Source organism: Pteropus medius, unplaced genomic scaffold (assembly GCF_902729225.1).
Source record: "Pteropus medius unplaced genomic scaffold, Ma_sr-lr_union100, whole genome shotgun sequence".
NCBI lineage: Eukaryota > Metazoa > Chordata > Mammalia > Chiroptera > Pteropodidae > Pteropus > Pteropus medius.
The window spans coordinates 2,532,967-2,821,324 of NW_024344437.1; the positions used below are offsets into that span (position 1 = coordinate 2,532,967).

The 288,358-nt window shown below is 38.5% G+C and overlaps 2 protein-coding genes, 1 non-coding gene and 2 pseudogenes across 13 annotated transcripts; 2 read left to right on the forward strand and 3 right to left on the reverse strand.

The window, feature by feature from the left end:
• Window positions 1-97,271: 97,271 nt before the first annotated feature.
• On the reverse strand, window positions 97,272-105,232 carry CCNA1 (cyclin A1). 4 transcript variants are annotated; one of them, XM_039872993.1, is made up of 9 exons: window positions 104,951-104,966; window positions 104,479-104,655; window positions 102,133-102,379; window positions 101,818-101,942; window positions 101,148-101,371; window positions 99,870-100,074; window positions 98,867-98,980; window positions 97,866-97,999; window positions 97,272-97,559 (listed from the first exon to the last, which is right to left on the reverse strand). In XM_039872993.1, the coding sequence occupies exons 2-9, from the start codon at window positions 104,629-104,631 to the stop codon at window positions 97,508-97,510; spliced, it is 1,254 nt and encodes a 417-aa protein (XP_039728927.1). In that variant the 5' UTR covers window positions 104,632-104,655; window positions 104,951-104,966; the 3' UTR covers window positions 97,272-97,507. The 4 variants fall into 4 exon arrangements, with proteins under 4 accessions (XP_039728927.1, XP_039728925.1, XP_039728924.1 ...); XM_039872991.1 differs by lacking the exon at window positions 104,951-104,966 and adding an exon at window positions 105,100-105,232 and having other exon boundaries at window positions 97,295-97,559; XM_039872990.1 differs by lacking the exon at window positions 104,951-104,966 and adding an exon at window positions 105,083-105,207 and having other exon boundaries at window positions 97,295-97,559.
• Window positions 105,233-105,794: 562 nt separating this feature from the next.
• Window positions 105,795-143,379, reverse strand: LOC120610678 (cyclin-dependent kinase 1-like; annotated as a pseudogene).
• A 7,647-nt stretch (window positions 143,380-151,026) lies between these two features.
• On the forward strand, window positions 151,027-216,588 carry SPART (spartin). 8 transcript variants are annotated; one of them, XM_039872998.1, is made up of 9 exons: window positions 151,027-151,044; window positions 189,178-189,989; window positions 193,467-193,664; window positions 200,449-200,616; window positions 203,616-203,739; window positions 207,919-208,113; window positions 209,132-209,290; window positions 209,371-209,461; window positions 214,983-216,588. In XM_039872998.1, the coding sequence occupies exons 2-9, from the start codon at window positions 189,180-189,182 to the stop codon at window positions 215,254-215,256; spliced, it is 2,019 nt and encodes a 672-aa protein (XP_039728932.1). In that variant the 5' UTR covers window positions 151,027-151,044; window positions 189,178-189,179; the 3' UTR covers window positions 215,257-216,588. The 8 variants fall into 8 exon arrangements, with proteins under 8 accessions (XP_039728932.1, XP_039728928.1, XP_039728931.1 ...); XM_039872994.1 differs by lacking the exon at window positions 151,027-151,044 and adding an exon at window positions 151,192-151,415; XM_039872997.1 differs by lacking the exon at window positions 151,027-151,044 and adding an exon at window positions 159,255-159,272.
• LOC120610786 (uncharacterized) lies at window positions 185,529-185,649 on the forward strand (annotated as a pseudogene).
• Window positions 216,589-267,474: 50,886 nt separating the features above from the next.
• Window positions 267,475-267,581, reverse strand: LOC120610736 (U6 spliceosomal RNA). The gene has a single exon (XR_005654991.1). It is a non-coding gene; the product is annotated as a U6 spliceosomal RNA (small nuclear RNA).
• Window positions 267,582-288,358: the final 20,777 nt, after the last annotated feature.

Consider the following 288,358-nt stretch of genomic DNA (forward strand, 5'->3'; position numbering starts at 1 on the left):
ATTTTCTGTGTCAACTTGATGGGGCCATGGGGTGTTTAAACATTTCTCCAAAAGTTATTCTGGTTGTGTCTCTGAGGGTGTTTTTAGATGAAATAACATGAATCGATAGAACGAGTAAAACAGATTGCTCTTTTTACTATGGTGGGCCTCATCCAATCAACTGAAGATTTGAATGGAACAAAAAGGCTGACCTTCCTGGAGTAAGAGATAATTCTTCCTTATGGTGTTTGAACTGGGACACTGGCTCTTTCTCGGTCTCAAGCCTACTGGCCTTTAGACTGGAACTATATTATCAGTTCTCCTGGTCCTCGGGCCTTCAGATTCAGACTGGAATTTAGTAATGGACTCTCTTGGGCCTCCAGCTTGCCAATTCACTCTTACAATATTGGGAATTATCAGCCTCCATAATTCTATGAACCAATTTTTTATAACAATATTAATACATATGTACATATATATATATTCTATTGATTGTTTCTCTGGAGAATCCCGATACATTACTTTTCATCATAAGGAAAACATTTGAAATTTAAATTTAAAACTGAAAAGCTTTTTTCAAATACTTATATTTAGCAAAGAGGGTTCAAGGCAGACTTTAAAAGCCTTGCTTTTCCTGTAATTCAAGGTGAACATGCAATGGTTACCTACTGGTCTTCTCATGGCCACAGATGATAGCCATGATCCTAGTACTTATCCTGCAAGTATCCTTGCCAATAGAGATTCCAGGGAAGAGAGTAGAAATGAATCAGTCAGCCATAACCCATATCCATTCCTTTCTGGAAAAATAAACCAAGACAGGTGCCTTCCTACTGGGGAAGTTGGATTCTTCTGTGTTGTCTCACTCTACATGGGAAGCACAGAATATCTCTGTGTGTTCATCATGCAGCTAGGCTGGCAGCCACTGCTCTGGAGTGACAAGACAGGTCACAGCTGCTCCGCGAGCCTTGGGGGCTTCCATTCAGTGATGGGAAGAAGTAGGAAGCCTCAGTGTGAACTTCAGGTCTCAAGTCATGTCATTTATATTTTTGAAGAGTTCTCCTTTAGAGATTGTGGAATTAATAAAATGGATGCTTTTGTTATTTGGATCTCATTTGTTATTTGTTCTCTGAGGTAGTACATGATTGACCAGAACGCTGGAAAGGAAGAGTGGCGATAGGCACAATAAATCCCTTTTAAAATCATCACAAACAAAATGCCCCAAAACTATATTTCTTTTTTATACTGGAAATTTGGCCAGGTTAATGGGGAGGGTGGGGGTGGACCCAGCTCTTTTCTGTTTTGCATCTGTCTTGAATTCTGACCACTCAAATGGTGGCAGAAGACCACATCATGTGGGTGCTGGTGAAAGACTCACAACTTTGACAAAGAGTTTAGAGCAAGTGTGGTTGTGTGTATGTGTGGATGTGGGTGTTGGAGGGTGAGGTAGAAAAAAGGGACAGAGAGATATTCCCTCTCCAAGAGTAACTAACACTCATAAGACCTTTATAGTTTCAAAAGTATTTTCACATATATTATTTTCATCCAAACTCATACCAAGTTTGTTACATTAAAATTGTTGTCCAGGTTTGACAGGTAAAAAAATAAAGTTATTATTGGTGTAGATCATATAGGCAGGCAGTACAGGAAGTGTCCCTCACCTCACCCTCTGCTCCCCTAGTCTTTTAAAACAAAACTGAGTACCCATGAATCAGCTCCAGGATGGTTTAGGCATACACTGAGGAATGAAATAATATGGTCTAATTTGTTTCCTTTTCTGTTCAGGTCTCATTGGAGTTGTCCTAGACACACTTCAAGAGATTTTTTAAAAAGCTCTTCTTTCTGGATTACCTGGATTTAGGATCGTTAGCCTATATTCTTTGTCATGAACAGGTGAGAGTTGAAGTGAAAAATGAAGAATCAGCAACAGAGAACAAGTACTGTTTTGTTGGGATTTAGTCATTTCCAGCAGATAAAATGGCATGGCCTGCTGGAGATTTAGGAAGCTGCAGGTCATCTTGATGTAATATACAAAACCATTCAGAACTATTTTTTGTCTCAGCAAGTTATAATATTTAGAGATAAGTTTCATTTAACATTTTTTTTTTTCTGTGAGCCATATTGAGTACATTCAGGGTTAGACTGAATATACTCAGTATTGTGTGTACCTACGTGTACTTAGGAAAGCTAACAATTAAAAAAACCCTATACCTTTTAAATGGTTGGTTAATACTTAATTAGTGGAGCAGAAAGCAAGTGCTTTTTATCATAAAAATATATGTTAAGTGTACAGAACATAACATTTTAACTTATTTGGAGTTCTCTTTCATTTCATAATTTTTTTGTTCATAATTGAATAATAATAATAGGTTAATATTTGCTGAGTGCTTATTATATGCTGACTACGAATTTCTTTATAATTTATCTCATTCCATGCTAAAAGTCTTTTAAATGATGAAATTGAGACTTAGGTTTTGTAACATGCCCCAAAACATGCAGTTTCCACAAAGTAATGAAAATGGGATTTGAATGATAGAGGTCTGACTTCAGAGCCCACATGCTTTACTAGAACCCCCTGCTTCTTTGTAACATTAGTCCCTCAAACTCACTAATTGCAGATCTCACATGATTGTAGGTTAAAAATCTTGTTCAAAATATATTTAAAGGTTATCCATAGCTCTCTTGCCAATAAAACTTTCTTCCATTTCCTTTTGCTAGTTTTGAAATCAAAGAATATCTTGGAAGGTATATTAAAAGTTTTAAATTTTAGATATTAAAATAGATCCCTCATCTCCAAGAAACAGCATTAGGTGTAGTACTGTTTGGCTTCAGAATTCCACTGACCACAACTGCCTGCATGAGCCAGTTGTCAGCTGAGTTCGGGGCTGGAGGTGTCCCCAACCGATAAACATACAACTTGTACAGGAGTAGGTCAGCTCAGGGGAAGGAGTATTATTATTATTTCTACTGCATTATTACTAGTTCTACTACTATTTTATTTGTTATTATTTCTGTTATTATTTCATCTATGGGGATCATCTAACTCAGAGAAAATAAGTCAGGTTAAAGCTTACCAGAAACATGAATTAACAGGCACCATTCTAAAACACAGTGATGTTTTGGCATCCCAGAAAACCTGCCCCACTGGTTTGTCCTTAATTTAGCTCTGAAAAAATTTAACAGATGAGAAAAATTCAGCTTTCTAGCCCCTAATGAGACCTCTCATTATTCAAATGTCAAACTGAAAAATCTATAAAGCAAACCAAGGAACATTACTAATCTTGAATTTGTGGATCATAGCCTCTATAGGAAGGTAACTTTATCAGTGTGTCTAATAATCTCATGGTCAGATTATGTGACTAGGAGAAGAACCCTGTATATGTCTGAGCACTAAACAGAAAAGGGGATCTTGATGGTGATTTGAAGTGAAAAGTGGCAAATGCTAATGGTGATTTGTCTATACATTGCAAACCTTCCCCAGGTGCTCATTCTGTGTTCCCGTGACAATATAGTCTAGTGTTGATGAATATTATACTGAATAAGTGTGCAGCAGCATTTTCAATGCAGAGAATAGAGCATTGTGTTTCAACAAAAATAGTTTGCATTTATGTCCTGGCATCTAAACTGTTTACTGATCTGTTTCAGAAATTACATTCAATTTTATAAATATTTATTAACACCTATGGAGAGCTCTGCCAGACACCTGAAGCATTATATATGAGTATCACAGCCCTGGCCTGGCAAGGGAAATAAGACATGTGCAGGAAAAATTACAACACCAAACAGAATGAGAGGTTTGGGTGATCTCTAGAGAGCTGTGGACAGATAGGGACAGCCAGAGGGCTGGGGTTAAAGACGGGTCCTCCTGGAGGGGATAGGTCTGTAACAATGGATAAGATATGAGGGTAAGAGTTGAAAAGTAAGGATATTTCTGGTTCAGGAGAATAAAATAAAAGAATATCAATTGCGAGTGGTGCATAAAGCGGAGAAGAGACTAGGAAATAAAGCTAGAAAGGCAAGTTCAGGTACAAATTGTGGAAATCAGATTCTAAGTCTCAGCTTCTGGACTTGAATTCAATCTAATATATGAAATTACATTTAATCCTGAATTGATGTGGGTTTGGAGTGTTCTACTTTGGAAAATTGAATATTTTGGCTTTTGGAGACTTCTCATAAAATGAGATAAATATAAAGTGTGGTGAAAACTTTTAAACATACTTTTTGAGGTTTTTCTGGATACAAATGCTGAACTTACCAACATACTGAGTATTCTCCATTACCATTAAATATCCCCTTACATGTTTTTGAATGGCTGCAGAATATTTCAACATATGGATGTACCTTAATTTTTTAAAATTTAACTTCCTATTGTTTCATATTTATTTTGCTCCTAATTTTCAGCTACTATAAATAAAACTACCATAAAATTTCTAATGGCTAATCTTTATTAAGTGTTTACAATGTGCCAGGGACTGTGTCAAACACTTTTTTAAAAATCGAGGTGAAATCATCATACCATAAATGAACTGTCTAAAAGTGAACAATTCAGTGACATTTAGTGCATTCAGAATGTTGTGCAACCACCACCTCAATCTACTTCCAAAATAGTTTGAAACAGTTTAATTACTTCAAAAAAAAAAACAAAACAAAACCCTGTACCCCTTAACAGTTATTCCTCATTCTTCCCTCTTTCAGCTCCTGGCAACCCGCAATCTGCATCCTATTTGTGATTCATATATTCTGGATTTTTCACATAAAAGGAATCATATAATATGATTCTGTCTTCCATGTCTGACTTTTTTCACCTAGCATAAGGTTATGAGGTTCATCTATATTGTGGCATCTATCACTACTTCATTTCTTTTTATGGCTAAATAATATTACTTTGTATTATATAACATGATTTGTTTAGTCATTCATCCAGCTTTTGGCTACTGCAAATAGTGCTGTTAAGAACATGCGAGTATAGGTACTAGTTTGAGTATTGTTTTTAATTCTTTCTGGTCTATACCTAGGAGGAGAATTGTTGGGTCATTTGATAGTTCTTCCTACATTTAGTTTTTTAAGACAACACTAAACTGCAGCTGAAACATTTTACACTTCCACTAGCAATGTATTAGGGTTCCAAATTTTTTATATTTTATTTATTTTTATTTTTTGGTTATAATTATCCTAGCAGGTATGAAGGGATATCACATTGTGGTTTTGATTTCCCTAATGGCTAATAATGCTGAGCATCTTTCATGTGCTTGTTGGCCATTTGTATATCTTCTTTGGAAAAAAGTCTATTTATATTCCTTGCCCATTTTTAAAATTAGATTACTTATTTTATTACTGAGTTGTAAGACTTTTTATATATTCTGGATATTAGATCTTATCAGGTATATAACTTGCAACTATTTTCTCAATTCTGCAGGTTGTCTTTGTACTTTGTTGACAATGTCCTTTGATACACAAAAAATTTTAAATCTAAAGGCCAATTTACCTGTTTTTTTCTTTCTTGTTCACTTATGCTTTTGGTGTCATAACTTAGAATGCATTGCCAAACCAAAGTAATGAAGATTCACTCTTATGTTTTCTTCTAAAAGATTTATGGTTTTAGCTCTTATATTTCTGTCATTGATCCAGTTTGAGTTCATTTTTGTATGTGGTGTGAGGTAGAAATTTGTTTGCCTGTGGATATCCACTTGTTCCAGCAACCCTTGTTGAAGACTGTTATTTCTCCACTGAATGGTTTCAGTACTCTCATCAAATCAGCTTGACATACAGACCTATTTCTGGACTTTCAATTAATTTTATTGATCTATATGTTTGTTCTTATGCCAATACCATCTTTTTTTTGATGATTATAGCTTTGAAGTAGGTTTTGAAATCAGGAAATATGAGTTCTCCAACTTTATTCTTTTCAAGATTGTTTTGGCTATGAAGAACCCTTTTTAAATCCATATATATTCGAGGATCAGCTTTTTAACTTCTGCAAAAAAAAAAGGCTGTTGAGATTTTGATAAAGATCATATTGAACCTATAGATCTCTTTGGATAGTATTGCCATCTTAAAAATATTAAGTTTTTTAATCCATGAACATGAGCTATCACTCCATTTATTTAGGTCTTCTTTAATATCCTGCAGTGATGTTTTGTAGTTTTCAATGTACAAGTCATTAAGCTTCTTGGTTAAATTTACTCTTAGATATTTTTTCTTTTTGATACTATTGTAAATGAAATTGTTTTCTTAATTTCCTTTTATTTATTGCTGGTGTGTGGAAACACAACTGATTATGTGTTGATCTTTCACTCTGCAACTTTAGTGAATTTGTTCGTGTAATAGTTTATTCATTATTAGTAGTCTGTTTGTGTGTGTGCGTTACTTTTGTAGTGCGTATCAATATTGTGTGTGTGTGTGTGTGTATTCTTTGGTATTTTCTACATATAGGATTATATTTCCCCATAAGTACTGCTTTTGTGGTACAAAAATCTGATATGTTGTGTTTTCATGTTCGTTCAGTTGAAAATAGTTTCTAATACTCCTTTTTTATTTCTTCCTGACTTATAGGTTATTTAGAAATATGATATTTGGTTGCCAAATACTTGGGGGATTTTTCAGAATTTTCTGTTTTAACTTCTAACTTAATTCCTAATGTTAGAGCGCATACTTTATATGTCTTGAATTATTTTAAATTTATAGATTTTTTAATGACCCAGAATATGGTCTATCTTGGTAAATATTTTGTGTGAACTTGAAAAGAATACATATTCTGCTGTTGTTGGGTGGAGTATTCTATAAATTAGGTCAAGTTGATTGATGTTATTGTTTAATTAATGTATTTTTTTTTCTAATTTCCTGTCTTGTTCAATAACTTCTTCCTTTGTAATGTATAATCTGTTGTTTATGCTATCTGGTATGTTTTTCATTTTAGACACTGTAGCTTACATTTCTAGAAGTGCTATGTTGTCCTTTTTACTATATCTTCCATATCTCTAATTCCTTCAGTTCATTCTTAAACTTATGGAATATGGTTATAGTAACTTTTCATGTTATTGTTATTCTTGTTGTTGTTTGAGAAGATAAAGACAGCATTCCTGAGAACTAAAGAATGAATAGGCATTTGCCATGTGAAGTGGGTAGAAGAGGTGGTAGAATGCAGAAAACAAACAAACAAAACATCAGGTTCCAGGCAGAATAAACAGCACATATAAAGACCCTCAGGCAGGAAGGGGTTTAGAGTTTTCAAGAAACATAAAGTCAGAATGGGTGGCACAGAGTACAGCAAAGAGAGAAAGAGTGATGAAAGAAAGATGTGCTTGGGAAAAACGTAGGAGGCAAATCATGCAAGGCTTTCCAGTCATTCGTCTCATCCAAATAGGCTATATTTTGCTGTGATAACAAATATTCCCCAAATCTCAGTGGCTGAGAGAAACGAATAGTTACTTCTTGCTCCTGCCAATTGTTCACAGGAAGATGACTGAGACTCTGCTCCACACCTTCATTCGGGAACCAGGACTGAAGGAACAACTCCTTAAGGAACATACGGGCCTTGTCACAGAGGGGAAGGAGCCCTGGTGACCCACCACATAGCTTTCAAAACACCTGTCTAGAGCTGGCATATGCCACTTCCACTCACATTTTGCTGAACAAAGCAAGATATATATCGGAGCCTAGTGTCACCAGGATGAGAGGGGCAGCAAATATTCAGTAACAATAATGCAATCTGAGAGTGCTAAAAATTTTAACCTTTATCTGAAGAACAGTGGGATACCAGCTTCAGATGAATGTTAAACACATGAGTGACATAAATAACTCCATCTGTAAAGATCAGTCTTTATTTCTTGAAAAAAACAAGAACAAAAACAAAAATCGTTTGAAGTCAAAGTCAGAGAAATAAAGTGGATGATCATACTAAGTAAAATTGTTTGGGTCAAAAACTTGACAAAAACTTTATAAAAGTAATGAAACTTATTTTTCTGTAAGAATTATGTAAAGCTATGATAGTGTCATTTTAGTGTTTATAACAGCCTGCCATAACTATTTTTAAAGGTCCTATTTGTACATGTAGCTTCTAATGCTTGTTTTTAAGAAAATCATTATTTTTTAGTAGTATCCTGGGCATTGTATTCTGATGACTACTTTTAAAGACTTAGAGCACAATATGAAACTGAATTTTATACTGCAATTACCCTGAATGTTATTTAATCTTCCTTTGCAATACAAACAAGGGAAGGTACAGAAAAGCACCAGGAGAGCTGAGCCATCTCTCAGACACAGCTGGATATGATCCTTTGAAGCTTAATTCTACCTTGTTCCAGAGTTTGAAAGAAGACCAAGCCCCTGGGGAGGAGAATGTTACTCAGTAGGAATGGGGTATGTGACAGTGAAGGCAGAGAAAAAGAAAATCCAAATCTGACATATATTTTTCTTTGAGGAAACAAGTCTCACTTTTCAGTGACCATGTGTATGTGAGATGTGGGGCCATGTTCCAGCAGAGGAAATTGCACTGGGACCAGGAGGCATCCTCCTACAACTCCAAGGCAAGGACCATTGTCCATAACGCTCTGTTTATAGCTTTACTGTAGCACTCGCCAGATAATTTAAATGATCTATGAGAGTGGCTTACATCCCCACAGCCCATAAATTTCTAAAGAACAGGAGCAATGTTTTAACCACCTTTGTATCCACCACCTAGCATAGCACCTGGCAGACACTCAACCAAACAGATGCAGAAAGAGAAAACCATTGATCTTGCCATTTATTCCTCTGAAAAGCTTGGCAGGAGCTCCATCAGAAGGGGGAGACTTTCAGACTACTTTCTGGTAATGGCCAGAAAGAGTTCCAGACGAATGTGTAGTATGAAAGGGGCAGTGGGCCAGGAGGCCTGCTGGCAGGGAGCTATATCCAGAGACTGACTGAGAGAAGCCGCCAGAAGAATGGATGGCAGAACACACAGGAATGACCCACAGGTGACAGCAAGAGAGCCTGAGACCAAACTGGGAGGATGTTGGGAACATTGAAAGAAAGGCATCAGACTCTGTCATTGCTTTTTGCTTGATATTAGATGTTTCTTTCATACCTTGTGACTGATATGTTTGCAAGGAGAAGAGCCCTGGGCTCTCTAGAAAGCTGAATTTTCCAGATTTTTAGGTGGGAATTAGATCCAAGAAAATTATGACTCCCTCTCTAAATGAGTCTGAGCATATCAGACACTGAGCTCCTTATTGGGTATGTTGTATCTCACTCATGGTCATCTCCACCATGAGATGACAAGAGAAAGTCTGTATGTAAGCTCACATGTACATATGGTGTATGGCCCGAAATTAAGACAGCTTCATCCCAAATTTCTTACATCTTACATAATTGTAAAGTCATGCCCTGATTAGTTCATACATATACACTCCATATTAATTTTACCGATAACTTCTCTTTTGTCTGTTTCATAAAAATTTAAGAAAACTAATCAATTATTTGTTTGGATTCTGGGAAAACAGGGCTTTTGCTGGTTTTTAGAGCCTGGTGAATGTGAGCCTTACAGAGCTTCAAGCTTCATTCTCCCTGCAAGCCTTCCTGGGAGCAGTAACCACCTAGAACTTCCACCTCTGGTTTGTAAATTCATTGTCTCCTAGCCTGTTCTACACTGACTCAGACCAGACCAGGCAGGTAATTGTTTATGTTAATAGGTTTTTGGCTAACTGTTATCCTTCAGGCCAAAAAAAAAAAAAGGTAGGGGGCGGGGGAACATGGGTAAAACAGAGCTAAATAAATACTGTGGGTCTTCTTAGAATCTCTACTATGCTAACATACTCTGGAGAGTAGGTATACTACATTTCCTAACTTATGTGACCTCAGAACCTTTTCTTGCAGATCTCATAGAAATAGTGTTCTGTATAGCCCTCTATGGAAATTCTGGGAAGTGGGAGACAGGAGCTTCAAGTCAGGTACTTTAAAATGAGCCAGCTCTGCCACCAGGAGTGACTCAAACTACTGAGAGCTGTGGCTGTGGCAGAGACCTTGGGTCATCACCATAGGTCACGTTGTGTGAATCACTGTATCTCTCTGGGGTTTTCTCTTTTTGAAACATAAAGTCTAAACATAAGTTTAGACATAAAGATCAGATGGACATTTAGACAATATCTAAGTTCTATCCAATCTGTGGATCTATGATATTCCATCTTGCCTTTTGGCAGGAAGGTATTACCAAACAATAACATTTAATTTTGTATCTCAAGGATAACACATAAGAAAATTCAGGCTTCCTTATTGCTATAGCAATCTCAGTAATTGCTTTACTTCCTGTGTTTTCCCCCAAGAAGCCAGAAAGGGGTTGTGCTCCATCTTGCTTATGGGATAAAGTCCAAACTTGGGCCCCTTACAATTGCCTCTGTCCTATTATCCAATCGTCTTCCCAACCATTCACTCTCTCTACCCCTCTCTCCATGCTACAGCAAACTACTCACCCTGTCTTCTTGAAATACATTTTCCTTCTCTTCTACCTCTGGTAACTCCTTACTTATTCTGCCAAATGTCATATCGCCTATGGACCTTATCTGGATTTTCCTAGGAAGAGTCAGTTCCCCAAGCCACCATGGCCTTTTGGGCATTTTCATGGCGTATACAAATTGCATAGTACTTTTATTTTCCCTGACTGCACAGTGGTAGGCCTTTGATCAATGCTTGTTAAATTTTTGGCTCCCTGGCTCAATGAAAAAGTATTTATCTGATCTCTCACTGTCTGATTTCAGAGCACTGAGATCAGTCCCTTGGCATCTACATGAGTGCCACATTCTAACAAATGGGCAGTCACAAGAGCAACTTGTCACATTCCAGCCTGGAATTTCAATACTGAGTCAAGGCGCAAAAAGTCTGAAAGCAGGAGGAGTTAGTTAATGAAAGCTGCAGCGGCCTGAGCATACCAGTGGTAGAGCAAGACTTGTACCCTGTTTTAATAGCTGTAGTTATGGCTTCCTGAAACCGCTGGAACCACATCAATTCTTCATGTTTCCAGGCATTGTTCTTTATTTGTCTCATGAATGCTATGAACTCTTGATAAGCATAAGACCAGAGTAAAGCATTCAGTTAGAATAATGAGGGTCCTGGATTTGCATCTGAAACTGAGGGCTCAAATCAAGTAAACAAATATATAAGAGGTACGGGGAGCTCCATTTTTTCAAAAGCATAGAGAACCTGTAGTGAATAATAAAGTTTTGTCATTACATTTTTTTTCAATTAATAAATGTTAAAGAGTTCGACTACAATTCTCTGGAAGACGGCATATATTTTTGACATTAAAAAGAGACCCTTTACATATATACAATGGAATATTACTCAGCCATAAGAAGAGATGAAATACTGCCATTTGCAACAACATGGATGGACCTTGAAATAATCATACTAAGTGAAATAAGCCAGACAGAAAAGGTTGAAAATTATATGATATCACATATGTGGGATATAAACCTAAAAGCAACAAATGAATAGGACAAACAAACAGAGACTCATGGACGTGGACAATGGACTAGTGGTTACCAGAAGGGAGTGGGTAAGGAGGAGGGAGAGGGGGAAAATAAAAAAAAAAAATGTTAAAAAAAATTCTGACACATAAAAATAAAAATAAAGTAAAAAATAAAATAAAAAGAGACCTTTGCCTGGAGTTAGAGTTTTTATGTAACACCAAAAACATAATCTATAAAAAACAACAACAACAACAACAATAAATTGGGCTTCATCAAAATTAAAACTTTTTTTATAAAAGAATGAAAAAACAAGCTATAGGATGAGAGAGAGATATTTGCTAATCACATATCTGACAAAAGACTTGTATCTAGAACACATAAAGAACCCTCAAAACACAACGATAAGGAAACGAATGATCCAATAAAATGCACCAAAGAAGTACACAGAATTTAAATAAACACAGAAAGACACTTAACATCTTTATCCATTAGGGAAGGGCAAATTAAAACCACAATGAGATATCACTATACTTGTATTGGAATGGCCAAAGGAAAAAGAAACTGACAGGCCAAGTGCTAATAAGGGTGCAAAATAACTGGAATTTTCATATAAAGTTGGAGGGAATGCAAAATTCTACACCTACGTTGGAAATAATTTGTCAGTTTCTTATAAAGTTAAACCTACACTTACCAAGTGACCCAACGATCTTTACTTCCAGGTGTTTACCTAAAGGAAGTAAAAACTTACATTCACATAAAACCTGTACATGAATGTCTATAATCACTTCTATTCATAGCTGACAAAAGCTAAAAAGAACTCATATTTCTACAACAGATGAAGGAAAAATCTAATTGTAGTGTATATATATATATAAAAAATGGAATATTACTTACCAATAATGAGATATAAAATATTTACACATGGAACACATAGGTGAATCCCAAACATTTTGATAAGTGAAAGAGTCCAGACTCAAAAGGCTACATGTTATATGATTTCTTTTATATGATATTCTGGAAAAGGCAAAACTATAGACACAGAGAACAGATCAGTTATTGCCAGAATTCTCAATTTTTTGCCCCAAAAGAATACATGATTTGTTGAGTATTATGTTGACAGTTGATCAAAAAGGCCCTATTTTCTTCCATGTTGATCACAAACAAAATCCTCTTATAACCGAGAATTCAAGATAAAATGTTTGAAGTTCTGTTTGCTTGATCTTTGCATTTGCTTTGCTTTTCTTGTAAAGATTTTTTTCAAATCAAAGAACAAGTCTAAAGTTTTAAAGTTTCTATCTGTTGAAAGGGTCATTTTATTGGGATTTCACTGAAGTGAAGCTGTTCACTTTTTTTGGAATGAGAGTATTTCTTCATGGTAAAAGCTTATTGATCAGAGTGACACATCTCCAATGATTTTAGAACGGTAAAATCATCTTGTTTTAAAACAAAGATAAAATCAGTTCAAAGATAGACAAGCTACTGAGCATTTGAGGGTAAATTAAAAATTTGGCTCTTTTTGCATTAATGAATAAATGTTATGTTTTTAAATCAGTGAAAGAAAAATACTTCTTTAATGCAGTGTGAACTCTCCTCGTAAAATCTGTAGGGTGCAACTAAAGTGATGGATGGGTGAGTTTCTAAATTAGTAAGCAATTCTGTTAACGAGAACATGCATTAGGAATGTAGTTCCTGCTCACGTCACCCAATAACACGCTGTGGCTTTCCAAATGTATTTTGTCTCAGCCTCACAGAGCCAGCGTGATATATATTCTCTAGTGTCTTGGGCCTCATGTGCTTCTGGAGTTAGAGCAATGTTTACTTTTTGGCAAATATAACTTGCCTTCCAAGTACACTCATTTCTGTCCCAAGGGAAGCAGAGCTGCTAGGTCCAAGCTGAGAACTGAATTTGTCTATAAAATAGGTTCATGCATTTTAGGGAAAAAAAAAAAAACTTATTCAGCCAGATTTTCTGTTTGGGTTGATAGAACAAAGTAGAGTTTTGAAAGCTACATTGATTTATTTCAGGTTACTTGGATACTTTTTGTCTTTGGATATATAAAGTGGTTTCCCAAAAGCTTTAATTTGCTGCTAAAAGCTGTGAACACACCTTGTTGAAACTATGTCCTTGGTTGAAACGTTGGAATAGTAAAGCAAGAAGGGACATAATATAAGGGTCGTCTCCACAGCTAAAACCCAAGGAATAGTTCTCACATTCTAGCAATATACAAAACCAGTGGAATGAATAGCATGACACTAGAGAGTAAAGACTTCATCTGCAGTTCTGCTGTACTCCCCCAAACACCGAGATGCTGGTATGTGTTTAATAAATGCTTGCTGACATGAGCCTGTATAACTCATTCCCCTCATAGTCTGTACTTTTTAGAGATAATCATAATGGCTAATATTTATTGTATGCTTATTCTGTGGTAGGCACTTCTGGTGCTTTATAAGCATTCTCTCTTTTAATATCAACACTAGAGAAATAAATGTTATTGATATCTCTTTTTACAGATGAGAAAATGTGCCCTAGGTGATTAAACAATGTTCCCAAGGTCAAAACACTGTTATGTGCTGGCAACAGTATGAAAGTCCCGGAAATCCAAATTCTATACTTGGGCCCATCACACTATACTGTGTATAATGAACAGCTGAAATGAAAATAAACAAGGAAGAGGGGGAAGCAAGAGATGACATTGATTTTAATAAGGAAGTGGACGTGAGAGAAACAAAAGATAAAAACTGAAATATGGCAAAACTTTTACTTTCAAGCTTAGAATTTATGTCCTATTGCAACTTGATTTAAGAAAACCATCATGACAGCCATTACCCAGTAGCTTTTTCTAGTAGAAGTCATTGGTCATTCTCTATTTTTTTATCTTCGCTCATTAGAATGTGTGAAGCCCTTCCTTAGCCCAAACCAGCAAGGCTAAGGTAATGTTCCATAGCTGAGCCAAGAAACATTGCTTCCTTGACCTTGAGCCTCTCATTGACTTCTAGTTGCTGTGAGTCTGCTCACTACTTACCACAAGATGAAGGACACACTTGTCAGCATGTTCAGTGCTGCACCATCTGGAAACAGACCTCTGATTGAAGGGGAGGGCCAGTGGTCACTGTTCCCAACAGGCAGTAGCTTCTGTGAGCTGATTTCCACATCCCTCCCTTGAAGCTTCCTACAGCCCCAGTCTGAGAGACTCTACCCTGATGTCAGGCTGTGTGGACACTTCGTCCTCAGAGTACTCAGGGACTAAAGAGAGAGCACACTAATTTCAAATCTGCTGTAAGATAAATGATAGAGAAAACTGACTCAGGCACAGATTTGTACACCCACTAAGGAAAACTGAAGGGTCCTCCAGCCCATGAGTCTCTCCATGACTTCCATTAGCTCAGGGAGCTGATGCTGAAACCGCAAAACAAAAATCCCCTCCTCCTGCAGACCCAGTGCCAGGTCAATTCAGGACAGGCTTGCAAGCTGTGTTTGCTCTAAACAAGTAGTTCCCGGGCCTTTAATTTCATGGACTGATAAAATGACTACAAATATTATGGGACTGATCTAGAACCAAATATTTATTCTGCCTAGTAAGGACATTAAAACAAGCAAACAGACAACCTCTTATCTGCTGTTTGCTTTCATCTTATAATAAGAATGTTTATTTTTTCCCCAGAATTTGTATGTATGTATGTATGTATGTATGTATGTATGTATGTATGTATGTATGTATTTTTCATGTTTAAATAATTTTTTAAATTTACAGGCGGCATACGCTATTATATCAGTGTCAATTGTACAAGTGATTAGACATTTATGTAACTAACAAAGCGATCACCTGTTTGACTCTGTACAGTTATTGCAATATTATTGGCTATATCCCTTATGCTAAAATTTGTATCCCTATAACTATTTTGTAAACACCAATTTGTATTTCTTAATCCCTTCTCCTTCTTCATCCACCCCGCAACCTCCCTCCCATCTGGCAAACATCAAAATGTCCTCTGTATCAATGAGTTTTTTTCTGTTTTGTTTGTTTGCTTATTTTGTACTTTAGATTCCACATATAAATGAAATCATGTGGCATTTGTCTTTCTCTTCTCTCTACTTCACTCAGCCCAATACCCTCTAGGTCCATCCATGTTGTTGCAGATGGCAAGATTTCATTCTTTTCTGTGGCTGAGTAATAGTCCATTGTGTATATGTATCACCTCTTCTTTACCCATTCACCCATTAATGGACACTCAGGTAACCTCCATATTTTGACTCTTGTAGATAATACTGCAATGAACTTAATGGATTCTCATGTCCCTTTGAAGTAGTAATTTGGATTTGTTCAGATAAATGCCCAGAAATAACTGAGTCCTTTGTTTTAAAATCTATTTTGTCTGGTATAAGTATTGCTACCCTAGCTTTTTGTTTGTTTGATTCCATTTTTATGAAACATCTTTTTCCATCCCTCTACCCTCAGTCTGTGTGTGTCTTTTGATCTGAAGTGAGTCTCTTGTAGGCAGCATATGTAAGTGTCTTGTTTTCTTATCCATTCAGCTCCCTTATCTTTTGATTGGAACATTTAATCCATTTATATTTAAAGTAATTATTGATAGAACATAGTTATTGTCACTTTATTATTCATATTTTTTATATAGTTTTCATTTTCCGTTTTCTTCTTAAAGAAGTCCCTCCAACGTTTCCTGTAATACTGGCTTGGTGGTGATGAGCTCCTTTAGCTTTTTCTTGTCTGGGAAGCTCTTATCAGTCCTTCTATTCTAATTAATAGCTTTGCTGGCGATCTTGGTTGTAGGTCCTTGCTTTTCATCACTTTGAATATTTCCTGCCAATCCCTTCTGGCCTGCAAAGTTTCTGTTGAAAAATTAGCTGATGATCTTATGGGAGCTCTTTTGTAGGTAACTAACTGCTTTTCTCTTGCTGCTTTTAAGATTCTCTGTCTTTAAACTTTGGCATTTTAATTATAATGTGTCTCACTGTGGGCCCTTTTGGGTTCATCTTGTTTGGAATTCTCTGTGCTTCCTGGCCTTATATGTCTATTTCTTTTGCCAGAATAGAGAAATTTTCCATTATTATTTCTTGAAATAGGTTTTCAATTTCTTGCTCTCTCTCTTCCTCTTCCGGTTTCCCTGTGATGCAAATGTTGGTATGCTTGATGTCCCAGAGGCCCCTTAAAATAGTTTCTTTTTTTAAAAAAATTTTTTTTCTTGTTGCTGTTCTGATTGGGTGTTTTCTGCTACTTTATCTTCTAAATCGCTGATTAAACTCTCTCTGCTTCATCTAATCTACTATTGATTTCTCCTAAAATATTCTTCATTTGTTATCATATTCTTAATTTCTAAATGGTTCTTTTTTATGTTTTATATCTCCATTTTAATGTTTTCTATCTCTTTGTTAAATTACTCACTGCAGTTATCTACTCTTCCCCTAAGTTCATTGAGCATCTTTATACTCAGTGTTTTGAACTCTGCATCTGGTAGATTGTTTGTCTCCATTTTATTTAGTTTTTTTTTTTCTTTTCCTGGAACTTTGTTCTGTTCTTTCATATGGGACATGTTTCTTTGTTGTCTCATTTTGGCTGCCTCCTTGTCTTTGTTTCTATGTATTAGGAAGGGCTGTTATGTCTCCTGGTCTTAGTAGAGTGGCCTTATGTAGTAGTATGTATCCTGTGGGGCCCAGTGGCACAGTCTCCCTGGTCATCTGAGCCAGGTGCTCCAGGTGTGTCCTTTGTATGGATTGTGTGTGCTCTCCTGTTGTAGTTGAACCTTGGTGGCTGTTTGCACATCGATGGGAGGGATTGACCCTCAGGCTAATTCATTGTAAGGACTGGCCAGTGATTATAGTGGAGGAGCTGTTTTATGACTCTACAGTGCAAGATTTACTCTAGCAGGTCTCTGGTGCCTGCCTAGTCTGCCCTTTGGGTTTGTTGTCTTCGGATGTGGCTCTGGTTGTGCTGTGGCCTGCAATTTTGGAGGGGGCAGGGTCTTGGGGAATCATCTGTACAGTGTTAGCCAAGTTGATGAAGACTCAGTTATGGCACCCATCTGCATCTGCTCACTGGGTATTGAGTGCTCAACAATGGAACAAAGCCCTCTGCCAGCACTTTTGTCTGTAGGAAAGCTGCCCTGTTATCCCTTGTCCCAAAGTCAGACAAATCAGTTCCTCCTTGTATGTCCCTGGCACCTGTCAAGGTGCTGCCCCCACACTGGAGCTCAGAGTGAATGAGTGTGTCAGTGAGTAAATCTGTGCGCATAGGTCACTTAGAGTAATGTCTGTGACTCTAAAGGCCCTTTGTCTCCCTCAGCCATAATTTCTGCTGGTTTTTACAGCCAGAAATTGTGAGAACCTCTCTTTCCAGCAATGGAACCCTGTTTTGGGGACCCTGGTGTGGGGTCAGGACCCCTCACTCCTCTGGGGTATATCCACCGTTGAGATATTTCTCCTGATTCTCCACGGCCTTGATTCTCCACTGCCACACACATTCCACATCTCTGCCCCTCCTACCAGTCTTGAGGTAGCCTTCTCTGTATGTTCTCAGCCATAGGAACCTAGCTCAGCTAAACTTCAGGCAACTCCCAATTATGGCTGTTTGGTAGTTAGTTGTCATTATGATGTGGCCATGAGAGGAAGCTGGCACAGCATTCATCTACTCTGTCATGTTGACTGGAAGCCAATGAATGTTTTAATACCAAAAAGAAATTAAGCTAAATAGTATCATAACACTAAAGTTTTATTAAGTCAAAGGACACACTCGGCATAAGAGGCAGTCACTCCTGTCCTGTGTACATAAACACTGCATTTTCTTTGTTTCTTAATTTTGTCTCAAACCGATGTCACAGCCCAGCTCTTGGAAACTACTGTTTTAAGCTACTCAGATCTGCTACTCTTTCAGAATCTTGAGAGATCACAAAACAAAACAAACAAACAAACAAACAAAACAAACAAACAAAAAAAACCCCTCCAACTTGGAGAGATGTGTGGGATAAATGTAGGGACCATTTCAAGTCAATTTAGAATTTTTATGCAGTGGTCCAATTCTCCCCAGCACAAAGAGTCTAACAGAACTGGTGTGAGTCCAAGTGCCCCACACATATACATGCTGCGTGAACTTTGGCAAGTAGCATAATTTCCCTGGACCTCAATTTTCTCATCTGTAAAATAAGGAGAATAATATCCTAGAGGAAAGTGAAGGAATGAGTGAAAACACCTGGCCTGATGCCTGGCTCCTATGAGCTTCCCCACCCAAGGGCGGTGTTCCTGCAGGCAGTGACTCAGCTTCCCTGACAGATATTAGGACTGCAGCCTACTAGGTCTCAATAGGTATTTGTGGAGTGAACAAAAGAGTAAGCCAAAAAAAACTAAGGAGAGGGGAAAATCCCCTTCTCTTTGGACAAACACCTAAAGGGTCATTCTTCTGCTCTCTGAAATGGCCCCAAACCCTCTGCATCTCCTTTAGCAACAGTATTTCAAGAGGAGAATTTGTTTCCTCTTCAGCCTCCAGGAAGCAAATCCTCCAGCCATTTAAGTTTCCTCCAGGTATCTGCTTACTCTCTTCAGTAGCGAGCCGATCTCAACAATTGTTTGACCCTCATATTGACCTACCATTGTTCTTTAACCCTCCTCTTTTCTTACTTTGCTTCTCATCCAGCTGAGATTTCATGGTTCATCATTTTAATGACTCATTAGCATTCCTCTACTGCATCCTTGCTTCTCTCCCACTGTGGCGCCCGAATGACAAAATCCTGACCCTCATTATATATAACCCTCTATCAACTCTGTGTCTTAATCTGTACAAATGAATGTATGTGGAAATACATCTAGCCTTGTTGATGGTCTCATTAGAAACTCATGACTTCTAACCTCAAATGGGCTCTAGTGCTGCTTAGAGATACTGGTAAGATACTGGTCCAGTCCCTCTCCTGCTGTCCTAGATAGTCATGTCAACCCTAGACCTTACCATGCCCTCTCCCACTTTCCTGACAACCTCATGTCTTCTTTTTCTTACTCACCTCCAAACTTCTTCCAACCCCATCTTCACCCTCAGGTGGGATCCTGCTTTCTATTCCTCAAAGTGAGCAAAAGAAACCAGAAGAGAACATCCATATGCTCCCATCACCTTATCTGCCTTTCTGAGCCATTGGCCAGAATCTTTATCTCTCCCCCTGCTCTGATGGATGATCTGTCCAACAGACTAGGCTCCAAAAAAACAAAATTGAAAGCTGTGGCCCCTGATCCCATGGATCACATGATCTAAAGGGGAGACAGGCAAGTAAATAAAAATGATAATAAGATTCATGCTTCCTGAGTGTCAGTTCTAAAAAGGAGATGCAGCCCAAAACAAGTAGCATTGGGTCTGACTAGATGGAGGATCAGGAAAGGCTTTGCATTTGAATTGAATTTAAAGAGAAGCGATCATGCTGGGGAGAGGTGCTACTAGGAGAGGAAACGTGAGGAGGGGAAAGCTCTATTGGAGGAAAGCCTAATTATTATAACCACACAGACTTAGACATTGCCCACCATTAGCATCAAGTGGTTAAAAAATAATAAATCACTCAGATTTATTAACTTTATAAATCTGAAACCTTCAGTTGATGGCAAATATCACTGTATAGTATTGTCCTTGCCTAGCACTTGCTTATAACCAGCATGGGGCATCTTCTAACATTCATCACATTTTAATTAATAGTACAATTTCTCTCTTTCTATAGACGATGAGCTCCATGAAGACAGGGTCCTGTGTGCTTCACTCACTATTAAAACTAGTGTCATATCTGGCATATACTAAATGCTCTAGAAATACTTGTTGAGTGGAAATGAAATGGCTTCTTTGCCAAATCTGAGCAAATGCCTGAATAATAGTTGTTGGGCTCAGAACTGAGGAACTAACTGAGGCTGAGTCAGGAATTCTCTGCCGTTGCTGAAGCTTCCTGGTAGAGAGTGTAACCTTGTTTATCACCATTACATTCGATTCCACACCCACATATTTTCACTTTAAAACCCTGAAATTCCTCCTACAAAGCATGGCCTTCTGGTCTCCAGCCAGAGCCAGGAAACAAAGGCAGATGCAGGCACTCCTGCCCTCATCCTCCTCACTCGCTGGCTTCCTTCTCCCATCAGAGTCAGCATGGCTACAGGGATCAGGTTTAGCAAGGCCTCCCATGTTTACTGCAAATCTGTACACATTCTTGGGAGACATTGAAAAGAAAGACCTCAGAACTGGGGACTGACCAGCAGGGATTTCTCCAGGTCATCTTGAATCTGTGGAGTCAGTCTCCTGGCCTGCCGAAGCCGACCAGTTTGGGGATAGTAACGCAGCAATCCCTCAGATCCCTGCAGGCCCCCTAAAGAGCAGCACCTCATTCTTGGAGTTACCTGACCTCATCCCTAGCGCAGCCTGAAGAAGGTTGAGTAGTGTTAGGGCTAGAGATAGATGGTCCTGAGTTTGAGTGTGCATGCACACATACACACATGTGCACCTATGTACATGGGTGGCAGTGGGTGGATTGAAAAAAAGAGGTGAGCAAGGGCTGTTTTTCCAAATGGCCCTGGGAAAGCTACATGATAGTCCGATGCCAGTTTCAGAAAGATTCATTGTACCTTCAACCCTCTGTTTGTCTCTATCCTCTCTTCTCTTTCCTTAAGAAGGAAGTTGGTCCTAGTGATTTCAGGCTGTGCATTAAACAGGAAACAATAATAAAAGTGTAGAATTTATATTTTTGAAAGGGAACAAAAAAGCTGCTGTTACATGTTATGTACAAAACTGGTTTATGCCACATTGACTTAATCACAAGTTTGGCTTGGGTACTGTTTGTTTCTCTTTGTATTCAGTTGTATAGTACTTATAAATTCAAAATGAGAAGAAAAGCTGTTCTGTATCAAGCCACCTAAGCAACAAATGTATTTAAAAGAAAAAGGAAAAAAGTGGGGGTAAGAATCCTGCCCACTAAACCTGCTTTACTGTCTCTCAACTCTCAAGATTCATTGATGACTCATAAGGCTAAAAATGAGCTAGCTATTGCTTCACAAAATGCTAAGATGACCAGCCCAGTGTGTACCATCATCTTCAAAACAGTATCTTCATAGCAGCAGCACTAAGAACCTATCTTAGAATAGCTGCCATCTCTAAGAATAGTTAAGAATAGGTGTTTGTTGAATACCCATTACATGCTGCACATGGTTCCAAGTACCTTACAGTCATTGTTTTATTAAATAGGTAGGTATTATTCATTCCCTTTTTACAGATGAGAAAACAGGCTCAGATCAGTGAGGCAACTTGCTTTGAGTAGCACAATTACTGAGAGGTTCTGGTGCTGGCTCCACCAACATTGACAGCACAACCTAGACAGGATATGGTCCCCTCAACCATCAAAGAGGAGAATAATGTCAGCCTGGCCAGTTTCAATGAGATCCCAGGGACAAGTGATGTGAAAATGCTCTAAAAAGTACCAGGTGGATGATTTAAGGTGGCACTAGTAGAAATCTTTCTCCATGTATACCATAAGCTATTTAGGCAAATATCTCACATTGATTTGTCTGTGTCCTCAGAGTTGGTGCAGAACAAACTTTAAGTAAACATGCATTGAGTGACCAAGTGAATAAACACATGGTAAATGAACTTTTCCATCAGGAGGTTAGGGGTCCCTTCCCAATATAAATTCAAAATACTTTGCATGAACAATTTTGCTTCAAAATTACTTTCTTCCAAGGCCCTAAGAAATGCTGTGCAGTCTTTACCCCCCCTCTGAGAAAACCTTACCACTCGCAGGTGTGAACTCAAGAGGCTACCTTTCTGGTTCTCTGGGAAGAGGTATGTGTTTACTCAGGTGGAAATGGGCAAAGGTAAGAAGAGCAAATATTTCATCTTCTAGGAACCAAAACAGGATCAACAATTTTTAAAATGAGATTTTATTATGGTTCACAGTCTCACTTTTGACAATAATATTTTTGGAGATTCATACATACATTTATGTATACATATTTTATAGATAGGCATTTGCATACGTTCTTTTTAAACATCAACTGGGATGATTGTACATAGTGAGAAAATCCCTAAAACTGGATTCATAGGAAAAATGTAATAAATGGGAAAGGCAGCTTAGTGTTTAGACCCATTAAGGGACCACCCACCTGTGCTCTGAATAGCCATAGCCTGCCCTGGCAGAAAGCATTGTAGTCAACCACAGCTGGGGCCACCCTGGGATGTGCCACTGCCACCTGCCAACTGTGATGGGAACTTGGCCCACACTGGCGGCCAACTCAACCCACGTCAACATTTGGTAAATGAAGCCTGGAGTGGAAATCTGCCAATTTTAATAAAGTGGTGCTCTGTGTATGCTGTTCCCTTTGAATCTCAGTAAAATAATCACCACTTCATATCTTTTATTGCCTTGTTGTTAATCTGATATGACATGATGGGGGAAGATATGTGTAGATATCTCCCGATAGAAGAAGCTTTATAGTGGGTAACTGAAAACCAAAAGATAATCTTCCAGGCTGGTTTGGGGTGGAGGAGGGTGCTAGGGAGAGCCACACATTCCTGACTTAAGGGTGATCCAGACATCCAGGTGTTCCATGTGTGGAAAGTCAGTGGTCAACTCTACCCAGTCTTTGCAAAGTAGCAGATGTTACATCTACTCAATATTACCCAAGACCAAAACCTGCTGGAATTTGTAAACAGCCCAGAAGATCAATGAGAAAGCTCTTAATTGGGATCTGTTTGTGCTTCTCTCATAAAAGTGAGCAATGTGGTAGAGCAGGATCTTGTGACTAATTTGCAAGCGTTAGAGTCTATTAGTGTTGTCTCAGGCAGGGCCTAACCAAAGGACAAATATTAGCATTTTAAAGTAATCAAGGACATTTTTATATGCTATAACCTTTGTTGTCCACAAGTTTATTCATAATAAACAGTTTACATAAAAACAAATTAACAAAGAAAACTACTTGGAGATGATTAGCTTTGAAGCATGAGGTATAAATAGTTTTGGTTTTTTATATATGTTAATTACTTTCCACTGCTACCATACAGAGAAAAGAGCTCTAGGTTGGAATAATTATTACTGGAGTATCTGGTGAGATTGTACACATGAAAGTACTATAGATTTCTGGTCAAGATGGTAGAGTAGGTGTCACTGTGTTTGCCTCCTCCCATGGCCACATTAAAATTGGAACTAAAATATAGAACAATCAACCTGGATAACCATCCCCAAACTGGATAAACAGAAATCTTATAACTAAGATTATAAAGAAGAAGCCACCTGGAGACTGGTAGGAGGGGCGGAGATGCAAAATGGGTTGGTCCCGCACCCACGAGTGGTGGTTGAGAATCAGGAAATATGTCTCAGCTACAGAGGTCTCTCCTGAGGAATGAGGGGTCTCAGCTCCACACTGGGCTTCCTAGCCTAGAACACCAGTGCCAGAGAGAGCAGCCTGCACAATACCTGGCTGTTAAAATCAGCTGGGATTCCTTCTATTTAGGTGATACTAAAGGTGGCTGGAAACCCAAGAGTCTTCTTAAAAAGCTCAGAGCACAGATTCTTTTACTCTCAGGTACTCACCCTGGGATCCAGTGGAGAGGCAGCAGCTGGAAAGTCTCCAGAGACACATAGAGAGAGACTGAGTTGTGTGGCTTCAGGGCAAAGGTTGGAAGGACATCCATTAGTGTCCTTGTGTTGAGCCTTCTTCCTGTGTAGCCAGCAGGCAGAAGTCATCTTTCCTATGTTGAGCCCTTCCCCTACACATCCAACTCTAAATTTCCAATGGCCTGATGAGCCCTGTTCACACCACCCTGGAGAGTCCCTGGGTTTCTACCCCATCCAACTTGCACACCAGAGGCTTTTTTTTGCAGCTGGCAGGCAAACTTTGTTGGCCTGCATTGCAGTTTTTCTTGGAAAACTCTCAGGGGTCCAGAGGCCCTGAATGGGTGGCAACTGGCCTTGGTAAGTTTTGAGACTTTTACGAAATGGCCCCAGGCTCAGCACTTACACCAAATCTGAATCTGCATTAACCCATTAAAAACCACTTGCCCCACGCTGGTGATTTTCTGAGCCCCTGCTCCATTCAACTATTATATAACGTGTACTACTTGAGGCTCTTTTAGCATCTGAGCCTTATGGATAGCTGGCAGGCAGTGGCAAGCCTAGGATTTACCTGAGCCTTTTGCTGAGCCGCCCCAGGACCGGTACTGGTGATAGCTGGCCTGATATTGTACCTCCAGGTACAGAACAGGCAGTGACCAACTGTAGATCACTTTGTAGCTTTTACCAGGTAACCATTGCCCGCAACTAGTGACTGACTTTGGACTAGACAGGAAACCCTTCCAAGAGACCCCAGAACGAGAACTTTTGGCGGCTGGCTTCAAACTACAACAGAAAACCACTTGATTAGTCCCTCAAGCGGTACATCTAAAGAATGGTCTCAGTAGGCACCAGAGCCTCCTGGGGCAAATCCTGCTCCATGGGATCAGCCCCCACACAGCAGCTCCTACACTGTAGTTGTGGCCAATCCTCATGGCCAGTCAGCCTGAGAGTCAATCCTACTCACTGATGTAGCAACAGCAACCAAGGTTCAATTACAACAAGAAAGTACACACAACCCACACAAGGGACACACCTGCAGCATCCAGCTCAGTTGACCAGGGAAGACTGTCTTACTGGGCCCCACAGGACACCTACTACATAAAGGCACCCTGCCGAGACTGGGAGATGTAGCAGACCTACTTAATCCATAGAAACAAAGAAAGGCAGCCAAAATGAAAAAAACAAAGAAATATGTCCCAAATGAAAGAACTAAATGAAATGGAGATAAACAATCTACCAGATGCAGAGTTCAAAACTGGTTCTGAGGATGCTTAAGAAATTTAGTGGGAACTTCAACAAAGAGATAGCAAGCATAAAAAAAAAAAGACATAGAAACCATAAAAAAGAACCAGTCAGAAATGAATAGTACAATAACTGAAGTGAAGAATACACTAGATAGAAGTAGCTATAGATTGGATGCATAGAGGATTGAATCAGCAATTTGGAAGCCATAAATCGCATAAAACATGAAATCAGAACAACAAGGAAAAAAGGCTTCTTTAAAATGAGGGTAATTTAAGGGACCTCTGGGACAACATCAGATATAACAATATTTGCATCATAAGGGTACCAGAAGGAAAAGAGAGAGCAAGAAGTTAAAAACCTATTTGAAAAAATAATAAAGGAAAACTTTGCTAACCTACGGAAGGAAATAGACATACAAGTCACGCCAAGACACATCATAATTAAAATGCCAAAGATTAAAGACAAAGAGAGAATATTAAAAGCATTAAGAGAAAGGCAGTTAGTGACCTACAAGGGAACCCCCATAAGACTATCAGCTGATTTCTCAACAGAAATTTTGTAGGCCAAAATGGTTTGGCACACAATAGTCAAAATGATGAAAAGCAAGGAACTAGAACCAAGACTACTCTACCCAGCAAGGCCATTATTTAAAATCAAAAGAAATATATAAAGAGCTTCCCAGACAAGAAAAAGCTGAAGAAATTCATCACCACCAAACCGTTATTATAGGAACTCCTTTAAGAAGAAGGGAGAAATGAAAAACAAACAACAAAAAAGGAACATAAATGTGAATAATAAAATGGCAATAACTCTGTACCTATCGATAATCACTTTACATGTAAAGAGATTAAATGCTTCAATCAAAAGATATAGGGGAGCTGAATGGATAAGAAAACAAGATTCACACATATGCTGTCTACAAGAGACCCACTTCAGATTGAAAGACACACACAGACTGAAAGTAAAGGAAAATGTATTTCATGCAAATAAAAGTGAAAAAAGAAATTGGGGTAGCAATACTTAGATTAGACAAAATAGACTTTAAAACTAAGGCTATAATTAAAGACAAAGAGGGACATTACATAATTTAAAAAAAGGGATCAATTCAACAATAGGATATAACCCTTGTAAACATTTATGTACCCAATATAGGAGCACCTACATACATAAGAGATTGATGGCGGTACTGTCATATTAAGGGACTTTAACACCCCCATTGATATCGAAGGATAGATCTTCCAGATGGAAAACCAACAAGGATAGTTCTAATCAAAATAGTGTAGAGGGTAGAGGCTTTGTACATCTCCTCTTGTGACCACACCAAAATTGTGATGAATCCATGGAGCAAACAGCAAGCAGAGTCGCCTGGGGTCTGGATTAACAGAAGCCCTATAACTAGGGAAAGAATTAAGAAATCACCTTGGAATGGTAGAAGGAGGTGGAGACACGAGGCTGCCCAGTCCCACGCAGGCTGAGCAAGACAGGGGCTACGGCAGCTGCAGCCGGCAGGTTCAGATGTTCCTCTTAAAGAGGCTGAGACCACAAGTAGACTTTCATGGGGACGAATTCACTCACCTTGAGCTCCATCGTTGGGGCAGCTGCTCGGAGCTGGGCAGGAAGAGCCAGGGACATACAAGGAGAGTTGTAGGACTTCAGGGAGAAGGCCAAATGGGCTGCTTTCTACTGGGCAGAAGTGTTGGCAGTATCCACTGTTTCTTTGTTGAGCCTTAAATAGGCATTTCTCCAAAGAGGACATACAGATGGCCAATAGACATATAAAAAGATGCTCAATGTCACTAATCATCAGAGAAATGCAAATTAAAGCCATAATGAGATATTAGCTCACACCCATCAGAATTGCTATCATCAATAAATTAAAAAACGAGTATTGGCAAGAATGTGAAGAAAAGGGGACCCTCGTGCACTGCTGAGATTGCAAATTAGTGCAGCCACTATGGACAACAGTATGGAGTTTCCTCAGAAAATTAAAAATAGAACTACCATATGACCTAACAATGCCATTCTGGATATTTATCCAAAGAAATTCAAAACACTATTTTGAAAAGATATATGTACCCCTATAATATACAATAGCCAAGATATGGAAGCAGCTTAAGTGCCCATCCATCGATGATTGGATAAAGAAGAGGTGGTACATATATACAGTGGAATATTACTCAGTTATAAAAAAGAATGAAATCTTACCATTTGCAACAACATGGTTGGACCTAAAGGGTATTATGCTAAGTAAAATAAGTCAGACAGAGAATGAGAAATACCATGTGATCTCACTTCTATATGGAATCTAAAGAACAAAATAAACAAAGGAACAAAACAGAAACAGGCTCATAGATGCAGGGAACAAGCTGATGCCTGCCAGATGGGAGGGGGTTTGTGGGGCAGAGTGAAAAAGGTGAAGAGATTAAGTATAAATTTGTAGTTACAAAACAATCAAGGGAATGTAAAGCATAGGGTATATAGTCAATAATATGGCAATAACTATATAGTGCCAGGTGGGTATTAGACTAGTCAGGGGATCACTTTGTAAATTATATAAATGTCTAACCACTATGCTATACACCTGAAACTAATATAAAATAATATTGAATGTCAACTTTAATTGAAGAATCAAAAAATGGGGCGTGGTAATGGGAAAGAGAATAAGAGTTTCCAACTTCCAAGCATTAAACAGATACATCATGGGGATGTGATGTACGGCATAGGGAATATTGTGATATCACAATATTGTGATAATATTGTGATAGTATCATATGGTCTCAGATGGTCGCTGGACTTCTCAAAGTGATCACTTCTTTAGATGTACAAATGTTGAATAACTATGGCATATACCTGAAACTAATACAATATTGTATGTTACTTACATTTTAACAAAAATCTTTTTTAAAAAGCAAGTATATTATAGACTGTTAAGTTACATACAAATGTGAGTGGCTATTCACAGTAATAATAGGAACTGTCTCTGCACACCCTTCCCCCCTGAGTTTCCTCTCCCTCTGAGATGGCACAGCCGTCACTGCCGGTATAAACACAATCATACAGGCATCCCCAGATCACCTGGGGGAAGCTCTGCTTTTGCCTGTCATTTTTCTCTCTCTGGCCCTCATCCATTCCTTACTGTTCTCTCCTTTGCCCCATAACTACATAGGCTTTTCTCTGGTAGCTCAGAGGTCTTCCTACCTCCTACCCCTCCCACCCGACCCAGTGTATTTTCCTGAATCTGCCTCCTCCTGTCCTTCTACCCAACCTACATCTTATTTGTGATTGCTTTCCTGGATGAGACCCTGTTAATTGTGTCCTTTCTCACCAGTGGAAAGTCCAGACTGCAGACACAATAAGACATTATATCTTTTCTGCACATCTAATTTGTAATAGAGTTAAAGTTAGGGTCCAAGTGCACATAGGTGAGTGAAGGGGTACAGGACAAGAGGCTTCAGCCAGGCAGAAACAGAAAATTGTGTCTCAGCTTTCCTAAGGTTGCTGACTGCTCAGGTATTAGGCTCAGTTGTCACCTGGCTCTAGTGCCCTGGCTTTTCATGCACCATTGCCATGTCCTGGCTACTTATCCTGAGCAAGTTATTTGATAACTCCAAACATCTGTTTCCTAATTTATAAAATGGGAATGATAAATAGTGTCTGACTCAGAGGGTCATTCTAAAGATTAAATGAGATAGTTCTTATAAAGCAATTAAACATTGTCTCACACATATTAAGTACTCAATAAATACTGCCAATAGTGACTTTTCCTGTTATCGCTTTGTCTGTGTATGAATATGTATTCTGACATTTTCATAGACTTCTGAGCCTAGGACTCTAAGAGTATCTTGTGATAGGATGGGTGCTTATAAGCAAGTTGGCTGTGAAATTTGCTTGTTTTAACATTTGCTGTTCGAATAAAACTCAATTACCTTTCATCAGTACTCAGTCAACACATTAAAAAAAAATGACACTAATAATAACAGCTTTCATTTGTGGAAAGTTTAATTCTACACACATTGTCTCATGTAATGACATCAGTGCCATTAGATGAGGGGCTGATGATCAAACCAAGGTGCCTTTGACTTCGAACTAGGTAACTGCCTCCTTCCCAAGGAAGCCGTGTCCGAGAACCAGGACCCACAGCATGCCTCATGCTCTGAGGTGTCCGAGAAACATGTCGCTGTCATCTTTTGACAAACTGCACGAAGTTGGTTGTGGAAGCTCCATAAGTGAGCACCCATTACACATATTCCATATTCATTTCCAAAACCGTCCCTAGAAATTTCAAGAGAGTTTCTTTCCCAGATAAACTCAGCCAGAAGTATATTCTGAGCCAAACCAACTGACAGCCCGGATGATTGCAAGCTCATGTCTAACTTGGTAGAGCATCCTGAGTTACTTACAATGCAGCTTATATTTGGCTAAATATGAGCTTTCATTTTCCTCGAAGAGATGCAGGAGGATTCTTTAAATATAAATAAGTAAATAAAATTTAGAGAAAAAATGAAAACTAAAGATATAAAAAGCAAATCACTTTCAGAGGTACTAGAATTTGGCGAAGGGGAAAACATCTCAGTGTAGCCTAAAGATAGCGATGTGTTTTTGTTGTTGTTGTTGGTTTTTTTTTTTTTTGCAAATAAGGAGTGTAATTCTGCCTGTTCGAGAAACCCCTTAACAGGACTCTAACCTGGCATTTCTCCCAAGCCTCTACACACTAGTTAGTAAGAAAACTGTTAAGTAATTGTCCAATCAATTTAAATTTAATCAGATCCATTGTGTGTGTGTATGTATATCCCTTTGGCTAATGTTTAAGCACTTTAGGAAAAAAAATAGGTAGTCACTTATGAGCCCTCCACCTCCCCCTTTCCTTGCCTCTCTCCCTAGGACAAAGTCCAGTTGTGTGTAAGAGAGGGTCTTTCCTTTCCCAGTTGCTGGGGAGAGAGACCTCCCGGACGTATGCAGTCCATGAGTATGTGCTAACTGGTGTCTCAAGTCTCCAGAGTGATGTTCCAGCCCCTCTCGGGTACTGCTGGCCCTCAGACTGGCTGACTTAGCTTATGACTTGGTTCCTCTTGGCTTGGCAAAGGCTCAGAAGCACTCCATAGATAAAGTAGCCTCTCCTTGACTCTGACTATCTGTGGACCCTTGCATGTGTGCTACATCTTTGATGCAGCCCAGACTCTGCTGCAGGGTTACCTTGAAATCACAGCAGACTGATTGGCAGGTCCACCTGCCATCAATTCAGCACCCATGCCCTATGGGCACTGGCTACAGTCTGGGAAGCGAAACTGGAGGACCCTCTTCTGTCTGACTTATGGCATGACGAAGTCGTTGGTGGTCATCTTTCTTGAGTTCTTAATAGTATCATTTCTTAGCTATCACAACTGCACCTCTCCAAACCCAAACCTGAGAAGGTTTTTTGCCATCAGCAATCAAGCCTCCTAGCTTTGCTGTCAAAGACAGAAATATTATCTTCTCACTAGAGGGAAACCCAATAACATGTCTTTCAGGCATGGCTGTTGATATATTGAAGGTAGGAATGAGTAAATGTATAAAGGCATTTAGCAAATTATCTATCATGACAGCCACCTGTTTTTCAGGCTATCCCACTGTCACAAAATCCTTATGTGCATGGGAGCAGCTAAATATCATCTCCAGTTTCCTCTCTGCAGTCTTTCTGTAATATTCCTCAAACTTTTTCCCATCCCTACACATAGATACCTTGGGCCAACCAAGACCAAGGTGAAGAACTCAAGTAGGCAAAAAGAATGCATGCTTATAACTGTGACTATCAAATATAGAACCCGCACTCTCACCCCTTTCCACGTGCTCCATATTTGTTTCTAAAATCATCCCTAAATATTCTAAGAGAGTCTCTATTCAAAATAAACCCAACCAGAGTCTGAGAACCCATTTCACATTCACGAGAAATCCTGTTTGCCATGTACATCCACCAACTCGTCAGGTCTGGGACTAAGCACCAAAACCTTGGTGCTTTGTAATTAGAGGTAGGAATCTCATCAGTGGTCTCAATACTATAAAATAAAATCAAGAAAGAAGACAAATGTTCATTTAATATTCATTAAACACGGGGAACTGGGGCATGAACTAGTATTTGATTTGATCTAAATGAATCGTGAAGGTCAAAAAAATAAAGAACAAGAGGTCCGCCTGTGGCAAGAAGTGCTGCAGAGTGAGCAGATTTGAAAGTTCTCCATGGCAGGAGAGCACAGGCTTTAGATGTGTGTGCTCTGTCTTCTCCCTGTGTCTATCTGAGTCTTACCTGTTGACTAAGTAAACTGAGAAACATTAATGACCCAGGAAAGCATGAGGATCCCAGCAGCTGTGTTCAATCCCAAAAAAAAACAAAAAACAAAAAAAACCCAGTGATTTGAAATGTGAAACTTGTTTTCATGAGCAAAGCAAAGGGAAAGACAATGAAGTATGAAGCCACAGACCCGGCTGGGGAGAGTGTCATAGCAGTGATTGCTCTTTGTAGGGCCCTGTTTGCTGAAAGACAAGCTAGGCCTGTGACAGAAGAGCTCTTGCTAGCTGTAGATCATTTTCATAAATAGCAATTCATGTCATGCTAATAGCTCAGTCTGTAATTAGGCACATTTATCCTTGTCCCTGTGATATGTCTCCTGCATTTCCGTGCTTGGTTCTTCCTAAGAACAAACCACCTGAATGAGTTATGAGTCTCCAGAGTGGCAGGTGGGTGTGTGGGGGGTGCTGAAAGCACTTTACCAATGTTCTAAATACAATCTTCTTCTTGTCCGAATACACGAACAGATACTACCTGTTGTCATGGGAAGCAGTGTCTTTGGTGCTTTCTAGAACAAATGGAAGGAAAACATGTTCTCCTCTCTGCCACAGACTTACTCTGATTATGCTATTTCTGCATCTTCCCATGTTAGGTGAAATTTTGCTATTGACTCCCAGACCTCTTGGAAAGATGATAAATAAAAGCAATTAGTCAATTCACATTTAAAAAGTATTTTGAAAGCCATACAAGCTATTGCAGGTTGAAGAGCTCGAGAGTAGCTATACACTTTTCTCCTTTTCCTTACTTCGGCATATTTTGTACCAAGAAGGGAGACATTATCATCAGTTGGGCTGATTCATTATGCATGGACAAATGAGGCAATCACAAGAAAGTTGGGTGGCCCAGCATGTCACTGGGCTTTGATCAGCTTGATTCTCCATGTCTGGGAGATTCCCATGAGGTCCTCCTGTCAGAAAACACGCAAAAGACCACCCTTTGTACGTCTTTCCTTTTCCAAGGAATCAGCCACAAGCTGCCTGGCTTATTGCTCCCTGGAATATAATGTTTATGCATGAATAATGTCCACCCTCTAAATTCCAACCCTTCTTCAGGGTTCTCATGCTACCCTTGTAGCAAGTGTGTGGCAACCACCAATCCAGACCACTAGTCATGAGAAAACGCAATGAGTGCAAACTGTTTATATCATAGATGTTTCTAGAAGATAAGAATTACTTACTTAGGCAGTAATATGTCAATTAAATGATGGATGTTTTCATTTCTCTATTTTCCAGATAAGAAAAGCATGGCAAGTTGAAGTTATTGGCCCCAGTACCCACTGTCATGGGATTTTGGTTCTTGCTTGCTACCTGAGCAAGCTGACTCATCTAACAGAAAGGGAAAACTGTTGCTTACTGGTATGGAAAAATAAAATGTTGGTCACTAATCCACTAATTTTACTAATCCACAGGCCCTATCACTCACCCAGATTACTGACCGTTTTTACCCCTTCCTGATAAAGGCAAAGAAGCCTGGATAAGGTTGAATGTTATTCTTTGCAACCTCACACTCATACACATTATATATATATATATACATGTATGTAAGATAATTCTCATTAACGTAAATGAAAAAAATATGTTTAGATAGAAGCTCAGATCCATGACTCACAAAATATAATAATCAGAACTACTACAATTAGTCATTAGTACTCATTTTGTAGAATCAGGTCCTATGTCATCACTTTAATGAGGCTTAAGTTTTCTAAATTTCAATTGGCCATCAGACTATATCAGAAACTCCTATTACTGAAGTCAAGCTTGGCCCAACATGTCTCATAGAAATCCTATTATAGCTGTACACCCTCAGTAAAGTCTGATGTGCCTGAGTGGGACTTCCTGTGTATGATAAACTCATTTTTCATAGAATCCTGGAGCTAGAGAGGCTGAGAATAAAAAACTCAAGCAGCCCAGGAAACTTTACTAAGATAATCGTGTCTACTGCCTTTTTTACATCCTTACCAGAGCCCTTTTCACCCATGTCTTAATGTGACTGGGCTGCCGAAACAAAATACCAGAGACCAGGTGGCTTATAAACAAGAGACATTTATTTCTCACAGTTCTGGAGGCTGGGACATCCAAGACAAAGGCACCAGTAGATTCGGCCAATTCAGTGTCTGGTGACAGTCCTCTTCCTCAGACTGTTTCCTTAGTGTTTTCACTGTAACCTTACATGGCAGAAGGGACAAGGGCTCTCTCTAGGACCTCTTTCATAAAGACACTAATCTCATTCCTGAGGGTTCCACTCTCATGACTTAATCACCTCCCAAAGGCCCCACTTCCTAAAATCATCACCTGGGTTAGGAGGGGGTTAGGATTTCAACATACACATTTTGGAGGGACACAAATATTCAGTTGATAGCAACTCACAAAATTTGTTCGAGTCTTATCTCCAGTTCTTTCTTCTCTAATGCACTGTGGGCCAAAAAACAGACCGAGGAAGAAAGTTCACAAGAAAGGGAAGAGCTAAGTTGAAAACACATAGAGAAGAGTGTTGCGAGTCCTTTAAAACTATAAATATCTATGGGATTTAATCAAAGAATTGAGTGAGTGTGGGTAAAATAAATCATCTTTTGAAATAAAAGGGTAAACATTACAAATTTGGGGTAAAATACCAAAAGGGACACGGCTCAGTTATTCCTTTTATCCAGATTTAGCAACTCCATCAAAATTAGTTCCTCTTCTTGTTCAGCAAAGTGAAGGCACCCTGGAGATTATGTAGTTGAAGATTTAAATCCATCTAGAAATCAGCTAAATTTGCTAGTAGCCATGAAAGGAGCAGCAGAATTCATTTCATCAGCCGGTGAGTCAACCAATATTTATTTGCCTTGTGATTAAGATATCTCTACATATGGGCTAACATTGAAGAAGTTTGTCATATTTGTAAATGAAAAGAGAAAAACTCATTTGTAGGAAATTTCTTTTTAATTAGGAAAGCATCTTTCCTGAACGGTTTTAATCACAAAAGCAGCAGCTCTGAATATTTGGGTAAGGATCCAGAGACAGGGGAATTCCTTAGTGAAATAGCTTGGCAAGTTAACTGCGGTATCAGCTAAAATTGTGGGAAATATGGCACTTCAAACCACAGATACATTGAATTACTTATTTTTAAATTTTTTAAATGAAATATAAGAACATGATATGTTTCTTCTAATATATTAAGCCACCATGGTTTTAGAATTTTGCTAGCTTCCCTTTTGTCAGTAGCAAAGCAAATTGAATGGTGAGTTGCCATGCATTCTTTAGCCTAGCATAGAAATTCCAAAGGAAGAGCAGAGCCTATTTTGGCCTTTATCCAGTGCACATTTAAACTTGTTTTCAAATGGTTCATCTTTCTTGTTTTACTAATAATAGTGAAACAAATTTCTTATTACATCTTTAATGTATGTTTATGAGTGTTGGAAAATTAATGAAACTTCAGCTAGCATTTAATGTTTGTTTATTTTCTGAGCAAGGTTATCCATACTGTGGATGACAGTTCATCCATATGCGCATGGAATAAATTATCGGGCTTCTTGAATTTCCTTTATATAAAAGACTTCAGTTTACATGGATAAAAATGGGTTTGAATTTTAAGATTCTCCCTGAGTTTTATTACATCTTGTTCTTTTCTTTATATGCAGTAAGATGTACGAAAAATAGAAGGAAACACTTTAAGAACGTTCATGTTCACGCAGATTCTTTGCCTTTCACTTCATCAATGGAAAGACTTTAAAGTAAATCTTATGTAAACAAATAAATAAAGTTAGACACAGTGTTTTAATAAGATTCAAGGTAAATAAGTAAGTCATTAGCATTAACATATGCTTATGAGTCACACTTGAAAACTAAATCAGTTTTGACCTAGAAATGGCAGTCGAGAACACCAACATAAATTCGAAGTGCTAGGATGCTAATTAACTGAAAGCCAGGTATCGGAAGAAGTGGAATTAATTCGTAATTTACTATCCAGGCCCTATATTCCTTAGCAGTCAAAAATAATTATTTTTATTTGCCTGAGATCACTCTTTTTATACCATAAAGCACTAAACACATGTAAGATATCTTTATGACTAAAACTGTCAATCTTTATTTTTTCACTCATTTTACATTTTACTCATTGCTCTGGTAATTTAATGTTTCGAACCAATAATGTTGTTTGCCTGAAGTCTAATGTTGCTAATTCTTTGGGAAAATGAAGAAAAAAAAAATAGGCTTTCCAGGAAATATTACAAATTAAAGGAGATGGCTTAACCAAAACTGGAGTAAGTACTCTCTTAGTTCAGGCTGCTACAACAAAATACCATAGACTGGGTGACTTAAAAAAACAAACATTTATTTCTCATAGTTCCGGAAGTTAGGAAGTCCAAGGTTAAGGGACCAACAGATTCCAGTGTCTGGTGAGAACCCATTTCCTGGTTTTCAGATGGTCATCTTGTTATGTTCTCACATGGCCTTTCTTCAGTGCATATGCTCAGAGAGAGAGAGCATGCTCTCTGGTCTTTTCTCCAAGAGCACTAATTCCATCATGGAGGCCCCACCTTAGGACCTCATCCAAGCCTAATTACTGCCCAAAGGCCCCACCTCCTAACACCACCACGTTAGGGATTAGAGCTTTGATGCTCTTGGACGTATACAAGATCAAGGGAAAAATCAAGCTTCTGATGGCCACCTAAAGGTCCAAACTTGTCCAAGAGCATCATAGTGTGTGTACTTGCTAAGGACTGAATATTTGTATCTCCTCAAAATTCATATGTTGAAGTTCTAATCCCTAATGTGTCTTGGCCAAATGCAAATGCTGGGTTTGCTACAGCAAACTCTGAATAAATTAGCTGTTGCCCGTTCTCATTTGGTCGATCTTCATTTATTTCATGCTGGACTCCAACCACTCCTTCATACCTTCCCCTTCTCCAGTAGGGAAATGTTCTAACAGAAAGACTGTGTTATAGGAAGAGATTGAAGCACAGAAATTTGCACGGGGATGGTGGATTTGAGCTGTGCTTTGAGCATAACAAGGATTCAAAAAGCTGGGCTGGGCAGAGGCTGGGATGACCATGCAGACAGAGAGAATGGTGTGTACAGGGGCAAAAAATGTTCCCATGTGCCCTTAGTGTTCCAGACCTCTTCCTTAAGGGACAAAAGGCTGAGCATAATGTGTATGTTACTGTTGGGACGATACGAACTTTGGTGTCACCCCAACGGTATGGGGCGGGGGGGACAAACGGTGCAGAGTATAATTAGCATTTTTCCTCCGTTATTTCTTATTGACACAATGAAGAATCGCAAGTCAGCGAGATTTAGAAAAGATTTATTAAAAATATATTTTAGAAAGACAAAGCATGCTCCAAGGAGACACATGGTTTCAGCAAAGAACTGTAACAACAACAATAACCCAGAAGTGGGAATGTCTGCATTATATTTGGGCCATGACACAGGCAAGTAACATGGTATTTGAAAGGTTTTAGCGAGTCCAATTAAACTTGATATCATTAACATTACATGGATTCCTGTAGAGCAGACAAAGCAACCCATGAACTTGCCTCTGCTGTGTGGCTTTGGTGCCTCTCATAGGAGCAGTCTATGACCTGTCCCATTGGCTTAGGGCTTGGCATGTGACTTGCTCTTGTCGATGGACCCTGCCCATTGGGAAGATTTCCCCACACCACTGTGTTTCAAGGAAACCCCTTAGTGAGAGTTTTGCAGCTGTGCTTGATTTTTGTCTTGCTTCTTTCTACCAAGCACACCTACTGTTAAATTAATTAAAGCAGGGGGCCATTACTGCAATGGCTCTCATGCTTTATTGGCTAACAGAAGCAAACCAAAACCTAAGCCTGTAAATTCTTCAAGGTTAAGAAATTGAAACCTAAGGACAACGAATCACAGATAGCCAACTAGGCTTTAAGCTGCAGCCAATCAAATAATTTCCTTTCTCTGCTTCTGCAACTTTTCTGTATAAGTCCTTCCCCAGCTCCTGTTGGTGAGGTACTCCTAACCACTTCTGGTTTGGCTCTGCCCATTTCAAGACAATTTTGCCTCAAATAAACTCTTAAAATTTTTAATATGCTTCATTTTAGATTTTAACATTATCCATGAACCAAGGTCAGCTTTTTGTCCTCTTCTGATGGAAGTCACGAGGGACCTCCTACGTGGCCAGCGATGTAAGCTGAGGGCAAAATTGAGCTGCAATGCAGTCATGACAAGGGCTGCAGTCAACTCCTCAGGGACTCTGACACTGAACGGCCCGTCTGAGTCTCCACCCTGTAGCAAGGGGCCCCTTTACACACCTGTTTCTATCATTCATTATATGCAGGCTGCCCCAAAGAAGGGGCATGGCCTTAGGCAAGAAATCTCTTTTCAGCTGTGGGCTGACAGCTGAGGACCAACAGCTGTAGCCAGCAGCATCCCCGTAAGGTGGAGGAATAAGTCCTTGGATCCCACCGAGGATCTGGGCAGCACAGAAGAGTACCTACTACACTTGTGAGTCACAAAGTGTGGTCCCCACACCAGCAGCATCAACAACAACACCTGGGAACTTGAGAGAAATGTAGATTATCAGGCCCCACCTGGACCTACTGAGGCCCAGCAATGATTTAACAAACTGTCTAGTGACATGCGCACTGGAGTATGAGAACCATTGCACTACACCAGTGTTGGCAGACTGCTCTGTTGGAATGCGTAGAATATTTGCTGGCTGATTAATTAACATGGAGAAAGCAGCTGCCTTACTGACCTTCCAGGGTGGCCATGGGGAGAACATATGTGATATTACCATGACAAAGAGTCCCAGGTGCCCCAGCTATTGTCTCCAGAGTATAGTGCCTCCATACTGCTGTGTTGCTCCCAGGGATGAAAACTGAGCTGCTCAGACATCTGTCTGGGCTGCAGTCTGAAGGAATATGCAAAATGAATAATCCATGTCCCCCCACGTGGGAATTTTAGTGCTGTTTGTCTTTTTGACTTTCTTTACCTACCTCCTGGATGATCCCTAAAATCTTGCTGTTTTTCTCCAGGCCTGCTATCAGAACCTTTGCATGCTCCTTGTGAGTGGGCAAGCTCTACCCTCCCTGCCCTCGCTGACTGATTCTGGCTAGCTTAAGGCTTTGAGGTCAGGCTCCTTGGCTGTTAATGGGCCTCAATTCCTTGAAACTCCAGTTACCCTGGAATCATTCTGTCAGTCTGGTAAGTCTGTCTGTCAGTGTACTGGGATAAGTTAAATAGAATAGTTGTTGCTTTTCAATGACTTTAATTAGCCAGTGTTAAGTAGGACTACTATTCAAGACTTATCGCAAGTGAAGGATCATATCAGATTGTAGGGGAGCAAAATTTGCCACCCTAAAATGTGTCTCTTTGGCATTAGGGTTATTTTAGGCTGATAATTTTTAAAAAACAAAAGACTCAGAAAGAGCTTTAAAGCAATCCCTCTATACTGCCTAAAAGAATTCAGATTTAAGAGCCTAGTCCAGGAAGAGCACTATCACCAGAAATATCTATAGAGAACACAGAGGAGGCGTGATACGGGGAACTCAGCAGGGCATGGAGGCCGAAGTCCTCTGTGTCCAACTGTCTGTGCATGGCATAGAAAACATTTGTTTACCAAATATCTGTTTTTCCAGCTCCACATGAATTACTTTCCTTCCCTTTAACCCCTATTCCTTTCTTAGTTCAGAATGACATATAAGCCTCAATTGCCTGACTGCTTGTAACCCTCATATTCTTATGGAGCCACCATAAGTACAAAGTTAAATTTGATTTTTTTCCCTTATTAATCTTTTTATGTTAATTTGATCATTAGTTCTGCCAAAGAACCTAAGAGTAGAAGGAAAATTTTCCTGCCCCAAAAGTATATCTATCCCCAACACAAAGCTTGAATTCAAATGAATCTCAAGGAGACAACACAGCAAATTGTTTGACCACAAAGGATTTGGAATCAAATAGAGTTAAATCCAAATGCTCATTCTACCACTTCCTAGTTGTGTGAGCATGGTGAGTGACTTACATTCTTAGTAAAACTGGAATGGTGAAAAGAACTGTCTTATTAGGTCATCGCAAAGACTAAATGAGACAAAGAGTAAAGTTCTTAGCATAGTACCAGATACATTATAAGCATGTGTGGTTACCTTAATTCCTAATATCATGATTATTTTTGTTGAACTTAAGACTTTCATATAGTGTTTTTGAGCTTTCCTTGCTTTATACAATAATATTTAGAATTCCTGCATTACTGGGAACTGAAGAGTTAATAATGTAATTTCTCATGTACTATTTTATTTTATTCTCACAACCACATAATGTGGTAAAGTTTTATTATTCTCATTTTAGAGATAAATTAATCTTATCCCCAATCACACAGACTTGGCAGAGATGGGAGTGACATTGAGGCTGGCTGAATTCTACTCGTGATTCCTCAACTGGAGACTAGAAAAGACAAGAATTCTAACACGTGTGTAATAAGTGTCCCAGAAATACTTTCCATATTCTCCCAGAGCTCTCTCGTATCTCTCTTTAGAATTGGAAGCACTATAGATTACGGTGGTATGTCAAGTCACCTTTTGAAGCTAACTGATGACCTTGTAACTAGTAAGTTTTCTTGGCAATATTTTGCAGTCTGATAGAATTATTACCACACTATTGAGAAAAACTCTTCCTGTGTGTCTCCTGTGTTTTCTCTTTCTCAATAGTCTGTTATAACAATACTTCACTTCTGACACTTCCGATTGTCAAATGTGTGGGAGTTTTTCCCACATCAAGCAATTCTGTAAAACCAACTGGGTGTCTAACAGTTTAACTCAGTTCCAACACTACATACCAGGAATTAGTGTATATCCCACAGGTCAAGGGCTCAGCCCTACAAGACTGCTCCCCTGTCACTTTATATACCAATGGCAAGTCTAGTTTGTCACCTGTGCCTGTGACTGACTGGCTATAAATTGGAGGTTCCCACGACCCCTTCCATAGGTTTGATTAATTTGCTAGAGGGGCTCCCAGAACTAGATATTCCCTAGATTTCTTGTTTATTATAAATAAATGTAATTCAGGAGCAACGAAAGGAAGGGGTACACAGGGCAAGGTACATGGAAATGGACACAGAGCTTGATGCCCTCTCCGGATAAGCTACTCTCTGAGCACCAGCACGTGTTCACCATCCAGGAAGCTCTTTGAGCCTGTGCTTTTGGGACTTCCTTTCATCAAGACATCTTTACAGTGACATAATAGATTAAATTACTAGCCATTGGTGATTAATTCGATCTCCAGCTCCCCTCCCCTCCTCAGAAGCTGGGAGTGAGGCTGAAATTTCCAGCCCACTAATCACATGGTTGGTTCCCCTGGCAACCAGCCCCCATCTTTAGGTTACCTAGGGGCTTTCCAAAAGTCACTTCCTTAACATAAACTCAAGCTGGTTGAAAGGCGTTTGTTATGAATAACAAAAACACCATTTCGTCTTTATCTCTCTGGAGCTATTTCAGGAACTGCAAACAAAACTAAATATTATAACAAAAGATGCCCCTATGGCTCCTGTGTAGGAAATTAACAGGGTTTTAGGGGCTATGTGCCAGAGTAGATGGAGACCGAATATGTATTTCTTATTATAAATCACAATAGTACAGATGCAAAGGTCAAGGAACATTGAGATAATAGATGGGAAAGACTGAAAAAAAGTAAAGAGATCTATTAAAACTGAAAATTTGACCCTGCCACTTCCCCGCTTCTGACTTTTTTATCCAGTGATTCTCAATCATACCTACACCTCGCCCAGGGAGCTTTAAAACATGCTAATTCCTGGCTTTCCTCCCATGAAATTCTAATGTATTGGGTTGGTAAGGCCTGGGCACAGATTTTTTAAAAATCTGGGCTACCTGCAGCAGAATTACTTGAAATGCTTATTAGAAAAGCAAGCTCCAGGGCCTCATCTGAGTTCTAGAGAACCAAACTCTGAGAATGAAAGAAGCTTCATTTTCCAACAAGCTCTCTAGATAAGTGCTTCTCAAACTTTACTGTTCATATATGATCATCTTATGAAAATGCATGTTCTGCTTCAGTGTTAAAACGAAAACCACAGCCCCCAAATGGTGTCACTATGCTGTGGACGAAAAAGGGACCACATACTAAACCTGGCAAGCTCGGGAAGACCAGCATGGTGGGCCCTACAAACGCAGAGACTCAACTTAACCACATAGGATGGTCCGAACATAAAAATTCCTAACTAAAAGTGGGTTGTGGTGGGTATTCACATCTTGGGCCTGTAGCTTTGTTGATAAAGGTTAATGGTTACTTTAAGTGAGCCCATCTATTGTCTTGGTGCATCTAAGATGACATACCCTGGGAATGTCAGAGTAATCCCTTTTGTCCACACCCCTCAGGGCACACCCGATTGCACCAGAGCATGAGACCACAGAACTCTACATTGTTATCTTGTTCCCAAATACCATATCTGTGTACTATAAATGTTAATTATTAATTTTCTTGTACCCACCAACGTAAAAGAAGCGTGTGCCTCTCCATTTTACTTTTTATCCAATCCCAGAGATTTCCCGGCTTTGCTTTCTCCCACCTCCCTAATCTACCACCTGTGATTCATGTAACCCTCCTTATGTCTCCTTCGATTTTAATGTGTAACATAAGCTGTAAAACTGCCAATCTCTGGGGCATTTTCTTAATCCATTGAGATTTTGTTTTCCGGCATTATCAGTTTGGCTCAAATAAACTCATTTAAATTCTATGGGTTTGGAGGTTTCTTATGTTGACAGTGCTAAAGCCCATGATACTAAACCTAGATTTAATACTTGACCAAATTGCTGTTGCAACCTCTTTCAGAAATATAATCTTAACCAACCAGACTGAAGTTTTCGGTTCAACACTGATGAAGTAATCTGTCAGGTAGGCCCTCTCCGGTCCGCATGGAAAACAGGTAATCTGCATGATAGAAGCCCTTGCCATTCCCTTCCCTCAAAGAAGATATCCTGGTCTAAAAATAATCCTTTCTAGCTCCCTTGCCTCACCCTCCTTCTAAAAACACCTTCCATTTTGTACGACCTCTTGGAGCATCCTAGATGGGATGCTATCTGATTCATAAATTCCTTAATAAAGCAATTAGATATCCAAATTTACTCAGTTGAATTTTACCTGTTATAACAGTGGCAATGCGGGGGGGTGGGGGGTGGGGGGTGAGATTCAGCATTTCTAATAGGCTCCTATGTTATGCCTAGGTTGCTGCTCTGGGGACCACACTTTGAGTGGCAAAATTCTAAACGATTCTTTTTTTTCCATTTTCAGTTTTTCCCTTGACAGCTTCGAGCAGTACTGGTCAGATATTTTATAGCTGTCCCTCATTTCAGATTTGTCTGGTGTTTTCTCATCATCAGCCTGGGGCTATGGGATTTGGGGAAGAAGATCACAGAGGCAACGTGCCATTTTCCTTACATCACACCAAAGGTACATACTACCAACATGATTTCTCACTGTCGATGCTGACCTTGATCACCTGGCAGAGGTCCTGTTTGTCAGGTTCTAAATGATTCTAATGCAAATGAATTTTAAGGTCCTCTGATGTACCAAGGAGCCAGACTGCTTAGCCTGGCATAGTGATGCAGGACAGGGTGAATACCCCCGAGTGGGGGGACTCAAGCCCTGCATGGAGAGAGAGGTGGTCCTTGAAAGAACTTAAGTGCATGCCAGAGTTAGATACAAAAGGAAAATATATCAGAGATGAATAACTCTCCATAGACAGAGCCTGGTCTCCTTTCAGACAGAGAGTGAGAGACTTCGAGTGCTTGTGGAATTCAGTTTTTATGTGATTCTTAATTTCTATGAATTACAGTTCAAAGGTTTTATTTTCCTATTTTCCTTTGATAGTATGAGTTGCAGCATTAAATGCATGTTAATAATCTCAGTCTTTGTTCTGTAGGTTCCCTGTAGGGAATGAATGGTTGAGTTTATTTTGTGTAAGGTAGGACTTAAAGGCTTTGTTCTTGTTTTCCTTTCATGGTATGGGTAAATATTTTATTAGTTAACCCAGCAGGAATCTTTCTTTGTTCTGGAGGTTTCCTGTGGTCCAGAGCACATTGCAGGCTCTGAATACAACTTGTCAATTTGTGTAGTTTTCATGCCTCTTCCGTGAAGCCCGTGGAGACACATCCCTTCCTGGATCTCCACCTCTAAACCCACCACTTCCTGACATGCACTTTAGGCTGCATATGTATCAATTTTTTTTTTTTTTTTGCAGGTAACAAATTGCTTAGTGTTCCCACCACCCCACACACACACACACACACACACACACACACACACTGACAAGAATGCCGCTACTTCCTTCTTCAAAGATACCAGGATGGACTTCAGCTTCCAGCTCATCTGGGCTTTCCTGCTCTTACTACATTTCATTTCTTACTGCTTACCCTATCACTAACTCTGTTTGACTGAAATTAACTATTTATGCTTCTTTCTTTCCTATTAAAATAGCAGTACCAACAGCAGATAGCATAATAGACAATAAATGTTTGTTTAATTATGTGCTAAATAGAAACCTTACCATTATAAATATCAAAGAAAGTCGCCCATCATTTGGAGGTCCATTTCTCCTATTCCAATTTATGAGGTGTTTAGAAGGCTAGCAATCCTTAGTGCTCTGCACTACTGCAACCTAATTATTACCATGCATTTTCTTCAATCCTCTTACTGGCCTTTTTAAAATATTGCTCTTATAGTCAATAATTTTCTCCCAAACCATAAAACAACACTTCGAAGGCTCCTGTTGTCAATCTGAATTCCAGCACCACTTTCTTCACTGCAAGGGCGGACATAAGCAGGCACTGACATGTGAGCAATTGGGTGGATTCACTGGCAGTGGCTGTCGAGGAGTTGAATTAGGAGCATCGATCACCATGCTATCCTTTAGAATCTACTCTCCAAGGTTACATTCAAACCACCTTAATGGAGCAGTACAAAGGGCGGAGACAGCAGCGTTGCTATCTTCATCCATCATGTTCTTAACCAGCAAATAGAGACTGATGAAGGAGCTTGGCTGCAGCTGGGGCAAGACTGTTCCCACTCTACTTGCTGTGCTCCATGCCTCTCTCATCTTCCTCCAAACATTTCCTCTGAGATATTTGCTTTGGAAGGCCAATATTGATACCTGCTACAGTTTCATTAAATACTTGGCTCTTTGATACACATTCTTTGCTTAATTACTTTCTTTCATCTTCTATCTAGTTTGAAATTAGGGAGCAAATTTAACATTGTGGAAATTCATTTTGATTATAGACTATCTTCTTTCCCAGGTAGTGTTCTTAAATAAATATAGAAACATCTGGTGTTCCGGATCTTTCCTGGCTGAGCCAAAGGCTGAACTGGGCCAGAAAGTCTGTGTGATTCACAATGGCATCCAGCCTGGGGAAGCCTCCTCCTGCTGCTGCCTCCCTCTGAGTTTCTTGAGCTGGTTTCCTGGGCTCTTTGGAGGGTTTTGCCCAGCTGTGCACACTAGGGCATATCTTCTGTTCTAAGGCCCAAACCCAGGCTGTGTTCATCCTTCACCTGCACGGCTTGTTTGAGCAGAATAGTGAGTCATCTGGGACAAATGAAGGTGAGTTTGGGTGTTAAGCTTGGGCTCCCTGGAGCTGGGATTCAGCTTACACAGTTAGCCTACTCTCCCCTCCTCCACTGTCTTGAGAAGAGAGCTTTTATTAATCATGAAACAGTATTTGTCAAATGTGAAAAAATCTCAAAGGCCTGCACCATGTTAGGCCTTTAAAAATGGCAATGGGTTACAAGATTATTCCTGCTATTTCTCAGCAGCGCTGGATCAGAAAAATGCCAAACTTGCTTAAAGCGGCTGTGTCCCAGCACCTGCCCACCATGATATCTAGAGCCCAACTGTGTCTCATCTCTAGTTGCACTAGATGAAATTCAGTAGTTTGTGATCCCAACCACACATTAGAATCACTAGGAATATTTTAAACATAATTCAGTTCCAGGAACTTTGACTTACTTGGTCTAGAACACAGCCCTGGCAATAGTTTTTGAAAGCTCTCCAGGTGATCCTAATTGAAGCCAAGGTTGAGAACCATGCAACTCTGTCCTTCCCAGATCCTTTTCTAGAGCAGAAACATTTCTCCTGGTTAATCCCCCAAGTCATCAGCTCCACTTAGATTCCACCCCTATACTCTCTTTCCTCATCAGAAACTAGAACTTTTCAAGTTAATATGACTTTTTTCTTAAGAGAGTTGCCTGGTTTCTGCTCTGTTCCTATATTTGGTCAATTCTGCCTCCCCTACCTTCACCTGACATGAATTTTAGAAAGAATTGGGGCTTACTTCACTCAGGGAAGTTGAAAATACAAGATATTCACTTTCCCAGTCTCCCTTGCAATTAGGCATGATCAGGTGACCTAGGCTTCATCAGTCAGACCCACCCACTAGGATGTGACTCAGGAGCCATTAAGGCAAAGGAAGAAAGACTCTAGGAATCCTCTGGTGACAGTGGTAGTAGGTGTCCAGAGTCTAGAGCCAGTGACAACAGGGTGCAAGATGCCATGTCCAATGCCTGGCAGCTACAGAGCACTGCTGTCACTTAGCCCATGGTACAGTGTGGCTCTGGGTCTCATTTATGGCTGCAGAGTCTCAAGCATGGTTCTTTCAATGATTCTGTGAGCATGTAATATCTATTTGATAAATTCCTTTCCGGAGTCAGTGTCTGTGTTATTAACTAAGAACCCAAGGGAATGTCACAAACTATCATCAGAGGAAAAGATGCCTCACTTGGAACAAGAGTTGCACTCCCTAGCCTTTTGATATGAGTCCAGACATTAGGTTTGAAACTTTCCATTTTTATTCCCTTAATTTCCATTCTTCCTTCTGGTTCATTGAATAGACAATCTGGCCAATTAACCTTCAAATTTTATCTTCCATCCACAGCAGAACCTAGGTTAACCCCTACCCAGCGTGGCCTCAGCCTCTGTGCCCTCCATTAAGCTGCCCCTGGTATTTATCACAAGATCGCAAGGTGGATGCATCATCAAAACAGCAGCCCCATTTGGTAGACTTTATACCCCGACTGGACTACACCAACTGGAAATAGAACCACAGGTAAGATTTACTGAAACTCTTTATTCACTTTAGCTAAGAAGAAAAGAGGAAACGATGTCTGACTGCTTTGCAAGGGTTGTCGGTGGATGACCATCCAGTGTACAATATAGCTGGTGGCAGCTGTAACTGTGAGCGAAAGCCTGGGGTGGAGGAGCAAGGAGGGGACTACGGTCACGTGGTGTATCTCAAAGCCTTCCTCCTTCCGTGCTTCATGGTGGCTGAATCATAAAAGGCATGGAGTAAAACTTCGTAAAGTACAGTTTTCCTGGAAAAGCAGGCTTTCACCATGAATGGGAGCGATTTGGGGGCTTGCACCCCACTGCAACACCCTAACTCCAGTGCCAGAATGAATTGTCAGCTCGTAACTCAAATATCTAACACATATTCAAACACTCAATATATATGATATCAATCCCAGTTAAGAAAACTAAAAGTGAAACATTCTGTGACCAGTCCCCAAAAGTCTTGGCATTTTCATTTCCAGATTTCTTTAGAAAGTTTGATAAAAGCTGGGAAGAGAATTCACTACAGTGACAGAAGTCCTCTGTTTTGCTGTAGTTCCTTTACATGGAGTTTTGGCAAGCATTTGCAATTACCCATAATTCTAGGAAATTCTATTTTTCTCAGAGGTTTCGGTTTCTGGGTGTTATGACTAAATGTTTATATCCCTTCCCACTCCCACCCCCCAATTCATATGTTGAAGCACTACCCTCCAACATGATGGTATTTGGAGAAGGGCATTTGGGACATAATTAGGATTGGATTAGGTCTTGGGGGTAGGGCTCTCATGATGGGATTAGTAGCCTTAGAAAGAGAAAAAAAGAAGTTACTCTTCACCATGTGAGGACACAGCAAGAAGGTGGCCACATGCAAGTCAGGAAGACGGCCCTCAACAGAACTTGACTATGCTGGCACCCTGATCGCAGACTGTCAGACTCCAGAACTATGAGACAATAAGTTTCTGTTGGTTAGCCACTTGTTCATTCTGCAGTATTTGTTATGGCTAATATACTGGGTAATGACCTGATAGACATATGACCTTGTGATCCAAAAGCTGGTCTTACAGAAAGAAATGACATATTGATGCTCATGGGAAAAAGCTAGACTCCACATTTCTTGAGGACAAAGACACTGTTCTTTTAGTATTTGAACACTGAACAATTGGACCAATGCTTGGCCCATAGAATACAGTCAACAAATATTTATGAATTAAACAGTAAATAAATGAGTGGATGGATGGATGGATGCATGGATGGACTGATGAAATAGAAAGAATAAGGCAATAAGAGAAGGAGTAGAGGAACAAGACTGACTCTTACAAAAATGAAGTTAATCAAGTGTGAATAAATATGCCTCTTATGGATTTTTACATGATAATTTTAGAGACCAAGGTCATGACTCTTCAGGTTCAGGACTTTTAGTTTTTTGATACTTCAGAAATATTACCAGGCCAGGAGACAAAATGGTTAATAATCTCTAGGTTTCTATTTTGTTTTATCTCCTGAGCCATTCATTTCATCTCTTAGCACATCTACTTCTATATTCATAAAACGACTGAGATAAATTAGCTAATGTCTCAGATTCCTTCCAACATTAATGTCTCAAAATTGTATTAATTACTGCAATTGTAAATTGAAAATACAAATTTGTAGAAAGTACAGTATTAGAAATTAATATCATTATTTGAAATTTGAATTTACATATATAACTAATTTTTATCATTTTTTGCTGTAGGCTTGACCTTTTTAACAATTTGGTTTGCTTTTGAAATATAACCATTAATGCTATTCATCTGGAAAAGAAAGTAGAACTAATAATGCCCATAATCAGGAACAGAAATCTTTTCAACAAATGATGGTAGAACCACTGAATATCCATACAGGAAAGAAATGAACTTTGAACCTTACTTTATGTGGTAGTTTCAAACATGTCCACAGACTATTTGATACTCCTCCACTAAAAAGGTGTAATTAATTTTTCTTCCCTTGAGTGTGGTCTGGACTTAGATACCCACTTCTAATAAATATGATTAAGTACAAACAATAGTGTGTAGCTTTGGATACAAGGTTATAAAAAGACACCTTGGTTTCCTTCTCACTCATTCTTGCTTAGGTCATTGACTCTGGGGAAGCAGCAGCAAAGCTGTGAGGACGCCCAGGCAGCTCTGCAGACAGTCCCACTTGGTAAGGACCTGAGGTCTTTTGACAATAGCCATGTGAGTGAGCCATTCCTGGAAGCACCTTCTCCAGCGTAGTCAGGCTTCTGATGACTGTAGCCATGGCCTATAGTTTGATCGCAACCTCAGGAGAGATACTGAGCCAGAATCACCCAGCTAAGCCACTCCCAGACTCCCAATTTTTAGAAACTGTATGAGATAATAAACATTTATTGTTTTCACTCCCAAATTTTATAGTAATTTGTTATACAACAACATATAATTAATGTACCTCACAACATAAATAAAATAAATCAAAATGAATCATAGACCTAAATATACATATTAAAACTATAAAATTTCTAGAAGAAAAGGAAGAAAAACATCTTTGTAATTTAGGAGTAAGCAAAGATTTCTTAGACTGCAGAAAGAATGAACATAAAAGGAAAAGTTCATAATTTAAACTTTATCAAAATTAGTAACATATGCTCCTCAAAAGTCACCATTAAAAATAAAAATATTAGCCACAGTGTAGAATAAAATATTTGATTTTTAAGGACTTGTATCCAGAACATATAAAGAGCTCTTATAACTCATAAGAAGACAAGCAACCTAATTTTTAAGATGTGTAAAAATATCGAACAGACACTTTACAAAAGATAATATATAAGTGGCTAATATGCACACAAAAAGAGTCTCAATGTCATTAATTATTAGTAAAATGTAAACTTAAACTAGCTAAAATTAAAAAGACTGATGATATTAAGTATCGATGAGATACGGAGTAACTGGAACTTTCTAACACTGCTGGTAGGAAGAGAAAATGGTAAAACTACTTTGGAAAACTATTTGACAGTCTCTTAAAATGGTAAACATACACCTACCATATGACCCACTCCTGAGGTATTTATCCAAAAGAAATGAAATGTTCATGCAAAGACTTGTACATGAATGTTCATGAGTGTTCATAATAACTAAAAAATTGTAAACAAGCCAAATATTCATCAATAAGTAAATGAATAAAGAAAATAAAGTATATTCATACAATGTAATAAGGAAGGAACTCTTTCGATATTCAATAATATAAACAAATCTCAAGAATGAAAGAAGCCAGAGAAAAAGGAGTGCATATTGTGTGATTTTATTTACATAAAATTTTAGAAAATGTAGACTAACCAATGGAGAATGAAAGTAGGTCTGTGGTTGCCCATGGTCATGAGTGGCGGGAGGGATGGATGACCAAGAGACATCAGAAACTCTTGGGGTGTGATGGAAATATTCTATATCTTGATTGTGACAATAGTTTGACGGTGTATGCAACTATCAAGACCCATCAAACTGCACATTAAATGAATGCAATGTCCCGTACATAAATAATACCTCAGTAAATTTGATTTAAAATTAATAATAATGCCCATTTCTTTACATTTTAGTTGTGATAACCTAATGCTATAGATTTTAAAGAATGCAATAGCCTGGAACAGGACCTGTCACATAGAGAGATCCAAATGACCTTGAAGTCCATCATGTAGGAATATGAGGGGAATAATTAGTAATTCTTTTTTTCCAAATTACCCACACATTTCAAAATGAAGTAGTTAATAAATAATACTCATTATACTTCTTAAACATCTAGTAATTGTATGTGTACCATGTGAATGTGCTCGGCTTAGGTTTTGGAAGATGCCCCATTTTCCATGTCAAGCCCCATCATGGTATAAGTCATCTCCTGGAAAGGTAAAACACATTGGAGGCTTTATTGCTTTTGCTTTTCTCTTCTTCAGAAAACTTGATCTAAACCCATTTACAGTCTTAGGTTTTTCTTTCATGCTATTTCAACTATTCTCTTTCAAAGTATTCTAAAAGCAAAAGTATTTCTGTTCTCTCTGAAGCAGCCATTTATGAACTTTTTATCACCAAAGACCCATTTTATTAGTTTTTCTTTGTGGCTCCCATATTTTAAAAATATTTAAATAGCAAACTGTATATCTTAAGCAACAATAGCTTCCTCCCCTCATTTTTGGTAATTTTCTAAAGACATGTCTGACTGGACCCCAATTAATTACACTGGTTAAGAGTGAGGGTTCTGAAGTCAGACAGGCGGGATTTGAATAGTGACTCTATTTACTACCTAAGTGACTGGGAAAATTATAAATCTTCCCAAGCCTCTCTTTTCTCTTCTAGACAATAGGGGTACTCATGGTGCCAATCTTGTGGAGCTATTATGAGGATTAAATGAGATAATTTACAAAAATCTTTCAACATGAGACCTGGCATAGAGAGAACATTAAAAGGTAGTGCTGCATTCTGCTGAAGCTTCTGTTTGGATTTGATGTGTTACTGTACTCTTTAGAACAACGGTCATCAAAATAATCTTGACTCTCACTTATTTAGTGGCTACTATATCCTGGACACCCTACAAATGGAATTCTACTTAATCTCACAACACTTCAAGCCTGGTGTGTATTACTTCCACTTTCCCAGTGGAGAAACTTAGAATCAGAGAGGTTAATATCTTGCATAACGTTATACGGAGGGAAAATGACTGAGCTACAAATTGAACCCAGATCTTCCTGGCTTTAAAATGTATCCATCCTTTCTATACTCTGCCTCTCCAAACAGAATTCTAGCTCACAGCCAGGGAACATATTATTTAGTTAGATTGTATAATCTTACTTTACACAAATGAGCTATTTCCATCAAGCTTTTTGAGGTCTTGAAAATAGTACCTGTACCATTCCCCTACACACACACACACACAGACACACACACACACACACACACACAGAGAGAGAGTGCAGAGAGAGCGAGCAAGCATTACCTCCATTGTGGGTCCCTGGGGTAACAACTGATCTAGATGGATTCAAATCCATGTCCATACATTCAAATTCTCTAAATTGCAGCAAAGTCAGGAAACATAAACTCAAAAATTCTGCACCATTGGCTTCTCACAGTGTAATTAGTCATGGGGCCATAAGAGTAAGCCCCAGAAAAATTTCCATTCTGAGTTAGTCAGGAACACAGTGACTGGTACACAGCGATAGGAACATAGCCCAAGGCCTCAAACCAGGAGCAAGAATGCAGTTGAAAAGTAATTGATTATTTTCATGATTTCATATCTAATTTGTACTTTTTTTAATACAAATTATTTTTGACTGTGACTTGAGACTAAATATATGGTTTATGAAAAGTAAGAATTGTCTGCTCCAAAGCCAGATTTGTCTCTTAGAAGGTTATAATGCCTTTTAGAATTTTAACTCCAATAATAAACGTGTCTCCATTAATCTGCTTTCAACATTTCAAGTTCCCTGAAGAAGACATTTTCTCTAAAAAAAATTGTCAGAAAAATCAATGGAGCTCCAAACCAAGTTTTTCTGACTCACTCTCTCAGAGCCTGCTGTGGAAGACAGAATGCCTGAGTCGGTGTCATTTAAAGCTTTTGAAAGCAGTCAGCTAATGAATAACAGATGAGATGAAATTTCAAATTGTTTATTAACTCAAGGAAGATACATCTGACTATCGGAAACTTTGCCAATTACAGAACAAGATTGTAGTCCTTAATTATAAAATATTTATGGTGAGTATATTTGTAATACCCATTTGCCAGAAAACTTATTTCTGGAACATACATAACTTACAACAAATGCCCCCTCCAGCTCTAAAGAAGAAGCCATCATGAAACACTGGTCAAGGAGAGAGCAGGTCTTTTCTGAGCACCTGGCCCACAGAATCATGCATCGACACAACTTGAGGACATTATCCTTCCCTGCCTGAAGGAGCTTAAGACATCATGGAGGATTCGCAAGCAAGAAAAGAGAAGATAATCCCACACTGCTCTGTGTGGGGCCCGGAAACACAGCAGAGTAGCAACACCAAGATGCTAGAGTATGCACTAGTGTAACCTGGAGAAATGGGCTTGCCTCCCTCTGATTTTTCTTTTAGAGTGCCTCCTTCATCTCTTGGAAATCGTTGAGGACTTTAGATAAATGGTCTCACTCCCATCCTCGTAAGCATTTCCTATCCTAGTCTCTGTCCCTTTTCTAAAAGGCTCCAATCTCCCATTTTATTCACTCACACTTCTCAAAAGTAATACAAACAAATGTCATTGATCCATTCCACAAACTTACATTGTTCGCTTTAATGTTTCAGGATCCCTGCTAGGCACTGGAGAGCCAGTGAAGAATAACTGAGTGCACTAGGATGAGGAGAAGGAGACTGTCAGAAATGCCAGTCCCATGATATAAGGGTTTTAACAGAGATAGGCAGAGTATGCTCTGGAAGCGCAGAAGAGAAGCCCTAACTCAGCGTTCGTGGCTTGGAAAGGCTGATTCTAAACTATGTCCTAAAAGCCTTGGAGAAAGGGGCCAGGGCGAGGAATTGGGAGTGGAAGGTGAGGGGATTCCAGGTAGAAGCAACAATGTGCTTCTTCCAAATAAGAGAACCTAATGCAACTTTGATGTCATATTGTCATCTCAATCATGTATCCATTATTCACACTTCACCTTATATAATCAAGTTATTTCCTAAACAGGCAGGTTTTAATTCATTTATTCAAAAATATTTATGGATCATGTAGTATATGGTGGGCACTGTGCGAGGTACTGAAAGCTAAGGGAAATGTTTCTGTCATAATTGGTGAAAGACTGGCATTTAGGAGTCTGCATTGTGTAAATGTTCGGAGCTCAGTACTTGGATCCCCCATAAAAGATTTGCGTGGAGGTCTGATGCTCAAAGAAAGATAGCAGGCAAGGAGCAGCAAGCAGAAGTGATTTATTAAGCAAAGCACACTCGGGCGTAGTCCAAGCCAGCAAGAAATAGAGGACTGAGGGCGCTAAAAAGTCGGAGTGGAGGTGGGGGGTTTATATGAGCTATAGAGTTTCTTTGTTCTCCTTCTGTCTCTCCTACCTGGAACCAAGCAAATTCCCTGCTCCTCCCTCAGACCCCCCGACTCCAAGCTGGAGCATCTGTAGTGTCTGCCGGTAGATAGGAACTCACTTGCCTGCACTCTGAAGGCGCATGCTCAGTTACCTAATTTTGCCCACACCAGCCAAGCGCTCCCAGAGTAAGGTCATATGACGGCCATCTGAAGATAACTAACGTGGTTGGGGGTAAGGGATGGGGTGGGTGAGGAAGGCGCCAGGTGCTACCAGGTATCTTGCCTACCTATCTGGCTTCTGACCTTGGGGGAGCAAGGGAGGCTCCAGAAGCCTGCAACGTGGTCTCCTTAACCCTTCATTGTCACTCTCCCTCCGGCACATATCTACCTGTCTACCTACCCTACTCTGTCATTCTCCCTCAAGGACTGGGAATTCTGAAATCTTTCAGGTTTAGGGGCGAGGACAACCCTTTGTAACTACTTCTTGTTGAAAGGGGCAGTGGTCCTTCAGAGTTCCTGCCCTTGCTCTCTGCCGGAAGGGAGGGAAGAAGAGATTGTCAGGAAGGCTCTCCAGCAGAGTCTAAGAATCCCAGCAAATCCCCAGGGGATATAGGTTGCTAAACCAAAGGTCAGAACCACCTGGAACTTGACGGCCTCCAGGTCAGAAGAAACACATTTTGCTATGAGATTAAGAATACAAGGCCCAAAGAGGAGGAGGAGAAATGAGAGTACAAGTGGGACTAGGGAACAGGTAGTATGCGTGTGAAGTTGGAAAACCAGTCTGGTGAGAAGGGATTGAGCTTGAGAGAAGAGATTTACTAAAGAGTCAAGCAGGTACTGGGTTAGTTCTTGTAAGTCTAAAGTATAGAACCTGTCAGGGCTAGAAGATATTATCTGTTTGTGTTAGGAAGGGATAGAAATAGCTTCTCCCGGAAGGAGAAGATCTGGGTAACATAAGAGACTAAGTAAGAGAGTTAATAAAATCCCAAAGCCAATAGCGACTCCTATAGCACTCATTCCTTATCTTGAGGTGTAGTGGAGACCCCGCAGTTTCTTTTGAAGAGTAGTCTGGGATCTAGTGGCTCACAGGTGTAGTTGGTTGGGAGGGCAAAGTATTTCAAAGGCACTGAGTTTTAGGGTACACTGTGGATTGGTTTTGAGACTTAGTAGAGCTATAGGACATAAGTCTAGCCAGGGCTTAGATATCTCCTGGCATAGTTTTGTTAAGATGCTCTTAAGGTTTTGATCGGCAATTTCTACCTTGATAGAGGCATGTAGGTGATACTGAATATGTAAATCTTTGGACACTTGTTAAGTGATCTGGGAAATGAAAGAGGGCCCAATGGAACAGGTCGAGACAGAGTCGGTAGCTCTACCATCTGGTAAAAATTTAGTTTTCCTACCTGCTGTGTCGAGGGTGACTTGAGGCTCCTCTGCCATGATGGCGATGGCTCTCTCTAGACTGGGGCCAGCGAGTGCGTGGGCCTCCCCAGTCAGAGGAAGCAGTTCTCTCAGTTGAGAAGCTAGCCAAGAGGGGAGAGGGCTGAGGAGGTCCTCCCTCCTCGGCTTCCCAGGGCTAGATGGACACTCACCCTTCCAATGCCTTCCTTCCTGTGGTGTGCGCATTGGTTGCGCCTCCGTTCCCATGACGCTAACCAAGACCGAGGCCTTCCTGGCCCAAAAGGTTTTTGTCGCCTCGGGTCACCTCGAGTTGGTCCCTGCATTATGGCAGCTAAAATTTGTGCCTTTTTCCTACCCTTTCTTTTCCTCTTCTGCTTGGTCCTAATGATTGGACACTCTACATTAAGGCAACCTGAGGGGTTTGGGGTCCGGCTTCCAACTTTTGGAGCTTCCTCTGAATATCTGATGCAGCCTGAGTAATAAAATGTATAGATAGGAGTGTTTAGCCCTCATCAGACTTTGAATCACTGTTACTACATATTCTAAAAGCCTCAGAAAACTGGTTAAGACAACATAAAACTCAGAAAATGATTTTGAAGAAGCACAGAATCTTTGTTTTTTACTCAGAAAACTTTCCCATGATCTCAGTAGCAGGCCAACAGTCTAAGAAACATTGTCTTATTTAGCAGAGAGGAAAACCCAACTCTAATTTGGTATTAGCTTACTTTTGATACTTACATTTATTTCCAATCTAGTTTAGCTTAACCAGATGCAAAATTTCATCTTTCAAGATTTTTCTTCACAAACCTTCTACAGCGTCCCTTCAGTTTGCCTCTTTTTACTCATTCAGAAATAACCAACATTAAGATAAACTACTTTCCTTCAAACTATGTCTCCATACCTTATACTTCTATTACTAAAAATATACATTTTCCTTTCTATTATAAGAATTTTTAACTCTTAGTGACCTCAGTTTCTAGTGGCAGCTAAAAAGTAAGCAATTAACATTCTTTAGATTGGCAAATTTATGAATACATTTTGTAACCTCTAGAAGTATTTCATTTGCCCTTGACAGTTTGAAGGCGGCTGGGAATAAGGCCGGGGCAGGGTACAGCTTGTGAGACCACTGAGGAGGGGACCCTCCTTGCCAAGAGAAGTTCGATAAGTTTGATGTCCAAACATGGCTTGGCTTCCTGCAGTGGGATGGAGATCCCTACTCCTGACATCGACATGTATTTCCCACCTTATTGTGTCCCAAACTCCCCTTAGAATGACCAATCCAAGCAGCCAAAAAAGAGCTGCTGCTGTCAAAGGCAAAGGTTGCCTCTTGCGTTCACAGATTTCAGCTCTCTGAGAAATGTACTGTCGGATGACGCTACAATTACATAGAGTCCAAATACAGTCCAATTCCAAGTTCCCTCATGCTTCCCGCAGATAGAAAGGAGGTGTACAGTGGAGGAGGTGAGACAGGAGACAGGCAAAGAAAGAGAAGTCTTGGCTATCGGGATCAGCAAGAAAATTTTCACAGGAAAATGATCGGGGATGTGGCCATGTAGTTGCATTCCAGAGACAAGCACAGCCAGTAACTCTGTATTCTGGGAGACGAGAATGACAGACCTGGTGAGCCTGGCAGCAGATATGAGACAGAGAGAAACTTTGACCCCAGGAGGACGCCAGGAGAGTTTGGAAGTATTGCATGAAAGAGGAGAGAAGATCGGGAGAGGGTGAGGGCTGGAGGAGAAAAAGAGAAAGAATCATGTCTGGAGAGAAGAAATTGGAGATGAAAGTGGCGAGGTATGAAGAGAGTGAAAGTGCAGAGAGCTCAGAAATCACATCAGACACGCCCAGGTCCTCTGCCTCAGCGTGGGGCGAGGACATCTTTCCTTAGCCATTCTAGGTAGCTGTGGCCATAACGCAGAGTACTAAGCACAATCCAAGTCACACTGCCGAAAATGTTGCTAGCGCTTAGGAGTCTGCATTATGTAAGAGTTCAGGGACCCCCATGAAAGCTTTGCGTGGAGGTCCGATGCTCCTCCACACAAAACAGCAGGCAAAAAAGAAAAACAGCAGGCAAAGAGTAGCAAGCAGAAGTGATTTATTAAGAAAAGCACACTTGAGAGAAGTCCAAGCGGGCACTTCAATAGAGGATTAAGGGTGCTGAGAAGTTGGGGGTGAGGGTTTATATGGACCATAGAGTTTTTTTTCTCCTCTGTCCCTCCTACCTCAAATGGTATGAATTCCCGGCTTCTCCCTCAGACCCTCCCACTCCAGGCTGGGGCATCTGTAGTGTCTGCTTGTGAATGGGAACTCATATGCCTGTACTCTGAAGATTTTGAGGGTAGGCACTTGCTCAGCTAACTAATTTTGCCCACACCAGTTGGGCGCCCACAGAGGAAGGTCATATGATGGCCATCTGTAGCTAACTGATGGGGTTGGGGGAAGCACAGGTGGTGGGGTGGGTGAGGAAGGTGCCAGGTGCTACCAAGCATCTTTCCTGCCTATCTAGCTTCTGACCTTGGGGGAATGAGAGAGGCCCAGAAGCCTGACACATATCTTGATGTGCACATGATCTTGGGGCCTCCTTAACCCTTTATCGTACCTCTCCCTCCAGCTCATATCTACTTATCCTATCAAAATCATGTCTAAGTCCATAAATGTAAATGTTTTAAATGATTTTAAATGACAGAAGACATTTGAAAAGTGGAATAAGATAGGAAGATTAAAGGTAAAAAGAGTTATGTGGGTGGGGGGAGAATTTTCTGGGTGTAAAGTCTAGTGTGAAAACAGATATTGAAATAAGACAGGAAGGAGGAGACAGGAACAGAAGGGGCTCAAAGCTTTGTTTTCCTGGGATGAACGAGGCAGAAGAGTCAAGGATGGTGCTGAGAGTTCTCTGTGTGATCAGAACAAGATGCAGAGGAATAGCACATGATTTTTAAGGACAACATAGAAACGAAATGTAAGAAAGTCCCAAGTTCCCTAAATGCAATTGAACAGCCAAAGACTTACATCAGGATTTTGTGGCCATGTTATTCCATACTTGGAATTAAAATCCAAAGCATATTGAAGGCAGAAATCTTGAGAACAACCCAGTACTTGGGCAGCTGTAACATTTCCTAAGTTTTTTGTAACATAAGATAAAATAGCATGCCTCAGGCACTGAGTTAAATGTCATGCACAGGATAAAAGCTGGATTCTCATTCTTCAGCCACCAAACCATGTCTTTTTTTTTTCCCAAATGGATTGTGCTTTTACCCCTCTTGACTCATGGGACCAGATACTCATCTCTTCCACAATATAAGAACTATTTTTGGAAAATCGTAGGTTGAAAATCTGGTCCCCCAAAAACAGCTCATCGTGTTCCTTGGGGGAACGTGGTGAACAGCATGGATTCCCTTGCAAGGGATCCAAGGGAAGAACTGAGAGATCAAAGAACCAAGCTTGGATCGGCCATGTTTCCTCTTCCTTATTGTTTATGCTAAAGAGTGTTTATTAAACACATTGAGTGCTTGTTAGAGTGAGAGCAAGGCAAACTGACCACATGAAGTCAGCCCCTTGTAGACGTCCAGTCTATATAGAGGACACTAGCCTCCTCAAGAAGAGAACAGATGAAGGAAGACAGAATTGTACAGGTGTATGAAGACACAGGGCTGAGAGTGTGCGTCTACATCTAAACTCCTCAGCAGAGCTTTAAATCATCTCTTTAGTGTCCTCGGAAGATGTCTATGAGCATTCCTAGTAAAGCAGTGGTCACCAACCATTTTGGCCAGGGTTGCATAGAAGACAATTTTGCCATAAACAGGGGGAGGAGGTAGTTTTGGGATCATTCAAGCGCATTACATTTATTGTGCACCTTATTTCTATTATTATTACATTGTAATATATAATGAAATAATTATAAAACTCACCATAATGCTGAATCAGTGGGAGCCCTGAGCTTGTTTTCCTGAAACTAGACAGTCTCATCAGTGAGTGATGGGAGACAGTGACACCCAGGGTGTCTGTCTTATGTCCAGTCTACTCTGTAATCTCATTTTGGTTACTGTCACTGCAGAAAACCTTGCTTCACAAAGACAGGATGCTGGAAATGGAAGCAGCCTTTTCAGTGCTTTTGTGGTAATTTCAGGATATTCCGCCTTCACTTTAATCCAGAACGTATGGAGAGTTAAAGTTGTCTCAAACATACTTTTAAGGTCGCCATCATTTGCGATTTCAAGCAGTTGATCCTCTTCTAGCACAGACAAAGTTGATTCACCTGGCTTATTCACAAACGAGTCGCAGATACACTCCTTACCTGTTTGGGGGTCTTTTGTGGCTGGGAGGTCATGCTCAAGCTTTTCTGAAAGCTGAGACAGGTGACCATGCACCAGCTGGGAGAAAGAAGGCTCAGTCTCTTAAAATCTCTGCTAATGTTTGAAACGTGTCAAAAATCCCAGTGTTCACTCGTCATCCCCATAATCCTAGTTTGGCTTTGAATGCGGCCACTTTATCTGCCAACTTGACCACTGTTGTCATTCTCCCCTGAAGTGACAGATCGAGCTGGTTAAACAGGTTGAATATGTCACACAAGTAAGCAAGTTTTGTGACCCATTCTGTCACCGAAACGTGCTGCTAGTGGTGACTGTTTTTCTAAAAGAAATCTCTGGAGTGACTCTCGTAACTCAGAAACTCTGGCCAGTGATCTACCGATAGAAAGCCATGTCACTTCCATGTATGAGAGGAGACGCGTGTGCTCTGCGTCCATCTCCCCACAGAGCTGCACGACAGACGTGAGTTAAGGGCATGTACTTCAATGTGGCCGATCATTTTAATCACATCCTGCAAAAGGTTGTTACGTTCAGGTGTCGTTTTTTGGCTAGCCAGCATTTCTCTATGGATGACACAGTGCATAAACTCACATTTGGAAGCGACATCTTGACCTGAGTAGTGAAACCAGAAAGCTGTCCAGTCGTGGCAGCCGCTTTGTCCGTGCATATAATGACACAAAATGACCAATTCAGTTTTCCTGATAGGTAATCATTCAAAGACTTGAATAGTTCTGCAACTGTGGTGTCGGTTGGCAACAAAAGTGCATATAACATATCCTTGTACGCATCCTCCTGAAAAAACATGGTTGCCTTGCCGTGAGCATCGGTAGACTCGTCAACCTGGATTGCGTACCAGAGTGACTCATTAATCCTCTAACAATTGTGCCTCAGTGTCCTCTGCTATTTCATTGATTCATCTAGTTATGGTGCTAGCTGAAAGAGGAACATGTGCCACCTTTTGAATTGCAACCTCTCCTAAAAGTTTATGACGAATGTCCTTAGCAGCAGGCAAGATCAACTCTTCAGCAATAATAAAGGGCTTCTTAGCTTTAGCAATGCGATTAGCCACTAAGAATGATAATCTCATTGCAGACACGTTTGATGAAGTGGTGGCCTTCAATAATTGCTTCTGTTCTTCGTGTTCACCATTTTTTCTCTTGAAAAACTCTAAAGGCTTGTGTTTTAATGCAGGGTGCTTGGTTTCCATGTGGCGAAGCAGTTTTAAAGGTTTCATGGCTTCGCTGGATAGGCGGTTGTCACATATTATACGACGCAGGCTTGGAGAATGTGAATCATTCTGTTGCAGTGAACCATACATAATTTAAGTCGGACTCCTGGTATTTTCTTCTAAATGCAGCTTTCTTTTTGCTGACAGTCTTAGAGTCTTCTGCTGTCTCGTCATTGGGTCTTTCCCCCTTTTCAAAGAAGCTCTCCAGTGACATTTGTTTTTTACTCATTTTGGTGAGAGTTAGTTTGTGGGCTTACCAAAACCGTGACTGAGACAAGGGCACAGTGCAAGAAAGAAGTGTGGATAGAAATGGTAAATAAAATAACAGGCAGGCTGCGTGCGCGGACTAAAATAAGCGTCAGATTGACTTCAAGCCTGCCACCAGATGCAGCTGTACAATTGAAGTACATCACCTCATTTGTAACTATCATGCTTGCCACCAGATGCAACTTAACTGTCACTTGCCACTCACTGATAGGATTTTGATATGAGTCTGCAAGCAATTGATTTATTATGGTCTCTGTGAATGTTAATCTGCTAATGTTAATCTGTATTTGCAGCCACTCCCAAGGCTAGTAGCATCACTGCCTCAGCTCCACCTCAGATCATCAGGCATTAGCTTCTCATAAGGAGCGGGTACCCTAGATCCCTCGCAAGCACAGTTCACAATAGGGTTCACACTCCTGTGAGAATCTAAGGCCTGATCATCTGAGGTGAAGCTGAGGCGATGATACTAGCTCTGGGGAGCAGCTATAAATACAGATGAAGTTTTGCTTGCTGGCCCGCTGCTCACCTCCTGCTGTGGCCCAGTTTCTAATGGGCCACAGACCAGTACTGGTTTGTGGCCCAGGGGTTGCAGACTGCTGTAGTAAAGCACCGTGCACCACAGGGAAAGAAATCAGAACATATTTTAACCTGTCAGCTCACATACAGTGCCTCAGGGCCTGCACCAAGCCCCTGGATACAGGGGTCAGCTTTCTGAACTGTTTCAAATCCACATCTTTAGTTTTAATTTTAATGGGGGTATTCTCAAATAATTAGAGGTGGCCCGAGGCTACAGGCTGCAGCCTTGCTTTAGTCCTTCCCTTCAAAACAAATATGTAAGATACTAAGAAATGATCTATTGAGAATTAGATAAATTGGGATAACAAAAGGTTTAAGGGGAAAATACTCAGATTTAACCTGGGAGTTGAAAGAGTTTAACATATTGAAATGTTGCAAAATAATATGACATACAAGAACTGGAAACTAATCCTTCTCCTCTACCTGAACTTGGCCAAGCTTGTCCCCTGAGAATTGTGCATACCAGAGCTTAAGGCAATGAAACAGCAAGCTCAAGCTCAAGGCTGCTCCCTTGGCTGCCAAACTTCAGCACACCCCCTGTCTTGCCTGTGTCCCTCATCTTTGTACCCAGGCAGCCTGCTCCTTTCAGTTCTTGAAAAACCAGCAATGAGCCCACCCGAGGGATTCAGTTAAGCCATTAAATACTACTTTGGCATCAAAGCTTAATGCATCCTCTATAAGCCCTCCACTGTGTCACTTGGCACTTGTCTCCTAGACTCAGCTATGGTCTAGTGCCAGCTCTCAGCTTGTCCCTGCATCTCCACACCCCAGTGGCTCCATCCTTCAGATCATGCTTCCCCGGCCTCATACAGACACTTACCCAGCCGGCTATCTCTACGTAGCTTATGAAAAAGAAGGAGGAGAAACAAAGACAAAGCAAGTAAGGGAAAGAGGAACAGAATGAAATTGAAGACGAAGAGGAACTTAGCTGTTTGACTTATTTTTCTATACATCACACATCTTAATATAGAAGAACAGACATACAGAAATAAAAATAATCCTGAGAAAGATGGCGGGGGGGAGGGGGAGTAAGAGTTTAAAATTATTTTTTAAAAAAGACTTCAATAGAGAAAATAAGCTTGCATTTATAATTTGAACATTTAATTTTAATTTTGAATCCTCAAAATGATCCTTGAGGTAGCTTATAGTAAACCAATTTTATAGAAAAGGAAACTGAACTCTGAGAGTTAATGTACCCAGAGTCTGACTCAGTAATTTCACTTTCGATTTTCTGTCCTACTGAAGGAAATACTGGCACATGTGAAGAATGCATGCACAAGAATGTTATGGAAACATTGTACTATCAAAATTCAAAATAAATGTTCATGTTTAGGGAAGTGTTTAAAATATGGTATATTCTGGGAATGCCATTTAGGGATATATGTTTTTTAATGCAGCAAATCTATTTTGTGATTACTTAGCTCTTCAAGTTATATTAAGTAAAAAAAATTACTGAACAATATGTGTAGTATGATTCTATTTATGTAAAGAAAGATTTTTAAATATATTTTATCTTTACATATATGTATACAGATGCTTATAAAAACTATGAAAGGATACACCCCAAAATTTCAACATAAAGGCAAATGAAGAGCCTTCTTCAAAAATCACCTCTCGTATCACTTCGAGTTCTGCTTCTTTTCCCAGGGGAAATTATTGCTTCTATTATTTCTATATCTGAATTTTTAAATTAGAATATATCATGATTCCTTGTATAATTATTAAAAAAAAGGTTTTTTTTTAAACCATATGATACTCTGTAAATATAATGCTGCAATTTATTACTTTTGCATAGGAAATATCTGCTACTTCACAAAAGCCTGGAAATAAATTGGCTTCTTTTTTTTCCCTTTCTTTTATGTCAGCAATAGCAACAAATTCCTATGAGACCTTTAGCGAAATAGAGTATCCTGCATTCTTGCTTCTGACAGATGGAGAGACTTAGTATGCAGACTAGAGACAGAAATGTGGGGTCACCTGCAAGCTGTATTTAAGATCTGTAGGCAAAGTAATGTTACATTCCATGATATTCTCAACAGCAGCTGTCCTGATAGTACCAAATTATATTTAATGCAATTTTGCCTCACCAGTCTAGACGCAGGAAGGAACAGAAGAGAGCACGATCCTTAAGCAGCTTCCATGCCCTGAGCTGAAATGAAATGACCATTAACGGCAGCACTGAATGTGTCTAAAGGGGCAGACTGAAGTCATCAGCAGAACCATCAAGGAGCAGGCCTATCCCTTTATTAACATTGTGAAGAAAATCTGTTTCTATGTAAATTTTAATAGATGCCAGAGTTCTCTCTCTCGTGTTTACAAATTATTCCAGGGTAGGCAGTGACAATGTTTCCTCAGGGGAAGAGACTCAGGGAGCAAAGGTGACTGAGTCAAGAACACTGAAGAGGCAGGAGATAGTCGCCTCTCATGTGCTTCTGGGCACAATGTTTACATTACCTGAGAGGCAGAACACCCCCCCTCTCACCCCCGCACAAACCAATTTCAGGCGGGTATTAGAGAAACTTAAGCATCCCTTTCTTGGCAGGCTCAGCGGGCTGCCTTATCATTCCCTTCAATCCTACTCAGGGTCCTTCAATAACACCCCCGAAGTTGACGTCGACAGACCAGGACAATAAGATATAGATGTCCATGTAATCACAGACATAATACATCTTCCCGGTGATCTTAAATATATTTTTTCCTACTAAGATATGCTCTTAGAGCTCATTCGTTCTCTCTCTCTCTCTCTCTCTCTCTCTCTCTCTCTCTCTCTCTCTCTCTCTCTCTCTCTCTCTCTCTCTCTCTCTCTCTCTCTCTCACCACTCTCTTTCCGCCCCAGGTAATTCTTAGAAAAAGTCTCAAAAATGTTATTGAGGATAATCGTAATTTGGAGTTTATCTGAAAATTTTTCAAAATTCGTTTCTATATCAAAGCACAGGTTTTGATATATTGTTATGTTCTCTTATATTAATAAGAGAAGAACATCCAGAAAGATAAGCTGACGGAATGCCCAAATTAAGATAAATACAAGCCAACTGGCAGAGGAAATGGAGGGCAGCCAGGGAAGGATAGAAAACCATGTAGACAGGATCGAGAGCCCAGAAACAGGTCTGCTTTGCTAAACTGACCGGTTCTGTGGTCCCAGGAGTGGAGGGTGATGATTTTGTTCACACAGTTGAGGAGCTCCGTTTCTTAGTGTGTGTTCTCACTGTCACTATCCAGAAAGACACTGACAACAAGATTTTCAGAGTGCCATGAGAGTACCTCTGGACACAACGAGAGCCTCCCCTTGCCCCATCGGTGCCTTCTCTCTCATTTTTCAGCCATGTGACCTTAGTTAAGTCATATTTTTTAAACCCCTTTCTATCCATGCAGTGGAGATCATTGGACTGTGTGCTCTGCCCAACTCACAGAGCTGTTGTTAAGATGCAAATGCTTTCTGTGGACTAAGGCACAATACAAGTGAAGGGTTTCAGTTCACATTAGCATTGCCTGTGGTTGAGAGAACAATTAACTGAGTTTAATTAGAATTAAACCCACAGAGCTAAGAGATAACCAGAAGGTTATTAAAGGACGCTATGGTTATTTAGGGAACAAAAACAGGACAGGATGGTGACATGGATGAATAGGGCATTTCCCATTTTAATTTTTTCCTCTTATTTGTACAAATGAAAGCAATTGTAATCATTAAAGCTATAAATTGAGCGTCAAGTGCTGCACGTGTGGTTTGTGGGCACCATTCACAGTGTAAATCCCGGTGGGAAGCAATGCTGATAAACAACATGTGGCTCTTTTTACAACAGGTTATTTGTTCTTTCACTCAACAAATTTTTACTGAGGACTACCAAGTACCGGACCTCTGCTAGGCTAGATTGGGATAAATACTACGAAAGAAAGAAAGGAAGAGGTCACAAAACAATACAGGGCATTAGTAGGGGGAGGGGGAAAACATCTTTTTTTAATAAAAGTAGAAGAGGCAGTATTTGAGCTGAAAGCTGAAGAATGAAAATGAGGCATTGCAGAGCTGAGAGAAGAACATTTCAGGCAGAGAGAACAGCAAATTTAGAAGGCATGAGGATAGGAAAAGGCCGAACATAATTCGGGAACAGAAAAGAACCCAGTGATGCATGGACTCACCTTGAGCACAGCACTCAACATTTTCTGCTTTAGCTCACATTGATCAGTGTTATAGCCATTGATGGCCTGAAATTTCTGTACAGATCAAAATACCATCCACTGAAAGGAGAAAGTGAATAGTCATCGATCTATTGTTATAAAAGACTTGGATGATCCCTCTGGCCAATGAAATACTTACTATTTGTCATAGCATTGTATAAGGTGTCATTTTTACTTAATTAGTAAGATAGGAGAGTAATTAAATATGACTTAAAAATAAAATCATCAGAGGACTGCTGTGAGATCTTCTAAAAACCCTTTAGAATTAAATCAATCGACAAATATTTAATTTGCTTCTACTATATTAGGCACTGTGGAAAATACAAAATAATAAAAGATAAAGCTGCCACCCTTAATGAATTTAAAACTTACCTGTGGGAAAATATGTATTAAAAATAGAAACTTAAAAATAAATTGTATTTCATGAAGTACAATGTTCTATTGCATAGCTTAGACTGCTGTAGGAATTCAGAAAAAAAAAAGCAATTCTTTAGGGCTGATGTCAATCTCATAAAGTTTCTCATTGTTCTGTGCCTTGTGTACATAGAAGATAACCCATAAATAAGTGAGGTAGATTTGAGTTTTGATTTCAAAGATATGTATGAAGTTAATTAGCAATGAGAAATGAGGAGATCTCAAGGCAAGGGGACCAGCATGATCTTACGTATAGGTGAGAATTAATATGACATACAGAGAGGCAGTACAGAGGCAGGCTGTATGAAGGATATTGCGCCAGTTGACAGAGGATTCTGAATAGCATAATTAAAACTTTGGGTTTGATTAAAGAAGCAATTTTAAGTTACTGAGAAATATAGGAACATGATTAAAATAGTGTTTTAGGAAACACTCTAACAATTGTATTCAAGGGAAAAGAAACAGAAGACAAAAGATCCAGTTACAAAATATAAAGAAGACATGGTACATATATACAATGAAATATTACTCAGCCATAGGAAGAGATGAAATACTGCCATTTGCGACAACATGAATGGATCTTGAGATCATTATGTTAAGTGAAATAAGTCAGATGGAAAAAGTTGAGAAACATATGATTTCTCTCATATGTGGGATATAAAACTGAAAGCAACAAATGAACAATACAAACAAACCAAAACTCACAGACACAGACAACAGTTTAGTAGTTACCAGAGGGAAAGAGGGGAAGAGGGGAGGTAGATAAGGGTCAAGGGGTCAAATATATGGTGATAGGAAATTTGACTTTGGGTGGTGAACGCACAATACAATAAACATGTGACGTATTACACTTGAAACACATAATTTTATTAACCAATGTCACCCCAATAAATTTAAAAACATTTTTAGAATAACACAGAATATAAATAAGTAAATAAAGTTATACATAAGCCAAAAATTGTACAGTGCATGTATGATAATAGTAAAAGGATGGACGATGAGGTTAGCAGAGTCACTTACGCACTGGGAAAGTCCAGAGCGTACCCTTATGTCTGAAACACTCCCTCGTGTTGCTTGCATGAGCATTCCCGCCTGAGGGCATTTGCGTTTACTATGCCTTCTACTTGAAATGCTCTTCCTCACACATCTGAATGGCTCACTCCTTCACTTTCTTCGGTCCTCTGTTCAAATATCACCTTCTCAATGAGCCTTTCCAGAGCATCTGCTTAGAAGTCGCAGCTGTCCTGGCATTCCCTAGTCCCTCTCCTGCTTTGTTACTTCATAGCACTTATTACCATCTCACATTCTACATATTTCACCTATTTATTTGTTTATCGACAACTTCCTCCAATTAGAATACAATCTCTATGAAGTGAGGGATTTTTGTCTGTTTCGTTTATTGTTTTATCTCCAATGCCTGGAACATAGTAGATAATAGTTTTTAGATTAATGAATCAGTCTCAAGCACGTGTAATTTTCTGATGGAGGCACCAAAATATAGAACTACTCTTTCTGGTAGAATCAGTTGTAATAAAAATCTATTACCAGACTTATGGCCCAGAGAAATTGCCACATCAAAGCACATAATATCTTTTTAATACTAGACAACACTCTGAGATATAACACTATAAATCAGCGAACAAATTCTATCTTAATAAATATGAATTAAGCAGATAAGTACTACTTGTATCCTTGACTAGAGACTAATTTTTTTTTTTAAATATGCTTTTCTTTTAACGTTTTAAGTCGTATGGGACCAATAATCTTTGCAAATGGAAAAATGCTCAGTGTCTCATTTACTAGTGTCAACTCCACATGTAGAAAAAGATGAGCTTTCATTTCATAAGCATGAAATCACAGTGACATTGCATAATCCTGTCAGTTAACTGACACACTTCCTGAGTGCTCCTATGGAGTGCATTTGACCCAGGGCCATAACAGAATAGTAAGTGGACACAGCCTACAGAGAGCTCAGAAACTAGATTGCCGACATGAGAAAGAAAGCAAGATTTCTTCAAATTAATGCTCTTGGTCTAGCAGAGAGCCACAAAGAGGGAGTCATGGGCTTCACTTCAGCATCAAGCAGTCATTATCAGGCATGGTTGTAGGAATACTCTCTAGTGTCAAAGTTACTGGCCAAGGAAGCAAGTTGCAGTGAGCTGTCTAATGTACTATCTCTCGGTATATCTCATGAAACCAAATCACAGGCTTGTTCCACATCAGGTGATTCACTTTTCTCATTCTCTAGACTGTCCTGTTCAATATAGGAGCCACTAGACATATGTAACTATTTAAAATTAAAATTAAATTAAATTAAAATTTTAGTTTGAACTTTATGTTTCATGCTAACATGGAATAATAGAGAATTGAATTTATTGCCTCACCTGAAACAAACAAAAAATGAACAAAATGTAAGAAACAATGATCTTTAACACATGAGACAATTCAAGTGAGAAGGCGGTGAAGCAACACTTTTAACATACTGAAAGAAAAAAAATGGCCAACATGGATTCCACACCAAGCAAGAATTCCTTTCAGAAGTGAAGGCAAAATAAAGCCCTTTCAAACTTATGAAACTTTGAACATCATCAGCAGTACACTCACATTATTAGAAATGTAAAGGGAAGAAATGTTAAAGCAAGTTCTCAGGCAGAAAGAAAATGATAACAAATGGAAATATAAATCTACACAAAAGAATGAAGAGCACTGGAAATGGTAACTACAGGGGTAAGTATATACTTTTTTAAAATTACTATTTAAATGTCTTTAAAGACAATGAGTTTTCTAAATAAAATACAACAACAAAGCATGCAGGCTTTGCAATATATATAAAATAAAAATGCATGGCAAAATAGCACAAAGAATGGGAGTGAAAAAAAGTAAGCATATATTATAAGAAGTATTTTTTACTATTAGTGATAAGTCACATGATCTCATTTGAGGCTAGATGTGACAAGTAAAAGATGCGCACAATGGAATACTACTCTGCGATGAAATTAACTCTTGATATGTTACAACATGGATAAATCTAAAAATAATTTTGCAGAGAAGCCAGGCAAAAAGAGTACATACTTTATTATTCCATTTTATATAAAATTCTAGAAGATATAAACTAACCCTTTGTTTCATCAAGCAGATCTGTCGCAACCTGAAGATGGGGGAAAGAGGACAGAAGGATTAAAAAGGGGGTTACAAGAAAACTTTTAGGGTTGATGGATATGTTCATTATCCTAATTGGGAGATGTTTTCATGTATGTATTCATATGTCAAAATTTATCAAATTGTACATTTAAACATGTGCACTTTATTGTAGTTCAATTATACTTCAATAAAACTTTTTGCAAAAGTTCGTTCCTCTGCCAGTCACACCACCCACATTTCAATTCTCAGGAGTCATATCTGTCTAGTGGTTCCCGTATTGGACAGTGTTGATGTAGAATGTTTCCACTGTCACAGGAAGTTGAATCAGATGGTACTGCTCTAGAGTCTTGGAGAGGGGCGTTCTGAGAACAGGACAGAGGGAGATAAAGAGGGGGACCTGTGAGGAGGGACACTGCAGCCTGCATACACAAGGCTATGCGCTTGGTGACCCTGTAATGCACCTGAAAAGTATGAGTTACGGTGAGTCAGCTCCAGGACTTCTGGGTCCTCCTGTAATTTCTCAGAGCCTACACATCAGCATTTATAACAGATACTCTTGTTCTCTAAAGGTACATTAGCTAAAAGTACAGCTATCACAACCACCGCAGAAATAGATAAGAATTGTTAGGTAAATCTCCATTACTTCAGAGATTGTAAGATGTATAGGGGAAGAATGTGGCATCCTAAGACCTAGGGAGATAATTAGACTCCACGAATCGATAGATCTTAGAAGATACAGCTTAAACAAATACTGTTGCTATTCACTGAAAAGTGAATGTTCATTGGCAGGAAAACCTGTATAAACTTTCCCTAGGAACAGAATTCCCAAGTTTCGAAGACCTCATGCCAGGCGGCACTCAGCAATAAGCTGACATGCTTAAAGACTAGGAATAGCTCAGCTTTTCCATGTGCGAGTGATACTAATAAATCAGGATTTCTGGGCTGCAGACTTATTTTGGTGTTGGGTATGCCACCTCTCTTCAGTCTCATGCACATTTGCTTTCTGCTTGTCAGTGTTTTTTCCCACTACACCCAATCCTGGAAAGTTTCACTGAACCACTGCTACTTAAGATCTTACTGGTGTCAGCTATTATTGGAGAGGTATATATTTTCTCATCAGTGTAGAGTCATGTAAACTCATTATTTATTCCCTCTCAGAGTGCAACCTTCTCTCTGAACACTAGTGCTTTTAGAACCCGCAAATCACCATAACTCAGCTCTGACCCCCCAATCACCAACCTGAGAGCTAAATCACCAGTCCCATGAGAAAGAAGGATAAATGATACCTTCAGCTCTAATATGTACTTCTCATAAAAAAGTGTTCGCTCTCATTAACCAACAATAAACATATCTGGATGTGAGAAATGATATGGTATATAAGAGATAGGGTACAAGGAGACAGACAAGAACTAGATAATCAGGATTTTATCTTAACATAGATAATAAACTTCAAAATTAAAGTTCTCATGTTACCTTAAAGCTCTTCATCATTAGATAAGAATTCAATTAAAGGATGAGTCCTGTGCCTAAATTTAATAGAGTTGAAACTAGATTTGGCTCCTTTTGCTTCCTGGGAATACGCATGTCAGAGAACGTGAATGTATTTCTTGTCTCTTTAGAGTCGATTAGAACGCTAGAGACTTGACTGCATGCTAATGGAAGGGAGAACATTCTTGGACCCTGTCAACCAAGATGAAAGCTTTCTCACCAGTGGGAAAACATTAGGAAAACCTTAAACTATTTTGAACAAATAATTAAAATTTTAATACTCAGAGTATTTCTGAATCTTATTACACTGAAAAGTAGATTCGAATTTTTCCTCTGTGACTTTACTACTGTCAACAATAGTAGAAAGCAAATACTAATTTTTGAGGCATCTGAGGTAAAAAAAAAAAAAATGTTAAATATGTGTAACTAACATTTACTGAATACATTAGTTCCCCCTTATCCATGAAGGATACGTTCCAAGACTGCCCAGTGGATGCCTGAAACCAAGGATACTGCAGAACCCTAGATAAAGCATGTTTTTCCCTATACATACATACATACATACATACATAGTCGTAATACAGTTTAATTTATAAATTAGGCAATTTTACAGATAGAAATTCCTTCTTTACCTTAGATCTTAGCAACCTCAGCATATGATGTTTTGTTTTTTTCCTTATTAGGTCAAGAACTTTCACCTTTTCACTTCAAGGAAGCACTTATGGCTTCTCGTTGGCATGCCCCAATTGCCAGCATTACTACTCTCATGCTTTGGGACCACTGTGAAGTGAAATAAGGGTGACTGGAACACAAGCACTGCGATTCCTCAATGGTCCGATAACCCAGAGGGCCGAGGGGTGACATGGAGCGTATACAGCACGCAGATGCTGAACGAAGGGACGATTCGTGTCCGTGGGCAGGACCAAGCAAGAAGGTGCACAATTTAAAATTTATGAATTATTTCTGGAATTTTCCTTCTAATATTTTCAGTCTGAGGTTGACCATGGGTAACTGAACCTCAGAAAGCAAAACTGCAAATAAGGGAGGACTACTGTACTTACTAAGTGCAAGGCATTGTTCTAAACACTTTATATTAATTTGTTAAATCCAATACTTATTATTATTACCAATACAGAAATAAGAAAAACGAGGTACAAAAAGTTTTGACTTATCCAAAATCACACAGATGATGAGTAGTAGAGCCAGGATAATCTGCGCAATTGCCTTTCCACCCTGCTGGAAAGGAGTGAAAAAAGGAGAGAGACAAGGAGGGAGTGGGGAAGGGAGGGAAGAGAGGAGGGAGAGAGGGCGGCCATGACAGACCCCTTAACTGCACCGTCCTCTAACCTTTCTCCCATCCACACATCTTTCCCATCTCTTCAAACGGCATCACCACCATCTACCTGCTCAAACAAGTGCTGGAAGTCATCCTTGAGTCTTCTTCTTTTCTTGCACGGTGTCTTCCTAAATGTATCTTGAGTAAGCCTACTTCTCACCATCTCTCGTTTTCCTGCCTCTGTCTCTCGCCTGGATGGCCATGAAATTCTCTAAAGTGGTTTATTCACTTTAATTCTTGCCTCCCTGAAAGTGTTCAGTTTTCGGTTTAGCTTCAAGTATTAGAAATGTAATATTATAAAAGATTCCAAAAATGAACTAAATGTGCCAACGAGAAGGAAGTTTAGTATCTTTGCCATTCCAGAAGTAAATTGCTTTCCAATAGGATATACTCTCCAGTAAAATGTTTCCTCTTATGTCCGAATAGCATGAGAGAAACTCGTTCACTATCTTTTCTTTTCAAGAGCATGTTTCTTTCTGTTTAAATAGCTTTATACCAGCGAGATAAAAACCTAAAGTAATGGATCAAAAAAAAATAATAATTCCCAAAATGCAACTAAAGACAATCTGTTCATGAAGAAAAAATAGGTGTGTATATCAGTTTTAAGCACATATTAAATATTGCAGAATGCAACCATTATTTCTTATGCTTAGGTTCTCTTGTTAATGTTGATTTATTCCATTAATTTTTTATTTATTCTGTTAAAGTTATACAGTTTCACGAAGGGAAGAAAGAAAGGATCTATTGTCCAAATAACGGAAGATCTATCAATTTTTTAATCTTCCTCAATTGAAGCTCCCTTTATCTCAAATAGAGTAGCTTAGAAGTTAATGATATTATTTGGATACTGGATGATGAATAGAACATATACTTCTAATTTCCTCTCACAGTACGAGCATCATACTTTTGTAAAACTCCGGAATGGCTTCCTTCCTCCTTTGAATGGTGTTGCAACGTTTGCACTATTAGTCTCGTCATCTTATAAGACAACCTTCCCCAGATAGTATTTATATCTGGCAGCATGATGATAGGAATCAGCATTTAATTAATTGTGCAAATTAAGCAACTGCAATCGCTCACAGATTCTATTAACCTGGAGTGCTGCTGGAATGCTTACTATTTCAGAATCTTGGAATAAAGAGAATGAACAGATGCCCCATTTTGTTATCTAAGTTTCAAAGATAACTTTTGAAGTACTTTTAAATTTACTAGAAGTACAATGTGTGAAATTAGATCAATTTTGCCCTTATGGTGCCTGAAATGAAAAAAGAAAAGAAAAAAGAAATCTGGAGCTTCTGGAATACAAGCTGAATGCTTGCCTTTATCTCAAGATCTAAAATATTTTCAAGAGAATGATAGAAGTCTTTCCTGAGAAGGATTTTAATTTTGTCGAAAGACTGACTGTTTTTCTGTGGCTACGGTGGTGGCTTTCTTACCTCATGCAGTTTTCTCTGAACAGACACATAAAGCCTTTACCGAAGCTTTCGGCAGATTTTGAATTGAATTACTATAATTCCCTGATGTTTTCCCCTCCACAATGTAATTGTACTGAATTATATGATTGTTTTCTGTGTTAGTGAGTGGCCTCCTTTCAGTTCCAGGCTAGGACTTGAGCAGACAGAAATTCGAGCAGCCATTTACCTGTTGCTGGGTTATCCCAGATAGAATCAGAAAAAACTTTCCTGTAGAAGTTGAGGATCAAAATCCTGTGCCTCTAAGGAAAAAGTTTGTAATCTTGTGTCAAGAAGCAGACACTAGGCATAGACAGAGGAGATGATACACAGGGCTATGAAAACCTTATGGTAATGACATCAGCTTTGACCTTGGATCTTCCAATCCATTCTCCACACTGAAGCCTGGATGAGGTTTCTAAACAAATGCAAACACGTCAATCTGCAGTTTAAAACTATTCCCTGACTCTCTGCTGTCCTCAAGATAAAGTCCAGATTCCTTATCACAGTTTAAAAATAGTTTACTATTTAGCATCTGCCCATATCACCAGGCTCGACTCTTGCCTCTCCACTTACCTCTCCACTCCAAACAAACAGAACAAGTTGGGGTTTTAAACCTAGCCAGGTAGGCTTGCTACTCAAATTACTCACACCACCTGGACGTGCTTCCCCCAATCTCATGTCTGTTGCCTGAATAACCTCTGTTCATCATCCACATTTTATCTGTTTTTGACTTCCCAAGCCTGGGTTTGGGGCTTCTCCTCTGAGTTCCTCTAAAAACTGTATATTTATCCCTGTTAGAGCATGAATCACATGCTGTGTAATTTAACCTTTTCATGTCTTCATATCCTTGATGTCTATCTTGTCCTGCCTGTGTAGCCTAGAACCCAGCACAAGATTAGCACATACCATGGCTTTAGTCAATGTTTACTGAATGAACAGAAGAATAACTGCCAAACAGAAGAGTGTCCACCGGTAAAACCTAATGTTATAGACAAAATGTTCCGCTCTTAATTTCCCATTTAAAATAATCCATCAGAACACCAATGTTGAATAACTGTTTTGAAAACTTTCCAAAGTTTACCAAACTTGAGATTTTTACCTGAAGAATTGAACTCTCTCTTCTCCATTCCACTTATACAAACTCTCCCTGACTTTCAGGGATCCATAGAGCACTCCCTCCCATCTACAGAGCCATCCCTGACTACTGACACCATATTTCTTGCTATCTTTATTCCCCTTCCATCTTCACAGGTCTTCACATTGAATTTTATAACTTAGTTCTTTATAGTATCCTATTATTCTCTCATTGTTTCATGTTTAGCCCATCCCTCAGATAAACTGTCATTTCTCTAAACACAAGGTCATTCTTATACTTAGTGAATGTGTCATAGAATCTAGAATAATGCCTACTAAAGTAGCTATCCTTACATCTCTTACCACATAATGCTTTCCACTGAAATTTGTCTTAGTATCTTATGTCACATCTGGTGTCCCCTTTTGCAGTCCAGATTTTTGATCCTCTGTGGCCTAATCTATATCTTATGGCTCTTTCGCTTCTAACATGGGTAATGTGTCACACACAAAAAGTAAATGTTTGTTGTAGTTGATGAGAATGATATATTTCCAATCTGAGAAGAGAAAACCCATCTTCATGTCCAATCATCTGATTAGCAGGGCCCCAGATGCCTGAAAATCTCATGTCCTATTTATCTTTTGCATCTGACCTTGATAAATTCCATTTGGATTGCCCAGTGACCTCAGGGATGGTACCATCTCTGGTAAGTTGCTCCTTTTGGCAGAAGGAGCAAAACTTCCACTGTGGAACATTTACCTGTAAAGAATTCTTTTGTAATGAGGGGCACACATTTTGCTTAGTTCAAGTTTCTGCATAGCAGAAGGCAAGTAGCATTTAATTACCCCAGCTGCCGATGCTGCCTTGCAATTATTGTATTTATTTTGAGATTTACAGCTGTAATGAAGACATTAAGAAATGAAATCTTGGAAGTCTGCTGCAGTCCCAAGGTACCAGGATTAAGTTTATGATTAATAACTATTCACACACCCACAGCCTACAATAATAAACACCATCATTACCCTATTGCTGGCTTATCTTGGAATCTAAGATTGCTTGTCCTACATTGAGTACTGAAGATTTATAACTTCCTCTTCTCATACTAAAGACCTCACCTGCTCTAGATATATAAGCCCTTTTGTGGAGGAGACAAGCTAATACAGGATGTGCTTTCATCATAGAATATGACAGCAATGAAAACAACCTTTTATTGATAAGAAAAAAAAATTGTCCAGAAATCCTTGATTAGTATTAATATTAGTATATTATAATATCAATATCTGTTCTGAAAATAATGTTGACATTCATCTATAGCACTGATCATTGTTTTACTTCTTTGATAATTACCTTGCAATCTTTAAGGACCTGAAAACCTGGGTTCTTGGTCTTCCTTAAATGACGAACAAAGTATAACATGATTCCTGCCTACTCTGCCCCTTCCCAATTGATCATATAGTACCAATAAAAACAGCAGCAAATTTTCCACTATTCCAGCATTGTACAGTTCCATAAATGACCATTCACACTATATCCTGGTGTACAACACAGGCTACTGTATAATGTGAATTGATCACCTTGAGTTGTAGACATCGCTTTTCTCCAGGGAAGTGAGCCTCAAGCTGCTGACATTGTGATTTGGAACTAGATTCTGAAAATGTATGCAAGATAAGGACTCTGAATTCTCTCTTTTTTGGGGTTAACAATTGTATTTCCCATGTATTCTAGCTAGGTTTATCAGACTTAAAGCAACAATAACAGATAATAGAAAGAAATATGGAATTGACTTCAAAAATGATCAGTACTGATCAGTGCTGTGATGTCAGTATACTGACAATGGCAGATGGGGATGATGTGTGCAATGTAAATTTGTGCTTGCTTAGAAAGTCAGAGAAACCAGTATTTACCAAGTTTCTACAGATGTCAGGCAGCCTACTGTATATGATCTCATTAGATGCTCACAACCCCTCTGTAAGGAAGGCACAATTACTTCTATCTTGAAGTTAAAGAAGCTGAGATTCAGAAAGCTTAAAGAACTGGGATAAGCTCTCAAAATGGTTTCCATGATCACATTGTTACTCTAGAGAACAGAGACATTTCAAGAAGATTATGAGTTTCCTCCATAACAGAGCTGTCCAATAGAAATATAATGCAAGTCACATATGTAATTTTAAACTTTCCATTAGTCACATTTAAGAAAATAAAATTAAACAAGTGATAATTCTTACAGTTTTTATTTAACCCAGTATATCAAAGATGTTATTATTTTAACGTATAAAACAATTACTAAGATTTTTTTTCAAACTAAGACTTTAAAATTTACTGTATATTTTATACTTATAGCACATTTCAACTTAAACCAGTGTCTATTTTGGATTTCTACTACATTTTAAGCCCTTAATAGCCACATGTGGACAGTGGTTGCCATGTTGGACCATGTAGCACTATAGTGTGCACTGTATATTGAGCTAAGGAAATTTAAACAACAATAATAATATACAAAGAGACCCAATGAGAAGTTGCTTTTACCATATTTCAGTCATTCATTCATCTATTTGACATTGACTGAGGACCTAGTTAACAACCAACTATAAGGGATAGAAGGAAAAATAATCCATAGCCCATGCTTAAAGAAAATTTGGAGTCAAGCAGGAGAGATAAGAGAATCAAGAAATAAGAATTATTAGGATGGGGAAAGTTTAAAGTACTCTAGAGAACAAAAGTCACAAGAAGCACAGATAGACAAAAGGGTATGGGAGCTTCTGCAGAGGGAAAGGCTCTTTCTAGTTGGGAGATCAAGTGAATTTTGCATCATTTAAATTGGGGGGAAAAGGTAGGTAGAGAGTAGACATGCAGAGTCATGGAGAAGGGCCCTCTAGGCAGAAGACACAGCTTAAGCAAAGGCAGGGAGGTGGGTCAAGCATGGAGTGTATGTGAAAAATGGTGAAAAATTCTGTAAGCTGGAAGCTTAAAGTGAGTGAAGAGCAGAAAGGGAAAATGTTTGAGGAGTAAGCAGTGGTCAGTCATTACAGTTTATGAATAAAGGACCAATACTATCTTCAGGAGTTTAATCTAACAACACAGTACGTAATTTGGTAGAAATATTGCAAGATGGTGAGGGGACTTATGTAATCATCTGGGTGAGAGGTACTGAAGTCATAAACTAGAAGGAGAATGAAGAGACGAAGTCACAAGAAGTACTATTGGAGGCTGAATTAACAGAAGTGGCAACTGCATGGAATGAAGAACCGTTCAAGATGCTGGGGTGTCTAGTGTGGCACCGGTGCCACTAGCAACAAACACATGTGAAAGAAAACAGAGAAAAGGGAAAAGGAGATTTTGGAGGGTCCAGTTTGGGACATATTGAATTTTATTGATAATCTTTTATTGGACAAATAACTATGTCAATAATAAAGTATAGATACTTGATCTCCTCAAGTACTACTCAAAGAGAAAATGAACTAGCGTTTAGGGAAGTTAGAATTCTTCGCTCTCTATATCTGCGACATTTGGCAAGCAGCCTCACTTCACTGTGTCTCAATAGCCTCAAATGCAAAATGATGATGATGGAAACTCACTCTCGGGGTTGAGTGACAATCAAGTAAATTGTTACAGGTAAAATTTGAGAACAGTGCCTGGTCCGGGGTAAATGCTGGCTACTACTATAACTACAACTATAACTCAAAAAATGCTGGCTGTTATTACTATTATAACTACAACAATTTTTCTGTTAGGGAGATAAGTCTGTGGCAATGAGGTCTCTTTCTTCATCTCATTTCTGTATGGAAGGCAGAATCAGCAAAAGTCTCTTAGATGACTCAGGGCCTAGGATTGCTGGCATTCTCTCTACTTTGTGGGCAGTTCTGCCTCAATTGTGGAAGAGCCAGTGTTGGTGTGGGAATCTCAGAGTCGAAAGATGCAATATGCTCCAGAATAAGCAATAAATGTAGATATTTGGTGGAGCCAGCTTATACCAACTCACAGAAGCCAATTGTTAAAGTTTTGAGAATTTTGCTAGCTAGTTGTTGCCATTATTAAAAATGAAATTATGTAAACTTACAAATAAATAAATAACAATAACATAAGGTAATACCTAATCCTCATAATTTTTAATTATTTTCCTATACTTTACTCTCTCTGCTCTTGAAGCTATTCTAAGCTATTGTATCTGCTGGGTGGGAATACTATTTAATGCTATGCTACTCCTCATCTCTTCCCAACATTCAGTGAGGTCACATTGGTAGCTTGAAGTCAGCCACGATGGGAGTGATTGTCCCATGGGAATTGGCAAATGCTACACATCAGGGCTTGACTTATTGTTTTGTTGCAAGGGAATGGCAAACTACAGTCCACAGACCGAACCTAGCCTACTGCCTGTTTTTGTATGGCTTAAGAACTAAAAATGTCTTTTATATTTTTAATTGTTGAAAAAAATCAGAAGAATGTAGAACGTACGAAAATTATGTTATGATACATAAAATTATATTAAATTCAAAGTTCAGTGTCCATAAATAAAGTTTTATGGGAATACAGCCACGCTCATGTGTTTACATACTGTCTATGGCTGTGTTCGTGCCATGATGGCAGAGTTGCATAGATAGAGTTGAGATAGAGACCACACGACCTTCAAAGCCTGAAATAGTTACTATCTAGCCCTTAGAGAAAAAGTTGCTGAATCCTTTGTTTGGACTTAAGAAAGAGGTAGAGAAAATGTAAATAATGCAGATTAAACTTTTCAAGTGTGTCGTGTTTCGTTGTTACACTTTAAATTGTTTAAAAAATATTCTTCTAGTATTCTTCCATACTCAAAGTCATCAACAAACAAGTGAGTTCCAACTTTTATTTTTCTTGTTTCGCTTAGACTTACTCATCGACTTAACTGAAAATATCTACTACCATTCGTGTAAAAACTATATCCGTTTCTCAATTGCAACTGCAGATTGGCTATGGATACAAATTTTTGGCAAAAATCGACAAAAGTATCCTGCAAGAATCAATTAGATACATGGAATTTATAACAAAGTATTATATATTCTATTATTATTTATAAACTGTGTGGTACATATTCTTTACACCAGTACAGTTTATAAGAAACTTATGTATGTCATATGTATGTATGTATGTATGTATGTATAAGTGTATTTTCTCCCCATTCTCCCCCACCCAGAGAGCCTATTGTTAAATATTTAGTAGCACATTGTTGACTAAGTTCATTTCTTCATGTCGTTACACTCTTACCTCCCCTAGGAAATGGGAAAATCCCAGTGGATTCAGTGAGTCGGTGACCATTTCCTCGGTAGCAATAGTGTTGTGTTTTCCTACAATGACAACAACTCAGGAGTCTACAAACAAGGCGAATCTAAAATGAGAATTGGATCAGGGCTCCTCCGACAGTCTTCTTCTTAAGAGTACGCTTGAAAACAACCATACTTTAAACAGAATTCGTGAAGTGTACCCTTGATCTTGCATCAGAGTTTTGGCTTAGCTTATTTAAATTTGGAATTTTTTTTCTTTCCATACTTTTCTTTCTCCAAATTGGCTTGGAATTCTGTCTGCCAAATGTCTTTTGATAGTCTCCCAGGTGACTTAAAAGCTTAGACATCTTCTCCTAAATCTTCTTAGAATGCTTCTTCCTCCTTTCCCTTACCTCCATCAAAGTTACGTAAACTGAGACTCCAGGGGCCTTCACTCAAACCCAGCCTCTGGGCAAACACTGGGTACAAGACAACAGAAAGGATTATCAAGTGCTCCTCGCCCTCATTACAGGTGAAAGGCGACATGTCCAAGGCCTGACTGCAGAACTTGAGTGTTAGTGCTTTTAGCTTGTCTTCTGAGGCTGAGATTGTTAGAGTCACCCACGGAAAATAAACTACTTATATTTTCCTGATAGCACAGCCAATCCAATATCAGAAATCAGGTGGTAATATATTAATGTAAAGATAAGTGCATCAAAGGTTTTTGGGTTAATAGAATTTGTAAGAGGAGAATATATTATCTAGTTATATTTTAAAGTGAAGGAAATATATACTGCTCATTTAAAAACTGCTCATTTCACCTGAATGTGCTTCCTGAGCAAATGTGTTTTAGGCACTCAATCAATGCTTTAATGTAATCATTTTTAAATTGGAGAGCCATTTAAATTACAAGCATAATCAAAATTAATAGTGTGACATTTTTGAAACGTTAGGTGTCTGAGAAAATTATCACTCAACTTCACCATGGCACTGTGTTACTGAATGATTTTAAAACTAATTTGATGATCTCATGGTTTGCTTGAGCTGTCACTGACTAGCATGTCACATCCCACCTTTCATCAGCTGACTATGCTCTTGCCAAAACAATGTGAAGTCAGATCTGCTCATATTTTCTCAAACCAAAGAAATACAGGGGGTGTAATATTTTAAATTATACAAGGTTGTTATTCTCATAAGGATAGAAAATTTTTAAAATAGTACCAACCTAGAAAGCTCTTATTTACATTTCATAAATTAATGTAGCTCTAAATATTATATTCCATGCTTTTGGAAGTTTCAAATTAAGTAATCATTGTCTTTTCCTTCTCACAGATGACTTACAAAAATAGCAAAAATTATTTTTCTAACATTTTTCTAACATTTTTCTAACATTTTTCTAACATTTTATCCAAAGCAACAAAGTTTCTAATGTGGAAGAAATAGATTGCTTATATTTAGTTAATGAATTGTTGCCCCAAAATACTCTCCTAAGCTTATGAAATTCTTCCGTAAAACTGTTTGATTTATTAGAATGGAGAGCCATTTAGTAAATGACTAATGATCACATCATTCAATGTGTTGTATATAATAGCAGTAGCTAATGCTTGACAATGGGTTATAATTATGAGCTTTACCATATCATAGTAAGAATTTTAAATAATTTATTTATATTAATAACATCAATTAAGTGAGAAGATGGGCTTGTATATCAAGGCCTTGCTAAATAGGATGAAAATTTCTAATTCCAGAAAAAAAGACATATGTCCATGTATATTCCTATATGTGTGTATATATCTGTATATTTATAGATATGCATTCATATATGTATAATCTTCAAGGAATATATTTTGCTCAAGTATAATTCACTTTTCCTGAATTAGATAAAGCAAAAGGAAAATCAAAACAAACAAAGAACATCGTGACATTATTCAGTTGTTTAGAGTCTGAGTTTTGCACTTCCTTTCAAACACCTGACATTTTCATCTTGTTCTAGCAGCCCCATTTTTAGTTCCTCCCTCCTGTCTGGCCGGAAATGAAATCTTGACAACATGCCACATTCTCTGAAATCTGATTATAAATTTCATCTGTGTGTTTTCTCAGCAGCAGGCAGGAACTTCATATTTGATTGTAGAAATCTATACAGCTGGAACTAAACTGTGAATTTATTCAAAGTCTGCATGAGAATTGGAGAATTATAGGCATAGATAATAAATAGACCTTCAGGAGAAGAAATAAAAGAGAAAGGAGTTCGAACAGAACAAAGAAACACAGGCAAAGATGTAGAGTGTGATCTCGGCTGCAAAGACCAAACATGATGCTTCCTATCAAAATTTCGATGCTTCCTATCAAAATTCATATCCGTGAGCCATACTGGAGTTCAGGTTAACAAACACTCATTGCATGTACTCTGTGCTGGCAGGGATATAGCTCTGGCGATACCAAGACAGATGAGGCATGGCCCCGGCCCTGAGGGAGTTTAGAGTCTGGTGGGTTTATACCCAGTGGCTGAGCTAGTGCTATACAGAGTGCAACTAGGAAAGTGAGGTGGGCACTTGTCCAGGAATGGGATGGGATCAAAAAATGCTTCCTGAAGGAAATGATGCCTACTATGTGTCTAAAATCACTCAACTGATGCATAATGAAAAGACTGTTGCATTTAGAACCAGAAGAGGTTAGTTGAGTCCTAGATGTAATGTGACCACCCATTAGTTACGTAATCTCTGGCAGTAATCACAGTAGCTAATAAATAGTATCACCTCTTACAGTGTACAGGCAGGCACTATGCTATAGCCTCCACGTGCACCATCGACCTTGCGGGTGAGACTCAGTTACTTTCATTACCATTTACAGATAAGAAAACTGCATCCCAGAGGCATTAAGTTACTTGCTTGTGGTCAAGGAATGAGTGAAGTGAGTAGATTTGCACCACTGCCGTAAGCTACCATGGAAAACTCTAATCCTAACAAGACTTGGGTTAGTTTTCTATAAAATGGTATTAACCATGCCTATCCTATTTAATCTCACAAAATCTTATGAGGGTTAAAACGAGATAATGTAGTTGATAGTGCTTTGAAGAGTGTGTATTTACTAAAAGGACAAGATACAAATTCACTTTTCAGCCACTGTAGCACTGATTCACCATGCATTGTCACCTTGTCAGCACATGCAATGACTATTCTCTCCAGCTCAAAGCTTCAGCCCAGAGCTACAAAAGCTCTGAGGGATAGTGTAGCATGTTTAAGACTCAGAGGATCTACTCATTATTGACTGCTCTAACCATGAAACACATTTCCATGAATACAAACCATTCTTTCCAAGATCCTCCACTCTCAATGCTGCAAATACTGTGATGCCTGGAGTTCCTATTAGTCACAGGAAACTCCACAGGGGTGTTGCTCACGAAGAAGACTTGCCGAAGGATTCCATCTGAGGCCTGTTCATCCACCAGCTCCCTCAGACCCATTCCTGGGTACTGCTCCAGGAAGAGGAATTATGAGTTCTCCTGGATGCCAAACTTGATCTTTCACGGTTTCTGGACTTCTTTTCCAGCTAAGCATCTGAGATTGAGGTAGAGGAGCTGTTGAGTACACAGTACTATGATATGGCCAGATCTGGGATGCTGGCCTCTTCAGTTTAAAGAGAGAGAGAGACAAAGGGAAGAAAGAAAAGCTTTGAAGGCCTCCCAAGTATAAGCAGAGACCTCACCATGGTGTCTTCCCCCTATGTGGTTGTGAAATAGACATCTCGGATGAGAGAAACAGTAACTAGAGAATAAATGCTGATTTTATGTGCATTTCTCAGTTATACTGCCACATAGAGGTCATTAAGTGGTCAAAAGAAAGTGAGTGTGATAAGAGATGGTTCCATCTTCAAGTTCAGTGTTTATTCCGAATGCAGAATAGAATGGAAAATTGAATAAAATATTACTTTTTTAAAAATCCCACTTTAAATTTATGTAAATCTTGGCTTGTCGTTTATTTCTAGCAGGCGTGTAGTGTTCACAGCTGCCTTTAAAGAAGTGGAATGCAGCTACAGATTCTTAAAGATTCTATGCATATGCTGCTGTGCAACCAAATCTCTAGAACTTTTTCATCCTGCAAAACTGAAATTCTATATCCATGAAACAACATCCCCCATTTCCTCTTCCTTCAGCCCCTGATATCTCCTATTCTATTTGTTTCTATGATTTTGACTACTGTAGATACCACATAGAAGTATAATAATATAGTATTTGTCTTCTTGTGACTAACTTATTTCACTTAGCATAATGCCCTCAAGGTTAATCCATGTTGTAGTATATGCCAGAATTTCCTTCCTTTTTAAGACTGAATAATATTCCATTGTATGTGTACACCACATTTTTAAAATCCATTTATCCATTGATGGACACTTGGGTTACTTCCACCTCTTAGCTACTGTGAATAATGCTACTATCAACATGGGTGCACAAATATTTCTTTGGGATGCTGTTTTTCAGATAATTTTAAGGATCTTTAAATAATTTTCAAAACAATACCTGAGTCCCTTGTATGCATTTATTTATATACGCCATGGGAGCTCAATTCCTTTTGAAAAGCCAGTACCATAGAGTTATAAATTTTTAGCATTCCATGCTGTCAGATATTAGAAACCAAATCTTCAATTTCTCTTGAATATAGCGATATAATAAAATTGCTAAATGCCTAATAAAATATTAGACATTTATAAGCATTCTAGAAATCCCTTGTGTATCAATATTTAATATATAGTCAGTCATTAACTTGGTGATTCGGGTTAACAACATTCAACAGATTTCTCCCAGAGGACACGAGGAAGGAGGTTCCTGCTTGCCTGAATTGCTCACTCTGGCCCCTGTCCCCTCCCCCCATCTCCTGGGCACCAGGGCAATAACTTCATCAATTGGGTCCTTAATAACATCTGAAAGATCATTTTAATCTCAGAACATTGAAATAATTGGATAATACTTTGAAAGACCTATAGGAAATTTGCTAACAGATCATTTAAATATATTGAGGTGTGGGTCCCAGGTCTGGCTGTGATCCAGGCTCGCGGCTAGGAATAAGACTCCGATTTTAGAATGTTACATTAATGTAGTAGGGTGCCTGAGCCTAACTTATGTAAGTATAATTCAGCTTCTTGTATCACATGTGTGTGGCAGGACGCCACTATTTTTCTCTGACATATATAAAGCCTATGTGGTCCCCTAGTGCAGAAGCACGCTCCCCGCAATAAAGTTGGGGCCAGCCATTTCATTCTCATGTCAGCTCCTCGTGCATTCTTCCAACCAGGCGTCTCACCACCGAAACCTTCCCTTCTCAATCAGCTCAGCGCGGACTCTTAGTGTAGTCGGCAAGTTGAGGTGAGTATGGGCCCCAGTGCTCCTGACAGTCCCAGGTGTGGGATACCGGGGTAGAGGACGTGTGGCCCCCCGCCTCCCAGTGGTATCCTGTGGCCGCATATTTGGCTACGTGGACACCCCTAGAGGATTGGGGATGGAGTGAAACCTCGTCCAGAGGACATCCAGAAAGCCCTGGAGATGTTGGAGCCGAGTGTCCCGACTGCTCACCCGGAGGCAGAGGGTCGGGTGGCCTGGATGTCCCTGCCGGTGCTGCGGCAGGCCCGCCTGGAGGTTCAGGATCAGGCTCAGCGGGTGTAACCACTGCAACATCAGGAAGAAGCGCTGGAAAAGCGGCTGGCGGCAGCGAATCGCATGCTGCGGGGTCCTGTCCGGTCGCCGCCATCGTCCCAGTCTGGGAGCCCCCCCGGCAGTACCGCGGCAGGCGTGGCTGGTGATACAGCAGCAAGTTGAAGGGGAACAGCCGTTGGCCCCAGGGGGACAAGCTGATGGCGCCCCCCAGATTAAAAAGCAAACCACCTTGACCCAGTACAACCCCGCGGAACTCCGGGACCTGAAGAAACAGGTATGGCAGAGAGACGGGGAGACAGTTCCAGGGTGGCTGCTGCAGCTGCGGGATGACGGAGACTGAATTATCTCCAGAAGAGATGGCTCAGCTGGCCTCCTAAACAGTGATACCGTCCCTCAGGCATGGCCTCCAGAATGTGGCACGTACTGCACGGGGTGCAGGCAACCACCCCCTGATTAACTGGCTCATGTCCGCTGCATGGACAGTGTGGGCTGACCCTGGGGAGCTGCCAGAGACAGTGAGCAGATGGATCATGTACTTAGATCTGGTCCAGATAATTCGGGAAAAGGGCATGTGACAGATGATGATTCTAGCCCCCATCAAGAGGTATTTACAACCCATATGAAGGACTTGATCTTGACCTCTGGCCTGATACTTTTGGCATCATGGTGGCACTGCTGGCCCCTTACATGGAGGATCCACGAGGTGACGTCCGCCATGTGGAAGTGAAATGCAAGGAGCGTCCCACCCAGTGTGCGCCCTGCGGCCCGCCACACTCCCAGACCGGCCAGGGCATGGACGGAGCGTGGCGGAAAAGTGGGAGCGGAGCCGCGCCCAGCCCCACAGGCCGGGAGAGTGAGCTGCAGGCGGATGCGGTTTGATCTCCTCGAGGCAGGGGTCGCTGCAGGAAGATTGAGCAGCGACCTAATGAAGTGGCGCTGGCGCTGCGGAACCAGCTGCGCCCTCACCAGCGGTTCACTCTTATTCCCGGGAAAGCCACAACCCGTGAGGTGTGGCTGGCTGATTATCTCCCTGATTAGGGATTCAACCCGGACACCCAGTTGGTGGGAGAGCTGGCTGACCTGAGGCCGCGTGTGGAACTGACTACACATTGGTCCCCCTACAATGCGCAGAGGGTATTAGCCTTCGCGGACATGGGTGCTGACAGCACCCTGCTTTATGGGAATTCAGACAAGTTTCCCAGGCCCACTATAACCATAGAAGGCTATGGGGGTCGAATCATTAGTGTGTGGCAGGTCCCTACGACATTGGGTATTGGCAGATTGCCTCCTCGGACATACCAACAGCACATATCTCCCATACAGAAGTACATTTTGGGGATTGATGTTTTGTGAGGCTTGACTGTAAATACCACTGCGAGTGAATTTCACCTTCATGTCTGGGTGGTGAAAATTATTATCCGGGGACGTCCACATCATGCCCGGTTGGTGCTGCCCCAGGGTACCCGTGTAGTGAATACAAAGCAGCACCGCCTGCCAGGCAGCCATGAGGAAATTGGACTCACTATTCTGATGCTGCGAGAAGCGGGTGTCATTCATCCTACTCATAGCCCATACGACTCCCTCGCGTGGCCAGTGAAGAAGCCTGACGGCACCTGGCACATGACAGTTGACTATCGGGAGCTGAAGAAAGTTATGCTACCCCTGCATGCTGCCATACCGAATGTCATGGACATCATGGACCAATTATCACATGAACTTGGATGATATCATTATGTGGTGGACTTGGCAAACGCCTTTTTCTCTATTGCCATAGCTCCAGAAATTCAAGAATAGTTTGCCTTCACCTGGGAAGGGCGACAGTGGACAGTCCTCATCCTTCCCCAGGACTATCTGCACAGCCCTACCTTGTGCCATGGTCTTGTGACTTAAGATTTAGCCTCATGATAATGACTGCCTGCAGTGCACTTGTATCATTACATTGAGGATATAATGCTAACCTCTGATTCTCTTACAGAACCAGAAGCAGCGGCAACCAGCCTGTGAGAAGCTCTTGCTGACTGGGGTTGGGCCATCAACGAGGACAAGGTCCAGGGACCTGCGTTCTCTGTTAAATTCTTGGGAGTTGTCTGGTCAGGTAAGACAAAAGTAATGCCAGAGGCAGTGATTGATAAGATACAGGCATATCCCCGACCTGAGACTGTGAAGCAGCTCCAAACCTATTTGGGACTGCTGGGGTTTTGGAGTGCCCAAATTAGACGGTACAGGGATGCCCACAGTAGACGGTACAGGAGTCACATCAAGGAGGTTAAATGAGGAATGAACACTCTCCAAAACTCCAGTGGGATTGGACTCCCGAGATAGAAGAAGCCTTTAAGGTTACAAAGCAAGCTGTAGCACAAGCCCAAACTCTACACGTAGTAAGTCCAGCCCTCCCATTCCTGCTTACGGTGCAGGAGGATGATACAGGGTTTGGATGGGGCTTGTGGCAGAAGCACGGTTCCCGGAAGGTGACAATAGGCTTCTGGTCCCAGTTATGGAAAGGCACAGAAGCACGGTATTCTCTGATAGAGAAGTAGCTGGCTGCCGTATATGCAGCCTTTCTGGCTAGTGAGGCCATCATTGGCCCTAATCCCATAACTGTGCAGTCCATGTTCCCTGTGGAGGGGTGGCTGTGGTCTTGGGTGAAGACACCCCATATGGGAATTGTAGAGACCCCTACACTGACCAAGTAGGGAGCAGACCTGGAGGAGTGGGCACAGTTCTCTGCGAGCCCCTTGTCAGGTTAACTACACTCCCTATTGGGACCAGTGTAGTTTCAAGCAGAGCTCCTAGCAGAACCTGCTGAGACAGAGGACATACCAAGTCCCGACGTAGAGAGTCAGGTTCCCATTCCTGTGGAAGCCAGGTACACAGATGGCTCGTGCCACAGGCAGCCCTAGACATGGGCTGCCGTGGCATTGCAGCCATCCACAGAAACCTTTTGATATGAGACTGGTGCTGGACAGTCCAGCCAATGGGAAGAGCTTTGCGCTGTGTGGTTGGCCCTCATGAATGAAACTGGCCCAGTGCACATCTGCACTGACAGCTGGGAGGTATATCCGGGTCTAACTCTGTGGCTGCCTCAGTGCACTGCCCAGGAGTGGATGATAGGCCACCGCCCCCTATGGGGCCAGAAGTTGTGGGAAGATCTCTGGAAGTGGGGTCTTCAACAGGGGGCCACCATATACCATGTCCCTGGCCATCAGCCATTACAGGCCCAGGGTGATGATGCAGCCAATGCACTGGCACAAGTCCACTCTGCCCATGTACCCCTGGTTCCAGTGGACGTTGGCCCCTGGCTCCACCTAAAACTGGGGCATGTAGGAGCCTGTGCCATGGAACAGGTTGTGAAGTGATGGGGGCTGTCGCTGACCCGGGCACAAGCCCAAGTTGCAGTGTCACAATGCCCCCGGTGTGCTGATCAGCACCCAGAGAGAAAGTGGGTAAAGAGTACCCCGAGGGTGGTGCCCCATGGGGCTAAGCTGCTCCAGGAATGGCAAGTGGACTACATAGGGCCTTTGCCCACAGACTGGGGACACCACTATGTGTTCACAGGTGTGGACACAGCTACCAGTCTGGGGTTTGCATGGCTGGTGGCAGCTGCTGATCAGCGCCATACCATGACCGCGCTGGAGCACTTCGCAGCTGCCTATGGCTGGCCCTTATTAATCACCAGTGACAGAGGCACTCATTTTACAGGACAGGAGGTGCAGACCTGGGCCCGCACCAATGATATGCGGTGGCAGTTACATGTTACTTATTGCCCGCAGGCAGCTGGAATGGTAGAACGATTCAATGGCTTGCTGAAGGACAAACTGCACTCCTTGGGCCTGTGCTGGCACTGTTGGTACACTAACCTCCCACAGGCTATACACCTTCCGAATGAGCAGCCCCTGCGAACAAGGTTGTCCCGCCTTGACTGAGTTGTAGCAGGCTTGCTGAAGGCAAGGTGTGCCTGGGCACCGCTGCTAAACAGCTCTTGCCCTGGGCCTACCAGGGAGCTTTGCTCTTACCAGCCCCAGAACCCTTTGGCAGCAGGTAAACAGGCCACCTGGTCATGGCCCTGGACTATATAGGTAACACAAGAGCCATGGGTGGCTCCGGTGGAGCCCTGGGGTCAGGGCTTACGCAATGGGTTGCGGCCCACGCCCTTGCAAGTGTCACTCCTGATGACTGTGGAGGGTTCATTGTTAACTGGGAGTTTTGTCCTTAGCTTCTGGCCCATTTCTCTCTGTACTGTGATGCCAGTGGAGACCCCCTGACGCGCTACCTTTGAAGAAACTATCTGGTACCACAAGCCAGGGGCAGCTCCTCTACCAGCCACCCTTTTGTCTCAAGATGGTCAAATGGCCTGTGTCCTCCTGGAAGGATGGGACTTGCCTCTACTGGTCCCATTGTCCGCTCTATCCTATCACCCAAGCTGACACCAGGCAACAGTGTCACGTCCTGGGCTCATGTGTTTGCTGCTGTCCACAATGTGTCCCGCTGATGGATACGTATTGAACCACCGATGGAAGTGGCTGAGGGACTGCCTTGGCACATTACTCCGGCTATTGCTGAGAACTGGACGTGGCTGCGTACCAGGAGCATCACACCCGAATGCAACCAGCGACAGCAGGCCAAGGAAGCGCTGCTCCACCGTGATCATCACAACCCCCCGCCCCTCACAGGCTATGCCATTTCCAAAGGGTGGGGATGGCTGGCAGGAGAACATGTGGAACTGTGGAGCAAGCCCCTCACTTCATAGAGCAAGTAAGATCTGTGCCTGACCGTATGGTGGGGCTACCCCCCGAGCTGTTTGCTAACACTACCCTTGCTAATATTTCTAGGGTCTGGTGGAATGGGCAACGTTATGTCAGTACAGAGCCTACTGACTGACTACCTGCAGGATATCTCTGGGCCTGTGGGCAGTACAGCTGGCCCTATTTGCCCACTGATTGAACCAGCCGTTGTACTGGAGGATGCCCATATTTAGCTGGATGTGTATTATCCACCTTGCCCCAATTGCCTCGTAATTGGGATCCTGTATATCACCACTGGCACCGGCAGAATAACCCCCTTCATTCCAAGGGTGGGATCCATAGACGTAGAATTGCGGGTAGAAGCTTTAGCCCAGCACACCACACAGGCATTGAATGCTACGTGTCAGGCTATAACCCTTTTAATGGATGAAACCATGCAAATGTGGAAAGTAGTTCTACAAAACCTCATGGCCCTTGACCTCTTAACTGCTGCCCAGGGTGGCACCTGTGACCTACTCCAAGCGTAAGGCTGTGTCTACATTACTGATCACACCGAGCAGGCACAGGCGGCTCTGCAGAAAATGGATGCTGAAGTCCAAGCCATCTATGCCCTTGGAGAAGACTTCTTGACAAGTTGGTGGAAGTCCTTGGGTCCTTCTGGTGGTGGACAGTAGCTGTCCTAGCCCTTGTAGCCCATAGCCTGGTAGTATTTTGTTGTTCTTTATATTGTTGTTGTGGATTGTGGGCCCAAGGTAGCACCCTCCGGGTCGGATCCCACACCCTGACCCTGTAGGGGTGAAGTGTGGGTGCCAGGTCTGGCTGTGATCCAGGCTCATGGCTACGGCTAGGCCCCTGGATTTAGAATGTTACATTAATATAGTAGGGCGCCTGCATCTAACTTACGTAAGTATGACTCAGCTTATTGTTTATTATGCATGTGTGGCAGGATGCCACTATTGTTCTCTGACATATATAAAGCCCATATGGTCCCCCAGTGCAAAAGTGCTCTGCCCGCAATAAAGTTGCTGCCTGCCGTTTCATTCTCATGTCAGCTCCTTTCAACTAGGCGTCTCACCATCGAAACCTTCCCTTTTTGATCAGCTTGGCGCTGACATGAGGCAGGAGAGTTAGCCTAGGGAAGATCCTCGTCTCCCCCAACTCCAGGATGCAGAATTTCTCCTTTCACTACTCAGCCCTCTCCCTGCTTTGATTTCAAGCATGAGACTCCAGCATGAGAAGCAAACCAAGTCCAGGAGACAGAATAGATGGCCTTGAGCTTCCTCCTCCACTTGAGATGGTGCAGAAAACAGGCCAAGAATGGAAGGCAGGCTGGATAGCCTGGGGGTGCCCCCCACTCCTAAGCAAACAAAAGCCTGTAATTCAGACAGCTCAAGGCACTCTCTCTGAGCTGCTGTACTTTTCTCTTAATTGTGTGTGTTTGCTTTGATAACACGCTTTCCTGCTTGCTGTTTGTCGAGCCCCTGAATTCTCGAGTCTTAAGACAAGAACCTGGTCACTGGAGCTCCGGGGTTGTGGTCCTTCTTTGGACTCCCACTCCATCAAGCTCTGTTTCCTCAACAGGAGACCTGAGGGGTGCCTAATCCCGGCTTTCACAGCTTGTTAGCCAGTTAAAGGCTGTGAGAATTGCAACAATAGAGACATCTTTTAAATTGTTTAACCAAGGCTATTGGACCACAAAATGCTGCAGCACTGCACACACATGAGCTACATTTGAGCTTCCCCGACCAGCCTCCACCGAGAGCATCATAGAGCAGTTACTGGCCCCTCTGGAGTCCTCGGACACCTAGAGCACAGCCAGGCTAACCTGGCTCCGGGGGAGCGACTCCTTTCTTGTTTTGATTCTTTCAGATTTCTTGCCCGCCCTCCCTGTCTGCTGCTGCTCAAAGTTCAATGCTTGAAGAATAACCTCTTTTGCCTCAATTGTAGTTTAGAAAGCACAGTTTTGCTGCCTTGGCTATTTCTGTTCCAAATTCCTCTCTCTCAAATTCAACAGAGAATCTACAGAGAGATGTTAACTGTCTCAGCCATAATATGTGTTCATCTAACCGTCTCCTTTTCCTGGCCAAAAAGTTAAGCTGCTTGTCCGGCCCCTCATATATCAGCAGAAACATATGCAGTTCCAGCCTGAGAAAGTGAAGTTCCGGTGCTTTCTCCATGTTCTCTTGGACATGAACGTATCAGAAAACAAAGGTTTCCAAGTTCGCAGAGTTGAAAGATGTAAGCCCTACAAAGATGTAAGTCCCTCTCTCTGCACCTTTTTCCTGCACTTGGGGCCCTGAATCACTGTTTTAGAAAGGTATACAGGCAAGCTGACCAACTTTTTTTAAGCCACTGGAATTAGGGCCTTATTTCTTATTTCAGCATAGCGTAGCCTAAATTGACTAACATAACAATCCATACAATACAGGATCTATACGGAGATGTGAATTCTGCAAAGCTTTCAGAAACCTAAAAGCTTAGCTCTATACTGCTTTGGTGAGAAGGTCTCTCCCCAGCTCCCCGAATTTAGGGAATAAAGTAGTCACTTCCATGCCGAAGGGCCTTAGAATATTCTTCCCTACAAGTTCAAAGTCCCTTTCTCGGCACCTTTTCCCTGTTCTCACCACCCTTACTCCCTAGGCTGAGCTCACTTTGGTTGCTTTGGCCTTTGCTACTTAACTGCTCCATAAGCACAAATAACCTTGCCTTAGTCACTATTTCTAGTGGGTTTTGATGAAGGTGTCCCCCTATCATTTTGCCACAAAGCCAAAGCTTTGGGCCTCTATGTCGTCATGAAGTGATTTTTTTTTAGGGATCAAAGAATACATCATTCAGTTAAAAAGGCTTTTATTTATGTATTTCAAAAGCAAGAATGACTTATGATACATCGGAGCACATGCTAAATAAAGCTGTTGTTGCTCATTAAATGACAGCTCTTTTGAAGGCAAAAATCTTCCCTTGAAGGCAGATGGAGAAATATGTAAAGGCCAAAGACAGAAAAGTCCTGGATCTGTCTCTCAAAAAGCCATTCTATTCCCAATTCTCATCTAAGAAATGTCTTTTGTTTCAAACCCTAATGAAACTTTTCTTTCTAGTGTATGTTACAATAAATGTAAGAATTACAAGAATGAACTTTGTACAATACATCGACACCATATGCTCTTACCTTTGTGATTTTTCCTTTTAACCTCATTTTATTCAAAGTGCTTCATAAAGCTTTAAACTCCCCAGCGATGTCACCTGATAATTGACTAAATCAGGGGCTGGTGATTGTCTATAAAAAGTAAAATCCATCTGTTCATTCAACAAAATATTATTGAATCTCTAGCGTAAAGCCAGGTGCTGTGAGTACAGGGATGAAATGTGTCCTCTGGGAAGGATGACAGACAAGCAGCAGCCCATTGCAGTGAAGGACACTTACCCTGAGACTGACAGGTGATGCAAAGCCAAAAGTGGCTCTGAAGAATCACCTAAGGGGTAGCCCAGTGGTATAGGAAAGTTGGAAATGTTGTTCAAAGAAATTACAGTATGTGGGAGAGAATTAAGGGAGGGACAAGGCCATTCAGGGAACTACGGGTAACCTGGCAGCCGCTGCTAGTTCGGGGCAGGCAGGGTCTGCCTAACGAAGGGCCTGCCTGGCCCTTATTTCATCTCAGTGGTTATGAGACATTGAAGAATTAGCTGCAGGAATGAGGTATCACCGATTTCCTATCAGAAAACTCTGGAAACAGGGAGGAGGGAACAGGAGGTTGCTGCAGTGATTGATGTTTATGAGAAATGACGGGCGGCTAAGAGAAGACGGTGACAGCAGGAGCGTGAGGGTAGAGATGGGTCTGAGCATCGGGAAAGTAACCCCTGTTGTGTGGTTTTTTCTATGAGAAATTCTAGTTTGATGTATCATCTCAAATTTAGCACTTTTCCCAGCCCTTCTCTCGCCCTAAAATCAGAACTGCCACATTAAATTGTCCATTCCAAACAGCTATGCCATCTTCCCACTTCTCTGGCTCTTGCTTTCAGTGCTTGAGGGGGAAGGAAAGGGAGGAGAAATAAGGTTGAAATTTGATGTTATCCCACTATTTTAAATGCCTAAATCCATATTGCCCCTTCCTGTAGTCCCTGGTCATCCTAAAATAGTATCGTTCTCAATAGAGAATGCAGTTCATGACCAACCTTCAAACTTCCTGCCCAAATCTATGACATAAAAAGTGAATTCTTGTCAGCATTTAATTTTTGAAGCATTACAGATTTTCCACAGAATTGTAATGTGGTGTTTCCCAAGGAGTGACACACATAATTGATGGTGCACAAAATTTTAAGTGATTAACACTCGGTAGTTATATATTATTATAATGTGTATTAGAAAATATGTAACTAGCATACCATATCCATTATTTCAGGAATATTACTGCTTAGAAGAGGTTAGGTTTAAAAAGTTAGTCATTTTAAAGGAGATATCTTGACATGACAGAAATAGCACAAATGTGTAAGTAACTCAAAGTGACAAACACTGGTCCAATCAAACTCATTATCATAATGAGACCGAAGTTTGGGACACTGAGATGCCCACCGTCAGAATCTGATTGCTCATCCACATTGAATTCCCCTCGCCTCCCAAAGCTTACAGCTGAATTACATTTCCCAGCCCCTTGCAGTAAAAATGGTGTACTTTCTCCGTGTTCTTTCTCTTTCCTCACCTGCTGAAAACAAGAACTCAGTGGGGGACTCTGAGGGAAGGATATGGAAACAAAAGCTCCCTTTCCCTAACACACGTTGGAGAGTGATGTGAGAGGTAAAGCTTTAATGTGATGGGCCACGTTATACTACACGATAGTATAAATAACTAGGATTCTACTTATTCAACAGAGATCATCTCAAAATGCAATGCTATCTAAAACACATATCACTAAAAGATATGAAAGACAATGATTAAAATCTAAAAACAAGCATTATTATTTATGGACACATTCTTATAAAGTATAAAAACCATGCATGATCAACACCACATTCAGGGAAGAAAAATAATGAGATAAAAGGAAGGTTACACTGAAAGCTGCTATTCTCTCTTAAGCGGATGGGAGGTACACAGGTGATAGCTATATTTCTATTTTTAAGTAAAGTATTGCAGGGACAAAAAAAAAAAAAGTAATAAGCCAAAAGCTGAGAACCAGTTCTTTGCAATCAGCGTGTATGGGGGGTGGGGGTGGGGGGCTGCGGGGAAGGAAGGTGAAAAATCACTGGCAACAAAAGAAGATAAGAGCCATATACCCCGAATCTATGCAAATGAAGAGATGTGTGAGCAGAGCCTGCTGGGGCCCACATGCAAATACAGGTTGAATGAAAACACCAAGCCATTTTCTATAAGCGACTTGAGCATCCTTGGATTTCGATATCCTCAGGGGTTCTAGAACCAATCAGCTGCAGATACTAAGGGACAACTATAGTGTGGTTTTGTGACCTAAAGTCAAGGCTAAATTTTGAATCTAGGTTTAGAAACGAAAGCCACCTTTGCAAAATAATTCATAATGAAGTTCCTATTTCTACAAGGTCCATTCCAACTGAAGCAAACATCTTAAAACAAGACTATTATTAGTGGAAGAAAATGTACTGTGCTGGGGTCCACACTGCCACAGAGGGCAGTGCTGAGTCAGGGTAAACAGGCAGAGAATGAGAGGACACTGCCCGGACCAACTCCTCAAATCTTTGAGGCCTGAAAAGGACAAAAGCAGCACTTCTACTGCTAAAGTCTCAGCCAGAATCGCCCTCTGCCACTGCCTCCTTGGGATGGAGCAAGTTCATGGTGAATATACAGCATGTGTGTTACATTGCCAAGTGCAAAAGTTTAGTCGGAAAGACATACCCAGTCATAAGTTAGAATATTAGATTACGAATTGCTGATTATCTAACATAAAGGCAGAGACTTCAGTACTGATACAGGCCCTGTATCCCTTTTGTGAAATTTAGGCAATAGCACAAAATTCGTTCGGAAATGTTGATTCTCTGATGGAACCAGAAATGGAGCCACCTTGAGAATGTTTATCTGCAGAGCGGGGAAAGGCAATGCTAAAACCTTTTAAGAGTTTGTGGGTAAATTTTTTAAAGTCTTCACAAAATATGTACTATATGGCTGTATTTTTATATTTATAATTTCATTAGAGCTTGAAACAAACAAGATTCCGAGTTAATTTCATCTATCTCACATTATCAAAACCTGCCTGAGTCTAATCTTTTCTATGTAAAGGAATCTAGAAAATACATGTTTCTAGTTCTTGTCTCCACAGAGCCACTGAGGCAAGCCTGGAGCCAGGACACACACATAAGACTCGGGTGCCTCCAAGGCCTCCTGGTCCAGAGCTACTAATCTTGTGATTAATAAAATTTATATTCAATTCCCAATAAGAACCACCTTCCCTTAAAGAAGTCTACTCTTGATTTCCTTCCAATCTTTAAAAGAAAGTTAAAATGACCGTTTGTTTTTTTCAAATTTTCCCATCTTGTATACTCTTGTATACTATCTACATACTGTTTAAAGGAGCCATTTAAAATGTGTAATGAGGTAAACTGCAGGATCAGGAATAATTTGAACTGGAGCAGAGTTTAGCATGGGTATCTCCCCAGGGACAAACATGAGGGGTCACTTAGCTATTCTGAAGTCCCGTCCTATGGTGAAATTTGTTTTTTCTACCTCTCTGAGCATGTTCTAAGGCTGAAATACATGCTTAACGGGTGACTCAATCAAAACTGAACATTGACATAATGGCATCCCTTTACAAAATGAGCACCATACCCCTGGATTAGCATTAAACATAAGTCACCCCTCAGAAATATTTGACCATATTTAGAAGTATTTGACCATATCCTCAACGTACTGTCTTTACTCCTTAGGTCCCAGAAGGAAGCTAGAATACAGTGCTTGTTTATATCCCTTCCATAATCTGTCTAAGCTTGGAGTTCCTTCCTTGGCCAACTGACGAAGAATCACATGAAAAAGCCAGAGACAGGAAGAAAAAGGCTGAGAGCAGCCATTTAGCAAATATGAAAAGCTCTGCATTCCTCAGAGCACTTAATCCTAATAGCATGCCAGACTTATAAAATCATAAAATAGAGATGACATTTATAATACTCTCAAATAAAATTCCAGGCCAGTGTGTCAGCCACACTAATTAGTAAATAAGCCTAATGCTTGGTCATCAGGCAAGTTGTTTATTCTTTTTTAAATGTTAAACTACTTTACAAGCTACTAAATCTAAGAGAACCTAAACACATTTATATTTTTAAAAATATGTCATTTATATTGTAGCAACACTAGTTGATCCAAACTGCAGAAATCTATAAAAATTAGGATCAATCCTGTTGATCTGGAGGTTAAGCTCTGAAAATGCTTCAGTTCTAAAACTTATTGTAGAGGAAGAGCTGCAGGTGGTTCCATGAGAGACACGTGCAGATACCTGAAATGAGACCAAAGCAAGTTCAGCACGAGCCAGACTTCGGCTTCGTAAAATCTCAGGCCACAGGAAACTTTCTAGCAGTTTTAACAGAATGGAAGGAAGCTAGCTGACTGCATATACCACAAGTTGACAAATTATACATCTATACAAATCATACCTCTCCAAACTGATTTTCTTGATTTAACATACAACCTTACTTTTCCAGCCTAGCACCAGATGTACAATTTCTTTTATTTTCAATTCTGACACTATAACCTATTAAACATTCAAATAGGGAGCCTAGATAAGAAAACTTCAGGAACTTACTTTGAAGCCTTATACTTCTCCCTAATTGCTTGCTGAGGTCGATGGGGTATATCAAGGCACGCTTTATGTAGCTCACTCAGGCAAGGTATAATTTCACTTAATGAATAGCCTGTAAATGCAGCAAGGGTTTCTGGCTAATCAAGACAAAAGGAAAAAATTGCATCATAGAACTTTCTAAGATATCAGAAATCTGAAGATAAAACCATGAAATAAAATTAATCACTTAGTAAGTGTCCACATTCATTTCAAAAGAAACCATAATCCTTCTTCAGAGACTTTAGAAATAAAATATTAGAGAGAACAGCCAGAGTTCTAAATTTGCTCATATTGTATACTTAATGCTCCATTTGGGGACAGGTTACTTTACCTATTCCCTCGTGAGCAGGATTTTTACTGGTCTCTAAAGGGACTCTACTAACCTGAGCACCCTATTTACACATACTATAAAAGATTCTTGGCCAAATGTAGAATAAGAAATAAATGTTCTAGAAAATAAAAGCAGACACTCTCCTTCTTTTGGCACAACAGTGAGCCTTCAGAACCAAGCCTAGGGGCCCATTTCTAATCTCGCTACCTTCTTGGGCCAAGAGGCACCATTAACTGCCCTGCTCCTTTGAAAGCATGACCCAAACTTATGACCATCCTAATAGGACGCAGGTTGTCAACAACTTTTAAGAGAAAAGTCAACAACTTCTGCTTGAAGTGGTCAGTGCTTATACCACAAGGGCCCTCCTCACATGAGGGCAGGCACTGTGGTTTCCAGGCCTGCTTCTGACAACTGCTAAGCTGATGCCACTTTCTTGACTTCCTCCAATCTCTACTCTCCACAGAGCAAAGCCATTGAGTCAAGGCCTTGGAGGGTTATCTGCAAGACTCAGCAGCCTATTAAGTCTGTCGGTAAGACTCACGAGAGGCCCACTCATTCTAAGGCTTGAGAGTTACTGAGCAGATTTTAGATAGGCCTTGAATTTCATCTGGAAAAATAGTAATTAGAATCTTACCCAGAAGTGCCTATTTACAGTATAGTTTGCCAGGCAATAAGCTGCTGCAGCTATCAACGAAGGAAGATATTTCAAGAATGGGTCAGCTTCAAGTAGACTCAGTTCCGCTACATACTAAAAACAAGAGAGAAAATCTCATTGGAATTAGGAATTTTACTAAGGTTGCAAGTAAACTTAGAAATGTCAGGGGAACGAATTGTGTCTTATTTTTGTTCAACCTGTATCTAGTGGTGAGTATAGAAACAGAGGTTCAAAATTGTTCACTGGGTTAATAATTGCTATGCCTGTTCACAACCAGAATAACAATTATGTTGTAATAAATTTCAACATACAAGTATTTGGTCAAATGTGATGGGTTCCTTTTCTTGTACTAGTTGTACAAGTTTATGCTGCTCAGGTAAAGTAACTTTGCTCTGGTCACTGGAGTGAAACTACAGTCCTCAGTCAAAGGCAAAATATGACCATATAAAGCTATTAATTTATCAGGCAAATGCACACAGTTCGGAGGCTAGAATAGTACCAGTGGGAATTTTTCAGATTAGAAGAAACATACTGGGATATTTTCAGACATCTTTATTTCTGTTTGCATAGCACATAAATACTTGACGTATATATTATATCATAGTGGCTGGAAACCAACTTAGTGCACTCAACTAAGTTTTATAACTCCAAATGACCTAATAATGCTTCATTACTTAAATGGTTCCCACTCTGTACACCTAAGAGGTACTGTTTGCATGTGGTCTTTATCTAACAAGGGAACAGCTCCCAAGCTTAAATTGGGAGTTGGGTGATTAGACAACCCATGCCTGTCAAACATGATCAATAGTAATGGCTTGTAACCAGAAGGGTTGTGTTCTTAAAAATAAATCTCTTCCATTGCTAAAAAGTTTTTCTGTACCCAAGACAAAATACTAAAAAGGAAGGAAGAACTGAAGGATGATTGGAAAGGCTAAGTTTTACCCAACTTGGAACCAACTTCCTTGGCAGTCATGTGGCATACCTTGGCCAGATTCTCAGTTCTGACGCACACTCCTTGCCTCCTTAAGTACTGCAGGAGAAACTGATTGGTAGTTGGCGCTGTCAGATCGAAAGCTAGGACTTTCAGGAGCAGGTGTTCCATTCTTAACAGTTGTCGTTTTGTGTAAGTATCATCAGTTATATAGACAAACTCGTCTACTTCAGGTGGATATATTTCTTCATATTTCCTACGAAAGGCAAAAAGTCTTCAGAAGTAACACTTGGAAGCTGTTGCTCCCCTTCCTGTGCTATCACAATCACGCTCTCACATGGCCTTTGCCGGCTTAAATATCCCTAAATGGTACAGGGCTGTAAAAATATTAGGAGCTTGTTTCCAGAACAAGAAAATGAGTATTACACGACATTTTGTACTTACTGCTAGATTAGTAACAGAAATAATTTCCAACTGAGAATTTTAGGTTTGGCCTCTTATATGCTGAAAGATTCTGAATGACAGACATACAGGTAAATTCCTCTTAATTCTGTAGACCTAAAATCATCTTGTGAAAAAGAATGCTATGTTGAACACAATGGTAGGAAAAAAATTCCTTAAGTCTTAAATTTTTAAAAAAATCGTGTATAGCTTTCTCTATTGAATTAGCAAATAATGCTATATATCCAAGAGAAAGAAAATGATATAATTTCACTGCAATCAATTCTTTGCTTTTGCTTTCATATCTCCTTTCTATAGAGAAATTTTGGTAAGTTTTTAGGCATTAATAATTAGAATATCTGAGACTAGACGAATAGAAAGGAAACTATCACTCACCCACAGATCACTTAGTTAAAGGCAGCTCAGCCACAACCCAGCTCTTTTCCACACAATTAGATAGTTACCAATGACTGATAGTAGCAGGAACTGGCTAAAATAATTAATTCACTGTAACCAGATAAAAACTGTGTAATTATGGGTCATTTGCCAGATCATGAAGATAGCTTTTGAATCTCTTAAAATAAAACTTTTACTTGTATTAGAATACAGCCAAAAGACTATACCATAAAATAGTTAAATAGCATCCTGAATTTGAACCGATGGCTTCCTTAGTCATGACACTGAACTTGTCACTATAAATCATCTGAACTAAAGAGTAAACATGTGGTAAGGTTCAGTTTCTCAGTGAATATTGTAAAGATGATGATATTTTATCAAAGAAGGCATAAGTTTTAATTATAAAGCACTGCATTTCTTCAATAAATGAAGAATAAATCGAGTGTTTTGACAGGCTGTAGTTTCATATCATTTAAGCTAAAGAACACTTACGAAGCCAGAAGAATAGCTGCTGTTCCTACGAGCTGCAATTTCCCTCTCAGAACAGACATGCATGAAAGAAACCTGTCCAGGAAGTTGACAGCCAGGTAGAGAGTCTCAGCTCGAAGTTTATATTCTTCTCCGACCTCAACCAGCCAGTCTACCAGAATCGTTCGCATGCCTTCTGTGATATCTGGTTGCTTCCTCATGTAGTGTGCTTTGGGCCTGTATCTTATCTGTTTAGGGAAAGAGTTTTGACATTTAAATAGCTGCTATATCAGAAAGATCACTCCACAGTATGGTTGCTATTTTTAAAAATCATATGAGCAAAGTTTAGGAGGAAACAGATAAAGAACCAAATAGATCTTTACTATGATATGGAAGAAAGTGTGAAATTCTGGTTTTGTAAAGTAATTAGGTAATAAATAACTTAAAGGCAAATGGGGGCAAAATAATAGTATAGATTACTCCTAAGAGTGAAATACTTTATAAACCCTTTGAGTCATAGGAAAAGTCCAAGTAACTGCTACTCACTTCATAACTATTATTTCTCATAGTTATTCCTATGTTTAGATGTCACAAGAATGCCACTCACTAGTGGTTATGACCAAGAGTCTATAATCATCTTAATATTAAGTGCTTAGGGGTGCTAGAAATTAACATAGAATTCAGGAATACTCACTTCAGCTTCTCTAAGGTACTGGTGAATTTCTTCGGCATATTCAGTCACATTTATCACATCTGTACCAAAATCTGATGCATCTTCAGACGGGGAATGGACAGATGTATCTACCAGCATAGGGGAAACTGCAGGGGTTCAACATTATCAGGTAAGACATTTAATTTAAAAACTTGTCCATCCACTAACCCTCCACAGGCAATTGTAAAAACAGTCATTATAAAAACTTCATGGTTTTCTCTTGCTAGTTACATGCTATTGAACACTGCAGGTGATTATGAACACAGGGTACCATCAGCTATAGGTGAGTTAGATTACCTGTGCTAAAATCCAGCAGGAAGTGAAGGTCTGACTTGAGTGTGCTGGTGTCAACTTCATACACGTCCTCGAATGCCATCCCCTCTCTCCCTGGGAAGCTGTTTCTGTCCTCTTGCTCAGGTTCATCCATGTAGATATCAAATCCTTGCTTGGCTGGCACATGGACATCGCAGTCAGAGAGTGCTTTCTTTCCAGCTTGAGGGAAGGCATTTTCTGATCCAGAAAAACACCTGATTGTTGTGACTTCCTAGAAAAGGGTTAAGTTTTTTGTTACAGGACACCCTAAAGACCATATAGGCAATGTGAACCTGTGTGAAAGAAACCAGCAGGCTTGGAAGATGAGAGGAATCTTAAATTGAAATATCTATGTCTGCAATTCAATTTCAGAAAGTGAGATTTCCAAAGTATGACTTCTCCCTTATCTATGTCTACATTTGACATTTGGGAAAGAGTTACCTAAAATCTGTCATCCTCTTCACATATTTATCAAAGAGAACTCATGATTATAGAAGAAAGAGAAACTATAGTTCTTCTCCAAAATGAGATAAGTACTCCATGTGGGAGGATGGGCTTTAAACTGGCTTTCTAGCTTATAACATTACAGGATTTATAAGTACCCAGCATAGTGCCTGATGCATGGTTAGTGAGTTCTTACAGTCCTCCTCCTTAAGTACTTAACTTTTAGTCAGTAGGTCCCTGAGGTTCCCCTTTTATACTCAGTAATTTAGAAATATGATTTTAGAAACTCCTACTACTAAATTCTCTTACAAGCCATAGAATCTTTTCGGATGACACAATGCAATTACTTCTGAGGAAACCAAACTCTCAATCGCTTCTCTTTTTTCTTTATTCCTATAACATTAACAATGGGAACAACTGTGTGAGCCCCCTGTATGAACAAGCATAATGTATCAAACATGACTGCACATTAAGATGAGTCATGTTGGATGGCCTGAAGGTCAACTGAACCAGGGCAGGTGGGCAAGCTTTATCAATCTGAGTTGTATTTATGCAAATGCTAATCTAGATACTGCATTACCATTTTATCGTTTATAAGTACTCTTGGTGTGTACTGTTGAGGCTACTCCAAGTTATTATGTGTTTCCGTAACTTTCTCTTCCATCTAGCAAGTTAAATATGTGGCTTATGTCTACTCTAGCAAGAAAAAAAATTCTTTATGGTAGTACTGGCAAAAAAATTACAGGAACTATAAAGAACCAAAATCCTAAGTTATGATAACCAGATAATCATAACTCCAAATTACTACCAAGTTTGACTTTTGCCACATAGATATATGTACATGAGTTGAGACATACATTCATTAAATATTTACTGAATATCCACTATGTGCCAGGCATTGTTCTAGGTGCCCAGAATTTAGCAATAAACAAAATGTTCAGAAAGATTTACCCTAATGGAGTTTATATTCTAGTTGGTGGGATGGGGGAAGAAAAGATATAGTAGGTCAGATGGTGGTAAGTGCGTTGGAGAATAACATAGGGAAAGGAGAGTCACTGCCATTTAAACAGGGAAGGCCTCAATGAAGAGGATAGAGTTAAGCAAACATATGAAGGCGGTAAGGGAGTAAGTGACACAGCTAGAGGAGAGAAGAGCATTTTGGGTAGAAGGAAGAGCATGGGTAGATGCATGTTGGACTGTGTGTTAGAGACACAGCAAGGAGCAGACAGGGCCGAGAGAGAAAGAAAAGAGCATAGGTCATAAAGTCAGAAGGAAAAGAGAAGTCAGGTCACATAGGCGTTACAACAGGCCATTTAAGATTTGCCTTCTATTCAGAGATGGGCAGCCACTGGACAGTTTGGGATAGTATCTGATGGCCCATTATCTGTTTGCCCAACTGCCCTTTGTCAGCACTGGGGAGATGTCTGCTTTCAAATCACTTTTTGAAACAATCCAGTCCAGCCTGATCCAATCCTGATTCTAAGCTCTCTCCAATGTGTACATGGCAAAGATTATCCAGGATTGCTTCCAGCACAGTATAAATCAATCTGAACACCACTGACCTGGAGGAACCCCAGTTTCATAGTTTATTTTGGGGCACTCACATTTCATTTTAGCCTAGCATGTAGATGACTTCACATATACTTAACCCAAACAGTTCCTAGACCTATTTCCTCGATTTTGGGGGAAAAAAGTATTCATTATTTCTAGCTGGAAAAGGGACCCCACAAGATTATCTTAAAAAATGCAATGTCCCAGTAGTCCAGACTCCAGGGTTGGAATACTTAAGGGGAGTTTGTAGGTAGAACTGTAAGAGAAACCCACCTCCCACCACGACAGGAAAGCCTTTCTCAACAAGCAGCTTCCCCAATGCTTCTCCATTATTACCTGGCCACAGGCCCTCCTGTACTGCCCATTCTCAGTTAGCACCCCTAGCACTGTTCTTTGTGGGGGATCCTGGCCAAGCTGGGCTCTGGTCATCTGACAGGCATCAGGACCTGGAGGCAGGACTGCTCCGCTCTTAGAGCTGCTGAGATGCATAGCCTCAGTCTCCAGGGGCTGTTTCTGTCAGGGAAGGAGAAGGAGACAAGCCAGTTAGTCAGCCTCTTCCACCAGAGGCTCTAAGGATGCAGCAAATTTCTAGATCACAGAGACTTGTGATCTTCCCTGCAATTATTAAGGCTGAAAGGGCATGAACCTCGGGGCCCAAGCTATTAAAGCTGCTTTGAACCAAAACAATGGTGTTAATCTGTCGAGGCTTTCTTCCAAGACCTGGTTGACGGCTGGAAGGAGAGACACAGCCTGACAAACTTCCAAGCCAGGATACGGAGCCTGACGTTACTAAGGAGTCTAAACCTACAAGTCTAGTCTTTCCCAGCCGATCCTTATCCCCCGCCCCGCCTGCAGACAGACAGAGAATACATCACTGCGGGGAAGTACGTCCCCTTCCCAAGTGGGCGAGCGGGGTGCTCCTCCGCGGCCCTTTTCCCACCGGACGGAAGTCCTCACAGCGAGCCTCGCTCTTCACAGCCTTATATCTTTAGACGTGTCTCCAACAATAGCAAGCGCACACGGGGACTGGGAATGAGGGCCGGCGCAGGGGGCGGGGCGGGAGGGCCCTGAGGTGTCGGCAGATTCCAGTGGGGGCGCCGGGCTCCCAGCGGCGACTGCCGGGGCGCTCAGGGCTAATTACTCCCCCGCCCCGCGTCTGTTGAACTGGCCAATCAGCGGCGGCCCCGAGCCTCGCGGAGGCCGCTTCCATGCCAACCGCAGCGGACGTCCGCGCCGGAGGCCGCATCGCCATGGCGACCGCCTCACCTGCCGCGCTCCGGACGGACGCCGCGACCGCTCGGCGTTCAGGGCCCGGCGGGGCCAACGGGCGGCGGCCGCCTCTCCCCTGCGCAGCCCCGCCGGAGCGTGCCCGGCGGGCGGTCGCCGCTGGCCCTGCGCCTCCTCTGGCAGGTAGCCCCGGCGTGGCCCACCCCGCTATGGCCGGGGCCGTCGAAGGGACTGTTTCCGCAACCCGTTCTCCCAACAGCCGCTAACTCCTCCCGCTAACGTTTATTCCGCGGCCCGCTCCTGAGAACCCTGGCTCGGGAGAGCGACGCAAGGCCCTCGGGGCTGCGCCGGCCGCGGCCCCTGACCGCGCCCGCCCGAGGGCCCGGCTCGCTCTCCTTCCCCGGCTCACACACCTACACTTCCATCTAGGGAGAGGCCAGAAAGGCAGCGGGCCGGCCCCAAGTTCGAGCCGGGGCCTCCGAGGCCACGTTGGTGGCGCGTCTTCGGGCATTTTGGGTCCTTGCGCGCCAGAGCCGCGCCTGGCCTGCCGGGATTCCTGTGCACGTGGCCCCGGCGGGCGGGGAGACGGGAGTTTGGGTTTTAGGGTTGCACGTGGCGTTGGCGCTCCCCACAGGAGGTCTCCTCGGACGGGTTCCGGCAGCCAGGGCAAGAAGCGGGGCCGGGAACGCCGAGATAGTGGCCCAGGAAGAGGAAGGAACGCGGGTGGCTGCGTCGGGGCCTGGGACGTTGAGGAAGAAAGTGGTGAGACGTGGAACTGGGGGCTGGGCAGGTGGCCTGGCCACGTGGAGCGGGAAATCCCTGGATGGGGATAGGGGAAGGGTCCACGGACAGGCTGGGAGGAAGCTGCGGGCCTTATATGAGGGTAAAGGTGGGGATGAAGGAGCAGGGAGAGAGGAGCGGGTCCTGGAAACCAGAGAGCCCTGACACGTGCCGAGGTGACATGCCAGGCAAAGGAATCTTTAACTTTATTATTATTTCTTTTTGAATGTGTGTCTGCACACACATGCACACATTGTATGTATAACGTGACTGCTTTTGTTCTTTAAAAAAATTTTTTAAACACCCATCTCTAGATCTCTAAAGCCGAACCCGAAGCCCATTCATATGGCCACTCTAAAATGGTTAGTTATAACCTCTCTTACTTATTTTGAACGGAAATGATTGTTAATCTTACCTCGCAAAATCTCTCAAGTGTTCTTTATTAATGTTTTCACTCAGGGAGCCGGGTCTGCGTTATTTTACTGGGAAAATTGAACTGTTGTACACAAAGTGCAGATGAAAGCTTTTGATCGAGTTAGATGTTAGTAGGAAGTTGAAAAGCGTCTTGGAAGTCAGTGCTGGGTGCAGGAGGCGTGCAGAAACGGGTCTCGTGCAATACAAAACTAGTTTCTATGCGTTAATCACCGACTTTTACTCATTGGGAGGCAGCAGTCCCCTTGCACCCTCGGATGTATATGCCTTTGAATAGGAAGGCAACATGGCAACTCTGCTAACATCTTGATTGCGGCAGTAGATGTGCCAGAGGAAGGCAGGGACCAAGTGCTCCGCTTTGCAAGGTGTGTCTTGGAGGAAAAGAGCCTTTCTGCCCTCCTCTTGCCTCGCGCCTCTTTTGGAAGTCTTTCCAGAACACTCTGCCCACCTAGCCAGACACTGTCGTGATTTTGGAGACGCCCTCGGGGACAAGTCTTGCCAAGAGCCTGGGATGCTTTGGTGGAGACGTGGTTTCTTCGCACTGATGTGATCTGGCCCTCTCTGTTTGCTCCCTTTGATCTGGTTTCCTCGACAGAAATGACCAAAAACCTAACATTCTTTGCCTTTCTTCTAAAACAAAGGAGCCAGTGCAATGTTTATTCCTGGAGCCTGTCGTTTTGCAACTCTTTTCTGAGGTTGAAGCTCAAGGAAGGAAAGTGTAGCTCTGAAATTGGGTGTTCCCCACAAATGTGGTAAGGACCAGAAGACAGGGGTACTAAAATGCCTAGTGTCTCTCAGCTGTCTTTCGTCTGAAAAAATGCCTTTAAAAAAGAAAATACCTCTTAACCAGGTGGAGTGCTAGGCTTATTTCATACCCCCTTTCCTCTAACTCCTCATGTGAATAACTGAGCCTAATTTGGCCTTAATACATATAAAATATTGTTATTATCATTATGTGTCACTGCTTTTCTTCTCTCCATCTACTTTGTTAAACTTGGCAAAGGGAAATGACATGTGACTTACGTTTTTATTGTTGTGCTACCTTCTAATTCAGTATTAAATCATTGTTGTCCTCTGATGAGATCTTAAATTGGAGAATAATTCAGATGAATTGATATTTACATGTATTTTTATATGTGTGTACATATAGTTTCAGATATTTGTGTAACTAGTGAAATACTTATGGATTTCTTGACTTAAAAATCTGCAATAAATATGTTTGAACAAGTAATGATTTATGGCATAAAAATAAACTCAACTGATAAATAGGTACACAATTTTTATAAAAATTTTAAACTAAAAACTTAGTCTTATAATTAAAAATAGAGCAGATAATAGGACTCTCATAAATTATGGAGTTTTAGTGAGATGCATGATTTTAATTTTACTATTGTAACAAAATCAGTATTAGAACTCAAGTAGATTTTAAATGTCTGCATGTTTTATATAAACTATGTATTTGGTAATTATATTGAGAAGTGAACAATATAATATATTTTATAAATACATCTGTAATGTCTACAATATTTGGTGTAACTTATATTTGTGAATATAATGTTTTCTTCGCCTAAAAAATTACTTGGTTACCTCTTCAGTGCTCAGCTAATTTTCACAGTAGGATTAATTTCCATAATAAGGATGACAGCTGAATTCTTTACTAGGACTTTTAAAAATCCAATATTACTATTAAAATTGACTCCTCTCCCCTCCAAATTACTCAAAGATAATCTTTTCTGTTTGCCAGCAGTTATCTGGCATTTCAAAAGCTGTTATTACTTCTATTACATTTGCTCATTGTAGCTAGCAATTAACCTCCTGTTCAAACATTTCAGTTTCCATTAATTTGAAATCAAGTTGATTTTCAGCATAGGGGTTTAAATGAGATGAAAAAGTGGAAGAGCCCATTTTTTTTTTAAGGACAGAAGTCTTAATGGATATATTTTGTCTGTTCAGGGGCATGCATCTGCCAGTCTCAGGTATATATTTAATTTCAGAACATATCTATATGGTAAGATGAAGGACAGATATTGGGAGTGATGGGTGATTTGTTACATTGTATCCCATAGTCCAGGAAAGATGACCAAAGGATCAAGTAAGTCCAGTTTGAAAAGCAGCCAAAAATTTACCACCTTAGGAAGCATATATCCTTAGGTGGTGCAAAGTGGATCCCTTAGTACATAATAGGTGTAAGTTTTCATTAAAATTTGTAAAGTCACTTTCTCTGAGCGAAAATAGTTTGGCTACATACATGAAAGTAGCCAAAGATGTCTATTCATTTACTCATTTTACAAATATTTTTTAAGCATACATCTTATACCAGGCAATAGCTGGGTATGGGACACAAATTAAAAATTATCCCTGCCTTCAAGGAGCTTTTTGTTCCAGGCAAGGAGAAGGTAAACATATAGTTAGGGTGCAGCATAATTAGTGTTTATTTTGCCGGGAGTGGAGGGCCGCAGATCTATAAACAGGGAGCAGCAGTTGGAACTCAGAGAAAAGGAATGACATATATTGCTGTGGAGATTTAGAAGCAGTATCCAGATCAGATATAAAGATGATTAGAGTAAAAAAAAAAATCGACACCTGATGGTATAGTCCGTATACAGAACGTTCTAGAAATGGGGAGCCCAAAGAACAAGAATTTTCAGCTGTGTTTATATAGTACCTCCCAAGGAGAGCAATAAACTGATGTCCAAAAATACCCCCAAGACTGTGTCTTCTGGCTCTGGGACAGATTCTACACAACTGTCTCATGCAGAAGTCAACCTCCCAAAAACTTGGATGAGAAGAAGAAGCTTCTGGTGACTTTAGTTACCACAAGTCCCTCCCTAATAATGTGTTCAACTAGAGGTGCACTGTTAAAATCAGATCTCCGTGATTGCGGAATTGAGACCTCTGGCAATAGCTGCCTCAAGAGTCTACCCCAAGAGAAAAATAAGCTTCCGTGGGCTGATGGAGCCGTTATGGTTTCAATAATTTGAAAAGTTTTGAGTTGCCCGACCTTTACTGAAAACCTATTATCAGCGGAAGTCAACAACCTCGATTTTATACAATCATAGGTCTAAAATTCATCTGAGGACTCATGTTGATGTAAGTTCATTGTATCATTAAAGTTAGCTATCATTTATTGGTTTTCAATTAACAGTTTCTTTTCAATTAACAGTTTCAATTAACAGTTTTTCTGTGCAAATCAATTATTGTACCATCAGTTCTACAATACAGTTGATTCCATAAAATAGATTTTCTGCATTTTACATTTATTTCTAATTATGTCTAAAATGTTATGGAATTTCCACGGAGTCTTTGATTGTCTGCAAAAATCCTGTATCTGAGGACAGGCTTATGTCCCAATCACCCCAGCAAAAATTTATTAGTATGTTCTGCCTATCAATATTTTTATTAATTAAATCCTGCCAGTAAATCACAGAATATGTATAAAATTTGTTTTTCATTACCTCAATGCTTTTATTGCTCATCTATCAAATAACCATAACAGTGGTCAAAACAAATGACATTAGTTTCCATTCTAAGCAGATTTTTTAGGGGAAAAAAGATTTTCATGCTAGAGACACAAATTTCAAACCTTGGCAGACTAGTTATGCCTTTTTTGATTACTATCAGAAATCTAGCCTACGGATTTTATATAGTCTTCATTTGTGAACATTCTATCTGGATAGACAAAATCTCAAACACATATAACTTTTCCCTATAGCAAAAATGAGTCAAAGTTGTTTGCATGTATTTGTGGAGGTTTTTTTGGCACTTAATACAATTTCTGACTAAGTGAGGCAGCTTGGTGGTTTCGTCCATATTACCAGATAATTATCATTAATGAACCTTTTACTTAGTTAAGAGTCAATCAAAAACACTGTGTTTATCTGAAAAGCATTGTATTCTGTATTTGAGAACAGGACATTTCTAATTTTTGTGATAGACACAGGGATTATATAAATGAGTTAAAAAGTGTTGTACTCAAAGTTCAGTCTTATGGAGGAAGAAAATAACCAAATGATTAGCCACAAGGTAGAACAAGGCTGTTGTCTAAGAAGTCCAGAGAAAGTTCTGGTTAAAATTCAGGGACGTTTTCAGTTAATTAAGGAAATCAGGAAAGGTTTCTTGAATTTAGTAGTTTTGTGTTTAGAATACTGCATAAGCAAAGACACTGAGCAGAGAATTGCAAAACATGTTCTAGGGAATGCTGGCGTTCTATGTGCCTGAGGTGAAAATATAGGACACGGGTTGGTGATAGTGGATGGCAAGAACTTTGGGATAACATCATGTAGCGGCCTGAATGCCAGAGTAAGGACTTTTCCATGGGACTTTCGAAAACAATCTGAGAGCAATGACTAGCCCAAGATTTGGAAGGAGGACATGCATTAGGAAACAGTTGCTAAAGAAAATGAAGACTTGAACCAGGACCATGCCATAGGCACAGAAAGGAAACGAGGCTCAGTAAAGTCTATTGAATTTAGTGTGTTGGCAATAAGATGTTATGACCATGGAATGTACATGACTTAGCAACTGATTGTGTGTTGGATTTGAAGGAGAAGATGAACATAGTTTTACAATATCTAGATCAGAGCTGACAGAAGTAGAAATTCCAGTTTAGCTGTATTCAGAGGAAAAAGGAAGCGAAGAATGAGTTTAAATTTGGACATTATAATGATAGAAGTTTTTCTAAACACTGTCCCAGACCACCACCTTTCCCCTCCACCTCCATCCCTGTGTATGTATGAATTATGATAGCATTGAATTGTACTTGTTTTCAGGGGTTGATGATAGGGTTGGAGATAAAGGTCAATTATAACCCATTTTTCAAGTATTTGTCCAGTATTCCCATTGTAAAATAATTGTTAGTAGTTAGGTGGTTACTCCAGGAAAACCCATGAAAAATAAAAGATTGACAGCTTCCTATCCGCTGTTTCAGCATCCCACTCCCCCATTCACGAGGACTTCTTCCAGGGCCAAAAGCCCCTTGCAAGCAGGGACTACATCTTCAACTGTGTAATATCATTTCCTGGCCCAGTGCACAGGGCGTAGTAAGCACTTAACAAATGTTTGTTGATTAAATGACTGGATAATAAGATATAATTTACACTTGTTACATAAATAAGCCAAAGATGGCCCCTGTACATCAGCCTTATGTTGTTTATTTCATCACAGAAAGCTAGGACCATTAATTCAAAAGCTCACTGGCACCAGACTCAAATTCTGGCACATTCAGTGGTTCTAAATATAGCTCAAATAAGAATACTTTTAGTCATTTAGAGCCCGTCTGCTTTGCATATCCCATGAAACTGTACCCAACATCTGTTAGCCTTAAATAAACAAACCATGGGACTATAAGAGCTCCCAGGTCACTGCTGCTTTTTGTAGCTCTTTTGACCCCGAGATTCTTGTCTTGCTGTGAGGAGGCATCGTCTAGACTTATAACCTCCCCTCTCTGATTCTTCTTTCCCCCGGGAGTTCTCTGCCTCTTTTGGGTGGTGGTCCCACACCACTGTCTCTGGAAAATCTCATAGTCAGAGAGTCTTCCCACCCTAATCCCCGTGCAAACCTCGCAAAGCACCGCCCAAGTAAAGCTCATTGTTTGTGACCACTTGTCATATTCTTTTCCCCCATCAGCTCCCAAATCCCTGAACTTGCTGTAACACTGTATATGTACAAGAGAGGAAACACACTGAGTTCTTAAACTTGCATTTTCAAGTCTATGTATGTTTTTCTTTCTTCCTTTTTAGTAACTTTATATTTTGGCACTCACCGAAAAAAGTCTTAGACGTGGAAAGCCAGAAAGGTACTTAGAGGCTATTTTATCAGACCCTGTCCTACATAGGTGAGGACACAGGTGCAGACTTCTTTCGCTTTCAAATTGTATTCCCAAAAGTGAAGTTTCAAAAATAAATTAACATGTTAATTTATTTTTGAAACTTCTGAGTTTTAATTCCAGAATTTTTACTAAGAAACTTCTGAGTTTTAATTCCAGAATTTTTACTAAGAAAGGGATTATAAATATCTTCAAAGATAGCAAGAGTCTGAATAACTATTATGCAGCTGTGTAAAATAGTATAGGTTTAAAAATAGCATACAGAAACGTTCATAACATATTTTATGAGATAAAGTAAAAAACAGTAAGATTAGTATGTTGCATTTTTGTTTAAAATTTTTATATGCTCTCAAAAAGCACCAGCAATAAATACCAAATATTAAGCAGTTATCCATATGTCTAGATTAGCTAATTATAGTTGAATTTATTTGGCTTATCTATAGTTTCTAATTTCCTATAATAAACTATTAATCGCGTAGTAAGAAAATTTTATTATCTGTATTTTCTAATTTCCTATAATAAACAAAATTAATTGTGTAATAAAAAAATATTTGTTATTAAAGAAGTAAATGATCCTGACAGGATCAGAGCAACCAAGCTGTCCAATAGAACTTTCTGCAATGATGGAAATGTTTCATATCTGCACTGTCCAATACAGTGATGAGTGGCCAGATGTAGCTACTGAGCATTTGAAATGTAGCCAGCGCAAGTGAAGAACTGAATTTTTAATTTAATTTAATTTATATAGTCACATGTAACTAATGGCTATCATATTGGTCAGTGCAGGATCAAATATTTGGTAGTTGAGAACAGTCACAGCACATTAAGAGACATCATAGACAGTCTCATTCTACTGTGTACACAAATTTGAATCTTTGTTTTGACTATCTTCCCCCTAAGTTATTCTTCTAGTATTATTTGGGATAAAGTACAGCAATAAATAAGGACCTGAAATCATCTATTTAGTACAGGTTCTTTGAGAAACGTCGACTTCACCATGTAATTCACAAGAAAGACCCATTTATAAATGAAGGAGAGTTTATCCAGAAAGTATATTTTCCTTGTTAAAATGAAATGCTCATCATCTTTTTCCCTGGTTAAGCAACAGTCCATAGAGAGAACCAGAACATCTGAAAGATCAAGTTGGATTATATTAACCTGGTGAATTAATCAAACTTTCACCATTTAATTTTATATATATATAACTATTTATTTTGATTTGCTGAATGCTCAGCTTAAATAATAGTTAATGTATATAATAATTAATGTGTATTACAGCTTAAGCTTCATTTTTGTTGCTAAAGTTGTATGTTGAGTTTATAACCAGATTCATACTCTCCTTTCCTAATTTAAAAACTCACCTCTCAAAAACAGTGTTTGTGAAATCTTCATCTCCCACCAGTAATTCATCAACATTCAAAAGCCATCCTTATTTGGGATCTATTATTTTGTTTCTTCTTTCCAGACTGAAGAGAGAGTTTACCTGTAGGAACAAATTTCCACTTTCAGAAAAATAAGTAGTTAATTTATGCAACAGTGTGCTCGCAATTCCTCTTCTTGATATTGTGGAAAACAAATAATTGCTATCACTAGTTTCCGTAATTGAGTAGGATTGCTTTTTGATAGATGCCATATCCTTTCCTTCATATATTAACTTACTTGATAAAGCAAGAACACTATAGTGATTTCAAGCTTGGAATAACATTAGGACATTGTTAAGATGATAATTTTTCAAGAAGCTTTCTGTGAGAAATCTTTACAATTATACTAAATGTAGAAGATGTACAGCTAGAATTATGAGTTACTTGAGTTTTCAAATCCAAGAGAATTCATATAGAACAAATTACAAATTTTTACTGAATATGGCAGAAACAGGTGCTAAAAAGAAGAGAAAATGGAGAGTTTGTAATTCAGGCCAAAGGGAGAGAAAAGAATAGAGAGATCAATCTAATGGCATGCTTCTATGCTAATCTTTTGGGGAAATCATCAGAAACTTATGTAACCAGTTAATGAAACAAGTTCAAATAAGCAGTGATGAAGTAATATGTACTTTATAAATGGGATTTGGAAATAAAAGAGTACTCTGAGCAATATCTGAGGTAATGAAATAGATATTTTCTTTGTTTCTGTCTGCTTGCTTTGAATTCACAGTATTTTATCCCGCTAAAACTGAACCATTCATAAGTTGTCTTTGTTTTGTAGGAAGCTTGCTTTTCATCCTTTTACTGAAGAAATACAGAAAAGACAAATTTGTTTTGTTGGTAAGTCCAGAGGAATAAACAATATGTGAACCTCTGAAATCCTGATTAAAGTTTCTATTGATTTCAAGCAGAGACCAAAGCAATGGTGAGGGAGAAAGGCTCCATCCAAAAGAATCGAATCCCACCAGGAGAAGTGAAGAAGAAAAGTTTCTGAAGTCAGAGGAGCAGGGCTGGATATATCCCCCAAATATGTTGGGATACAGGGTTCCACCCTCCTTCTAACATTAATAAATTGCAATCAGTCAGTTCAACAATAGCAATGGGTTCTATGTAATAAGTAAAAATTCAAATTCTAACCCAGACGAGTAAATTCATAATCTATAGCAATGTATTCTAAGGGTATATAATTGTCACAGTATATTGTAGTTTAAGCTTCATTTAAAATCATATATAATATGGATTAAACCTGGAGGAGTGAGAGATGTCCCTTCGAAACAACAATAAGCTGAACATGTAAAACTCAACAAAAAAAACCATTCAAACTGCACACCAACATGTCTCAGAGTGGGATCTGCGCATAAGAGCTACCACAGGTCAGAACCCCCAGGTGTCAGGCGGTGGACTAGGAGAAATAAAGAAGCGCTTCTCGCAGCCACCGGAGCTCCCTGTAGGAGGAGGGGGAGGGGAGAAGGTGCAGCAACTTCCCTGAACAGATCGGCCTGGGAGAGCCGTGAGCTCCAAGTAGCCGACAGCAGGGCTCAGTCATCAGGGCCTAGTCATCAGGGCAGAAGGCAGAGAAATGGGGACGGCAGAAAAGCGGGGATGGCAGAAACAACAGTTGATTTTTACCATCTGCAGTTGCAAAACCAAGGCTGAGCTGCAGCCCCCACCCGCCAATGCAGATGGCCCCTCCCCCATGCCCTCTGAGACCAATCACCGCGGAGCCCCAGGAGAATCTGAGCAAATGCTACCAAAACTGTTGCTAACACTGACAGGAACTGAGACTGAGGGTAGTGAGCATGATTAAACATCTATAAGAGAAAAAAGACATTATTAAGACTTTATATAAAGCAGGGATCCAAGGGGCTTAGACATCGCTTACTGGAAACTGAAAGAAAAACACCTTTTTTTGCAACAGGCTAGGGACCACTGTATAATAAATTTTCTTTCTGGAAAAAAAAGCAGAACACACTTCCATTAATGCCCAGGCAGAGAAATAACCCATAAAACACTATGAATAATCAAGATGACAAGGCATCTCAGAAATAAAGAAAAAAATCTCTGGAAAATAAGCTTACAGACATAGAAATATGTGACTTAAATGACAGAGAATTCAGGATGATACTTCTGAAAAAAACTCAATGAGATCCAAAACAACTCAAAACAACAATTTCAGGAACTGAAAAAAACAACTAGATGAGCAGAATGAGTTCTTTAGCAAGGATATGGGAACCCTCAAAAAGAACCAAATAGACCTTCTCCAGATAAATAACACACTGTGAGAGTTGAAAAATGAAATAGCAAGCCTGGGAAATAGAGTCGACCAAATGGAGGAAAGGATCAGAGATATTGAAGACAGAAATCTAGAAATAAATAAGAAGGAAGAAGAGAGAAACTGAAGAATGAAAAATAATGAAAGAGAAATACAAAAACTAACTAATACTATCAGGAGAGGAAACAAGAATAATGAGAATTCTTGAAGGGGAGGAAAAGGAATAGGGGTTAGAAAGCATTCTCAGACAAATAGTTGATGAGAATTTCCCAAATCTAAGGAATGAGCTAGAGACTGGAATTCAAGAAGTCAATAGAACACCCAATTATCTCAACCCAAAAAGGCCTTCACCAAGACACATTGTATTAAAATTATCAAAAATCAGTGACAAAGACAGAATTCTCAGAGCATTCAGGGAAAAGAAGATGACAACCTAAAGGAAAACCCATTAGATTCTCATCAGACTTCTCAGCACAAACCTTACAAGCCAGAAAGGAGTGGAATCAAATATTTAAACTATTAAATGAAAGCAACTACCGGCCAAGAATAATGTATCTAACTAAGCTCTCCTTTAGATATGAAGGAGAAATTAAGATCTTTCCAGGCATACAAAAATTGAAGGAGTTCTCCACTATGAGGCCTGCACTACAAGAAATAATGAAAGGGGTCAGCTCACCTAAAACAATGACCAAAAAAAAAAGTACATAATTAGGAGTAAAGTGACTATCAGGCAAATAGAAGCAGAGGAGTGCAACCCTTACTAAGAACAGGGCATTATAAGCTTAAAATAAGAAGAGATTTACTATAGCAAGATAGTAATGGAAGTTCAGCATCTATAGGGTCAAATTGAGACAACAATGACTGAAAAGGGGAGGATTCAAAGATCCAAATTCACAAAGGGGAATGGAGATAAGGCACGGGCAGAAGATAATGGACGACTGTATACATGTAACTATCCTTTACATATTTGTAATGGTAACCACACACCAAAGATTCAGAACTGAAGCATATAACATAAAACAAGAAGAAGCAGAGGGAAATTCCACAAAAGCCAACCGAAATAAAGAAAACAGAAACACAAGGACAAGGAAGCAATGGAAACACCAAGCTACCAGAAAGCAAAAGATAAAATGGCTATAAGAAGACCTCATATTTCAGTAATCACCCTAAGTGTAAATGGACTGAACTCACCAATAAATAGGCACAGAGTTGCAGATTGGATCAAAAACAAAACCCAACTATATGCTGCCTCCAGGAAACACATCTCAGCTCCAAAGACAAATATAGACTCAAAGTGAAAGGGTGGAAAATGATGTTTCAAACAAATGGCATTCAAGAAAAGAGGAAGTAGCGGTACTAATATCAGACGAAATAGACTTCAAACTAAAAAAGATAAAGGAAGATACTGAGGGACACTTCATAATGATAAAGGAAATCATGAACCAAGAAGACATAACACTTATTAATATCTATGCTCCCTATCAGGGAGCCCCAAAATATGTAAAGCAATTACTAACAGAACTAAAGGGAGAAACAGACCAAAACACTATCATAGTAGGAGACCTAAATACCCCACTGTCAGATATGGACAGATCATCCAAACAGAAAATCAATAAGGAAATAGCATCCTTAAATGACACATTAGACCAACTGAACATAATTGACATTTTCAGAGCCTTCCATTCCAAAACAGCTGCTTATACATTCTCCTCTAGTGCACATGGAACATTCTCAAGAATCGACCACATACTGGGACACAGAGATAGCTTCAACAAATATAAGAGCGTTGAAATCATACCAACCATATACTGTGATCATAATGCTTTGAAACTAGAGATCAATGGCAATAAGAAATCGGGAAGAAACACAAATACATGGAGATTAAACAACATGCTACTGAAGAATAACTGGGTCAGAGAAGAAATAAAAAGAGAGATCAAGAGATACATAGAAATGAATGATAATGATAATACAACATATCAAAACTTTTGGGACATGGCAAAAGCGGTCATAAGAGGAAAAGTCATATCATTACAGGCCTAGCTCCAAAAACAAGAATGAGCCCAAATAAACAACCTAACGCTTCATCTTAAAAAACTAGAAAAGGAAGAACAAATGAAGACTAAAGTCAGCAGAAGGAAAGAAATCATCAAAGTTAGAATAGAAATAAATGAAATTGAAAACAAACAAAAGAAATAGAAAAATAAATGCGACAAAGAGCTGGTTTTTTGAGAAGATTAATAAAATTGTCAAACCCCTGGCTAGACTCACTAAAGAAAAAAGAGAAAGGACACAAATAAACACAATCAGGGGTGAAAGAGGGGAAATTACAACTGACATTGCAGAAATACAAAGGATCATATAAGAATACTATGAAAAAGTATATAACCAGATATAATAACCTAGAAGAAATAGACCAGTACTTAGAAAAATATAATCTTCCTAGATTGAATCAAGAAGAACTGGAAAATCTAAATAGATCGATCAGCATTATGGAAATTGAAACAATCATCAAAAGCCCCCCAAAAAGTAAAAGTCCAGGACCAGATGGCTTCACCAGTGAATTCTACCAAATATTCAAAGAAAATTTAATATCTGTTCTCCTCAAACTCTTCCAAAAATTTGAAGAGGAAGCAACACTTCCCAACTCATTTTATGAGGCCAATATTACTCTGATACCAAAGCCTGGTAAAGATAACACAAAAAAAGAAACTACAGACCAATATCATGAACACAGATTCAAAAATTCTAAATAAGATAGATACTAGCAAACTGAATACAGCAACATATTAAAAAGATTATACACTACGATCAAGTGGGCTTCATCCCAGAGGCACAGTGATGGTTCAACATACGCAAATCGATTAATGTGATACACCACATAAACAAATTAAAAAATAAGAATCATATGATCATATCAATAGTTTCAGAAAAAGCCTTCAACAAGATACAGCACCTATTTATGATCAAAACACTTAACAAAATTGGTATAGAAGGAATATATCTTAATATAATAAAGGCCACATATGACAAGCCGTCAGCCAACATTATACTTAATTGTGAAAAACTAAAAACCTTCTCTCTAAGATCAGGAACAAGACAAGGCTTTCCATTATCGCTACTGTTATTCAATATAACTTTGGAGGTCCTAGCAAGTGCAATCAGGCAAGAAAAGGATATAAAAGGCATCCAAATAGGAAACAAAGAAGTCAAACTGTCACTATCTGTGGATGACATGATTCTCTATATAGAAAACCCTAAAGACTTCACAAGAACACTACTAGAAACAATAAGCAAATACAGTGAAGTCTCTGGATATGAAATCAACGTTCAAAAATCCATAGCGTTCCTATACTCTAATAATGAAGTGTCAGAAAAAGAAGTGGAAAACATCATTCCTTTTGCAATTGCAACAAAAAGAATAAAATGCCTAGGAATAAATGTAATGAAACATGTGAAGGACCTATGTAACGAAAACTATAAGACCTTATTAAAAGAAATCGAGGAAGATACAAAGAAATGGAAAGATATTCTATGTTCTTGGATTGGAAGAATCAACATAGTTAAAATGACCATATCACCTAAAGCATTATACAGATTTAATGCAATCCCCATCAAAATCTCATTGGCATTTTTTAAAGAAATGAAACAAAAAATCATCAGATTTGTATGGAAGCACAAAAGACCCTGAGTTGCCAAAGCCATCCTGTGAAAAAAGAATGAGGCTGGAGGCATCAGTCTGCCCGACTTCAAATTATACTACAAAGCTCCAGTAATCAAAACGGCATGGTATTGGCAGCAAAACAGACACACAGACCAGTGGAACAGAATCGAGAGTCCAGAAGTAAACCCATATTTATATGGGCAAATAATTTTTGACAAAAGTGCCAAAAACATACAGTGGAGAAAGGAAAGCCTCTTCAATAAATGATGCTGGGAGAACTGGAAAGCCACCTGCAAAAGAATGAAACTAGATTGTTGTCTATCACCACACAGCAAAATTAACTCAAAATGGATTAAGGACCTAAATATAAGACCTGAAACAATAAAAATAGAAGAAAACATAGGAACTAAACTCATGGACCTTGGACTTAAAGAAGATTTTATGAATTTGATCTCAAAGGCAAGGGAAGTAAAAGCAAAAATAAGTGAATGAGACTACATCAAACTAAAAAGCTTCTGCTCAGCAAAAGAAACTGTCAACAAGGTAAAGAGACAACTATCCGAATGGGGAAATATATTTGCAAGCAACGCCTCTGATAAGGGCCTAATATCCAATATATCCAAAGAACTCATATGACTCAATAACAACAAAAAAGCAAACAATCCAATCAAAAAATGGGCAGAGGACCTGAACAGACACTTCTCCCTAAAGGACATAAAAATGGCCAACAAATATATGAAAAGCTGCTCAACATTGATAGCTATTAGGGAAATACAAGTCAAAACCACCATGAGATACCATCTCACACCTGTTAGCATAGTTATAATCAACAGGACAAGTAATAACAAAGGTTGGAGACGATGCAGAGAAATAGGAGCCCTCATACACTGCTGGTGGGACTGCAAATTGGTATGGCCACTATGGAAAACAGTCTAGAGCTTCCTCAAAAAACTAAGAATTGATCTACCATATGATCCAGCAATCTCTCTACTGGGTATTTACTCCAAAGACTTGAAACCCATATCCGTAAAGATATTTGCACACTGATGTTCATAGCAGCATTATTCACAGTGACCAGGACATGGAAGCACTCGAAGTGTCCTACGATAGATGATTGGCAAGAAGCTGTAGTACATATATACAATGGAATATTACTCAGCCATAAGAAGAGATGAAATACTGCCATTTGCAATAACCTGGATGGACCTTGAGATAATCATACTAAGCAAAATAAGCCAGACAGAAAAGGTTGAAAATCACATATCATTTATATATGGGATGTAAACCTAAAAGCAACAAATGAACAAGACAAATAAACAGGCTCATGGACATGGACAATGGACTAGTGGTTACCAGAGAGAAGTGGGGAGGGGGAGGAGAGAAATAAAATGTTAAAAATAATAATAATAAACATTACTGAGAAGTTGAAAAAAATAAAATCAGATATAAAAATGTAAACCAAAGTGGTAATTTTGTGAAACATACAAAATAATCAATTTAAACATATCCACTTAAATTTTGATTTAAATCATTAATCAAAAAAGACTTTGTTTAACCATTTTTTTTCCTACAGGCTATACATCACCCCTATTTTCATTTTCTACTTTGAAACTGCACTTTTGGGAAGAGATACGAATTGGAGTTATGTAAAAACAAAATTGCACATCAATTTTTTTGAACATTATTATGTTCCTTTAGGAAAAGAAATGTACACTGCATGTTATCTTTGGAAAAATCTGTTAATTTAAGAATTGAGAATCACTATGTTCTCCGTATATAGTAAATGGAAATTGTTTACTATTATTAAATACTATTTTTCAGAACAGAAATATGCATAAATCTCCCTAAATTTTGATTTCCTCAGTGGCTTTTAGATACATCTCTAAAATATCCTCAAACTTGGCCCCTACTGTTATCTTTGATTTGTTTAACTTATTTGTAGCACTTTTTAAAAGTTTAGATGAATGTATTCTTTCATGTAATACTTTGCCATGATAAGTTTGAATTATAATTTATATATTGGTTAATTTGTTGTAGTTGTTAGGATGTTTCACAAAATTACAAATATTACCAAATATTTTGGTTTACATTTTTATATCTGATTTTTAAAAATTAACCTGATATTTTTCTGTGCTGGGTGTCTGTGTAAGTATTTTTTAGAACATATTTAGACTGACAGTGAAATAATGATTGGTATTTTCTCTCTAACGAACCCTCAGACCTTCCTTGTTCTTAAGCTGTAAGTAAGTAGAGTCTGGACTTGTGGACGGGCTCTTAGCTGAGAATGAGAACTACATAAAACTACACAGTTTTATTGTCCCTTCCTATTTGCGTATTTGTCCTGTCATTTTTCTGTGGACATTTATTGGTCACCTACTACGTGCCAGAAACTTTCTTAGGCGTTGATAATGTAACACTACACAAGAGACACATAGGTTCCTATTCTCACAAAAATGACAATCTACTCCCTACTTTTTTAAATAGTAGCTGTGAATCATTCCTAGAAGCTGTTTTAAATTCCATGTTACACTCTAGATTTAAAACAGTGACATTTTAAAATAACCTTTGCTCTTGCACAAGGGCCCAAGCCCATCACTCTGGAGCACGTTTGGTTTCCTGATGATGCCTGACATGACCAGGTACTGCAGCGACTTCACTCTGAATTCACTTTGGAGAGTGTCACCTCTGTAAGTCCTCGCATTCCTGCCTCGACCAGTTAGGAAACCATCTCTAGTCGGGATCTAAGGTGTCTGACTAAAATTAGCCATGGATATTTAGAGGCACCATAACAGGAAGTTGAGTATAATCATGTCCTCTGTGAGTACAAGACTCCCTGAGTGTCTTCGCTTTCGGGGCTCCTCACCTCATCATCCCGCCAACCCCAGCAGCAGCAGGTTCTAGCTCTCTGCTGACTCACACCTGATCTTCCTCTGGTGCTTAGAAAGATTTTCTAATGAAACTTAGAATGCTTTTGCAACACCATACAATCTCCATATTTTAACTCTAATTTTATGAGGATGTTATTTTCTAAACCAGATCCTTTTTTTCTCATCACTCTAAAATTGTACATCTTTTATTAATCATTATTGAGCTGCTGCTACTTTGTGTCCAGTTACAGGAACTAGGATAGCATTGTAAGTTAAAATAAGCAAAGTTCTTGCCCTTAAGTACTTTACTTTCCATTAGGGGGAAACAGAAAAATAAGTAGATGAATATATCATATAATGAGAACTAGTGATAAGTGCTAAGAAGAAAATCTGAAGCATGGTAAGTTGGCTAAGGAATCAATTAGAGGAGAACTTACCCTTTATAAAGTGGTCTGGGAAGAACTCTGATAAGGTTACATATGAACAGAAATCTGAATAAAAAGAACAAACCCTGTGGCTATCAGGAAACAGAGAGCTCCAGACAAAAGGACCAGCAAATGCAAAAACCCTGAGAGGGAGCATGTTTGGTGTGTGTATTAGTTCTCTCAGGCTGCCATAACAAACTAGCACAGACTAGGGGACTTAAACAACTGAAATTCATTTTCTCACAGTTCTGGAGGTTGGAAGTCCAAGATCAAGGTGCTGGCAGGTTTGGTTTCTCCTGTGGTCCCTCTCCTTGGCTTACAGACATTTGCCTTCTCTCTGTGTCCTCCCATGACCTTTGTCTATACATGCATGTCCCTGCTGTCTCCTCCTCGCTTTATAAGGACGTTATCTAATTGGATTAGATTTTCATCTTTATGACCTCATTCAGCTGTAATTACCCCTTTAAAGGCCCTATCTCCATATACAGTCACATTGTGGGTTAAGGCTTGAACATATGAATTTTAGGACACAATTTCATCCATCCATGTTTGCAGAATAAAGATCAGAAAAATTATATATTATTATTATGAATAAATTATTCATTCAGGAATTATTTATTCTTTATTAAGCATTTACTTTGTGTATAATAGTATGTGTAGGACTGGAAGATATAATCTTGAAAATAAAAGGATTTACTGAGGAACAGGTGATGTAATTCCAACAAGCTGAACAGCATCAGACAACATCAGAAAACTGGTTTACATGAGAGAGAGACTGCTAGTTTTAAATTTGATGCCCTTGACCTTGCCTCTATCTTTTCTTCTTTTATTGCTCTTTTGCACTGAATCGTTCTTCTGTTATACCCAAAGGAAAATGAGAACAGTTTAATTTTTCCTGATAAGAAAGAAACTTCAAAAGGAAAAAAAATTATTTTGATCCCCATAGCCTTAACAGAAAATTTATCTCCTTACTATCTACTTATTTTATCATTATCATTCTCTTTGGAGCAAGATGTGTACTGTTGTGTAACCCATAACAAGTGTATTTTGGTTATCCAGTGCTGAATAACAAATCACCCCAGAAATTAGTGTCTTAAACAACAACAGGATTGATTTTGCTCTCAAGTCTGCAACTTAGGCAGAACTTTATTTGCTGTTGGCTGGAACAGCTTGAAGGCTGGATCATCCTATGACTCATTCACTCACGTATCTGGCAGGTGCTGCCAGCTGTCAGCTGAGACTCTAGCTGGGGCTGTTGGCCAGAAGAACACATATGCAGGGCTTTCCATGTGGCCTGAGCTTCCTCACAAATGGTGCCTGGTTCAGAGAGAGGTTAGAGACAGAGACAGAGACAGAGAACCAGGCAGATGCCACATGACCTTTTCTAACCTAACTAGGACCTTTCCGTTATTGGCTATTTTGTTTGTGGGTGAAATTCCCAATTATAGCATCATATGCTAATTCAAAAGTATTTTTATCATCTTGAACAACTTAAAAATTGTTTTATTTCAAAAGACTTAAAGTTGGGAAATTGTTAGATGTTCACAAAGTGACTCTATTGAAGATGAAGGCACGTGTCAAAATGTAAGTGAAGAATTTGAGTAAAATTGTTTCTGAAATGAGAAGAAACATTTATAAATTGAAATATTTTATAAGATTATTTTAAATATGATTATGTAACCAAATTCATATTCTATGGTTCAAGTAAACATTGACTATCTTATTAACATCCATTCTGTTTATATATTTATGTTGACCAAAAAGCTTTAAGTTCCTTTACATTATGAAAATAGAGGCTCAAGTAATCTCACTTCTGGGTATTTATATGAAGAAACCCAAAACACTACTTTGAAGGGACATGTGAATCCATATGTTCATTGCAGCATTATTTACAATAGCCAAGAAATGGAGGCATCCTGGTGTCTATTAATGGATGAAGGGATAAGGAAGAGGTGGTACATATATACAATGGAATATTACTCAGCCATAAAGAAGAATGAAATCTTGCCATTTGCAACAACATGGATGAACCTAGAGGGTATTGTGCTGAGTAAAATATGTCAGAGAAAGACAAATGTTGTATGATTTTACTTATATGTTGAATCTAGAGAACAGGGTAAACAAACAAAACAGAAACAAGCTCATAAATACAGAGAGCATTTTGGTGGTTGCTGGATTGGAGGGTGGGGTTGAGAGGATGGGGAGGCAGGAGGGGAATTAATAAATACAAATTATTAGTTATGTATTATTATAAATAAAAATTATTAGTAGTTATAAAATAGTTATGGGAATATAGAGTGTAGCTTGGGGAATATAGTCACTAGTATTGCAGTAAGTGTACGGTATCAGATGGGCACTGGATGTATCGGGGTGATCACTTCGTAAGTTATGTTCAATCACTGTGATGTACACCTGAAACTAATATAATATTGTATGTCGATTGTAATTGAAAAATAAAATAATTTAAAAAATAAAATAAACAAAGTAGTTAAAAATGACAGTGATTCTAGATGATATATACGATATTTGTTTCATAACTTTGGGATAGGGAAAGATTTCTGAAACAGTATATAAAAAGGCATTTTAAAAATGATTGATAATTGGATTAGATTAAAAATTAAGAAATTCTTAAAATATGCCATCAAGAGAGTGAAATGGAAAACACATAATAAAATTTAAAAAGGGAGAAAATGGAGGATCAGCTCACATTTGGGGTTCAGTTTTCATCATATATAATATTTTTAAACATTAGCTCTCTTTAATTTATTATCCTTGAGTCCAAATGCGTGAATAACACAGTCTGTGTTTTTACTTTTATAATTGATTTCATTTCACTTTGTATCATTATGTGAGAGGTAATACTGACTTTTATAGAGTAAATGCATTATCAATATGATTAATCTTTGAACACAAGCAACCCAATACAGTACATTATACACAAAGGCCCATTCAATACAAATTCTACTGAAGTAATTCAGTAGGTCTATCTTAGACTGTTCCAACATGTAGCACAAAGAAATAATGGGACCCTTGGCAGAAAAAGCTCTCCTCAATTTGTGAGGTAACAAGAGCCTGACAGTGGATGCATCAGGCCGTGTTCAAAGCTGCTATCTGGAAAGGCCCAGATTCGGCATATACCCTGTGCAAACTCAGTAACGACTTAAGCTCTTCTGTGTAAGACTGGCATTTTTCTCATGCTGAATTAAATCAATTGTTATCTTTTTATGCATTTTAATACATGTATATTGTTATACATTTACTATAATGAAAATGAAAAAATATGGTTCCTTTTTCATTGTAATGTTAGAATTTAAGGGAAAAATATATCTTTTGGCTCAGAGGTAGTGGTTATGTCTAACATTTCATTTGTTCAATACATGTGTTCTCAAGATCTAATTAAAGCACCATTATTCTACTTGGTTATTCTCCATGGTGCCCTGAATGTTAGGAAGAGCAAAAGCTCAACAGCTGTGGATGGACAAAAGCAGTTACTTATTTCTATAAACAAAGGGATGTGTGTTTTCTATTGTGGTCCAATGTGACTGTTGACTTACTAATTGGTTTTCACTTAGAAAACTGTATACGACAATATACTATTCAAAATCAGTAGATATCATTATCTCTCTTTGAGATGATGAATTAAATCAAGGTTGAATAAATGTCCTGAGTGAGGATGATCTTAAAAACAAGCCAAATTAAGATCTCTTCGAAAGGGGGAGGTGTTGATCAAAGGACACAAAGTTACAGTTGTGCAAGATGAATAATAGAGAGCCTATCGCTAAGAATACTGTATTGTATACTTAAAATTTTGCTAAAAGGATAGATCTTAAAGTGTTCTCACCACTATATGTATGTATGTATGTACGGTTAGGATAGGAGGAAACTTTTGGAGGTGATGAATGTGTTTTTGGCATTGACTGTGGTCATGGTTTCACTTGTATGTACTTACTCCCAAACTCATCAAATTGTATACATTAAATCATACAGTTTTTATATGTCAATTATACCTCAATAAAGTGCTTTTTCATTGGTCTTCTTTCTCTGTGACATAAGGAACTTGAATTCGTATAACAGTTGATTTGAATAAATTAATAATATTTGAGTAATTAAATGATAGTCTATTTAATTAGATATGAATAGTTGTCTTCCCAACTATTCTGAATCAGCCTTCTTATGATATTCTGCTGGTACAGTCTGCGGAAATACGTCATCTGCTATGACTCTTGGTTTCACCGATAGAGTCAGTGCTGACAGTACTATTTAATTCTGTGTTATTAGTCAATCAGTGTCTAAGGATTACAAGACCTTTATGAAAATTATATATTTATCTTTCAAGCTCGAGGTGGTTGAATCTTTACCTTATGGGAACATGCAATGAAAATATTGGAAAGGTGATTAAAGTTTAATAAAACTGCCAAGTCAATGAGATTGATCTTAGAGATAATATTTCTTGCCAGATTTCAGAAGTGATATAAAATTCATTTTCAAACATTTATCTGCAAAGCTTTTAGGATTTACTTACACTAAGGAGATACCATAGAAGCTTCAGGGAAAAAAATAGAATATTTAGAGGCTTTGGAGATTTTTTTGTTATTTGTTTGCTAAGGCAAAGAAAAGTATTCTGGGAAAGGTACCAACTTACAAACAGCAATGTATTATCTAAATTTGTTTTGGAAAGAAAATTAAAATGGCAGGTGGAGCTGTTTTGATGTTATTTCTCTTACATGGTTTTCTTGAAATTCCAAAGGAAATGAACAAAAAGGTCATTTTGGGGGGAAATGCTTATATTTGGGATAAATTACTAATATGTCTTTCTCACATTTGTTGTTAACAATTATTTGACAAATGTGCTTATTTTTGTATTTAACCAGACCATCAGTTACCTACTAAGAATCAGGAATAAGGTGTACAAGATGGCTAGATAGTCTGCTTCTGACAACTGAGCAGATGGTTTTTTATTTTAAATCTTCCTGCAACAGAACACCTAAATGCCACATAAATTTTACAAAAATGCTTTTACATGTGTAGCTGGGATCACATAAAAGTAAGAGAATACCTAGGGATTTTACATAAAGGGACTACTATCTGAGCGCCAACCTAACTATGAGGCCTCAGTTGACCTCAAGGTATCTGATAGGCAGGGAACTTGAGCCTTGTTTCTTTGATCATTATTATTATTATTATTCCATAGAATTAATTTATTAATAAGCACACTGAAAATCCACATGTGCTTCAGCTTTCACATTTACAGAGGAGCTTTTCGCCATGACATGTTAGGATTCCCCATCACTCCCTGGTGAGCTCTGCAAACACTGACATAGAGAAGATGGCTCATAGGACTCTCTGTTCCTAACTTTCCTTAGGGCCACCATGAATGAGTTAGTGGTTCCCCAAAGTAAATCTAAACTAGATACTCTTAGGAGATTTTTGGTTATTCTCCTGCTGGTCTCTATCCTGGAAACTGATGGAGAACGCCTAGAGAGTTCTATTATCTCTACCAAAATACATAAAAAGTGACTGCTTTTCTTTCACTTAATAGCAATCTGCAAAAAAATGTTACCATCTAAAAAGTGGCATACCCTTCACCAATCTACTGGTAAAAATGAAATTTGAATTAAGCATCACAAATTAGGTAATACATAAAGCTTGTACTAAATGACCATTAAGGGACAGTCAGCTCCTTTTTAGTGGAATTCTTTTTAAGGAAGATATATGTCAGCTTCACACGGTTTAAACTAATAATTCTTCTGTGAACTACTCAAAGTATACATATACTGTCATGCATCAGAGCCAATTCCTATAACAATATGTAAAAAGATAAATTTGTAGGATGCTAACTGAACACTTCAATCTAAGTAATGATACCTATTAGTAAGTATCAGGTTGCACTGTTAGTCTGTGGCTCTCAAACCAGAATAAATACTACATCTGTATTATCCTAAAATACAAGTCTTCTCAGAATTTCATTATGTACATCAACATTTATCATAGATCAACTAGTTTATATCTTTGTTCTTTACCAAAAAAAATTCTAAGGAAAATATAACCAGACTTTATATGGTGTTTAAATCATAATTCATGATTTCTTTACTTATATAATATGACATGGCTCAGGAGCTATGTCCGCTGTCAAAACTCTAGTTCTTTTCAATGATATGTAAAGTACTGCAAAATTAACTATTCCCATACAAAACATATCAAATATAGTAAAAAAGAGCCTTGTGTTTTAATGTCTATTCTGAATAAGAACAAAAGGCCTTACCCTGGAGGAAAGCAGAGTTGGAATCAAGGCCCCATGACCCACTGACACACACAAAATTGACATTTTTACATCAAAACAGTGAATGAGAAGAAAAAAATTGTCCCTGGGGAAAAGGGAGAAAACCAGGGAACTTTGCTTTCTGACTCCTGCTCTGGATCAAAAAATAAAATAAAAACTGGGAACTCTTATCTGAGAATTTTAAACTATGACCTCTTTATTTGGATTTGTGGTTCAAATTACCTACGGCATCCAGGAAACATCAAACATGTAAAGGAGTATCAGGCTAGTAGTGTCTTAAAGCAACTCGCAGAAGTAAATACAAGTCCTCTATGGAGAAATGTACCCTCAACTCAGAGTGCAGAATTCCTGAAATCAGCCTCAGGATTCCCCAAATGAATAAAAGTCATCAGAAACTAAAAATGGCCGAATAAGACACCAAAGGATTTTATATATTGAAATTACCACATGGATAATGTAAAATAAATTAGGACAGTTGTCAGTTTCAATGTGGTTCCTCTAAAGGTATCAAAAACACACATAGGGAGTAACAATATCATAAATGACCAGAAAGTTTTGGGAAAATACCAAATAAAACTAAAAATTAAAAATAATATTATTGATGGAAGCAGTCTAAGTGCTGTGCTCTATTGCTGAATGAGTGGATAAAAAAATGGGATGCGCGTAAACACACACACACACACACTGCAGTATTTTAGTCAGCCCTAAAAAAGAAGGCAAATTGTCATATGCGACAACATGAATGGACCATGAGAGTATTAAGTTAAGCCAGATATAAATTAGTGATTCTACCGGAGCAAGTGAAACTTTTAAAAAAACCAAAGAAAAACAAACTAATAGATATTGATAACATATGGTGGGCAAAATGGGTGAAGGAGTTCAAAGGGTACAAACTTTCAGTTATAAAATAAGTAAGTCCTGGGAATGTAACATACAGCGGGGGTCCCCAAACCCCAGGCCGCTGACTGGCCTATTAGAAACTGGGCGCACAGCCTGTGAGCGGCAGGCCAGTGAGCGAAGCTTCATTTGTATCTGCAGCCAGCATCACCGCCTCAGCTCTGCCTCAGATCATCAGGCATTAGATTCTCATAGGAGCACCGTCCCTGGTGCCAAAAAGGTTGGGGACCACTAATGTATAGCATGTTGACTATAGTTAATAATACTGTACTGCATATTTGAAAGTTGCAAAGAGAGTAGATCTTAAAAGTTCTCATCACAAGAAAAAAAAAAGTTAGTATATGGGTTAAACAGCAGAATAGTCACAGCCAAAGAGAAATTTATTAAAGTCAAAGTTAGAGCTGAAGAAATTACACATAGTATAGCACAAAGAAATAAAAAATATAAAAGTAAGTTAAGAGTCAGAGAGGGTAGAATAAGAAAATCTAATATAACATGGAGTTCCTGAAAGAGAATAAATAGAATAGGGCAGAGACAATATTCTAAAATATAAGAGTTAAGGCACTAAATTGTTCACTTTAAAATGGTTAATTTTGTTATATGAATTTCATCTCAATAAATTATTTTAATGTGTTTCTTAACATATAAATGTAATTTGCTATATGCTATAAATATAAAGAATTTTATATATGTGAATTATATCTTAACGTGTGTGTGTATGTGTCTGTGTGGAAATTCCAAGAATTGATTAAAGGCAGGCATCTATTCTCAGATTCAGGAAGCACGATAAATCCCAGTAAGATAAATAAAAAGAAATGTACAATTAGAGGAAAAAAAGATTATCTCTGAAGCATTGACAATCAATTAACACCATTTTTTATTTAATTTATTATCAACAGACTTCTTAAAGTAACAGTGGAAATTAGAATAGGTTGAAAAATACATCCTCCAGAGGTTGAGAGACAGTAACGTCCGTCGAAGTAGAATAATTCAGGTAAACTGTGCCTGAAGAGTGTGAGCAAAAGGACATTCTCCTAAGGATATACTTCAGAAAGAGGTAAAGTTATTCCTGAAGGAAGAACTGAGATAAAAAGGAATAATAGTAAACAGAAATTTGCAAATATGAATAAATAGACACAAATATTATAACTTCATAATTTGAAGGATAAAATATGGCAGACTTATCAAAGCATTTAATCTACTTCAGAAATTTCTTCTCCATCATATTTCTTTCTCTAGTCATGGGAATGTACCATTATCTGAGCGGACCTTGGCTTCATCCATCAAAAATATAAATATGAGCCTTCCTTTTCCTCCCCTATTCTCCTTTCTCCTCTCAGTATTGTAGACTGAAAATTCATAAATTTAGAACTGATATTCATGCTTTCAGCAAACATTGAGTACTTCCTTTGTGCCAGGCACTGGAGATACAAAACAGCTTACCATCTAGACAGATATGTGAATAAATACAGGTAATACGATGCTAGAGATGCTGTAATAAAAATATTCAGACAGGCAAACAAAAGAGAGAGTGACTGATTCTGAAACCTGAAGACATTGAAAAACTCTTCATAAAAAAATTGTTCCCAAGCCAGCCAGGGAAATCAAGGGCAAGGATGCATACATGTGCCGAGGGTTGGTGTGAAATTAGATGACATGGTAGAGGAACTTCAAAAAAGTTTCACGTGGTCTTAGCATGAAAAAGGAGAGGCTGGAGCCACAGCTAAAGTTATAGCTAAAGAGAAGGGCGGGGACCAGTTCCTGAGGCCTTTGGTCTCCCACTCTAAGAAGTTTAGGCTTTAGTCCCAGGGCAGCAGAATCACTGAAGTGTTTTTAAGCTGAGAAGTTACATGGATAGATTTGCCTTTTAGACATATCACTTGCCATTGATGTGACAGGTAAACCAAAAGATGGGATTTCTAATTGAATATTAGGATACATAGCCAACCTGTAGAGTAATACAAGAAAACATCTAAAACTTTAGGAATAAGATCAGGAAATATGACCATCTAACATGAAAACTATTGAGAATTGACAAAATGCTGAGATCAGCCAACCTCAAAATATTTTCAATATCAGTCTCATCAGCCAGATACACTTAATAGAGATGTAAGATACATATATCAAGGAGACCAGACAGGCTCTTCACCTTTCTGAGCTAACACCAAATTAGAGAGGAAGAGCTGATAGTTAGAAGCGTATGTTTCCAGAGTTGCAAAGAGCTTTCATCATTGGTCAACACCTCACTAGCTTTATTCCACTTTTGCGCTTAACATCTGATTCATTCTTCTGAGCAGAGTACCCTAAGTGAATAACAGGTACCAAATTATCCTGCCAATTATTGCTCTCTTTGTAAATTAATAACTTAATTTTCAGGATCATTAGTCTGTCTTTTGGTTTAAATAAATCAACTCCGCAGAATTTCATCGACTTCCAGCAAACTGGTAATATTTATTTTTCTGAGCCTAACAAAGCTTAGGACTACGGATTCATTCAAGATAATGCTCACTTGCAAGCAAGTTTCTCCTTGGCGTTATATCTACTGCAATAATAAGTGTGATTATCTAAATGTCCTAGGAAACATCACTCTTCTCTGAAATTCTCTGGTGTATATCCAACTATGCAGCACAAAGAAAAGCATACATTTCTCTGAACTTTTTTTCCTGGAGTGCTATACTCAAATTTTGATTGGCTGAATAGCTTGTTGCCTTTTACCCATCAAACAAAGGTTGAGATTTTATAACTTGCTAGGAGATTTTTCTAGATTCATATTTTGAATCTGTGGGCTTTGGATCTGAGGGTTTTAAGCTAAACTAGAACCAGGTACATCTTAGTAATTACTGTTCATTGGCCATGGTCTGGAATACTGTACATTAGCATTCCACAGGTTTTAACAAAATGTTTATGAAGTTTTAGATTTTCTACTGACTCATACTTTCAAAAATTTTAATATTTACTTCTAAATATCCTCAAACTTGTCATGTTATGATGAAAAGCAAATTTTAAAAATAATTGGAAGCATTTCAAGCACCATCAGCCAACTTCCCAAAAGAAGTTGCAACCTTTGCGTATAATTACATTTCTACAGCTAAATCCAGGTTTCTTTTTAGTTATATTACAAGATATATATGGTACCAATTAATTATCAACTTCAGACTGTATCTGAATCTTGTCACTTTTCTAAGTTGTTAATGAACATGATATTCTGTGAAAACCAATGCTTAAACAAATAATTATACTAGTAAGTCTTTCATCCTGAAATAACCACTGACTTGCTATCGCATTTTTCCTTTTTTATTTCACAGCTATAGTATTAATTAGCAAACACCAGCTGCATAGTTGATTTGTACTTCACTGTCCTTTAATTCCTTTTCCAACCCACATACCATTTTCGACACTCTCCCCTACTTTGTTCCTTTCCGTTACACCCACCTTCATATTTCCAAACAGGATCAACTGCTGCTGATTTTAGAACTGTTGGCATATTACAATGGTGAGAACAAAAATTGTTCTGGGGTATCTATCTGAACAAGTTGTGGTTTAAGTAGAAGCCATGGGATATTTTTCTGGCTCCAACCACCTCTCATAATCTCAATGATTTCTTACCTGCCCCTGACACCATGGCTCCCCCATGGGACCGGATTTGGTTATAGAGAAGCAGAAGATGACATGAATGAAAGTGGTGTGCAATTCCATTCTACTGCAAGCTGTAGCCTCACTCTCTGCGCAGCTTGTCCCGGCCTTACGGACAGTGAGATGCTAGCTTCCCCTTTTAAGATCAGGCACAGACCTGTCACTCACTACCTTGATTATAACCGATAGGAGTTTCAGGAGAATCTCCAGCTGAGAAAGAACTTCTGTACAAGCAATATCTGCCATTTGCAACAATGTGAATGAATCTGGAGGATATTATGGTAAGTGAAGTGAGACAGACAAAGACAAATATATGTAGAATCTTAAAAAAATGGAACTCATGGAAACAGATAGCAGCATGGTGGTTACCGGGAGCTGAGGAGTCGGGGAGATGGGGAGACGGGGAGATGCTAGCCATCAGTTGTTACGATGAATAAGCTCCAGGGATCTAACGTGCAGCATGGTGACCATACTTAATACTATGTTGTTTATTTGAACTTTGCTAAAAGAGTAGACCTTAAGCATTCACACACACAGAGTATATCGGGGGATAGCTGTGTTAATTAACCTGATTGTGGTAATCATTTCACAAAGTATATGTATGACAACTAATCATGTGGTACACTTTAAATGTGTACAATTTAATTGTCAAATATACCTCAATAAAGCTAAAACAATATATGATGCAGACTCTTCTGGTTGGGGTCATATTTTCATAGATCTATAGAGCTAGAGATGGCATCCATTACTAACATGGGTATCATCCTTCTATAGTTTACAAAATATCTTCTTTATTTCATTCTTTTTTCTCCATTTGAGAAGTTTGCTGAAGTTAAATAACTGACCTGAAGTTGCCCTGTTTCGTAGTTTGAATAATGGCCCCCAAAGATTTCCACACCCTAATCCCTGGAACCTGTCAATGTCACTGTACGTGGGACTTCACCAGTGTAATTAAGGCAAAGATTTAGAGGTGGAGAGATTATCCTGGATTATCTGGGTGGGCTCGATGGGTCACCAGGGTCTTTATGAGAGAAAGCAGTAGACGACGTGATGAGAGAAGTAAAAGATTGGAGTGATGGGAAGAAATGGTTATGAGCCAAGGAAAGTGCGGGGCCTCTAAAAGCTGGAAGAGGCGAGGAATGGATTGCCACCTGGAGGACCCAGGAGGAACCAGCCCCGTGGACATCATGATTTTAGCCCTGGAAGGCTCATTTGGGGCTTTTGAGAGAGAATAAATGTGTGCTATTTTAAGCCACTAAAGTTGTAGTAATTCGTTATAACAGCAAAAAGATAACTAATATACCCAGGAAATGCTTGTTTCCGTGTTTTCAGTGCCAGGCAGGACTGCGGTGCCTGTTCCATGGCACTCATAATGCTTGTGCTGTTGTTTTCATGAAAATTTTTTAAAGTTTCATGTCATGAGGTAGATCTTATATCAAGTCCCGATCTTTTCCTAAAAAGGAGACAAGAAGACTGCAAATTATATGTTTTAGAAATTTTCTTTTCAAATTCACAGCTACAAGGAGAAATTTCTACTTTTTTAGTTGTCCAAATAGACAATCTCTTCGGGCTTGGAAAATTTTTAATTACTCCTTGACTAATTAGAATTTCTGTATTAAGGATGACTAGAATTTCATAAAAATTATTTTTTAAAGAAAACTTCAAGTAGGATGAACTCGATAGATCCTGAAATCATCTTGCTACGCTAGCATCTTATTTCTATCAGGGATTGTCTCATTTCACACAGTTCCACTGAAGATATAAACAGCCAAAATATAGTGTCTGCTGTGGTTTCTAAGTAATGGTCACACTTTTGCCTCCAATAAATCCTAATGTGATAATAATAGACTTGTCTTTTGCCAAAATCTCTTAAATTTCCAATTTATATGACTGAAACAAAAAAAAAATTTAATTCTTTTCTGCAAGGAAGATTGTAAAGCTAATTTCCCTAATGCCTTATGATTCACAAAGTTAAAAGTTTATACATATTCAAATTTCAGAATTCTAGTGATTACTTTGGATTCCTGATAGGGTTTCAGAAAGAGAAAAGAAGAGTAGTCAATTATATTTGGGGTCAGACAAGCTATATTACAGTTTAAAGAAGCTGATTTTCTTTTTACAAGACTTCAGTTATGGACATTGTTCAAAGGGTTATGTGGAAAACTGTGTCAGGAGTCAGAGAAACTGCGTAAGAGAGAAATAGGGTTGTTTGGACTGAGCATAGAAGAGTTGTTTCCAGTGGGTCTGGCCCTTTTGGCCATCCTCAAACAATTTCCAGAAAATCTGAGTTTTAGGAGAGCCTGGGGTCAAGAATTTTCCAAAATAGATTCACAAATATAGACGACAATCTGGTGACAGCCAGAGAAAGGGAGGTTGAGGGGCTAGAAGAAAGAGGTGAAGGGTTAAAGAAGAACAAATTAGTAGTTGATAGATGGTCATGGGGCTGGGGAGCACAGCATAGGGAATGCAGTTAGCCTTAAGGTAATGGCTAGGTGGAGAGCCAGAAGGGTGATAGAGTAATTGAGGGGATTGTTTCATAAACCATATAAATGTCTAACCAAACAAATAAAAAAATGAATAAACTCATAGACATAGACAACAGTGTAGTGGTTACCAGAGGGAAAGAGGGTTTGGGGGAGGATAAAGAGGGTAAAGTGGGTCAAATATATTGTGACTGAAAGAAACTAGATTGGATGGTGAGCACAAAACGCAATATACTGATGATGTATTATAGTATCTACACTTGAAACATATAATGTTATTAACCAATGTTACCCCAATAAATTTTTTAAAATATTTCAAAAGAAAACTAAATATAAACAGACCAGAAAGGAAGAAAGAGAACCTCAAACTCACCCTCATGTGTTTGCCACTGTAGCCATAGATTTACAACAGTGCTTGACAGATGGTAGACACTCAGTAGTAATTGTGGAAAGCATGCATAAGTGCATAAACGAATGAACACGAAAGGGACTGCTTCCTTGAATATTTTTCCAAGAATGAATGCTATGTCTTAATGGCACTAAGCTTATTTACTCCTAGAGGAATCACTGTCACTCTAAACAAATATTTGAGCTGTGGCGTATAGGATACTTTATCAAGCCAAGAATACTTTCATTATCAAAAGACTTTCCCCTGCAGTCAATGCCTTCTTCAACTGAGCATATAACAACCTACTGTTCTTTAGTAACAATGAATCATATTATGGTTTGTTATGTTTCATAACAACTAGCTGTTTTTGAGGCTGCATTGCAGACTCAATAGTCTAGGAGGAGAGAGAAGAGCATTGGATTGAACAGTTTCTATCCCTGATACAGAGGCATATCACCAGGATGGGGATGTATTTATCTCCAGCCAATATATGTCATGTAATGTTCTTTATTATAAGTGACTTAGGATTTTTGATTAACATTTGATATACATGAAGAATATGGTAAACATAATTTTCCCCTAAATTTTAATACAATTTTTCCCTAAAAGTCCAAATCTATTAAAAAGAAAGCAATTTCAAGCAGTGCCTCCAGCCTGACGTTACAGTTGTAATAATGTACGCTGGGATCTGGGGACAGTAATAAGGTAGAGGAAGTGTGTCACACTTGCGTCTGTTTTGTCATGCTTCAATGTTGAAAGTTGAACAGGATAGCAAAGTTGAACCCCTATAGGAAGGAGATCTACGGCACAGGGAGAGAACAGAGCATGATATACAATCCCCTAATCACAACAGAGGGACAGTTAGGGACATAAATGGAGGGTGCAAGCATCAGGAAAAGTAAGTTTCCAAGGAGCCAGGTGAAGCCAAGTAAAAAGGAAGTGAGCCTGACCGCTCGGGCAGTGATAGCCTTGAGCATGGTTCTGGCATATGCACAGTCTGGGTGAGTATGCAGAGTTCAGGACAGAGGCAAGGAAATTAGTAAAGAACAAATGTCAGGAAGGGTATTTTAAGTTTGAAGATGGCAAGTAGATGGTCTACAGAAGGACACAATCAAGATTGATCTTGTTTTGTGATTTTTTTTTATTGTGGTAAACAGGTAAAATATAAAATTGGTTATTTTAACTGTTTTTAAGTGTATAATTCAGTGGCATTAAGAATATTCACAATGCTTTGACACCAAAAGCAAAGGTAATAAAAACAAAAATAAACAAATGGGGCTACATCAAACTAAAAAGCTTCTACACAGCAAAGGAAATCAACAAAATAAAAAGGCAATCTACCAAAAGGGAGAAAATATTTGCAAATCAAATATATGATAAGGGGTTAATAGCCAAAATATACAAAGAATTCATATAACAAAATAGCCAAAAAATAATAATCCAATTAAAAATTGGGCAGAAGAACCAAAGAGATATTTTCCAAAGGACATACAAATGACCAACAAATAGATGAAAATGTGTTCAACATCACTAATCAGGGAAATATAAATAAAAACCATAATGAGATATCACTTCACACCTGTTAGAATGGCTATTATCAAAAAGACAAGAAATAACATGTTGGTGAGGATATGGAGAAAAGAACCCTCGTGCACTATTATTGAGAATGTAAATTGGTGCAGGCGCTATGGAAAACAGTTCAGAGTTTCCTCAAAAAATTAAAAATAGAACTTCTATATGATTCAGCAATTTTACTGCTGGATATTTATCTGAAGAAATCCAAAATGCTAATTTTAAAAGATAGCTGCACCCCCCATGCTTATTGCAGCGTTACCTACAATGTCCAAGACAGAAACAACCTAAGGATCCTTTGATGGATGAATGGATAAAGAAAATGTGAGATATATATATATTGCAATATTATTCAGATATAAAAAAGAATGAAATCTTGTCATTTGTGACAAAATATATGGACCTCAAAGGCATGAAATAAATCAGACAGAGAAAGACAAATACTCTGCGATCTCACTTTTATGTGGAATCTAAAACAAAACAAAAAACCAAGCTCATAGATTCATAGATACAGAGAACAGATTGATGATTGCCAGAAGCAGGAAGTGGGGAGTGGGGAAGATGTGAAAAGAGGTCAAAAGGTACAAACATTCAGTTATAAAATAAATAAGTCATGGGATATGATGTGCAGCATGGCGACTATAGTTAATTATACTGTATTGCATGTTTTGTTTTGGTTTTTTTTTGAAAAACAGATTGTTTCTTACTTCGCTCCATAGGTTAACAAAAACATGTTCACCATCTCAAACCTTTTGTGTGACCTTTCATTTACCAAATTTCCACCATAAATTCTTAATAATTCTCCACAATATGACACCAAATGACTTCCATCTTCATGCTCTGCATTCTCTTACTGCAGTCTGGCTTCACCAAAGAACTTAGAACAAGGCCACCAAACTTCTCATCTTACAAGTCCCACTATCAAAGAAAGTGACCCACACTTTCTCCTACGGAGTGGAAAAATTCCAAGACAACATAGATTAGGAAGATCACCCATTACATATCTAATCAATTGGGTATCAGGTCAATAACACAGGAATGTCTGTTGCAGCCATAGGTAACCAGGAGGAAAAATAGAGGATATATGGTCAAAGATAGATGTGCACTAAAAATGATAAAACTATTTTTACAGAGATTTCTTTTGGTTATAATTAATAATTTAAATTAGGCTGCTTATAAAAATCACAATGAGCATCATTATTAAATAATTTAATTCCCAAAGTTAGAAATTTTTAATTATATGCTTATATATCAGAACCCTTTAAGGAGGCTGCTAATAAATACTGTCAAAATTTGCAAATATAGATTATAGACTAGTGGTTACAGAGGGTAGGGGTGGGGAAGGAGTGGGGAGGTAGACGGGGTAAAGGGGGTCAAATAAAGGGGGTAGGGGAGAGTGAAGTGGGTAAAAGGGATCAAATATATGGTAGCTGAAGGAAACTGGACTTTGGGTGGCAAACACACAATAGAATATACAGATGTCACATTACAATATACACCTGAAAATTATATAATTGTATTAACCAATGTTACCCCAATAAACTTAATTTTTAAAAAGTTAAAAAAAATTGCAAATAAAGTTTTTAAGTCAGAATTGAAAGCCACAATAAGCAACTCCTCTGTATAGTTATTACCTCTAACCAAGGCCTAGGAATTTACCTAGACAAATAGCTTTTATAACCTACCAAAAAATAGGATAATTCATAAATTCTCTAAACTGTTTTTCCCTGCTGTGGCCAGCCCTTGATCTATGACTGTAAAACTTAGCAGACTTCGGCATGGTCTAATGTTAGTTTTATTAAGTTACTGAAAATCTCTATAAATTAGCATTATTTCTCAAATCTGGAAAGTTTTCTCATTCTGAATGCTTAGACATTTAGGTCACGAATTGAAATGCTAGTAAAAAACTTTCATCTTCAGTCAAGTTGTATAGTTTCATGGCATGAAATTGACAAGAGTATTTAAACATTCAGAGCATGCAAATACTTCAAAGCATTATGAACTTTGAACTTAGCACATTTTACTAAATTTCAGTATTTCCAACTACAGGAAAACCAAACTGCTATCAGGTTTGAGATGATTTAAGCTAACTCAAATTCTTCTTGATTCTTGATATCAATATTAGATTTACAGTTTTATTATAGTAACAAATAGTTTTGTTACAGTGAGAGCTATGCACATATACAGATTATAATTAAATTCATATAGAACAATACTTACATTTTTAAGTTACAACTTTTGATCCTAAATGAAGTACAGCTTAAGTTTACAAGAAAGATAAGAAAATACACAAGACAAAAATAGAGTTGACAGTAAAAATATAACTATCTGTTCTTGATACAACATGTGGAAACTCTTAGAAAGCTACGTCTTCTTAATCTGATCGTCCAAATCGTTAAAGTATAGATGATTCAGCACCATTTTGCCAGAAATTCACTTGGCAGGATCACAGACTAACATTTCTGAGAGCAGATCCAATCCATTTTCATCCAAGTTTTTGACATGGGATCTAGGCTTCCTGGGTTCCACATGGGAAACGTATTCCTGTAGTCCTGGAAAGATTCTGCTTCTGGCCACACTTCATTGTGGGGGTACTCAAAGCTCTGGAAATTCTGAAGAGTTGATCGATGTCTAAATTTCCATGGAGAAGCGGTTTCTTAGTTGCTAATTCTGCAATTATCATGCCTATACTCCAAATGTCAACTAGAGTCAAATACCAGCTGAACCCAGCAATACTTCTAGAGCTTTATACTAAAGTGTTACTACCTCATCTGCATGTACCCTAGGCCAGTGGTCCCTAACATTTTTGGAACCAGGAACATGGATAGGGGGTGGGGTGGAGGGTGTGATGGTTTCAGTATCATTCAAGTGCATTATATTTATTGTGCACTTTATCTCTATTATTATTACACTGAAATATATAATGAAATAATTATACAACTCGCTATAATGCAGAATCAGTGGGAGCCCTGAGCTTGTTTTCCTGCAATTAGAAGGTCCCCTCCAGGGGCGATGGGAGACAGCGACACCCGAAATGTGTTGCTTATGTCCAGTCCACCCTGTAATCTCGTTTTGGTTCCTGTCACTGCAGAAAATCTGCTTCACAAAGATAGGATGTTGGAAATGGAAGCAACTTTTTCAGAGTTTTTGTGACAATCTCAAGATAGTCTGCCTTGACTTTAATCCAGAACGTATGGAGAGTTAAAGTCGTCTCAAACATACTTTTAAGTATATCGTCAAATGTGATCTCAAGCAGTTATCCTCTTCTAGCACGGACAAAGTCGATTCACCTTGCTTATTCACAAACGAGTCCATTCCTTCCCAGTTCGGGGGTCTTTTGTGGTTGGGAGGTCATGCTCAACCTCTTTTGAAGGCTGAGACAGGTGATCATGTGCCAGCTGGGAGAAAGAAGGCTCAGTCTCTTTCAAAATCTCTGCTATGTTTGAAACATGTCAAAAATCCCAATGTTCACTTGTTGCTCCCATAATTCCAGTTTGGCTTTGAATGCGGCCACTTTATCTGCCAACTTGACCACTGTTGTCATTCTCCCTTAAGGTGACAGATCAAGCTGGTTAAGCAGGTTGAATATGTCACACAAGTAAGCAAGTTTTGCGACCTATTCTGTGTCACTGAAATGTGCTGCCAGTGGTGACTGATTTTCTAAAAGAAGTCTCTAGAGTGGCTCTCATAACTCAGAAACTCTGGCCAGTGATCTACCGATAGAAAGCCACGTCACTTCCGTGTATGAGAGGAGACGCGTGTGCTCTGCATCCATCTCCCCACAGAGCTGCACGACAGACGTGAGTTAAGGGCATGTACTTCAAGTGGCCGATCATTTTAATCACATCCTGCAAAACGTTATTAAATTCAAGTGATATTTTTCAGCTAGCCAGCTTTCCTCTATGGATGACACAGTGTGTAGACTCACATTCAGAAGCAACCTCTTTGACCCAGGTAGTGAAATCATAAAGCTGTAATGGCAGCCACTCCATCCGTGCATATACCGACACAAATGACCAATTCAGTTTTCCTGATAGGTAATCTTTCAAAGATTTGAATAGTTCTGCATCTGTGATGTCAGTTGGCAACAAAAGTGTGCATAACATACCCTCACACACATCCTCCTGAAAAATAGATCACACAGAAACAAGCATTATTGCCTTGTTGTCAACATCTGTAGACTCGTCAACCTGGATGCACACTGCAGTGACTCATTATTTAATCCACTCTAACAATTGTGCCTCATTGTCCTCTGCTATTTCATTGATTCGTCTAGTTATGGTGCTAGCTGAAAGAGGAACACGTGCCACCTTCTTCAGCTTCTCCTAAAAGTTCATGACGAATGTCCTTAGCAGCAGGCAGGACCAACCCTTCACTTATTCTAATAAGGAGCACGCAACTCAGGTCCCTCGCATGCACAGTTCACAATAGGGTTCACGCTCCTAAGAGAATCTAATGCCTGATGATCTGAGGTGGAGCTGAGGCGGTGATGCTAGCGCAGGGGAGAGGCTGCAAATACAGATGAAGCTTCGCTTTCGCTGGCCCACCGCTCACCTCCTCCTGTGCAGCCCTGTTCCTCGGGAGTTGGGGACCCTTGCTCTAATAAATATTCCAAAATCTCTGGCAAGGCCAAAATCAGACAGTTTAATTGTTCCTTTGTCATTAATCAATAGGTTTTGAGGTTTTACGTCTCTGCATAGAACTCTTCAAGAGTGGCAAAACACAATCTCTTGTAGGATTTGGTACAAATAACTCTTAACAAGTGAAGAATCCACAAACCTACCAGGAAGGATAGAATCCAAGTATTTCTTTAGATCCATGGGAAGGAATTCAAAGATGAAATATAACCTGGAATCCTGCATTAGCACATCTTGAAGACTGACTACAATTGGATGACAAAGTTCTTTTAATAGAGAAATTTCTCAAATTGCAGTTCTAGGAACCCCTTCCTTTTTACTTTCTAGTCTAATTTTCTTCATGGCTACCACTTTACCTGCAGTTTTGTGTCTACCCTTATACACAACTGCATACGTACTTCCTCAGATCTTCTCTATTTTGGTATAGTCTTCCATAGTTAATCAATAGGTCTGGTAGTTTTGCTGGATGATTGCCCCAGAAGGGGCGGCAGTGGCTACCACATCAGCAACGCTCTTCCCTCGACTTTCCAGAGCCAGCTTTGAAGCTAAGTGCCTGTATTGCATGTTCGAAAGTTGCTAAGAGAGTATATCTCAAAAGTTCTCATCACACAAAAAAATTTTATAACTATGTACAGTGACATGTTACTTAGACTTACAATGGTGATCATCTTACAATCTATACAAATATCGAATCATTACATTTACTCCTGAAACTAATTGAATGTTATGTGTCAATTATGCCTCAATTAAAACAAAGAAATAGTAGGTTTAAGAAACACAAACAAACAAACAAACAGACAGCTTGCCTGTGTCATAGCGAGCAAGGTGTGAATGGTTTGAGATGAAGTCAGTAAAGTAGCCAGAAGCCAGGTCAGGGACTTTGTGAGCTCTGTTGAAGAGTTTGGATTTTACTCTAAAAGTAATGAGAAGCTAGTGAAAGATTTTAAGTGAGAAGCGACTTGATCTGATTTACATTTTTAAAAGATCATTTCGGCCACTTTGTAGAGACCTTGGGTCAAGGGTTGAAGCAGGGACAACTGTGAAGACCACTGTAGCAGCCTGGGAAAGAGACGATGGTGGCCCAGCATAAGCTGTAGCGGTATGGACAGCAGGGAAGGGAGAGATTTAAGATATGTTTAGAGGTAGAGACAACAGAATTTGCTTCTGAATTAAATGTGGGTTATGCAGGAGAGAGAGGCATCAAGGATAACTCCTGGTTTTCTTGTCTGAGAAGCCGGATGGCACCATTAACTGAGACAGGGATGAGTGGAGAATGGAGTTTGGGAGGTAGACATTAAGAGTCTCATCACAGTCATGTTGTGACGGTGGCATCCATTAGATCTCCACGTCGACACAGCAATCAGGCCATTGAATATATGAGTATGGAGGTGTGGAGAGATAAAGCTTTTAGAATTCTTCATCACAGGTGGTATTTAAAGCCATAGGTCTAAGCGAGGTTACTTCAAGAGAGTGTATTGCTCAAGAAGAGAATGGCTCTCAGGACAGAGCCCTAAAGAGCTTCAACATTTAGAGAGTAAGCAGAGATGAAAACAGCAACAACACAACAACAACAAAAAGCTGAGAAAGCAGTGAGAGAAGAGGAAAAGAATGTGTGTGATGTCATGAAAGCCAAGGAAAGAAAGTGTTTCAAGGAGAGAGCAGTCAGTTGTGTCAGTTGTGCTGAAAAGTAAAGTAGATAAGAAAAGGAACTGGTCAGATCATTCATGAGACCGTGAATAGGGGTTTTGATGCCTGGGAGGGTGCTGAACGCAGTCCAACTTCATGTGGTCCTGCTTTTCACTTCAGTGAACAATTACTGAGACTCTACTGGTTGCCAGTTACTAGGCCAAGTGAGGGGGATAGAAATGAAAAAGTCCTGGAGGAGAAAAACACGAAAACAAATAGCTATAATTCAGGAAAACAAATTAGACAATAGAAGACTGTCTCAAGATGATATGAGAATGGCAGAGTGATTAAGATAGAGATGCCTGGAGTCCTGGCACTACTGCTTATAGCAATGTGACAATTGCTAATTATGTTATTTTCTCAAGATGGGCCTGTTAATACCGATCTGAACACCTTGAGACATAGAAAGCATTTGTAAAAATCAAATACTAAATAGAGACCAGACTTGAAAATTCCCTGAGCAGACAGAACCAATAAATCCATATAAGGAAATTTAATTTAGCTTATTCTGCAAAACGAGTGGAACTTAACTTGGGCCACTTGTTGTAAATGCCTCTGAAAACTATAATGAAAACTTAAACTGTTCCTCAAATTTGACATGAGGTAACCACTTTTAACCACTCCCTTACCACTAGTGAACTTCTAATGTTACAGCCAGTCGTTGTGAAGGAAAAATAGCCCCTGCGTTTTCACTGTGTAAGCTGTCTTATGACAATATATCTCTGAGCCTCAATCAACTGTTGGTTTGAGAACTCCCAGTCTGCGAACTGTCCTTATTTGCACAATCGATTCTTACTAAACACTACTTTACTGATCCAATGGTTTTAATTTTGCTACTTTTGGATTTTTGACACATTTTATAAATGCCAGCCATGGAATGTGAACTAAGAAGAGGGAAGAGGACTGTCAGAGAATTGAGTAAGATGTCATAGAGGAGGTGACATTTAGAACTGGTTCCTGAAAGAGTGGTGTGAGTCTATTAGGCTTGCAAGAAGCATAAGGAATTTCCAGACTGAGGAAAGCCAAAGACCATGAGCAAAGAGAGTTGAAATTGCATGGCCACTGATACGCATTCAGTTCAGTGGGAGTGCTCGTGGAGTGTGGGGTGTGGGGGATGTAAGGAGCTGAATCCATTTGGCTGAGACCAATTAGATGTAATGAGCCTTGTGGGCCATTTGTAGGGATTTGGACCTTGATCTTCAGGCAGTAGGAGTTCAAAAAAATATCCTTAGGCAGAGGCATGGCACAAAAATATCCTTAGGCGGAAACATGGAATAAAGGAAGTCGAGCATGTTAGATCCTATAGAAACAGTGATGTATGTGTGTGTATGTATGTATGTATGTATGTATGTATGTATGTATGTATGTATAAACAAGACATTGAAAACAAGATAAAGCTAAGAAAGTTTTACTTTGGTAATCTCAGAAAAGTTTGGAGGCTGTTGAAATGCTGGTAGGTGCCTGACGATGATAACGGTGGTAGAGGAAAGGAAGAGGAAGGGATGAACTCTACAGACACAGACATAGGGGTGAACAGAAGAGTTGAAGCAAACCCTTGGTTTGCAGGTGACCCCCAAAATGATATGGATCTAGAAAACCCTAGATTGGGACAGTCTGAAATGCAAATTACCTCATATAATCTTTATAACACCTTTGGGCATAGCTGTTATTATCACTACACTGCATGTAAAAGTCAGAATGATTAAGAGAATTACTCAAGATCTGCTACAGCTATGAGCTCCAGAGGGCACCTCTATTCTGTTTCTGCAGAAACTGAGTGAAAAGTTCTTTCTAGACCACGATAGCCTGTCTGAAAGCAGGAGCTTGGGTTGTACCAGAAACTCAGCAAGTCGAATAGTTGCTCCTACTCAACTTCTTCTTATAGACAAGTAACTCATTATAGTTTGTTTCTTGAACACTGTCACGCTGAAAAGGAGAGCAAAATATGATTTGTATTATCTTCCAGATTTATAAGAGTCCAGATTTGCCCAATTCAAATTCCATCTGTATAGTCCAGTGTTCTTCATTAGGAAAGATATTTCTAAGCTGTTAAATGGTTCACAGTGTAGACCTGGGTCCAAGCCATGAGACTCTGTATGTAGGTCAGATACAGGAAATGAAGTACAAGTTACAAGCAATGGGATGGGGGAATGGGATTGTTGGCTCTTTGTTATTAGGCAGCTTCTTGAATACAATGGGCATAAAATGCAATAGATACAATGAGAGTAACATAAGGTAAACTATTATTGCTTGTGGAACATCTAGTTGAATCACACACCATCAGCCACAAGCTCCCTCCGAGGCTCACAGGACGCCTTGTCTTCTAGAAGTTAAGAGTCTGAAAGAAGCCTGACATCTGGAGCAAAGTGAAGCTGCCTCTAATGAACTCTAAAAGAAAAAGAAAAACTGAATTTAAAATAAATCTGTCAAAGATAATGGTAGAGTCGAACACTGAACTTTCACACCAGTGGTCTACTAAGAGAGAGTCCACACGCACCTTCAGAAGGAAGAGGCGCTTCTTTAAAGAAAAAGCAAGAATTGGTATATGAGCCCAGAAAGCTGTTTTATATACTCTGGTAAGTCTGCTTTTCACTCTTTCATGAAAGTTATAAACATCGGGATTGTTATTAAATAGAAGAAAGAACACTTCCCTCTGAGGGTACAGCCCCTGGGGAAAGCGCTTACGGATCCTTCCTCTGCCTCCTCAGCAACGCCTGGAATTCCTTTCAGCTTTAAGGTCTCCATTTCCCTTGGAGACCAAAGCTGCAAGATCTGACAACCATCTCCCCAGGAGCAGTCACACTTCAGATGATTCCAGTTTTTTATACTTGGACGACTATCAGAGCTGTTAGGTGGAGCGGAGGAAGGAAGATGAAATGCTCAGTCTGACCATAGAGGAAATGGCCTGAAGGCAGTCTGAGTACCAAAGTCAAATCGTGGTAATTCACTGCTTTGCCTGGGGCTGGCATCGCCCGTCTTCGATTTGGACAAGCCCACAGTGCCCCCTGCAGGGCAGGAGAGCAGAGACTTGACTTGGTTCTGCTTAGGTCTCCCACCGTAAGTTACTATTTTGGTGGAAACAGAATAAAGAAATGAAGAATATGAATTGTCTCAATATACCAGATTATTGAGAGTCTAGTTTTGCCAGCCTGAATTTGAGTTTGCAAAGCTGCTGATCAGCCGAATCAATATACCTGGGAATGATAATCTTTCTCTCAAAAGACAAGTCATTTAAAATTTAAATAACCTTAGAGAAAAATATAACCCCTTTCCCTTCACCTTAATAGACATATTTTGCATCTTTATGATTTTTAATTCTGTGTGTGCTTCATTTAAATGGTTAAATATGTATAATAAATTTCATTTAATTTTTTATCAATTATTTTGTATGCTTCAATGGATACATAAGTTTATGAAGTCACTGGATAATAATTTACTTAATCACATTCATATTTTTGGGCCTTGACACTTTGATCAGTACTCAATCTAAGTGATGTATATAAATGATTTATCTGTTTCTTTTTAATTAATTCTTCAAGACAACAGGCATAATGACCAGAGGCAGACATACAGACTTTGGAGGAAGAAAGATTTCAATTCGGATCGACTTTTCCACTTTTAGGCAGTGTGCCTGTGGCAATGTTAATTATCATCTCTGAAGCTCAGAGGTCTCTTCTTTGTAATGGGGCTAGTAAGAATTAAGTGATAAAACACAAATACAGCATCTCATATGTGATTGCAGAGGGGTGATAGCATAACAGAGAGTAGCTATTGTGCTACAGAGGGTAGCTATTGTGCTACCCTCTGTTCATAGACTTGAGATTTCAGGATGAAGAGGTAAAATTACCTTCATGACTAATAACATTTTCCTATTTAGAAAGGCTGCTCTAGTTTACACTGGTCTGGCTCCCTTTAGAAATTGTCCCAAGCTCTTCCCCTGGTTGTTTTGTACGCCATGGGCTCCAGTTCGTTGAGGGATGTTCTCATTCAGCATCTCCCCTCTGGAAACCTGAATATATGTCTGGGCTTCCTGGCAATGAGACTCACTTAGTCTCTGGGGAGAAGAGATGCTTCTGGAGAATGCTGTTTTTCCTTGAGCAGCAAAGGCAAGACAAGGCCCTGTTCTCTCCCAGGCCACTTCCCCTGCCTCCTCTGGCAAGCTTATCAAGGTACGGGGGAAGGGCAATCCTTAACATTTGTTGTCTCAGCAACTCACAGTAATGTATACAACTATATCACAAATCACAAACCGTCTAATCTAGATTTACCAAACTAATGAGAACAGCAGTTTCAGCCTTGAAGGGATCCAATTCTTAGAAGCTCCTAAGAGGAATTCTGTTTTCAGAGTTCAAACAGGAGATCTGTTATCTTCTTAACCTGAATCCCTAATGCAAAGCTTAAAATGAACAAACAATATCTGTATTAGCTCAAGGTTACAATTAAATGGAAAGCAAAAATTTAGAAAAATAGCAAAACCATGAGGCAGATCAGTTCGCAAGTCACATAACATCTTCAGCTCTGTAAATAAATGCCCTGGCCAGAGTAAATAATTAGGAAGTATTTACCTTTGCATTATAAATGGCAATAGAAATGAGGATATTTACATTTACAAAAGGAATGGCCACTCTAGTATCCCAGGCTAATTAAAGACTAAAATAAAAGAAATCTAGAAAATAATTATTTAGGTCACCAACAATCCTTATTGACAAAAGTCATGGAGTAATACCAGAGCATCTGCCCACAGTAATAACTCACAACACAACCACTAGAGTCAAGGCAATGTGTCAAATAAGTTTTGTGTGACATTGAGATCTCTTTAGTAAGATATGATAGATGTTTTGGAAATGTGAAGCGTCAAGGATGTCGTTAAGTGAGTAGCTTTGAAAAAAGAAATTATTTGGTATATTTAAGCCATTTGAAAGGGAAGCTTGAAGTTCTATTGACTAGACTAAATTTAATAGAAAGTTCTAATTCAGAGGCATTAGACAAAAAGAATTTTGCAACCTTGAGACGGAGGGCAACATGTAGGATAGTGAGGCCTGAAGCATAGTAACCCTTACCTCAGATACACACACACACAAGCACGTGCGTGCACGTGTGTGTGCGCGTGCACGCACACACACACACACACACACACACACTATGCTGAAAACATACCTATGACTTTAAAAATATGTCATAGACAACCATGAATGGGAAAGAAGAGCATTTTCTGTAGTTTGGAGTATAAAGCTGTTTCTAAGTTACTGAGGACTATCTACCTAAATACCACAAAATAAAATTTTTAAACAGAATTCTTCTTTCTACAATCTTAGGCTCATATCCTGCTTAAGGCAAAGATGGAAACTTGGTACACCAGCCACCACGCTGCACCTCTATGAGCACTAACTAAATGCACTGCAAACACTCCGGCTTGCTACCCTTACTTGAGTGGCCTGTCATTCTTCCATTTATTTGGTGGTCTGGGCAGCACAGAGCTTCTGGTAAAGAGTTTTGGATGATAATGGCTGAAGGGTTAAAAGGGGATATAGGCTACTGGTAGTTCTTAATCTGCTGCAAAAACAAAACCAAACAAAGAGAAAGTGTCGTGCTCAATATTAAAATGCAAATTTTACAGTGGCTTGAGGTCCTTTCAGGGAAAGTCAAGGGAATAGAGACGTCAGCAGATAATCAGGAATATGTGGACAGTGCTTTGACATGAAAAAAAATGAAAATAAAAAACTCCATTATCTTCAGGCCTTGCTGAAGTTGACAGAGTCGAAGGGAACTATTGCCTGAGTCGCATCATGACTTTAAGAGGTTTGCAGAGAGCAGACATGGGGATAAGTCACCATGGGAATTATGCTAAAAAGCAGTGATTCTCAAAGTACGGTCCCCAGCAGCATCAGTAATGCTTGGAATTTTTTACGAACATTAATTCTTGGGCTCTAATTTACCTACCAAATTAAGTGGTGATTCTGATGCCTGCTAAAGTTTGCAAACCACCAGAGTTACGTTTCAATTGCGCTTACATTTCCATACTGCATCATCCATGGTGTGTGCATGTGTGTGTTAAAAATTTTGGAAGAGAATATTAACCTTTAAATTTTTGTTTGTTTTAATTCAGGGGTATTAGTGGAGGGAATAATAAACACAAAGATGGTTTCAATAAATAACCACAAGTAATCTAAAATGATAGAAAAAAAAACAACAGGAACATATTTTAATTTTTTATATTCTTTTTCTTAACGATCAAGTATGAATCCCTTGAAATTCTACTGATTTAAACATTATATTTGCTTTTATTTGAAAGGAACCTTAAGAACATGTTACCGCCTCATTTTATAGATGAGGAATCTGATGGCTAAGGATTTACTGACACACCCGGGTCCAACGGAAACTCACAATTTTGGGTCTGAGGAAGAGGGTTCACAGGTAAAAATTTTAAATGTGTAGATATTCTTGCTTTAGAAGGAAAATAAAATATTGACCCATGCTGTATGAAGTTAAATGGCTCATTTAACTGCCTTGCCCCACTCCGGGCTGCTGTCCGGGGCTGGTGGCTAAGATTCGCATCGTTAGAGAAACACATGCTCTCTCAGGAGGCCATGAATCAGCAGAGCCGCCTGTGGCCCCAGCTGTAAGGCTGCCTTTACCAGGGAAATGAAAGAGTCTTTTCACTCCCCGCTTCTTCCCTCCCCCTGCCAGGCCCAGCATCATCATCACTCCCATCTTCCTTCTGTGACTGCATCCTTCTTTTCTGGAAGGAAATCATAAGCAACCTGTCCAGGGAGGATTGCTCCTGAGTGAGTAAAGGATTAACTTTTATTATAATTATTAGTCACTACTATTTTATTTATGCATGATGTCCCTCCTTCTTTCGAGATTATTTAAGAGGGGACTTTGATTTTAAGGGCGTGTTATCTGTCCCATCCTCTGTCAGGCCTCGACACTTTCGGAAGGCATGAGGGTGAAGACAAGAAGACGTGAGGATGAGATGTTTTAAGTTCTCACACTTGGGCTTGCAACTCTATTAGGAAAGGCATATAAATGACATTAGAAATAATTGCCTATTGGCAATTTTTGTAAAGTAAAGAGAAATAAAAATACTTTGGCTGAGAATCATGGAGATTGTGGGGAAGTAATATTCTGTTTCGGTAAATGATAAATACGATCTGAATGCTGAAATTCTCTCCGTTCCTTTTTGGACGACCTCTCTTCTTCAAAAGCTTTCCAGATCGATTTCTGTTTATTTGGAAGCTCGTGTAAACCCAGTGAGGGTAGGGGACATGCCTGTGTTGTTTATCCCTGTATCCTCGACAGCTAATGAAATGCCTGACACATGTTGGTACAAAGCAAGGGAGAAAGGAACAAAAGGAAGAATTCTTTTGTTGATATTAATAGAATATCTATTTCTTTTTTCTTTAAAAGGGCCCCTAAAACTGTACAAGGAAACTTGGAGCCATTTCTGACAATGCTTAGGATCGCTTTTAGGATGAAATGAACTCATCTGTATTGGGTGTGTGGCACACAGCACCTGCCATAGGAGTGTCAGCTGTTTCTATTATGTAGCGATGGCATATGGCTGCTAGATGCATCAAGGGTAGTTCCTAGGAATTTTTTCTTTGTCTTTAGGGTGCTATTTCCCTAATATAGACTATTTAGTTTTAAAATGAAGAAATGGTAGTTCAATCTTGGGTATGTTGAAGTTTAAAGTGGAGATAAAATATTCAGCGGATATGTCCAGAAAGTAGGCACTGAAATGTTTAGGGATAGGGCTCAAGAGAAAGATTAGGGAATCGATTTGAGAATTACGCACATACAGAAGATAGTTTTCAATTATGGATCAGAAGATCCAGGGATAATATGAAGAATGAAAACTTCTGGGGCTCAGGATGGAATCCTGGGGGATGCCAACCTTTAACAACCGGTTAGATTGTAATGGTGGTTACATGGATCTGTATAATTTCATAGTACTGTACACTTGCCTCCCCCTCAAAAAAAGTACACATTTAAAACTGATGATGTTCAAATAAGAGCTGTTGTTGAATTAATACTCTGCCAGTGTGAATTTCCTGGTTTTGATAATGTGCCGTGGTTATGTAACAAAATTTGTTATCTTTGGAGAAAGCTAGGTGAAGGATACATGAGACTACTATTTTTCCATCTTCTTCTGAATCTTTGTTTTAAAATAAAATGGTGAAAAATAAAACAAAACAACTAGGCTGCAGCAGAACCACTGTGGATAGCCTTGGGCATGCCCATTTAAATAGGGCTGACCCAAAGTTGCTGGATAATTGAGAGTAAGATATGGTGTGCTGAAAGTATTTTATGGTTCTCTGAGCAGTGATCTAATTTCAGGCTAATTTCAAAAGAATGCAACCAACTGCACAAGCTAAAACAGCTGTAACATTCCAGCTACACTCTGTTTCCGGTCAATAAAAATCCTAAATCTTTATAAGAAAAAAAATCAAGCAGAGCCAGAGAAGAATAGACTGGAAAATTCTGAGGCAGTGAACCAAGAGGCAGCAGCTCAGCATTGCTCTGTGGCACTGTGGATCTGAGAGAGAAAGGCCTACTCAACTCAATACCGGATTTACTCCTAGACACTAGGAAAAAGAATTTTCTTTTATTCAGGTATTTCCAAAGAAAAATTGATATAGGAAAAATAAATTCCACTAGATTTCTTTTTGGTTGTTGTTGCTTTCGGGAAAAATAAAAATCATTAATAATCTTTAAATTTATCCTGTTCTCATAGAACCTCGGGGATGTAAGGGCAGTTAGAAGAGATTTATTTCCTTGCTGCTCAAAATGTCTGTGGACCAGCAACAGGGGCATCCCCAGGGGGCTTGCCAGAAATGTAGACTCTCAGGACCCACCCAAGACCCATTGAGTCTGAATTTGTATTTTTTCACGTATTCAGAGGATGTGCATGCACATTAAAGAATCCAAAGCCCCGGTCTGCCCAATCCTTCCTTTCCACCACATTCATAATCACCAATACAACACTAATTAACAGGACGAGTACTGCCAGCACCTGGGAAGATAACCTCACATAATCAAAAAGATCAGTGGAATAAGGTGTTTATTTTCAAATTCCCTAGAAACAAAATCTCATTTTTAACAATCTTCCACTTCCACCATATGATCTGCTTTCTTGCTGCTGCTTTTGGATTGGAGGCTGAGAGTCTGCAGGCTGTGGACTTTCTCAGACACCAGGCACTCCTGAGGGGGAGGTTGGTGGAGAGCAAGGGCCCACACCTGCGGCCCCTACAGCTTCCACCTGGCCAAGGGCCTTCGCTTCCTCTTCACTGTTGCGAAGGCCACCTGAGAGCGGCTAGAGAGCAGGAAGAGCCCAGAGTAGAGAGAGGAGGTGAGCATTCTACATCCCAGGGTACGTTCCTATCTGACAGCACCGCCTCATCAAAGTGTGATATTGGAATGTACTTTTTTTTTTCAATAATTGTGTCACTGCTTGACAGGTCAACAGCAATGTGGTGAATATATTGCTCTCAGGACTCATGAGATCTGGATTTAGCCAAGCCCCTTCACAGCCGGCCACCTCCCTTAGCCTCCATTTCTTCTTCCATAAATATGGGTAGTATTTGTCCAGTGTCAGGGCTGAAGTGATAATAATGCCCATCTAAAATGCATGCTGACAACTGGGAAATATAGCACAAGCATAAAATATATTGAAAGGCAAGGCACATTTAATTTAATGGAAACAATTTTTATCCTGAGCACTTTACACAAACTAACTCACGATGTAGTTATTATCATTACCTCTTTTTAATAGCGAGGAAATGGCGGCATGGATAGATAAAGTAAATTTGCTCAGGATCACACAGCCAAACAGTAGCAGACACAGAATTTGAAGTTGGGCAGCTGGTTTTAGGGTCTGTGCTCTTAACTACTCTGATCTGCTGTCTCTTGCGGGGTACAGAGCGTTGCATGCATTATCTTACTTAATTGTAAGCACAGTCCTATGAAGTAGTTATCATTATCCCAATTATACATGGGTGAGAACGGAAGCTTTAAGGGTAAATTGCCCAAGTTTATGTAGATAGTAGGTAAGATTCAAACACAAATTCGTTCGATAGTCCATGATTCTAAGTCTATTTTTAGAGCTAAACTGAAGAAGCCACCAAATTTCTAGTCTTGGCAAAATTTCTCTTTACTGAGATGTTTCAAATTCTTCCAAAGTAAGTTATGTCTTGGGAACTATATGACCAACAATAAAACACTGTATTGTAGTAGAAAGTGCTAAGGTTTTAAAGTCAAAGACTCTAGTTTAAATTATAGCTCTATCACTTGGTACTTAATTTTAATAAACCCCATTCCCTATGGTTTGGGGGTAATTTAAATTGTATATGGAAACTACTCATACCAAGCATACAGTATTAGTTATTCAATAAAATGTTAATTTCAACAAAGCAATTCTGAAAACAATCTTTGGGAATCTTGGCTTTGTCTGGTATTTGCTGTGTGGTTTGGGTTACATGAACTTCCTGGGCTTGCATTTCTTCATCAGACGAGAGCCTCCATATTGGTTCATTGGGTAGGGAGTGAAATAAAATGAAAGAAGTAATGTGGTTAGTAAAGGACCTTCCACATAGCTGGGCTTCAGAATGTGATATTTATGACTATTGTCCCAAATTTAATTCTTCAAGAAAATTTAATGAAAACTGCTTTTATTTTAAAGAGTTGATCTAGTTTTTAAAGTCCTTACTTGACTTATAATTCATAAATTTAGAGAGCAGGCTAGTATATATGTAGTTTCTGTGGGCTGTTTAAAACTGGATTTTGTTAGCATTTCAATTTCTATCACTTCAGGACTGCATAAAAAGCGCCCCACTGTTATAACCAAGTCTTGCTACTCAACAGAGTTCAGCAATGCTTAGCTATGCTGTCATCTGACACCATAGGGACATCTCTACATGTAAACTGAACTAAGGGAAATTTTGGATGTCAGAACTGGCTCTTAAAGAAAAACAGGTGTTCTCGAGATCTACTTTGGTCCTGAATGTGATATTTTAACAGCCAATAACTTTTTTTTGTTGGCAACAACAATGTTAATTGTTCAAGACAAACTGGGACTGTAGGAAAATCACAGATACATTCAAAATTTACTTGATCTCTCATCTTCATCTATTAGTCATGACATCAGCTTTATTAAGGAGATGAATGTTTTTTAAAGTTTGTATTGCTTTAGAAAAAGGAAATTTATTTTAAAAGAAACAGCAGCAGTTAGAAATCTAAACATGCAAAAAAGACTGAAGCAGACTGTTCAGGAAATAAATATGCTTGAACAACAAAGAAAGAATTTCTGGAAAGAATTGTTTGAAAATTTTAACTATAAAAATGTAACCCTTGGTGTGTTTTTCAAAGTCTCATAAAATAGCAGGTTTTTCTTTTTTCTTTTCCTTTCCTTTCCTCTTTTCTTTTCTTTTTCTTTTTCTTTTCAACAATATTTTTGTTTCTGAACGCTCTGTGAACTGATACATTCAAATCTGTGTTGGCCATCATGTTTCTGGTCGCCTGCGACAACGTCGATTTGTCTGGGTCATCAGGCCAAGATGCACCGGCGTCTGGAAATGAGAGTGCTGAGGAGAGAATTTCTGGACCTAGATTTTTCCATCCAAATTACCTTGAACATTGCCAGAAACCCGGTTAGCTGTTCTGAAATGAGAATCCCCCAAGACAATCAAGGATTCCCAAAATAAATTCCTGTTGTCCAGTGGATTTTTCCAGTGATTGATGTTTCCAGTGATTCGTCACACGTTTTTCTTCTTAGCTTCCCAATCGGTGATAGACTCCAGGAGAAGAGGCTAGTGTCGAGCTGGCGTTACAGCCACCCAGCACTGAAGAGATCCTCTTCTCTTTACTCTTGTAATCCTGAATTACAGAATTTGCAAACCTTTACAGGTCTACATGGAATACTTAAATGTAACTACCATTTTCATAATGTAGAAAATGTAACCACTATGCTGTTTTATTAAAGGGTTCTTTCACATTCCGCTTATAGTTTCATTGTATAAATAAACAAACAGTGTTGAAATAAAAGTTCAAATTTCAGGTATTTCCATAGTGGTCTCTGACTGAAGGGCATTGACATTTTCTTTGAACTTCCATCTCTACCATGTGTAGAAAATCTGATGCTCTCTTCAAAATGCCCAAAAATTCCCCTGGGGTTTACACTACAGTCTCAAGGACATTTCTGGTTCTGAGCCTCTGCTTTCCCTGATTTAGTGCAGTTCATGGATTCTCTCAACATCATCACATATATTTGTTTTGTGTTGGACCATGAAAACAAGATGGGAATTGATCCTATTTCCTAAATTTCTAACCAAAACAAAGACAAAACACAAAGGTTTTTTTGTTTGTTTGTTTGTTTGTTTGTTTGTTTTACCAAAATACACTAAAGGATTTAGGAAATTAGGCTTTTTACATCTCAATAGCAAAAACAACCTCAGATGCATAATTGGGCAACTTTTTTTCCTCTGAGTCCTTTGTCTATCTACCACATTGCTTGCCTTCTCTCAGTTTTCTCTGCTTCTCATTCTCCACTCTACCTGCTACCAATCTCTGCTCATTTCTAAAGTTATAGCAGTATTGCAAAATGCTGTGTGTATTATTTCATGTATTTGTCTCTGATTAGCTTGTGTTCTTGGGGACTCATCTCCACTCTGTGTGGTTTACCAACGTTTCCTAAAGCAACACAGTTGCTGTAAGAAGAATTTTGGTGCCTGATGTTAAATTCCACCTCATCACCTCGTTGTGCATATAAATATAGAGAAAATAAGGTACTTTACTGAAGAAGCCATTAGCCTCTTTATGACATAGTATGAAGAGTGTCAACTTTACTAAGACAAAGCAAAATCAGGTTAGTAATAAATGTTAAACAAATTGTTAGCAAGAGATGTTAAAGGAATTGTTTTCCATGCTTCAATAAATAGATTGTTTTTAAAAGGGTATGTATATTTGCTGAAGAACAGACTAAATACTTAGGAAATATGGAGCTTACAAAGCGTACATATATATTTCCAAATCAACAAGAAATTGCTTTTATCTACTTATTATTCAACTTTAAAATACTGCATTTGTCCATCATCCACTATTTGGTCTGCAAGAGGAAAATTATCCTACACTATAGTGTATATACTCCACAAAGAACATCACAGTTATAAATCTTTTGTCAAATGCATGCTTTTTATATACGAACAGTTTAAGGAAGAAAAATGTAATGAGAGCATAGATCAAAGACCTAGCCTCATGTATAACTTTTAGAATATTATTATCACATTAACCTTCAACATAATGTATTTACCCGGAGTTTTAATTTACACTGTGTCGTCCTATTGATTTCAACCTGAGCTTGGAACAATTAGGTTAGAGCATCAATGATAACTTAGATCAGCTCATGAGATGGATGCATTAACATCTAATTCATGTCACGTCTAAAGTAATTTGGACATTTTTCATTTTAATGATATTCATAATTATGTGACACATTCTCTCGGTTTTCTAATCCCCCTTGACAATATTATGTAATAAATGAAGAAAAAAATACAATATATTGTCAGCATGTGGATAAAATAAAGTAGACAACCCAGATGAAGTTGAATCTAGTATAATTTATGATAAAACATTTAACACATTTACTTAAAATGTAGGCTTCTACTCAGAAGTCTTTATTTAACATTATCATCCAGGAGTTGTGATTATAATGGAGATTATTTGCCCAAATACTTAAATAGGTATTTATCATTCTTAAAGTCCACTAACAAGTAGATTTTCCTTCTGAGAACATTTGTGTAATCAAAATAATGCTATATATATTACTGTTTTAACTAGTAGCACTGTGACAGTGTTGACACAGAATTCACATTTACTTATTTTTTACTGTGAAGTAAATTCTTGATTAAAGAAAATGAAGACAAAAAATAGTTTTGCTTAGAACAAAACTACTCTTTGCTAATCATTAAAGAATGTTATTGAGAGCAGAATATCAAATGTCATTAGTGATGTTTATTGAGCGCTGACTTCATATGAGTTATTTCAGTTAATTTATGTAATTATCCTACTAGCTAGGTTGCAGATGAGAAAACAGGCTCCAACTAGTTAAGTATTAGCAACTGTGAAATGAAGGTGGATTCCAATTCAGTGACTTGAATTCCAGAACCAGTGGTCTTAGGCACTCAGCTACAGGCATGTAATATGTATTAACATCTTAAAAGTGGGGAATGCATTCCACTGGGGTATGCAAAGACTTCACAAGGATAAAGGAATTTCCAGATAGTCATTTTCCAGACTTCGATTTCTAATATGATGTTTCCTAGCATCTCTTTTCCTATTTCCCCTTTCATATTAAAACTTCTCCCCCTTTACACAAGAAACACATAGCTCTCACATTCCCAAATCTTACTCTAGTGCATTGCCCAGGGTGCATTGTCCAGGTGGAAATGACCAAATTAAATCTCCTTGCAGACATGCTAATTGGATCAAGTGTTATTGAACCTAAAGAGTTTGTCCACCAGCACTGGCAGAGTCAAACACTAAACACTGAGGATAGCAGTGATGAAAGATGGGCTATTTTATAACGAATGGCACTACCCAGGGGAACAGGAAGCTAATGATCCAGAGCCCAAACTCCTGGATGGCTTTTAAGTTACAGACTGCATGGGGCAAAATCACAAGACACGGTGGGGCACGGGTTCAGCATCTGGGAGCTGATTGGTCAGAGGAGAGGCAAGGTTAATAAATCATTTCTTTAGGTCTTGAGGACAACTCTGAGGTCTGCTCTGGCGTCCTTTTGTCTGGTCTCATGGAAAAGTAGTCAGGGGGTCATTCCACCTTAGGGCTCCTGAGCTGAAACATAACTTAAGTCAAAATATTATTTTAGCTTAACAGAAACCCATATCTTGGGACCCTTTGTCAAGTCATGGCCATTGTTTCTGACTGCCTCAGGGGTTAAATGACTAGTAAGGGAAAAGGCTAAAGCTTACATGGCACGCTGTGAAGAAATTGAATACAGTGCCAGGGCTACACATTAAATTAAATCCTACATGAACTTGGAACTCTCGGTTTCACAAAACATATACTGGCGGAAAGATAATGGAAATGAAATGCTTTTAGCAGGGTATATCCAGTCTATTTACCTGATGGTTTAGGGTAAATAAACCTGGAATTTATGGATATGCATGGAATAGCCCACTGGAAAATGTCAGTGTCTGTCACGTAATTATCTAAGTATAAATTGGAGACAGTTCATGACTGAAATAGTTCTGTTTGTGTAAGCGATACCTTACTTAGCTACCTCAAGCACTAGATCTGGGCCAGGGTACTCTCTTAGGTGGTATGAGAAAACCCAGGAGGCTGGGCTGGTGGTCTAAGACATCGTCATTATTTTCTTGTGTCTCATAGTCACTTGTATTCTTTTAAATTATTAGTGAAGTTTAGCACTGAATGAAAGCTCTGAGTCCGGTCAGTCTGTTTTGACTATCTAAGCCTTTGTTTTTATCTCAGCAGATATAATGAGTGTTAAAATTGGCTTTTTACATGTTTTTAAATATAAGCAATTATTTTCTGTTAATGTCAAGGACCTCTTCAGCTAAGCTGAACAGGCAGATCCAGGCTGTGTGGTGCTGGCTGCTTCTATAATTTGGGTGGCATTCTGTAAGAAAACACAGAATTAGAAACAGAAGTAAATATTTATTTTGAATGAAAAAATAAATCATAAAAATTACAAATTTTAAAAGCTGACAAATACTACAGACATCAAAAATCTAGAAAATAACATAATTCAATTAGATACTTGACATATCCCATGATACTTTGTTTTCTACCTCTTTTGGCTCTGTGCTCTTTGATTACTTCTTCATATGACAATGGTTTTGCAATATATTCCATAGAAAGAATAGAGAGAGAGAGAATTCAGTTTTTTCCTCTAGCATGATTTACAAAGATTTTTTTAAAAATATAATATAGATCGTTTCTTGGCCCTTTGGCTAAGATGAAATATAGTAAAATATAATATAGGAAAGTTTATTTCAGCTTCATAATTCAATATTGATATTGTCATATAAATGTTTACAATTGTCAAATTTATAAGAACCTGTATACAGGTTTTGATTAGGCATTGATGAGAACCAAATTATTTAACTATACTTTTACTAGTCTGACAACTGGACAAAATGTTCTGTAGATTAGCTTCTGACCCCATATATTTCAAACCTTGTTTCTCCTCCACCCACATACTTCTGATGATGTGCACTATAGAACACATTCATAAAGTGATATAATCCTTGGCCTGAGTCTACCATTAGGCAATTACCTTACCCAATCAAACACAATATCCAAAAAACACTGGTAACACAGTACACCGTAGAGTATCAGTTGTTTACCCTAGTGATTGCGTGGCTGACTGGGAGCTGATGCTCTCTGACTCATAACACCATATCATACCACATATTGCTAGCCCAGAAAAGATTGAAATTCAAAATTTGAAGTATAGTCTCTACTGAATGTGTGTTGCTTTCACACCATCATAAAGAAAAAAGTCATAAGTCAAAGTATCGTAAGTTGGGGACCATCTATTGTTCAAAGAATTAATGACAATGCTGTTATGAAATTCTTCCTGTTAATTTTATTTTATGTGGACAGTTTCTCAGACTTTACACTTATAAATATTAAAATTAGAATTGATGCTGAATCCTGTCACATTCAAGAAATAAATGATAATCATCCACAAATATATGAGTTTATTGAAAAAAGTCCCTTTCACTTCATCAAGATATATTTCCAATAAATAGATTCCTTTTCAATAAATATCCCAACTGAGAATACATATAATACAAATAATTATAATAATCCCTCAATCCAGGAAATATTTTTAAAATAACTTTAAATATAATTTATATACCATAAAAATTCACTCATTTTAAATGTGCAATTCAATGAATTTTATTTCATTTACAGAGTTGTACAACCATTATCACAATCTAATCTTAGAACATTTCCATGACCCTAAAAAGAAAACTTTGTGCCCATTTACAGTCAATTCCAATTACCAACCCAGCCCTAGGCAAGCACTAATCTACTTTCTACCTCTTTATATCTGCCTTTTAAAAAATCCATAAAAATGGAATCATACAATATATGTTCATGTCTGGCTTCTTTCACTGAGCGTAATGTTTTTGAGGTTCATCTATGTTGTAGCATATATCAATATTTTATTCATATGGGGGACTGAAAAAATAGTCCATTGTATGGATATACCACATTTTCTAAAATCTCTTCATTGGTTCATCAATATATGGGTTGTTTTCACTTTTTGGCTGTTTTAAGCAACGTAGCTAGGAACATTTCTGTCAAGTATACTTGTTCACTTTGTATGTATGTACAAATATTTGTATTATTATTTGTGATACATGCATTCTATATCCAGAACAAAACAGGATTTAGCATTAATTCTATTTCAATTTTAATATTTATAGATGTGAAAGCTGAGATCCTATCCACCTAAAGAAAACTGAGAAATTGAAGTGGAAGGAGCTTTATAATAGCAGTGTCACTCAGTTTTTTGAAGAGAACTGTAAACATTCTACACAATTCCACCTACAAGTAGAATTGCTAGATCACATATTATGACAATGTATAACTTTTTAAGAGTCAAATTGTTTACAAAAAAAATGGCTGCATCATTTTACATTGCTACCAGTAATGCACATGGGCTTGAATTTCTCCACATCCTTGCCAACACTTGTTAGTACCAACTTTTTTACTATAGCCATTTTAGTGGGTAAGTCTTGTTTTTTTGCTTTGCATTTCCCTAAAGGCTAATGACATTGAGCATTTTTACATGTGCTTTCCTGCCATTCATCTCTCTTTGAAGAAATGTATATTCAAATTCTTTTCCCATTTTTAAATTGTATTACTTATCTTGTTAATTATTGAGTTATGAGTTCTTTGTATACATTAAATACATGTTGGATATAATGATTTACAAATATTTTCTCATAGGTTATTGGTTGTATTTCCAATTTTGTGATGGTGTCTTTAGATGAGTAAAAGGTTGTAATTTGGATGACATACAATTTATCAATTTTTTTCTTTTATTGCTTATATTTTGGGGTCAAATCTAAGAAATCATTGCTTAACTCAAGTTTAAAAAGATTTACTCTTTTTAAGAGTTTTATAGTTTTAGCTCTTACATTTAGGTCTGTGATCCATTTTGTGATAATTTTTGAGTATGATGTGAGGTAGGGTTCAAATTCATCTTTTTGAATGGATTTCCAATTGTCCCATTTCTTGAAAAGACTATTTCTTCTCCATTGTATTTTTTTGGTGCTTTTGTTGAAAGTTGTTTGACTGTAAATGCAAGGGCTTATTTCTGGGCTCTTAATTCTATTCCATTGATCAATTCTATCCCACATATATCTCCCCTTCTGCCAGTAATACACTGAATCAATTATTGTAGCTTCGTAGTAAATTTCGAAATCAGGAAGTGTAAGTCTTCCAACTTTTTTTCAAGATTGTTTTTGCTATTCTGGATTCTTTATATTTCCATATGAATTTAGAATTAGCTTGCCAATTTCTGCAAAATAGTCATCTGGAATTTTGGTAGGAAATGTGTTGCATCTGTAGATTAATTTGAAGAATATTGCCATCATAACATTATTAAGTCTTTCAATCCATGAACATGGAATATCTCTCCATTTGTTTACATCTTCTTTAAATTTGCTTAGAAACACTTTATAGTTTTGGAGGTACAAGTCTTGTCAATGAAATACTTAACTTCATTTTCTGAAGTGTAAGTTTCTAGAAATACTATTGAGTCTTATATGCTGATTTTTTTTTATCCTACAACATTGATTGACTTAGTTTTAGTAGCTTTGTAGTAAATTTGGGTTTTCTATATATAAAATACTATACATAGAAATTTTACATTTTTAAATACTTTAACCTTTATGGCTTTTGCAAAATTGTAAAATTAGATTTAATTTATGTACTTATTTATGATGCAGAGAAGTATGGTAGACGGTCAATAAAAGACTTTCCAGAATAAATGTTATATTGGGGTACAGTTTCATGGGGTGAAATGGAAATACGAGTTCAAAAAGATAATTATGTAAAATATCCTCCTGTTAAAGAAAACGTTAATGTAGTAGTTTTAAAAATTGATAATGGATACCGAATTGCCTGGTATGTAGGTTCTACTGGCTACTTTTAAGAATTACATAACTATTTTTATGTTAAAATATGAATGTACAATAAAACAATTTGCATCCTTTGCAACTATTTGAGTTAGATGAAAAATTTTGGTCAATCTAAAAAATGAGGGGGAAGGTAAACAATCAGTTTTTCAGAATTCTTTTAAGAGGTATAAGGGCAAAATCACTTAAAACTTCTGTATTAATGTATACCTCCCTAATAAGTTATTTTCCTCTGGGATGACTGACTGTTACCTCTCCGAGATTTTTGGAAACTACCAAATGACCCCTAATTTTTAAATTTAAAAGCCTCTCTTAGTAGTCATCCAACAGGCCAAATCATTAATTTTGATTGAGGAAAGTAATTATTCATCTAGAATTAAATCACGGTCATCCTTAAGTCACTTAGCTAGTCTTAAATGTTCAGGGCAATGAATGTATATATATGTGTATATGTATTATGTATATATGTACATAATTTTTTACGGCAGATCTATTCAAGTATAAAATTTGTCATCTATAGTACTTGCTAATTTTAAAGAACTTTGGAAGACAGGTAGCGTACGTTCGCTTTGATTTTCCTTTTTCAGCCTTCCATAATCATCAATGGTATTAGCGCAGTTGCTATTTGTCCTTAGGAGTCAGGAATTTCACATTTTCAAACATATTTAACAGACTTTTAGCACACACACGTATACAGACGACTGAGAGTTTTATCATGCAGCCCATGGGGGTTTTTGGAAGTGTCGTCTTCGGCTACATAGGTCATAAAGGTTAAGTTCCAGAACAGTGACAGAATCAGCCTTTGTTCTCCCACGTTCACTGTGCCCAGGGCTCCCTCTAGCTGTCACAGCGCTCACTGCCCACTACTCTTCTCCAGTCCCTCCAGCCGCGGGGTTCGGCCGGTGGGGTGGGGGGAGATTGCGCAAGCGCCGGGGCTGCGACGTGGCTGCCAAAGACCCCGGCTGCAGTCTGCGCCCTCAGGCGGTTCCCTCGGGTCTTCCCCCCCCGCCCCCAGGGGTTTTACGGGGACTACAGGATTGACGTCGCCCTATACACCATTTATGGAATCTCAGTGGACAGCACTTAGGCGACCAGTGCGCGGGGAAGACGCCGAGGGCCGTCGCGTGCGCGCTGGGGCCCGGGTGCGAACCCGGCGGCCGGTGGGCGGCGCGGCCGCGTGACGTGCGCGCCCGGGAGCGCGCGGCCCGGAACGCCGTGCGAGCCCCGGCGGCGGCCGCGCGCTCGGGACGGGCTGCGCGAGCGGGTCGCGTCCGCGCGCGTCGGAGGGAGCCGGCCCCGCGGCTGCTGCGGACGGCGCAGAGCGTTTCGGGAGGCCCGAGACCTGGAGGCGCAGGCGGGCGGCGGCCGTCGGAGACGGGTAAGCCCCTGCGCGGGTCCGAGGCGGGCGGGTGGCGCGAGCGGCCTGGCGGGACAGACGGGCGGCGACGGCAGAGAAGGCCGGGCGCGCGCCCTCATCCAGGGAGCAGTTTCGGCAGAGGATAGTTCGAGACGTTCTTATTTAACTCCCCCATCCCGTAGTTTGGAATCTGCGCCCCTCCCCACCCATTCGCCTCTGGGATGGAGATTCCTGCGCCCCCTCCCCACCATTCGCCGCTGGGATGGACATCCCTACGTCCCTCCCCCGTTCGCCTCTGGGGTGGTGCGCGCTGCCCGCCCCGCCCTGCGGTGGTCGGGTCGCAGCCTCTGGAGCATCTCAGCTGACGGTTCTTCCCGCCCCGCCCCCGCTGTTTGTTTCGGCTTCGAAAATTGCGGTGATCATTCACCCTCACCCAGCCGCTTACAGCTTCCAGAAAGTTCGGTAACCTTTACAAAAAGGTCAGCAGCCAGCCCCCCCAGTGATCCCGGGAATGGATAGTGCGCGCTTTTACTCTTTCTAATCATTTGCGCCTGTTTATCAGGCTTGAGCTCCGCAGAGGATCCCTCCGACCCAATTTCTCTGTCTGGAAAAAGTTTCTCTTGGAATGCACACTCTTCGTGACGCAGTACTGTTGTGTTACCGTAGGGTTGGCCCAGTTTTCCACTCTTTAATTGGAATGAGTTGCTTTACCCACTCTTTCAAGGTTCATCGAAATTGGCTTTATTGTGTTGGAATTTAATGAATTCGCTTTCAAGATTGTGGTTGCCTCTGAAATACGACCTTAAATATTTAAGAACTCAACAGTTTTTCTTTGAAATTTACAAAAGCGGTACAAAAAAAGGTGATATAAGAATGTCTCCAATTATAAATAGCTCTTTTTTTTTTTTAAATTTGCTCTCTTATAATAACAGGCCTTATTTGGTGACTTTATATGAAACCTGTTTGAAACCAGAAGCTTTTCTCTTATATGGGTTCCTTCTCACCAGTAGGGCCTTCTGAAATATCCTTGTGTATAGCCTCCCAAACCATCCAGAACGGGTTAGGACGCTACCAGAGGGAGTTGCGTGCAGCTCTTTGGGACAGGTTCCCTCTCCTTTTTTTTGGTAAAGGGCTAGGTAAGGCCTTAGAGCAACTTCTGCTCACACTAGGGAGATAAGCGCTGGATTATTAAAGACTACTTGTGATGTTGGCCATTAGCATGGTGGTTACTACTTTTCAGTGGTTATAGCACTGAATTAAGTTGCCAGGTGTTTGATTCAGAATTTTACTTTGGCTCTTGAGTATTTTTTAAAGCGCCCGCGTGGGCACACACACAGTTGTTTGAAGCATATATTTCACTTCTTTTATTACATTGTTTAAAAAATAACATAATTGCACCGTTGGTATCTGGAACCAGGTTTTGATTTGTGATTTAAGACAATTTTACTGGTGTAGGTAATGTTTTATTTATTTAATGTTTCTAGGTAAAGTTTCAGAGTTCCTTTATTATGCTTTCTTCCTTCAAATGCTTTAAGGTTTAAACTAAATAAATGCCTTTCTACCCGAAAACACTCCAAGTTTCCTTCAACCCCCACCCCATCCCCGCTAACTCGTAGCTTCAGCTTGGAATCAGACATTTTATTTCACTTTGTTGACAAATACCCATGGTCCTAATTCTTTGAATCTGTCTCTTCCCTTTACTGGCCTTGACCTTAGGCTCAGTATTTGTGGAACATTATCTAAATCAACATTAACCTCCGAGGATATGAAATTAAATGAGCTTGAAACAATGCCAAGCACATTCAAAGTGTGTAATAAAAAGTAGTAAATTACGGTGCTTCTAAGGGCCTGAGCCCATGTGCATGTCATGTTTGTAGTTATGTAGTAGTGAGTAATTTTAGAGCAGTGCTTTTAATTTGCTTGTGAACTCCCAAAGTAATTTATGTAAAACTGTCCCCTCGCACATGGTTGATTTATAATATTTTGCATCATACTTTTAGGTAATGGCAAAGGATGCATTTTTCCCACAGGGTATGGATAACTGACATTCACGCACCATAAAATGGGTACATCACTCTTAACTGTATCCAAGGTTGTATGATAATTGCACTTTTATATCCATCACCGCTGATTTTTTTTTAAAAAAATATATGGTTCCTTTTTCTTGTAATTGTATTTTTACCCCCACAAAAAGTTATCTTAATGTAATTTATTCTTGAAAGCTTTTTATTCTCTGCTGTTTAAAATTTTTCTTATGACTAACTCTAGGAGTTATTTTTCCTATGGATTGAGTTATTAGAAGTGGTAATAGTTGGTTAGAACAGCATAATCCCCGATGGATTTTGATATAATTAAATACGAAAAGTAGAAGTTAGTGGAAATTTATATCTTAATGAGATGGATGGTTGGAGTTGTGCCTAAATTAAAATTGACACCTTTGATTTTTTTAAGGCTTCCACTCTAAAGGAGTAATGAACCATAGTAAAAATAACAGTGAGCGAGAGATATGCCTTTATTTTTTCATTAAGCTATGACTTTATTTTGTCTCTTTGTCACAAAGTGGAAAGATCGTGAGAGGAGTCTAGGAGAGGGGGAAGAAATGGCATGATAACCAGACTGCGGGCGTATTACCAGGCAGATCATTTATAGTGAGGAGCACTAAATAGAAGTAGAGGGATCTGGAGGCCTTTCTCTTAAAATTATGCATGTGGAAACATGTTCCCTTAAAAGTCTTCATGTGCCCCAGGGGTACATGTCCCGCAGTTTGCAGGACCACTGAGAGCAGTGGTTATCAACCAGGATGATTTTGCTGCCCAGGGTACATTTGGCAACGTCTGGAGAGTTTTTTGGTTGTCATACTGTATCTAGTAGATAGAGATCAGAGATGTTGCTAAACATCCTATAGTGAACAGGAGGACAGTCTCCCATAACAAAGACTTAACCAGCTTGAAATGTCTGAAATGTCCGTCATACCAAGGTTGAGAAACCCTGGTTTAGAGAATTAGTTTTGCAATCAGACTATTTAACTCTGTATCTAGGGCAAATAACTTTTTTGAGGGGTAAAGAATCAGGTCAGTATTTTAGGCTCTATGAGCCACATGTGATCTCTGTTGTGTATCCTTTTTTTCCTTTTCCAGTTACAGTCGACATTCAGTATTTTATGTTAGTCTCAGGTGTACAGCATAGTGGTTAGACATTTATATAACTTATGAACTGATTTTCCAGATAAGTCTGATACTCCCCTAACACCATACATAGTTATTAATATTAATATTATTGACTGTCTATATTACCCATGCTGTACTTTACATTTCCATGACTATTTTGTAACTACTAATTAGTACTTTTTAATCCCTTTGTCATTTTCACCCAGCCCTCCAACCCCCTTCCATCTGGCAGCTATCAGTTTGTTCTCTGTATCTATGACATTGTTTCTGTTTTGTTCGTTCATTTATTTTGTTCTTTAGATTCCACAAATAAGTGAAATTATATGATATTTGTCTTTCCCTGCCTGACATATTTCACTTAGCATAATACCCTCTGGGTCTATCCATGTTGTCGTAAATGGTAAGATTTCTTTTTTTTTCTTTCTTTTTTTGTATGGCTGAGTAATATTCCATTATAGATGACTTTATTCAGTCATCTATTGATGGGCACCTAGGTGGCTTCTGTACTTTGGCTATTGTAAATAACGCTGCAGTGAACATAGGGGTGCATGTATCTTTTTGAAGTAGTGTTTTGGATTTCTTTGGAATAAATATCCAAAAGTGGAATTGCTGGGTACTTCTTTGTCTCTTGTTATAGCTTTTGTTTTAAAGTCTATTTTGTCTGATATAATATTGCTACCCCAGTTTTTTTTTAATTTTTATTTTCATGAAATATCTTTTTCCATCCTTTTACTTTCAGTCTGTGTGTGTCTTTCAATTTGAAGTAGGTTCTCTTGTAGGCAGCACATGTATGAGTTGTTTTTTTATGCATTTAGCCATCCTTTGTCTTTTGATTGTAACATTTAATCCACTTACATTTAAAGTAATTATTGATGAGTGTGTAGTTATTGCCATTTTAGTATTCATATTTTTTATCTTTTTACCCTTGAAGTCCATTGAAGTACAAGATAACAAATCTTATACCGGTTTGGTGGTGATGAACTCCCTTAGTAAAGAATGCATTTTTACATACAAATGATGCCGCGATAGACCATTTAGTCACTCTTTGCCTGTTCTTAAGAAATGCATCTGGCTTCCTAAACAACCTTCTCCTTTCTAGAAAGGTGAGTAAGGAGTGCTTAGTATGCCAGGGTGCACAGCTTGAAAGACTAGTGCAAGCATTTTGACCCATTCCTTTCTCTAAACAAAAGCAGCATTTTCCTTTACTCATTTCCATCTTAATGCCTTCTCCATTTGAAACACATTTATTATTCAGTATTATTATTGATTTATAGTCACTAAACATACCATTGTTCATGAGCGAGCCTGGTATTTTACTATAGAAATTTTCAAAAATAAATTCCTGAAAATTTAACAGTGGCGAAAAATATCAGCCTCATTTTCTAAGAGTGATGCTCACCAATTTTGTTTCCATTTTTTCCTTTGTTTTCATGCTGATGGCAGAGCAGTTTTCATCTCCTTCTGAGCACTCCCCGTTGAAAAGCTAAATGTTTCAAACAGAACTGGCACGATTCACTGTACAGCTCCACATCCCAGTCAGTTAAGGACATAGTATTTGACCATTAGCAGCACTTCACTAGTCTTCAAAAGTACCCTTTTGCCTTGGCTGAATGTCATTTCAGCCAGGAACAATTATTTTCTTCTGGGAAAAAAAAATGCTGAAGGACATGGAGTCAAGTGGTGCTTTTGATTTTAGGGCCCACTTGGTTATTTCTAAATTTCAGCTTGGGAAGGAACTTTGCAGTTACCTCTGGAGAACAAGCCATTTTACAGGAATCATAAGGAAACTTCACTGCCAGTGGGGAGCATTGTTTTATTTGTAAGATATGCCACCGGGTTCCACATCTTTTTGGGTTTTTCTCAAACTCAATTTACCTCTGATGGTGCAAAACTCACCAATTTTCCAAATCCCAGCCTTTTCATCATGTAAAATGTATGCTAAATTTATAATTCTCTTACATGCAAATAAGAAATTTGAAAAGAACATAGATTTCCAAATTCCATAATATCAACGATTCTTCCTGGTAAAACAAATGACTTTTTCCCGGTAGTCACAAAGCACTCTATCTGTACTTATGTCATGGTGATTATCCACCTCCATGGCGTTACATGGATTTGCAAGCATCTCTGAGTCTGCTGTCTCGAGAGTCTCTTGGGGACTGGGAGTATCAATCACTACATTGTTTTGCACACTACCTTACATCCAATAGATGTAAATCTATGTCGTATATAATTATATATTAATGGTATATAATTAATAGTAATGAAATGAATTAATAAAAATTTTACTCATGAATTTTATATATATGTGTATATATGTATATAGTCCACTAACTCCTACTAGTCTTTCTCAGTTCTTCCTATTAACTCCAGGTAAGAATGGAGCCAATAGACATATTGAGTTATTGAATGAGTTGGCTCCTCTCTTTCATTAGTCTCACTTTTTGCTAAGATTCCTGTTATTTGGCGCCTATGACAGTTGTCCTTTTATACAAAACTCACTAGATCTAAATATTTAATTTCTATTTTTTTAAACTTGTTATTAAGGGTCATTTTTTAAAATTTATAAATGTGATTTTTTAAAAACTTCTAATTGAAAAGTTTTGCTTTGTTGACTTTCTTTGGCATGTGTGCAATTGAAAATGTAATGTAAACTTAAATAGTATACATATTCTCTAGTTCGTGGTCATGTCATATACCACTCTATATGTATTACATCATATTAATTATGCTGTCGAAATAATTTCATTCTTGATATTTATTTTCCCAGCTTGAGCTATCTTTGAGAAAGGGTTATTAAAATATTTCTATATCCTAGAAATTTGTTATATAATTTTCTTTAAGCTATATGAGAATAAATACATATATATTTATGTTTGCAGATATGTATTTATAGGTATATTTTAATCCACACTCTATCAGCACTTTGTTAATGCTAGAAGTATCTTAATTTTGAATACACAACTAAAGGGTGTTTACTTCATATTTGGAAGATTCTAATTAAAGGTTAACATCGTGAAAATGCAAAATGGTATAGCTGCTTTAAGAGACAGTTTAGCAGTTTCTTACAAAACTAGATACATTTTTACCATATGATCAGCAGCTGTGTTCCTTGCAGTTTACCCAGAGGAGTTGAAAACTTAGGTCCACACAAAACCTGCATGCACAGCAGCTTTATGTCATCGTTGACAAAACTTGGAAGCAAAGATGACCTCCAGTAGGTGACGGATAAATCTTGAGTCTTTAGTGATACCTCTCTTGCTCTCTGCCTCCTGTTCTCCCCTCTTCTTGCCCCTTCCTCTTCTTATATGGTAATCTTGAATCTATCCAAGCACAGGTCTTCCATTCAGAACCAGGTCATATACGAATCCCTCCATTCTTTGCCTCACTTAATGTAAAAAAACAACTTGCTCCTTAGAAGAAGTGAGACTGTAAACATTTAAAATTTGAACCTGGTCTATGTAACAAGATAAATGGAACAGAAATGAGGAAGAATGTGAATTTGTGTTAGAGGAAAGTGAAGAAAAGAAGGATGGTTCCAGAAGTGTTCGCAGACTCATTCCAGTTCTCTAGCTTCCAACACAGAGATGCAAACATGATCTGTGATACGTCACAGAGTCTATAAGAAATAAAAACCAACTCTTTGACCCTTAAAGCAGTTTTTTTCCCCTGATGATAAAACTTAGGCAGACATTTCTCAGTTCTTATAGAACACAGGGCAACCAGCAATGTCTGTGATAATGTCCTTAAACTGAACACTGGGATGAGTTTCACAGGGCTACTTTTAGTAATATCCTTCAGTTCTCACTGCATGAAAAATGAAACAACTTCAAAGGGCCAGTGAATCAGAAAAAGCAGTCTGTAGGACATTTGAAAAGAGGCAGTATGTGATGGTGTCCAGCAAATGACCCCATGTGTCTGGCTCTACATTTCAGTAGATTTCTGGGTACCTAGAGCAGAGGTTGCAAACTGGCAACTTAAGGGCATCATCACAACCAGAGGCACAGTGTGTTTATGCTACAGAATTAATTCCTCTGGTGTCTATTTTTAAAAATTAAGTTCTAACGTAAAAATTAGGCAAGTTCACATAAAAATCCAGATTTTTAGCAATTGTGAAGTGAGACACGGACACCACTAGATTTTCATCCCCACAAGTAGTGAAGAGCGCCCCCTGCTGTGTTTGGCTGGTGTGCACTCCCTACGCCATGCCCTAGTACAGAATGGACCCGCTTTCACTCACCCCATCAACTGTGCCCAAATAGATTTTTGTTCATTGACAGCCCTCCTGCAGAGGCAGAATGGGACCACTTGTTCTTCAAGCAGTCCCATTAATGTTGCTTCCCTCTCTCCCTTCGTAAAGGTTTTGAATGACACTGAGTTTAAGGTCATTTTGATGGCAGCTCTTATGCGTATGCCAGCCAAATATTAAACTCTGTTCTTTGATTCAACTGAGCTGATGATAGGATCTAGTGCTTGACAAGAATTTTGTTGAGTAGAGTGATAAACAGATTAGGTTTATTCCTGCTCTGTGCTCCAACACACTTGAGAGAAATGATCCCTTCTTACCAACAGTGGTGACCCCAAAATGCTCTGACAGCCAAGAATGGGATGTGGGAAAAAAAATAGGGTGCGAGTTGTTGGCAGCTAATGTCACTTTAAAGGTGTACACTAGACAGTGTTGGAATCCTGGTGGAAGAGAAGCTCTATTTCCGTTGGAATGCTGGGGGGATGTGACATCATCTTGTGGCTGTTGGTGGCCATCTTGCTTTCATAAAAAGGAAGACCATATATATTAGAATGACACCAGCACAGAGGGAAGTAAGCAAAGCCAAGAGGTCAGGAAAGATGGTTCCTGCTGACATCATGGAGCACCCAGGAAGGTAAATCTGTCACAAAAGCCCCATAGTAGACTTCCTCTACTATCTCATTGGCCAAAACTGGGTCACAAGTCCTTGCCCTGACCATTCGTTATGTGGGAGGTGGGATGGAGGAGGGGTTGCCGTAACTGGCTTGAACCAATGTGATTCCTTCCAAATGAGCATCCACAGGAAGAAGGCAGTGTGCTGTGTGAGAACCAACACCATCCTGCCATAAAGGAGAAAGGGACAGAGTAGCCGAGGGTTCAAAGCCAGGGGAGCAGAAGATCAAAAGGAGCACAACATGCAAAGGTGCAGAGCTGTTCTGATGAAGTCCAAGTACGACATCACTACCTGCTTCTAAACTGGAGGATGCACAGCCCCAGTTCTGCGCAGGGAGGATCCAAAACGAGTACTCAGTACATATTTCTGCAGCATCAAGTTTATTACAAGATTTAGAAGAACCAGGTACTTTAATAAGAACCTGCCCCCTCCTACAAACATGGAAGAAAAGAGCAGGGGCAGGAGCAGGGCCCAGGAAAAACAGTCCGGTCTCTGAAGTTTCACCCAGGTGGGGGCTGAGTGGTGGATCTGCAGCGAACGTGGCTTCTCCTCTTGTCCCCCAAGGGGCTGTTGCCATCTTCTAAGCTCACTAGGTGTTTTGTGTATGATGCTTCTGAAGGCTAGGTGATACCAGTCACCTTCCTGATGCAAATCCCGTGCAGAGAACACCACAGCAGTGTGCACACCTCCATCGTCGGCTGCTGGACCAAATTCTCTCACCTAAAGGGCCTTGCACATATGGTGCATACTTGCACTGTTGCCCCCTCCAGTGTGCGTCCAGCTTCTGGTCAATCTCTACCACCATGTGGCCAGGCTCCCTTGATCTCATTATCTTGAGTTCAACGTTCAAAATGTAGGAAGCCTGGCTTGACCTCCCAGAGTCTGGTTGTAGCCCTGCCTTGGCCATGCACAATTTAAATGGGCTTCACCCTGTTCTGTTTGCCTTGCCCCTTCTTGGATGGCCTAAAGCAGAGCTTTCTCAAAAAGTCCGAGTCGCTTCCCATGGGTTCTGGCTTGTTCCCTCTGGGTTTCCGCTGCTGCTGCTGCTGCGGCTGCTACAGTGGGTGGAAGGGGAATCCTCAGGGCCACACTCGGGGCAGGGGGTGGGGGACTGAGTTAGGGGTGGCTGTCCTTGACTCTGGCCTGGGTGGGGGAGTGGAGTTCTCGACTCCAGGCTGGCTGGATGACCTGCAGGCTGTTTGGTCTGCTGCCCTGACTCCTGGTCCTCAGGCTCCTGCTTGGCCTTGCAGACCCTGGAGTTCTCTGGCTGAATCTCCTGAGTAGGGAGGGGCAGTGGCCTTCATATTCGCGGGAACTGCAGAGGCCTAACCACGATGGTACATCACTCTTGGTTTTTTGTTCCCAGGATGAGGTACATCACATAGTTGTATTTTTCCTTTTTAATGCATCCTGGATCTGGTTCCACTGAAACTGTAGGTTCATCATCTGCTCTGTCACTCAGGGTTCCATGTCGTCACTAGGCAGCTCAGTGTCAAGCCTGAGTTCCTCTTCCTGGTCCATGTTTAGTCACGGGTCCTGCATGATGTCCTTTAAACTTCCTCTGTCCCTGGGGCTGAGGGTTATCTATTTAGAAACTCTTCCAATGCAAAAGAGAAAAAATGGCATAAGGTACCACCCACTTAGTTCCACTGCCACAGCTCCCTGAAGTTCTTTCTCTTGAAAGGTAGGGTCCCATGACCATCTTACATAGCAGCACTCATATATTCCATATGTCTACTGCAGGGCCATCATATTTTTGGCCCAGAAGAGTTCTGGGGTGGCAAAGTGGGGCTGCCCCAAGCAGGGCTGTCACAGAACATGCTCAGCTTACTTCCACTGAACCTTGAGTGCTGAGTCCAGAGTCTGCAGTTTTGAACTTTTTCTGCATTGAAGTGCACGTTGTGTGGCTTCAGGTTCTGTGGATGATGCCCCCTACTGCACAGCAGATACGAGTTGCTGGAATATGCCTCATGCCTCATTCTCGGTCATGTGGCCATGGTCATGGAGGTAGTCTGACATGTCCCCTCCACCAAGGTGCTCAAAATAAGTAGGAATAATGTGTTTTTGGTGTCATTCACCTCGAATAACTTGACTGCGTTCAGATGATGGGTCTTCATGCAGTCAACTTCCTGTGACGGAAGTCTCTGGAGGCCGGAGGAGCCCTGCTGATTGATGACTTAGACAGCCACCTCTGTCCCAGTCAGAATGTGCCAGCCCAGCCTCACCTGGCGAAGCTGTGCTGGCCAGTGGGGGTCAGGAGCTTGTAATGGCCAATACGGGGCCTCTGGTCAGCAGAGATGGCTGCAAGTCATGTGACATTGTGACCTACTGACTACACCAACAATACTAACAGTGCTATCTAAGCTTTACTATGCTAACTAACGATACTAGCTATGCTGATTAATACACCGGCAGTGCTAACTATGCTTGTTTCCTAGGTCAGAGCAAGAAACCAGTCATGCCCAGGGATAAACCACAGTGGTTTTCTCATTTTTGGTCTCAAGACTCCTTTACTCTGAAAATAAATAAATAAAGGACCCCAAAGAGCTTTTTGTTTATGTGGGGTATTAAAAAATGATATTTACTTTATTAGAAATTAAAATCTGTAGAATGCTTTAAATAAGGGATATATGTTAGAATGTTACTCCAGGATTTGGGGTGGGGAGGGCGTAGGGTGGTGGATAGTGTTGTATTCTGAAAAGTTCTTGGCGATTTGATATGTTTCTACCCCGTCAGCCAAGAAATGGTGCTGCCCTTTGAGAATCACTGCTTTAGTGTATAATAAATTAGCTTCATGTGTAAAATGGTTATTTAAAAAGTATCTGCAAGGAATTACTTTTAAAACCCATCTTCTATTTACTATGGGTTAGCCAAGTAGTTCCATCATAAAATATTTTCAAGTGTATATTTAGTTTAGCTACCTGAAGATGTTTTTGTTTGTTTTTAATGGAACCTTGCTAAAAGTGAATATACTTACAAAGGTGGCTACTTCATATACATAAAATTGGCTTGGTACTGGGGAAATAATGATATGCAAAGCCTAAGAATTTTCACTATTAATTCATCCAGTTAATTCTTTGGACAACTTGTTTCACATCTTAAAAGATATGTTGCTTGTTTTTCTCTAATTAATACAATATGTCAGTATTCTTTACAGTTTTTAGAACAGATTTCTGTCAAGTTTTATATCACTTTAAAATAAACTACTTCAAATCATACAAGAATTGTATTTATTGAGTATATTTGATCTGATCAGTGTTCTTAAAGAGATACTTTTTTTCTATAAAGCTCTGATCCACTGTGATTAAGCTCCAGACATAGCTGAAACCTTTTAAACTAAACCATTACACCCTTCAAACTATGCCTTCTATCTTTCTCCATTAGTAGCACATGAAATGAAATGAAAGAAACATCTTGGAGGTATTATAATTCAACGCTTCTGGATAACATACTTGTGCCTTATTTTTTTCAAGCGTTTTTTTTTTTTTTTTTTTTTAAATTCATTCTATTTTGTCTTCCTCACCAGCTCCCAAAGGCCATTCGCTTTCCATCCGTAAGCTCTGTGCACCTCTGCCTTTGGTCTTTTATCTGTCACATATGTTCTAGTGATGTTTTGGGCACTACAGGAGGCCCCTACCCATCTCCCCACACACCCAGGTTTTATAAGGATGCACTTTGGCTTGCTGCATGCTCAAGGGACCCTTTACTGAGGGAGGATGGAACGAGGGCTCACAACCATTCTACTTTTCTTTGCTACCCTAACCGTTCTTGGTTTTATTCTGTTTGCTTTGTGAACATTTTAGTGTTCTGTTTGCTCATTCCTGACTCTGGGCCTGGTACTTGCTAGTCCCCTTCCCTGGAATGCTGCTGTCATTCTTCGCCACTCCCGATCGTCCCCTGGCCAGCTCCTGCTCACTGCTGCAGCCTGTTTAGGGTAGTAGCCCACATCCCCGCCCATGGACCAGATATTTTACTATATATTTCCCTGGTTTTCTTTATTTTATATAATTGCTTATATTTGAATTTATTATGTTTATTTGTGTATATGTTCTGTTGTGTCTACTAGAATGAAAGTTCCCTGAGGATAAGATATATCTATGTCTGTATCTTCATCTCTGTGCCTCGGTTTCCATCTGTCCCTAAAACTTAATACATACCTAGTACAGTAAGAATGAAAAATAAAATGCGTGTAGATTAGAAAGGACAACCTTAAAACATCTTTGCTTGCAGCCAGTGTGATTATGTAGAAAATTCTAAGAAATCTTTAGAAAAGCTTCTAGAAGTAAAAAGAATTGAGCAATGCCATAGGATAGGATAGTATAAAAAAGCTGGATTTCTGTATGCTAACAATGAACAACTAGAAGTTGAAATTTAAAAACATGTACAATGGCATTAAAATACAAATAGGGACAAATTCACCAAACAAATGAACAAGATCCATGCACTGAAAACTGCAAAGTATTGCTAAGAAAAACAAATGTAAATAAATGGTTTGTGTATGGTTATAAGGTGAACTGTGTCCTCCCAAAATTCGTATGTTGAAGCCCTAGCACCTGCTACCTCAGTGTGACTGTATCTGGAGATGGGGACTTGGAAAAGGGTGTTAAGTTAAAATGAGGCCGTTGGGATGGGCCCTAATCCAGGATGAGACCAGAGATGAGTGTCCACAGAGAAAAGACCATGTGGGGACAGAGTGAGAAGATGACTGTGTACAAGCCAAGGAGAGAGAGGCCTTGGGAGAAACAAAACCTGCCCTCACCTTGATCGTGGGCCTCCAGACTGTGAGAAAATGAGTTTTTGTTGTTATAGCCACTCAGCCTGTGGTGTTTTGTTATGGAGCCTTTGCAAACTAATACATATGCTCATATGTTACAGATTTGATACAGTTAAGACCTCAGTTCTCAGCAAATTGATCTATTGATTCAGTACAAACCCAGTGAAAATCTCATGTGTAGACATTGACAAGCAAATTCTAAAATATATATTAAAAATTCAAAGGAGCTTATTTTAGGCAGGATAAATTGGACTACTACCGCTTAAACAGCTTAAATTCAACCCTGACTACAGAGCTCCTATAATCAAAACAGTATTAGAGTTAGAATAGATATATAGCCCAGGGGAACGAAAAGGGGAGTTCACAAATAAAACCACTCATATGTGGCTGCTTGATGTTCAGCAAAAAGGTAAAAGGAATTCAGTAGAGAATGAATAGACTTTTCAAGAAATGGGGCAGGAAAAAATGATATTGATATGAAAATAAATAACCTTCAACTCCTACTATATGATGTAGACAAAAAAAATCATTCAACGGAATCTAAACTAGAAGTGTTAAAATTATTATACTAGAGAAAATTTAAGAAATGAACCGTTGTGACTTTGAAATTCACAAAGGTGTTTAACTGAGACAATGAATGCTCATTAAAGAAAAATTGAAAAAAATACACCACATTGTAATGTAAACTCTGCTTTTTAAAAGACACCTTAAGAAAATAGCAAACAACAAAATAAGCCACATAATATTTTCTCCCTTATTTTTTATTTTTTACGCTTACAGCACCTGCTCTTCCTAAGTGGTCTTCCATCCAAGTACTAACCAGGCCCGCCCCTGCTTAGCTTCCAGATCAGACAGTATTAGGCTTAGTTCAGAGTGGCATGGCCATAGACCATTATAAGTATTTTAAAGAAGAACTTATATCCAGAATATGTGGGGGGAAAAAACTTTACAATTCAATAATAAAATATTTGAACAGCCATCTAATCCAAAAAAAGATATTTGGACAGTAAACACATGAGTAGCTAGCTGTTAAACCTAATCATAAGGAAATTAATCATAAGGAAATTCAGATTAAAACCACAATGAGATATGACTAGACATCTACTTACATGTCAGAAATGCAAATAAGACCCAGAAGCAAGAGTTCCCAGATATATGGACCAGTGGGGCTCACACATTGCTCATGAGAATATAAAATGATTACAATTGCTTTGAAAAATTTAGCAGTTTTTTACCAAGTTAATCAGAAACTTACCGCATGACCCAACAATTCTACTCCTGGGTATTTACACAAGAAAAATGAAAATATATGATCCACAAAGCACATACCCATAAGTACACAAATAGTCATGATAGCCTTAATTACTATAGATCACAATTGCAAATAGCCCAGATGTCCATCAACATGTGAATGAATAAACCAGGTGCAACATATACATTCAATGAGAATATTCACAATAAGAAATAAAGTGCTGTCACGGGAATATGAATGAACTTCAGACCTACTGAACAAAAGCCAGACAAGAGTATATGCTATATGATTCCATTCATACACACTCTAGGAAAGATAAATCTGTATTGCTACAAAGCAGATCAGTGGTATCTTGGCAAGAGTGAGACTTGATTAAAAAGAACAAAGGAGAACTTTTTGGGTGATGGAATAGTATATTTTGATTGCGGCTTTTGTTTCATGAGTGTGTACAAATTTATCAAAACTTAGTGAACTTTATACTTAAATTTGATTGCTCGTAAATTATGCCTTAGCAGAGCTGATGAAAAACAACAAGCGAAACCTCCTTAATCCATTCTTCTTAAATCTTTGCCAATCAAAATCATCATATCCTCTTCCCCTGATGCTGCCATTACATGGTGTTTGCATTCTATCTAGCAGTTATGTCATTTTACGTTTTCGTAATTGGTTGGTTGTATTTATATGCCCTCATTTAGTTGATGACCTTCTGGATGCTTAGAACTGTTGTGTGTATTGTCTTCAGTGCCTGTTACAGTGACTGGCACACAGTGGTTCCTCCATGAATGCTTGTTGAATTAGATTGACATAAATCAGAATTCGTTGAGTCCGAAAATGTGACAGATCTCATCTCTGGTAGGCAGGCCGTGAGAAAAGGTGGAGAGCCACGCAGCCTAGGGTAAGATCCGCCAGCTCCTTTCGTGTGGCAGGTAGAAACTCTCAGGCAAGCAAGGCTTGGGAAGCCAGAGAGAAGAGTTCAGTGGAATCCATACTGCATCAGGATGGGGACCAGGTGACACTGTGGCCTGAATACTTAGGGTACAGAGGACCAGGATTGACATTAAGCCATTGGTTAGGACAGGGTATGAGATGACCCGTCCTTCACTACCAACCAGGGTGACCTCAGTGCATTACAGCCATCATCTTGGGCACCGTCATGTCATCTCCCCCAGAGGTAAGGACCAGCAGGAGCTCCGACAAGGCCCATGAACAAGGATGCAGGTTGAGCAGACACTGAGAGCCGGACCCAGCCTTGAGAATCCTCTCAAAGCAGGCAAGCAGACTGGCCCAAGCTGAAACTGAGTGAACAAAAATGTCAAAGCCAGAGCTGTGTGGCTGTCGAGGAGCAGCACAGAGGGTTGCACTCAGCCTCCTCGTTATACTACTTAAGTTTTCTGGGCCAACCCATGGGTCCATACCAGAGGTGATGAGTGAGAAGAAAGCCAGGCATCAGCAACTGTCAGGATCGCTGTAAGTCTGTTCCACCTTCCTAACCTCTGTGGCATAGAAGGCTGTGTTTATGACATTGATCCTGCATTTTGTACCCTCTCAGGAAAGCCATGGTAAGATAATGATACATATGTCAGCTGGCAGGTGTGAAACTGGCAGAGGACTAAACATGGGAATGTTTTTTGGGAAATTCTTAAAATACTGCCATGGACTGTGCCAGTTCTACCTCCTAGATGCATTATCTTCCATCCGTCCCTTCTCGTCCCAACCCCCAACACCAGGGCCCTCGTACACACCATCAGTCCTGGCTTTGGTGATTGTGGGAACCTTATTACTGACCTCCTTGCTCTAATATGTTGCCCTCTCATCCATTTTCACCTCATTCACACTAATTTAGTCAAAACAAAAAAATTGATTAATATTCTCAGATGGCTTTCTAGTACTTAAGGGGTAGAGACCTAATTCCTTAAGTTATAGGATATTTCTCAACATGGCTCCCATCTCCCCAAGCACCTCATACTCTTATCATGGTGTCCCTCCAACCTGGAATCTCATTTGTATTCTCTCCCTCCCTCCGTCCCCCTCCTCCCTCTCCATCTCTCTCCCCTCTTCTCTCCCTCTCTCCCTCCTTCTCTTTCTGTACAGCTTCCAGTTCATTCTCTGGGTCCTCAGTTCTCAGGTCCTGAGGGAGTTGATGATCCTCTCACATCTTCTGTTCACCCGAGTCCTGTGTGCCCCAAGAATACTTGCCGGTGGTGCTTGTGGCTGTGCTGTTTACCCCTAGATAACTTGTAGATTACAGTCCTAACCTTACCCCCAAGCTTGCCATGAACTAGGTCGCTTTCATTATTATTTTCGCATTGCTCTAGTATATCCATAGTCTTTGGAAACAAATGACATCATTCTATTTATAGCATCCTGTTTTTAGTAGTGGTATTTCCCTTTACAAGATACAGTAATTCTCAATTGCTGAAAATGTCAAATCCTAGAAAGCTTAGCATTCTTATGTCTGATGTTAACACTGGCAGCAAGCTGCTCTTTTTTCCTAAAAGGGAAAAGGGTTAAAATCTCTAGGTATCTGGAAGCCTGGGGGTGGGTTTCCTTTGCCTGAGGTGGCTACCCAAGAACTATTTAACTGGAGTGTGGAAGTGAGGATGTTGGCAAAGAGAAGGACTAAGTAGCAATTCTGGCCATGGGCAAATGTGGGCCTTCAGGGTGATCTTGGAGAAGGAAAAACAGCGTCAGCATCTTTCCTGTGTGACTTAATAACATCCCATGTCCACCTCTGTCAGGGCACTTTCAAAAACTATGTTTACATTTTTGCCTGATGCGGAGATAATCTATATTTATTGATGTACCATTCACAGAGTTTCTACTAGATGTCAGACACTATGTACTGTGGCTTACCTGGTCTTTTGGCTTATCAACTTACATTCTGAGACTGCACCATGGTGCCTGGCATGTAAGGGATGGTAGTCATTTATTCATCTAACTTATTAAACAGGGACAGCAGGACAGGCTTCATACAAGGCTCTAGTGTTTTAACAAATTAAGGCAGTGCCTCTTTACTTCCTGGTGTTCCAGATATGAAGTGGAGGAGGGTGGCATGTCCAATGGAATCCCCTGGGCCTTCTAAACACACATTCCGAGTCAAAATGTGCATCTGGGGCCTCAGGCTATATACATTTTTAACAAAGGTCTTAAATTTTTTTTAGGGTTTCTGAACAACTATTTTATTATATGGATCTTTTCATACAGTAATTCCCCTTACACGGGAGCACGTCCCCTTGTTTGCTGAGCAAGTTCCCCTCAGGGTATGAAGTTTCTTTGTTTTTTTGTTAATTTTTCAATTATAGTTGGCATACAATTTTATATTAGTTTCAAGTGTACAGCATAGTGATGAGACATTTATGTAACTTACAAAGTGATCACTGTGATGAGTCTAGTGCCCATCTAACACCAGACATGGTTATTACAATATTATCGACTATGTTCCTTGTTTGTCCCATGTTATAGCCTTTTATTTAAACTCTGTTTTGTCTAATATAATATTGCTACCCAAGCTTTTTTTTTTTTTATTTCTGTTTTCATGAAATATCTTTTTCCATCTTGTATACTTTTAGTCCATCTGTGTCTTTCAAGTATGAAGTGAGACTCTTCTAGGCAGCATATGTATGGGACTTGTTTTCTTCCATTCAGCCACCCTTTGTCTTATGATTGTAACATTTAATCTATTTACATTTAAAGTTATTATTGAAAGGTATATAGTTATTGCCATTTTATTCACATTTTTATCTTCTTTTTCCTTCTGTTTGAAGTCCATTTAACGTTTCTTGTAATACTGGTTTGGTGGTGATAAACTCTCTTAGCTTTTTCTTGTCTGGGAAGCTCTTTTTCTGTCCTTCGATTCTAAATGATAGCCTTGCTGGGTACAGTAATCTTGGTTGTAGGTTCTTGCTTTTTATCACTTTGAATATTTCTTCCCAATTTCTTCTGGCCTGCAATTTTTGTTGAGAAATCAGCTGACAGTCTTTTGGGAGGTCCTTTGTAGGTACCTAATTGCTTTTTCTCTTGCTGCTTCTAAGATTCTCTTTGTCTTTAATGTTTGGCATTTTAATTACGTGTCCTGGTGTGAGCCTCTGAGTTCATATTTTTTGGCACTTTGTGCTTCATGGGCTTATAGGGGAGTTTTTTGTCATGATTTCTTCAAATCGATTTTATATTCTCTTTCTTCTTCTGGTACCTCTGTGATGAGAATGTTGGTATGCTCGATGTTACCCAGAGGCCACTTAAACCATCCTGGTTTGTTTGGATTCTCTTTTCTTGTTGCTGTTCTGACTGGGTGTTTTCTGCTACCTTACCTTCTAAATTGTTGACTCGACCCTCTGTTTCATCTAATCTACTGTTGATTCCCTGTAATCTTCATTTCAGTTACTGTATTCTTTATTTCTGACTGCTTTTTTGTTGTTTTCTATCTCCATTTTTGTTTCCTTTTTATTTAAGTTCTCACCGAGATCATTGAGCATCCATATAACCAGTGTTTTGAACTCTACATCTGGTAGATTGCTTGTCTCTGTTTTGTTTTGTTTGTTTTCTAGAGTTTTGTCATGTTCTTTCATTTGGGACATGTTTGTTTCCTCATTTTGACTGCCCCCCAGCCCGTGTTTGTTTCTATGTATTAGGTATAGCCACTATGTCTTGTCAGGGTAACCTTATGTAGTAGGTGTCCTGTGTGGTCCATTGGAGCAGTCTCCCTGTTCACCTGAATCTGGTGCTGCAGGTGTGTCCCTTATGTGGGTCATGTGTGCCCTCCTGTGGTAGTTGAGCCTTGATTGCTGTTTACACAGCAAGTAGGAGGGATTGGTCCTTGGGCTGATTGGTTGTGAGGAGTGGCTGTGACTATAGTAGAGGAGCTGTTCAGGGGCTGACCCCATGGAGCAGGATTCACTTTAGCAAGGCTCTCGTGCCTGCCCAGTCTGCCCTTTGGGTGTGTTGTTTATGGAGGTGGTTGGGTCGTGCTCTGGTCTTGTCTGAAGCCAACCGCTGAGTGTGCTGGTCCTGGGGCCTCTTGGGGGTGGGGGGACTCTCATGCTGGCTAATTGCTGCTGCTGCCTGTGCCCTGCCTGGGTCCACCTGGTGTGAGCTACAAAGTGATCTGCAGATAGTTGCCACTTGTGCTGGGCTTTGAGGTGCCTGGGAGAGGCTAACATGTGAACCGAGGCTGGCTGTCACTAGTCCAGGGCTTGGGGCTGCATAGCAAGAGCAATGGGGCACAGTGAGGCCAGCCACTGCTTGTTTGGTGTTTGTGAACCTTTAAGAGATTTTAGGAAAGTCCCCAATGCAAGCCAGGGCATGCCCTTTGTATGGAAAAACTGCTGGAAGCTACTTGGGTGGGTCTGCAAGTTCAGTGGGGTGGGGTCTCAGAATCACCAAGGTGGGGCAAACGATGTTAATTAGGGCCATGTAAACTCAGACTTGGAGCCCACCTGGGCCTGCGTCTGGGTTGAGGAAGGGCTCCACACAGAACAAAATGGCTTCTGCCAGAATTTCTGTTTAGGAGAAAAGTGCCCTTCCAGCCCTTTCCCTGAAGCCAGACAATTCAATTCCTTCCCATATTTCCATCACAGCTTTCAAACTGCTGCCCCCAGCTCTGGAGCCCAAAGCAACTCAGTCCATCAGCTGTTAAATTCCTGCCCAAGCCCTTTAACAAGAACACCTAGGTCTCCAGCAGCCCTCCATTTCATTCAGCCACAACCCTCTCAGCTACAATCCTTGCTTGTTTTCACAGCCAGAAGTTATGGGGACCCCTCTTGCTGGCACTGGAACCCTGGGCTGGGGAGCTCGGTGCGGGGCTGGGACCCTTGCTCCTCAGGCACCACCTCCATAGCTGAGATATCCCTCCCAACTTTTAGCCATCATGAATGAGTGTGGGACCAGCCCGTTCCTCCTCTCCACCCCTCCTACCAGTCTCGACATGGCTGCTCCTTTTTATTCTTAGTTATAAGACTTATGTTCAACTGGATTTCAGGTGGTTCTCAATGATGGCTGCTCTGTAGTCGTAATTTTGATGATGTGGAAGGAGGTGAGCACAGTGTTTACCTACTTTGCCATCCTGACCTCAAAGTCCCGTTTTTACTTCTTTAATGTGTCTATTAGAAAATTTTAAATTACGTATGTGATTCACATTATAATTTTTTAAGAAAATTATGTCTAACCCTTTGTTTACTGATTTAAATGGGTAATTAATTTTTTTTTTATCCTGCACATTGTATTAAGAATTAAATTTTTTAGTCTACGGCCATACCACCCTGAACAAGCTTGATCCTGTCTGATCTCGGAAGCTAAGCAGGGTCGGGCCTGGTTAGTACTTGGATGGGAGAGACTACCTAAGAAGACCAGGTGCTATAGGCATAAAAAATGAAAAATCAAAAATAAGGGATTGCAGTCTGTGAGGTCAACCAAGGGTTGCCTCACCTAAAAAAAAAAGAAAATTTTTTATAAGACTTGCAGTGGAAACCATCATCCTAACCTTACCCCTTCCATTCAAAGGCAGCTTAATATCACTTTTCTTACTCAGTTCTTTTGATGTTTCTATCTAAATTTCTAAACAGGATGCTTATAGTTCTACCTTTTATTTTTCAATTTTAGGCATTATCCAGTAACTTTCTTGTAGAAAAGGTGAAGTTTTAGTCTCATCCTTTGTACCACATGGCACAAACTTTCTCTCTGTCCATCTTCCCACCTTCTCAATGTGGTTGTAGCATACTTTCACCTGTATTGAGATTCATTATTTGCATTACTATGACACTAATCAAAACTGAAACATGCAGTGCATTTTGATTACCTTTTCTTTCTAACTCAGCATGTTATTTTCCCTGTAATTAATAATTGTCCTCATTTTCTTAGTTTTCCAGGTACTTACCACTGATTAAACTGAGTCCTCCCACAGTTTCTCTTCTACAAACTTAGAAACATATTAGGTAATCTACCAATTTTAATTTCTTGAAGAAATTTTCTTTAGAGTTCTGTCATCTACTCTAGTGTGAACTGGTTGCATCATTGTCATCTTGGAAACTCCCATCACCAGCCATGGTATTCCTTTTACCAAACATGAAATGCAAGCGACAGATGTAATATCTGATCAATCATTTTGGGTTTGGAAGTTATTTTCACTCAGAATTATGGATTAATTGTACTGTTTTCTTTTAACTTCTGTTGTCTTTGAGAAGTTCCTTAGCAGTCATATTTCTCACTTTTTTTAAGATGACCCCTTTGAGCATAATGTTTTCAAATTTTATGGTCCACTCCCTGTAGTTATAGGTCTTTTCTTATCCTTGGACCATTGGTCTTTTTAAATCTGGGAATTCATGTTTTCCAGATCTGGGAAAGTCTTCGAATTATTTGAACTCTTTTTTTAAAATCTATTCTGTATTCCCAGAAGTTTTGTTAATCAGGCGGCCCTTCTGGACTGGGTCCTCTCTAATTTTTTTTTTTTTTTCCAATCTATTCTTTCCTTCTTTTCATCTCTTCGTCCTTTTACTCTGCTTTGTGGTCATTTTCTATAATTTATAACCCTGTGTTTTCATCTCTTTATTGAGTTTCTTTCCAACTATTTTATATATAATTTCTAAAAACTCCTTTAGTTATTTGAATGTATTTGCGTGTGTGTGTATCCTGTTTTTATTTTATGGATGCAGTATTTTCTTTATGTTGGCATAGATACAGGTTTTTTTTGAAGTTTTCTTCTCCCTGCATATTGCTTATATCAACCAAATTGCATTGCTCATTCTTTAATACTAGATATTTTTCTCATATGTGTTGTGATCCTTGGCTGTCTGCTTATATATAAGATTGTAGCACTAGGAAGCTAATTGGAAAATCTCTGGGATAGGTAGAACGTATCAACTGCGGCTTCTCTCAGGAGTTAGTTACCTATAGAGCTTTCCTTGGGGAAAAAGATAGTGGCAGTATTTTTAGGTTTTCCCTCTTGGTGATGATCAGATGCCACAGAGAAGAAGACCCTTCCAGTTTTCTTTCTGGAGATGTACGTAGCTGCCAGAACACTTAAGAATCAAGCTGGAGAAAGAAGGCTAGGGGTCTCAGTATTCCATATGTAATTTTTCATTTTATCCTTCTGCTTTTGGTATTTACTGTTAATCATACCTGATAAGTCTCTTGTCCAGAAACATTTTTGTTCTTTTGAATTAAGTCATGCAGTCTTCTTTCAGAGCTGGAGAAAAATGGGTGCTTGGTATAGGAGAGATCTGAGGGTCTTAGTTTGTAAATTAGCTTTTAATCAGTCCTTTTTTTCCTAGCACTACCTCTACTCCCTCTTCCAGAGGAACATTGGATTCCATCAATTTCTATGCCTTTTGGAGGTTCTGTGATGTGCTGTACATGGAGCTGCTTCTCTAATTTCCTCACTGACAGCTTGTATTTCAGCTTTCTCTGATGTTTTGTGTTACCATTTGTCCGTGTCCTTTTTCAGAACCAAAGAGCACTGCTGACTCTTCATCCTCCCTCTTTGTCTTTGTGAGTTATGGCTTTATTTTATTAAGAGATAACATAAAGTGCACATAGTGCACTAATCTTAAATTTATAGCCTAATGTTTTTTAAAAGTCTGATCACCATTCAGATCAAGATAGAGGACATTTCCAGATGCTATGTGGTCTTCTCATGTCCCTTCTAAGTCTGTATCCACCACACTTAGCACTATTTTTATTTCCATCATCAAACACTAGTTTTGCCTGTTTGTCAACTTTACTTGTATAGAATCATTCACATAGTTTGTAGTCTCAGTATGAAGTCTTATATCTGGCTGCTTTTGCTCCAAGAATTGATGAGATTCATCAATGTTGCAGGCATCATTCTTGTTTTGTTTTGGTTTTGTTCCTTTTAGTTCCTGTGTATTATTGCATCCTATAAATATACCACTATATATCCCTTCTCCTGTGGGTAGGCATTTGGATTTTTTCAAGTTTTGGGGCTTGTGAATAAAGTTGCTATGAATATCACTGTACGTGTTTTTGGTGTGTACATTCATTCATTTCCCTCGGTTATGTGCTGACAAGAGGAATTGTTGGGTCATAGAGTGAGAGAATGTTTAGCTTTAGTAGAAATTGCCAGTTTTCCACTTACATCAGCAAAGCATGAGTTCCAGTTGCTGTCTTTTCTAACATTGGTCAGTCTTTTGAATTTTAGCCATCTGATAAGTGTATAGTCAGACTGCTGTGGATTTTAGTTTCACTTACCCGAGGGAATAGTATATTGAATACCTTTTCTCATGCCATTTAAATATGTTCTTTTGTGAAGTACCTGCTCATACTGTTTTCTCATTAAAAGTAATAATTATGCCTTTTTGATAATCTTGTTAGAGTTATTTTAATGGAGTTTTGGGAGAGAACAGGGCCAGCTGCATGTGAGTAACTTGCTACCTTTAAATGGAAGTCAGATGACTTTAAAGCTTCATCTAGATATTTTTTTCTCATTCTTGTTGTCTCCAATGTGTTTTTCAGATTCATTTTTAATTAGCTGTGTATAATCTGAATTTATACTATAATGAATTTTAGAATGTCACTCTCGGTTCCAACCTTAAAGATGTGTGATAGGAAACTAATTTCATGAGAAACTGAAACAAGATAATTATTCAGTAGCTGTATTCTGCCTAATTTTTTCAGTTTTAAATTACAAAGATATTTAGGACCAAGAGTATTATTTATAGATCCATTCAGCAAATATGTACTGAGTGCTTTCTCTATGTCAGATCTAATAGTATCCATAGAGAATACAGTAGAGAATACAGTGTTCCTCTGGAAGAGGGACCAAGGCAAGCAAGGCTCCTGTCGTCTTGAAATATATTTAGGTAGGAGAAATTGATAATAAATAAGTAAATGAATAGCTAAGTAAGATAATTAACGATAATAATTCCTGTTTTACAGAAATGGAGCAAGAGCCACAAAATGGGGAACCTGCCGAAATTAAGATCATCAAGGAAGCATACAAGAAGGCCTTTTTGTTTGTTAATAAAGGACTGAATACAGATGAATTAGGGCAGAAGGAAGAAGCAAAGAACTACTATAAGCAAGGAATAGGACACCTGCTCAGAGGAATCAGCGTTTCATCAACAGACCCTGAATACACAGGTCCCGAGTGGGAATCTGCTAGGCAGATGCAGCAGAAAATGAAAGAAACACTACAGAATGTACGTACCAGGTTGGAAATTCTAGAGAAGGGTCTTGCCACTTCTCTGCGGAATGATCTTCAGGAGGTGCCCAAGTTATATCCAGAATTTCCACCTAAAGACATGTCCAAAAAGTCACCGGAGCCTCAGTCCTTTGGTTCACCTCCTCAGCACACTGAAGTAAATGGCAACACCTCAACTTCAAGTACAGGATCGGTTCCTGCGCCTAGTTCTCTATCCATACCATCTCAGAGTCATCCAGCAGAAGCACCTCCTGCTTACACTCCTCAAGCTGCTGAGGGTCACTACACTGTATCCTATGGAACGGAATCTGGGGAGTTTTCATCAGTTGGAGAAGACTTTTATAGAAATCATTCTCAGCCACCTCCTCTTGAGAGCTTAGGGCTAGATGCAGATGAGTTGATTTTGATACCAAATGGAGTACAGATTTTTTTTGTAAATCCTGCAGGGGAGGTTAGTGCACCTTCATATCCCGGGTACCTTAGAATCGTGAGATTCTTAGATAATTCTCTGGATACAGTCCTAAACCGTCCTCCTGGGTTTCTTCAGGTAAGCCAAAGAAAAATGTAAATATAATTTGAAATATGTGTAAAAGGCACCACTTTTGTTTGTTAATATTTATAACATTTCTAAGACAGTAAATGCAAAAAGATCGTTATGAGTTCTAGTTTCTTTTAAATATTTCAGAAATTTATAAGCCTTGAATGTCTGTGTTTGTGTTTGATAGCCTTTCTTTTTCTTTTTTTTAACATATAAAGCCTTGTTTTAGTATTAAGTTTGTGGTGACAGGTCCTGAGGGGATCAGAGTGTTCATCCTTAAATTTTTGATTCTTTATATGAAGAGGAACCTAATAACTTTAATTTCAAAAGGGATTTATGTAATATGTGGATGTATTTATGTAATGAATTACTGTACATTTCCACAAATGATGTCAAGCGCCAGCTGAGGGTCTGAGCTGGGCTAAACCCAGCCCAGTGTCTAGAACAGTGGATCTCAACCAGGGGCAGTCTTCCTCCCTGCCCGCTTCCCTGGGATCTTTCGGCAATGTCTGGGGACAGTTTTTGTTGTCATAACTGGGAGGGAGGAGTATGCTACTGCTGCTGGCATATAGTCAGTATAGGCCAGGGTTACTGGTAAACTTCTCAACGGGAGAGCTCCCATTAATGAAAAAAATTATCCAACCTCAAATGTCAATCATGCCAAGGTTGGGAAACCCTAGTTTAGAAGAAAAGACTCTGATGATAATTTAGGTTGCAATTCTAACATCCCAAGCATATCAACTTACCAGGATGCCCTTGGTCCTAGAGCAAAGACGTGCTAAATAAAGGTTATTGTGGAATTACTGAGGTGTCCTAAAGGTAGTGGTCCAATAACAGTCTTTTTAAAAGATGGGACATTGGTATGAGGAGATGGGCTCTAGAAATGAGGACTCAGTGTACAATGGGTATAACGAATGAGTTTACGTGGAAGGGAGATGACTATTCCAGCAAGGCAGGCGCCTTGGCCCAGATTCCGGATGTGGTTTAGTTACAACACTGGTTATCTGGACTCGTTTTCTCTTTTGTTGCACTCTATTTTCAGTTCTTTCGTAGCTTTTACATGGAATCAACTTGAAAGTTGTTTTAAAATCATTGGAGACTTACTAGGGGTATATGAAGCAGCTATTTGGGGGCATTGTTGAAAAGAAGACTTAATTACTGGACAGTGAGACTATTGTGAATCCTATAGGTTATTTTAGGAAAGAATCCTTGAGGTTAGAAAGAGTAGGCTTATTGACTGGGATTGTGAGAAGGCTGATAAGAGCTAATAGTTTTTGCTGATCTGGTAATGTGTTGTATTATAACAATGGAATTTTTAAAAACTTGAGACTAGACTATTGGAGGTGTGGGAAATAAGCATCAGAAACAGTGTGTCTGGTTACGTGAGCTCAACCATTAAAATGAACCATTTTCTAGTAAAATTTGTCCTGTCTTAGTGCTTTTAATTTTGTTTTTAATATTTCTACTTTTTTGGTGCTAAATGGAAAGTAAAGTTAAATCCAAAACTTAATTTGTCTCTCTAAGGGGCTTTCATTTACATGTATTCAGATATTTGTAGCAGTGTCCTAAAAGGGGGTTACCATGTGTTTGTTTACTAAACACTTTATGTTCTAAAAAACAACCACTAAATCAACTAAGTATCAGAAGTTAGATAAAATTTTTTTAAGCTGTAAAAATCACTGTTGGCCTATTTAGGAAATGAGAAATTAATTTGCTTTTAAGTAGGCAGACTTATAATTCTAGGGCTTCTAAAAACTATTTTTCTCTTGGTTTTGGTTTTAATATACTTTTTAAACTTATTAAATTTGTATTCAGTTTGTACAGAACTTGGACATGAGATTGCCCTCTGAAAGTGAAACTGAGAGGAATCAGTTTCACTATGGTAGGTGAGCCTACCAGTCTGTAATAATCTATCCTGAGAAAGGCCTGTGAAGTTTTATTTGAGATTTGGGGGTACTCCAGTTCAATCAAGGTGACCAGAATGTAGTTAATCTTAGAGAATCACTTTTCCAAACTTAAGTCATTTAAGTATGAACTTTATAATTTTTTTTTGTTAAATCCATACTTCTGCTCTTACTTTCATATTTTTGTTTAGATATGTCATTTGTTAATTTCATAGTTATTGAAATTGAGGGAAGGATGTATTTTTTTCTAATACGAGTTAAAACACATAAGTACTCAAATTTAAAAAGTTTGTGTATTACTTGAAATCATTTCACATACCACAGATGGTTACATATCATAGTTTAGAAAAACAATTTTTCCAAACACAGTTTTCACAGTAATGTTTTATTGTAACTTGTTCGAAGTTTGACTTTTTTATAAGAGATGGAGAGTGGCTTTTGAGACAACTAAAAAAATAGAGAACCCATAAAAGAAAAAGAATTTGGAAATGTTTATTAAGTACTTTCTAGGAAAGAGTCAGACCTGGATGCGCTGATCCCTGCATATTACAGTCTGTTGGTCAGGGGTGATGGTCGTATACTAGAATTTTCCATCATTGACATGAACTCTTTTGTGCTCTTTGACTCACGTTCACCACACAATGTTTTAATAATAGATTGTTCTCATAAGATTCTTAATATTAGGAATAGCAGTGTCCTGAGTGAGGAGCACAATTCTGGCCACTTAAAGAATGTATCTGAATGGAAATGAATACATTTGGCTATTTTGATTTAAACTTGGTCTCTTCCGCATTTAGATCTCCAGGAAATGAGCCTTAGTCTCAAATCTTGGTATACTGAGAGTCTGACCTCCCCAGGTGACATACCAGGCAGCTTTGTGTCATTTTGATTTAACTTTGCAATGATAGTGAATCCACAAACATAACTCAGTGTTTTATTCTAGCCTCTGTCCTGTCAAGTTCTCTTGGGTTTAGTAAATTCTGTATATTCAATATTGTGAATGCTGAGTTTCTAATTAAAATAATTGCTCGGCTTCTCTGGTACCAGATCGTGTGCATTTAAATCATAGCTCTACATTTTAGTTGTTGCCTCTGTGCAGTGTAATTAACCTCTCTGTGCTTCAGTTGTCTTGTATATAAAATGACAGCACTAACCGACTTAATGGCATTTTTGTGAGGATTAACAGTACATGTAGAGTACTTGAAAACAGTTTTTTTTTTATTTCTACAAAGGGATGTTTAATTTGAATGGTAAAGAAAGCTTTAATTTACTCTGACCATTATTTATTTAAAGCTAAACTCATTATTGGTTAACAGTGGGCTATTTAAGGTTACCAGTTTTAAGACTTTATAAATAGTGGAGCAATAACATTTTTAGCACAGTTCTTGTGAGTGGTTTGCAGGATGACCAGACTATTACATGGCTAATTTTTATGGGGGCCTCATTGATGCCAGTGGTCCTATAAAGCCTTGTAAAATACCTTTTAAACTTTACCATGTTTGTTTTCTGATATAACAATTGTAAAACCTTGCTGAGAACCTAGTTCATTCATTGTTTTTTTTAAAAATAATAATCCTTTCAGGTGTGTGGCTGGTTGTATCCTCTAGTTCCTGATAGATCTCCAGTTCTTAAATGTACTGTGGGAGCCTACATGTTTCCTGATACAATGTTGCAAGCATCAGGATGCTTTGTGGGAGTCGTCTTGTCTTCTGAATTACCAGAAGATGATAGAGAACTCTTCGAGGATCTGTTAAGACAAATGTCTGACCTTCGGCTTCAGGTAATTTGTGTGATCGTCTTCAGGATGAAAATCTACTTTAACGTAAGCCTAAGCAATTTGACTTCGGAGCCTGCAATCTTAATCAACTATTTACAGCATATTCCAAACTTGTATCTTTGAACACACAAGCAAATTAGTATATAATACATTAGATGGAGATAAGAGCTATAGAAGAAAGTGGATAACAAAAAACAGGAGTCCCGGTATGGGTGAGGCAGGTGCAACTGTAAATAGGATGATCAGAGGAGAAGGTGATATTCAAGAAAAGACCTGAAGATGACCCAGTGCTAAACGATGGTGCAAGAACTCATGGTCAGAGGTTTCCATTAGACCCTTTCTGTGTGAGGTTGACTGAGAGTTTGTATGAAGGCAGTACGTGACGCTTGGGTGATCTGACAGACCACTTGGCCTGACCTGTATCTCAGATCACGAGGAGGCATGAAGCCAAGCACTTGAGTTTTGCATCTTGCTATCTTGCAGAGATGAATCAAGATTTTAGAATCTATATCAATTATTCATTCATTTGTTAAACATGTATTAGTTGTCTGCCATGTTGTGGACACTGTGCCAGGTTCCCAGAATGTAGAGCTCAGTCAGCTGGGATCCTACTTACTCCTCAAGAAGCCTACAATCTAGCCAGAGGTGCATGTGCATGAAATAGCAATTCCAAAACAGTGTTCTAAGTTCAAGGTAAAGTTATGCTTGTACCTGGGTAATGAGAATTCAGAGGACATCAACCCAGGCTCAGGGTCACAGAGGTTGCCAGACATAAAGAATGGGCAGACCTGTAGTGATGGCAGCCTGCCTCTTCCTCCAAACCCACTGGCTGAGTAATTGCCCTCTACAACTCTGAAATCCTTTCTAGATATCAGAAAAAAACACTTGTTTTTTTCACAGATTTTTTTCTGTTTTTTTTATTTTGCTTTTTAGATTCCACATATAAGTGAAATAATACAGTATTTGTCTTTCTCTGACTTATTTCTCTGACTTAACATAATACTCTGTAGGTTCATCCATGTTGTCAAAAATGGTAAGATTTCATTCTTTTTTGTGGCCAAATAATATTCCATTGTATATATGCACCACTTCTTTTTTCATTTGTCTTTTGATTGGAGTATTTAATCTGCTTACATTTAATTATTGCTAGGTATGTAGTTATTACCATTTTATTTTTGTTTGTTTTTGTAGTTATCTGTTTCTTATTCTCTCGCTCTCTTCTCTTGTATGTTGATGGTTTTCCGTAGTGTGTTTGGATTCCTTTTTATTATTTCTTTTATAGCTCTTGTAGATCTTTGGTTTGTGGCTACCATGTGCTTCATATATACCAAGCTATGTTTATAGTAGTCTGTTTTAAGTTGATGGTCGCTTGAGTTCAAACATATTCTAAAATCACTACTAATTTTACTCATCTCTACATTTATGTTTTTGTCATTAGATTTTACTACTATTGTGTGTGTGTTTGTCTGCATTCCTTAATTTACTGTTGTAATTGCACATGATCTTCCTACGTTTGACTTTTAACCTTTGTAGTAGCTTCGGTGTTGGTTGATCCACTGCTTTTATTAAGTGTTTTTCTTTGTCCAATGAGAATTTTTTCTTTGCAGTATTGTCTTATTAGTATTTTTTGTTTTCTTTCTTCTTAAAGGATTCCCTCTAACATTTCTTGTAATACTGTTTTGGTGGTGGTGAACTCCTTTAGCTTTTTCCTATCTGGAAAGCTATCTAAATGATAGCCTTGCAGGGTATAATAATCTTGGTTTTCATCACTTTGAATATTTTGTACCAGTCCTTTCTGGCCTGCAGAGTTTCTGTTGAGAAATCAGCTGACAGTCTTATGGGAGCCCTTTGCAAGTAACTAGCTTCCTTTCTATTACTGCTTTTAGGATTCTTTCTTTGTCTTTAATGTTTGGCATTTTAATTATGACATGTCTTGGTATGGGCCTCTTTTGGTTCACCTTGTTTGAGATTGTCTGCACTTCTTGGACTTATATGTCTATTTCCTTCACCATCTTAGGGAAGTTTTCTGTCATTTCTTCAAATAGATTTTCAATCTCTTGTTCCCTCTTTCTCCTTTGATACCTCTGTGATGCAAATGTTAGAATGCTTGATGTTGTCCCAGAGGCCCTTTAAAATATCTTTATTTTTAAAAAAACTTTTTTCATTTTTGCTGTTCTGATTCAGTATTTTCCTCTACGTTGTCTTCTAAATTGCTGATTTGATCCTCTGCTTCATTTAATCTACTGTTGATTCCCTCTAATGTATTCTTCATTTCAGTTATTGTACTCTTCCTTTCTGACTGGTTCTTTTTTATGTTTCCTATATCCATTTTTATGTTTTCTAGCTCTTTGTTGAAGAAGTTCTCACTGAGCTCATCTACTCTTCTCCAAAGTTCATCAAGCATCCTTATTACCAGTGTTTTGAACTCTGAATCTGATAGATTGCTTGTCTCCATTTTGTTTAGTATTTTTTCTGGAGCTTTGTCATGTTCTGTTATTTGGGACATGTTTCTTTGTCTTCTCATTTTGACTGCATTTCTGTGTTTATTTCTATGCGTTAGGTAGATCTACTACATCTACCAGTCTTGACAGAGTGGCCAGCTGTAGTAGGTGGCGCAGTCTCCCTGTTCACCTGAGCTGAATGCTCCAGGTGTGTCCATGTGTGGGTTGCATGTACTCTCCTGTCATTGTTGAGCCTTGATTGCTGTTGGCACATTAGTGGGTGGGATTGACCCTCAGACTGACTGGCTGTGAAAACCAGCCATGGCTACAGCAGACAAGCTGTTGTGTGGAAGCTGACCCTATGAAATAATTCAATTTAAATGGGCTCTGGTACCTGCTGAGTCCACCCCTTGGGTATGTTGTTTGTGACGCTGATTGGGTGGTGCTATGGTGTGGTCTGAAGCTGTTTTGGTGACATCTCTTACCAGCACTGGTGTGTTAATTCTGGGGCCTTTTGGGAGGGATTCTGGCACAAGCCAGGGCCAGCCACTGCCTGTGCTGGTCTTGGAGGCTATGCTGTCAACTGAGGCTGGCTGCCACCAGTGCTAGGCTTTGGGCCACTTATCCAGAGGTACAGGGCATGCTGAGGCCAACTGCTGCTTATCTGAGGTTTGAGGATGCTTAAGAGACTTTAGAAAAATCTGCAATTGTGGGTCATTTGGGAAAAACAGCTGCTAAAAGAGGTTCAGGTAATGTACGAGTTGGGTGGGGCAAAGTCTCAGAATCACCAGGGTGGGGACTAGAACGGTGTTGTCTAGGTTAATGGAGACTCAGATATGGTGCTCACTTGCACCTGCAGGGTGGATAGGGGGAAGGCTCAACTAAGGAACCATGGCACCTGCCAATACCATAGCCCTGAGAGAGCTGCCCCTCCAGCCTTCACCCTGAATATATGTCCCTAGTGCTTTTTGAGCTGCTCTCCCTTCTCTGGAATTTAGGATGAGTGTGTATTTGCGAGTGGTCTGTGCTCAGGTCCTTTAAGAAGATCTGTGTGTCTACAGCAGCCTTTCATCTTATTTGGACATAATCCCTGCTGATTTTCACAGCCAGTCGTTTTGGAGAATTCTCCAAAATGGCACTGGTACTCTAGGCTGGAGAACTCTCACTCCTCGGGGGGGATATCCACCGCTGAGATAACCCCCCTGATTCTTAACCACAACACGTGGGTGTGGGACCTACCAGTCTTGATGTGACTTCTTACTTTTATCCTTAGTTACAAGAATTCTGTTCAGCTAGTCTTCAGGTAGTTCTCAAGGGTGTTGGTTTTATAATTTATTTGTAATTTTGATGTGATCATGGCAGGAGGCAAACACAGAGTTTACCTACCCTGCCATCTTGACCAGAAATACATTTACAGTATTTATTCAAGAAAATCCACATATAGGTAGACGTGCCAGTTCCAACCTGTGTTGTTAAGGGTCAACTGTAGTTTCCTTTGATTTCAATCTTGAAAAATTTGTTCTTGTTTTCTCAGGAAGTTGAATGCACTTTAATTCATACCTATATTTAAAAGGTTGAAGATTATGGGAACAGATCACCAGCAAAGTAAAAGGTCAGAGAGTCATCTCGGCCTTAAGTTATATGAACAAACTTTATATGTGAATGACCTGGCAATCAACTTATACTTTAGCATAGTCAACACTAAACATTTAATGTATGTTAACAAAACTCATGATCCCCATACAGAAATATGTGTAGCCTGTGTTCTCATGGAGAGGGATTTACAAAGGCAGGAACATGGTCAGATGGATATGAGTTTAAGTCTTAAGTTTGCTGTTTACTAGCAGAATGAAGTGACATTCTTAAGTACTCCAGATCTATTATGGAGCTGTTTCTCCCTCCACCCTACGTTTCATTGAACCTTTATTACTGGGCTGTAGGAAAGGAATTAAACCGACTTTTAGGTTATATTTCACTTCTCCATTAAGAGTTTTATTTTTTGGTTATATGTTATTTTTAGTTTGCTCTTTTGTCCCAGAACTAACTGTAAATGAAAGTTAGTTACTAGCTATAATTTTGACTTGTCTTTTTCACTCTTAAGTAGTCTTTGTTGAAGAAGATGTAATATCTGATGAATCATTTGGCTTAGTTTGGAAGTTATTTTTACTTAGAATAATGGATTAATTGTACTATTTTCTTTCAGAAAAGTGTATGTGAGTGGAATACCTTTAGTTTTAAGTGTAAAAAAATATCAGCAATCAGCTTTTCAGCAATGCAGAGTAGTTTAACGGGACATGAGTTTTATTAATTGCCTTTAAAATTATTTTGTTTTATATATGTTTCTAACAGTATCTGTTGTATAATTCAAATGTAGTGGTATCTGATTTAATGGTAACTTATACCAGTAACTACTATAAGTTTTTTATACTTTGTTAAGGAAGTTTTCTGTCATTATTTCTTCAAATAGGTTTTTAATTCCTTACTCTCTCTCCTTCTGATATCCCTATGATGCAAATGTTGTTATGCTTGACGTTGTCCTAGAGGATCCTTAAACTATCTTCATATTTTTTGGATTTTTTTTTCTTGTTGCCAGTTGGGTTGGGTGTCCTCTGCTACCCCATCCTCTGTGTCACTGATTTAATCCTCCATCTCATCCACTCTGTTGATTCCTTCTAATGTACTCTTCATCTCAGATATTGTATTATTTATTTCTGATTGGCTCCTTATTGTTTTTCATCTCTAGTTTTTTATTTTTTTATTTTTTATCTCTTTGTTAAAGTTTTCACTGAGTTCATCTACTCTTTTCCAAAGTTCTTTGAGCATCCTTATAACCAGTGTTTTGAACTCTGGATCTATTAAATTGCTTGCCTTCATTTTGGTAAATTCTTTTTCTGGAGCTTTGTTCTGTTCTTTCATGTGGGACATGCTTCTTTGTCTCCCCATTTTGGCTGCTTCCCTGTGTCTGTTTCTATGTATTAGGTAGGGCTTCTAAGTCTCCTGGTCTTAGTAGAGTGGCTTTATGTAGTAGGTGTGCTGTGAGGCCTAGTGGCACAGACCAGAAGGGTTCTAGCTGCTGGCCAAGTTCAGCCACAGCCTGTGTACCTCTACGGCCACCTGGTAAGAGTCACCAGGCAATCCACATATGGCTGCCACCTGTGCTGGGCTTACAGGTACCTTGAGGGGCCAAGTCAGAAACCGAAGCCAGCAGCCACTTGTACAGGGCTTGGGGCTGCTCAGCAAGACATACAGGACCCACCAAGGCCAGATGTGACTTCTTCGGGTTCTGTGAGTCTTTAAGGGATTTTATGAAAGTTTGCAGCCGGAGCCGAAACAGCCCATTTGTATGGAATAAATTACTAGAAGCAGCTTGTGTGGGCCCACAAATTGGGGGAGGCGGGGTCTCAGGGAATCCCCTGGGCAGAATGACCTGTGTTATCCATGTCGATGGAAACTCGGATACCATGGCGCCCATGTCTGCAAGCTGGGAGAGGGAGGACTCGGCATAGGAACTGTGGTGTCTATATGCACCTCTGACTGGGAGAAAGCCGCCCCACCAGCCCTCGCCCTGAAGCCCGATAGGTCAGTACCTCCCCGTGTGTCCCTGGCACCCCGCAAGCAGCTGCCCCAGCACTGGAGCTCAGAGCGAGCGAGTCCATCAGTGAGTAAGGCCGGGCGCGGGCCCTTTGAGAGGACAGCCTGTGCCCTCAGCCCTCCGTGTCACTCAGCCACAACCTCCGCTGGTTTTCATGGCCAGAAGTTGTGGGGACTTCTCTTCCTGGCACTGGATCCCTGGGCTGGGGAGCCCCGTGTGTGGGTGGGACCCATTGCTCTCAGGTGGGAGAGGGGGCTCTGAGCCAGGATAGCCCTCCCGATTTCTCCACGGCCGCACGTGGTTGTGGGACCGGGCCGTTTCTGCCCCTCTACCATTTTGAGGTGACCTGTTATTTGAGGTGACCTAGTTGTAGGCCTTCTGTTCAGCCAGACCTCAGGTGACTGCACATACTGGTTGTTCTATAGTTTTGTTATAACTTTGGTGTGGTTGCTAGAGGCAGCGAGCTCAGTCTCTACCTTCTATGCCATCTTGTGAGCTATATTTTGTCTTTTGAAATTTGCTTTAGGTCATATGCTGTGAACCAAAGACCTTAAAGGTTTGAGGTCTGGTGAGGAGATAAAACAGAAGTACAGGGGAAAGACAAATAAAAGTAGTTGTATTTAAAACAAGACCATCAAATACTGATATTTGACCACGTGTTTTATTAGAGCACAGTGTTTGGAGCACCACAGTTTAAAGGAGAGTCATCTGGGGAACGTCGGATTTAAGGTCAGCTTAGTCCTTTACTCCCTAGGCCAACTGGAACCGGGCTGAAGGAGAAAACGAATTCCAAATCCCTGGCAGAGCAAGGAGCCCCTCTGACCAACTGAAGGAAGCCAGTGGCTCCGATGTGAGACAGGTAGGTCCTTCATTGGACCAAGGCAGTAAGGATGTGCGTCATAAAGGAAAATGGGGGAAAAAGGTAAGTAAAATATGTAAAAGAGTAATAAGGTATTTGTGTGTGTGTGCTATTCTAACGGTACCTTTCACCAGTTTTAATTTTTTTTTTTAGATCTTATCCCCATGAACTAAAGAAAGCAACTTGCGGAGTCACAAACTGATTACTGATAAAAAATAATGAGCAGCTTTACTATTTCCCTTTCCAAGTGTTTGTTACTTAAACTGTTATAAGAAATAGATTCTTTTGCAACAATTTTTATATTTACATTAAACGATGCGTATACTTTTTGTAATGTTCTTCACCTACCCATATACACCAAGATCTTGGGCTAGGTATGCTTTTTCTTAAACTATTATTTTTATTCAGTTGCTTATTTCTTCATGGATGGTCAACAGGACAGAGAATGCATTATTTAAAATATGCTTAGTAGTTTCTTCTCTCATTTCTTAGACGCTGAGTATATGTGCTGTAAATGATAAATCTGGATTAGAGTTAAGTAAATATTTTTTAAGTGCTAGAAGGCATAGTGAAAAAAGTTTAAATTTCTCATCTCAAGGAATTGACCATCTAGTGGGGAGGACAGATTAGCAAAGAGACATTTTTATCCAGTGTGATCATTACAAGGTTCATAGGTTGTATAGAAAGCTAGGTTGTTCCTTCTATCTAATGTACAACCTGGCCTCATAGATACATGTGGGCGTACGGGTATGTGGGGAGCAGTAAGGAGGTTCCTCCTACAGGGCACGATGGTTGAGACGAGTCCTGGAGGATGAAGAGGAGTTGACCATGTTAGAATAGCAGATCGAAGGGGATTCTAGGCAGAAGAAGTAAGATAAGCAATGTATGAGGAAAGAAAATAGCATTGTGTGAGTATCGAATTACAAGAAGTTTGGTATTGTTCATTGATTTCCATATTGTAAATGCTCAATAATTATCTCTGGAATTAATGAACGTCAAAGGAATATTCTGCATTTACTTGTGTGGTGTTACTGTGGTTTATGTTGAACATCTAGGACCTTTTCTGTGAGGACATTGGAAGTCCAAAATGGTTCTAAGTGATATATTTATTTAAAAAATGTTTTTTAAGTTAATGCCCAAAAAATAAATTCAAAAGTTACAAAAAGATAAATAGTGAAAAGTAAGTTTTCCTCCCATTACTGTCCCCCAGACTCCTAACTCCTAGCTCTGGATACATTGTTTTTAGCTTCTTATTGTTCTTCTAGATATATTTTGTGCATATTAAAATGTATGTTCACTCACATATTTATTTTGCATGGATATATGTGTATTTACACACATGTATAATTTTTAATGCAAATAGCAGTATGTAAGATACATTATTCTGCTCCTTGCTTTTTACTTCATGGTATGTTTAGAAATTTTTCCATATCACTTAGAACTTGATTTTTTAAAAATTTAATAACTTGATTTAAAAAATCAAATTATATCAAAAGGTATATGCATTGAAAAGCTTTACTCCCACCTTTGTGTGTCCCCCTGCCCCCATCGGTCTTCGTGATCACTTTTATCAGGATCTTGTGTTTCTTCAAGTGTTTCTTGAAGCAGATAAAAGCAAATAAAAACTGTTACTATTTCTCTTCCTCTCTTTACAAAGGTAACATCATATAGAGTGTCCTGTGTTTTATTTTTCTTATTTAATAATAAATTCCAAGGATCTTTCATGTCATTAAATAGAGAACTTCCTCAATTTTTTTTACAGCTATCTTGTATTTCATCGTATGACTACATCATAGTTTCTTTAACCAATTTTTTATTAAGACGTGATTCCAGGTTTTTGGTATTACAGACAGTGCTTCAGCGATTAACTTTGTAGATCCATTAATTCATACATTTGTAGGTAATTCATCAGGTAAAACAGAAGTGGGGTTACTGAGTCACAAGACGAATGCATTTGTAATTTTGATAGATTTTGCTAAATTGCTCTCCTTAAGGATTGTACTCTTAGGCACTCCTGCCAGTATGCGAGAGGACCCTTTTCCCCACAGCCTGTCAACAGAGTTGCGTGGTCAGCATTTCTGTATTTTGGCAGTCTGATAGATGAGAAATGGTATATTGGAATATTTTAATTTGCATTGGTTTTATTATGAGTGATGTTGAGTATCTGCTTAAGGGTTCCTTGAATTTTGTATTCTGTGTGATGTTTATTAATATCCTTTATCCATTTTTATTACTGAGTTTTCCTAGTCTCTTTCTTTTCAGTTTCTAGGAGCTCTTTATATTTTAGGCACATTAGCCCATGTCAAATATTTTGTCCAGTTTGTATTTAGTTTTTATTTACGAGTGGCTTTTCCCCCATGTAGAAGTTTTTGTTTTGTTTTTCATGTTGTTTTGTATTTTAAGTCAACTTCTCTTTGTATTTCTGTTGGGCAATTTGGTTTTCAAGTTATTTTATAATACTGTGAGGTCTGAGTTAACCAGTTCTTAGAAGGAACTTAGGAACAGGCTAACTCAGATTAACTGAGTGTTGGCTTCAGGTCTCATAGCAAAGTACAGGCATTTCTGTGTTTCCCATTTTTATGCCAATGGAATGGTAGGTTGTTCTGTGTTTATACATATTTACTTGCTTTTACTTGATCCAGTTTATTTGGATACGTCCTTCCTCACTGAGTCATCTAACAGAAATCTTCTAACCTTACTGAGTAATGTGTACATACTAATATCTAGGAGATGACAGCTGTATGAAGGAACGCATAGTCTAGTCAAGGATTGAAAAAGGTCACTTTAAATCTGATTTGCTAAATGCTGTATTGGAGGTATGTTGGTATTTAAGTCTTATTTGCCAGTGGGACTGTATATAAGACCAGGACAGTTCTCAATTTTATGGTAGTTATGGTATTGCACTCTATCTTATGAATGTACTGCTAACTAGGTTGGCTGGAGATACTTTCCTTAATTATATCTAGTATTTGTTGGCTTAATATTTTATTACATAAAGCTTATAATTTTTTCCCCTCGTAGTACTTTACTGTTTCGCATTTTAAAACATTTTTACTATTTAGGCTAAAGGTACTTCAAGTGAAGAAGTTAATCTGAGTCATATGGTGCCCTATGAGCCAGTTGCAGAAGAAAAAGCAAAGGAACTACCTGAATGGAGTGAGAAAGTGGCTCAAAACATTTTGTCAGGTATTACAGTAATGTTAACATTTTCCTCCTTTAATTGTGAAACCTGTGGAACGCATGAGAGAATACTTAGGAAGATAACATTTTATATTTTGTTTCTAAATGATCAGTTTATAAATATTAAACAAAAAAAAGGAACCAGTTTTTATAACATCACATGTTGTCATATTGTTGTAAGTTTTTCTTGGACTATTATTCTCTTTTACTCTTGGGAATAATTGGTAGTGAAAAGCTTCAGGAATCCCTAAACTCTCAAATAGTTCTGATCGTGAAATTAGTTATTTTCCTTTCCTCTTTAAAATTCTCCCTTAATTCTTTTCTTTTCACACCGTCTTCCCCCTCTTCCTCCACCAAAAAAAAAAAAAGAAAAAATTATAAGATATTTAAACATGAGAAGATCTGAGGGTTACAGCCGAGCTATTTGGGAAGTAGGCCCTACTATTTAATTATAGATAGAAAAGGCTTCAAATCAATTATTTTAAATCCAGATGATCATTACTGACATATCTTTCTACTTTAATTGGTTAACATTTTAGCTTTTCAACTGTAGTAGCTCTCAGGTTTAGACCCACCTATTTTGTTTTTTAGAAACATTGCCGGTCACTTTTCAGTGAGCCAAATTTAGGACCAAATAACGGGATCATCACCAGTCATCGAAAAGACTTATCAGTACTAAAAATGTGTTAAAATAATAAAGATGTCCAAAGCAGAGGATAATTTCAATGTGAAAAACCAACAAGCTAAAATAAGTGAAAAACAATCAATTGGCCAGAAGCTAACAAAATAGTTTGCCTAGTATCAAAATGTTGCTTGAGACAAGAAGAGATAATGCTAAATTTTTTAAATATAATGTAACAGTTAAAATTGGCTCTTGAAATAGATTTTCAAAGAAGTTGTAAAGGAAAACCTTTACTCTTACAACGCTGCTCCCTAACTTTATAGGCTGCTAAGCTATTATATCAGTGTTCAGAAAACTTGCCTGTATCCACACATATGTAGATAATTAAAGTCAAAAGTCGTTTTCGTGAGTTTTTTGAGATTATACTGCTGTAAGATTACTCCATTTACTACTGCTGTGTAACAAACTATCTCAAACTTAATCTCATGAAACAAAGAACATTTGTTTATGCTTAGGAATTCTGTGAGCTAGGTATTCCAAAAGGTCACAGCAGGGATGACTTGTACCTGCTTCATGATGTCAGGGCCTCAGCTAGGAAGATTCAAAGGCTAACTAGTGACTCAATAGCTACGGACTGGCATCATCTGAAACTCCTTCGTTCACACATCTGGATTGGGACAGTTCAAAATCGAGGACTACCAGATGGAGTAACCAGAATGCGGCCTCTCCATGTGGCTTGACTTCTTCAGCATGGCGACCTTAAGCTAGTCTGGCTTCTGAGTGGTAGCTCGGGATTCCAAGTGTGAATGGTCCAGCAAACAGGCAGAAGGTGCATTACACTTTCTGATGTATTCTTGCAAATTTCTAGCATCATTAGTTATAATCAAGTAACAACCTGCCCAGATTCAAGGGCTGTGGCATAGACCCTACTTCTCAGTGGGAGGAATGTCATGGTCATGTTGAAAGAACATGTGGAATAAGAGAGACTGTTTGGGGCCATCTTTGGAAAATATCACCTGCCACAAATTCTTAGACCTCCTAGGTACCACGGAGATTCTGCACATTGGATCTACTCAGAGAGGTGACATATCCTTAAAGCCAGCTAATCTGAGGGAGGGAGCTCTTTAAAGATTTCAGTGGAACTCTCAGTGCTGCATCTTTTGAAAATGAGCAAAAACTACATTCTGGTTTACTACTTGAGACTTCAGTGTCTTCAGGCTTGTCACGCTTTTCCTTTTTATCCTATATGTTTAAGGCTAGAGTTCTATAATACCCTTAATAGTTGGTGACATTAAAACCATTTAACAGTCAATCAGAGTATATATGTTTCCTGATGTGATTTCTAACAGGTAAGATGAAAAACAACTAGCTCACCAAATAATTAAGACACATGTGACCAAAAAAAGGTGCAGAAAATACCCAAGATTTAATCCAGGGAAAATTATCTGATCTGTCAAGAAACTATTTCAATCTGACTCATGCAGGCTCTGTACAAAGATGAGTAACCAAGGATGAATTGAGCTCATTCATTATGGCCGATGATCAATTCTTTTCACTGTCAAAGGATGAGTAAAGATCAGTAAAAGCTAGTCTTATGTTTTATGAATGTAAAAGATTAAAAAAGTGAAAAAAACTGCTTAAAATTTACTTGCGTAGAATAGGGGCTTGAGAAGCATAGACTTAACATTTTAAGCTGCCAAATATTTATATGGAGTAAAGCCCTGTAAACTAATTTAGGAGGAGGTAGAGGATTTGTGACAGTAGACTGATTAACTTAAGTTTGAGTTAGATAATTTTAAGTCATCTACCAACCTTTCATTTATCCAGCAAACATTCATGGCTTGTTACATCTCAGCATTGACTGGTGCAAAGGATGCAAACCTGAGTAGAATAATCTGTATCTGGCACAACACACTCCATTTAAAAGATCTTAATAGCTACCAGTGAAATACTGCATTTCCTTATCTTCTGTTGCAGTGTCTTTAGTTTTAACGTATTACTGTTACCTCTGTTACGCTCTTCCATGGTGATGGCTCGTTCATAATTTGCATCTAGTATTTCTCTTTATTAGTCCTATGACTTCATTTATCTCACTTCCATTTATTTTTTTCTGTCCTCAATGGATGCCATCCCTTGTTTGTTCATTATAGTTTCATTGTCGTTTACTCAACTTGAATAAATTTTCATTGTCGTTTATTTTATGATTTCTCAGTCTTCCTTTTGGTTCAGCTGGTTTTTACTTAATATTTTTCAACCTGTCAGTTACCTCTAAACACACACACACATTTTTTAATAGACTTCTTTAGCCCCCTTATTGTTACGAGAACTCCTGATTAGAGTCTGCCCGCCCGAGTTTGAGACCTGAGCCTCCCACAAAGCCGGACAGTGGGGGTAGGGTGGGAACTGGAGGTGGACCTGCTCACTGAAACAGGAAGAGAACACATCAGTTCTTCTAATCAGTTACCCTTGGCACTTTTCACTGTTAGCATTATTAAATGGGTATGATTTTCACATGATGGCTGGATACCTGCTCACTCATGGGCTGGAGTAATTATGTAAAAGCCATGCCCCAGACCGTGGGAGAACATACTTGAGTATTTTATATGTCCAGCTTTGAAAGCTGATGGTTTCAGATTATAACCAAAAAGGAAAAATTTACAAGCGCAAGCTTTCTCTGGGTAGGGTGGCACTTTTCTCCCCCTCTTAGGGGACCTTTCTCCTTGTGTGTTTTTTCTTGCCTTTCCCATCTCTTTCCCACTTCTTTCCCCACAGGCTCCCTGAGGTCCTTTTCACTAGAGAAGTCTCTGCCATCCTGCTTTTTTTCTGACAGTCTCTTCTTTCATTCATGCTGCAAGAAGCAGGAGCAAAGTGAAGGACTAGGGCTTACTGTCATGAGAAATGACTTAACCATCTCGGCTTCCCAATTTCCTTCTCTCCCAGATTTTTCTTCTCATGCATTCTTTGGGTGTTATCACATCTTTGACATTCAGGTTTATGTTGCAAGCTAAAAGGTGCTGAGATTGAGAGGCTTGGGATTGGGGTTGAGGTAGGAACAGGACCCCTTTCCTATGCCTTTAACCTGAAGCAAGCCAGCAAGCATTGGTGTTTAAGATATAGCTTCCTTGGTTTCAGTTTGTATTGTGTCTGTGGCCCTAAAGACTTCATGGAGAAAGAGTGGTGCCTGGACTAAAACACAAAGAACAAGGATATCTGGGTTTACCGCTAGCCAAATATGATCTTAATGGCACCAAAACACCAAATTAGTTCCTAACAACAGTATACTGTGGTAATTAACAGATACCTACACATTGTAGTGTCAGCAGAGAGTGATACAGAACTCTGTTATTGGGTGATATGTAATCTAAGTATTGAAAGATGAGTTTACTTAGAAAAGGTGTATGTTCCAGGCAGAAAACTATAAGTGCAAACTTGGCTTGAAAGTTTATGGCATGTTTGGGATCTGAACATTGAACTCCTTGGAGTTTTTCCTGCAGGTCAGTTATTAAAGGGCTAAAAAGTAGTCAGCCCTAATAATATGCACTTAAAATTTTTTCTTTAAATAGGTGCTTCCTGGGTGAGTTGGGGTTTAGTCAAAGGTGCTGAATTTACTGGCAAAGCAATCCAGAAAGGCGCCTCTAAACTCAGAGAACGGATTCAACCAGAAGAAAAACCAGTGGAAGTCAGCCCGGCTGTGTCCAGGGGACTCCACATAGCAAAGCAGGCTACGGGAGGAGCAGCGAAAGTCAGTCAGTTCCTGGGTAAAGTGACTTCGGATGACTTTCTTTTCAGTTAAATGAAAAATAATTTCTTCATCCAGTTTAATCTGAATGCCCGTTTAGATGGTTTAAGAGTAAAGAATTAGGACAAAGCAGTTTCAACTTCCTACTCATAGTAGGATCTGTAGACCAGCAACATCACCCGATCAGAACCGTAGCAATATTTCAGAAGCAGGCACTTGACACATCTGCTGATTGATAGAAATCTGCATTTAAGAGATCCCTAGGTGATTTTTATTTGCATATAAAAGTTGGAGAAACACTGGTTAAAGGGTTGTTTTGATATGTTGGAGAGGGGAGTATCCGTGCCTTTGAAAAGGAATGGTCCTAAATGTTTTTGCTACTGTTGATTATGACACATTTTACTGCATGGTAGTTGAGAGTCAAGAGGAAAAGATACATTGTTTGAGTAAAGCTGACTTAGTGATTCTGGTATCCGCCTTTCCAAGCAATATGCTTCTAACCCCTTCTCCTTTGACATTTGGTATTTATTTTAAAATGGTCAGGTATCTTCTTAATGGATTGTCTTTAAATGGTGTAAGATTATCTTTTTGGTACTTAGTTTTCTTTTGAATCAAATTGGTTTGTTTACTTTTACATACCTTACTACTACTATCTCAGTGAGTATTTGCTGACATAGAGAAAAAATACAAATATGCTTAGCTGGAAAACACAAAAGGTAGACCTACCTACCCACCTTACATTGCAGCAATCAGATAGAAAAGGTGGATGGTTTTCTTTTAAGTATATTGCCAAAAAGAACATATATTTAAGAGGCAGGATTACAAACATCAGTGGGGTCTGCACATATATCCTTAAACCAAACAATAGCCTTTGTTTAAAAAATAGCCAGCCTTGGTTCCCATCTTTAAAATAGAAATGGTAACATTTTTCAGTAAAACAACTTTAGATGCTCGTGTAAGAATTTTGATAAATAAGAGTGATAAAATCGGGGAAGAATATGTTTTTTCTAAGTGTTGTTTTTTAATGGTTATATTAGTTGACGGAGTTTGCACTGTAGCAAATTGTGTTGGAAAGGAACTAGCCCCACACGTCAAGAAGCATGGAAGCAAACTTGTTCCAGAATCTCTTAAAAAAGACAGAAATGGGAAGTCTCCCCTGGACGGTGCTATGGTCGTAGCAGCAAGTAGTGTTCAAGGTAACAGAAGGCCCAGAAATTTAACTAGGAAGGCCTGTTTGCTTAGAGCTAGCTTTATTTACTTTTAAATACATTTGCAGGTTTTTCAACTGTCTGGCAGGGATTGGAATGTGCCGCCAAATGCATTGTTAACAACGTTTCAGCAGAAACAGTACAAACTGTCAGATACAAGTAAGTTAAATTTGATTATTTTAATGACTAAAACTTAAGAAGCAGTTAAGGTGATTATGTAGTTATTAAGTATCTGATTATTTTTTTTCACTTGCTATTTTTCTTAAGAGAATATTTTTAGCAAATTAATAGAATTTTGTGACTTTGCCTTATATTACTGTTATAAACATTTGTTCATCATTAATGCAAAAAATAAGTTTAATTTTTAAAAAGCCTAGTGTTTCTGTACCATTATTAATTGCATGTTCTTGATGGGTGATGTTAGCCTGTAGTTTTCATGGGAAAAACATGAATTATAATTAAACTATTGTACCTCATTAACATTAGCCCCTTCTGTATGCAAAAAATGTTAAATTATGCCACATCTTATGTGACTCTGCCACTGTACATTTGCATTAGAACAGACAGATGGAATATCTTCTATTTCATATATTAAAAAGTGGACAAACAGAAATGAATGATTTACCTAAGCTCATCTGATAAGTGGTATTAAAGATGAGATTTAAAACGGGATCCTCTGATTTTAGCTCTTTATTCTGTCTTCACAAGTACTAGAGGAATCAAGGTCTGAAAATCTAGTATGAAGGACCTGAGTTGCTTTCTTAGCTTCAAATTACTTTAGATCTTAATATTTTAATGTTTATTTAAAAAGAAGTAGTGTTAATGGCATTCTCAACTCTTAGTTGTGTTATCCACTCACTGACATTTGAGCTCGTACTTGTGTATGAGACATTGTGCTCAGTGCTTTTCATGTGTATTGTTTAATCTTTAACACTGTTATCTCCATTTTGCAGATGAGGAAACCAAAGCATAGAGCTATTAAATACCATGTTAACAGTTTGCCCCTGTAACTAGGAGAGCTGGGATTTAAGCCAGGTCTTTCTCTGTTAAGCATTGTCAGAGTGTGGTCCTGAGCCACCACAGCCCTTGATGGGACATCTGTGCAAGTTTAGTATCTAGAGTTATTTTCCACTACTATCTAGCATGTGTTTAGATTCCCTCCCACCGCAGTATATTACCATTAGCTTAGGATATACTAACTTAATTTCCACTCTGAGTTGACTTGATCTCTTCAATCTGAGGCATGCTTACCTTTGAATCAAAACAATGTCCTGACACTTCATCTTGGAGTGTCAATTTTACAAAACGATTTGGAAAAGAAAATAGAGTAGATCTGAGATTCTTTCAGTGGAAATGTAAAACCCAGGTCTCCCTACTCACCTCTTATTACTTGTGACATTGACTTCTGACTAATACTCTGTGTTATGACTTTAAAGTTACTTTGATAGATCAGCCATAATTTGAAAAATAATTTATTATTTTGTTGGAAGAGCAGGAGAAGGTCAGAAGTGCTTTTAGGCCAAAAGTGAGTTATTTTTAGATTATCGTATCATTCGTTAGCACAGATAATTAGGCAGTCATATTAGAAAGTAGGAAGTGCTTTATTGGGTTTGTCCATTTCCTGCTTTAATGAAAAAAAAAATGCTTACCTAAGTACTGTTATGTAGAGCCTTATTAAAGGTTTGGGATTCACATGACTAAGAAAGTACAGGGTTTTGGTGTCAATTTTGTATTTCTGGTCCTTAGTGAGGATAATATGATGAATAGGATATCTTAACAGTGGTTCTGATCTAGTTTATATCAATGATGGTGTGTATTGCTATTATTTTATCTTTTCCTCCAAAGATTCATGGAGTGAAAAAAAAGCAGGTAAGTGAGAATTTAGTTGATATTTTTTAAATAAACCTTTTATTTAAAATCTAAATCTTCATCTTATTTTGGGACACTTGGTAGTTGTACCTGAAATTAAGAACTTCACATTTACACTCGCTTAATTTCACTTTGTTGATTTTGACTCATCATTGTCTGTTCTTCATTTTGGCTTCAGATTTTAGTGTGCGATGTTAGCCAGTCTTCATTTTGTGTTATCTATGGATTTGAAAGACTTGTCTTTTTTACATCTTAGATTTTTTCACAACTTTTTATGGATAAGGTCTGTCCTCTTCCGCTGATTGTTCTCGCTCCCAGATTTAATGCTTATTAAGATTGGTGTCTGCAAACCTCCTAACAATATTCTCATTTGGCTCACTTTTCAATTTTGTGTTGTCAAATTACTTCTCAGGGTTGTTGTCTTCCACATCATTCGTTAAATATTGGTTCTGAGTTTTTACTCTATACTCTGTCCTTTTCTCCTCTTCTTGATGCCATCTGTAACTGTGGCTACAGTTACTACCTCTATGCCAGCAACTCTCAATTCTGTTTCCTCTTAACTTTTCTCTTAATTTTCAGGTTCACACGTTTCAGCTACATAAGCACTACAGCCATTCAGTCACTACATCCTGTTTTTTGTTTTCTTCCCTTTTTCTTCAGCCTCATTACCACTACCGTAGAGTTTACCTCATCATTTCTCATCCAGCTCACAGCTTGTTTCCTAACCAGTTCTTCTGTATTAAATCCTTATAATTCACAGTGCAACCCGAATTAGATCTTTATAAAATATAAATGTGGTCATTCCATTCACAACGATTTCACAATAAAGTTTAAATTCCTCAGCTTTATCTACAAGGTTCTTCATACATAAATTGTCCACAACCTATCTGCCATTTGTCTATTTGGTGGATAGATAAATAAGAAGTTATTTCTATTTAAAATATTTAAGGTTAATATTTCTGAGAATGTCTTTGAAGCTTGCATGAAAACTGAATTTTAGACAGATTTATTTGAAAGTTATTATGACAGAAATTTTGTTATGATTAGTAAAATCTAGAATCACTGCTAGCATGCTGCTTTTGTAGATATTACTGAATGCACTGAAGAAGTTTCTGAAAAATCTCATTCAAATTATAAATTGAATCCCATTTACTTATTTAGGGAATACTTTATATTCATTTTTTATTGTTCTTCAGTTGATACAGTAGTGTTACTCAGTATATAAAATCTGTTTAATAAGTTCTAATTAAAGTTAACTTTTTAAAAAGTAACAAGTCAAAAATAAGCTTTATCCTTTAGCCAGAGATAGGTTTTCTAGTTGTTATCAGTATAGTTTGAATCTGAATGAAGAAGAGAACTGAGCAGTTACTTATCAAGAAAGAAAAATAAATAAATAAATAAATAGATAGATAGATAGATAAATAAATGAATGAATGAATGAATGAATGAATGAATGAATGCCAGGAATACTGGTTCTAAGTCACATTGGGAAGCAGAGGTGATAGGTGAGGATATATTTTAAAAAATATGACTGCTGATCCATTTTACAAGATGTTTAAAAATAATTAAATATTTGGAACCATGGAAATTTTAACGTGCTTTAACATATACATCTCATTTTATAAGATGAAAAGAGGAAGTCGATGAAAAGCAAGGCGGGCGAGACTTCACTAAGGTCATATGGCTAGTCATTGACACAGTTTATTAGAATCTAGTTTTCTGACTCTTAGTTTGGCACTTTTTCCCAATTAACAGGAATTGTTGCTGAAATGGAAGTAGCATGGCAGGAAGAACAAGCAAAATTATCAGGTCACCAACATAGACTCCCCTTTTTATTCTTTTAGTACATTATTAAAAATAATGTAGTCTTTAGAATTATGTTATATATAGAAATATTACGAGTGCCTTTAGAGGTATCAAACTATATGGGTAGAATAGGAAACATTCGAAATATTCAGAAGTGAAATTTTATGACTCCGGAAAAGATTTCCTGTATTCGAAAACACTAATATGACCAGATTCTTAAGTTGCGGTGTCACTTCCTTGTAGCTGACTGTCCGAGAGAGAGAAGCCCTAATAGAAACCTGCTTATCCAAGAGTTATGATCACTCTTCTATTGCTGAAACTGCCACCTCCCCTTTCTTCTCATTTAGCTTTAGCCATTGCCACCTGATGATAGGATTTGTGACGGGCTTGACTGACAGAATGTCCATGTCTTCTGCAACATCAGCAAATCCTGTGGAATGCCGAGTGGTTACAGAGCAACAGGGACTGACAGAAAGCAGTTGAGGCAGCTTTTCTGTCTGGTAACTAGTGAGAAAGCCCTAATCAAGACTGGCACCAGACATAAGGTTTGGCAGATTGTAGGTTCGGCTATGCTTTGGCTGTAGTTAACATTAGGCAGAGGGGCAGAATGGAATCATCATTCAGGAGCGTAATAAGAGTACTTCAGTTGTCTAGAAGTGACACTGAAAAACAGTCAAGCATGAACAAGCCTGCAGGATCACGAAGCACTGTTCTAGGTCAGTCTGATAGTAATAGAAGATTCGTTAGTTCAAAGGACAGAGCCAGTGTTAGTATAAAATGTCAGATACAGGTCACAAAGCACCTAGGAAACTTCAGCTGGGTCCTGGAGAAAATTGTAAAATTTTGCCTTTAATTATTTCTTGTTTAAGCAAATCTTTGGGAAACCTATGGACAAGAAAAGCTTTAAAAGCCTGGTATTTATAAAAAGGTAAAGAGTAAAACAAAACAGGGTAAGTTTTAGTATCCTTATATAGGACTTCAAATTGTATTTTTCTCATGGAAATGGTATTAAAAACAGATACTGATCTTTGTGAATAAAAATTACTTTTGTACACTTCTTTATAATACCCCAAGCACTTTGCTATACATTTAATACTCAAGAAACTCTTGTGAGATGGATAAGGCAGGAATTGCTGATTTCATTCATTCAACAAATAGTGAATGTCAGGCACTGTTCTCAAGGCTTATAATACATTAATGAACAAAGCAAAGAGTTTTCTAATGAGCTTTACATTCTAGTGAGATAAACAATCAGCAAAGCAAAAACAATGGGTGTAAATAAGTTCTATAGTATATAGCAGATGGTAAGTTATAGAAGAAGAAAGAGCAGTTTAAGGAGCGGGGTTGACTGGCAGTAAGGCAGGGCATGTGAGGTAAAGCAATATAAATAGGTTAGGTACTGAGAAGATAAGTCAAAGAAGGTGAAGCAGTTAGCTGTGTTGAACACCTGGGATGACAGTAGTCTAGTCAGATACCAGCCAGTACAAAGGTCCTAAGACAGCACACGTATGCTCGGTGGGTTCAAAGAACAGCAAGAGGCCAGTGAGTCTCCAGTGAAGTGGAGCGAGGGGGAGCGTGCGTTATAGAATCTGCTTAAAGACAAACTCAGATTCTGATAGTTAAGGTAGAACTGAAAACCATTTATAGGAACTTTATATTATTTGTGTCTTGCAGTTGCTTCAATAGAAATTCTCTTACATTTCCAGAAGGGATGGATAAAAAAAGAAAATAATGACTGATGAACAATATTATTTATATTTTATTCTCCAGCATAAACAGTCTTTATCACATTAATCCCCATTATCCCAAATTTATTTTCACACAGATTTTGCTAAAGGAGAACATATAGCCTTAGCACAGTGTGATTTTCTTCTTTAGGATGTGTTCATTAAATTGAAACCTAACCTTTGATTTAGCTTTCAGGGATAACATGCTAATCATGTGACTTATATAATACTAATTCAGAAGACCTTAATTTATCTTTATAATTTCATTTCTCTTGAAGATACGGGCATACCGCAGGAGAAGCTACACACGATGCAGTAGATTCCGCCATCAATGTTGGTTTAACTGCCTATAACATTGACAACATTGGCATCAAAGCAATGGTGAAGAAAACTGCAAAACAAACCGGACAAACAATCCTTGAGGACTATAAAATACTTGATAATTCAAAGGGGGAGAATCTAGGAGGGGGAGCAAATGTAAACGTGAAAGGGGAGAAGGAGGAGCAGACAGAGGAACTAGAGAAGAAGGAGGCAAAGAAGAAAGGTAAATGATGAAAGGGCAGCGAATCACCTATACCAAAGCCTTAAAAGACGGATGCGACTGTGCTAAGAGGCAGATGTGGAATTCGCCATCGATTAACCAGTATTTTAACAAAGTATTCATTTCTACAGAGTAACTGTTTCCATAAGCTTTATGGCATGTATTCTACTTACAAGGAAAATAATTGGTATTCTTTCATCTGGCCTTTAGAAATGTCCAGTTATATTCTCAGTAAGTTAATTTTTTCTAAATGTGGCTAAAGTATTTTTGCAGTTAAAGTAAGACTAATAATACATGCGCTATAAACCTCATTAAACCCAATATTAAACTATTTTTGTATTTGCTATCTTTCAGAAAGCAAAGTAGGAAATTATTATATATTTACATAATATTGGCATTTAGTAACCTTAGTTTTATTTGTAATGAGAAGGATAATTTAAAATACTATTTCCTCTTTTTGCACTAATCATGGATCTTTTTAAGTACTTGTTAGAATTTCCAGCATATAAGCTAAACAAAAATTGTATTCCTAAACTAAGAATTCTCAGATAACATTTAAAAGATGTTTTCAAAACAGGGAATGGTCTAGTCATGAAAAATAAAAAGTTCTATAAAATTATTTAGTAGCTTACCTCTTAGGAAATAGGATGGTCTTTTTGATTTAAAATGAATACAAATAGATTTTAAAGTTTTCTGGATTTAGACTGGCCTGGGGAATTTAGGGGTATGATTGCTATTGTATTAAAATTCGAAGTGACGATTATTTAGTCTATTATATCTACTTCTGTAAGTTTCCCCAAAAGGCTAAAATTTTATGAAAAAATGAGGATAAACAGTATTGAGTTTATGGATAGCAAATATATTTTTATTTTGGAATCAGTCATTGGAATTTTATATATTAAAAAGCCATTAAATTATTAGAAAAGGTTTTATTCATAATATGAAGATGTTAGGCTTACTCCTCGGTGGGTGGGCATAACAGTTTCTACTTTGGCAGAAGGCAGGATATTCACAGACCTTTAAGCTACAAATATGTAGGTAAATACCTGATGGCATTTTATTTTTGTTTACTGATTTTAAAAGATTGGTATTGGTTTTCATAGCTATCGTCCATCCTAATATTTTTGAATCTCTAATGGCTACTTAGTTTATTAGACCTTTTTTGAAACTGTCTAAATAATGCACTTTGTGAATGAATGAACTCTCTGAATTACCTGGCTGCAGATACTGTCATAGGCTTGCTTGTATTTTGGGAACACAATAGAATTGGTGGAGTCTTTCTGTAAGGCCAAGGATAATGGACTAGTTGTTAAAACGGAAATAAAATTGAATTGGTAAATAGATTTTAGTCTCTGCCTTGTTTAAGAAATGGAATGGCAAGTAGTGGAGCTTAAAGTTTAAAAAGTAACCTTAGTTCAGAGGTCAGTAAAATTAGATTTATCAATAGGTATCTAGTTGGTTTTTTCACTTTCTTAGGCTGTTCACTAGGTTGTGAGGCAGGACAGATAGCCCAGGGGCAGGATGCATTTTTCCTTTCCTCAGACTTCCGCCCTTGTTTTAGTCCCCACGGGGCAATTAGCCAAAACCGGTCTTTTCTAGCCTGGAGGCCATCCTTGGCTAAGGCATGACCTATGGCTAGTTACAATACATTATAATCGCATCCACATTGGAAACACTGCTGCTCCCATCATGCACCTGACGCTGTGACAGCTCTGGAAACACCATATGAGGAAGAAGGAGCGGGAAACCCAGCTCCCTGCTACTGGGAGGCAACAGGAGGTTCTGTCAGTACCATGTTTCTGGCTCTGCCCCTAAGAAGAACAAAAGGCCGGATATTATAACTCACCAAATAATTACGGAGGCCGAACAGCCCCAAAGATCTGCAGTCAGTGAGCTGGAGAGCCAGGAGAGCTGCCGCGTTGTTAGCGTCCAGGTCTGAAAGTCAGAACCGGGAGAGCCAGTGCTATCAGTTCCAGTCTAAAAGCCCGCAGGCTGGCGACTCAAGAAGAGCTCCTTTCTGTCTGAAAAGACCAACAACCAACATACTAAAGCAGCCAGGCAAGAGTTCCCTCTTCCTTAGCCTTTTTGTCTGTTCTAGTCTTCAAGCGATTGGTTGAAGGCAATCTGCTTTACTCAGTCTGCTAACTGAAATGTTGATCTCATCCCGAAACAGCCTCACAGACACACCCAGAGTTATGTTTGGCCAAATGTCTGGGCACCCTGTGGCCCAATCAAGCTGACAAAATTAACTGTCACAGCTTCTTAGCCTACTTTTCATTGTCTAGAGGCCTTTCACCTAACTTTGTTTGGCTCTTAGAGACTCAACAGATACCAAGTATGAAAAACAACAGTTTTCAATATTTACTGCTATCAAGGTTTTTCTTCACTTTGCCTCTGCAGACGGTCCCTCCCCATGCTGTGCTGGGTAGTTTTCTGTGCGTGCCTCCAGGAACTTGACTAGCTATAGAAATAATGATAGCTAATGTGTATATAGTACTTACTATGAACCAGTAGTGTCCTAAGTACTTTTACATAAATTAACTCCTTTTGATCTCATAATTCTCATGAGGTATGTGCTATTCATGCTCTTACAATATTTTACAGAATAGAAAACAGGTGTAGAGAGGTTAAGTACTATCCTAAGGTGGAAGAGAACAATATGAAAGGAAAGGCCACACGCCTCAAAAAGGAGGGACCTACACAGTAGAGTGATTGTTAGGCCAGCTGTCTATCTTTTCCTTAAACAGAGGTATATAAGGAAGAATAAAATGGTCTTCATAGATTTCCTGATTCCAGCTGCTTAACACTATTAGTATTTATTATAAGTCCATTGGCTTGATGGTAGAAAATGTCCCGAGACATTAGAAAATAGGTCATCAGTCCTAGATTCTGGTGATAGTCTGAGCTTTTGTACTTTTTTCTGTCTTCATTGAAAAGCCAGTCTTAGGGCTTGTCAGCCAGAAACCATTTTATATCCACTTGTCAAGTAAGCTAATTAATATTGCTGTAAGTAATCAGAAACTATTTCTCTGATCTATTGTTGCCAAACTCAAGACTAGGTGTTTTTAAACTAGGTGTTTTTAAAAATCCTAATGGATTTTTCCAGTTTGTATTCAGAAATGCTTAAAAGAGAACATTTCATTGTTTCTGAATAGCTTGTTTTCTTAAATTTTTTTTCTATTCACAATATATTTCACAGATCCAGAGAAATGAATTAAAAAAAATAAGGACATAGATCAGATTTTAAAAAAAGAAACCCTAAATAATGTTCTTAAATGAATTCTTATGCAAAAAGTCATGTGATTAAAGTTTGTCACCCTACAGATTATTCACTGGAGGAAACAGTGACTAGCAGAGGGAAGTGTTCTCTGCACCGTCCTCCACCCTCCTCCCAGTCTGTTTTGTTTAAATTTAGAAGACAAATTTAGAAACCAGCTGAAGAACAAATAGCTTGAGTACTATGCATGAAGCAACATCTCTGAGATGAGCATGTCTAAGAAGCTCCACAGACAATAACCCTAGTTAATAAAATACGGCTATTTAGGGAGTTACTGGGTTGGGAGCTGAAAGAATGCAGCTTTGGTAGACAGTAGTTTTTAAATTTAAGGTTTCTGAGCTAAAGCCACTCTGGTGACAGGATTCAGTGGTTAGCTGTGGAAGTGAAGTGGAGATCGAAGTGATGTGAATTGCGAATTGATAGGCAAGACTTTGGGTGGAAAGACTTTTTTTTTGGTCAAAGTCAGTGAACAAGGAGTGACTGTTAAGTGTCTGGGTGAAGCGGGGAGGAGTAGATGGTGTCACGCCACGAAGCAAGTATATCAGAGGAGTGGGTTTTTTCACATGAGGTCAGAAGGGCAGTGATCTGGAAATAACAGGTGGAGAGGATTCTTGACCTTCTTGACCCAAAAGAACAGAGACCTCTACAGAGAAACCAGAGAACAAATACATCAATCTTTGCCTTTTGATATTTCAAAAGCTATGGTTTGGTGAGAATCAGATTTGCAAGAATAATACATGACCATCCCTCTACCATCCCCAGCCCACTCTCACTCTCATCCCCTCAGTCTAACAAAACGAAGAACTTTGGGGAAAAAGGCAGAGAATAAACACTGGTGAATATGTAAGAGCAGGAGTATCTTGCTGCCTACAATCTACCTCAGACTGAGCACAGAAGTGGGAGTGCAAGTTTCGCCATACCACATGATTTACTGACATACTGTCGGGAATTATTTTGAATTACACCTCTCTTCTCACTTAAATTGTTTTTTGGAAAGCAGTGAACTTATTTAGCTTCTCTTACACATTACTTTGTACACAATAAATCCTCAATTGCTAGGATTAACCTGATTCCTCAAGATGTTTCAAATGATCTTTTGCCTACAAATTGGGTGCTTTTTGGCCATTAAACACACTATCAGTCTAATGTGCTACTATGTTTATTTTCTAGTCAATTCAATTACAGACTCTTCTCCTGGTTACCCCACCCCACCCCCCAATACAGAGATTCTCCAGATTTCCAGAATCTTCCTTCTCTCTTTCAAAAGCCACTTCTAAATGAAGACTGTCCTTACTTAGCTCCAGCATCTATCTTGTGAACTATTCTGCGGTTTATTTTACACAAACTATAACAATCATGGGTCCAAAATTTTTGCTGTCAGTTTCTAATATTTTTCCCATAAATTATTTCCCAAAATTATGTTGGTAGAAGCCAAATGAAACAATTAACCAAATGTGCTTTTTATGCTTTAAAAAATTTCCTTTTATAGGCATAGTTGCTGACCACTCTACTCAGCACAGATGGAGCAGTAAACAGAATAAAGGAATTCTTTACCAAATTGTGATTTCAGAAAACATGGTCCCTACTCACACTTAACATGCACCAGAGAAGTCAGAGGGGAAGGCAGATGGGAGCCAGGGATGATGCTAATGCACACTTATTGAGGATAGTATGCAAAATTGACAATTACAGTTATAATCATGAAATTTCACGTTGTAGCGGGCAGCTTTGAGTTAGCGTGGACAGTTCTCAGAGCTGCCTAAACTTGAAATAATCTGGACGAGAAATTCAGAGTGCGGGCAGCGCCTTCGTAAGATCCCAGACACTTCGCCAGGGCCTCTGGAGCGCGGTAGGTAAACTGAAGCAGAAAAAGGCACAGCCATTCTTGGGTTCGGCATTTCTCTAACAAGGAAGGGCTAAGAGTACAGTGGACCTGAGGCATGGGTCAGCGTTTAAGAAAGCAACCAAGCCAGCACTTCTCAGCCGCCTGGCACTGAGCCACGTCGCCCGCACACACCCGCCAAGCCATTCCTGAGCGAGGTTCGCCCCGCCATCTCTGAGAAAAGGAACGCGCCGCAGCCTCTCAGGGCCGCGCTTCCGGGATAGCGCGCGGTCTTCGCGCTCTGGCTGCGCGGCGTCCCCCACCCGGCGTGCCCGGCGACGTCACCGCGAGGCGACGGCGCGGCCTTTGCGCTCTGGCTGCGCGGTAGCCCCGCCCCCGGCGTGCCCGGTGACGTCACCGCGAAGCGCCAGCGACGGCGCGGCAGTCCGCTCTGGTGGCTCGTTTCAGTGCTGTCTTCCCGGCTTCAAGTCTCGTGCTCTGAGCTGTGAGAGCGGGGCCGTAGGAGGCCTCTGATAGGACAGCGGAGGAAGGACGAGGCGACAGCTCAGACGGTGCGAGCACCGAGCGCTTCGAACAGTAGTTACAGGAAGAAATTCACTCGAAGTGCTTTGGAGGGCGGTGCACAGGTGTAGGTTCACGTTCTCGCGCCGGAGGGCCTGCATCTGTGTGTGCTTTGCTGCTCAAGGCTGGAGCCAGCGAGGTGAATGTGACACCAGCAGTGTGATTAATAATCGGACAGATCTGACGACATCTGAATGCTTTTATAGGAAAGGATTCAAGTTTTCTGTTTCAAATTACAAAAGTCTGGTTAAATATGCTTCTCTATCCTTTTAGAAGAACTTAAAAAATAGTGACATTTTGGAAAATGATGCCCTTTCTATGAACTTTTAAAAATAGTATTAGCGCTTTGTATCAAATCTTTGAAACGTTTTAAGTAATTTTTAAAGATGCATACACCACACCCATAGGCTCCACGAGAATTTGGACCCTCTTATGTGTCCCTATAGCTTCCTGTGCTTTCCTCTACTGTAGCTAAGTCACCCTTCTAATCGCTTGGTCAGTTTTTGGTCTGGCACTCTCAGGATGCCTAGGACAGGTTCTGTTTTCCCTGAGGAGTAAGAGCAAATACTTTAGAGGAATCTGGCATAAATTCAAAAATTCCCAGCTCTTATCACTCAATAATTACATGACCTTGAGCAAGTTAACCTCTGTAAGCTTCAGTTTTCATAAGAAAGACTGGCGTACAAATTATCATCATCTCATATGGTTGTTGCCAGAATTATGTAAAATGTATGTAAATCACTTTGCATTGGCTTGGAATAAGCATTCGGACGTTAGCTTCTGTTATTGCTGTTCTGTTTACTTATCACTGTAGTATCTTCAGCAATTAGCATAGTGCCTTGAACATAATAGACATTCAAAAATATGTATTGAATAAATGATTCAGTCATATTTTGGTGATTACTGTGCTATTTACTGATGTCCTAAGTAGATAACCTCTGGAATACTATTTGTGTGTATTTTTATTAGTGTTTCTTTTTTCCTCTTTGTTTCAGATTGTCAGTTGTTACAGGTTGCCCTAGCTATTTCTTTAATAATTTGCAGCTCATTTGCTGGGCTTTGAAAAACCAGATAATCACCTTCTTTGGATCATATTGAAATATGAGTAAAGGGTTTCTAGTGGTTACCTGGTTTCTAGTGGTTGAGCTTTAGTGCATGTTAACATCTTTCTGGAACTGGGTAAAAGCCTCCATTTTGTCTGATTCCTGATTCTCAACCATGTCTTCAATAAGTGATGTTTCATAGTAAATTGTTCCTGAAGTAGTGCTGGGTTACTCAGTATTATTCTTCTCGTTACTTTTTAATTGAATCAATTAACAAAATATTTTTAATAATAGGGTTATAGTGCAACTCTCAGTGTTTGAATTAAGAAACAAGATAGTGGAACTGGAAGCCAAACTCAGTACTGACGATGAAGGTGTATATAAGTAGATATTTTTATATGTGACTCCTGTATAATTACTGTTAATTTTACCAAGATGCCCATTGTGCATTAAATTACATATATAGAATAATATTAGCAAGATTTCAGTATTGCTTTCTGGCAGCATTAGTAATAATTTATTATAGAGGCTTTTAAAACTGATATTTTGGAGTATCCCATTACTGTGTATACTGTACTTACAAATTCAAAGTGTTTATCAATTAGCAAAACCTTTGTTCCATGACACGAACACATTATTTCCTTAGTAAATAATAAAATATCACAAGTTTTCTATTTAACTCAAGTAATAAGTAATACCCTTCATACCTTAACTTCTGGATTTTGGATATAACTTTAAAATATTTATCTAGGTTTTTGTCCCAAGGCTGAAGTAGCTATTTGTTTGTGTTGGAAGAATGGGGGTTGCAGGGGGCAAGTGTTGCACTCGGACACACATCGCACATAAATAACACACACGCACATACCCATGTATCCTTAAAATTTATAATATATGTAAGATGTTAATTCACTGACAAATATCGACTGAGACTTTGCCATATGTCAACATTTTGAATGGGAGAACTTTCTTTTCCCTGTTCCAAAGAGGTTCACTGACTATTGGGAGAAAGTGTCAGACTAAAATATGAATATGAGAAATGATGTAAGTTCTGCATACAGAGAAGTGGGAACTCAGGTAAAGAGAACCTAACGACTCAGATGAGGGCATAAAGACAGCCTTTCCAGAGGAGACAGTGCTTGAACTGAATTCTAAGAAACAGATTATTAGGGTTATGGGGGTGAGTTTTGGTTCTAAACCCATTTATACTTCTCTGTTGGGAAAGCCATGAACAAAAATGATCAGTAGCCATATGAGACATAAAATGCTACTTCTCATAAGTACTCAGTGCTTAAAGCTTGATTAGAGAGTATGGCTTTGTCCCAAGGTTGAAGTAGCTTCCTCTGTCTCCAGATCTAAATCTGGCTCTGTGGGGGCAGACTGTAAGTACACTTACCAAGTGGTTGCACTGGCAAGGCTAACTGGAATTTCTTCATCTGCCTAGTTACAGACAAAACAGGTGATGCTCACAGAGATGCATGCAATGCTATAACTATAACCACTAGTAAAATGTAAACCCAACAAGTTGCATTATCAACAGTTTTCATGGGGAACAGCTAGTAATGGATATAAAGAAAAAAGGTAAAATGATAGGCAAGAAAGTTCTTTCCTCAGTGAGCCCAAGGTAAAAGGCAGAAACATTTACCCTTTCTTAACACTAAGGCTGAGAACTGTGTGAGGTGTGGTGATTATTATCCCCATTTATGGAAAAATAAAATTTAGGAGTTTGAAGAACTTGCTACAGTCATAAAGCCAGGGGGTGGCAGAGGCATGATTCTACCCTACGCCTGTGATCTGTCTCCCACTCCCAATGCCACTAGGACAACTGCCTTCCACATCAGCACTCAACAGTTCTGGTTATTTACTGCTGCAGAGCAAACCAGCCCATAACTTCGAGACTTAAAATAATAAATTATCTTTTACAAGTCTTTGTTGTGACTAAATTCATCTAGGAGGTTCTTAATTGGGGTTTCTCATGTGATTGCAGCCAGATGTCTGGACTTCAGTCTGAAGATTCAACTGGGCTGGACATTCCAAGATGACTCACTCATACAGTTGGCATCTGATACTAGCTGTTGGCTGGGAGCTCAGCTGGGACTGCCTATCAGCATGCCTGCACATAGTCCTTGTAGCTTTTGCTTCTCACAGCATGGTGCCTGGCTTCCAAGAGGATGGATCCCAAGAGCAAGCATTCCGAAAGGGCACAAGTGACAGAAACTGCCAGGCCAGTTAAGGGCTACTGCCAGAATTGGTACAGTGTCATTTCTACTATGTTCTGTTGGTCAAAACAGTCTCAGATTTAAGGGGCTGGGGAAGTAAACGACTTGTGAAGGTCACATTATAGAGGAACATGTCACACTGGACATGTTACTGCAGTCATCTTTGGAAAATACAATCTGCCACAGGGAGGGGAGCCTTGAACATACTATACCATTTCAGGAGAATTCTTAAGTAATTGAAAAGGTGGAACATACATTATAATGAGAATGCAACAGGAGATGAGATCAAGGTTTATGAAGACAATAATCTTCAACATGATGCTAATTAATCCATATTTATCTTGAAGACAGTGGGGCAATATTAAAAGATTTTAAAATAAACGTATTATTGTTTTAACATTATAAAAGAAATACATGCACATGTGACCACTATAGATACATCTGTTTGATAATTCACATTTTCCACTCTCCTCAGATCTCTGCCACCTCTCCCCATTCTTACTCTCAGCTAATGAGCTTATCTTCCTCTCCCAAAGGGAAAAGAGAAGCAATCAGAAAAGATTTTGATTTTCATATGTTTCCACCAAGAAGCTGCCCACGTATCTGTATCTCTGCTCGTCCGTCCCTCCTGTTGGTGTGTGTGATCTGCCCGTATTCTCTAAAGTTAATCCCTCCGCTTGTGCAGTAGATCACACCGCCTCTCACTCCCTCCAGTGACCTCTTTCCTGCCACCATCTGTTTTCTCCGCTCCACTGGTCATTCCCAACAGCGTGCAAACGTGCCGAATCTATTTTATCTAAAAAACAAATGACAAAACTCCTCTGGCCTCTTTTCTCTTCTGTCATTCCCTTTCACCGCTCCATGTACAGCAAAATTCTTCAAAAGAGAAGTTTTCTAATTCCACTCTTACTGGATTTTTACGTGAAGTGGCAAAAACAACCAGCTCAAAAGAGCTTCACATTCCCATAGTGGCCTCTTGAGGCCCGTTAGGATTCAGAGGAAACTGTATACAACAAAGATGGTTCTGTTTAAACGCAAACTGAATTTCATCATCTTAAAACTCAGGGACAAGACAAAGAACAGAAAGAAAATATTCAGGTGACTATTTTTTTTCAAAAGTGAGAAGAGTCAGTATTTGTGTAGAGCTTCTCCAGCATTTAAACAAATTGAAATCTCACAACTACCCTTTGAAAAAGTATCATTACCCCATTCTATAGATGAAAAAACTGAGACACGGGGATTTTAAATGGCTTTCTCAAGGCTGCAGAGTTGGTGAGTGACAGCTCTGGAATTTGAATCCAGGTCTTCTGGCATCAAATCCCACACTCAGCTTCTACTTTACCCACCTCTTAATGTTTGCTTTTCTCTCCACCCACCGCCTCTCTCTGTTTCATGTACAGAACAAAATCTTGATTTTCTGAGGAATGGATGAGATTTGCCCAGCACAGCAAGATTGTCTCATTCTCTCTTGAACTTCCAATCAGTTTTGCCCCTAATCAACTGAAACTGCTCTTTGTCAAGGTTACCAGTAATATCCTGTTTGCCAAATCTGATGCCAACTCTCAGTCCTCATCTTACTTAGCAGTATTGCCACAATCCATCACCCTCATCCTTGAAACCCTTTGCTCACTTGGTTTCTGGGACACCACACACTCTTTTTTTTTTTTCTTTAACCTATTGGGCACTCATTTCATCTTTATGATTTCTGAAAACTTAGAGTACCCCCAAGCTCAGTCCTCTGTCTTTTCTTCAAGGCATGCACTTACAATTTAGGTAATCTCTGGTCACATGGTATTAAACCTGACTATACACTGACAACACCAATTATATCTTCATCCTGGACTTCTCCTTTGAGCTCCTTTGAGTCTTTATTTACAGGCTGATTTTTATCCCCAGCCCTCTTTGGCTGTTAACTACTAGATTAATAGATCAAATATTTTTTAAAAACTTAGTAAATACTAAGACATGTTTTGATAAAATTCCATTAGTCTTTCTTATTTTAAAATAAACAAAAAAAGAATACTTTTATTTATCTCAAACTGGCATAATAATGATGAAACATTCTCATTCCTGGGGGAATAAAGATGCCTGCTGCCACCATTAAAATTTAATAATGTTTCGAAAGTTCCATTGTCAAGCAATAAAATATGAAACAGAAATAAGAGTCATAGCTATTAGACAGAAAGAGATAAAATTATTTTTAGCTTATAAAATTTGATATCCAGAACTTTCCAGACGATCAATTGAAAAACTAATATGCTAGTGAAGAGTTAGAAAATAGGTGGATATAGTAATGGAAGAAATGTTTATTTTTAAAAAACCCAAAACACCAGCAATAACTAGTTAGAAAATAGGGTTTTATATGATCACATCCAGGCCCGAACCATAAAATATTTAGCAAAGCCTTCGATAAGCAGAAATATTCAGTACCTATGAAGAGATAACAGAAGACCATGACTCTAAGGCCATGACTCTTAAGCAACAGTTCATCCAGAGTTCTCACCTTATTCAATCTAAGAGATTTCATACTAGAGAGAAATGCTAGAATAAAATGAAATTGGAAAAGTTTGCTGCCTTAGCATATGCCTTGCTGAGCAGAGTGTCTTTACTGGTGGGTGACACCCATAAAAAGCACCAGAAAGTCACTGTGAACCTTATAAAGTTAATGAGCTAAACTTATCGCTTCCTAGATGTCGGGAAATTTCTACTGAGAGCTGCCGTGTGAGTTAGTGAATATGTAAGAGCCTCAGCTGTGCTCAAGTCCCTGCCTTTCTGAAACTCTATATCAGAGTGGAAAAAATGTTAAAACTTAGCATGTATAAAGAGCACAGGCCTTAGAATCAGATAGCCTAGGATATGAAACACAGCTGTGGAATGTAAATATGTAACTTTAAATGAGTTACTTGAAACAAGATCTTGTAGATTCCTTATCTGTAAATTAGTGGAAAAAATACATAAGCCATAGAATTGTTTGAGGAATACATATGTGATGTGTAGAGATTCTTACTATCTTCATTATCAAGATTTTCAAAAGAAGGGAACATACACTTTTCTGATATAGAAGAACTAGATAGTATAAATATGCTCATTCTCATTAGTTAATTTATTGATATGTAATTCTTATTGAGATATACAGGTGTTTTTTTCTTAACTTGCATAATTTATTCTAAGGTGAGCTGGCTGAATAAATAGAGATAAGCAACAGATAAGAAATTGCTAGGGGTGGGGACTCCTACAAGATATAATATAGCTTTAATTATTAAAACTGGGAACAAATCAATATGACAGAATAGTGTTTTGGTTTGCTAGAGCTTCCATTACAAAGTACCACAGTTGTGGGGAGGGATGTATTTTCTCATAGTCCAGGAGGCTAGAAGTCCAAGATCAAGTTGTTCTCAGGGTTATTTTTTCTGAGGCCTCTCTCCTTGGCTTGTAGATGGCTGTCTTCTTCCTGTGTCTTCACATGACCTTTCCTCTGTACCTGTTAGTGTCCTAATCTCTTCTTATAAGGAAATCAGTTATATTGCGTTAGAAACACCATATGACCTGATTTTACCTTAATTACCTCTTTAAAGGCCCTTTCTCTAAATATAGTCATATTCTGAGTACTGTGGGTTAGGACTTCAACATATGAATTTAAGTAAGAGGGAGGGGACATAGCAGATTGAATAGAAACAGATTCTAGTCTATTAAAGCCATATTATAATGCTATAAAATTCAGGGCCAGGTTATTGTTAATGTTTTTAAACTATCTTTTCTATTAGTGTATCAGTTATCTATGAAAAATGGGGGAAGACCATTTTCACTTATGAGACTTGTAGAAAATAGATTATTACAAGCAAAATCTGCACCATACATTGAAATGGGCAAGTGCTGAGTGATGATTGTCTTCGTCTGCGTGGGCTGCCATAGCCGAACGCTGTAAACTGGGTGACTTAAGCAACAGAAACTTGTTTTCTTATAGTTCTGGAGGCCAAGAAGTCCAATTCCCAAGGTGCTGGCTAATTCCTAGTCAGGGCCCGCTCCCTGCCTTGCAGATGGCCATCTTTTTACTGTGTTCTCACATGGCAGAGAGAGAGAAAGAGACCTCAGATATCTCTTCCTCTTCTTACAAGGGTACCCACCCTTATAACCTCATTTAACCGTTATCACTTCTGCATAACTATGTGAGAGTTAGGGCTTCAACATACGAAATTTAAGGGAACACAAACATTTAGTTCGTAAAAATCACGAAGCTATCAGATTCTTTCTTTTACAAGTCTAAATGTTTTTAAAAATTTTAATTACAGTTGACATATATTAGTTTCAGATGTACAACATAGTGATTACAATTTATATAATTTACAAAGTGATCACCTCGATAAATCTAGTACCCATCAGACACCATATATAGCTATTTCAATATTATTGACTATATTTCTTATGCTACATTTTACATCCCCATGACTATTTTGTAACTACCAATTTGTACTACTTAATCCCTTTACCTATTTCACCCATCCTCCCAACCCCCTCCCATCTGGCAACTGTCAAAAAGTTCTCTGTATCTATGAGATTGTTTCTGTTTTGTTTATTTATTTTGTTCTTTAGATTCCACATGTGAAATCCTATGGCATCTGCCTTTCTCTGTCTGACTTACTTTACTCAGTACAATATCCTCTAGGTCCATCCATGTTATTACAGGTGGCAAAATTTCATGCTTTTTTATGGCTAAGTAATATTTATTGCGTATATGTACCACCTCTTCTTTACCCATTCATTCATTGATGGACACCAGGTTGCCTCTATATTTTGGCTATTGTAAATGCTACAATAAAAATATAAATACACACGTTCCTTTGAAGTAGTGTTTGAGTTTCTTCAGATAAATACTGAGAGGGGGATTACTGGGTCCTTCTTTGTCTCTTGTTATAGCCTTTGTTTTACAGTTTACTTTGCCTGGTGTAGGTATTGCTATGCCAGCTTTTTTTTCATTTCCATATTAATGAAATATCTTTTTCCATCTCTTTGCTTTTGGTCCATGTGCTTTTCAATCTGAAGTGAGTCTCTTACAAGCAGCATATGTAAGGGTCTTTTTTCTTACTCATTCAGCCAACCTATATCCTTTGATTGGAGCATTTAATCCATTTACATTTAAAGTAATTATCGATATATATGTAGTTATTGCAATTTTGTTATTCACATTTTTATCTTTTCTTCTTCTTCTTAAAGAAGTCTTTTTAACATTTTTTGTGTTACTGGTTTGGTAATGAACTCCTTTAACTTGTTTGTGAAGCTCTTTATCTGTCCTTCAATTCTAAATGATAGCTTTGCTAGGTAGAGTAATCTTGATTGTAGGTTTTGCTTTTCATCACTTGAATATTTCATGCCAATCCCTTCTGGCCTGCAAAGTTTCTGTTAAGAATTCAGCTGGCAGTCTTATGGAGACTCTCTTGTAAGTAACTAACTGCTTTTCTTTTGCTGCTTTTAAGATTCTCTCTTTGTCTTTAACCGTTGGTATTTTAATTATGATAGGTCTTGGTGGAGGCCTGTTTAGGTTTATCTTGTTTGGGACTCTCTGCACTTCCTAGGCTTGTATTTCCTTCACTAGGTTAGTGAGTTTTCTGTCATTTCTTGAAATAGATTTTCAATTCTTTGCTGTCTCTCTTCTTCTTCAGATACCCTAATAATGGGAATGTTGGTGTGCTTGATGTTACCCTAGAGACTCCTTAAACTATTCTCATTTTTTAAATTCTTTTTTCTTGTTGCTGTTCTGATTGGCTGTTCTCTGCTACCTTCTCTTCTAAATTGCTGATTCGATCCTCTGCTTCATCTAATCTACTGTTAATTCCTCCTAAAGTATTCTTCATTTCTGACTTTTTAAATGTTTTCTATTTCCACTTTTTTGTTTCCTATCTCTTTGTCGAAGTTGTTGCTGATATCATTGAACATCTTTATAACCAGCGTTTTGAACTCTGTATCTGGTAGACCGCTTGTCTTTACTTTGTTTACTTCATTTTCTAGAACTCTTCTGTTCTTTCATCTGGAACATGTTTCTTTGTCTCACCATTCTGGCTGCCTTTCTGTGTTTGTTTCTATGTATTAGGTAGAGCTGCTATGTCTCCCAATCTTAACAGAGTGGCCTTTTGTAGGTAGGTGTCCTGAGGGGCCCAGTGACACAGTCTCTCTTTTCATGGGAGCCGGGTGGTCTAGGTGTATTTCTTGTATGGGTTTTATGTTCCCTCCTGTTGTAGTTGAGCCTGGGTTGCTGTTTGCATGTCAATGGGAAGGATTGAACGTTAGGCTAATTGGTAGAGAGGACTGGCAAGTGAATACGGTGGAGGAGCTGTTGTACAGGGCCTGACCCTATATATCAGGATTCACTTTAGTAGAGTTCTGATGCCTTCCCTGTCTACCCTTGGGATGTGTCATCTGTGGAGGTGGTCTGATGGTGTTCTGGCATGGCCACCAGGCGAACCAGCACTGGGGCCTCCTGGAAGGAGCCCGCAGCACCTGGAAATTGCTTGAGTGGGCCAGCAAGTCGGGTAGGGTGGGATCTCCAGGAATTCACCAGGGCAGAGCATCGGTGTTAGCCAGGTTAATGGCGACTCATATAAGGCGCCTGCTGGAGTCTTCACACTGGGAGGAGAGAGGGTTCAACAAAGAAACAATGGCTTCTGCCAGCACTTCTGTCTGGAAGAAAACTGTCCCTCCAGCCCTTGCCCTGAAGCCAGACAATTCACTTCCTCCCCAAATATCCCTGGAGCCTTTCAATCTGCAGCCCCAGCACTGGGGCTCAGACTGAGTGAGTTTATCAGTGAGTGAGTCCCTACAAAGGCTCTTTAAGAGGAGCAGTTAGGACTCTAGCAGCCCTTCATCTCACACAGCCACAATCTCTGCTGATTTTTTACAGCCAGAAGTTATGGGGCCTGCTCTTCCTGCACTGGAACCCTGGACTAGGGAGCCCAGTGTGGGATTGGGACTCCTCGTTCCTCTGGTAGGACCTCTGCAGCTGACATATTCCTCCCGATTTTAACTGCCATACTTGTGTATGGGGACCAGTCTATCCTGTGTCTCTGTCCCTCCTGCTAGTCTCGTAACTTCTTCTGTATGTCCTTAGTTGTAGGACTACCGTTCAGCTAGACTTCAGGCGATTCTCAGTGATGGTTGTCCTGTAGTTTAGGTGTAATTCTGATGTGGTCATAAGAGGAGACAAGCACAGCATTTACTTACTCTGTCCTCTTGACGAGAGATCCCAAGCTATCACTTTCTAATTACTATCCGTCCTTCTTCCCACCACCAAGATATAAGAAATTTAGCCTGCCCACCAAAGTTTGGGGGAAGGACTTCAGGGTAGAGAACTGGAAACAAAGAGCCATTTACCAGTAATGTTTTATTGGAATTTGTGTCATCACATGGACCTTTAAAGGAGCTAAAGGAAAAGTGATGAATTATTCAGTAACTTCTGTCTGGAAAATTAGTATAATAGTTAGGAAAAAAATTCTCCATATTTTTATGCTTAATTCTAAAACCTTCCAGATGGAATATAGAGTTAAATATTTTTGAAAATTAAAAAAATATATATATCTGTTTATGGATAAAGAAGAACTTTTTTAATTGAAGAGCGATATAAGAAATCACTGAGGAAAATATGTTTACTTTCGACTTTAGAAAAAATATCTAAATATGAGATACCGATATGAGAAATACTATTATGAGAAATCAAAAAACATTGTGAGAAAGATATTAGTAGCTAGTATGATGGAAAAAAGGTTGATATATTCACTATACCTATACCCTCTGCAATTCAATTAGAAAACATTAAAATCCCAGTAGATAAATATGAGTAGGATATAGAACAATTCATGAGTTTAGAAAAATATCCAACTAGTTTTTTAGTAAAAAAAAAATTGAATTTAAATAGAAACAATTTGTTTCCTATCAAAGAAGTAGGAGTTTTTGTTTGTTTGTTTTTGTTTTTGTTTTTCTTTTTTAAGTGAAATAGGAACTTTATACATTACTGGCAGCAATGTTCTTTTTAGAAAACTATTTTACACTAAATTTCATATAATGGTGATGAAAATAATAACAACAACAACTAACTTTAATAGCATTTTCTGTGTGCCCTGCACTGTTGTAAGCATTTTACAAGTTTTAATTAACACTTCCAATATCCTATAAGGTAGGAACTGTATCCTTATTTTACAGATACGAAATTGAGGCAGAGAAAAGATAACTTGTCAAGATCACATAAATATGCTAGCAATTGCTGGAGACATGACTCAGACCCACTAGACCTACTTTAAAAATTTTGTTCCCCATGAAGTCATCTGATAATTTGGCATGTGTGTATGGGGCAGAGGGCGCAGGGTAACTTAAGCCACAAGTAATACTCTGCACTATTGTGTCCTCTATTTTTTGACACATTGACATTTTTGTTTATGCTGTTCCCATTGTTTGAATATCCTTTCTCACCTTCTCTAGCTTGGAATAGGTGTTTTTCCCCCAAGAAGCATTTATTGACTCTCTTCAGTCTTGATCTTTCATCTCTAATTCCCTTCTGCCACCTTACAGATCGGATGTCCTTCTGTGTGTTTCATCGCATCCATGAACAAAGTTCTCCCTATATGTCTCCCACCCTTCCACCTGTCCTGTTACTGACTGATAGCAGAAACTATGCCTATTTTATTTTTATATCCTTAGTGCTTATTACTGTGACATATATTAGGCTTTTTCCTTTCATTATTAATTTTAACTTACCATTCTAAACCTTCCCTTAATCTAAACACTTTCATGAAACCTAAAACTAACTCAAAACATAACTGTAATTTCCACCTCAATACTCATCCTAACCTTAACCAAACCCCTAACTATGGATTGAACACTAAACCAAACCTCCATGCAAACCCAGCCCTATCTCTAACCCTAAACACTCATCTCGTGGACTTGATCTAAATCAGGCACAAACCTGATACTTGACCCCAAGGCTAACCCTAAATTAATCTTAACCCAAACCTTCACTTAACCCAATCCAACCCTAACCCTCATTATAACCTCCTCCTTAACCCAAACAACCAACCTAATTCTAGTCCTACATCTAATACTAATCTGAACCCTAAACAATACCCTACCCTTAACCTTAACCTCTGTATTAATGTCAAACCACAGATACCTAAAACAAAACTGAACACTATACCATATCCTGACCTCACCCCAAAACCTAACACCAAACATAACTTGATACACAAAATTAATGAAAATCCTATTCCTACCACTATGAAAACCTAATCCTAAACTAAATCTGAACCCTAACACTAAGCATAAGGGTATTTTATCTTTATCTTAAGCATAAGTGTATTTAAACTTAACTTATCATTGTTGCTAACCTGGATCTTGACCCTAACCCTCATCCTAACCTCCACCATCACCCTAATCACACCCCTAAAGATAACACTAACCCTATCACTAAAAGGAATTTCAAACAACACCTAAACACTAACCTAGACCTTAAAAGTGACCTGAATTAGAAACTCAGCACTATAGCCTTACTCATTCTGAAAACCTAAATAAGTGCTACCCTAAACCTAAACCTAACACTAAAGCTCACCTAAACCCTAACCCTAACACTAACCCTACACAGAACCCTAGGCCTGACGACAACCCTCACCATAACCTCAACCTCAATGCTAACCCATATTAAACAACCCCAATCTTAAACAAACGTTAATCTTAAACACAACCCAGATCATAACACTAATGTTTAACTTAAGCCTCAGTCTCTATCAAAACTCGACTCTAACCCACAACCTAGACCTAATCCTAACTTCAACTCTAAATTAAACCTAACCCAAGACTGAATCTGAATGTCAACTCAAGCTCTCACTTTCAGAAAAACTATAACCTGAAAATTAACCCTCATCTGAAACTCATAACTATTCTCAACCAAACTCTAATCCCAAACCCAACTCAATGCTTGACCCAAACCCTCACACTAAACCCCACCTCAAGTCAAATCCTAACGTTCACCTTAACCTTAAAGTCAAAGCTATCCCCAGTCCCAAGCCTTACACTAACCCTAATCTAACCCTAACCTTGACCAACACACCAATTGTGACCCTAAACCTAAAGTGAATCCTAAACTCAACCCCAAACCCTAACAACTAGCACTTAGCCTGTGCCTAGCCCTGCACCTGAACACAACCCAAGCTCTTAATCTAACCCTAGTTCATACCTCAACCCTACATTTACCTTGAGCATTACACCAGACCTCAATTTTAAAAGCTGTCTTCAAACTTTAAGCTAACCTTAACCCTAAGCCTAGTAGTTACCCAACACTCACCCTAACATCCAACCAGTTCCCTACACTAAACTTAACCCTAAGCTGAACTGTAAACTCAACCCGTACCCTACCCCTTCCCCAGTCCCACTCCTTGAACTCAACATTGACAACACTCAATCTTACTCTGAGGCCTAAACAAACACCAAACCTCACACAAGACTCTAACCCTAACCCAAAACCTAAACCTAATCTCTGTCTTAGAGCTGAACCCGAACCTGAACCAAACCCTAATCCTCATCCTAAACTCAACCTTAACCCTAATGTGAACAAGTGACCTAGGCCTAAACCTGTACCTAAACAAAAGCCTCTCCCTCAACTGAACCATAACCCTAACCCTCATCCTGACCTCAACCCTGACCCTACTCCTCCAGTAAATTTACCCCCAACCCTCGCCTGAATGCTCAACCTGAGTCCAAATCTCATCTCCACCCTAATGCTAACTTTAAACCTCAACCTTGCACCGACTCAGACCCTAACACTTCCCAACCACTAAGCCTAAACTACACTTTAACCCTAATTTCACATAGAACCCTGTTTTTAACCCTCATTCTGAACAGACATTACCCCTAATTCCAACACTAATCCCAAACCTAAGCCTAACCTTGCACCTAAACACAACCCTAACCCTAAAACTAACCCTCAATTCAAACTTAACTGTAATCTCAACCGTAATGATATCTTTGCCCCTAAACCTGACCCTGACACTTATGTGGAAATCAACTCTAACCTTACCCTAAACCTAATCCAAAACTCAACCCTAATCCTAATAGCAACACTTATTTTGAGCCTGACGCTCAACCCTAACCCTAACCTTTCCCCTAATGCTAAAATTCAACCTTCACTCTAAACTCAACCCAGATCTAGAGCTCACCAAACCCTAAATTGAATGCTTACATTAATCTAGCACTATCACTACACCTAAGCCTAAGGCTAGCCTTAACCCTAATCACAACCCTTCCCCTTGGCATCCATGAAAAACAATATGCTGCATGCATTCTCGTATATATTTCGTTCACTGAGGTGACATTGTGCTGAATGCTGTGTAAGTAGCTTGGTAGATCATAGGTGAAATATTGATGACATCTGAGGTCATATTTTTCCCAACATTGATTATAGAAAGAGTATACATTCCATCTACTGATGATACCGTGTACTGAAACACTTTGCAAAAAGTCCTGTTTCATACATATCAAACACAAGTGTGTTCAAGCACTCTAGTGCACATTTTGCCCAATCTGTAGCAGCTTGGTCACTGAAAGAAGATCCTTCTGGACATAGTTTTTGATATCAGTTTTGGCGTGGATTTTATTGCGTACATTCCTGAGTGTATGGCTTCCTGAATGTCACCCTACTGACGGTGCACGAGGAGATTCTTTGAAATTTGGCATTATGACAATTCTGTTCAAACCCTTTATTTAACCCAGATCTCATCAGTCTTTTCAAGTTAACGTAACTTCATCACTTGTATCATAGCAAATATCACAATGAAACATAACTGAATTATTAAAGTCCACGTAGGGTCAGGTTTCGATTCTATTTTTTTGCAACACTTGAAAATATACTTGGTATTGTTTTCAATGGCACTTTATTCATTTTTGTTAACGTTGCTGTCTCTCTTCGGCAAAAAAAAAAAAAAAAAAATTCCATATCAACAAGATAGAGTTCCACATAGTTTTCTCTTACTTTATGAACTTCCTTTTCTATGGTCAATTCATAAAACTTACCATGAATTAAACTTTCAGAAATTTTCAATTTTGGTTTGATCTTACTTTTTGTCATATTGATCCTAGCCAAGATTCTTTGAGATTGCAAAGCAATTTGATTTTTCCTTCCAAAAGCACTGTTTTGGGGAAGTTTGGTTTGTTTGTTTTTAGAGTTACTACAGGAGCAATGGTTTTATGGAGTTATTGCTGAGGCTGTGTTTCACCCAAGAGATACAAATGTTAATTTTTTTTTTATCTCCACAATCTGTATTTTAAATAATGGCTTATTTTAAGTATATCGTAGGCCTTGTTAGCTTGGCTGTTGTTGTGCTCAAGGTCAAGGATCATCTTTTCTGGTGTCAGGTTTATTGTGGCCATCTCAAAGACACCACCACATCTCTTACGCTTATTTCAGATGGCACTGAACTTCCCTTAGTATCAAGACTACTCCAAAAACTTGCTATTTCTAACTGCCAGTCTTATTCCAAGCTGAGTACATAATTTAAACATTATTGCATTTTAAAGAATGAGGCAAAAATTACAAATCTTAGTATTTTCAGTACTTTGGGATTTTCACCAAGCAAAATGTGGTAAGGAAGGTAAAATGCCATGTGGTCCTTTTTTAGAAAAAAGAAAATAGATGGTAAATAGTAAGCTGACCTAATCTGTGGGAGCCAATGTTGTTTTGTGGGGGGTAAAAGGTTTTTATTTCTGTCTATGATTACTTTTTTTCCTGTCTTTATTGAAATATAACAGACAATTAGTTGCCTGTATTTATATAGTACAATTCAATGAGGTTTTTTCAATTATAGTTTTCATACAGTAATATATCAGTTTCAGTTGTGTAGCATAGTGATCAGAGATCTACATAACTCGCAAAGTGATCACCCCACTAGATCTAGTACCCTTCTTCCCCCTTACATATTTATTATAACATTATTAACCATCTTCCCCATACTACACTTTACATCTCCATGTCTATTGTGCTGCTATCCATTTGTACCTCTTAATCCTCTTAATCCCTTTGCCTCTTTTTTTGTCTCCCCAATACCCCTCACATCTAGTATCCCTCTAAATATTCTCTGTATCTATGAGTTTATTTCCACTTTTGTTTTTGTTGTTGTTCATTTTGTTCTTTAGATTCCATATGTATGTGAAATCATGCGATATTTGTCTTTCTCTATCTGACCCATTTCATTCAGCTCAATACCCTCTAGGTCGATCAAGGCAGTATTTTTTTCCATGCCCTTCCTTTTAGTCTGTGTGTGTCTTTTAATTTGAAGTGAGTCTCTTGTAGGCAGCATATGTAGGGGTCTTCTTTTCTTATTCATTCAGCCACTCTATCTTTTGGTTGGAGCACTTAATTCTTTTCCATTTGAGGTACTTGTTAATAGAATATAGTTATTACCATTCTTTATTCCTGTTTTTGATACATGATTTTTCTTCTTAAAGAAGTCTCTCCAACATTTCCTTTTATACTGGCTTGGTGGTGATAAATTCCTTTAGCTTATTTTTGTCTGGGAAGCTTTTTATCTGTCCTTCAACTCTCAATGATAGCTTTGCTGGATAAAATATTCTTGATTGCAGATCTTGGGTTTTCATCATTTTTGTGCCAAGCCCTTCTGTCTTACATAGTTTCTTTTGAGAAATCAGCTGCCAGTCTTATGAGTACTCCCTTGTTGGTAACTAACTGCTTTTCTCTTGCTGTTTTTAAGATTCTCTCTTTTCATTTATCCTTTGGCATTTTAATTAGGATGTGTCTTGGTGTGGGCCTCTTTGGGTTTCTGGTTTTGGGGACTCTCTGAACTTCCTGGGGTTTTATGTATATTTCCTTCACCCGGTTAGGAAAGTTTTCCATCATTATTTCTTCAAATAGCTCTTCAACATCTTGTTTTCCTTCCAGTACCCCTATGACATGGATTTTTTTTATTTAATAGTGTCCTATAGGCTCCTTAAATTATTATTATAGTCTTGGCTTCTTTTATCTTGCCATTCTGATTGAGTGTCCTTGACTTTCCCATCCTCTATATAGGTCATTCAATCCTCTTCTTTATTCACTTTGTTTTTTTCATTTAATATACTTTTCATCTCTGATAATGTGTTCTTTGTTTCTGACTGTTCTCTTTTAAAATTTACATTTCCACTTTTATATTTTTTATCTCTGTTAAAGTTCTCACTGAATTCATCTATACTTCCCCTAAGTTCATTGAGCATCTTTATAACCAGTGTTTTGAACTCTGTATCTGTTAGATTGCTTGACTCCATTATTTCTGGATCTCTGTTCTGTTTTCTCTTATGGTTCTGCTTCTTTGTCTTCCCATTTTGGCTGCCTTTCCGTGTCTGTTTCTATGTACTCAGCAAAGCTCTTAAGTCTCCCACTCTTATTAGTGGTGCTTTGTGTGGTAGTGTCCAGTGGCACAGTCCTGAGAGGGGTTCGGCTGCTGGCCAAGTTTGGCTCTAGCTTGTGCCCCTCCAGGGCCCCCTGTTAAGATTCAGCAAGCAATCCACAGATTCTGTGCTTATAGTTACCTCAAAAGGCCACACCAGAAACCGAGGCTAGCTGCCACCATTGTGAGTCTAGGCACTGCTCAGCAAGGAGCACCTGACTCACCGAGATCATAACTGGATGTGGCTTGGGTGGGGCCGTGAGTTGGGGAGGGTGAGGTTTCAGAAAATTCTCAGGGCGGAGTGACCTCTGTTATCCAGTTTGATGACGTCCCAGCTATAGTGGCGCTGAATCTGCGCATTGGGAGGAGGGCTCAACAGGGAACAATGGATATACCACAGGCACTTCTGTACAGAGTGAGTCTCTTCTCAGTGTCCCCACGTAAGTCCCTAATGCCCCCTAAGCAGCCAAACCAGCACTGGTGCTCAGAGCGAGCAGGTTTGTCACCATAAAAATCCACTTGCGGACGTGGCCCCTTTAAGAGACATCTGCCACTGCCGCAGCCTCTGTCTCATTCAGCCACTGGAGACCAGGTAGGCCCTCGTCCTCGCCCCATCCTACCTTGTGTCTGCAGTTGCAGGGTGATTTCTTAGATTTCTCCCTAGTTGTATGGCTTGTTCATCTAGATCCCAGGCGATTGTCCTTGCTGCTGCTCTTTGTTTCTGTCACAACTTTGATTTGGTCACCAGAGAAATGAACAGAGCTTCTATCATCTACGACATTTTTTTCCCCTGTCGAATTTGATCTCCAGTTTTGTGGGCCTCCATTCACTTGCTAAGGAATTAGAAATTCCAGGACATTTACTTTGATATTAGCCATGTTAATCAGGGAAGGCTATAGATTTTGGTAAGTTATATAGTCTTATTTTTATGTGGTTGAATGTTAAATTAAGTAGTTGATTAATTAACCACTAGTCAGTGAACTGTTAATAATGTACAATTTATCTTCCAGGGTTAGGGACATAACTGATCTGGAATAAATCAATGATATTGATTCAACTGTTTGATAGTTCTTTTTCTCAGTTCAACAGCAGCAATGAATCAGTTGGGCCCAGTTAGTCAATGCCTCTTAAGATTTGTCTAAAGTAGAATCTCCTGTCTTATGTGTATCTCACCTCATAGTAAGATCAAAATAGCAGGAAATGCACTCTAGGTTAACTTTGTCAATGTGGCAATACTTAGTACAGGTATGATCGATTAGATGTAGATATAGTTGAACTGTTTGCAAAAATGACAAAGCTATTACAAATTAACTCTGGAAACCAATGTCAGCGATTACCCATAGCCTAGATAGCTTAAGAACAGATTATTCATTGCCTTAAACTGATTAGTTTGTATTCTTTATTAGGAATTTGACCTGGAACTACTTAAGTTTATTTCCGCCGTTGCTCCCCCACCCCCACTGACTTATCTGCTAGGCATAGTAGGCATGTCATGAAGGGCCTGATACTTTTAGAGGCCCATGAGATGTTTTAATTTTTTTTTTAAATCAGAAGAAAAAATAAATACGATCCAGTGTGGACTATATTCATCTTCATCTCAACACAGTAATAAAATAAACTTTTTAGTATTTTTTTATGGAGGAAGTATCCCACAAAGGCAAAAGTGCCTAGGGCCTGTGAAAGTCACAGTGTGGCCCTACAGCAACATAAGACTTTTATCTCCCCATTTCTTATAGCCACTACTGTTGTGAAATTTTCTTCTTTAATTCTGTAGTCCCTGTGCTCTTTTCTTTGATGTTTGTCCTCTGTAATCCTGCCATCTGTGTGCACTGAAGGGATCATGCATTTGAGTGTAGACACTGGAGTTCAATTCACCCCACTGGAGAGTGTGAACGTGATGTCATCACCTTCAGGCCCTGCACTTGTTGACATTACTGCATCACAGTATACCATTAGGCTTGTCTGTATGTGATAATCTTTAGGGTAATAGTATTTTAATGTAAAGAAGAGTTAAACATTTATAAACTATGTTCAGATGTGCTAAAAATAAATTAGCCTTAATTTTTGGTAACTGTTCTCATCTTGCTCTGAAGCCCCTCTTCCCACGGTGAGGATTACAAAGCGAAACTTCAGGTGGATAATTTCATCTATTTGGGCTCCATAGTATCTTTTGATGAATGTCAGTCTCTCAGGGCTTCTCTTTTTCTTATTTTCCTTTAACACATTTAGATTAATGACTTTCAACTTCACATTGGGAGAATATTCCTGCTCCCATCTTTGGTAGACTATTTTGCTTAGAGATGAGGGGCACAGAGACCTGTGGCAGGGTTGAGGAGGTTGGCAGTGGTGTGTGCTAACACTCTCTGCTTAGATTCTTCCATCAGTTGTTATGTGGCAGAAGTTGCCTATTATATGTAAAGAGCACTCAAAGTTTAGAAACAAACCCTATTTTTTTCTCTCTACAAAGCATGACTTTCAAGGCTCCAAAAAATTACCTTTGGGCCTTGAAGTTGACCAAAGATGTTTTACTTCTAGGCTGAGTTCTCCTTCTCTCCTAGAACAATAAGGCAAATATTTGAGCCTTAAAAGCCAAAGGGATTTAGTGAAAGAAACCTGCTTAAGGATAAGAGAAGATGCCTGAATATGTAGCCAAAGGTATACAATGCTACTTTAGCATAGCAGGTAAGCAGATATGCTTTCAAGTCAGATAAAACAGATGAAACCCCAGTTCCTCCATTTATTAGCTTTGCTATCTTAAGAATGTTATGTGACATCTCTGAGCCTTGGTTTCCTCATCTGTAAAAAAGGTAACTAAGTTTTTTAAAATGAGGATTAAACTAGTTAATATTTGTAAAGCATTGTATGCTTTACACATAGCAAACACGTAAGTGGTAGTTATTAGACTTCAGAATTCTTTTGCAAAGAAAAAAATGAACATGGCACTGAATGGGAGGCTAGTACTGTTTTAGGCTCTTACATATGGATATTTCAGATTCCAAGGACATAAGCATGTTCAGGATGTTTCCTCTAGTAGAACACATGAACTAAAGGCATAAGGATGGTAGGGAGTGAGAAGACCAGGCATCGCAATAGTCTTAGCGAGGCCTGGCTGGGTGGTAGATAATCTGACTGTGAATCTAGTGTCTGCAATCTGAAAGAACCTAGCTAACAGAGAAATGCATGTTAAAAATTAGTTCTCCCTGGTTCTTCTGTATGGCTGATAAAGTCAAGTACAGTAAGAGTCAGACTGAGTTGATTAATGCTGTTTTAATGAATAAATGAGAAGTTGTGAGGTTATCTTGATTTTCCCCTGTTTTTACTCAGGTAGTAAATGGAAACCTTGTCATCAGACACAACATGAACTGAATGATCAACAAGAAAAACAAATTGTTTCTCTCAAAGAGAAAATAGAAAAATATTTCTGGAGATCCTTCAGGTATAGAAGCAACTACCTATATCTATATCTATATCTATATCTATATCTATATCTATATCTATATCTATATCTATATCTATATCTATATCTATAATCTATCTATGTATATATACATATATACATATATACACACACATACACACACGTTTTATAAGTTGAGTTAAAACTGATAAAATATCAATGTTCATATTTGCTTTATTGTAGATAACTGAGTAAAAGATGGTTAAACAAAAAGAATAATTGAAGGAAATTATGTACATTTTCCCCCAGACAGTTTCCAAACAAAATTGAAGAATGTAGCAAAGTCCAAATTAAATATTTTGTTCAGCGGAGCTGTCCCTGGAATGTGAGGAATCCTGTAAACAGGCCTTCGGCTTAACCTCTGCATGGTAAAGCTGGGCAGGGACTCTGTTGCAAGAACAGACAAAATGAGAGAAAAAGAACATGAACGGTCGGGCTGGCTGGAAACCTGAGTGAGTCTATTCCTAGTAACCTGAAAGAGTCTGTTTAACACAGAAATACATATCTTATACTTACCTTAAGAGATTTCTATTCTAGTTCCTTTGGAATTTACATAGATACATGTACACATACACACACACATTCACATTGATGCACACACACACACGCACACACAGTCACACACACAATGTATAAAATCAACAACAGAGAAGTCATAAAATTACCTTAAATGTGAAACCTCATTGGGCTGGCCCTCCTACTTTTTATTTTGGTTGCCCTAGTGACATTTTCCGCCTTTGAGAGTTCAGTATAATCCTTGATAAATTACTTAAATTGATATATTTTATAATTTTACAAAGCACATCCATTTGTTTTTCATTCATTCAAATGTTTGTCCTTTAAAAGGCCCAATGCATGAGTTATGCTGGGTCCAGAGCATGCTTAGAAATAGCCTTTTCCTCAGAATTCTTGCTAAATTTTTATTTCAAGAATATGCAGAAAAATCGGAAATCATAAAAAAATAAAAAATAATTTAAGTGAAAATGAAAATATGATACTCAGCTAAATTGGCAGGATTTAACATTACGCTAATAATAATTTATCCTTAATTAAGAATATGTAACATGCAAATTAATTTTATGTACATTATTTGTCATGCGACAACTCCATGAGATAAAACTCAATATTATTCCCTTTAATACATGTGACACTAAGCTTATAGAGATTAAATGATTTGCTTAGGATCACAGCCTGTAAACTGGAGCCAGATTCTCTTCCTCTAAAAAAAAATCTGTGCCCATTTAGCTACACAATGCCATACCGACAGTCCTTCTGTACTGCTTATCAGAAACGGCAGGTTTTTTAATAGCTGTAGCTAAGGCACTAAGCTGACTGCTATATTCAGAGAGGTTCTGAGGACCAGAGCAATTATGGAGAATGCTCTATGAGTACTGCAAACCTTTAGTGAAAGATAGAAAAATTCTTGTATTTTTGTTAATAAAGGATCGGGATAAAAAAAAAACAAAACAACTTTTTTGCTCATTTCTCTGTTATTTCAACCCAGAAATACCCTTATTTATATTTTAGAAAATCAGAAAAATAACATTTATTTGGCTTTTTTATTGGAAAAGTGCTAAAGTGTTTTTCTTCTGCCATGGAGTCATATCCCCATCTTGTGGTATTTAGAAATTGCTGCAAGCTATTTTAAGCAGTGTTTTTTAACTGTGGGTAGAATTTTAATACCACATATAGAATATCAAATATCAAATACTACCTACAAAATATACAATATTCTGGCTACCTGCTTTTTGATAACCCACGCCCAGTCCAATTCAAGAAATGGGGTACCTAGCCTCGTGGAGGGTAGCGACAAGTGCTGGGATGACATGGCAAAATACTTCATAGCATAGCTAAGAAGCATTTAAGCAGTTTTCCAACTGCCTTAGACTCTGTAACATATTCAGGTTGACAAAAAATATATTTACTACCCTGATGAGTTTGTATTATTTTGGAGTAAGGGTGGTTCTCTAAGAAGCTTCCATTTGGCAGCAGTAAAGTCCTTTCTCTTCAATAAAGGACTAAAGAACTTTTAGAAGAGCTCAGAGGGGAGCTCTTCCATGGCCAGCAGAAGGGAGAGATGGTCAAAGTTCATGCTCTTAGGCAATGTGTCTCTCAACTGTCTGGGCAGAAGCCCTTCATGAAAACGAGGGATTTCTTAGACAGTGGGACCCAGGACGGTTTGTTCGAACAGAGGGACTAGGAACCTAGCCCTAGCCGGGGAGCTGGTGACGGAAGTGAGCACACACTAAGTAAAAAGCACTGGGTTCCAAGAAACCAGTCAAGAAATATATGCTATCCAAGGTCAATAGATATATTAAGTCAGATTCTTCATATAAAAACAATGTTTGTGAAATTCAGACATACTGTTTATATAATGCAAATACATATTTTCTATTATTTTGATAATTAGAGTCATTTTTGTGGCATAGAGTATGAATTCAAACGCTGCAAATGTACTGATTCTTCCTCCTTGTAGATTGTTGAGTCTTCAGGAGTAAGCTATACACACATACTTAAGAAATTTATGTCAGTTCATTTAAATACTGATTTTGAGTAACTTCAAATTACAGGTTTGCTTATGGACCACAAAGGGGGTGAAACTAGTTTTTGACCAATAGATGTGTAATTTTTTACAATGTTACCATTTGAAAAAAATATAAAATGTTAAATAAGTTATTTTCAAACTGGATCGCTAAAGTGAACTTGATTTTAATATTTTAGAAGAAGAGCAAAGTTCTAGCCCTCGGTCTGACACAGACTAGCTTCAAACCCTCAACCCTTTCGAAGATTGTTCTTCTCCTCTGAAAGTAGTAGAAATCAGATAATTCTTGAAGTGCCTTTCAGTGGTATCATTTGTTACAACTTAATTTTATCAATATACATCAATTAAGGGTTAGCTTTAGCTGCATGTAAGAGAAAGGCTCAAACAAGTAAGGCATTTTGGTTTTTTCCTCCTATACCAGGAAGTGTCAGAGGTATGCAGTCCAGGGTTGATGCAGTGGCTCTTTGATGCCTTCGGGAATCCATGCTCCTCCTCACTTCCCACTCTGCTATCCTTTAAAGAGTGGCTTTTGTCCCCATGCTCACAAGATGGCTGCATCACCTTCTCGCTTACTTTACATTCTCATTCAAAGAAAGAAGTAGGTGAAGGGTAAAGGGCAAACGTGAAGGCCAATCAAGTCGGCTTCTTTTCAGAGAGCTCTAACACTGCACCATGCTCTCTCACTTTACATCTCTGGTTAGAATTGTATCATATGGCCTGTATTTGCAAAAAGACTAGAAATGTAGTGTTTTACTGAGCATAGGAGGAAGAAGGAGAGAAAGGATATTGGAAATGCAATTAGCTATATATGCCACATAAGTTCATTTAAAACAAACATTTCATTTTAAAGTAATATGTATTTATTTAATGTTATTTGGAAAGTGAAAGACAAAGAAAACTGTTATTAAGTCAAACATATCTATCGTTGATTTACTATTTTTAGTAATTTTTTGTATGCATATATGTTGATTCAAAAGAACTCAATAAATAAATTAGCTAACCACCCCCGCCACCACCCCGCAAAAAGACAGCATTCTAAAAAATATATATCATTTTAACTTGATCTCACGGACAATTTCGTATCCTATACTAATCATAGATAATTAAATCAATTATTTCTTATATTTTCTTCTTATATAGTTTTATGGGGTATATTATATTCCATTGCTTTTGATTATTAATGCTCATAGATATTTTTACCTAGAGTTGAATATTTTAAGTTATTGCTGGTTTTAATTTTGAATAAAACAAAACTCACAGAGGAAATATAGCAAAAAATATGTTCTAGTATTAGCAAATCTTCAGATTTTTGTCAGCTTTTTACTTCAGATGTTTTGATGAAAATAATTAGAGATAGGTCCGAGATCCCTTTTTGTTCCTCAATCTGTCTTCTTTCCTTTGCTTCCTCTTTATAGGTAAGTACTATCATAGATTTGGTATATGGCATTCCCATTTATTTTCAAATACTTTTCTACCTATATTGTGTCTAAAAATGCATATAAAATATCATACCGTACATACAATTCTTTTTTATCCATGTTAATACATAAAGATCTAGTAAATTTTGTCTGCTGTATAGTATCCTAATATATACAATATACATATATATACATATATCTCCTAATTTATTTATTTAATCCCCTACATTGAGAAATTTTCCAAAATCTCACTATGACAAATGCCACAATGAACATCTATATACATTTCTCCTGGTACAAAGTGTTCTTCTAGGGTTGGCTAACTTCTCTATAGAAAGCTAGATAGCAAGTATTTTTGGCTTTGCAAGCCATTCGATCTCTACTACAATTAGCTCTGCTGTCGTAGTGCAAAAGGAGCCACAGATAATACCTAAACAAACGGGTGAGGCTGCAATCTAGCAAATCTTAATCTACGAAACCAGGCCACAGCTGGATTTGGCCTTCAGGCTGTAGTTTGCTGGCCCCTATGTGAAACTTTGGTAGGTGAACTACCCAGGGAACTTCAACAGCCAGGCCCTGTCCTTTAACCAGCATGCCGCCTCTGTGTTCTTTATTAACTCTCTGGGTAATTCGTATGCGCATCGAAGTCTGAACCACTGCTACAGTGTACACATAATTAGAGTGGAATTTTACATCATGAAATGTACACGTTTTCAAGTTTTCAAATAATAAAGTCTCTTGATCAGTTTATCTAAAGACACCCCAGGTCTACAGTTAGTGCAGTCTGTCTGGAATAAATAAGAGAGGTGATAGGAAATGAGGCTGGAAATACATGCAGGGACTATACAATAAAGGATTTTGTATTTATGTTGGTGAGTGTGAATATTTTTATACGTGATGGGAAGCTATTGAAGTATTTTATGTAGAGTTGAAAAGCCTTTCCTCACCCTGCCTTGGAGAAAGAATTCTTCAGGAATAGATGAGCTTGAGGCAGGACAACCAGTTAGGATGTGTTTGCAATATTTGCAATAGTCCAGGTAAAGAAAGGTGAGTTTTAAAATTTATTTATTTTTATTTATTTTTTTAGCTTGGCCAGTAGTATATGGGGATAGAGCAAAGGTGACAGATTAAAGAGATATTTAGGAATGAAAACTTCATGAATACTTGGAGGCTGAAGTGCAACTGAGAGACGATTTGAGGACAATCAAGGGTTCTAACTTGATAATTGTGGATTACAATGATCAGGATGATAAAACTCAGAACTAGCTGGGGTATTAGGAAATTATGTTTAGTTTTGTGTGTATTACACATATGATAATGATTACAGTAAACTACTTGTAATAGTTTCAGATTGTGGAACGTAGTCTCTGAAAATAGAGGTCATGGAGTCATCACTGTCAGTTAAAGTTATGAATTTATAAGATATTGCTCAGGAAAAAAAATGTATAGTCTGAAAAATAGGATTGAGCATGGAACCCTGGGAAATACTAACATTTAAGGTGTTAGCTGAGGAGATGATTCAGTGAAGATGACTGAGAAGAAAAAATATTGAGAAAGGGTGAGGGGAGAACTGGAAAAGGGTGGCATCTCAGAAGCTGAGAGGAGAAGGTTTTATGAGTGTTCAGGAATATTCTCCAAGAAACTTCTGGTGCAAAGGAGGATAAAGCTCACAGTCCAAAGTTCAGGCAAAATCATTCAGAGGGGAAGAAAGGAAGCGAGTGCCTATTAGAAGAGAGGACATTGGGAGAAAATGTGGTGCAGTGGAAGAGTTGGGGTGAAAAAATGGGGCGAGTGTAACCTACTTTACCCAGACATATGAATGTTGGAATTAGGCAGTCCTGGTTCAGATTCAGCCTGGGGGACACTGAGAAAATTATTTCACTTCTCTGGGGCTTAATTTCCTCATCTGTAAAATGGAGTTAATTAAGTGCTCCTGTAAGGTTGTCGTGAAGGTTACTAGAGATACGTAAATCAAATAGCGTAGTGCCTGACGCAGTGAGTGCGGCTTTAATTCCCTTTTTTCCTTCCCTTGATAAAGGAGAAGTAAAAGTTCATGCAAACAAGTCTGTTGTGAAATTAACCTTAATTCATTTGGAAGGAATAACGGCAAGGGTAAGGCCCAAACATGTGCTGTTATGTAAGTTGTGAAACTTCTGGAACCTTCTTAAAATTGCAGTAAAATTTTGTGGTTTTAGTACTCGTCCAGCAAGCCGGGGCTTCAGCAGGGATTTAATCGTTCTAATAAAAGCACAGCCATGAGCCCAGGAATGCAGGCGGCTTCCACGAAGTGGAAAAGCCAAGGAAACGTTGTTCCTAGCTTCCAGAAGGACATACAGCCCTGCCAGGACCTTGAATTAAGCGCAGTGAGACCCATATCAAACTCTGACTTCGGGACCTTTAGATAATAAATTTGTCTTGTTTTTTGTGTGTGTGTGTGTGTGTGTGTGTGTGTGTGTGTGTGTGTGTGTGTGTGTGTTTGTTTTTAAAAAGCACAGAACCTTTATTTTCCTTGGATTAGCCGAGTATACATTTTCTAGCCCCCTCTGTTTGCGTTCACCAGGAAAATAACCTAGTGCCTACCTAATGGCCTTTCCAGGTGTGTCCCTAGAAAAGACCTGTAGAAATTCATTGGAAGATTAGAATCTGTCGTAAGCATTCCTAATAACTAAAAGTAAAGGCTAATTAGGTTGTGTCATTTCTGATAAGCGAGAGCTATTTTTCAGGTTCTGACTTGGTACTCCGGGCTCCTTCATTAATCTCCAGTTAGGTATGGAGGTATGGCCACGGCTGAGCTTGATGGCGCCCGTATTCAGCCTTGCAATCGTACCCCAGCAATGTTTTGAGTAATCTCTCAGTACTTTACTGTCACGACTCACATTCGGTAGTGCATGTCTTCTTTCTTCGATCAGGTTACCTAGGCCCACTCAAGCTTGTACCTGTTGTGTTGTGTCACACACAGGAAGGAGCAATCGGCCCATCTGCTTCCCTGTACTGTCCATCATTGCCATGTCCTTAGTTGCTGGTCAATATATAGAGTTGTGGTTCTTTAATTTTCAAATGATGTAATAATCATGTGGATAATTTATTAAAAATATATGTTCTGAAGCTTACCCCCAGAGATTCTCATTTGTTAGGCTTTATATTTTTTAGCAGGCATTATGATAGTGTCTATTGCAGAGTATAATTTGAAAAAAAAAAACGATTTAGGGGATCTATATCCCTCAGAGAAAAATGTGCAGGACAGCCTCTCCTGTGACAAGCGTTACCATAAAGCCTTTATCATAAATTCTGCCACTGTGGTCACAGTCAACTCTACTGAAAAGTGGCAGTCCTGTTCTTTTGACTTATTCAGAGTCTTAAAACTGACGACCCGTTATCTTAATCTGTATGGGCTGCTATTTTTAAAATCATCAAAGATAGCTTATAAACAACAGAAATTTATTTTTCACATTTCCTTATCTGGAAGTCCAGGGTCGCGGTGCCAGCAGACTTAGTGTTTGGTAAGGTTCGCTTTCTGGTTTATAGGTGGCACCTTTTGATGTGTCCTCACATGGTAGATGGAAGCAAGCTCTGAGAGGTCTTTTTTTTTCCTTTTTAATTAAATTTATTGAGATGACATTGGTTAATAAAATTATATAGATTTCAAGTACACAGTTAAATAATACATCATCTGTGTATTGTATTGTGTGTCCACCACCAAAGCGAAATCTCCTTCTGTCACCATATATTTGACTCTCTTGACCCTTATTTACATCCACTACCCCCAATTCCCTCAGCTTACCACTAAACTGTTGTCTGTGTCTATGAGTTTTTGTTTGTTTGTCTTACTCATTTATTGCTTTCAATTTTATATCCCACATGAGTGAAATCATATGGTTCTCAAATTTTTCTGACATTTCACTTAGCATGATAATCTCAAGATGCATCCACGTTATCGCAAATGGCAGTATTTCATCTTTTCTTATGGCTGAGTAATATTCCTTTGTGTATATGCACCACATCTTCTTTATCCAATTATCTATCAAAGGGCACTTCAGTTGTTTCCACATCTTGACCACTGCGAATAATGCTGCTGTGAACACTGGGGTGCATGTATCTTTATGGATAAATATTTTCAAATTTATAGGGTAGATACCCAGAAAAGGGATTGCCGGGTCATATAGTAATTCTATTCTTAGTTTTTTTGGGAACCTCTATATTTTTTTCCATAGTAGCTGTACCAATTTGCATTCCCACCAGCAGTGTACGAGGGTTCCTTTTTCCCCACAACCTCTCCATCACTAGTTATTACTTGTCTTGTTGATGATAGCCATTTTAACAGGTATGAGGTGGTATCTCATTAGGTTTTGAGTTGCATTTCCCTAACAGCTAGTGAAATTGAATATCTTTTCATATGTGTGTTGGCAGTTTGTATGTCTTCTTGGGAGAAGTGTCTGTTCAAGTCCTCTGCCCATTTTTAAACTGGATTGTTTGATTTTTTGATGTTGTTGAGTTGTCTGAGTTCTTTATATATTTTGGATATTAGCTCCTTATCAGAGACATTGCTTACAATATCTTCTCCCATTCAGTTGGTTGCCTTTGTTTTGTTGATAGTTTCTTTTGCTGTGCAGAAGCTTTGTAGTTTGATATGTGGGGTCTTTTTTATAAAAGCATTAATCGTGTTCATGGGGGCTCTACCCTTCTGACCTAAGCATCTCCCAAAGGCTCCGCCTTCTAATATCATCACAAGGGGAATTGGAATTTCAACATATAGATTTGAGGGGGACACAAACATCAGACCGCAGTGCCTCTGTTCTTCTCTGCTTCTAATTTTCCCATCAGTGCACTCCCCCTTGTATTCCACTATATCCAGACAACTTGGACCCTTCAAGGAAATCTCTCACCAACATACACACTCCATTAACCAGATGAGTACAGAATAGGAGATCCCATTTCTGGAGCCAACAGGACTAGCTAGTGGTGGGAGACATCAGGGAGAAGGTGTAGACACACAGAAACATTATTTAGAAAGTTATTTCATCTCCCTTCAAAGGTTCTCTGGAGATCTTTTGGTCAATTTGTAAAAAGTCAATTCATAGGAAGTCAATTTACTGAAATCCAAATTCTTGAATATATTCTTAGGAATATAATCTTAGTAGCATTTTAAGGAATGTTCATTTGTTAAAAACTAAGACTTATGGAATTGGCTTAGTATGTAGTGCCATCACTGAAAAATATATTTAGAAAAAGAATATATTCAGGTTATAAGTTCACTTATGTGAAGGATTCCCCATATAAACAAGTTTTTGGTAAATTTGGAATCCTAGGTAAATTGGCCTCTCTGCAAATTGGCTTCTTTGATAAACTGACTTTTTGAAACATTAATTTTGGGGTATTTGTTTTGTTTCCCCTCTAAAGTATGTTTCAGCTTTCCTTAGGACAAATCATAAGATCCCTCTACTTACCCTGCTTAGCAGGAGAGGCTTGAAAAGATGGTTGTAAGTCCTATAAAATTCTTTTAAATAACTGGGTCAGTCTCTTTTTCATGCATCTGACCCTTCAGAGAAACAAGCCTATTCCCCATATCGGTCTCCATTTTGTCCATCTATGTTCCACACATGACTGCCAGCCCCCTTACTCATTGTCCTATTCTTATCTTTTGTTCATTCAGCCATTTGCTTTGATGCTCTATGCCATTTCCCTGACCGTGATATTTATTTACCGCCTTCATTGTGATTCACTCTGCTTGGGGTCCTGTACAACGACCCAGTCCAGTAGGGACCTTGCTGGGAACCACTACTGCACTGCAGCATCCAGTCAGTCGTGCCCCCACTGGTCATTTCTACCTCCAGAACATTCTTAAAATTTTTGGTTTTTAAGTCATAAGTATACATTTTAGAACCTGATAACTAGACATTAAAATTAATGACACTAGAGCATGATTGACATCCATAAATGTATTTGTGATTCAAATGATATGTCAGCTATATAGTGAAATGGTAAATGAAGAAATCTTGGATTCTCAAGAATATGATAAAAACAAAGGAAGATGTGGAATTCCACCTGCCGCGGTCCAGCCACGACAGGATCCAGGGGGCCCCGAAGGTGGGCAAGGCGTCGGCGCGGGAGACAGTCGACTACACAACTCAGAGGCGGTGTGACACTGTTCTGTTTTATTGTGATTTGAGTACAACTTTTATACTTTTTATTTTGGCATTTAATTATACTTTGTTGTTAAGGTAGCAGGGAGTTAAATTTCTGTGGTTAGGCGAAGCAGAAAATCTTATAGAGTATATTATTATTAATGTTCATGATTAACTAGTACATTTTTCTCTCAATCATTAGAACAGAACTACCTGATGGAACAATCTAAACTTTTAATTCTTATATCTATTAAGTAAGATACAGTTTGATTTAAGTAAAGGTGATAGATAGATGTATTCATAACAGCAAGCATTGGCTTGTGGGCAGACATTGTTCTTCTTTCTGCCTGAAGAAATCTTTTAAATGCTATTCGATTTATGCTATATCTAAAGTTCAAGCTGAACCTTTCTCATAGCTGTTCAAAAGTTTCCTTGGTGCAGTAATGAGGAAAATATTTATAAAAATCAGTTTTACAAAGCTGCTTTCATAAGCTAAGTTTCTGTTCCTTTGTTTTTTAAGCACCAAGGAGATCCTGACCTAGCCAGCCTTTCTATGAAACTTAAACTACTATAAGGCATATGAATTCCATCTTTATTCACTATATGTAAACTATCTTTATTATAAGCTTCTGTATAAGGCAAAGGAAGATCAGGTAATCTTTTCATACTATTAGCCCCACTAGGTGGATACCAGAGTTTTCTATTTATCCACTAGGCCACAAAAGGAGGCCCTTCTATAGTAGGCACAGGCTTATGAGTAAATTTCTTATCCTTACTAATTTTTCTACTAACTGCGTGGGAACAGGAGTATAAACTGGTTCTAGTATTCAGCTTGTTATAATTTATTCATAATATCTTTAAGAGGCGCGTCAAAAGGAATTTCCCTTAATAATTGTTCAAATAAAGGGTTTACGCATTCTGGACACGTCAGGGTGACTAGAGCCGATTCCATACGCGGGGAATTTACTATGTTTTCCTCAGAGCCAATTTTGAGGAAATCCATTTGTATAGCGTTTACACTTACTAGAATTTGTGCTACCCAAATTACCCCTATTAATAGGATCATTTCTAAGAAACCAATTATCCCTAAACACATGCCACGTCCTCGTTCTTGACGATGCATTCCTTGAAGCCTCTGTCCCCATCTCCGGACCTTGTCACGCAGTAGGGTAGAAAGAGGACGCGGCATCCACCAGCTATGTGGCTGGTGGGAAATATGTAACATCAATGAGACTGCATCCTGGAGCATTCTGTCACAGACATCACCAGTTCTATGTTCTCTCCAAAGATCAAAATGGTCAGATTACAGGTATAGCCTCAAATCAGGGAAAGTTAGTTAATAAACAGATTTTTAATATAAATTTAATAAAAATGTCCACAAGGGGGCACTTGGCATTAAAGCATGCAGAATGCTGTATTCCTTCACTGTAGCAGTTGCCTTCATTAAGAAGTACCAAGTATCTGGGAACTGCGATTAGTTGTATACTCACGTTTTTCTCTTGTAAGTATTCATGGAGCAATTTTTTTTTTTACTTGTAGATTTAATGTGTTCTTTAGTATAGCAATTACCATTTTTTTTAAAAAAATAGGTGACTCATAAAGCTTCCTTTCTATTGTAATAAAGGAAAAGGATTTTCCTAAAAACCTAAGTATATTTGATTTTAGATATTAAATAGTATCCTGAAATTTCTTATTCTCACTCTGTCGTTTCAATCTTTTGTTAGAAAATTTTACAAGCAAATTAAAACAAAAACAAATATGGTACTGCTTGGAATGCTAGAAACTGATTAGAGTCAAAAACAAAACAAAACATACAAAATAACCCTGCCATGGTAGTAGAAGAATTCATTATTTTGCGTGTGATTTTTGGGGGGTTAATTTCTAGTGGCGTCTTCAATTTAGCTATAGCTTTAGTAGGTTATTCTAGGCTACAATTTTCTAGTATGTTGATCATCAATTAAATAATCAGATAAAACCAACTCCTTGGGAAGAACAGAAACATTAAGGACCTTCTAATAAATTGTAAGTGATGGAATAAGAGAGTAATATGCTTCTTATAAAGTCATTTTTAAAATAATTAGTTCATACACTCAAAACTAATGTAATATTGTATGTCAATTATAATTGAAAAACAAAAACATTTTAAATAAGTAAAATAATTAGTTCATTTTGATATTAGTAAAATAAAGAATCAAAATCTAGAATGAACTTTAAAGTTATCATAGCATAATTTCTTAATTTTTAAAGGACTTCTGATATGTATAACAATTTTATGAATGAATAATTACAAATATCTTGCTTTTAATGTTTCAGAATATTTAATGACTAATGTAGTTTTCATGAAATCCAAAATGTGTTTTCATTTCCTCCCTAGGATATTTTTTTTAATTAATTAATTAATAATTTTTTTATCAGGTTCACAACAAAATTAAGAGGACAATATAGAGATTTACCCCCTACGCCCACACATGCATAGCCTCCCTCTTTATCAGCGTCACTCACCAGAATGAACCTACGTTGACACATCATAATCACCCAGATTCCACAGTTTACCTTAAGGCTTACTCTTGGTGTAATATAGTCTATGGGTTTGGACAAATGTATGACATAAATCCATCCTCATGCTCCCATACAGCGTGTTTTCACTGCCCTAAAATCCTGTGTTCTGCCCATTCATTCCTTCTCCTTCTCTCCTTTCCTTGATGACCACTGGTCTTTTTACTGCCTCCATAGTTTTGCCTTTTCCAGAATGCCATATAGTTGGAATCATACAGAATGTAGCCTTTTCAGATTAACTTCTTTCACTGAGTCATATACTTTAAGCTTCTTTCATGTCTTCTCATGGCTTGGAAGCTCATTTCTTTTTGGCCTTGAATAATATCCTATTGTCTGGAGTATCAACCACAGTTTATCCATTCACTTACTAAGGGACATCTTGGTTGTTTCCAAGTTTTGGCAGCTATGAATAAAGCTGCTATAAACATCCATGTGCAGAATTTTGTGTGAACATAAGTTTTCAACTCCTTTGGGTAAATACCAAAGAAAGCAATTACTGATCATATGGTAAGAGTATGTTTACTTTTGTAAGAAACTGCTAAACTGTCTTCCAAAGTGGTCATACCATTTTGAATTCCCACAAGCAATGAATGAGAGTTCCTGTTGCTCCACATTTTCATCAGCGTTTAGTGTTGTTAGTGTTCCGAATTCTGGCCATTCTAACGATGTGTAGTGGTATCTAATTGTTACTTTAATTGGCATTTCCCTGATGACATAAAGTGTGGAACATCTTTTCATATCCTTATTTGTCATCTGTATATATTCTTTGGCGAGATGTTTATTAAGATCTTTGGCCCGTTTTTTAATTGGGTTATTTGTTGTTGAATTTTAAGTGTTCTTTGTATATTTTAGATAATAGTCCTTTGTCAGATGTGTTTTTTTGCAAATATTTTCTCCCAGCATATGGCTTGTCTTCTGATTCTTTTGACATTATTTTCATAGAGTGGAAGATTAGTGTATGTATTATTTCTTTCAAGGATAGTGTCTTTGGTGTTGTATCTAAAAAGGCATGACCATACCTACAGTCATCTAGGTCTTTTCATATGTCATCTTTTAGGAGTTTTATATTTTCACATTTTACCTTTAGGTCTGTGATCCATTTCGAGTTAATTTTTGTGAAGGGTATTCGTCTAGATTCATTTTTTATGAATGTGGATGTCCAATTGTGGCACCATTTGTTGAACATGCTGTCTTTGCTCCATCGTATTGCCTTTGCTTTTTTTGTCAAAGATCAGCAGACAAAGGATCTATTTGTCCTGAGGATTTATTTCTGAGTTCTCTATTCTGTTCCATTGATCCATTAGTCAGTTCTTTTGCCAATAGCATACTGTCTTGATTACTATAGTTTCACAGTAAGTCTTGAAGTTAATTAACATAAGACCTTCAACTTTGTTCTTCTTCAGTATTATGTTGGCTATTTTGGGTCTTTTGTCCCTCTCCTTTAGTCAATCATCTATTTTCTGGAGAAATTAACCTGCAATGTCTCTGGACTTTGGAGCTTCAAGCACAGACAAGGGTGAGAGTGAGATACAGATCTAGGAATGATGGAATTAAATGAAAATATACAGTCTAAATAATGGAACTCTCAGCTCTCATCCCCTGCCCTAACTCCCAGAAAATCAGCAGCTAGGATTAAATCTCACAGGGTAGGAAATTGGAGAATCCTTCAGTTGAAAAACTGAAATGCCCTAAAGAAAAGACAGGTAGTGTGGTAACCTAGAGAATGTATCTCACTTCCCTTGATGCTTTTGCATCAAGACTGCACCTCCTGCAGGCTATTCCCTGCCCTTGATCAAGTTCAGTGGGGATACTAAGGCAGACCCATTCCTAGGAAATATGGAATTGTCGGTTGACGTGAGCTTAAGGATTTCATGATGGCTTTGCCAAACGTCCCTTCGGTTGCACGCCAACCTAGGATGCTTCTGCTTCCACACAACCTTCTCTTCCTCTCCCTTTACTAGGGCTCAGACTTGCATTGCAACGAACTGCTTTCCCAGCCTTCTTCCACTCCCTCCCTATTTCCTTTCATGCAGCATTTCTGATAACAGCATTTTCTCACATCTAACCCAATTTCAGTGCCTCCTTCTCAGAAGACTAAGTCTAAAACTAGAGGTACTGAGAGTGATATGAGAAAATAAGAGCTAAGATGGGGATTTGAGACTGGCTCACTTACTGTGTGGCAGGCAGAGGATGCTGTTCTGGTTGCTGGATGTGGCACCAATGCAGCAGTTAAATTGCTAAAGACTTCATTGATGGCGACCTCAGGAAATGTGATGGTGGAGGGGAATACTGTGTAAGAAGCCAATGATTCAAGCATTTAGAAAAGATGACATTATTGCTAATTTATACCGATACTCTGCTTAATGATCATGGGAGACTGAGAATAGTTAACAAGCACTTAATATCAAAGAGTGAAAACCAGAGAGTCTTGGTAGTAGCCTCTAAACAGGTGTCCTGTCCTGTACCAGTAGTGGAAGGGTGAACACACTAGAACATCAAAGCTGAAGACTCAGTTGTCAGAGCTCCAGAGGCATTTAAATGCTCAGACCATGCAGGTCTCTTAAGTGAAGGGTAGGGCACTGATAGGGTGACTGGGGATCCTGAAAATGGTGACAGGACATCTGATTGACGCCCCTGAGGTTTTCCACTCTGCAGCCGTCCCTGGCCCCGCTGGGTGTATGGAGGCAGCCTGCCTCTAGCACTAGTAAGGGCTGAACCCTCACTGTCCTGGAGGATGCTGCAGAGACCTCTCCCAAACAAGGCAACAGGTTCCTCCCAGGAGCTACCTTCACCTTCTCTCCTGGCTGCCAGGCCAATTGATGAGGGTGCTGTCCAACATCTATAATTATTATTATTATTTTAAAGCAAGACTTTAGGAGGCTGAGGACAGTTAACCCAATAGAAAACATAATTCTTGTTTATTTTCCAGACCTGAAATAATTTTTAGATCCAGAAATCATTGACCAAAGACGTGGCTGGGTGGTTAGGAGGAACGACCCTAGGATACCAGTCCAAGTATATATCATGACAGTATTCCCAGTCTTCCTCTCAAGGGACCTCTGGCCACTTATACAGGTGACCATATGCTATGGGAAAGGAAGTGACCAGACATTTTGAGACCTGAATTGACATTGATTCCTAGAACAGGAATCTATACCTTAGTCCAAAATCACACTGGGCCCAGGTGTCCACAGACTCTCCTATCGCCACAGTTCTCAAGGATATAACTGAAATAGGTATACTTAGCAGTCGAAGTTAACAGCCACATTGGGCCCTCATCTCTGAAGCAAAATCTATCACGGCGGGGGAGACCAAATGGAAACTAAAAACTGTGCCCTCCATACCCAAAGCCAAATCATAAACCAAAAACAATTTCTCATTACCAGGGAAGACAGCAAAGATTAACTCTACAATTAAAGACTTAAAAGATGCATGGGTGCTGGTTCTAATCTGAGGTCAACATAATTGCCAGTTTGGTTCCTGCAGAACTGGATGGATACTGTGGAAAGTTACAGGCTACCACAGACATGACCAATTTGCAGCTGCCTTGCAGATGTGGTGTCACTGCTCACGCAGGCTGCTAAGTCGTTGGGTACAGGGTGTGCAGCCATTGATTTGGAGAATGCATTCTTTCCCTTCCAATTAGAAAAGAGGGCCAAAAATAATTTATAACTTCCGGTTTCACCTCCGATGTGTGTAGTACTTGGAAATCATCAACCCTGCCATTATAACCAAAAAAAGTCGATAACCTGAAAATCAATGACTTTTCTTGATCCATTAGACAACGCAGTCTACAGGGCAAACTTTCATCCTGAAATCTGCATAAACAGACCAATCTGGTCAGATCTGCTTACCTGGAACAGAAGCTGCTGGAAACATAAACTGGTAGCAACACTTAAATGATAATTGTGATAAATTACTGGAGGAACAATAGACAAATTTATTATTAAAGTTAGAGACTTCAACACCTCTGTGTCTGTAACTAATAGATCAGACAGGCAGAAAAATCAATAAAATATAGTTGTCCTGAATAGCACTATCAATCAACTTGATCTATTGACATTTATAGAATATTCCTTCCAACAACAGCAGAAATAGATTCTTTTTAAGCTCACATGTAACATTCACCAAGATAAACCACATTCTGAGCCCTCTAGTAGACTCGGCTTCATGAGGGCAGTGTTGGGGTTTGTAATTCTCACTGTGGTACCCCCAGCACAATGCCTGGCCCATAGGAGGTAGGTAATGACTGTTTTTTGAATAAATGAATGAATTGTAAAATTAGACAACAAGACAGGGAGTCTAGTCAGGGTGAGAACAGCAGTAAGATACAATCTAACACAAAGAAAGGATATTCAAAATGTGTAAGCCCCAAAGGTTAGAACGGCAAACCCACACCAATAAATAACAAAACATCTGTCATAGAAAATGGCACTTGATGACCATTCTGAAAACCCTACTTTTATCATATCACTTCTTTACTAACTTCCTGTCGCTCCCAGTGTTCAGACTCCTGAGCATCCTAAGCCTCCTGTAACCAGGCTCTTCCCTGCTTATTTCACTTCGCCCCTTGTTTATTGCTCAAATATTTTGCTTCATCTCTATTATTACCACTAAATAATCATTTGTGACTCAAGCCTATGATCAGTGTATAGCTACACCATCTTGCTCTGTTTTGCTCATCCAAATCTTTCCCATTTGGGGGCCTCTGAATGCTCTAGCCCACATCGATTGACTTCTTTTAAAAACTCATGAAGCATTTGTTGTCTGTTTCACATTTTGATATTTAATCATATATTAACTGGAATTTTACCTGTTTTGTACGTGCGTTTCTTACATGAGTTACTAGAGTTCGGATCATAGTTCAATCAGGTCATCTTTAATTTAAAAATAATTTGTATCCCAGTAGTTTATTTGTAAGCTAATTTCTTTTAGCTTATAAAAGCTGAAAGTATTATCCTGCACTTTCCCATTGAAACAATATTAAAACGTATTAGATTCTCTTCTACATCTAGAAAAGTGTATTTAAGAAATGATCTAATGTAACTGTATTACTATGGTTGGCTGCTCTTAGACTCCTCAGAGCAAAGGTCCATGCAGGAAAATTTTGAACTACTTCCATCGCTCTCTGGTTATTCCTTTAAAGGTTCTTCATAGTCGAGCAGCAGTTAATTTCACAAGTTAAATTTCCTTAAAGTAACTCAGTTTAGTCCCGTACATTTTTTGGGATTTCATTGATTTTCTTCTGGAACAAATTTGTATTTGGGGGAGGAAGACTGAAAGCCATTTATGACACCAGTGTATAATTTTCAAAGATAAATAATGCCTGCCTAAAACATAACACCTGATTATGTTTTAACAGTGATGTTAATCAAATATGATAGTGGAGAATCGTCATTCCCAAGGGATTTGCTGTAGCACTGGTGTTATTTTTAGAGACCAGAACTTGATCTGTTTTAGCTGATCCACTTATCCCATTGATACAATTTTTAAAATTCTAATGAGTATTAACAAGTATCTAAGAGAAAATAAGTAAAGTTTTTAGAGAATTAGCTGTTTCAGGAGAAGGATACGAGCTCTAAAATATCTGTATATAAGTAAAGTTTTTAGAGAATTAGCTGTTTCAGGAGAAGGATACGAGCTCTAAAATGGAGATTTCAATCAAATGCTTCCATTTTTCTTTGAATATTTCTTTTAATAAATTCAGTGGCCTAGATCAAGAAGAGTTGTGTAAAATTCCCTTGGAGATTTTTTATTTAATGTGTAAGAACATGAGAAATAATTTGAGTTGTTAAAGTGATCTGTTATTAGTGTGGAGATTAAAATTTTAAACCAAATTGGTGCAATGAGTTATTGCTCTGGCACTTGGCCAATCCTCCTCTTCTCTACTCAGCTTCAGCTGTGATGAGGGGATATCTGGATTGAGGTCTTAGTTTCCAGAACTGTCCCACTCTGCAATATTCTTACAATTTCCCTGGTTATCAACCTTATCGCCTGTTTTACCACTCTACTTTTGTTACTGTGGTAGTGATCATATGAATATACAAAGAATAATCTCAGATCGACCACTTATTGTGTGTCTTTGGACCAGTTATTTAACCTCTATCAGATGCTATTTTCTCAACAGTAAAATGGAAGTAAATATATTAGCCATCTCTATGGCTGTAATCGCAATTAAATGAAATACAGCAGTCTACAGAAAACACTTAGCATGTACATGGCATATTGTTAGGGTTCCATAAATATTGTAATTTTTACTATCCCTATTACTATTACTCAAGAGGTGCATGTTAAAGAATTTCGAAATTACAGAATATTTTGGGTTGGAGACATTTGCCATTGAAGAAGCTGATGGTCGTTTACGGTTGCTTAGAATGTGGGTGCATGTAAAAATGTACTGTTTATGCTTTCAGAAATCCTTAAATACAGTACTTAAACAGCTGGAAGAAAAAAAGAGTCTTGAAAATCAAGTGAAATCCTATACTCTGAGATTGAAACGAGTGTCAAAATTTTGTTTTTATTTTACACTACCATGCTTTTTTAGCATGTTATCTAGAAACCTACTAAACAATTATCATAAAATACCTACAAAACTATTTCCTACACTATATTTTAATAAAACAGCATAGAGACATTAGCACTAGCCCTGCTACTATTACAAATCTTTTCTGATGTTGGGTTTGTAGTTTGGTATCTTTCACGTAGGCTTGCCGCAAGGCCAACCATGAGTGCTGTGCATATCTAGCTGAAATGTCTCAGGTAACTTGTTTTTTGTACTTACAAATTCTAAGAATTTCCTCTTACTGTAAGTTATGGTTTTATTTTCCTATGTTTTGATTGGTTTGATCTGGTAGAGAAACAAATATTAAAATTATGAGAGAAAAGGTACTGAGTTTCTAAATGTGTAGGGTGAAAAGGAAAACATATAACTTATATAAAAAGGTAAAAGGGAGACAAAAGTTTCCAAATTCAGAGAATATTTTGCATATTTTCTGTCTTAGTTATTCTTTTAGTTTAATCTGTAATTGCTAGAATTCAAATAGTTCCCTCTGCTATCATGCAATTCAAGGCATTTTACTTCATAATTATGCATGGCAAGGCCTAGGATAGATACAGAATTACTATTGCTAGAAAGGGTGTTATTACAAATGACAGGACAGGAAACTGGTCAGTGATTAAAAGATGTCACACATATATTTTCTAGTTTTTCATTTGCCTTTCAGTTTTACTTATAATGTTGTTGGTATTACAGAGTTTTTGTTCTGATGTTGTCAGAGTTATGTTTTATTTATTGTTTCTGATGTCATGTTTAAAAGATTTGTCTTCATCTCAATGTTTCATAACATTAATTACTTTTTTTAGTATTTATATGGCTTAATATTTGACATTTGAAAACTTAAACTTTGTTAACTTTATTTTGGAATATGCTTTCAGAGTAGGATATGGGTTCAGTTTCCAATGTGCATTACCCAAATGGAAGTGTTCAAAGAGCAGTTGACTATATGAATCTCAGGAAAAGAAGATAAAGATTGGAGATAGAGACTTGGAAATTATTAGTATGTAGATAATAAATGAAGCGTTGTGAATGGATGATATGCAACAGGGAGAACACATGGGAGAAAAGAAAGATAGTCTAGAATATAGCTCTGAAGAGTTTCAGCAGTGATAGTCAAGGGAAGAGGAGCCCAAAACAGGGTTGGAGTCTTCCGGACATAACTAGGGGAGGCAAGGAGGTAGAGGAGAGGTAGTTGAGGGCCGAGTGTGACAAAGAGGTAGTCTGCTAATCACTGATCTGGAGACTCCAGAGGATCAAGGAAAGGACTGAGAGAAAGGGAGTTAGGATTGGGGATTGCAGCAAACAAGGGGATGTAGAGAGTAATTTGAGAATGGACATCAGGGCAATAATGAAAAAGGGAGGTTTGGATTTCTAGTGCTGACTGAGGTAAGCAGAAAATTAAGACAAAACAGGAACACTCCTTTGAGTCTCTTACCCATAAAATGGACAATCAGTTCAAACTTTATGGTCCTGGATACTTGATTGGAAGCCCTGCTCCCTCCTGCAGCACAGACACCCTTATGCCTGTCCTCAGACTGTGGTCTGCACTTGGAATATATTGCTTCTCATACAAGCCAATTTTGTTTCCTTCAAGGTCTAGCATAAATGCTACCTCCTTTATGAAGCCATGATATGATGAAAGCCAACAGACTGTGGAGCCGATGCAAATCTGGATTTGAATCCCAGTTTTGTACTTACTGCAGCATGGCCTTTTTGGGCCTTAATTTTATTCATCATCTGTAGAAGGGAAATACCAGTAGTATCTTGCAGGAAATTGTGAGTGTCAGAGATCTAATGTGTTAAGGTGTTGGGTGAAATGGCTGGCATGTAATAGGTTCTAAATTCCAGCAAATGGTGAATATTATTTTCCTGTTTTTTTTTTCCTCATCCCCCTACCCTCTCTCTCTGTGACAGGGGCCTCAGAATATCTACTTGCCTTAGACTACTTTCTTTACCCTTGTTTATCTGAAAAACTCATTTAGGAGGTCTAGTTTCTACTTCTAAACAGGATCATTGGACATATAATCAAAGCCTATTATATTTTATTTTTTATTTTTCAATTAGAGTTGAAATTCAATATTATTTTATATTAGTTTAAGGTGTACAGCATAGTGGTTAGACATTTATAAAATAATGAAATGATCTCTCCAATTAGTCAAGTACTCGCCTGGAACTATACATAATTATTACAATATTGACTATATTCCTTATTCTGTACTTCACATCCCCATGACTATTTTGTAACTCCCAAGTTGTACTTTTTAGTTCTTCACATTTTTCACCTAGCCCCCCAACCCCTCCTCCCATCTGGCAATCACCAGTTTGTTCTCTGCATCTATGAGTCTGTTTCCATTTTGTTTGTTCATTTATTTTGTTCTCTAGATTCCACGTATAAGTGAAATCACACAGTATTTGTCTTTCTCTGTCTGACTTATTTCACTTAGCATAATAACCTCTATGTCCATTCATGTTGTTGCAAATAGTAAGATTTCATTTTTTATGGCTCAGTAATATTCCATTGAATATATGTACCACATCTTCTATATCCAAATGTCTATTAATGGGCACTTAGATTGCTTCCATATCTTGGCTATTGTAAATAGTGCTGCAGTGAACATAGGGATGCATTTATCTTTTCGAATTAGTGTTTTGGTTTTCTTTGGATAAATACTCAAACATGAAATTGCTAGGTAATAAGGTAGTTCTATTTTTAATTTTTTTTAAAAAAAACCTCCAAACTGTTTTCCATAGTGGCTGCATCAATTTACAATGCTCAAGGGTTCCCTTTGCTCCACATCCTTGCCAACACTTGTCGTTTGTTGATTTATTGATGACAGCCATTGTGAAAGGCATGAGGTAATATCTCATTGTGGTTTTGATTTGCATTTCTCTGATGAATAGTGATGTTGAGCATATTTTCATATGTCTATTGGCCATCTGCATGTCCTTTTTGGAGAGATGTTTATTCAGGTCCTTTGCTTATTTTTTAGTAGGATTATTAGATGTTTTAATATTAAGTTATGTGAGTTCTTTATAAATTTTGGATATTGGTTCCTTATCAGATGTACCATTGATGAATGTCTTCTTTCATTCAGTAGGGTTGTTTTTTAGTTTTGTCGATAGTTTCCTTTGCTGTGCAAAATCTTTTTTGTTCAATGTAGTTTCATTTGTTGATTTTTCATCAGGAAAAAATATTACTAAGAGCAATGTCAGAGTTTACTGCCTATGTTTTCTTCTAGGATTTTTATAGTTTCAGGTCTTACATTTAAGTCTTTAATCCATTTTGAGTTTATTCTTGTATATGGTGTAAGAAGGTGGTCAGTTCCCCCCCCCTTTTTTTTTGCATTTACTTCTCAGATTTTCCCAACTCCATTTATTAAATAGACTCTTTGCCTCATTATATATTCTTGCCTCATTTATCATAGATTAAATACCCATATAGATGTAGATTTATTTCTAGGCTCTCTATTCTGTTCCATTGATCTATGTGTCTGTTTTTATGCCAATACTATGCTGTTTTGATTACTATAGACTTGAGGTATAGTTTGATATCGGAAGATTGCGATGGCTATTCAGGGTCTCTTATGGTTCCATATAAATTTTAGGATTATTTGTTCTAGTTCTATGAAAAATGACATTGGTGTTTTAATAGGGATTGCATTGACTCTATAGATTGCTTTGGATAGTATGGACATTTTAACGATGTTAATTCTTCCTTCCATTAAGTACAGTATATGTTTCCATTTATTTGTATCCTCTTCAATTTCTTTCTTCAATGACATAATTTCCTGAGTACAGGTCTTTAACATTTTTGGTTAAGTTTATTCCTAGGTATTTTATTGTTTTTGATGCAATTGTAAATGGGATTGTTTTCTTAATTTCTCATTTTGATAGTTCATTATTAGTGAATAGAAATGCAACTGACTTCTGAATATTAATTTTGTATCCTATTACTTTACTGAATTTATTTATCAGATCTAACAGTTTTTTGGTGGAATCTTTAGGGTTCTCTGCAAATAATGACAGTTTTACTTCTGCCTTTCCAATTTGGATACATTTTATTTCTTTTTCTTGTCTGAGGCTAGAACTTCCAATGCTATATTGAATACAAGTGGTGAAAGTAGACATTATTGTCTCATTTCTGATCTTAAGGAAAATGCTTTTAGCTTTTCCCCATTGAGTATGATGTTAGCCATGGGTTTCTTATATATGGCCTTTATTATGTTATGTTCCCTCTAGTCTCACTTTGTTGAGAGTTTTTATCACAAATGGATGCTAGATTTTGTCAAATATTTTTTCTATTGATACGATCATATGATTTTTATCCTTCAATTTGTTAATGTGGTATATCACATTAATTGCTTTATGGATATAGAACCTACTTTGCATCCCAGGAATAAATCCACTTGATCATGGTGTATTATCTTTCTAATGTATTGCTGAATTCAGTTTGCTAATATTTTGTTGAGGATTTTTATATCTATGTCCATCAAAGATGTCGGTATATAATTTTCTTCTTTTGTAATGTCTTTGTTTTTCCAATCAGGGTAATGAAGGCCTCATAGAATGTGCTTGGGAGCCTTCTTTCCTATTGAATTTTTTTGAAATAGCTTGAGAAGAATAGGTATCAATTCTTCTTTGAATGTTTGGTAAAATTTACCATTTGGTCCAGGACTTTTTGAGGGGAAGGGGAATTTTTTGATTATTGATTTGATTTCATTAGTAGTAATTAGTTGGTTCAGATTTTCTGTTTCTTCTTGACTCAGTCTTGGGAGATTGTAAGTTTCTAGGAATGTATCCATTTCTTCCATATTGTCCAATTTGTTGACATATAATTGCTCATAGTATTTTCTTACAATCCTTTGTATTTCTGTGGAGTCAGTTGTTACTTCCCTTCTTTCATTTCTGATTTTATTTATCTGGGTCCTCTCTCTTTTTTTCTTGATGAGTCTGGCTATAGGTTTATCAATTTTGTTTATCCTTTCAAAGAACCAGTTCTTGATTTCATTGATCCTTTGTTTTGATTTTTTTTAGACTCTATTTTGTTTATTTCTGCTCTATTTTTATTATTTCTTTCCTTCTACTCACTTTGGGCTTTGTTTGCTCTTTTATTCCAAGTCCTTTAGTTGTGAGGTTAGATTGTTTATTTGAGTTTTTTTGTTGTAGTTTATTGAGGTAGGCCTGTATTGCTATGAATTCTGCTCTGAGTACTGCTTTTGCTGTATCCCACAGATTTTGATTCATTGTGTCTTCATTTTCATTTGTCTCAAGGTATCTTTTGATATTGTTCTTGATCTCATTGTTAACTCATTCATTGTTTAGTAGCAGGTTATTTAGCTCCATGTGTTTGTATATTTTTCAGTTTGTTTCTTGTAATTGATTTCTAGTTTTATATCATGTGGTCATATGATTTCAATCTTCTTAAATTTACTGAGACTTGTTTTGTGGCCTAAGATGTTTATCTCGGGAAATGTTCCATGAGCATTTGAGAAGAATGTATATTCTGTTGCTTTGAAATGAAACACTCTAAAAATGTTAATTAAATTCATCTGGTCTAGTATATCATTTAAGGTCATCGTGATTTTCTGTCTGGAAGATCTGTCTATTGGTGTCAGTGGGGTGTTAAAGTTCCCTCATATGACTTCATTACTGTTGATCTCTCCCTTTATATCTGCCAATGTTTGCTTTATATATTTAGGTGCTCCTAGATTGGGTGTATAAACATTTACCAGGGTTATATCCTCTTGCTGGATTGATATCTTTATCATTATGCAATGCCCTTCTTTGTCCCTTATTGTAGCCTTTGTTTTGAAGTCTGTTTTGACTGCTATAAGTATTGCTACCACAACTGTTTTAAATTCCACTTACATGAAATAGGTTTTTCCATCCCTTTACTTTCAGTCTGTGTGTGTCTTTCAATCTGAGTTGGGTCTCTTTTAGACAGCATGTGTATGAGTCTTGTTTTCTTATAGTTATTGCCAACCATTTTATTATTCATATTTATGTTATTTTTTTCTTTCTCTTCTTCTTAAAGAAGTCCCTTCAACCTTTTTTTTGTAATACTGGCTTGGGAGTGGTCTATTCCTTTAGCTTTTTCCTGTCTGGAAAGCTCTTTATCTCACTACCAGTTTTAGTTGACAGCCTTGCTGAGTAGAATAGTCTTGTTGTAGATCCTTGCTTTTCAACACATTGACTATTTTGTGCCCTTCTCTTCTGGCCTGCAAAGTTTAAAAAATATGAAACGTTTCACAAATTTTTGTGTCATCCTTGCAAAGGGGCCATGCTGATCTTCTCTGTATCATTCCAATCTTAGTATATGTGCTGCTGAAACAAGCACAAAGCCTATTTTAACAGCTTTCCAGGAAGACGTTAATCCTGTTCCCCAGTATAAGTGTTAATAAGGATTTTCACTCTAGAGTGAATTGTTAATCTTTATAGTCAAAGATGGTTCTGACCGTGTGGATACTCTGGTGACTGGAAAGGTCAATGGATAATTTGCAGTTCTTTCCATGCTGAATATATAAATAATTGATTCTTTAGTAGATAATGAGCTATTTGCTGAGTCTGTTGTTTATACTTATGCTTTATTCACTCTTTTGATTGAAATTGAGTATCCACATCTCAGGATTCATTTAATTTACACAGTGTGTATACAGCATGACATTGCTTTTTAAGAATATACAGGTACACTGCATTACTTAAAAGTCAGGCAGAAAGACTGAGTAGAAATTGCTGCAACACATACTAAACTTAACCCATAAGCAGAATTGTAGCGATGGATCTGAGAGGTTGGTGAATATAATGCTTTGGATTGCAGATAAGGAGGCTGGAGCCATTCTGTGTAATTGTTAGGCAATTGCAACTGTTAGAATTGTTAAAGCATCATATGCTGCTCCTTATTCTCCTTTGAAACTACCTAAAACCCTGGTCCTAGTTTTATCCTCTGACAAACACAAAACAGTTCTACATTCCTCCATGACGGCTTTTCAACGATTTTAAAACAACCTAGTCTGCCCATAGTTTCCTTTTATTTCGAGCTAAAATTAGCTATTCCTCATAACATGGGTTCCAGACTATCCAGCTATTTCCATTGCCTTTTTGGACAACTCCTTTTATAATTGTTCATTTGAGAATAGACCTCTCCAAGTTTAAATCTAGACTTGAGATATAATCTCAACAGCAAAGTCTTGTCTCCATCATAGTCATTTTTTCTGCTCTGCTGCCCAATCGATCATTCTGAAATACAGATAGTCTGGTATTGCTCCTCATTTAAAACCTTCAGTGTCTGCATTATCCAACAGCAGAGCTGCTTGGTGTGCTCTGTCTGTTCTCTCTGATAGGCAGTGCCTGCCTTTCCAGCTGTGTCTCTATCGTGCTGCTTTATACCTTTAGGCCCTGCTGTTCCTTCTGCCTGGGATGTCCTTTCTCTTTTTCTTATTGGGTGCTCTTTGGCATAGGACCCCCACAGCCTGAATTAGTTGCCTCTGCTCTATGCTTACAAAGCAGCTGTGAAAACCTCTGCCAAGGCAGTGAATGCTACAGACTAATGATATTGCTGTTTCTATGACAGATTGTAAGAGCCATGACTTGTCTTTGTACCTCAGTGCCCAATCTAGTGGTAGCACATAGTAGATGTTAAGTAACATTTGCTGAGTGAATAAATGAGTGAATTCCATCTTCTGGTCCAAAGTCCCCAGGGTTGTCACACTTAGCAAATGACCTAACTTCTTCACAAAGAGAAGAGAATTAATTCATCAGGTGTGAAATCCAGTTGCCTTCTCTTTTGCCTTCAAATACATTTTGGTCCACTTTCTAAAAACACATTTTTATCATGTCTTTATTAACTATTCCTGTTCCTCCTCCTGTCTTAAAGAAAGAGATCTCAAACTTTTTCCCAAGTCCATCTGCTGCCTCTAGGACTTACTTAATTATTATTTTCTCTTATATTTTTAATCTCTCTTCCATCGGTGGTGGCTTGTCCTTTGTAACATGGTCATCTATCTCACCAAATAGAACAAAAAACTTTTATTTTACCCTGACTACTAAAAGCTACTCATAAAACTGCTGCCTTAGCTTTCTTTTCCTCAGCCAAAGTTCATGAGATAGTAGATGTAATTGCTGCCTTAGCTTTCTTTTCCTCAGCCAAAGTTCATGAGATAGTAGATGTACTTGCTGCCTTGTTTTTCACTCCTTGACCTTTTTTCAGCTCCCTTCTGACCCCACCATTTGGCTCTGACACAGTTTATCTCTTAATAGGAAAATACAATGACTCTTTTTCAAGTCTCCTGGTAGTAGTCATCTCTGAGGCATTTCATAGTGCTCACTATGCTTGCTTTTTAAAATAATCTCCCTTCTTAACTTCCATGACAGTATTTTTTTTTCCCTGGGTTTTCCTATCGTTCCTGTTATTTAAATTACGGCCCTGTTGATCATTAGTGACTCTTCTAGCCCTTAAAAGTTGCTTTCTCAAGTTCGTATCATCAACTCTCTTAATTCTCTGTGTGTTCTTAACAAATGGTCTCGTTTATTCATGACTTCAATTGCCATCTCTAAGGTAATTAGTCCCAATTGTTCCTGAACTGCAGATTATATTGATGCCACCCATCAGAAGTCTTCACTTTTGTGTTCTGAAGGTATTTCAAAATAGATAAAAATGAAAATATGATCTTGTCTTTTTTCAGCAAACCCACAGCTTCTATTGTCTTATCTACCTCAATGATAGAGTGCATGTATTAATTATAGTTAGTGTCTATTACGAAAAGTTTTAATGATCTATAGCACATAGACGATGTGACTTTCATAATTTCTTCTATGTTTATCTTAAAAATCATGTGGACTGTGGAGTTGAGATAGAGGGGTTTCCATAATCTTTAGAAGCTCTATGACCGAGAAGGAGAAGGCGAGAATTTTCCACTATCTTTTAGCTTCTCTTATCCATTCTGCTAAAGGACTTGCTTATGAAAGAGTTGAATATTGACTGTTCCTCTTACCTCTGAAATCAATTGTGAAATAAGAGAATAAATGATCAATTGTTTATATTTTAGGTCTCTGTCTCACATGAACTTTCTAAAAGGCAACAGATGGATCAGCCTCCTAAACTGAAAGATAATCTAGTGAAAACGTAAGTCTAACTATATCTTTCCATTCTAATTAATTATATTTGCCTGTGGATGGGACTGTCAAAACAGGTGTCCATTATATTTTGGAAGCTCAACTTCTAGATTTTATAACAACAATACAGCAGATGGTGAGAGAACTTAAAGAAGTTCATGCTCTCCTTTCACTATTTATATACATTTTTGTAGATTCTGGAAACATTTCGTGTTCTTATTTTCTAAGCGAAAATAATACTGTGCCTAAGGAGGGCTTAAAACTACACCATTAACAGCAATATAAGTACAATTAAATTATCAGTCTTAATTACTTTAGTGAGCAAATGTGGACACTGAAATAAATGTAGAGACAGTGCAGTTTAAACTATGTTTTTCTATGTAAACAAAAACAATTTAGGATAAATAAAGAACAGAAGAATGTTTTATTGGTTTACGAGGTTATATCTCACATAATTTTTTCTGGTGCTGTACAAGTACAGAAGAGTTAGGCAATCTTTGTCTTGTATGATCTTATCCCATTAGGGGAATATGTTCGTATATAAATTAACAATATAAGAAAAGCAAACCGAAATATAACTTAGCTATGTAAATCAGAATCCTTTCCAAATACATGTCCTCAAGATGTATGCCATACAGCAAGTTTCTCTGGTGGAGGTTCATGGGATAGCAACGTTTGTCCAATATTTAGCTAGGTAAATATAAATGTGTTCTTCCTTGAGTAATCACAAGTACTTTAAATTATAACTCATTATCTTTGGACATTTTCATTAATGGAAATACAATGTAGTTAAAATATTAAAGTGAATTCTGAAAGAGGACTTCCCTTTGAAACTATGACACCTGTGTATTGGGGGCCTTGAGGCCACTCCCATGTTCAGTGACACGCTAGAACAATTCACAGGGCTCAGCGTATGTTTGTGCACATAGCTAAGATTTATTATAGCCAAAGGACACAAAGCAAAATCACCAAAAGAAAAAGGTATGTGGGATGAAGTTTGTTGGAAACTAGGAACAAGCTTCTGAAAGTCCCCAGTGGAGTCGGGTAGAACACGCCTAATTTCTCCAGCAATGACTTGTGACAACATGTGTGACAACATGTGAAGTTTTGTCTTTCAGGGAAACTCATTACATATTTAGTCCCCAACTGTTTTATTGGGGACTGTTCGTGTACATATCAAAATTCCAGACTCCCAAAAGGAAATCAGATGTTCACATAAACCATACTGTTTGTACAGTTGAGGTACATCAAGTCACTCTTCATTTATAAATTTTATGTCAGGATAGGCAACTGTTTACCACTCAGTTCCCAGACACCAGCAAAGGACCAAGCTTGTGAGCAGTCATTTCTAAAGATAGCAGTTTCGGGGCACCATGTTAGCTCTTTCTGCACAATCACTCTAAATATTTATTTTTTATTTTTTATATTTATCTTCCAGTTGAAATTTATTTTAAAAAGATAACACCTCTTATTCAAATTTGCTTAAATGGCAAAGGGAGAAATTTTTGTAAATAAAAATAAAAGTTCAGTCTAATCATATATTAACACACATACACATTTATATTATGAGACTATAGGTCCCTGAGGCAGTTTGATTTTTCCATTGAATACTGTCGTAGGTTTGCAGGTTGGATCTCTCAGGGAGTAGACTCTGAAATGAAAATCCACGTGCAGGAAGTTTACTAGTGAACATTCTTAGAATCAGCACTTCCACGGGAGGAAAGGAAACAGGTTTGGGCAGAGGGAATAGGGCTATTGTGCATCTGCAGTCCCATGTACCAAGCTGATTCATCAGTGAACTAATCACGGGCTTTTTTTCCCAATGATTGAGATGACTTAGACCCTTATATTTGAGAGTACGAACCCTGTTTGCCATTTCCTTTCTAGACTGTGCCTCTAAGGTACTTGTCCACACACTGTCAAAATTGGGCAAGATAGTGATGAAGGACACTCGAGTGATCATCTCAGGCCAAACTCATGCCTCCTTGCCCCCTTATGTAGCAGCGGCTGTACATCATCTCGATGATCAGTTTGTCTGTGAGGCTCTCCATGCGATAGGTCTGCACTGAACTTGAGGTGCTGGTGCATCAGAGATGGATGACATGGCCTGGGATACCTGCTCAGTAAGCTTGTTCATCCCTTCTGCCACTACTCACCATTGATCTTAGATGTATCCCTTCCATCTTTGATAAAACCTAATGTTGAATACAGAGCCTGACATAAATAGGTGTTTAATAATTTTTCAATGAATGCATGAGTGAATGAATGGTCCCACAAAAGGACAAAAACCCCTTCACGTTCTGGAAATATTAACAACCCAAATAAATTGTATAATAGAAACATTTCTATATATCTCTAACCTTCCAAATTAGGTACATATAATTGGTACTAGCTTAAAATATTGCCATTTTGAATGACCAACTCCAGAATTTAATATTCTTTAGTATATTTCTTTAGTTGATGAATCAAATTTTAGTTTTAAAATCAAGTTTTTGTGTTAGACACCTCACAGAAGAGGATATCCAAATGACCAATGGACAGATGAAAAGGTACTCAACACCATTACTTATTCAGCAGAATGCCAATTAAAATTATGAGATATCACCACAAATTTTAAAGATTGATGATTCTGAGTGTTGTTAAAGATATAGAGGAATAGAGAACTCTCATACACTGCTGGTAAAAGTATAAATTTATTCAACCACTTCAGAGACTGTTTAGTACTACTTTCTACATTTGGCTGATCATACCATTTCTCCATGACCCAATAATTCTACTCCTAGTTATATACCTAACAGAATGGTGCATGCATTTATACCAAAAGATCTTTATAAGAATGTTCACAGCAGCTTTATTCCTAACAGCCCCCAAACAGCCTTGAAAACAACTCAAATGTCTAGCAATAGTAGAACGGACAAATTTTTTGAAGTTTATGTTTAGCAACAAAAACAAATTTTTGTATATATTTTTAATATGCAACAATAAAAAGACCATAGCTCACATAACATTATGGATAATTATCAGTGTTGGATGAAAAAGGCCAAAAATAACAGAATACATACAATATGATTCTGTTCATATAATGTTGAAAGATGGGCAAAACTAAATCGTGGCATCAGAAGACAAGACAGTTATTACCAATGGGAAGGAGAAAAGGAATAATAATTGAGAGAGCCACAAGGAGTTCTTCCAGTGTGATGGCAATATTCTGTTTATTGAACTGGGTAGTGGTTACATGAGTATTTGCTTTATTATAATTCATGGAGCTGTACATTTATGTTTTGTGTACTCTTCTATATGTATTATACCTAAAACAACGTTTTCAAAATCTAGTGGCTTTTAATGTTTGCTTTGGTTTGTATTCCTACATATGCTAATGTTAAAATATTGACGTAATGTTTTTTTAATATTCAGAATAAATCAAAGCTTTAGAAAATACTCACTTGACTGTGAAATTCTATTTTAAAAGATCTATTAAAAAGAGATAGGGTCTGATTAAATATTCGTTATTATATTCCTACTTTGTGGAACCATGGCCACAAATGAATAAGATATCTGTATTGCTACTGAAAAATATATTCTAGAGACTCTTATGTATACTGATTTGAAAAAGGCTCTTTAAGATAAAGAGTCTCTTTAGGATGAGGTCTGGAAATTATCGAAAGTGTCTGGACAAGTTAATAGGTAACCATATTAACTATGACCCACGGCAAGCATTAACTATGAAAAATCATATTCCTGCAAGCAAGGATTTCAAAAGCTAATACTATAAGCAGTGGTTCCTAAAAACAGAAAACTGTAAAATGCAGCCTCATTTTTTTTTTTTTCTTTCTGTTCATGAAGTGTTTTAGAGTGATTAAAAGCTCCGGTTGAAGAAAATAACAAGGTAATCCTTAGTGCCTGGAATCAAAGGACCTGAAGGGAATAGAGTTTAGGACTCATTATGAGACAGATTGTTCAAGGAAGTTCTTTTTTTGTAAGAAAATTAGCTAGGGTAGAGAAAACACAATGGAAATATCCAACATTAATGGCACAATTCAATAAACTATGATGATATTATGAAATTATAAAAAAATTACATTCTAAAAAATATATATAACTCAGGAAAATGTTTGCCTAGAGTAGTAAATAAAAATTATAATACAAAATAGTATAGTGGGATTATAGATTACTTATATTTTTTAGTAGATTCTATATGTTTATTTTTTAAGTTAAATTTATTGGGATGCCATTGGTTATTAAAATTATGTAGATTTCAAGTGTATAATTCAATAATACAGCATCTGTATATTGCATTGTGTGTTTACCACCCAAAGTCAAATCTCCTTTCAATACCATGTATTTGATCCCATTTACCCTTATCTACCTTCCCGCTCCCCACTTCCCTTCTGGAAACCACTGAACTATTGTCTGTCTCTATGAATTTTTGCTTCTCTTGTTTGTTTATTGTTTTCAGTTGTATATATCACATATGAATGAAATCAGATGGTTCTCTTTTAACACAACTCAAAGTACCCAGCTCATAAGAGGTATTCAAAAAATGGAGCTATTTTTATAAGGTTAAAGAACAAGAAAGATTTTAAACAGGTGTAGAAAAAATTTAAATTTGAAAACTTCTTAATTTGGGTCTGAACATATATAGGAAAAGTCAAGGTAATAATTAACAAAATATGTGTGTCTTAATTATTAATGTCTGTCTTTGTAGGGTAGGACTGGGACAGCCAATAAAAAATATGTGTACTTTGTAATCATTTTTACTTTATATTAAAATGGAAAAATGAAGAAAAAGTTCATCTACTAGATAGACCATGGAATCCCTCAAGCCAAAATAACAGTGTACATATTTGTGTAGCTAATACGGTACAAAAAAATTTTTTAAATGGTGAAAAGTAAGGTGGTAAATGAAAGTTTACAATGCTTTGAAGCAGATAGACAAATAAATTTTTTCTTCTGCTACTTATGATTTAATGTGGTTTCATATAAGTAAGTTCCTTCAGATTTAGTTTATTCACCTATACGATGGGGATGGTGAAACTCATACTGAATGGTTAGTATACAAGTTAAAGATTATTAAAAAATCCCTAGTTTAATAAACATTAGTGATTCATCTTCTTCAATGTGTTAGTACTTTGTTGAATATAAAGAATCAGTAAAATAATAAAGAATTATTTGTGGGAAGAGAATAAGACACACGACAATGATTTGAAACTACACGTGACAAATCTATAACACTATTATGCTAACATAATCTTGCAACAGTTTTAGCCACTGTCATTTGTTTAAAAACCACAATACTCAGGAGTGTAAAATGGTTTCCAAACTTTGTTGACCATAGCTGATAGCATGTCTAGACCCAGTATATCCACCTATATCTTTGTATCTAACTGAAACAATTTCTGAAACAATACCTATCTCACTGTGTATGATGCATTCTGATATTTTCTATTCTGTTCTATTTTTTATATTGCCGTTATACTTCACTACATTAATTCACTAATGCATTTCATTCTGCAGTCTGACAAACACTACTCTAAGAGATGCAGTGTTTTAATATTTTATTATATATTTTATATTTATATTTTTAGAGTGATATACCTCAGCTTGATGATTAGGGTAATCATGTCATGTAATCATTTTACAAATGGTTCATATTTAGGAAGCTATTTAAAACTTCTTTAAAGTAAATATAAAAACATTTAATAAAAAATAAATATCTAAAATAAACTCTTAATAAAATATAATATAATTGAATGTTTGTGGTTAATTTCCTATTATACTAGAAGATGAAATTATTCTGAAATGTTGTTATTCAAGTAAAAAAACTTAACGCAGGAATTGGTTTATTTCCAAAGTATTACATTTCAACAATATTTTGAGATATAGTTCCCATACCAAAAAATTTTACCTTTTTAAGAAGTGTACCACTCATTAATTTTTAGCATATTCACAAGGTTGTGCTATCATCATCTTTATATAATTTCAGAATATTCTCATCACCCCAAAAGGAAACCCCATGGCCATTAGCAGTCAGTTCCCTTCCCTGAGCCCTTGGCAATCACTAATCTACTTTCTGTCTCTATGAATTTGTTCGTTCTTGTTATTGCATAGAATGAAAGCAAACAATATGTGGCCTTGTATGTCTCATTTTGTCACTCAGCATAATGAATTCAAGGTTCATCCGTGAGGAGCATGTATCAGTACTTTATTCAAGTTTTTGGATATACCACATTTTGTTTATGCATTAATGAGTCGATGGACATTTGGGTTGTTTACACCTTTTGAGAATTATTAATAATATTTATAATGTATAAATTATAATAAAATTATAATTTATAAATAAATTATAAATAATATTCCTGCACAAGTTTTTGTGCATATGTGTTTTTAGTTCTATTAGATATATGCCTTGGAATGGAATTTCTGGGTTAATTGGTAACTTTAACTTTCTGAGGAACTATCAAACTTTTTTCCAAAGTAGCCGTACCATTTTATATTCCCACAGAAATGTATGAGGGATCCAATTTCTTTACATCCTTGTCAATATTTATTATTGTCTTTTTTTTTTATCCTAGTAGATGTGAAGTGTGGTATCTCATAGTTTTGATTTGCACTTCCCTATGGACTAATGACGTTGAGCATCTTTTTATATATTTGCTAGCCATTTGTATATTTTCTTTGGCGAAATGTGTATTCAAGTTCTTTGCTTGTTTCTTAATTGGGTTTCTTGTCTTATTGTGTTTCAAGAGTTCTTTATATATTCTATTACTAGACCGTATCAGCTAAATGACTTGCAAATATTTTCTTCCATTCTTTGTTATATTTTATTTTCTTTATGATGTCCTTTGAAGCACAAAAGTTTTAATTTTGATGAGGTCCAGTTGATCTTGGCTTCTCAGGTTTTTTTTTTTTTTTTTTGGTTGCTTGTGCTTTATTTCTTTTCCTGTTTAGAAAAAAAAATGCAGCTCACTGCCAGTGTTCATTTAACATCACAGGTAGGAATACTATATTTTCTAGGATTTGACATTTTCAGCAATTGAGAATTACTGTATTTGTAAATGGAAATACTAAAAAACAGAATGCTATAAATAGAATGATGTCATTTGTTTCCAAAAGACTATTGATATACTAGAAAGATGTGGAAATAATATTAAAAGCGGGATATTTTGTGGCAAATTTTGTGGGTGAAGTTAGGACTGTAACCCACGAGTTATCTCATGGTAAATGCTGCAACGACAAGCACCACTGACGAGTATTCTCAGGGCAAATGGGAAAAGGATTAGGAATCATATCTAAGAATTCCTTGCCTAATCTAAGAACACAAAGAGTTTACATATGTTTTCTTCAAAGAGTTTTATAGTTTTGTTCCTTTTTGATCCATTTGGGTTAATTTTTGTATATGGTCTGAGATAAGGGTCTTATCTTTGTGTGTGTCTACCTAGTTGTCCCAACACCATTTGTCAAAAAGACTTTTCTTCCCCAATTGAATTGTCTTGGCATCCTTTTAAAAAATTAATCATAATCATGAGTTTGTGTGTGTGTGTGTGTGTGTGTGTGTGTGTGTGTGTGTGTGTGTGTATGTGTTTAATACATTCTCCAGGATTACAGCAAACCTCTCATTAATTACACAGTTCTGAAAAAGTTGCTTCTGACCATTTTGGCCAATTTTTTCATGGCTTTTATGGAAGAATTTGGGGGGGTCCTTATTCTGTCATTTGTGCTGACATCACTCCCTGAGTAAAATATTTTTTTAAAGCACCGTGTAGGGAATTGAAGCTGACTCTTGCTACCTCAAGCAAGAGTATGAGGCAGTTGGCTTTATAAAGATAGGCAAGTGAATAAGGGAAAGACGGTCCCATAGGAACCCAAGAATAGGACTTTCAATGTAACTGAGCCCATAGATATAGAACTAGAATTCATGAGAGCTGTAAAGGCTTCAGCAGAAGCTCACAGATCTTCACTTTAGCAGTCTGCTATATGGAATAGTAATTAAAGACATTTATCACTAATGACAAAAATAACTTCCTAAAATATATGTTGATTGCATGATATAGGCTGTAAATATGGACTTTCAAAAACACTGTTGTTTTACCAGTAGCCAAAACTAACAAAATCAGGTGTAATAATATGAATGGCCATTTGTTATATGTAAACTAAAAATAGATGCCATTTTTCATCTATAAAATAAGCAGTCATTTTTAAGAAAACAATTTTCAATGCTAATATGAAGTTAAGAAGTTCTAATATACTGCTGGTAGGAATATAAATTAATATAATTCTTTTGGAAAACAATTTGATTATATTCTCGACTAGCCTTAATATTTATATATTGACTCAATAATTGTACTTCTAGCAATCTAGTCTAATGAAAAATTCTGCATGCAAAAAAAAAAATCCACAGGACAATCACTTTTTCAGCATTATTCATAATACCAAAAAAAAAAAAAAGGAGACTTCCTCAGTATACAATTATACAGTAATGCATAGCTGGATTGTGATTCATCCACATGGCTAAATATTATACAACAACTTGGTATCTTATATTAAAGTTTTCTTATGCATATTATGCATTCTGAAGCACTTTAGTGTTATTTATCTCTAGCACTTTAATGTAATGAACAATCTTATTCATCATTTGTCACCAGCTAGCTTAATACCTAGTATTTGACAGGCACTTAATCCATTTTGTTTAACATAAATAAATGTTTGCAAATGGAGTTATCGTATCATAGAAGGACTTAGAATGTTAATAAAATAGTACAAAGTCATATACAGTATATGATTTAAAAAATATAGGAGAGGCTACAAAAAGGGCATTTAGTCTACTGATAATGCCAAAAGGTGTATTTCTGTTATATATCTCTACAGAGGAAGGTGAGGTAGTCTCCAAGTGATGATCTAGAGATGAGTGGAAAGGGAACGGAGACTTGCAGAGTAGGAGGAGAGAATATGTACCAAGCTACATAACTTAAGGAAGCTTACTTAACTTTTCTGTCTTTAAATTTTTACTCTGTTGAATCAAGATAAAACTAATTGATTTCAAACATACATTTAGGTGTTTGTGATAGAAAAGAGGTTTAGAAAATCTTTCTGTTGAAACAATTCTTAGTGTAATAAAAATAAGCAATAGAAACGTAGAGAATGTGATAAGGTATCTAGAAAATAATATTGACTTACCAGTGTATAAATAGCTATGAAAGTCTTGAAAGCAGATGATAGCACTAGAATAGTTTGTCTGGACAATGTGAAAGGAATTGGAGAAAAGAACTGATGTCTTCCTACTATTGGTCAATGACATAACCACATTAGGCTTAGGAACTTCCAAGGAGAATATTTTCTTTTATCTCCATCCTTTTCCTTTCTTCTCATTGCTACAACTTAGTTAAGGCCTTTTTTATAGCCAGATAGCTAACGTAGGGTGGGGGGAAATGTCATTCTGGGGTGCTGAGAGTCAGTTAATAATACCGATGATGGACGTGGAGAATCCTTTAATCTCCTTAGCTAGAATTGAGCTCTTTATTAACGGAACTCCTAAGATTAACTTCCTTGCTTATGCCACTTTCGTGGTTTTAATCATCTTCTATTCCAAATGGCAGAGTTTTTTTTGTTTTTGTTTTTTGTTTTAATGTTTTGCATGTCTTTCTCTGTTACAAGAGAATTAGCTCTGGGATGAGGGGGAAGGGAGATAAGGCCATGTCTTATTCATCTTTGCATCTCCATCTGGACTCAGCCTAAGGACATGCATATTTTGGACACTCGGGAAATATTTGTAATGAAAAGATGGACCTAAACACAAGGTAAGGGCTCTATCAGAACCCTTAAGGACCTAAAGGAGTTAAAAAGAATTGCATTATAAAAATGGTAAGAGTGAAGTAGCGAAGGATGAATTAATTCAAAGATTAAGGCCTTGGGAGTAACACTTATAATAATAATCAGCCAAGAGCTAAAGTGAAATGAAAAGTATGGGGACATTGTACTGAAATAATTAATTTGATATAAAATGTAGCTCTAGTTTGTATAATGCGATTAGAAGAGTACTAGTGAAGTGAGAGGGAAAACTATGAATGCAGGGATACTGATTTTAGAAGAGAAACATTTCTTCTTCCCTTGAGAAAAGAAGAAAGGTTTAGCCATTGTGAGAATCTTCCATTTAGTAACTACACTGAGACTATTTTGATACTCTTAAACATATAAAGTGCCTAAGAGGTTCTGTTTGATATTACCATCCTTTCATTTGTGACATTAGCCAACTGAGAAATTCGAGAAAACAGCAGCCCACAGAAGACTGCTCTCATTTCTGACACCTGCTGCAAGTTCAGGGGTTGCCATAACCACCTTCAGGTCCAGCACTTTGAGAAGTGCTCATAGAACTCTGTGAAAGCTGTTATACTCATGGGTACAGTTTATTATAGAGAAAGGAGAGAGATTAAAATCAGCAGAAGGAAGATACACACAGGGCAGAGTCCAGGAGGTATTCTAACATGGGTCTTCCGGTTGTCCTCTTGTCATGGAGCCTTACACAGTGGTAACTCTCCCCAGCCATGATGTGTGGCAACATACATGGAATACTGTCAACTCGGGAAGCTCACTATCCTACGTGTCCAGAGTTTTTATTGGGGCTTGATACTTCTGACATGGCTGCCTTCTAATTTCCAGGCCTTCCAGTGATAGAGCTGATACCCCATGTCCCAAACTTCCATCATGATTCACTTTGTTAGACTGACTGGTAGCCAAAGCCACTGGGCAAAAGAAGATGCTCCTAGCAGGCAAAACGTTCTAAGGCCCTGGACATCACCTCCCGGTAGGGAGAGCAAAGGCCAGACCTCGTTTGGGGTAAGGTTAATTCTTCACTACACCCATCCATAAAACAGCGATGGTAATATCTACCTTACATGTTTTATAAGGACATAATAAGTTAATTACGTGACGGTGCTTGTGAACTCAAGTTAATCCAGTATGAGGTACTACTGCTGTCACTCTTTTGATCAACTTTATTCCCACTATTTTAATAAATCACAGTAACTTTCTTTGGAAATCCATCCATTTAAACTTAAATTTATTCACATATTTATCATTTCTGGCATTCTTTAGTCTTTTTTGTAGATCTAAGTTCCATCTGGCATTATTTTCCTCTCACTTGAAGAACTTTCTTTAACACTGCTTGAAGTGCAATCTGCTGGCAATGAGTCTTCTTTTGTGTGTCTGAAAAAGTCTTTATTTCACCTTCATTTTTAAAATATATCTTCACCAGCGTGTACAGTTAAATGGCCAACTCTACAGAGAAAGTGGATCAGGATTCCAGGGTTGGAGGAGAGGGAGAGGAGAAATCCTGAGATAGAAGGGAACATGCTAGGTTGATAGCTTGTCTTTCAGCACATTACAGATTCCATCCCATTGTCTTTGGCATCTACAGTTTCTGATGAGAAGTGTGTGGGTTCTTTGTTGCTTTGTGTATAATGTGGCTTTTAAAACTCTGGTGTTAAATTATCCTATCATTGGTTTTCAGGAATTGCTTATAAAGAGCCTTAGTGGTTTTGTGTTCATCTTGCTTGGGGTTCATTGAGCTTCTTGGATCTGTGGGTTTTGAGTTGTTATCAAATTAGAGAAAATTTCGGTTATTTTTTCAAGTTATTTTTCTGTCCCCCACCCCTCCTTCCACTTGATATTTTTCTATTTGTTTATTTTTTATATCTTCTATTTCTCTCACTGTACTTAGTTTTCCTTTAAATAATTGAATGTAGTTATAATAGCTGTTTAACATGCTTATTTGCTAATTCTTTTATCTTTATCTCTGTCACTTCTAGATCTGTTTCTAGTGAATGATTTTTCTCCTGGTTTGGGGTCTTATTTTCTGCTTGTCATATCAACTAATTTTTTATTTGATTCTATTGGTAATTTTATGTTGTTATAGATTTTCACTGGGCTTATTCTGATAGTTGTTACTTGCGGTTCAGTTTAATCTTTTCAGATTTTTGCTAAAATGGGATTAGAGTAATCTTTACCTTAGAGGTAGTTTAGCTCTGTTACTAAGGCACACCTATTGTGGAGCCTACTCAATGTTGGGAGTTATCAGTGAGGACATTCAACTCTGTCTGGTTGGAACTCAAATGCCACAGCTCTGTATGAGCTCTCTGCCCGAACTTGCAGAGTTTCACTCTATGCTTCTGTGTCTTAGTGTCCAGCGGACTCTGGAGGCCTCTGTCTAGATTTCTGAGGTTCTGTTTCTGCAGAGCTCCTTTCTCTTCAGCACTTGGGGACTTCAGCCACTTTAGCTTCTGTGAACTCCAGTCTCTGTTGCCTCAACTATGTGAAGCCACCATGCTTTGCTTGGGGTCTCCGCCCTACTCTGAGTCCTAGAATGTACTCTGAGGCAAAAATCTAGGGTGATGGCACTGCTGACTTTATTTCTCTCAGGGATCACAGTCTTATGGAGCATGTTTCTTAATGTCTGCAAATAGCCATTTCACATATTTTTATCCAGTTTTCTGTTTGTTCACAGCATAAGGGTAAGTCTTACCCTTAATAGTCCATGAAGGCCAGAAGTAAAAGATACATCCATTTAAATTTACACCATCAAAACAGCAAGGAAAATGTTTTTGAAGCCAATATAAAAGTTCACTTTACTTTGCGTCTATAACATTTTCTTTATGTTATCACCTAAATATACTTTTCTCAACTTAATCACTGAAATTTGCACTGGAAAAAAAGGACAGGGCTTTGTCTTGTCTTCCTTGGTGAGGGGTGGGTAAGTACATTCTAAGAAGAAAGGAGCAGAAGGATATTTGGTGATCAAATTGATGGACTGTGGCCAAAGCTGTGATGTGCTCACCAAGTGCCTTCATTTTTCTGTGGGACATAGAAGTAGTCTACAATTTCCATGTGTGTGTGGTGCACACACCACTCTGTTTAGTGAAATATGTGTGACACATTCAGTTTAGTAGTCTGTGGTGTGGATGCTATTGTATTTAGAGATATAGTTGTGAAGCACTATGTGTAGCTATGTATGGCCCTCTGACTGACTTTAAGTCAATTTAATCCAGGCATAGATGATATATATCATTTCTGTGACTGACTCATTAAAACCTCCCAGGTGATCCTTTTTGGTTGTGTGTGTGTGTGTGTGTGTGTGTGTGTGTGTGTGTGTGTGTGTGTGTGTTTAATTTTGATTCGTGGGTGGATGTGGAGGGTCGAAAAGTAAACTCCAAGGCCCCAGGGGATGGTCGAGCTACAAGTTGAAAGAAACTTGGGTACCTGAGTTATTGCATGTAGGAGATTCATTTCTCCCACCTTACTAACCCTCCTTTGATTGTAGTGTGTGTGAAAAGTAAAATACTTTTGTGAGTGAGTGATTTACTGATATTTGAGTTTTAGTTGTTGAGACAATCATACTAGGCTACTAATAAAATATCAAACAATATTTTTAGTAAGGCTTAAAGGTATTTAGATTTTTTTTTCAGTAGTTAATGATATCTTTCTTTGAAACTACATAGAGATAAATTCAGCTTTTCATGGAAAGTGATGGCCTCTGGCCTGCCTGCATCATTGAGTCAGAGTCTAGAATTTTGATCGATATTTTAAAATTGGTTCTAATTAGGCATATTTTTTTAGTCTGTTGAACATAACTAGAATCTTTTATTTTTTTATTTTTATTTTTATTTTAACTGAACAGACTTTCTTGCTCTTCCATCAATGTCTTTCTAGGATACTGCTCTCGTAAGCTTTGGTCCAAATGCTCTGCCATCTGACAACCAAATCGAGGCAGGGCCCAGTCAGTGTCCGAGAGGAGGACAATACCCATGACCACTTTCACTCAGCATAGGAGGCACGTGCAGCATTTCTGGTCCATAGCATTTACGGGATCCCACTGGGCAGGCTTGATGGAAGCCCTCTTCCCCGGGAATGGTGCAGGTTCCTTGGTCAGGCTCTGATTCTGCTTCCTGGGAGGAATGTCCTTGTCCACTTTCCTCAGTGGCCTCTGGCAGGCTCTACTCCCGGGAAGTTTCTTCTTGTTCATCCATATTTGAAGAGTTGTTGGAGATGCTTTGGGGATGCACAGCTTTCAGAGTTCCTTTTCTGTTTGAACAGACTTGGGTGCCCAGAGGAGCCATTACAGTTCAAGTAGGCAAAAGCTTTTCAGCCCAAGTTTATGGTTTCTTGGATAATTCTATCAAAATTGTAGTCAATTCCATATATAATAATGATAATATCAGAGTGTGACTGGTTTCTTTGGCCTACCTCTCTCTCTCTACCTAATGACAGCTACCTTGCAGATATTTGAAATAAAAGGTTGGGGTGTAAAGTTAACACCCATAATTTGATCTTTGTCACAAGGCAGTCTTAGTGGCCTTTTGTTGCTCAAAACCCTTCTGTCTTACCTCTTCCTTTTTGAGATCTAGAAGTCATTGGCCTTTCCAACCCTTTAATGCCCTTTGATTCCAACAATTTCTATATTCTACTTTCGACCCTCTTTCTTCTCTTTTATTTCTCCTTGCAAACTGGCTAATTAAATCTCAAGCCCCTCTTCTTCTGCCTTATAAAAGGCAGCTAGTAACATCCAGCGCACGTTATTATTATTAAGTTTTTATCAACATCTTTTCCCTGACCTACAGGTTAGTAAGCATTTGGTCTGCTATGGCACAATGGAGATCTCCAGGTGTCCACCTCCATATTTGTCTCCTTGCCTCCACTGCAGACCTTCTAAGTTAATGCTGCATCACTTTTTTTTGCATCACTTTTTTTTATTTTTTTAGCATTTTGTTAATACAGCACTTAAGTACAACTTATCAATCAAGAAACAACTCCAGACTTCAGAGGCTTAACACAAAGGTTTATTTCTCTTTCACAGCACAATCCACTCAGCTTTCATCAATTAAAAAAAAAAAAGAAAAGAAAAAAAGAAAGGATAAACAAATAAATACTCTTCATATCTTCGGAGAGAGAAAGGGAAATGAGAATGGGAGAGGCACATAAGGGATTTCCACATCAATGGTAGTGTCTGGTAGGCTGGGTGGTAGGTATGTAGATGTTTGTTTACTTTATAATGTACATCTATAATATATGTACTCTTGGATATGTATGAAAATTTTCATCATAAAAAATAAAAATTACTCCAGTTGACTCTTAAATTATGTTAGTATACATCTAAGTATTCACCAAAAACAAGTGTGAACAACAATGTTGTCTCCTTCCCCTCATTCTCTACCTTCACATACCAGAAACTTCTCTCCGTTAAGATGATCAGACGTGCTTGTAATGTAGAAAATCCTCCTGACTTCAAGTTCACAGTCATTATGGCTAAAGGAAGATTAGTTTCTCAGTAACTACATGATCTCAGAAAGTAGAGAGGTAATCATTGACTCTGGGGGAGCTGCTTCTAACAGTTCTACTGTATTGCAACCGCGGGAGGATGTCCTCAAAATTAATAGAGGTGGCAGTGCCTAGCCTCATGCTAGACCTTGTATGACACAGCCCCCGCATCCAAAGTTATAGTATAACTTTGATTTAGCTCTACATTTCCTAGCAAAGATTTGCAGTTAAAATGAGGCAGATTTGCCTCATTTTAATTCAGTAAAACTAAACCCTATTGTGGAAAGTGAGTTGTATATTGGATAATGAGAAAACTGTCACATCTTCGTGCAGTTGACTGCAGGGTATCATCAGAAGTTGGTACTATTCTTTGACCTTTATCACTGCCCAAGGGCAATGGTTCCTAACTCATTGGGGAAAACATGTATTTATTGATATAGATATATTTATCTCTATATAATAGTTACTAGGATATGAAGTCTAGCAAAACAATCTCTGCTGTATCATGCTCCTGAAATAGAGTTGTAATTGTTGAGCAGAGGTGTGAAATGGAATTAGGAATACTTTGAGTATTTTCCTATAGTCTTCTCAGATCAACCGCAAAAGCAAAATGTGAGTCAGAGAGTAGTGTGGGAGAGAGCCCCCAAGCCAGGACAAATGAAAATGCTCTGGAGTAAGTGTGCTAAACTTACACAGTGCAGTTGTCCCAACTGAGCTTACAGGTTAGGAGAACTGAGCCAGAGGCAGAAAGGAGGCATGCACACAGGTGTCCTAGCCTCTTTGAGGCACAGATAATGGGACAGGATAGATTTTAGGTTGAAGTCGGAACCAAAGAAGACCAAGAGATAAGTGAACTCACTGCTGGGAAGAACCAGAAGAAATATCTAGGGGAGTTCCCAAAACCATTTACTGTGCTCACAGAGGTTTACTGGCAAATGCTATCCTTTAAAGGTAGTCCAGGATTTCTCAAGGCTTCACGTAATTCATCCCATCAGCACTCCAGGAAAAAGGTTATTCTATCTGGTTGTGGGGCCCTAAACTGGGGATTGCTGGGGAGAATCCCTGGACACTATTAAGGAACAGAAACTAGTTGACTTGATTAAAAGCTGAAACTAGAAAGCCAGATTGGGGCACAATGTTGTTCCTAATGCCACACCGGGGAGAGGACTTAATTGGATAAGCAGAGGAACACTGCACATGTAAAAAAAAATTTATTTTTTTATTTTTTCGGATATAGTTGACATACATCATATTAATTTCAGGTGTACAACACAGTGATTATATTTATATAACTTACAAAGCAAATACCCTGATAAATCCAGTACCCATCTGACACCATACATAGTTATTACTATACTACTGGCTATATTCCCCTTGCTATACTCTACATCCCCACGACTATTTTGTAACTACCAATTTGTACCTTTTAATCCCCTCCCTGCTTCATCTATACCTCAACCCCCAATCTGACCACCAGAATGCACTCTGTATCTATGAGCTTGTTTCTGTTATTTGTTTATCCTGTTCTCTAGATTCCACATATGATATTTGTCTTTCTTGGTCTGAATTACTCTACTCAGCACAATATCTTCTAGGTCCATCCATGTTGTTGCAGATGGCAAGATTTCATTCTTTTTTATGACTTAGTAATATTCAATTGTATATATATATACCACCTCTTCTTTACCCATTCATCCATTGATGGACACCCAAGATGCCTCTGTATCTTGGCTACTATAAACAATGTTGCAATGAACATATGGATTCACATGTCCCTTGGAAGTAGTGTTTTGCTTTTCTTCAGATAAATACCCAGAAGTGGGATAACAGGGTCCTTCGTTGTCTCTTGTTATAGCCTTTGTCTTAAAGTTTGTTTTGTTTAGTGTAAGTATTGCTACCCCAGCTTTTTTTGTTTCCACGGTCATGAAACATCTTTTTTCACCCCTTTATTTTCAGTCTGTATGTGTCTTTTTATTTGAAGTCAGTCTCTTATTTCTTATCCATTCAGCCACTCTAGCTTCTGATTGGAGCATTTAATCCATTTACATTTAAAATAATTATTGATAGATATGTAGTTATTACCATTTTATTATTCATATTTTTTACCTCTTTTTCTTTTTCTTCTTAAAGAAATCCCTCTAACATTTCCTGTAATACTCGGTGGTGATAAGCTCCTTTAGCTTTTTCTTGTCGGGGAAACTCTTTGTCCTTTGACTCTAAATGATAGCTTTGCCAGGTAGAGTAATTTTGGTTGTAGGTCCTTGCTTTTCAACACTTTGAATATTTCCTGCTAATCCTTTCTGGCATGCAAAATTTCTGTTGAAAAATCAGCTGACAATCTTATGGAAGCACTTTGTAGGTAAATAACTGCTTTTGTCTTGCTGCTTTTAACATTCTTTGTCTTTAAACTTTGGCATTTTAATTATGGTGTGTCTTGGTGTGGGCCTCTTTGGGTTCATCATGTTTGGGACTCTCTGTGCTTCCTAGGCTTGTATGTCTGTTTCCTTCACCAGGTTAGGGAAGTTTTCAGTCATTATTTCTTGAAATAGGTTTTCAATTCCTTGCTTTCTCTCTTCACCTTTTAGTATCCCTATAATGTAAATTGTAGTATGCTCGATGTTGTTCCAGAGGCCTCTTAAACTATCCTCATTTTTTTTGGATTCCTTTTTTCTTGTTGCTATTCTGATTATGTGTTTACTG

Excerpts from the sequence above, each read along its gene's own strand:
- CCNA1 (XM_039872993.1), bottom strand. The coding sequence starts at position 104,631 with ATGCATCTCAGCAGCTCTAAGAGCGGAGCAGTCCTGCCTCCAGGTCCT. Across the intron at positions 100,075-101,147 it reads GCAGCTATTCTTCTGGCTTC|GAAATATGAAGAAATATATC; the intron begins GTAAGTGTTCTT and ends TGCCTTTCGTAG. Across the intron at positions 98,981-99,869 it reads GAACTGAGAATCTGGCCAAG|TATGTAGCGGAACTGAGTCT; the intron begins GTATGCCACATG and ends TCTTGTTTTTAG.
- SPART (XM_039872998.1), top strand. The coding sequence starts at position 189,180 with ATGGAGCAAGAGCCACAAAATGGGGAACCTGCCGAAATTAAGATCATC. Across the intron at positions 193,665-200,448 it reads TGTCTGACCTTCGGCTTCAG|GCCAACTGGAACCGGGCTGA; the intron begins GTAATTTGTGTG and ends TTTACTCCCTAG. Across the intron at positions 208,114-209,131 it reads GAAAGTCAGTCAGTTCCTGG|TTGACGGAGTTTGCACTGTA; the intron begins GTAAAGTGACTT and ends TGGTTATATTAG.